Source organism: Saccopteryx bilineata, chromosome 6, assembly GCF_036850765.1.
Source record: "Saccopteryx bilineata isolate mSacBil1 chromosome 6, mSacBil1_pri_phased_curated, whole genome shotgun sequence".
NCBI classification, from domain to species: Eukaryota; Metazoa; Chordata; class Mammalia; order Chiroptera; family Emballonuridae; genus Saccopteryx; species Saccopteryx bilineata.
In genome coordinates, this window is record NC_089495.1 from 22,153,524 (window position 1) to 22,441,881 (window position 288,358).

At 40.3% G+C, this 288,358-nt stretch overlaps 2 protein-coding genes, 1 long non-coding RNA gene and 1 other non-coding gene across 4 annotated transcripts; 3 read left to right on the forward strand and 1 right to left on the reverse strand.

Annotated features, from left to right (window-relative positions):
- Positions 1-6,726: 6,726 nt before the first annotated feature.
- TNKS (tankyrase) lies at positions 6,727-221,389 on the forward strand. The gene is made up of 27 exons (XM_066237626.1): positions 6,727-7,898; positions 39,445-39,669; positions 70,587-70,682; positions 124,895-124,931; positions 125,674-125,749; positions 145,279-145,373; positions 146,831-146,897; positions 147,556-147,742; positions 153,061-153,182; positions 155,018-155,109; positions 155,197-155,275; positions 169,254-169,425; positions 175,990-176,069; positions 179,268-179,413; positions 181,078-181,243; positions 182,676-182,895; positions 183,179-183,288; positions 186,900-187,088; positions 189,235-189,472; positions 190,481-190,563; positions 204,412-204,532; positions 205,725-205,822; positions 207,296-207,370; positions 208,192-208,297; positions 209,234-209,420; positions 211,284-211,440; positions 215,938-221,389. Exons 1-27 carry the CDS (start codon positions 7,226-7,228, stop codon positions 216,022-216,024), a joined length of 3,984 nt encoding a protein of 1,327 aa, XP_066093723.1. The 5' UTR covers positions 6,727-7,225; the 3' UTR covers positions 216,025-221,389.
- LOC136309796 (small nucleolar RNA SNORA69) lies at positions 112,109-112,236 on the forward strand. The gene has a single exon (XR_010726438.1). It is a non-coding gene; the product is annotated as a small nucleolar RNA SNORA69 (small nucleolar RNA).
- An 11,808-nt stretch (positions 221,390-233,197) lies between the features above and the next one.
- Positions 233,198-246,773, reverse strand: DUSP4 (dual specificity phosphatase 4). The gene is made up of 4 exons (XM_066235372.1): positions 245,919-246,773; positions 236,156-236,301; positions 234,908-235,127; positions 233,198-234,389 (listed from the first exon to the last, which is right to left on the reverse strand). Exons 1-4 carry the CDS (start codon positions 246,325-246,327, stop codon positions 234,004-234,006), a joined length of 1,161 nt encoding a protein of 386 aa, XP_066091469.1. The 5' UTR covers positions 246,328-246,773; the 3' UTR covers positions 233,198-234,003.
- Positions 246,774-246,956: 183 nt separating this feature from the next.
- On the forward strand, positions 246,957-252,984 carry LOC136308265 (uncharacterized). Its single transcript, XR_010726084.1, has 3 exons — positions 246,957-247,446; positions 252,543-252,714; positions 252,799-252,984. It is a non-coding gene; the product is annotated as an uncharacterized lncRNA (long non-coding RNA).
- Positions 252,985-288,358: the final 35,374 nt, after the last annotated feature.

A 288,358-nucleotide genomic window follows, 5' to 3' on the forward strand; every position in this document is an offset into this window, starting at 1 on the left:
ACACCACCATATATTGGGCACTGAGTTAAAGCATATACACCCTCCCAGAGAACAATGCCCCAGGCTTACAATGTATTGCCATCTAGCGTGTGCTATACCTGAGTGTCTTCCAATGGCTATTTTAATGTTCTATCAAGCCACTGTTTCAGAATGGTGGGGAACATGGTAAGACCACAGAATTCCATAAAATGGGCCCATTGCCACACTTTATTTGCTGTGGAATTAGTTCTTTGACCAGACACAATGCTTATTACAATGTTTATATCATGATAGTAGATAAAGCATTCTGTCATTCGGGCAAAAGCACTGCATGCAAGAAAGGCAAATCCATATCTTGACTAAGTGTCTATTCCAATAAGAACAAACAGTGGCCATTCCTGAGGGAAGTGGTTCAATAGAATCAATCTGTCACCAGGTAGCTAGCTGATCACCCAGAGAATGGTGGTGCCACAGTGGGGATTTCATTTTGGTGTCAGATGTTGACAGACTTGTCACTCAGCAATGACTATAGCCAGGCCAGCATTGGTATGTAGAAATTTATGTTGCTGAGTCCAGGCATACTGCCATCCCCACCACATAGCCACTTGGTTCATGGGTCCATTGGATTATGACAAAGAGTGGCTGGGAGAAAAGGCTAATTGGTATTCATAGAATGGGTCATCCTACCCACCTGATTATGAAAATCCTCCTCTGCTGAAGCCAGTATTTTGTGAATATTCATGTGGGATCTTTACATTTTCTTCACCAGTTGAGAAAGGTCAATCTGTACACCCTTTCTCAAGACATCTCTGTCACTAATTTTCGAATCATTCTTTCCAATTCCTTATCTATCCGGGCAAGCCATTGGCCACAGCCCGTTAATTAGTATATACTTGCACATCTAGGTATTTTTTCTTCCAAACAAGAAAAACAATCTAGTGCATAGCTTAAATTTCTGCTTAGTGAAAGAACTTCCCTTTACCACTGTCCTTCAGAGATGTCCCAGAAAGAGGTTATAGTGCTATAGCTGTACACTTTCAGGTGGTGACTACATATTGGGCAGAATCATTTATATATTAGGCACAGGTTTTCTCTTTTCAACCAAATAGTTTTAGGGAACTACCCATGAGGCCGTTACTGTGGGTTGGGAAAGAGTAATGTAGTAAGAATGGGAACTATGGATACTTGGATCTTCATGTAAGGCTAAGTACTTTGTGTAATTTACTTGAATTTTCAGGGTCTGCTCAAGCCTGATCTCATACATACTTCCATTTGATCACTGAGTGTGTAGGTCATACCCAGCTATATGGTTCTTTGGTTCGGACAACACTTGGTTCATGATGGGCAGCTTACATCACATGATAACTTGGTGAGTCATGAGTAAGCATTCGATCTCTACCAAGACTCAACAACATGCAAATTTCTCAAAAGGAGAGTAATTATCCATCAAGGATAACAGGGCCTTGCTTCAAAATTGTAAGGATCTGTGCTGTGATTCACATATAGGGGCCTTCCCCAAGGCTCCAAAGAGCATCCCTATCTGCCACGACCCTTCAAGCACCACTGCATCTGCCGGATCATATGCTCAGGAGACAGAGCGGCTTGCACAACATCCTGGACTCGACACAAAGCTTTCTCTTCTTCTGAACTAATTCAAATTCAGCAACTTTTTGGGTCATGCAGTAAACAGGTCAAAGTCACATCTCCTCCAAAATCCAGAGAAACCCACAAGGCATTGTGCCTCTTTTTTGATTGTAGAAGGGACCAGATGCAACAACTTATCCTTCACTTTAGAACGACCTTGACATACTCCAAGCTAATCTACACCTAGAAATTTCACTGATGTAAAGTCCCCTGAATTTTTGTCAGATTTATTTCCTACCCTCTGATGTGCAAATGTCTTACTAATAAATATACAGTAGTGCTTAATTCTTACACATTAAGTCCAATCAGCATACTATCATCAATGTGATGGGCCAGTGTGATATCTTATGGAGGAGAAAGGCAATCAAGATCTCTGTGGACTAAATTATCACATGAGGATGGGAAGTTGATATACCCCTGAGGTAGGACAATGTTAACCCCATTACAGTTCTCTTACTGAGTATGTTTCCCAGGTAATTTTTAAACATCTCAATCCAGAGGCCTTTCTCAGTTCTTAATAATAACAGGTGACACTTAAATAGCATTTATCATGTATCAGAAACTGTTCTAAGCAACTTGGTGTATATTATCACCTGTATTTCTCATAACAACTCTTCATATCCCCATCTTGAAGATGGGTTTACAGGGGTGAAAATACTTCTCTTGGATTACTCGATATTTAATTCCAAGCAATAATATCAAAACAAAGACAAGATATGAAGGAATAGGCAATCCAAGAGAAACTGCACTCAACACCACTTAACTTAAACGGTTTTCACTCATTTATTCTCTTTAATAAGCCAAGCAACAGCACACAGCAAGCAGGAGGAGACAATGGGTGGGAGGCACACACCACATGTTCAGGTGTTGACTAGTGTCTCTAACTGTTGGGCTGCCATTTATTCTCAGCCAGGAGGTCTGGTGGTCTCTGCTTGCAAAGGTCTTTGCTGCAGTCTTCACCAGGCATAAGAGTTTTCCCAGGGTCAGTACTCCGTGTCCCACAGACAGTTATTGGGATTAATGTTCACCATGGCCTGGTGGACTTAAGAGAGCCAAGATACTTCCAGTGAACCTGGATTTGGGGTAGATTAATGAGAAATAACCATACCAACTCTAAGTGAAATACGAAGACTGTGCAAGTTTATGATTGTGTAACTTACAAAGTGTGTCTATAGATGCCCTTGGGGAAAACAAACATCGCAACAGTCCAGAAGGCGAGTGCTCTTTGAGTTGGGGGCTTTTATGCATCAACAATAAGGCTTAAGAGAGTTCTATATGCTCACATTTTTAAACCACTTGGACATGATTTTTCTAAAAACATTTAAAAAATGTACTGATTGATTTTTAGAGAAAGAAATCGATTTGTGGTTCTACTTATTTATGCATTCATTGGTTGATTCTTGTATGTGCTCTAACCAGGGATTGAACCTGCAACCGTGGCATATCCATGATGCTCTAACCAACTGACCTACCCAGACAGAGCCTGAAGACATTTTTGAAAATGGTATGATGCTACACAATTATGATCCTCAACATCAATTCTTAGAGAGATTAGGAACTGCATAGAATCTTAATTCTTCAGATGAGGAAACTATTAAACCTGATTTTTCTTGTCTTAAGATTCCTTTTACATGTAAAATGGTAGATATTTATTCCAAGTCACTATCTTTTTCGTTAAGTAAATTGTGAGGTGATAACTCTCAATAGGGATTATGAGTTCGGTGATAACTCTCAATAGGGATTATGAGTTCGGTGATAACTTTCAATAGGGATTATGAGTTCGGTGATAACTCTCAATAGGGATTATGAGTTCTTATTAACACTATGCCACATAAGAGGATGAAACTAACCCTCAAGGAGTGCTTATAAAATACCTAGAGCTTTTAATATTCATTACATGCTAGCATAAAATCAGAATTTTGGAATGACAGAGCTGAAGCATATCTATCAAGATTAGCCAACTCGTAATCTTCAGAGATTACTCACATTCAGTCCATGCTTTGCTTTCTTCCGCAGGGTGCTGTGTATTCCTCATTGAACTGCATTTAGCTCTAAAAGATTGGGTAATGATATCTGCCTTTTTGTGTTTAGAGCTCAGCATTAGTCCATATAAACCTAAACTTTATAAATACTTAATGTTAAGTACTTTTACTACTTTCTACTAGAGGGGAAAAAAGCAATTTTCAATTGATTGAATGCATTTTCAGACAGCTTACCAGTAGAGTAGTTTCAGGCAATTCAGCTATTTTTATCTCTATCTGGCAGAAATTTTCTTCTTTATTTTACACTGTAAACAGACACAATAAGATGCATTTTAAATTAGAGTGAATATTACTTCTCGTGATCTATGAGTGATTGGCTAACAAGGGATCAGATAAGATATTCCTTATGCTTCCCCAAGGTGAGTTATAAACATCTAAGGTATTTTGTTGATTCATGCCTATTCCTTAATGCTACCTTGTGCTATGTATTAATTTAAGATTCAAAACCAGGAGAATGTGTGTTGTGGACAGATTTTAGTTGCACTAAACCACTATTTTAGAAGGGAGTATCAAGAAGGTACATGTTGGTCAAATAAGTTTGTGAATAATATATATATGTTTGCTCGTTTATAGTTTGCATTGGATGTGGGGGGACATGCTGTAAGCAGGCCGAGTCCTTATAGCCTAAGGCTTAGTTTTAAGCCTAAAAGCACTATGGAGTTTTCCCATCCAGCCACAAATTTGTCAATTTATGAACAGTGGTACAAATTTATGAAATAGATGGATAATGGTAGAGTTATAATCTGTAAACCCATATTAGATGACAATAAATGTCATTCATAATATTACGGTCCCAATCTTGTTGTATTTAGATGATACCTACCTAAACTTGCCTATTTATTTAGATGGGAATATTAACATCACACTTATTATATTAATAACACATGAAACAACAATTTACCACCTGGTTTAATATTCTTCAGTGCTAAATTGAAGTACTTGACTCATCTAATTTTGTTTTTTCTAAGATACAATATAACCATCTGTGTCCATTCTATTGGAATAATGCTGCTTGTCTAAACTTCCACAATGCCTAGTTTACTATCAAACAGGAGCCAGTATATGGAGACCTCACTTAGATTACCCCAGGCTTTGTACATCTCTTTTGATGGCTGAAAAAACAAGTAGGTGTAGGCAGAGGAGAGGAAGTAGTTGCTGAAAAATAGCATCTGATGATGAGTGATGGAGAGCAGTAAGGTTTTTACCTTAGTTTGGGAGGGGGAGGAAAGAGAGGTGAAAGGAATGGAGATTAGGTAAAAAAAAAAAAATTAAAAAGAAAGGAACAAATTCACAATTATTTGAGCTGAGCTTAAGGTGAGATAAAAGTACAGCTATAGCCCTGGCTGTTTGGCTCAGTGGTAGAGCGTTGGCCTGGCGTGCAGGAGTCCTGGGTTTGATTCCCGGCCAGGGCACACAGGAGAAGCGCCCATCTGCTTCTCCACCCCTCCTCCTCTCCTTCCTCTGTGTCTCTCTCTTCCCCTCCCACAGCCAAGGCTCCATTGGAGTAAAAGATGGCCCAGGCGCTGGGGATGGCTCTATGGCCTCTGCCTCAGGCACTAGAATGGCTCTGGTTGCAACAGAGCGACGCCCCCGATGGGCAGAGCATCGCCCCCTGGTGGGCGTGCCGGTGGATCCCGGTCTGGCACATGCGGGAGTCTGTCTGACTGCCTCCCCGTTTCCAACTTCAGAAAAATACACACACACACACACACACACACACACACACAAGTGTAGCTATAATAGAAAGAAAAATAATAATTTTAATAGTTTGATTTTGCAGAAAGGAAAAGTAGACACTGAATATTATAGTTAAAAGGCTTGCCTAAATTTACACAGCAAGTAAATGACAGAGACTGGATTCCAGTCGTGGCAATCAGAACCACTATTTTAATTTTTTTATTTTTTTTATTTTTTACAGGGACAGAGAGAGAGAGTCAGATAGAGGGATAGATAGGGACAGACAGACAGGAATGGAGAGAGATGAGAAGCATCAATCATCAGTTTTTCATTGTGACACCGTAGTTGTTCATTGATTGCTTTCTCATATATACTATGACCACGGGCCTTCAGCAGACTGAGTAACCCCTGCTCGAGCCAGTGACCTTGGGTCCATGCTAGTGAGCTTTTTGCTCAAGCCAGATGAGTCCGCGCTCAAGCTGGCAACCCCGGGGTCTCGAACCTGGGTCCTTCTGCATCCCAGTCTGACGCTCTAGCCACTGCGCCACCGCCTGGTCAGGCCAGAACCACTATTTTAGAAGGGAGTATCAAGAAGGTACATGTTGGTCAAATAAGTTTGTGAATAATATATATATGTTTGCTCGCTTATAGTTTGCATTGGATGTGGGGGGACATGCTGTAAGCAGGTTGGGTCCTTATAGCCTAAGGCTTAGTTTTAAGCCTAAGTTTTTCCCCACACCTTTGACTGTTGAATGATAGGGGGTGGTGCACTCTTATGAAGAATCCCATTATGCCTTAGATAAGTGACTTTGTGTCAGAGACTTACTTCTTTGTATATTGGATTAAAGGTTTTGATTTCTACACTATAAAATGGTTCAGAGGAGCCCCTGCTGGAGGAGAGCAGAGAAAGGCCACGTGGAGGAGAGGAGAAGCAGCCAAGATGGTGGAGCGCTGAAGGAGAAGCCAGTTTGTGTAGAGTTTGTGCAGAGAGAAGGAGATGGAGAACAGATGTGAATAAGGCTGGTGAAGTAGAATCCTTTGGTCCTAGGAAAACTCAGATAAGTCAGTGGCTTTGGGAGCCCTGAATGGAAAGGGAAGTGTTTTCCCACTATGTGTATTTCTTGCCCTCCAGGTGCGAGCTAGGATTAAAGATAATGGCCCACCAGTTCTTGGCTCCATTGCTTCATTACTATCTGTCCGAATCAAATGTGAACCTGCATGGTCCAGGCGGCTCTGATGGTGGCCATAGCTACTGGCTTTACAGTATAGAGTGAGAAAACTTACAGAGAAGGGCTACAGAAACCAAGAGGATAGCAGGGGAAGAATATAGGGATGAAAAAAGAAATTACCCGTGGGCTAATTATAGTTGTGCTTTATTAACGACACAATGCTTTGCATAAGTTAGTTCACTGAATTCCGCTAACAATGCTGTGAGGTAGCTAGTATTCCATTTTTCAGACGAGACCACTTGCTAGATGAAAAACGACACACTCTCTTCTTGAACTGAGTTACACCTGAATAGCAGGATCTGGGGCAAGATAAGAAAGACTGAAGGAGATCCGGAACCAGAACGGGCAGGGCAAGATAAGGAAGCTGAAAGCGAGGAATGTGGAAAGTTCCTCATTTAGGTAGAGGCGGGTTCCAGCTTTCAAATTTCCCCAGCCGGCCCGCCAAGGTGTCACAAAACCCGCCCATCGGCCACAAGAACACGCCCCCTTCGGAGGCCATTCTCAGAGCTCCCAATGCTTCCCTCCTTCTCTTTGGCCCCTCCCACTTCTGCCAGCATAATTTCCTGTGCGCTGGATGCTAATTGGCCCAGCAATCGGAAGTGAAAGCGGGCGGTGGGGCCGTTGCCGCAGTGACAGTGCTGGGGGAGTCCGAAGATGGCGGCGTCGCGTCGCTCTCAGCATCATCACCACCATCATCAACAACAGCTCCAGCCCGCCCCGGGAGCTTCGGCGCCGTCGCCACCACCTCCCCCACCACTCAGCCCCGGTCTGGCCCCGGGGACCACCCCATCGTCCCCCACGGCGGGTGGCCTGGCCCCCTTCGCCTCCCCGCGGCACGGCCTAGCGCTGCCGGAGGGGGATGGCAGTCGGGATCCGCCCGACAGGCCCCGATCCCCGGACCCGGTTGACAGTACCAGCTGTTGCAATACCACCAGCACAATCTGTACCGTCGCCGCCGTCCCCGTGGTCCCGGCGGGTTCTGCTTCATCTGCCATTGGGGTCCATCCCAACCCAGCCGGCGGTGGCAGTAACAATTCACCGTCGTCCTCTTCTTCCCCGACTTCTTCCTCATCTTCCTCTCCGTCCTCCCCTGGATCGAGCTTGGCGGAGAGCCCCGAGGCGGCCGGAGTTAGTACCACAGCAACCTTGGGGCCTGGGGCAGCGGGACCTGGGCCAGGGGTCCCGGCAGTGAGCGGGGCCCTCCGGGAACTGTTGGAGGCCTGCCGCAATGGGGACGTGTCCCGGGTAAAGAGGCTGGTGGACGCGGCAAACGTGAATGCTAAGGACATGGCCGGCCGGAAGTCTTCTCCCCTGCACTTCGCTGCAGGTCAGAGACTTTTGAATTGCTTTTTTAGGGTGTTGGTATTGGGGATCCGGGGTCGTGGTAGGGAAGGAAAACAAGTTAGGATGGAACCAAATGGGGGCGTGGTTAGGGTTCTTGAGCACCTCACCGGAAGACTAGAGGTTCCTTTCATAAGTGCCGGGGTGACGGGGGCGTGGTAGGGGAACGTGGGAATCCATTCTTTTTACTCATTCCCAAATCCCTTTGGTAGTGATCTCTGGATATCGGTATACGAAAACTTTTTCAGTACTGAGTGTGTACGAATAAAGTTAGATTTGGGCAGTCTTAGTGTGGTTTTTGTCATTTGTTTGCTAGTTTATTTCGTTTTTACAACAAAGGTATGTCCCATGAGGACAGTCTAGAAGAACAAAAGAAGTTGAATGGAACTCAACAAGTGTTTAAGGATCAATCCTAGTCTTAGTAAGACAGTGAAAGTTTGTGAAAGTTTTCCCCTTTCTCAAGTTTACAGTCTAATTGAGTAGATTAAACTATCCCTAAATGAAACACCTGGAGAAGAATATTTGATGTTATGTGATAATAGAAGAAATGTAGGCTTTGAAGGTTTGGACTCTGCTATTTGTTAGTTGTCTAACAGACAGTTTAGCTCATCTCAGTTGCCTCCCCTTCGTTTTCTCAGGGGCAAAATTATATACTAAGGTTGTGTGCGTAGTGAGAAGCATTTGGCATATAAGTTCTCCAAAAAAAAAAAAAAAGTGCTGGTTCCTAAACTCTGGACCACATACTTTATCTTTGTCTCTCTCTTTCTCTCTTATAGCCAGTAGTTGACTATTTTCTTTTAAAAACACCTAGTATATTTTTTTAACAAAATGCAGATATAGAAAACAAAAACAAAGGACATATTCTCACTGCCCAGATAGCTACTACTGATGTGTTTAAAAATAAAGATTATGATGCTATACACATCAGAAACATTACATTAGAAATTTACATATTATATATTCATTATGTGATTTATATAGGACACAAATATGCAGAATTAAAAAGCACCATACACACAAACATCAAAGATAACAAACCAAAGATATCTCCTGTTAAGTTTCTTGCTATATTTCTTATATGTATCATGCATTCAATTTGTTGTCAATGGTAAAACATTTGTTAAGAACTTACTATATGTATTATTTATTTTTACCACAACTTGAAAGATATTATTTTACAGATGACAAAAGTGAACCACATACTGTTTAAAGAAGTCCAAATTTCACACAGGAAGTAGTGAAACCTGGACTTGAACTTCAAACAGTTTCATTTTAGAGCTTGTAAAATTAAGCTTAAACTATTATAACCTAGCTATACCTGGGTAGTGTCACTTTCCATTTTTCTTAGTAATTGTGATGGAGAGTTTCTGCTTTCCTAGTTTTGGGGGAAGGAAGTAATTGGAGACATGTATTTCAAGAGTAGATTCACACATTTTTTATTGCAGCTTATACTTAAAAACATGTTATATTGTCACACAAACAAACTGAATCAAAGGTTTCAGGAAACAAAACTTTCCCTTACTACATGTACTGTACTCTAATATTTTATATCCTATTTTTTGCAAATGCTGTTTGTGACTCATTTGTGGCAATGATCAACAATATGAGAAACACAGAAAATCATTATTAGATTTCTGGATCCATTCTTGACAAGTGGACACTACTTTTGGGAATGTAGTGAGTTGTATCATAAACAGGCTTCCATCTAACTAGATATTTGCTCAAGGATAGTGCTTATTTTAGATGAAATAGCGTTTCTTTTTCTCTAGGCCAAATGAAGGTCTGCTACTGGTGTTATAAATTAACCGAGGTGGTTTATTTTTGCATAGTTTATTCCATATTTGACTATTTTAATATATTGTTTCACAAATCCTGTCCCTCCTCAGCATACTGCTTTGTAAGTAAACACAGATGATACTTGTGTATTTATTTGTGTAATAATGTACTTATTTAGGACTAATCACAGAGAAAGTAGAGCTTGTCTCTCAAGTCACTTCTTTTTGTCACAAGTTGCTTTTAGAGTGTTATGTGTACCCAGATAAACTAGAAGACAAGCTAGAGTCCTGTAATTATGTTGTAGTTATGACAACCTAATCTTAAACTGGCTTTTATAGAAAAAACAATTTATTAGTTCAGTTGTGGAAAACAGACAAAACAAAAACAGTAAAACTTCCTGGTATAAAAAATATGACATCCTGTAATCACTTCACCATACTTCATGTATATGTGCATAGCATTAAAGCTTTGTTAAATCTAGTCTTTTTCATCACATATAGGCTGAGTAGTTAAAAATAATTTTCAGTTGACTATTGGTTGAAATGCTAGTCATTGAATTGTCCTGGAATAGCTGTTTTTGTTTGTTTGTTTGTTTTTTAGAGATAGAATGGGAGAGAGATAAGAAGTATCAACTCACAGTTGCAACACAGTGTTCAGTGATTGCTTCTCATATGTGCCTTGATGGAGGGGCGTGCCTCCAGCAGAGCCAGAGACTCCTTGCTGGAGCCAGCGACTTGGCCTTCAAGCCAGCGACCCTGGGATCTTGTTGATAATCCCAAACTCAAGCTGGCCACCCTGTGCTCAAGCTGGATCTATGCTCAAACTGAGTCTATGCTCAAGCTGGATGAGCCTGCACTCAAACCTGGGATCTTGGGGTTTTGAACCTGGGACCTCAGCATTCTAGGTCCGTGCCCTATCCACTGTGTTGCCACCAGTCAGGCAGGGATAGCTGTTTTAAAGTTAGGGAATTGGTATAATCCCTTGGATGGGAAAGTTAAAACTTGTAGTTCATTTCTCCACAAATATTTTGTTACTTATTTTATAAACCAGGTGTTAAATACTGACACAATTTTGAAATGGCAAATAGTCTTTGCTTTATGGAGCTAACAGTCTACTGGGGGGAAAACTAAACAAGAGCAATAATAAAAGAAACCCCACTGTATGGCCAGGGGCCACTGCTGCCGTCGTGGCCATTCACATGCATGTTCTCCTTGAACTGGGGCAGACAGTAAAGAAACAGCGGAGTCGGAGAATGGGGGGCCATTCTGTTTATTGGTGTCTCACTAAGACAGGCAAGCCACAAGAAAACCTGCTTTTCCCATGGAGGGCAAGAGATCAGGGAGAAGAGAAAAAAGAAAATTTCCTGCACCTCTCCGTGGTGGGGGCAGAATCTCCCTTCAAGTAAACACTAGCAAGACAGTGGCCCCTCCCAGTCAGGATGGCAGCCTGCAACCTCACAGACCACTGTATCTGTCATTGCCCAGCCCCCAATGCAAACTATAAGCGAGCTAACATAAAAAATCATGTTTACAAACTTATTTGCCCAACACCCACAAAGTGTGTGTAACCTAAAGTAATGGGAAAACTACATTATGCTGTCTGTTGAAGCAGATAATAGGAGCTCTTGTCCTTGTTTTAGAACATAAAGAAGTCTTTCCAAATAAAGAGACTTTTAAGCAGGTATTTAAAAGATGCGCCCAAACTAGCTAGCCAAGTGGAGATTGGAAGAATGTTAGTTAATGTCTTTATTTCCATTTTAAAATGAGTTTACGGTTTTATAGAATGAAACAAAACATTTTTAAGATCTGAGAAATAATATGAAGTCATATGTAAACCCTATGAATGTTTAAATATTACTGTAAGAGTAGCCAGGATTGTTTCCAGCAGCACAATTAAGAATCCTTCCTATCTCATTGTGGACTAGGATAATTATTTGTTTAAAATATGATTTAGAGACATTGTTACTAATGGAATTACTCTATCTACAATTAGAAACATAATCTTGAGTTTCCATTGTTGATACAGTTCTCAAAATAATACTATTTCTAATGCCTTCTTAGGATGGCTATATCAAAATGACCCAGTCTTATATCTTATATTGTTAACTTGAGTTTATGTAAGACTTTCTCTTCTACAGGTAAGATCCTTGACCCTGATTTTCCATTGTTCAAGGGACAGCAGTCAAAACTTTATAAACAGGATCAATTTAGAGTGATGACATCTCCTCAGTTCAGTGCCTCGTAATGACATATTTTTGTTAAAGGACCATTATATTCTGATGATGTCTCTTTTTAAAGAAAGGTTCAACTGAGGCCTTTTATTTATTTATTTTTTTTAAAGGGCTTTTAACAAAACATTCTATTTTGAGATTTCATAGTATTTAAATTAAATACATTTTGAAATTGGCTTCCTGGTGCTTCATTAACATATGACGTGGCTTAGGATAGGTTATATGAGATATTTCTGCTTCAAAAGCAGCAAGGTATGTATGGGAGTTTTCTGCTTCCTTTTAAGTTGGGTGGTAGCTACAGCAACACACATCAACCATATAGAGGTATCCGACTCATTCCTGTCTCTTCTGATTTTTCAACATGACCAAGCTTGTCTTTTTTCCTTATCACTGTACCAATGCAGTTCTTAGTAAAAAATATCATGTCCTCTAAACTTGCACATCAAGAAAATGCTCAGTCTTAGAGTGAAACTTCTTTTGTACTTTTCATTGTCTGGCAAGGTAGGTACTTGATTATACTTTTAAGCAAGCGTCCTGCTCGGAACTTAAGATGGGCCTAATTTGGTCATAGAAGAAAAGGAACTAGTTTCATAAATATCTTACTGGGTTTAAAATTGTTGGCCACAACTTGGAATATCTTTTACTTAGTGTTTTCTTAAAACCTTATGCTTTGCTTAAGATACCACATTTAAAAGTTCACACAGAACTTTTAATTAGATATGCAAAGGTGTCTCTACTTTTGCCTTAATGATCCACTATGTGGAAGCAAATGCTTTAAAGAACAAATAAGCTATTTGTATGCAAAAGTATCTCTAACAGTGAAAAACTGATAATCAGCAAAACCATCAACAATAGAGAAATGTTTATATAAATTAAAATACTATATGATACCTATTACATATTTATCTGCTTATATTTTTCTTTATTTAGCAATTTATCTTTCTTTTGATGCATGTCAGCGTAAATTGCAGGTATCTTAGCAGCTTCCTCTAGGTATACCAATATGCATGTGATTTTTAATTGAATTTATCGGAGTGACATTGGTCAATAAGATTATATAGGTTTAGTTCTGTAATGCATTGTCTGTATTGGTATCGTGTGCCCACCACCCAAAGTCCAGTCTTCTCTGTCATCATATATTTGACCCCTTTACCCTTTACTACCCTCCACCCCCCAACCCCATTTCCCTCTGGTAAGATTTGTCTTTTAATGTAAAATCTGTACAACTTTTATGTGTATGTTCACTGAACTTTGACATATGCAAACACTTTGTGTAACTCAAACCCTTATAGAAAATCTGGATAACCTTAGAAATTCCCTCTTGTCCCTTCCCTCAGTCTTGCTCCTCCCATTCTCCCGAAACACCGTCTTTTTCACTATAGATTAAGAGTTGCTGGTTTTAGAAATGCATCTAATGGAATCATACAATATTTACTTTTTCTATAAAACTTCTTTTGCTCAGCATAATGTTTTTAATGTTGTGACACACCTTTTGTACTGCTAAGTATTTCATTAGATGAACGTTGGACACTTTATCCTTTTGTTGTTAGACCCTTAGGCTTTTCTGGTTATATGTAAAACTGTTATGAACATTCTGGTAAAATTCTTTTTGTGAATGTAGGTTTTCTTTTTCCTGGGCCAATACCTTGAATAGGAATTGCTGAGCATTAGGATAGGTAAATGTTCAATTTTACAAGAAACTGCCAAACGTTTCCTTTCCCAAAGTGGATGTGCCATTTTACATTCCTGTCAACAACCTGTAGGAGTGCCACTGGTTCCGGATCTTCTACAACATTTGATGTTCTCAGCTGTTTTAACTTGAACCATTCTGATGGGAATGTGTGTGGTATCTCGTTGTGGTTTTATTTTGCATTTTTCTGGAGCTTAATTTTAAAGACTTTCTTGTGTTTATTTGCCATTTATATGTTTTTTATGAAGTTTTGTTTTATTTATTTATTTATTTATTTAATTTTTTTACAGAGACAGAGAGAGAGTCAGAGTGAGGAATAGACAGGGACAGACAGACAGGAACGGAGAAATGAGAAGCATCAATCATTAGTTTTTCGTTGTGCATTGTGACACCTTAGTTGTTCATTGATTGCTTTCTCATATGTGCCTTGACCATGGACCTTCAGCAGACTGAGTAACCCCTTGTTTGAGCCAGCGACCTTGGGTCCAAGCTGGTGAATTTTTGCTCAAACCAGATGAGCCCACGCTCAAACTGGCGACCTCGGGGTTGCGAACCTGGGTCTTTGGCATCCCAGTCTGACGCTCTATCCACTGCGCCACCACCTGGTCAGGCGGGTTTATCTTTCATTTTTGAGTTTCAGGAGTACTTTATGTATTCTACATACTAGTCTTTTGTTAGATAAATGTGTGATTCATTTCTTTAATAGGGTCCTTTGAACAGACATTTTAATTTTGATTTAATTAAATTCACTTTCGTTATATACATATTTTATAGTTATTGCTTTCTGTGATCTGTGAGTTGGATAAGAACTTTCACCTATATCCAGCTCACAAAGATACATGTTTCTTACTGAAAACGTTACGGTTTTTGCTTTTTGTCTGTTTTTATGCCAGTATTACATTGACCTGATTATTGTAGCTTTGCAGTAAGTTTTGACATTGATAGAATAAATACTCCCAGTTGGCTCATCCTTTTCAAGATTGCTTTGAATCTACTAGGTCTATTGAAATGGAAGGATTTACTTGACATTTTCTACAACATGGCATGCTTAAATTATGATCGGTATTATGCTGATTTTACAGGTCAATTTGGGGAAAACTGTCATTAACATATAGAGTCTTCCAATCCATACAATCCATTAGTATTATTTAGGCCTCCAGCTCCCCCGTTTTTTTTTTTTTTGTAATTTTTAATGTAGGAGTCTTTCATGTTTTTATTTCTAATTTTTCAAAGATGTATATTGATGTAATAGATTTTGAAAATATTTTCTAAACGTTTGCTATTAGTATGATTAACTTATATATTAACTTTGTAGAACAAATTATGAGTAGTAGCCCTTTTGTAGATTCTTGGGATTTTTAATAGAGATTCATGTTATCTGCAAATAGAGATACATTTATGCCTTGTATTTTTCTTGACAGAGTTGAATAAAAGTGGTTAGAGCATGCATTGTTTCCTTGTTCCAGCTCTTAAAGGAAAAATATTTAAATGTCACCATTATATATGTTAGCCTCAAGTTTTTCATAGCTTTCATCAAATTGAGGAAGTTCTCTTTACTAGTAGTTTTTTGAGTGTTTTTATTATGAAAAAGTGTTAACTTTCATCTAGAGCTTTTTCTGCATATATATTTGAGAGGATCAGGTGGGCTTTCTCCTTTATTTTATAGTGTTGTATTACACTAGTTTTTGAAATTTAAATCAACTTTGCATTCTTGGGGTAAATTCTACTTGGTCATGATGTTAACTATCCATTTTGTCTAGTGCTAGATTATATTCTGTTTAAGGGCTTTGCATCTAAGTTTATGAGAAATACTGGTCTGTAATTTTATTCTTTTGCTATGTCTTTGTCAGATTTTGGCATTAGGATTATGCTGCTCCTATAAAGTGTGTTTGGAAGTGTTTGTGTCTCTTTTTTTTCTTTTTTTCTTTTTTTCTTTTTTTTGTATTTTTTCTGAAGTGAGAAGCAAGAAGGCAGACAGAGACAGACTCCCTGCATGTGCCTGACTGGGATCCACCTGGCAAGCCCACTAGGGGGCGATGCTCTGCCCATCTGGGGAGGTTGCTTTGTTGGAACAGGAGCTATTCTAGCGCCTGAGGTGGAGTCTATAGAGTCATCCTCAGTGCCGGAGCCAACTTTGCTCCAGTGGAGCCTTGGCTGTGGGAGGGGAAGAGAGAGATAGAGAGAAAGTAGAGGGGAAGGGTGGAGAAGCAGATGGGCGCTTCTCCTGTGTGCCCTGGCCGAGAATTGAACCCGAGACATCCACACACTGGTCTGATGCTCTACTGCTGAGCCAACTGGCCAGGGCCTCATTTCTCTATATCTGAATGAGTTTTTTTGAGCATTGCCATCAATTTTTCTTGAATATTTGGTAGAATCCCCTAGTGAAACCAACTAGATCCATAATTTTCTTTGGGGGAAGCTTTTTGTTAATGAATTTAATTGTTAAAATAGAGAGCTAAAAGATTTTCTTTTATCTGTCAATTTTGGTTCTCTCTTTCAAAGAATTTGTTCATTTTATTTATTTTGCCAAGTTTGTTTGTATAAAGTTGTTTATAATATTGTCTTACTATTATTATATTGTCCATAAGAGTTGTTGAGAAACATTTATTTTTCATTCTGGTAATTTGTATTTTCTTCTGATTAGTCTCTGGGGTTTATCAATTTTGTTGGTATTTTCAAAGAAACAACTTTCAGTTTTGTTAATTTTTTCTATTGTTGGTTTTCATTTAATTGATTATTGATCTTTATTATTTCCTTTTACTTATTTAGAGTTGACTAATTATTATTTATTGCTATGTATTAAACTAACCCAAAGCTTAGTTTAAAATAACAACCATTTACTATCTTGCAGTTTCCCTGAGTCAAAGTTCCAGGTGTAGGTTGGGAGTCTAGGCATGGCTTAACTATGTTCTCTAGCTCAGGGTTTCTCATTGGGCTTTAGTTAAGATGTGTGTTGGAGCTGTGGTCCTATCTGAAGGCTCGATTGAGAGAGAATCTGCTTCCAGACTTGCTCCTGGTAGTTTGTTAAACTGAGATCTCCTCATTTCCATAGGGCAGCTCATAACATGGCAGTTGACAGAGGCAGCAAGTGAGAGAGCAAGAGAAGGCAAGCAGGTGGAAGCCAGGATCTTTTATAAATCTAATTTCAGAAGTGTACTTGACTTTTGTTATGCTCTACTTGTTAGAAGGAAGTCAGTAGGCTAAGCTCCTACTTGGGGAAGGGATTATACAAAAGCATAATATTATGGGAGACTAGGATCATTGGGAGCCATGTTAGAAGCTGCCTCCCACATTTACTTCGTTTTTCATTTTTGTCTTCTTAAGGTGAGACTTTGAGCTGATTAGTTTTAGACTTTTCTAATATAAGAATTTGAGAGTATAACTTTTCCTCTAATAACTGCTTTAGCTGCATTCCTCAAATTTTAAGGTGTTGTATTTTTATTATTTAGTTTGATGTTTTTCTAATGTCTTTTGCAGTTTCTTCCTTGACCTATGGATTATTTAGGAATGTGATGTGCAATTTCAAAATTCTTGGAGTATCCTAGATATCTTATTGTTGACTACTGATTTAATTTTATTGTGGTCAGAGGATATACTCTATATAATTTCAGTCCTTTTAAATTTACTGAGATGTTTTTTGGCCCAGCATATATTCTACTTGGGTGAGTGCTCTTGAAAAGAATATGTATTCGGCAGTTGTTGGTTATAATATTGATTAAATCAAGGTAGCTGATACTGTTGCCCAGATGACATCTTTTTTTGTATCTTATATCATATTTTATATTTTTGTGTGTATATATAAAAATATATATCCCTTATATTTATTTACTTTCAACCTGTGCCTTCATATTTAAAGTTTGACTGTTATAGACAGTATATTTTAGATCAGGGGTCTCAAACTCGCGGCCCGCCCACCAATTTTGTGCGGCCCGCAGACTAATCAAACTTCATGGATTAGTCTGCGGGCCGCACAAAATTGGTGGGCAGGCTGCAAGTTTGAGACCCCTGTTTTAGATGTTGCTTTTTAGGTTTTCTGGCAATCTGTCTTTTATCATCTAACCCAGTGGTAGTCAACCTGGTCCCTACCGCCCACTAGTGGGTGTTCCAGCTTTCATGGTGGGTGGTAGCGGAGCAACCAAAGTGTAAATAAAAAGAGATTTAACTATAGTAAGTTGTTTTATAAAGATTTATTCTGCCAAACTTAGCGAAAATCTGACATAAAGTACTAGGTAAGTAATTATTATTATATGCTTTAACTTGCTGTAACTCTGCTTTATAAATTTTATAAAGTAAATTTACTTCCCTACTTTATAAATCACCATTACTGTGGAACTGGTGGGCGGTTAGAAAATTTTACTACTAACAGAGATACAAAAGTGGGTGGTAGGTATAAAAAGGTTGACTACCTCTGACCTAACCCATTAACATATTGATATCTCAAATTCAAATTCAGGGTTTTTACTTAGCCCCTTCAGTATTACATCTGTACATCATTTATTTCATACTTAGATTTCTGGTTCTCATAAATCTTGGGGATTTTAGAATCAGAATACATAATTACTTGCTTTATGTACAAATAGTCTCAAAATAATACAGAGACTAAAATGATTGCTGAAAAACAGTTAAAAAGCATTTTGCATATGCTATCCTACTTTTTACTTCATTATTCTTGCTTCATTGTCAGGTGATGTAACCATTACATACTTGCTCTTATAAACTTCATTTAGTTTTAGTTCTACAGTGTATGTGTGTTAGGTAGTCCCCAAACATGGCTGCCTTATACTCTTCCCCTTCATGTGTATGTATACTATACCACTTATCAACAGGTGGGGCCTATTTTCCTTCCTTGTATTTGAGTTGGTCTTGTGATCTGCTAGGGTTAATGGAATGCGGCAGAAGTTAAGCTGTATAACACCTTAACCTTGAGGAAGCTGAAATACTAACTTTCATGCATCGGGAACTCTCTTTTTGGAATCCAGCCACAATGTTTTGAGAAAGACTATTGAGCAAGAAGTAAGGCTGGTCAAAGTGAAGCTCTCAGCCTGTACCCATTGCCAGCTGTGTGAGTGGATGACCTTGGTTGGATATTGCAGCCTCATCAAACATCCAAATGACTGAATTTAGTGAATGCACAGTTTGTAGGGGTCTACTTCTGCTCTTTTTCTTGTTTTGTTTTGTATTTTTCTGAAGTGAGAAGCAGGGAGGCAGAGAGACTCCACCTGGCAAGCCCACTAGAGGGCAATGCTCTGCCCATCTGAGGCGTTGCTCTGTTGCAACCAAAGCCATTCTAGCACCTGAGGCGAAGGCCATGGAGCCATCCTCAGCACCCAGGCCAACTTTGCTTCAATGGAGCCTTGGCTGTGGGAGGGGAAGAGAGAAACAGAGAGAAAGGAGAAGGGTGGAGAAGCAGATGGGCACTTCTCCTGTGTGCCCTGAGCAGGAATTGAACCCAGGACTTCTACATGCTGGGCCGATGCTCTACCATTGAGCCAACCGGCCAGGGCCTCCATTGCTCATTTTTGTAGTAATTAATTGCTAAATAACTTCAAGGATAAAAATAGAGGTCTGAGGTGTTGTGGGTAACTCCGCTTGTCTTTTCTTCTGGTGCTAGACATGCAGCTCTGACCTAGAATTGTTGAAGTGTCTCCATAAGGTTTTCAGGATTATCTTAGTATAGCACCATTTAAATTATGAAACGTTACCATTTTGTATCTTAGTTTATATAGCTATATTTCACTTTCTAGGGCAACCTTGTGAGAGACATTCCGCTAAGGACATATCATAGATAAGATGATTTTCTCAGTCTTTTTATATACAGTGGAGGTGTATTTTTGACAGGTTTAGTCTGGTCACCTGCCTTCTTTTCTGTCCTCTGGCCATTTTTTTCTTTTCCGACCTGAGATGATTCTTTGGCCGTTTAAAGGCCAAAAATATGTATCTGGAGGGTGAAAAGCATATAATAGAAGGTGAAATTGTGAACATAAATATGTTGGAAAATGGTATCTTAAGCTTAGAGTTCAGGAGAACAAAGTATTAAGTGATGTAAATGATGCTTAGAATATGTAGTTCATTTTAGGTTTGGAAAGGAGTAAATATCTTTATAAGTGAGGATGAATTGCTGGTGAAAACACTAGAGCAGCTTATTTTTAAATATGCTTAATAGCCTTCTTTTGCTTTTTGGACAAAGAAATCTTTGAGTAGTTGATTATAAAATATGCAGTAAATAAAATAGAAAAGAATGAGTATCTCTTAAATTCTTATTTTGTCCTCTATGTCAGGGTCCTTGAAGTGACTGTGGCCTTTGTTTCTTCTTCTGACAGAAAACCCTCAGGAAGGCAGGATATAGCCCTGAGTGGGGGTACCTGATGCCTGTATCATCGATGTGGGTTTGTAAGAACTATATTGACTAGGGTGGACTTTTAGGATTTCTACTAAAGCCTAGGAACTTAGATTAACATTGAGGCTCATTTTCTAAAACTCAGTTGATTTCGAGTAATGGATGCAAGCTCTGAGTGTTTTGTTTAGTGTGCCTACTGGGTTTTTCTTTTAAGGCTTCCTCAGCTCTCCAAGGTTGCTTCTCCGAACTGCGGAGTTGGGTTCTTTGTCAAGTGCAAACTTGTTTTGCCTGTTTGTGCAGGTATCTGAGTGTAGAATCAGCAGTCTGAGTTTAAACTTTTTTTTTTTTTTGAGGCTGTTTTCGCAAAAAGTTGTTCTCTGTGTCAGCTCTCTATTCAATTTAGCCTAGTAATTTTTTTTATTGTAGAAAAAGGGGAAACAAAGTGATATAAAGTTTCCTCTCCCTCTTAAACTAATGGTCAGTTGCAGCTGTTTGTTGGTTTGTTTGAACTTGCAACTGTTTCCTTCCCTTGGTACATTGAAAAAGAAAATGAAGAGACACTTGGTAGTTAGCAGATAATTTTTATTAACTACAGTGAAAAAAATTGTTTTGTATTTACTGATTGAGTAAAAATTCTTAAAGCTGAAGTCTCCTGTATCATGAAGTATAGCTGAACAATAGCCTACATCTCCTGATGCCCAGCTAATGCCTAGTTATGCTTTTGAAAACCTGGAATATGTATGTGTAGAAGTAGACACTGCAAAGGTGCCTTCATTCTGCTATGTTCACAGTCATGAAAGCCATTTTGACATTCTCATCCATCTTGTTAATAAGATGTGCACTTCTCCATTTCCAAAAGCTCAGGTTGTTCTCCTTTGACTAGAGAAATTTGTTGTTTTTTTTAGAAAGAAATGACATCGGATTATAGTTAATGAACACATTTAGCTCTTTTTTTCTAATGCCTTGAGAAGAGGTGCCAACCTTCACTTTTTGTTGTTGCAGAAAAATACTCTCATTTTGGGGGAAAACTTTTGGACTAATTAAAAAAGTTATAGCAAGCTATCAAAAACTTGGTTGCCCTTTCCCCCCAAAATCCACCAAGTTTTAACAGTAGGAGAATGTAACTGTTTCCCAGCCTATTGGAATTTTATGAAAGCTGGTAAAATTGAGGTATGTAATAAGATTCAGAATTTAATTCAGTGGATTGTTCACAGTATGTGCTCTATTAAATACTTGAGCAAGTGGAACTTTGTAAATTAGTAACTATGATTTCTGATCTTCTGTCTTATATATGTAAATAATCTTAAGTGCTAGTCCAGCTCTTTGTCATTAAAGTGCTTTCGCTGCTGTGTTAGCATATATATGAATGAACGTAGTTTTGATAGTGTTACTAAATAAGAATATAAAAACTATCCAAAATAGCAACAAGTGCCTTGGAGTGATTTTTGTGTTTTCCTTATGTAATTTTATTTCATTCTTACAGCAACCACATAACATAGGTTTTAACTCTGTTTTAAGGATGGAGATACTGAGACTCGGAGATTAATGTTTTATCCAAGGTCTTGTACCTGTTAAGTGATGGAGCCAGGTTTAAAGCCATGCTTGGCTGTTCTAAAATCATGTGGCCCATAGTACTCAAATAGAAAGTTGATAGCAATGAGAAAAACCTTTCTTGAATCATTATATAATTTAATAGTTATTGTTTTCTGAAAATAAAAGTAATTGTAAACATTTTGGAAAGTATAATTAAAAGTAGTTCATTATCTTACTATCCTGTTGGGGAGATAAAATATGTATATTATGCTCACTTTGTTAAAGATGGCGCTGCCCACGTAGAAACCTGTCGCCCAGGTGATATTATTGTGTGTTGGGGTGGGCAGGCAGGATCCTTTAGCCTGGGGCTTGGTTTTAGGACTAAGCCTTTCTCACCCTTTTTGATGTGGGGTGGTACAATCCCATCATGCCTCAGATAAGTGACTTTGTATCAGAGACTTCCTTGTTTGTATATTGGATTAAAGGTTTTGATTTCTGCACTATAAAGTGGGGCAGACCGGGAGCTTGCTCTTTTGGTTCCTGAGATTAGCATTAGAGGAGAGAGCAGAGAGGAGAGCAGAGAGGCCACGTGGAGGGGGCCAGGAGAAGCAGCCAAGATGGCGGAGTGTTGAAGGAGAAGCCAGTTTGTGTAGGGAGAAGGAGATGGGGAACAGAGGTGAATAAGGCTGATGAGCTAGAAACCTTTGATTCTAGGAAACTTGGATAAGTCAGTAGCTTTGTGAGCGCTGAATGAGTGGGTTTTGGAGCCCAGTGTTTTTACTTGCCTGCTGGGTGCAAGCTAGGATTAAAGTTAATGGCTCACCAGTTTGTGGCTCTGATGTTTCATTATCGTCTGTCTGAATCCAGTGTGAACCTGCATGAGCCAAGCAGCTGTTTTGGTGGCCGTGGCTACTGGCTTTACATGTCCTAAGGCAGTCAGGTTGTGGAGTCATTTTGACATATTTCCTCCCCTGTTTTTTTTCTTCTTCTAAGCATTTAAATAAAGCAAAACTATAGATGTTTTCTTAAAACATTGTTACTAGGATTTGATTGAGACCATCTTTTTTTTTTAGTAAGTAGGGTATTAGAACATTTGCAATTATTAGAATGTTGGACTCTGATCAGTTGCTTCATAATCATAAAAAGGTGTGATTGAAAGTAATCTCTCTTGAGAACCACATAATTTAATGGAAGAGGGTATTTTAGCCACTCCTTTCTTTAAAAGACTACTTAAAATTGTTAGAGAAAATCTTGAAGATAAAAGCTGCTGTGTATTTTGATTCATGGAAACAGTTAAGAAAAAATAAGCAGATGGGAGTCACAACAATTTGAAAGTACTTAATGTCCCTGAATTGACCCTTAAAAATGGCTAAGATTGTGAATTTTGTGTTATAATTATTTTACCATAATTAAAATTTTTAAATGAGGGGAATCTGTCATTGTAGGCATTTTGGTCTTTCTGTTGTCCTAAAAGAACTCAGTTCTTAATATTACCAACATGATATATGGGAAATAGCCTATTCAGGGAGTGAATCTTAGTGACATAATGTTGAGATACTGTAGTGCTGTGCTGGTGGCTGTGGCCAGGCAGGTTCACACTGGATTTGGGCAGACCACAGAAGAACCACACAGTTAAGGCATTGGGCCATTCATGTTTATTGGATTCTCACAGAGGCTGATGAGTGAACAGGCAGGAAAAAACTGCTTTTCGCAGCAGCAGACCGGTGATCAGGAACATCATTCCTCATGGTGGTGGGCTAGCACTCTACGCTGAGGGAAAGGACCCCATAGCATTACATAGGCTATACACAAGTGGCTTTCTGCCACATGCTCATGCACTAATCATGCAGAGTGCTTGCGGCTGGAAAACAAGCGAACAAGCCTAACCACAGCTGTTTTCCCTACAGTCCACCCCTTTTGGGTTGCCCACCTCAAAATCTATATGACAAGTATCTTCCATGATGGTCTTTGTGCAAGGAGTAAGATACATTACAACCATATTTTACAGAAACAGTAGAGAGCACAGCAACAGACTACCAAGGCATGTGCTATACAATACAGAGGTGCCTTTTGCAATGATGTCTCCATGAGCACTCAAGGGATAATGTACTTCTACCTTAGGCAGCCAGGTGCTGGTTGCCCAGGAGTTAACTAGAGGTCTACCTCTAGCCCCCTACCTCATGATGCCAACAAGGCCACCCATTGTAGCTGGGGGGGGGGCCTGTACAGTCCGGGGCCATGTATTGTACATTGAAGCTGTTGGCCTTTGAGGAGGGCATGTTGCCCTGCAGCCCAAAGCCCCGCTTGAGTCAAGTGTCCTTGGTGTATATCTGCAACTGGATGGGAGCAGCAGCTTGGTGCAGGAGGGCCTCCATAGGTGCTGGACATCTCCTTACTCCTGTTGGCATCTCTCATACTGTCCACAAGTGGTGTGTTCACCCAGCAAGGGAGCCGGTGTCCCCCTCTTGTCATAAGAGTCCATTGTACCACTTTAACAAGAGTCCATTGTACTGCTCAATGATCAGTACCCTATAGACAGCCTAGCTGTCCATGCAAATTATCCAAGATAAAGGTTCATTACAGACAACTGGCCATACAGTTCTTTGATAATGGACCTCAGCGCCTTTCCATAAACGCTCTATCTGTTGCCAAAAGCCCCATTCAGAGCCCTCAGAGATAACAATGTCAAGCTACAGGGCCTGGTGGGCTAAACACACTCAATGCCTGTGCTGGCTCAACTGTTTACTTGGCTGCTACAAGAGCACCTATATCTATTTAGGTCAACATTTGCTGCACATTAGAAGGGGACTAGTGGATTGCCAATTCCACCTGGGCTTCCAGTTCCCACCTGTCCCCATTGGACGGGTCCCTCAGCCTTCCCCTCATTCAAATTGGAACAATGGGTCTTGGGGATCCTCCTCTTCCTCAGCTGCCCCCAACATGTAATCCTGCAGCCGTGAAGCAAAAACGCCAACCATTTTCTTAGCAGCTACTAGGGCCACTTGCTTACCTCGCTTTTTCAGTGGCTAGAACCTCTGTTCTAGCTTAAGCTGCCACCAAAGCTCTAACAGAACTCTATTAGATCTGCCATCCAATTTCTGTTTATCTGCTCCAGCTGTAATCAAATCTACCCACATCTGTGTTCAGGTAACCTTTACCGGCCCTTTGCTCTTGTTAGTGGGGCAGCACAGGCAGTAGCCCACACACCCTTACTGTGCCACACTGCTTCTACCTCTCCCAAATCTGCCACCTGTATAACAGCGTTGATGGGCTGCCCACATAGGGGCCCAAGATAGCCACCAGTGACCCAAAAAAGGTAGATGTGGTACTACAGAGAATAAGGTCCCTCATCCCTGCTGGAAATACTTCCTCATCTGGCCCATGGGACTGCAGGTTGGAAGCAGTGTTCCACATACTCAGTTTTCAGAGTACCTGCTGCAGTTCGGTAAACGACTGCTATCAACTCACTCACTGCTCCTGGCAAGTCTTCCACATTCTGCCAGACTGTATGAATGGCAGCCATCACCCATTCTAATAGGGAATGATTTTCTGGGTTGTCATGGCAGTTCTGATGACGCTGTCTTAAGGAGGAGTGCATGGTAATGATGGCTAATTTCTCCATCGCTGCTCCGGAGAGCACAATATCATCCACTCCTATGTCCCACAGCCATAGCAACCAAGCTGCCAGAGACTCAGTGGGTTTCTGCCTGAATTTTGTCCCTAACTCCGTCAACTCTGTCTGTGTATAGGGCCAGACCACAGAGTGCTCAGCTACTTGTGGAGGAGGCTGTGCCTGCCCCTAAGGCACTTTTCTACTGCTGGGTTTTCACCTTCTGGGTGACCAATGAATGGGTTCTGAGTCTGCCAAAGACAGTTTCAGCCAAACCTCTTCCTCCTCCTTCTCGTAAGAGGAGCTGGAAACAACTTGCACTGCTGATTCAGAGCCGCTCCACCAGCATAAATGCAGCTCTTTCTCTAGTGTCTGCTACAGCTGGTGCTCAGCCTCCACCTCACACTGGAGCTCTCAAACTCGCCGCTCCTCTGGAAACTGTCCCAACTTCTGCTGCTACCAGCATTCAGCCTCCAGCTCGCAATGGAGCTCTCGAACTTACAGTTCCTTCTCTATCAACTGTCCCAGCTCTGCTGCTGCTGTCACTCAGCCTACAGCTTGCACTTGAGCTCTTGAACTCAGGCAGCCTCTTGCACAGAGCTTTCAGTTTCTGCCTGCAGGGCTTTAAAAAACACCCAGCCCAAGGCCCCCAACAGGGTAGATGCAGGGAACCACATGCTCAAGAATGGCCACTCCTCTATTCCACTTTTCAAGGGTATGGCAGCTCCATTCCAGTCTGAACCGAATTCTGCTCACTATGCTAGGTGTAATGCCGGTGGCTATGGCCAGGCAGGTTCACACTGGGTTCAGGCAGACCACAGAAGAACCATGGAGTCAAAAGGCATTGGGCCATTCTCATTTATTGGATTCTTGCAGAGATGGGTGAGCTAACAGGCAGGGGAAAACCGCTTCTTGTGGCAGCAAGCCAGTGATCAGCAAAACCATCCCTGCATTGGTGGACAAGTGATCAGGAACATTGCCCCTTGTGGTGGTGGATAAGCAATCTGCACTGAGAGAAAGTACCCGTAGCCTTATATAGGCTATACACACGTGGCTTTCTGCCATGTGCTCACACACTATTCATGCAAAGTTCTTGCAGCTGGAAAATAAGCAAGTAAGCCTAACCACAAGCTATTTTCCCTACAGCTAACCTTTCATCTGGTAATTTAGATTTTTGAGAGTAAATGATGTTCTTTATTGGCAGTATGAAACTAAGTATTAATGAATTGTTCATAGAAATTTGAAGGACTTTATTACAACTCACTCAGTAATCACTAGGACAATTATATAGTATGTTCTTCCCCATTGGTCTTTTTCTTAGGAATCTGTCATAAGCCCTAAGGTGTTTTTTTTTAAACCTACTTTATTTATTTATTTATTTTACAGAGACAGAGAGAGTCAGAGAGAGGAATAGACAGGAACGGAGAGATGAGAAGCATCAATTATTAGTTTTTCGTTGCGCATTGCGACACCTTAGTTGTTCATTGATTGCTTTCTCATATGTGCCTTGACCGCGAGCCTTCAGCAGACCGAGTAACCCCTTGCTTGAGCCAGCGACCTTGGGCTCAAACTGGTGAGCTTTTGCTCAAATCAGATGAGCCCGCGCTCAAGCTGGCGGCCTCGGGGTCTTGAACCTGGGTCTTCCGCATCCCAGTCTGACGCTCTATCTACTGCGCCACTGCCTGGTCAGGCTAGCCCTAAGGTTTTATAGTGTTTAGTAACAACTCAAGTCAAGTAATATAAGGACAAATAGGATGAGAATGACATAATGTCCTGCCCCTGAGAAAGTTTATAGTTTAAATGCAGTGGTTCTTGAACCTGTAAACCTTAGGACTCTTTTACACTCTTAAAAATAATTAATAGAGCTTTTGTTTATGTGGATTATGTTTATGGAGATTTATCATATTAGGAATTAAACCTGAGAAATTAAAAAGTAACAATAATAAACTCTGTGTTAACCCAGTGGTTTTCAACCTTTTTTACACTTGGGGACTAGTGAAAATAGAATTAGTTTGGGGATTGCTAAGGCAAAAATTATCCTGAGCATAAGTGAATTTGACTAAGATCATTGGGTCTATAATCTACATCAGGGTGGCTAACTCTTTCATGCACCAGCACAAAGTTTCTGGTGAACCAGCAGTGGTCCTGTTGGAAAACACTGTATTAACTGATGGTTCTTGGTGCCAATTTAACAGCAACAGGAATCCCCAGTTTGGGGTGAGTGAAGAAGGAAACCTTATTCAATGTAAGCAGCTCAGTTGTGACACAGCACAGCTATGAGAATAGCTCAGTAGTGTTATGGCTCGATTGGCAAGGCTGCAAGGCGACCTTATGGGCAAGGCCCCTCTCCACCTAGACAGCTCTTACACTGCTGTTCTGCTCCACCTCCTTTGGTCTATTTTACTCTGCCTTGTGCCAGTCTGTTCCACTCTGGTCTAGCAAGAGGTCTTCAGTGTTTGTCTTTGGTTTTTCAGATTTAGCTAGGCCCTAGCTGCTAGGGAAACAGTGCATGATGGAAAGGGAAAGTGTGCTCTATGAGCCCCAGCGGAGCTGATTTATATAGACAGAAGTCCCCACCCCTGGCCCCTGATTGGTTAGTCCATCATCATGTAAATGAGACTTCAAATCCTTGCAGTATGATTGATCCAAAAGACACTGTTTTAATTGGTCAGAATGAAACTGCTCTGATTGTTTGGTAAAGATTCTGATAAGGATATAGCTGTGCAACTCTGATTAGATGAGCATCGGCCTGGCGTGCAGGAGTCCCAGGTTCGATTCCCAGCCAGGGCACACAGGAGAAGCGCCCATCTACTTCTCCACCCCTCCCCCTCTCCTTCCTCTCTGTCTCTCTCTTCCCCTCCCACAGCCAAGGCTCCATTGGAGCGAGGATGGCCCGGGCACTGAGGATGGCTCTGTGCCCTCTGCCTCAGGGGCTAGAATGGCTCTGGATGCAACAGAGCGACGCCCCCGATGGGCAGAGCATCGCCCCCTGGTGGGCATGCCGGGTGGATCTCGGTCGGGCGCATGCGGGAGTCTGTCTGACTGCCTCCCAGTTTCCAGCTTCGGAAAAATGGAAAAAAAAAAAAAAAAAAGATGAGGAAAGCCTTAGTCCTATTGGTTGAAATACAATTCCAGGAAATCCTTTATAAGGGCCCCCTCAGCCAGTAGGGACACAGTTCAGGCAGGCTGTTCAGTGTGGGAGGCAGGCAGTTCCGGATTCTCCCTGAAGCCTGGCTTGTGTGGTGAGACCGCTGTTTAGAAATGGCTGCCAGGTTCTGCTGCCTTTTTTTTTTTTTTAGTTTGTGCCCAATTAGTTACCAGGAGCCCTTGGTATGTATCTTCTTTCTTGGAGTCCACATTTATTAGAAATAAATCATGCTTTTAAGGAAAAGTACAGTTTTCTAAAACAAAGATTAACGAGAAGAGATGCATTATTTTATACTTTGTAATTCACGTTAGAGTCTGACAGTAGAGGATAGGCCAATTACCATTGCTTCTGCATGCCATTTGTTGTGCTTTATTATTTGGATTGAAGTATATGAAGACAATTCTGCTTTAAATCCTGGATAACTATGTAGTTAACATTTTCAGATAACTTTAGATTTGGTTTCTTTGATTTCTTTAGATTTGCTTTCAACCCAAAGTTGAAAAAGAACAGTTTCCTAAAAGTTAGTTACAATATGGAATCTGAAACCATATCAATAAAATTTTCATACTCTGTTATTATAAAATTCATTGGCCTGTCTTGCACAAATGAATCTTATACATGTTTTGGCCACTTGAAAACTACTGAGCTTTGCATAGCTTCTAAATGATGACACACTTCACCTTATATAATAAACACATTTTTAACATCCTCACCAATCTTATCCAAAAAAAGTATTTAAGAATTGGGAAACTGTTAAGTTCAGGGTAGCAGATGCCAGTTTTACAAAATTCTCAATTTTATTTGAAAGCTCAAATTTTATTATTTGGAACAAATATCTTGCTGTTTTCCTTGAAGTGACAGACTCACTTTGCTCATTCTTGAGAAAATGTCTGCAGAATGCACAGATCAGACTGAGCTCAAACAAGTGCATGCGTTTTTTCCTCAAAGACAACCATATTTGGTATGTGGTAGAAGTGCTTAGCGTGTATTTCTCACTTCGTCACAAGAATATTGAAGAGATATGTACTCAAGGTTGGAATTTAATAACATTAATTTACATTTTCATGACAGATATTAAGTGAAACTTGGGGGGAGGCTTTATTTTTTAACCGGGAGGGTCTGGTCGTGAAGAATACGATACCTAATAGTATAGATTGGTGCCTCTGTCTTGGTTCTTGCCAAGATGTCTGCAGTTTTCTTTACCATTGCTTTTGTATGATCAAGAACACCATGTGTACATTTTCCAAATGACCAACACATGATAGAACATCCAGCACTGTCCTGACAGTTAAAAAGGCAGAATCATCTTAGTAGTTTTGACTTTGTAGATCCCCAGATTAGGGTCTCAGGGACAACCAGGGGTCCACAGACCACACTTTGAAAGTTGCTTAGCTAAAAGCAAGTGGTTCTTAAATTTAACACGATTTAAAGAATCTGTATAAAGTATAGGCATTTCCCCCAGAATTATATACTTAAACACCAATTTTATATGTAATTTTCAGAGGATTACAAATATTCAAAGCAGTAGAGCTATGGTTCTCAAATGTTGTGTCAGTCACCTGGAGGGCTTGTTAAAACAGGTTGCTAGGCCACACTCCCCAAATTTCTCATTCAGTGGTCTGGAGTAGAGCCTGGGAGTTAGTATTTCTAACACGTCCCATCAGCATGTTGATGCTGATGCTCGCTTTGAGAGCAGTGATTCTTAACCCTACTAATTAAATCAAATCTCAAGAGTAGGGGTCAGGCCTTTTCATTTATTTTTTTAAACTCTTCTGGTGGTTTTACCGTGCACACAGAGTTGAGAACCATTGCTTGAGGACACATGGAACCCAGGTTTAGACTCCCAAGTGTAGTGAGATTAAGGACATATAATATTTGTACAACTTTTTATGATTTAGAAAGTATTTTGACAATTATTACTCACTACTTATAAGCTTATAAGGTAGTTATTATCTCAGAGGAAAAACTGGCTTGGTATGAAGTTGGAGAGTTATAGGAACTCTGTGCTTTGAGCCTGTGAAATAAATTAAAATTGCTGAAATTTTTTAAGACAGTGCTATAGTTATATTCCTGGAGAGTTTTTGCATGTAGTTATGTTAGTAAACTTGCTTTACTGAAAGGTTCTACTAATTTGTAGTTCTACCACAGCCATGACAACACCAGCCATTATCATACTTTCTGTTTTGAAATATACATACAGAAGTGTGCACAAATTGTTAATGAGGTGAATTTACAAAGCGATACACCAGGGCAGGTAGGGCCCAGATCAAGAATCTTATGGTACCAGTGACTCTATGTTGTTGCCTCTTTCAGCATCTTTATTACCATCTTACTGAACCATTCAGAGGTTCTTTTAGATACTTGAGTATATTAATATGTTTCTCACCTCCTGATACTTGGATATACTGTAGCTTATCCTCCTTGAAGTATTTATCCCTATTTTGTCTTAATTGCTTATTCTTTAGATCTTAGCTCAAAATACCACTTTATCAATGAAGCTTTTCTATCCCAGGCTCAGTTAAGTTTGCATGCAGTGTATTCTTTGTAGCTTGTACATTGTATAATTATTTGTTAGAATATTTATTGTTCAGTGTTCCTTGAAACAGCAGTTTACTGAATTCCTGATCTGGAAACACACACATTGCTGAATTCCTTTTTTATCATGCTGAAGTGTTCTTAGGAGAGTACTTTCAACCGGGATCATTTTTGTGTTTAGCTTTTGAGATTTCACATATCTGAGATTATTTTAATTTTACTATTACATGTAAATAAAAAGTTAGATGGATATGAAATTAACCATCCAAACACTGAATTGAGAAGGTTGACTCTAGTCTGAACATGTGATTCCTGTTACTGTTAGATAAGCTGTTTTGTTTCTGAATCATTTAGAAATTTCATAGCCTTCAATATTGTTAGAGTTTACTATAATGTATCTGTTTGGTACTTCATGAACTCTTATTAATATAAAAATTTACATTTTTCCTTAATTATGAGAAGTCCCGTCATTCTTTCTGTGTGTTCCTCTCTTCCTCGTCTGTCTCTCTTATCTCTTCTCATTTTATCCTGTTTATTTCTTTCAGATACTTTTTGGGAGAGCTCTTCAACTTGATTTTCTCAGGGATTTATTATTTGTTTCCATTTCCATTTAATCAATTTATTGTATTATTTATTTATTTTATTTTTCATGACAATATTTCCAGTTGGTTTTATTTGCTAGATTTTTGTTCTCATATCATGTTTTCAATATTCTCCTTTTTTTTTTTCTCAAGCAACATTTAATTTGCCAATTTTAAATGGCTTTTTTGGTCGATTAATTCTGCCTTCATTTTGTTGTTCTGCATGGTGCTTGCACTCCTTAGACATCTCATTATTTTCGAGTCCGAGTTTATATTCCCTCAGAACTAACAGCTGTTTGGGCCAGTATTGCATTTGCCCGGGAGGATGGGTGTTGACGGGCATCGGTTTCAGGAGTGGGGAAAGCCTGTTTTCTAGCTCTGGGTCCTCCAGGTTGGAGGCAGGCGGAGACATACCTCAGAACAGCAAGGCTCTGGATGGTGACTTTTGCCCAACACACCCTGGTTGTCTAGGGTTTCTCTGATCCTTTTTTAAGTACTGTCACCCTCCTTGTGAGTGCCTAATCCAGAGTCTACCTGTATTTTGCTTCCCACCCCAGGCAAGTTTTATTTGCCTAGGTGTTACCTCTCTTCTTTCGGCTAGAGCTGCACTGGAAAAACTGCTTTTATACTCCACAATAGCACATTGGGGACACTGTGACAACGTTAAGGAGTGAAAAGGACAGAGTTAGAATACTTTCCTCTGCCCTGTCCTCTGTCTATGATACTTGAGCTGATACTTCTCACAGTGACATCTAGCCTTTTTTTCTTCTTTCCCAGGGAGGATGATTTCTTAGTGTTGGGTGGTTTTGTTTTTAGATGGAATCTGGGATTCCTCTCTTACCCTTTCTTTGTTTTTGCTTTTGCGATGATTTCTCTGGGTTTGAGGAAGGCACATATTCTTCACTCTACTTGCTTATTAAGTACTTTTCTTTAAGCATAAATGTTTTCCTTTCTAAATCAGATGCTGTAAAATGGAAAAATTAATCTGTCAGAGTCTGCCTTTGACGAATGAAAAACATGCAACTTCATTGACTTTATAGAAGTCATTATGTAGCTTTTCTAAACTGTTATTTTAGAAACAACAGGGAATATACTCCCTGTTGCTTAGCAGTGACTCCTGATCTAATGAAGTATAAAATAGCTCTTTATTTAAAGGCTGATGTAGTTAGAATTGAAATTAGAAGAGGAAGCAATAACGACTTTGAATATTAAATAGAAAATATATTTTTCTTTGTTATTGAGCATTTATTTTAAAGTAAGCAGGAATCTATAACTGGTTTTCTCTGGTTCTGTGTATGTTGGGTTGCACACATTTAACCCAGTATATGGAAAGCCCCTTTTGAAGAATATGTCACGAGATTTTCCCCAACCTCCAGATTAAAGAAACAGTGGCCTGTAATTTTCATCATAAAATGCAGTAAAGCTAAAAACTTCATAGACGATGGTAGAAGGTAGGCCTGTACAAGAAAGGAAGTAGAATTAGAATATCCTGTTAAGATGGGTCTGCTCTGCTAGGTACCCTATGTAATTTTGAGGCTGCCTCCTGTGCATCAGCCAAGATGAAAGTATGATTATGATTTTTAATTTAGTAAAATTGTATATTGTGTTTAATGGACCTTTCAAGATGCTCAGAGATGTCTGAAACTACCAGTGTTGACTTGGTGAATGATGACTGTTAGTTAGAAATGAAAAATTACTTTTAAAATTTTATAGCTATTACATAAATGTGTCATAGCTGAATTTTATTTCATTGTAAGTAATTTTACTGTCATTGTTAAGAATTTTTGTTTTATAATTTGAATGGAAGTGGATTGGTAATGCTTAAGAAAGTAAGTAGGTCATTCTAATATTTTAGATTCTAGTTTTTCCTAATGTTTTTAGGATAATGGACAACTCATATCTGTCACCAAGTTCTGTTTTTTATCTTTCCCAACTTACCTTCCATGATTTCCTTTACATCTGGAAAATAGATATTATGTATTAGACTTCGTGAGTTGTTTTCCAGATAATCCCAAACTTATTTTACTGCCACTGTGAGTATCTTTTGGGTATAATCTTTTTATACTTCAGGGGGAAAATTCAAAATAAATAAATATAGGAGATAATGTTAAATTTTCTCATTGGGTGTATAGGTATAGGTCAATGGATTTAGTAGTTCAGATGATGTACAGTGGTTGTGGCTTTGCTGACAGTCCAATTAGAGTGAAAAATGTCTTTAAGCTGTGACTTTGCTACCATAAATAAAAACAGCACTTTAAAATACTGCAAACACTTTAGATTTTTCTTCTTTTATTAAATTTTAGAAGGCATAGTTGTTAGTTACAAGATTTAATATTAGTCAAGGTTGTTCCTTTGCAGCTTTCATTTTAGGTAGTAAAATTCTGAACAAAAGTGAAACAATTTTCAGTCTCTCAACTCAGACCTGGTGAATAGATACCAATGACTTTACTTTTGCTATTGAAACATTTTTGAATGGCCTTAATTAAATGTTAACATTATAATAAGGAAGATTGTTAAGTATATTGGAGTTAGGTAATGTGTTATAAATTTAGGTTTTTCTCAAAGTGCCAGCAACAATGCTTTTCCACATACTAGATTTTAAAATTTCTTAAATATGTAAAGTAATGTAATTCTTTCTCACACACTGTTCAGGAGAAGAAGATGCTGAAATTTACAAAGTAGATTTCTATTACTAAGTTTAGTAGTTAGAAAAGAACATTTATTTCATCAGGGTGAACTTTTTATTGCTATCTGCTTGCCCTGACCCTTCCCTAAGTGGTACCTCCGTAAGTTCAGTGGCTTAAACCAAAAACGTGGGAGCCATTCTAGCCTTAAAACCTATCCCAGTGTTCTCTTTTTTGACCCATCTATACTTCCACTATCTTATTCTAAGCCACCATCAATTTGTGCTTAGACTATGGCCAAGTTTTTCTTAACCCTGCCTCTCTGATTTCGCGGTTGACCTCCTCCAATCTTTTTTATTTTTACAAAGCCACTGATAAGCCTTTTAAGACAAATAGAATCAAGAAATGACTTCCTGTGTATTTATAATAAAATCCAAACTTCTAACTCATGACTTATGTGGCAAATACTGTGGTTTTTCCACCCAAACTTTATTTTCTCCTTTAATTTTTACTAAGAGAGCTTAGATTTTGTGCAGGCAGCAGTGTGCCCAGCTATAAAAGTCTTGATTTTCCAGACTCTTTGGCTGGCTGGACATCTGGCGCAGTTTTGGGTAATGAGATACAGGTGAAAGGATCTGGAGAGGCTTCTCTAATAATAAGCAGGCCCAGAGAAAGCCTTTTTGTCCCTTTGCCCTGGCTGCCTTCTTGTATGGACCCGAAGAAATAAGGCTTGGAGGAGGTGGAGCACTCTTTTGTGAACAGGAAGTGACAAGCAAGTGGAAAAAAAGCTTATCCATGCTAAGGAGGCCAAGATGGAAAGATTTAAAAAGAGCTCTTAATACCATTGTTAAACTACTGTGCCAGTCGAATTGCTTTGAAAAGACGAGCTGTGTGAGACATGTGAATCTCCACATTTTCTCTAAACCTTCACTATTTTAAGTATTCCCTAATGTGTTCCTAAATGATATAAAGGCTCTATATGATCTAGTCCTTTCCATTTTTAAGAGTTCACTGCTGTACTCTAGCCAGATCATATCAGCCAGCAGACAAAACCCTTCTCAAATCCAAACTCCTTACTTAGGACACAGAAGCTTCATTTGATCTGATTTTACTGATCTCACCTAATGTACCACTGCTCTCTCCATCCCCAGAGCATCAAAGCCATTAAACTCTCCAATAATACTTGATAAATATGTGCAAGATGTTAATGGAGAAAAACACAAAATAGAAGAACTTAAAAAACTAGAATTGATGGGGAGGTTTATCATATACATGGATTAGAAGACTCAGTATTATAAATGTGTCAGCTTTCCAGGTTTAATTCTAATTAGTGAGTTTTAAAAAACAATTTCTAATAGGTTTCTTCCTGGAACTGGAAGACATTTATGTTGAACATCAAAAAGCAATAATAGCCAAGATAATTTTTTAAGAGTAACAAAGTGGATTGACATTGACCTACTCAATATCTAGGCTTTTAAACTATTAAACAGACCAGTTGACCAAAGAGAAAAAATATGGAAAACACTAAATTAGGTCCCTAACTCACAACATGCATAAAAGTAGATTAAAGATCTAAACGAGAAAAGAAAAATTATACAAATAACCTAGAAGGAAATGTAGCAATAGGAAGTATGTCTTAAAGGTCTTGTAGGAAGTACAAATCTTGAAGGGAACAATTGATAAATTTTACTCTGTTAGAGTTTAAAATTGTATAAAATCAAACACATTGTAAACAGAGTTTAAAAACAAGCCATAAATGGAGAGAATATATATTTATAATGCATATACCCAGCACAAGAGGTATCAGAATATATAAAGAACTCCTACAAAACAATGAGAAAAACAGAAACAGAAAATTGGGTCAAGACATTAAACCAGTAGTTAACATGTGAAACTTGAATGGTCAGTAAACATGAACAGATGATTATATCAGTTTGTATGGGTTCATCTATAAATATTCCAGAACTCAGCTAACAGAAACTTAAAGCTTGAGGACATTTATTTCCTGCTTGACAAAGCCAGCGGTAGGAAGTTCAAGAGTTGGTTCAGCATTCTGTGAGCACAGTGGGATTCTATGCCAGCATCTTCATAATTCTCTTTACCTTCCCATCATGGCATCATGATATCAGCAGCTCCAGTGTCGTAACTTCATAAAAGAATTTTCTAAAGGGAGAGAGGAAAAGAGAGAAGAGAAAGGGGTCTTCTTCCCCATACACCTTCTCTTAGTGGAGAGAAAAATCTCTCCATAAGCTTTTAGACGTTTCCTTCTGTCTCATTGCCAGTTAATGACAGATGGGAACGAATCACCCCTCTGGCTTAGAGTAATCAGGAATCATTCCCTGAACTGGGGAAAATATTACTTACTCTTACCATACTACTTTCTGTCCAATTCCAGTGCAAAATTGAGGGGTTTTTGCCGACAAGGAGAGGGGATATTTGCCATAATTATTAATATTTCATTAATATAGGTTAAACCAAATGATATTGATATGAATATATATTTTCAATAACATGAAATGTGAAATATATAATGTACACAATTATTAACATGAACTACATGAAAATATGTAAATATCATTAAGCAATACCTATAAATATATAAACCTATGTTGTTTAAAAACATGAGAAGTATAGAAACATGCAGGAGTGTAACAAATATTGACTTATGTAATGGCATGTCTGGAGAAGAAAGTTGATGATTAGGATTAAGAGAGACTTCAACTGTATTATTTTATTTTCAAAAGAAAAATGCAAATAGCTGAACCAAAAATTTTAAAAACATTTTTATTTTTTGCCTCTCTGCTTTAAAGCTTATAATATATATTAATGTACACAGGATGGGGAAATGAGTGTTTCCAAGCATTTCTGTTGAAAAGTGAAAATTGATAGACTTGATAAGAAGACAGTTTAAACAAAGAAGGAAATCTGGAAGTTTAATCATTAAAATGTTCATGATAGTTATCTGTGGATGGTGACATTATAGGTGATATTCCTTTATGAAAACTTGGTGTTTTGTTTATATGTTTGCAAATATTTCTGATATTGTCATAGTTGGAAAAACCTTTAAGTTTTTTTTTTGGTAAATTAAAAATATAAAATTAAAAGCTTACTATTATAAGTAAATAAAATTAAAATTACTATTTTGGTTACTTACCATGAAGTAAGTAACCATTATGTGTATTCATGTGGTCAACGGATACTTTAGTGAGCGTGGATCATTCACTATTCTGGGTGCTGGAGATACAGACAGCTCATCAGACAATCAGGGTATGCCTTTCATGGAGCATCTTGAGTGGAGAGAGACAGAAAAGGCAGATAAGCTCATAAATGAACATGGCACTTTGAGGTCGCGATTCAATGCAGAAAGACAGTAAAACTGAGTGACACTGAAAATCACGATGGAAGAGTGTATGCAAGTGTGAGTGACTTTTAATTGGCTTATCAGCCAGAGTCTCTGAGTTGTTTATAATCCTTGAGCTTAGAGTTGAATGACAGACGGACCTAGGCCTGTGAGCATCTGGGTCCCAGGTCTTCAGGCAGAGCACACAGCAAGGACAACGTCCCCTAGGCTGATTATGAGTTTGTCATATTCAAGGGACAGAAAGTGAAGAGGCTTGGGCAGTAAGAAGGGCCAGCTCACATAAAGCCTGGTAGGTCATAAGGAGTTTGTTTTAATATTTTATTAAATGTGTTATGGGAACCCATTGCAGGATTTCAAGCAAGGAGGTGACCTGATCTATGACTTGAAAAGGTCACTCTGCTTACTCTGTAAGGATGAACTGTAGGACAGCAGATGCGACAGTGGAAGGAGACCAGTTAGGAGGTTATAAGACTGTGTGAAGTGAAACAGAGCTGGTTGCCTTGGGTAGTAGACAGATTGGAGGTGTGTATTTGGAAATACAGTTCTTGACATTCGGACTGAAGGAAAGAATTCCTCGGTGATAAAGTGAGAATAATGTTTTATCTCACAGGGCGTTTCCACAAGGAGCTAAGGCATGCTCAGCTTTTGATACCCTGCAGGACGCAATAAGAGCTTAGTCAATGTTAGCTGCTTACCAGTATTTGTATTGTTATCAAGAGAAGGCCATTTATCTTTAGCTAGTAAAGATTAAATGCTAATATTTGCAGGGGTTTTTGTTGTCTTTTTTTTTTGTGACAGAGACAGAGTGAGACAGAGAGAGGGACAAATAGGGATAGACAGACAGGAAGGGAGAGGGATGAGAAGCATCAATTCTTCGTTGCAGCACCTAGTTCATTGATTGCTTTCTCATATGCGCTATGACCCAGGGGCTACAGCAGACCCAGTGATGAACTTGCTCAAGCCAGTGACCCTGGGCTTCAAGCCGGTGACCTTTAGGCTCAAGCCAGCCACCATGGGATCATGTCTACGATCCCACACTCAACCTAGCAACCCTGTGTTCAAGCTGGTGACTCTGCGCTCAAGCTGGTGACCCTGCGCTCAAGCTGGTGACCTCGGGGTTTCAAACCTGGGTCCTCTGTGTCCCTGTCCCATGCTCTACCCACTGTGCCACTGCCTAGTCAGCAGGGTTTTTTTGTTTTTGTTTTTAAACTCATTTCAATGAATCTTGTAATTTCATTGCTGTAATACAATTAACATACTTTAAAATTGTCACTGGCTGTTTTTTCCCTTATCCATTGATCTCACTAAAATCCTCATCATGCTGGACATTTCATAATATTGTTGCCCTTTGACTTCCATAATGTACTTTGAAGGTATTTTTCACGTAAGTATTTACCTAGTCCTTATACTGCCTTAGGTCCTTTCTGGCTCTTTCCTTCTCCTTTGTTCTGTCTAAAAATTGTGATACTTCTTAACAGTGTTCTCATTCGATATTTTCAAATTCCTGTGTTCCCATTTGTTTGTCATATTGTTTCCTCAAGCTCAGTAAATGTAAGCTTGAATTGTTTCACTTAGCCATCCACTCCATTTTGTTTGGCCACTAGTCCCAAGAGTCGATATTTTGGCATTATTCTTAGTTTTTCCTTTTAAAATAACTTGTAAACAAACTATCATCACATATTTCTGGCATCTGTACATTTTTCTCCAGTTTCTCTAGTGTAATTTTGAGTATTGTGATTGATTTGGTTGTCAGCAGTATTTAAGTACCCTTTATCTCTTAAACTATAGAGGTGGATTTTATACTTTTGATTTTGTCTTGTAAAGCATGAGGGAAGAGTGAATGCCGTGGATAGGAGTCTTGTCTAGCATAGTAGCCCCACACACATAGGTATTGAAGAAATGTTTTGTTGATAAACTGCCCAAAGACTAAAGGAAGAGCTTTCTTAATTCTGAGTTTTGTAAGATAAGAGAATCCATTTGACTGTTTACCATTTTTTTAAATCCTTCTGCTATAGAATATAGTACTTCATTTCTTTTTTGTTGATACTGTTAAAGGAATTCTAATGATTCTTTTTACAAAATTGAGATATTATCTCTTTATTTTTAGGTTTTGGAAGGAAGGATGTCGTAGAACATTTGCTACAGATGGGTGCTAACGTCCATGCTCGTGATGACGGAGGTCTCATCCCACTCCATAATGCCTGTTCTTTCGGCCATGCTGAGGTTGTGAGTCTGTTACTGTGCCAAGGGGCCGATCCGAATGCCAGGGATAATTGGAACTATACCCCTCTGCATGAAGCTGCTATTAAAGGGAAGATTGATGTATGTATTGGTAAGTATTATTTGATGATATCTAAATTGTAAGCTCAATCTTACAGTTGTAAAATTTGAAATCAAGTTTACTATTCTCTCTTGTTTTTTATTGTGGTGCAAATAATGTTTTCTTAGAATAAGTAAAGAGGGCATTATTACTTCTTATTCTTAGAAGCAGTTATTTTCCATTAAAAGGGAAATAAAGAGATGGTAATCTAAAGTTGGTTAAGAATAAGATTCACAACATTAACTCTCCAAATGCAAGTCATGCTCACTGGTGTGGAACGAAATTTGGATGGATTACTTTTTCAAATTTAGTGAATTTACAGTCTCTTTAAAAGACTGCAAATTTTCTCTCCTGACATCAGTGAGAGCCATTATAAAGTACCAATTCTTACTGAATTGGATGACATATTTGGGTGCTTTAGTTTGATTCAAGGAAATTTATCTACATAGTACTAAGGCAAGGCCTTTATGTCACTAAAATTGAACACCAGTTATTTTCATAGGACTGGAAAGCTTTGAGTGAGTAGTTCAAATATAGTAGTAGTTCAAAGCCTATTATTTTCAACATGTACCATAGTATAGAGAAAAAACAATTTCAAACAAAATTGAACTTTGCAACCGTTTTAAATATTGAGATAATTTAATCAATATTTCTTTCTCTTTTGTGTATATCTGAATCTATATACACTTTAGATTTTGCTTTATTGTATAATATTTTTCATTTTAAAATCTAAAACAAGCTTCTGGACAAGCATAGTTTCTCTTGTGTGTATTATCTATTTCTTCCTACTCAAGCTGGGGAGGTTTGTTTAGCCCGTGGCAACTTGGTTTATGTAATTGTTATCTTCCTGGATGATGACATCCAGTTCAGTTTAATTAGTTATCTTTATAATAAAACTCAAATATAAGTGTCATTTTTAAAGATATAGTGATGATGCCATTAGAATTTTCTCCCCCTTAATAGCCACTCTTGCAGCTTCTAATGTAATTTTCAGTTTATTCAGATTATTGCAATGCTTGACATATAATTTCTTCATCGCATTCTGTCATTCCTTTATCACTTCTTTTTTTTTAATTTTTTAAAATTTATTATTATTATTATTATTATTATTTTTTACAGGGACAGAGTGAGAGTCAGAGAAAGGGATAAATAGGGACAGACAGACAGGAATGGAGAGAGATGAGAAGCATCAATCATCAGTTTTTCCTTGCGACACCTTAGTTGTTCATTGATTGCTTTCTCATATGTGCCTTGACTGCGGGCCTTCAGCTGACCAAGTGACCCCTTGCTCAAGCCAGCGACCTTGGGTCCAAGCTGGTGAGCTGTGCTCAAACCAGTGAGCCCGCGCTCAAGCTGGTGACCTCGGGGTCTCGAACCTGGGTCCTCCGCATCCCAGTCCGGCGCTCTATCCACTGTGCCACCACCTGGTCAGGCCCTTTGTCACTTCAACATCCATTGACATGACCCTTAGGATACCCTGTCCTTTTTGATCTCTGACTTTTTTAGTTTCCAGTTGGTTCTCCCATTGCCTCTGAGGTCTTCAATAAAACAGCCATATCTTAGACTAAGTCCTTACATAAAACTACCCTGAAAAGCTTGAAGTTTACTATGCTAAGTTACTGTTTAATAACTGTTATGGAACTGATTTGTCTTCTTATCTCATCTTCTAGACTTTCAGCTTCCTTACCTTCCTCTCTTCTTGCTTTCCCTTGTCTTATATATTGAGTTTTCTGTTGTTAGTCATAGAATTCTATATAGTTTTCACTTGCTTTCAGTATTCTCCTTTCTATTTTTTTTTTAATACCAAGACAGAGAGAGAGTCAGAGAGAAGGATAGACAGGGACAGACAGACAGGAACGTAGAGATGAGAAGCATCAATCATTAGTTTTTTGTTGTGCATTGCAACACCTTAATTGTTCATTGATTGCTTTCTCATATGTGCCTTGACCGCAGGCCTCCAGCAGACTGAGTAACCCCTTGCTCAAGCCAGCGACCTTGGGCTCAAACTGGTGAGCTTTTGCTCAAAACAGATGAGCCCGTATTCAAGCCAGTGACCTCGGGGTCTTGAACCTGGGTCTTCCGCATCCCAGTCCGACGCTCTATCCACTGCGCCACTGCCCAGTCAGGCTCCTTTTTATTTTTCAATGTTCTTTTTTCCAATGTACCTCTCTGGATTTGTAATTCTGTCAGTGCTTTTAATATTTAATTAAAATTAATATTTTTCTCCTTTTCCTCCTCCTAATCCCCCCTCAAAAGTACATTAAAAAATGTTCCTTTTATCCAAATCCTGTTGAAATAAAGGACTAGATGTAGGACTGGAGTTTTTAAAAACTAGATTCCCACAGGCCCCAGTCCTGCGGTCCTCAGTGGGCTTTGTTTGGCACATACTGCTTCCTTCTGTGTCAATTCTTATGCCGTGTGACAGTGGAGGGATGCAGAGGGCTCCTTTTAAACTATAATCAAAATATAATTGAGGATACGGCTGCGGTTAAAGTATGTAACCCAGTTGTCACGGGAAACAGGATTGCTTGTAGACCCTTCTGTTCACCTAATTAGCCTTGTGGAACCTGTAAGTTTGTGCTCAGGTGCACTGAAACCTCTGGTATCTTCTGTCTCCGACTTTCTCAAGTTGAGTGTAGTTAATGAACTCTAAAATGTTTCTATTAGCCGTATTTCCACTTTGGGACAACTGGGTAAAATAATTGGAAGCCTTGTTTTCTTTTCTCTTTTAATTGAATGATGGTTTTGAGAGATTAGTATGTAAACTTAATTTTAAAGGGATTTTTGCCTACATGGGGAAATGCTGGCTTGATAATATTTGGATTAATCAATCTGTATATAGAATAGTGAATGCATTTGATATTTATAATGGTAGAGCTAAGCCCCACTACCACTGGCAGGACAGATTGCTGCCAAGCAAACGCTCTGGACTGATCCCTCCCTGGCCTGCAATTGCCAGCAGTATGTGCGAGCAGGCTACTTCCTTAACCTCCATACTTCATTATATGTGAAGTGGGAATACTACCCATACTACGCAGGGGCCTTGGGAGGATCAGCACGATAATACATGTGAAAAGTACTTAGAGTATCTGGTATGATGAACATGGAATAAATATTGATTGCTGTAATTACTACTCTTGCTAAAATTTCAACCTGAATTATTACTACTATGAGATATAGACTTCCTGATTTCTCCTGTTTGCCCTTTATTGACTTATAGTTTTTAAAATAAAAATTTAAAAGTCTAAGAACCCATGTTACTTTCATAGATGCTATTTAGCTACCATTGAAAAGAACAAAGAACAGCCAGAGATGTTTATTTTAATACTTTTAAATTCTAGAGTTCACTATAACAATGTTAATGAATAATTATATATTGTATTTAACAACTCTAATTTACTCTAGAAATCAGCATTTTCTGCATTTAGATTGTATTTATTTCTCCCTACTGCCAGATACAATATCTTTTCTGAATATATGTCATATGATTTTTTTGTGACTATCCAAGTGTTAGTGCTTTGAAATTTCATTTTAAAAGCAAATAATAGATACATCTTTCACAAAATCACCTGATATAAAAGCTGGGAGTCATAATGAATGTTTGTCATTTTTTTTGTTATTTCCCTTACTATTGAATAAATTTGGCTGAATTAATATCCAACCCCTTTTCTGATTTTGGAGATTTAGGGAAGGAATACAGAAGCCCGCGGACTCAGACCTTCCTTCATTCTACCCTTTGGCAGTCAGGACAGCTTTGGTTTGTTGAATCAGACATACCCTTCTGTAATGCAGAATTTAGAATACAGATTCTTAGAGAGACTAGGAATCATTCATAGCAGCATTTTTTTTCTAAAGTATTGATAATGGCCCCACCATAATGTTCCTGATAATGTATTTATACTTTCTTTTATTTGCTCTACAGCTTTTGTTTTCTGAGATCTCCTCCTGCAGGTATCAGAAATTTCTGTTTCTGATATTTCCAAGTGAATATAATGCACAGATCTTAAAACGATAGCTAACTGGAGGTTCTATTGTGAGATTTTTAAACTAATAAAGAAATCTCTTGAATCTTTATATAAAAATTCCCACTGCCTTCACACTATTTACATGTATACCACACTCCCATCTCTCCTTATACTCTGCAATTCTAGAGGGAGAAGAGGACAGAGGATGTTCCCTTTGGGGACTTACGTATTCCTCAGCAGGGACTGGAGAGCTTGCTGGCTTCCACAGCCAACAATTCTGAAGATAGTGGAGGTTCTTGGTCTTCTAACACCTTGAGGATTTTCAATGTTTGGAATAACCCACCATCTAGACTTGAACCAGAAAGCCTAGGAAATATAGCAACCTTTTTCAGCAAACCGGGGGAAGATTGAGTGAACAATCAGCATACATATCCAGGACTGTTGAAAGGGTCAGATAAATACCTGAATGAAAAAATAAAAATAAAAAAATCCCTCAGGGAAATTAAAGTGTAGTATCGAGGAAACTTCCTGGGGCCAAAAAACATCTAATTTCTGAAGTAAAAAATTCAATAGATGAATTAGAGAAAGACCATACTAGTAGTCTGGAAGATCGTATGTGAGAAATATATCCCAAAACAAAGCAAAATGTTAACATATGGAAATCAGAGAGGATAAGTAAACCCGAAAAGTCAGCATTATTTTAAAACCTTACATATGGATAGGAGTTCCAGAAGGGAAAAAGGAAAAAAATAACTGATAGGAGAGATTAGTAATAATTAAGCAAATGATAAGCAGAGAAAAACCTAGGTTCTGAGATCGGAAAGGCTTATGGAGTTGCATGCTGTACTGATGAGAAGACACACTGAGGGCCTGACCAGGCAGTGGCACAGTGGTAGAGTGTTGGACTGGGATGCGGAAGACCCAGGTTTGAGACCCCGAGATCGCCAGCTTGACTGTGGGCTCACCTCCTTTGAGCAAAGATCACCAGCTTGGACCCAAGGTCTGCTGGCTCGAGCAAGGGGTTACTTTGTCTGCTTTAGCCCCACGGTCAAGGCACATAAAAGAAGCAATCAATGAACAACTAAGGTGTCGCAACAAAGAATTGATGATTGATGCTTCTCATCTCTCTCTGTTCCTGTCTGTCCCTGTCTCTCCCTCTCTCTCTGTCCCTGTCTCTATAAAAAAAAAAGTAAAAAATAAAAAAAAAAGGAAGACACACTGAGAAAGATGTATGAATTTTTCCCTGTATAAAGAATAAGTTGCCTACAAGGGGAAAAGAAGAAGGAGATGGAAGACTTTCCATTTACAGCTTTGAAAGCATGAGTACAGTGGAATACCTTCTAAAAGACTCCTGGAAGAAAAGGGTTAAACTAATGTTCTTGATAAAGAGTTCTTTATCAAGAACTTTTGGGGAGTAAGAAAGACTGAATAGAGCAAGTGACATTATTTCAGAGAAACTAAGTTCCTGCCACTTGCTTTCTTTTTCTCTACTTTCAAATAATTCTTGGTTTTATTTGTCTTATATATAGCAGAGACTAAAAGGATCCTTACTTGGGAACCCCAAATTCTAACTGCTACTTAAATTCTAACAATTAGAACTTTACAAAAATAGCTTCATTTTCCTCACTCAATGGCTTTATGTCATACTGGTTGGAGTCAAAGAGACCTGGGTCTTTGAGCAAATTACTCATTCTTTTCTAGTTATTAAAATGGGGATAATAACTGGCCTTTATGTAGCTGTTAAGAGGATCAAATGAGAGAATGCAAGTAAAGCACCTTAGTGTAATGTCTGTGTAGACAGTGCTATCATAGTTTCTCACCCTGCCCTGCTTGTCTGGTTTCTCTAACCATGTCTCTGTTACTAACCACGTTTCATTTTACTTCAGAGCAAGTATTACCTGAAATTATATATTTGTTTAATTACGTATTTTTTTGCTTGTTTTTCATCTCTCTGTGTACTCTTTCTCACTCTGTGCCTGAAAGAAAGAAACACAGGAACTCTGTCTACCTTATTTTTAACTGTGTCTACTCAGAGTAAAATGTTTACTCTGTGCCAGAAACTCATTGTGGTTTTATTTTGATTTTTCCTGAGTAGTAATATTGTCAAGCGTCTTTTCATGTACTTTCTGTGGACATTTGTATACATTTTTTGGAGAAATGTCTATTTGTATTCTTTATTTTTGGGGGGTTCTCTTTTTGTTATTGAGTTGTAAGAGTTATTTTTTTAAAAATACATTCTAGATATAAATTTCTTACCAGATAAGTTACTTGGTATATATACAGTCTAGATATATATAAAGTGAGAGGGAGGGAGGCCGGGAGGCAGAGAGACTCCCGCATGCACCCCAACTGGGATCCACCAGGCAAGCCTGCTACAGGGTGATGCTCGGCCCATCTGAAGCTGCTGCTCTGTTGCTTGGCAACCAGGCTATTTCAGCACGGGAGGCGAGGCCATGGAGCCATTCTCAGCACTCGGGCCAACTTTGCTTGAACCATATGAGCCATGGCTGGCAGGAGGGGAAGAGAGAGAGAAAGAAAGAGAAAGAAGAAGGAGGGGAAGGGGTGGAGAAGCAGATAGTTGCTTCTCCTGGGTGCCCTGATGAGAAATCAAACCTGAGACTTCCATACACCGGGCCAACACTACCACTGAACCAACCGGCCAAGGCTGATTATAGCCTTTGAAACAAAATATTTTTAGTGTTGATGACTTGAGTAACAATTAACATTAAAAATCTGCCTTTTTTGTTTGTTTGTGCTTGGTGTCATAAACTTAAGACCTGATCCTAGGTCATGAAGATTAAATCCTATGTTTTTTTCTAATAGTTTTATAGTTTTTACCTCTATTTTTAGGTCTTTGATCCATATGGAGTTAATATTTGAGTATGATGTGAGGTAAAGGGTCCAACTTCATTTTTTTGCATGTACCTATCCATGTTTTCCATAATATTCTTTTATAAACCTTTTTTTTCCTATAAGCTTGGTAGTAATGTACCCCTTTTATGTGTGATTCTAATTATTTGAGTATTTTTTTCTCTCTGGGTCTGTAAGCTAAAAGTTTGTCAATGTATATTATGGTGCACATCGGTAGTTCATTCCTTTTATATGGTGTTTTATCATAGGGATGTAGTATAGCTGGTAGACATTGGGTTGTTTTCAGTTTCTGACTCATAAAGGGGCTTCTTTGAACATTCGTTCATAGGTCCTGGTGTGAACATACTGTTTTATCTCTCTTGAGTAGATGCCCAAGAGTGGAATTGCTGAGTGAAATGATAAATGTATATTGAACTTGATAAGAAGCTCTGATGTTTGAATGTGTTGAGTGTATTTTTATGTATTTATTGGTCATTTGTGTATATTCTTTGGGTGGTCTCAGATCTTTTCACCTTTTTTTGGTATTACTATTGTTGAGTAGTGAGAATTTTTTTGTGTTATGGATAGGGTCTTTGGATGTGGGCTTTGCGAATGCTTTCGCCCAGTCTGCTTTGACTTTTGTTTTCTTAGTGGTGTCTTTACACAAGTGAAGGTATTTAATTTTGGTGGAATCCAACTTATCAGTTAAAATATAAATGTACTTGGTGTCTCACTAGCATTGGAATAATAAGGTAAGATTTCTAGTAGTCAATTATTTTTAGTTAGAAACAGTTCCTAGTAAAATAAGTTTATAGTTTTAATTACATTGCAGAAATAAAGAAAGGCAGTTTTTGGTTTAAAGGTCTTTGAAGTGCTTTATAACAACTTGTTTAGGATATATTTTTTTAATTAAAATGAAAGAATAAGCTACTCCATAATGAAAAACTGATTATATTATTATAAGGCTTATTTTTAAGATTTAAGAGTAAAAGTCAGGTAGACCTTGTTTAATTAAAAAATAATTACCTAAAATACATGGTTATTTCTGAGATAACTTTGTTTGTCCCTCCTATTTGGAAGTATATTTTTTAGCATTTAGGAAAGTAGATTATTTTTAATAGCTTGTTGCCTGAATCATTCCATAAAGGAACACTCATTAATTTCTAATGAACTTTTTTTTTGGTTTATGCTTTCTCTCTGCTCTCTGAGAGCAGAAGACACATCCTATTCCCACAGTATTGACACAGGAAACATGAGCATTTTAAAGTATCAAAGACTAGTCTTTATAGCTCTGTATAGTCCAAACCTCCAGTTCTCATTGGCATCTAGAAGTAGAGTAGTCTTCTGTTCACTGAATAGATTTGATTTTCTTTTATTTTTCCTAACAAAATGTGAGTGGGAGCAAAATATGTAACTTCTGAGCAGAAGTGTTATGAATCAGAGGACAGTTTATTACCACATTTTGTTTATTCTTATCTTGGTTATTTAGGGTATCACATTTTAACCCAAGCCCTCCTCAGTGTCTGGGTCTGTTAGTAAGGGAACTTCCCTGTTGTTACTTTCTCAACTTGTAGTGTGAGCAAGAAATGAACTTACTTTGCTAAACCTATGAAATTCTGGAGCACTTTGTTACAGCAGCATAACCTCGACTATCCTGACTGATGACACATTATTCATGAAATTGAAATCATAAGAAAAATGAATAATAAAGAAATGATTACTAAGAATAATGACTGGTCTGGTTGCCATTGCAGAGAAAAATGTATCTTGAAGGTGGTCCCCAAGTAACCAGGGTTCTAAATACAGTATAAAATATCTTCCTGCTTAATAATTAGCATATGCAATTGATCCATGCATAATGATGAATTACATTGTAATGGTTGAAATCAAAATATATGTACTTTCTCATGCAACTGTAGGACAAGGTAACAGTCTCTTAAACTGAGTCAGGTAAGGTGTGAACTTGAACATGCTCTGAATTGGTTAGTGCCTTGTTATATGCTCCTATAAGTAAAATCTGCTTAGATCTTACTTGGATCTTTTTGCCTGATAGATTGTTAGTTCTCTGTAGTAGGGAACTGACAATATTCTTATTCATTCTTGTATTCTCATCTGTCACCAGTATCTAATTGTATATTCAAGAAATGTGTGTGGAATAACATATTCACAAGATGGAGGCTCAGTTTTATCTGACTTTTTTTGTATAAGTCTGTGTTAATGTGGATTAGGAAGCTGGGTAATGTTTTACTTCTTGATTAGATGATATTTTGAGGTTCTTTTATTTTAAAGTAATGAGAATTTGTGGTATGTCCAACAGTCCCATATTCATATACAAATACACAAATATAAAACATGTCTGATAGGCAGATATAATTTGTGTTACATTATCTGCCATTTGTGAAATCATTGCTCTTCATTAGGATAGATTTTTGAATATTGATTCTAATCATGCATTGACTTCTGGTTATAATGGATTTTTTAAAAATAAAGAATGAGCAGTCAAACATTTGTTATTGTTACTTGCAGATTAAACCCATAAGTTGGCACCTATCAGGAACAGAGGAGTTGAGGTAGGAAGAAAAAAGAGAGAAAAAGATAACATTGGTAAATTTACCCAGAAGTGCTGTGGATAGATGATACACGTAATAAAGTGTGTTCCTGTGAGGTTGCTCAGAGTACTTAACCAAATAATTTCACTAATATGTTTCTCCAATGCATGAGGCAAATGATTCAGATTTCCTAAAATTTACCAGTGCAGAAAGGAGAAAGTTGTTAGTTTGCCGCAGTCTGTAGAGTTGATATAGAGTTGTTATAATAGAAATGTATGCTTGATTGGAAACTGAAAATTCTCTCTTCTCAGTGGGATTTAAGAGTATATTTATTTAATCATAAAAAGTTCATGCTTTAGTCTATCAAATAAATTCTTTCTTATTCTTAGTTTAGCTTTTTAGATCATCTAATATTTAGCAAATTTATCGTTGTAGGTTAGCCTTACCTAGCTTTACCAAAAATAAAAATTAAATCAAAAACAAAATTCTAAAATAATTTCCTAAAACTTAAACCATTTTTATTATTATAACTCACTCCTAAAGTAATATCTCTCTCATAATTTCCTTGTTACTCCATTTTGTATATCTGCTATCTAGATAGATATATGTATTTACTTCCTTGTATAAACTATTTGTTAATTTAAATTACATGATCACTTCCAAGGTTACTTGTACTTTGCAAAAGGTAAAAGTTCTGGAATTATAGCGGCTTTGGACTGGGGGAGGAAACAGGGTAGGGTCCGTTCTGGCCCGGCTCTGGTATGGTCTTATCTCCTGCTATTTAAATATAGCCTATAAAAGGTTAATAATTTCTTGACTTTGTCTTAATAGTATTATTAGAAGTAATAAATGTTCATTAAAGAAAAATGAGAAAATACAACTCTCACATGTTGTTATATGTCTTTTTAGACCTATCATGTCTAATATGATAGCCATTAAATGAAAATTAAAAATTTAAAAGTTTAGTTCTTCAGTAGCACTAGCCACATTTCAAGGACTTAATCACCATATATGGCTCTTGGTTATCATATTACAGAGTTCAGATATAGAAATTTCTATCATTATAGGAAGTTCTGTTAGTGCTGTTAGTCATTGGCCTGTCTACATAGAGTCCTTTTTAAAATGAAAGTAGGATCATTCCATGCATACTGTTTATTTTCTCATTTTTCATGTTGTGTTGTGAATATACTTAATTATCAGTGAATATTTCTATCTGTTCTCATTTTTAAAGGCTGTAAAGTTATATAGAAATAACCAATATTATTTTAATCGATCACCTACTTTAGGCCATTTAGGCTATTTTTGCTTTTTCTTTATTGTTTCATAAACGCTACTGTAAGGAATATCTCTTCCATTAAATGTATGTTTCAACTTTAGTTACTTTAGGGTAAATTCTGGAAAGCCACAGCTTCTTAATAAGAACTAAAGAAATTATAGCTGTTGGAGAACCCAAAATTAGGGCTCTTGATTTACGCTGTCACACTGTCTATCCATATGTTATTCATAAATGAGCTAGGTTAAGGAAAGTCATTTCCCACACCTCCCTTCCTTTCTGTAAAAATAGATCGAAAATTCAGCAAAGCCTTGAGAATTGGACTCACTTGCCTTTGTTTCATTTCCCTTTTCCTGCCAGAATATCTCCCTTTGGCATTTTTTAACAGCAGTTTTCCATATAAAAACCGAATTGGGATCTTTTAAAAAAAGTCTCAATGTAGCATTTTCATAAAAAAGTAAAAGTTGGCAAAATTCCATACCTGTATGCTTAGGAGAAGGCAAGCCAAGAATGACAGTAGTTTTTCCCTTCTGAACAAGTCCCCGCTGACACTGTGTTCTGTTATCTGGATGACTTGCTCACTTACTTTCAGCTGTTTTCAAGAAGGTTAGGTTGTTTATGCATTTACCTGATAAATTTGGGATGACTTAAGTAGGCATTCTGGATAATGGAGGCACTATATATATGTTGAGTTTTATATTTGTATATTGCATTTTATTAGAATTCCAGAAAAGCACCAGTATGAATACCTTTGTTCTCCTACGGCCTTAAGAAACATATCAAATATGCTTAAGTTAGGGGGGAGGGGAATGTTAAAAAAACAAGAACAAAATATGAAATCCACATTCATTTTTTAAAGTGATAAAAGGCTTTGTTTATTAATCAATCTGCCCATTAAAGGAATTATTTATACATGTGCATTTACTTCTAGGCTAACAGTGCTGGTTCAAAACAACCTGTGGACTTCAGTGAGATGCCTGGCTTAAGTTGGGGTTTTATGAAAACGGTATTGGAGGCAAATGGCCATGTAAGCCAGTCAGTTCTTGTTTTACATGGTTCTCTTGTTATCTGACACTTGGTGCATGTTAGGACTATGTCCTCACTTTGTGCACTTCCTTGGTAACAGAGATTTTGGAGACAGGTCCAGAATGACAGTAACAGTTTATGGAGTCCTTCTCACTCCTTCTCAGGTGAGCAGAGCAGAAAGTTGTGGCTTTAAAGAGTGTTATGTACTGTTTGTTGTTTGAATTACTGAAATCTATTAATTGTCTTTTTAAAATGGGTCAGGTATTAGACTTTATAATCTGCACACAGAATCCAGGATGAAGAATGTAAACCTCTCTGTGAGTTGTTTCATTCTGCCCTCAGATATGGGACTATCAATAAGACATTAAGAGATTCCATAGTGTGTCCAAATTTATATTTTTTGTCAATCCTAAAAATTTCCTGTGATAGGAATAATCATGATTAGAGATAGAGGGTATATGTTTTATTTTGCTGTTTGAGGCACAGTTTTGAGTGCTGGTCTCTTGAGAGCATGAGGATTGAGGGACCAAGAGCAGGAAACAGAAATAATTCAGTGGGTCACCTAAAATGGAGCCCCAGCTGTTGTGGATGTGTTCCGTGTCATTTCCAGGCTGTGGTTTCACCCTTTCCCACAGGGGTTGTTTGATGAGATTAGGAAGGGGACATTGGTCAGAGGAGGAGTAGATCAAATGTTTATGATCAATGTGTGCCTTTCAGAATTCACGTAAGGGGAAAAACTTCTGGGGTGACCTTGGCTTGTACTTGTATAGAATGATAAGATAATACTAAATGCTTGGCTTTAGAATTAGGTATGAATTCCATTTTATGATTTAAAAACTGATCTTGTACGAATAATTTAGTTGCTTTGAACCTCAGCTTCTCATTTATGAAGTGAGCCTCCTAGCTACTGCGTCAGGTAGACATGGGAGCTGGTGAAATAGCAGAGCGGGAAGAGCGCCAGGCAAGGCTTGTTTCCTTCGGCCCCTTCGCTGGGGTGGCGGCAGGCAGTGTCCTCAGGGAGCAGCTTTGTATTCCCACCCTCAGTACAAGTTCAGTGACTGACTGGCTGGCAGTTACCGGATGCTGCTTTGTTATCATCTAGGTGAATTAGTGTTATACCCTTTGTTTCAGATCCTTTGTAAACGTGAATTCTGATTTAATAAGACATGAAATCAGCTTTTTTTTTTCTTTCCCATTGCAATTTAGGTCTTTTGACCTTGTCAGTGGAGATATTGCAGATAGGATAATGAAAAATTATTAGTGTAACTTAAACATTTCCCCACAAATATTTCAGTCATGGGAGTATGAAGTTTTAGTGATTGGCTGTGACTGAGATAGTGTTTGAAAGTGAAGAGGTGTGAATAACAATTAACATATTTAAAATGTATTATTATAATTATAAGCAAATAGTTCTTTAAGCTGCCAGAGGGCATGCCTCATAGTTGCTGTTTCTGAAAGTTGAATCGTACTAGGATGGAGAGAAGGGAAAGCCCAGGAGAATAATGTTAAGAGAAAAAAGGCAATCTTTTCCTTCTTAACATGGGGGAAAGGAGCTGAGGTGGGATATAAAAAATGTGATCGAATACTATCATTAAGAATAATTGCTAATAGCATAATTTATTGAACCCAAAAAAGAAATTAAGTTTTATAATAAGTTATTTGATAAATTTCCCAAGGAATGAAAATTTAAGAATTATATTCTTTGTCTTCTTCAGATTGAGAGTATAACAGTATATTGAAGTTTCAGACTGTTGTATTAATTCTCAAAGGCATAGGAAAATAATAGTAGTGAGATAATTGCTTAAGAAACTAAAGTTCAAAGCACAATCAGAATATTATGGTACAGGTTCAATCCAGTGTTACTTGTGAAAAATGCTTTTAAATGCTGAATTTTAAACCTTGTACATGTAGTAGCATTAATACTGATTTTAGCCTGACCAGGCAATGGCGCAGTAGACAGAGCGTCAGACTGGGCCGCATAGGACCCAGGTTCGAAACTCTGAGGTCGCCGGCTTGAGCGCAGGCTCATCTGGCTTTGAGTGGGTACTCACCAGCTTGAGCGTGGGGTCTCTGGCTTGAGTGTGGGATCATAGACATGACCCCATGGACGCTGTCTTGAGCCCAGGGTCGCTCGCTGGCTTGAAGCCCAAGGTCGCTGGCTTGAGCCCAAGGTCACTGGCTTGAGCAAGGGGTCACTCACTCTGCTGTAGCCCCTGGTCAAGGCTCATATGAGAAAGCAATCAATGAACAACTAAGGAGACTAAGGAGCCGCAAAGAAGAACTGATGCTTCTCATCTCTCTCCCTTCCTGCCAGTCTGTCCCTATCTGTCCCTCTCTCTGTCTCTCTCTCTGTCCCTGTCACAAACAACAGCAACAACAAAAAACCAAAAAACTGATTTTAATATTAATGGGGATGCCTAGAATACTAGTAAATTCTTGAGGCCTTGAGAGAGGGCAGGTTAGGGTTAACAATTTAGGGGAGGATTCAGAAAGGCAGGTGTGGGGTCTTACCCTTCTCTCCCAGAGGCAGATTGGAAGTACCCTGTGCATGTGGTCATTGTCCTTCAGAATGGGAAAATTTTTGTGATCCTGTTATAAACTTATGTGGGCAGACTGTAAAGTTATCTGCTTTATTTCTTATAAGTGTTTCACTTCGCTGCATCTAGTCAAGTTTTAGGAAAAGTAATCTCCCCCTAAATAAAAGGGAGCATAAAACAGTAATTGACTTGGCACAAGTGATTCCTTGTTCCTAGGACTGTTGCCAGTTTGCCTTTCAACCCAAGGGATACTCCTTTTAGCACTCTGTGTACAGGGTTGTGTTTTTGAAAGTAGGTGAAAAATCCTGATTGAAGAGACAGGGAGTTTATTGAGTCCCTATCATGCTCAAAGCACCAAGCTAGATTTACATATATTGTTTCTTTTAATTATAACAGAAATAGGTAGTGTTGTATGAAAGAGAAAGTTGTGATTGACAGAGGTGAAGTAACTTGACTAAGGTCAGACAATTGCTAAGGACAGAGAAGCGTTCTAAAACCCAGGTTTGTCTGACTCCTGGACAGGCTTTTCTTTTTTGGACTTGACTCTGCGGTTCCCAGGAAGAATGATACGCTCTGTTGTAATCATTCTTATATTTATTCCAGTGCCTGCTTTCTGTTATAGTGCATTTTACCGTTTTGTGTAAGCAGATAATGCTGATTTCACAAATGTATTATAGATTGGCTTAACTCTTTATTGCAAAAAGTGTATAACTGATTTGAATAGAATATAGAATATAATGTATAAGTTACTTCAGATGGAATGGGCCTTTCTAACAATTCTTGTTCTAAAAAAATTATTTAAAAAATTCTTGATTTTGCATATATGTAGGAAAACTTGACAATAGGAGCAACATTTAATGGGAGGATTTTTTTTGTTATTAGAAAATTTCATTCAAAGTTTGATGATAAAGAACTGCTCTCCTACATAAATTTAATAAAATTTTATTTACTTGGAAATTTAAAAATTTTATCTTTTCCAATGTTTTTTTAAACATTCTTCCATGCTCATGCTTACCATATGCTGGCCACTATTCTGAGAGCTCTTCAAATATTATTTGTTTTGTCTTCCTAGTAACCTGGTGAGGTAGATGCTGTTGTTATCTCCTGATTTACAGGTGAGGAGGAAGCACAGAGAGATGACGCGGCTTTCCTCGGCCCAGAACTGGGATTCCAACCGCACAGGCTGGTTCTGGAGCACCGGCTCTGGACCACAGCTGGGTTTGGAACCTTAAGTACCATGCATTGCCATTAGTAATGACTCAGACTTAGTAAAGAATTTGATTTTCTTAATAAAAAAATAAATGCTGCTCTATTTTTTTTCAGTGAATTACAAGGAAAAAAATGATAAATGAGTACCTATCTAATGAAGCACATGAAGGCAGGCACTTCATTGAGGGAAATTAATGTGACACATGTAAGCTAGTCCTGGATATTGACAGAATTCTGAATTGTCCGTCACTTTTGTGTGAAAGAGACTAAAAAAACACGTATGATTAAAAACCTAGACTTTTACAAAGTAAAAAGTTAATTCTTGATTATTTTACTTACAGCTTATTTCTATTCTCTGCATCATTACAGATTCTAAATGAATGAATTTACTTTATATTGGTTTTACTTATCTAATGCTGTCTCCAAATTTAATGTTATTCACTTGACAGGAAGAACAATCCAATTATTTCTCACTGGTTACAAATTAATTACTTTAAATAGTAGTTTAAAGAGAAGTATTATTTTGGAAAATGTACATAAACAGCATGAATAAAGATAATCTTTGAGGATAAATATCTGCTTCATTTCTCTCGTTAAAATAATACATTTTTGTAGTAAACATTAGAACACTATAAAAATGTGTAAAGTAGAAAGTGGAAGTCCCTATTATTTCACTTTCTCAGAGGTATACTTTTTTAAACTTATTTATTTACCATGAATAAATATGTCTACATAATACTTTAAATTTAAGACCTGTTATTATCGTAGATACCCACTGAGGTGTCTGCACAAGAGCTCTTCTCTCAGAACGAATGCCTCTTGCCCCATTGCCATCATTTCCATTGGCTCTTCTGGCTTCTCTGGCCATACTTCCGAAATCCAGAAACAGATGTGAGGCAAACTGGACCGGCATCTCTTTAGTGAGAGTTTGAAATTAAGACTCGGCTGATACAGGCATGCATGTTTGTTTGTGTCTGAGGGGAATGGCAATGGTGCTGGGAGACATGATAAATAGAAGAAAGATGAACTTTTGGACACATTTCTGCCTTTGCTTTGAGATACCTTTATTCTTTTTTTTTTTTTTTTTTTAAATTTTTTTAAAGACTTTATTTATTCATTATAGAGAGGAGAGAGAGAGAAGGGGGAGGAGCAGGAAGCATCAACTCCCATATGTGCCTTGACCAGGCAAGCCCAGGGCTTTGAACCGGCAACCTCAGTGTTTCCAGGTTGACGCTTCATCCACTGCGCCACCACAGGTCAGGCGAGATACCTTTATTCTTTAATTTGCTTTCCTGTTGTTCAGCTAGCTGAAGTAGTTTTTTCTCTCTTGTAATTAAAACCCCTGTAATTGATAAAGTCAGTACTCAAAGATATATTCCATAGATTGTAGCATCTTAAATTTAGAAGGATACTTGGAGATCACTTTTATTACTATTTACAATTACTTTTTAAAAACTGTTTTTACTAGTTACTATTTTACTGATTTACGATTTACTTATTTCCTATGTTTTTAAACCACAGAAACCTTTCTTCAAATGGAATTTAATGCAGTAACCCAGTATATAAAAGTGTTCAGAGAGTGGGGAGAAGTGTAGACCTCCATGTGTTCTACCTTGTGTGTATATGTGTGAGGGGGACGTGTGGATCCCGAAGAACCTAAAGAGCAGTGGATTCAATCATGAGCTAGTTTGCCTCTTAAAGGGATATTTAGCAATGTCTAGAGACATTTTTGGTTGTCACATGGGGGAGAGGGGTTGCTATTGAAATCTAGTGGGTAGAGGTTAAGGACGCTATTAAACATCCTTTAATGCATGGGACAGCTCCCTACTGTTAACTACATACTGAATACTGCAAGAGAAGCCAACAGCTGACTAATTTGACTGGTAAAATGCAGTAAGCCACTCTTAGATTTAGATAGTTTATTACTTATATATAGACAGTGAAAGAAGGGTAAGCCAATGGTGCCAGTTCCCTGTGGTTCTTGTACGACACTCCAAACAGAATGACTGTGGAAGAAGAAAAGGTCGAATGAGTGCAGCTTGAGTTGAGGTATACCCTGTTGTTGAAGAGCCAATAGAAGGGGAGAAGAAGAAAGCCCCCTACTCATCAGAAGTGGAAAGTGATGACAGCCGCCAGCCATGTTTCAAGGATTCAATACCTACATATGGTTAGTGTCTACTATATTGGACAGTGTAGCTCTATATAACAGTGGGAATGGCTAATAGGACCAAGCTAAGACCACACAACCATTACTTCAAAACTTTTCTCTTAAAACCCAACTTGCTCAGTTCTCTGTTCACTTTACTAGAAAATCTGTTCTTAAATTTCCATTTTAGAAGAGCTTTATAAATAAGTCACTTTAGCCATGCATTATAATATGAGGTTCTTAGAGGTTTCTCCAAAGAGTAGTAATTATAATGAAAGAGCTGGCTCTGGCCGGGTAGTCAGTTGGTTAGAATGTCGTCCCAATATGCAAAGGTTGTGGGTTCAATCTCCAGTCAGGCACACACAAGAAGCAGCCAATGAATGCATAAATAAGTGGAGCAACAAATCAATATTTCTCTCTCTCTCTCTCTTTCTCTCTCTCTCTCAAATCAATAATAATAAAAACAAAAGATGAAAGAAGCCTACTTCATTCAGTGAATGTCATGACTCTTTCAGTAAGAAGACAACACTGAGCATCAAAGAAACATCCCGCTTATATTCTTAAGAGAAACTTACTTATTAACATGAGTATGTTAAAAGAGAATTTTGTTTTTTTGAGTCCCAAATTTAATTTATTTTATTTATTTATTTTTAATTTTTATTTTTTTACATTTTTCCGAAGCTGGAAATGGGGAGGCAGTCAGACAGACTCCCGCATGCGCCCAACCGGGATCCACCCGGCACGCCCACTAGGGGGTGATGCTCTGCCCCTCTGGGGCATCACTCTGTTGCATCCAGAGCCATCCTAGCGCCTGAGGCAGAGGCCACAGAGCCATCCTCAGCGCCCAGGCCATCTTTGCTCCAGTGGAGCCTTGGCTGCAGGAGGGGAAGAGAGAGACAGAGAGGAAGGAGAGGGGGAGGGGTGGAGAAGCAGATGGGCACTTCTCCTGTGTGCCCTGGTTGGGAATCGAACCCGGGACTCCTGCACGCCAGGCTGATGCTCTACCACTGAGCCAACCGGCAGGGCCTAATTTTTTTTTTTTTTTTTTGTATTTTTCTGAATTTGGAAACGAGGAGGCAGTCAGACAGACTCCCACAAGCACCCGACTGGGATCCACCTGGCATACCCACCAGGAGGCGATGCTCTGCCCATCTGGGGCGTCACTCTGTTGCAGCCAGAGCCATTCTAGCGCCTGAGGCAGAGGCCATGGAGCCATCCTCAGCACCCGGGCCAACTTTGCTCCAATGGATCCTTGGCTGCGGGAGGGGAAGAGAGAGACAGAGAGGAAGGAGAGGGGGAGGGGTGGAGAAGCAGATGGGCGCTTCTCCTGTGTGCCTTGGTCAGGAATTGAACCCGGGACTCCTGCACACCAGGCCGACGCTCTACCACTGAGCCAACCGGCCAGGACCCCAAATTTAATTTTATATAGAGCCAGTGTTCATCTCCTATGAATGTTAGAATTAGAAGAATTTAAATGTTCAGTTTATTTGAAGATGGAAACTCTGCTGTGGAAAAGAAAGATCTTAATAACTGATGAAAATTATTTTAAAAATGTGAAGAGTAGGCCCTGGCCGGTTAAAATGAAAATATTAAATATTAAAAATGAAAATATTAAATTTGTATCAAAGAATTTCTTTGATTTGGCTGATTAGACCTTGTATATCTTGGTTGCAGAGTAGTACTGGAGAAATCTTTGTATCTACTTTATTGATTTAAAAATAAATTTTAAGTGTAACAGGTTAGTTGATGTAACCTAAAGTCAGTTTTTTCCAAGAATAATAATAATGTACATTTATAGTTGCAAAATAATTACTTTTGGCACTATACATAGAAACAGAGGCATAGTTAAGTCATTGCTTATATTTTCTATGTATAGTTAGGATAGGCTCACAAATTATGTCTAATGTATTTTGTATACTATTGTTATATTAACTTAGATGCTTTAAAAAGCTAGAGCTTTTTAAAATTGTAGTTGTTCCTAATTTATATGTATGATATTTTCTGCATCGAGTTTATCTTGTTTGGGTTCCTTGAACTTGTAGATTGCTGTCTTTTATTAGTTCTGTGAAAATCTTAGTCATTATCTCTTTAAATATGTATCTGTTTTTCTTTTAAGACTGACTATAACATGTTAGACTTTCTCCATGATTATCTCTCCATCCAGCATTCTTGGAAGTATCTCTTGACATATTTTCCAGCTCAATGCTTTTCTCTTTAGTTATTGCTAATCTGCAGTTAAACCACTCTATTGATTTTTAAAAAAAATTTCTTTATTGAATTATAACATGAGTTTGAGATAATGAAATAAAATGCATCCATTTTTTAAGTGTACATATTGATGAGTTGTGACAGCTGAATATACCCATGTAACCACCACCACAATCAAAACAATAGAACATTTTCATCTCTCTAAAAAGTTCTCTGGTGCCCATTTGTAGTCAGTTTTTTTCTTTTCAATATCCCCAGGCAACAATTAATCTGTCCTATCACTACAGATTAGTTTTATACTCTAGAAATATTTTCTTTGCTGTCTGGCTTCTTTTGCTCTGCATGTTTTAGAGATGCCATCCCTCTTGTATGAGTTACTCATTCACTTCTTTTTATTGCTGAGCAGTATTGTGTTGTATGGAGATAGCATAATTTAACTTGTCTTTTTTCCTGTTGATGGATATTGAGATTGTTTCCAAGATTTTAGTATTATAGATATAGAAATATTCATGTGCAAGTCTCTTGTGGAAACACATTTTTTTTTTCCTTTTGGAAATATCTAAAAGTAGAATTGGAAGGACACAGTAGTGAAATATATTTACCTTTATAAGAAACTGCCAAACTGACTTCCAGAGTGGGTACACCATTTTATATGCCCACCAGCAATGTATCAGAGTTCCAGTTTAGTTCATCCTCATTAACAACTGGTATTTCCTGTGTTTTAAATTTGCATTTCTCATTGACTAATGATATTGAGCATTTTTCATGTATAAGTACTTGTATATCTTTTACAAAATATGTTAGCCTTTTTCCATTTTTCAAATTGAGTTGTTTGTCTTTTTATTATTGACTTGTGAGAATTCATTAGGTAATCTGGATTTGAATTCATTATCACACATATTTGTTGAAGATGTTTTGTTCTAGTCTGTGGCTTACCTTTTTGTGTTCTTTCTTTTTTTGTAAAATATTGTGTTTTATTTTTATCAGATTTGTGTTTCATCTTTGAAGACTGACTTGTTTCAAAAAACCTTCTAGTTAAAATAAAATGAATTGCTATATAACTTAAAAACCAGTCACTTATCTAATATGCTCTTATCATGACATCTCTTTCTTTCTAGATGATGGCATTAACTACATTACAGTTTTAAAAATTTTTAATTACAGTTGTCATTCAATATTATATTAATTTTAGCGTTATAGCATAGTGACTAGGCATTTATCTAACTTATGAAGTGATTCCCATTATAGGTCTAGAACCTGTTTGGCACTATATATAGTTATTAAAATATTATTGACTCTAGTCCCTATGCTGTACTATACATTCCGTGGCTGTTTTGTAACTGCCAATTCGTACTTCTTAATCCCTTTGCCTTTTTCACCCAGCCCGTAATGCCACTCCCGTCTGACAACCATCCATGTATTCTCTTTATTTATGAAACTGTTTTTGTTTTTGTTGTATAAGTGAAATCATATATTTGTCTTTTCCTTATTTTACTTAGCATAATACCTTTTAAGATACATTTTTTATGGCTGATGTTCCATTGGGTGTGTGTGTGTGTGTGTGTGTATCTATCACACACACACACACACACACACACATCTATTTTTTTTTTTATTCAGGGAGAGAAAGGTAGGCAGAGACAGATTTCTGCATGTGCCCTGACCAGGATCTACCCCTCAAGCCTACTAGTGGGTGATGCTCTGCCCATCTGGGGCATTGCTGTGTTGCTCAGCTACTGAGCTCTTCTTAGCACCTGAGGCGGAAGCCATGTAGCCATCCTCAGTGCCTGGGGCCAACTTGCTCCAATCGAGCCATGGCTGCAGGAGGAGAAAGGAGAGAGAATGCAAGAGGGGGAGGGGTGGAGAAACAGATGGGCGCTTCTCCTTTGTGCCCTGACCAGGAATCGAACCTGGGATATCCATTCTTTGGGCTGATGCTCTATTACTGAGCCAACCAACAGGTCAGGCTACAACATCTTCTTAGATTACCTAATTGTCTATTGATGATTAATTAGATTGCTTTCACTTCTTGGATAATGTTGCAGAAATATTCTTGTCTCTTGTTATAGCCTTTTTTTTTTGTAACAGAGAGTCAGCGAGAGGGATAGATAGGGACAGACAGGAACAGAGAGAGATGAGAAGCATCAATCATTAGTTTTTCGTTGTGACACCTTAGTTGTTCATTGATTGCTCTCTTATATTGCCTTGACCATGGGCCTTCAGCAGATCGAGTAACCCCTTGCTCGAGCCAGTGACCTTGGGTCCAAGCTGGTGAGCTTTGCTCAAACCAGATGAACCCGCACTCAAGCTGATGACCTTGAGGTCTCTGCATCCTAGTCCGACGCTCTATCCTCTGTGCCACCGCCTGGTCAAGCATATAGACTTTGTTTTAAAGTCTATTTTGTCAGATATAAGTATTGCTACCATAGCCCTCCCCCCCTTTGAATGAAGTATCTTTTTCTATCCCTTTACTTTCAGTCTGGGTGTGTCTTTAGATCTGACATAGGTCTCTTGTAGGCAGCATATGTATAGATCTTGGGGTTTTTTTTCCATTTGACCCCCATATATCTTTTAATTGGAGCATTTAATTCACTTAGATGGCCTGACCTGTGTTGGTGCAGTGGATAAAGCGTCAACCTGGAAATACTGAGGTCGCCGGTTTGAAACCCTGGGCTTGCCTGGTCAGGGCACATATGGGAGTTGATGCTTCCAGCTCCTCCCCCCCTTCTCTCTCTCTGTCTTTCCCTCTCCTCTCTAAAATGAATAAAAAAAAATTTAAAAAAATATGAGAATATTTAATTCACTTAGATGAGGACCGGCTCTAACTACTGTGAATGAGCTGTTGGTGGGGCCTGACCCCACAGAGCAGGACTCACTTTAGTGAGGCTCTGGTGCCTGCCAAGTCCACCCTTTGGTTGTGTTGTTTGTGGAGGTAATTGTGTGGTCCTCTGGTGTGGTGTAAAGCTGGCTGACAGGTGTGTTGGTTCTGGGGCCTTTTGGGAGGGACTCTGGTGAAGGCCCAGGTCAGCTGCTGCCTGTGTCCAGTCTGCGATCACCTGGTAAGAGTTAAAAGTGATCTCTAGTTGGTAGCTGCCTGTGCTGGACTTGGAGGGACCTGGGAGAGGTTATGCTGTGAACTGAGGCCAACTGTGTTGGACTGGGGACTGCTTAGCAAGAGGTACAGGACACACCAATGCCAGCCATTATTTATTGGGTTTTGTTGGCCTTTTAAGAAATTTTAGGAAATTCTGCAGCATGTGCCAAGGCTGGCAGCTGTGAGAAACAGCTGCTGGAAGAGGTTTGGGCTGGTGGGCAGGTTGGGTGGGACAGGGTCTCAGGGCATTACTAGTGTGGAGTGAACAATATTGGCTCAGATGTGGCACCTGTTAGCATTTTTGTGCAGAAAGGGCTGCCTCCCAGCCCTTGCCTTAAAGCCAGACAACTCAGTTCTTCTTCTGTGTTCCTGGTGCTTTTCTATCTGCTGCCACAGTGCTGGAGCTCAGAACAAGTGAGTCCATCAGTGAGGAAGTCCATGGGCTGGCTCTTTAAGAGGATACCTGGGTCTACAGCAGCTCTTGACCTCCCGCAGATGGATGTCCACTGATTTTCAGAACCAGCTGTTGTGGAGACTCTTCTTCCTGGCACTGCTGCTTCAGGCTCAGGAACGTAGTATGAGGCTGGGGTCCCTCTCTCCTTGGAAGGGACCTCCACAGCTGAGTTATCCCTCTGGATTCTTAACCACCACACAAGAGTTCTGGACCAGCCTGTTTAGTGTCTCAACTTCTCCTACCAGACTGGATGGACATGGCTTCTTCTTTATATTCTTAGTTATATGAGTTCTGTTCAGCTAATCCTCAGGTGTTCTCGGGGTGTTGGTTCTATAATTTAGTTGTAATTTTGATGTGGTCTGGGCAGAGGGCAGCACAGTGTTTACCTACTCTGCCATCTTGACCAGTATGTTGCCTTTTCATTTTCTTAATGGTGTCTTTTAAAGAGCAGAGTCATAATTTTGATGAAGTACAATTTATTAATAATTTATTTTGTGGTTTAGGCTTTGTATCCTGAGGAATCCTTCTTATCTGGAGGTCATGAGATTTTCTTCCATGTTTTGTTTCATAGATTTTATTATTTTAACTTTTATACTTAAATTTATGGCTCATTTGTAGTTAATTTGTTTGCATGGTATAAAGTAAGAGCCAAATTTTATGTTTTTATTTATTTATTTTTATCTTTTCTGTGCGGATAACCAGTTGTTTCAGTATGATTTGATGAAAAAACTATCTTTTCCACCATTGAATTACTTTGGCCCTTTGTAGAAAAATCAGTTGGCTATACATGTGTTGATCTATTTCCTGTTCCATTGATCTAAATATGTGTTCTTCTTGTAATAATACACTATCAATTACTATAGATTTATAATAAATCTTAAATAGTATGACTCCTTCAACTTTTCAGGTCAAGAATTCCCAGTGGTACTTCTTCCTGCCATATTTTCCTTTAGTTACTTGAATTTATTTGTAACAGTTGCTGTAAAGTCTTTGTCTCAGTTCAACATCTGGGGTATCTTGGATATGATTTCTTTCGACTGCTTTTCATTGTTGTTGACTGTGGGTCACATTTTTCTTTTTTGTTATATCTATTTTTTATTTAACAGTAGATATCGTAGAGAGTCTGCAATGTTGTTTTCACTTACCTTATTCTGGAAAGTGTTTATTTTTGTTTTAGCAGAGTTCAATTGCTGGCAGACCACCCTGAGCTTCTGGAGGCTTGGTTTTATGCTTTGTTAATGTGTTTTGTGGAAAACCCAAAGTGTTTACCAATTTCTCTAATATCGTGGTCTCTTGATAATTTGCTCTAAAAATAATCTTACCTACTAATTATCTGTTGAACTTGGTACTTGGTGTGATTCAATTTTTAAAACTCAGTCAAAGGAATATGTCTGTACTTGGTAAGATGACTATGAAATACTTAACATTTTAGCATATATAACATCTTTTAAAATTGTTCATTGTGAGGAGCAGTTTTAGACCATTGATAGAGTTCTAAGATTCATAAAACAGAAAGAATTACAGTGTTTTAAAGTGAAAACTATACTAAAACACATTTTGATTATTTATCTAACAGGCTTGCTATAATTTTAGTTTGGGAAATTCACATTATTTTTATGTCTGCTATCTTCTTAAATCAGTTAATAATGTTCCTATAGTTAAATGCAATTTATCATAGTAACATTTTCTATGTTTCTAGGAATTTGACAGGGTGAAGCTTTGCATATGTGTAGAAATATTTTTATTTGGAAGAGTTAAAATGATATAAATGCTGAAATGTAATAGTTTTGAGGAAATTGAATGAGACAGTTTTAGTCCCTACCGCACTGGTCACAGGCTAACGGCGTGCTTTCTGAGTCGAGCTCACTGTAGCTAAACGTTGCCCCAGGAACAGGGGAATCACATTTTTTTCTTGCCGTAAGCTCTTTTGAGAATGACATTTTGAATATTGAGATCCTACCTTAGTTTCTGTTTTTATGCCAGCTGCTATATTTTCTCCTCCTCACGTCAAGAGGAGATAAGTGGATTTGACATGCCTCAGTAGAACAACTGGACACAGCCAAGTCATTGGAGATTTGAGGTCTGATAATGCCTGAATTAGTACAAGGAGATACTATAAGGAGATTCCAAATGCCCGCAGTAGTCTTGAATTTATGTACCGACACTCAGATTTTAATTTCCTTTTTCTTTGAAATTTTACTCTCTATATTGTTTGTATATTTTGGGAATTTTGCTTAAGACATTTATGCTACTTTAAAAGAATAATTTGTTTTATATTAATATGCTGTTATTGTATATTGAATTTACAAGGTGAATTTCTAATTGTGTTTTGTATTAGTAGTCACATTTTTATTATTCCCTCTAGAAGCTAAAAACTTTTAAATGTGTTTTGAAGCATCCAGAACAAAGAGTCCTATGTGCTACCACTTCGAGGACATACTGACATTCTTGAAAGCCATTGTAATTACCTTTGCTTCATGTATGTGCTAGTCTTCTGGTTTTAGAAGATACCTTTTTATTTTTAATAAAGAATTTAGATCGTCATCTTTCAGGTCTTTTGCTATAACTCTAAAAACATTATCAGGGATTTGAGACCTCTCTTGGATATCTAGAAATCATCTGCCTGTTCCAGCTCCTTCCCTTCAGAGATCTGGGAGCTGAGGCCCAGAGAATCTTACCAGTGCCCTGGCTCAGTGCTTCTCAGACTGTCTGTGGAAGAGAAGCAGTTTCTTTGTACCCAGTGCCTGACAGGCCAATCATTTTATAAGCTATAATACAAATGAAGTCCTGGAAAAAGTAATTTTAAAATGACACACATAGTTCTAAATGCTTCCTGTTATATCTGCTTTGCTCGATGTAGACAGATGGCAGTCCTGGGACTAGACCAGTTCGTAGACTTCAGTTGGTATATCACTGCCCCAGGCTGGGGCGGCAGACTAGGACCCACGGGCCAAATCCAGCTCATCCCTTATTGTTTGTATGTCCTGCAAGCTCAGAATTGTTTTTACCTTTTCAAATGATTTTTTTAAATTTTCCCAATAATAATGTTTTGTGACACAAGAAAGTTATACAAAATTCATAGTTCAATGTGATAAAATAAAATTTTATTGGATCACAGCCATATACATTCTTTTAAGTATTGTTTGCATCTGCTCTTCTCCTGTAATGCTGGGATGCAGACAGGGACAAATAGTTGAACGGGACTATATGGTCTCAAAGCCCAATATACCGTGTGTCTGTAAAGTCATGGTGCACTTTTGACCAGTCCCAGGAAAGCAACAAAAGACGATAGAAATATGAAATCTGCACCAAATAAAAGTAAAACTCTCCCAGTTTCATCCCTATCCAGTGCAGTTCGATGTGGGCTCCATTTGTTGCCCTACGCACATCCAAACTATAGTGAAGTTCTTGCCACACACGGGTAAGGACGTCTGGTGTAACAGAGTGAATAATGTCTGTGATTCTCTGTTTTAAGTGATTAATGTCGTTGATACGTTCAGTGTACACGTTGCTTCACATAACCCCAAAAGTAAAAGTCTAAGGATGTCAGATCCGGGGATCATGGTGGCCATGGCTTGACAGAACCCCTGCCTATCCACTGCTGGGGAATGTTCTATCGAGAAATTCACAAACAATGGTGGCGTAGTGTGGAGGAGTTCCGTCCTGTTGAAAGATGACACCTTCTGGAAATTGTGGCACTGCACACAATTCCAACATATCAAGATAGGACTTTGCCGTCACAGACTGCTCCGCAAAAAAAAATGGGCCTATTACCTTATCATGCATCAGGCCACACCACACGTTCACTTTAGGGGTGTTACGTTCGTACTCAACGTAGGCATGAGGATGTTCGGCAGCCCATATTCGGAGGTTATGGCAATGAGCATGTCCACAGACATGGAAGGTCGCTTCATCGCTAAACACAATATTCTGCAAAAATCTTGCATCATTGTCGATCTCATGAAGCATATCTGTAGCAAATGCGCATCGTGTGGGTCTATCCGCTGGTTTGATAGCTTGCAACAGCCGCAATTTGTACCCCATAAAACAGAGATGTTTCTTTAACACCTTATGAACTGTGGTCTTGCTTAGGTGTAAATGTCGAGCACAAGCACACACAGCTTTTTTTAGGGCTCCTTAGGTAGCTATCCCGTATAGCCTCCACAGACTCGACACTGACTGATGGCTACCAGAACGGGGTTTCTCCACCAAACTGCTGGTTTCCTTCAACTGCTTATCCCACCGAGTAATGTTATTCCTATGTAGTGGCGCTTTGTTATAAACGCACCGATATTCATGTTGCACTTTGGTCACGGATTTGAATTTAGTGAGCCACAGAACACACTAAACTTTCCTCTATACCGTCCACGTCTCGACTGGCCTGGCCGTGGGCTGCTCCGCTGTATACAGGGAATTACGTCATCATCTGTGCATGTGCACATGCTGCCACATCCACATCGTCCTACAGAAACTGGGAGGGTTTTCCTTTTACTTGGTGCAGATTTCATATTTCTATCATCTTTTGTTGCTTTCCTGTGACCGGTCAAAAGTGCATCATGACTTTACAGACACACTGTATTTATTGTCTGTCTCTATACAGAAATAGTAACAATCTGAGGATATGACTTTAGGACAGCGGTTCTCAACCTGTGGGTTGCGACCCCAGCGGGGTCGCCTAAACCCATCGGAAAATACATAATGCATATCAGGTATTTACATTCCAAATCATAACTGTAGCAAAAAATTACAGTTATGAAGTAGCCACTAAAATTATTTTTTGGTTTGGGGTCACCGCAACATGAGGAACTGTATTGCGTGGTCACGGCATTAGAAAGGTTGAGAACCACTGCTTTAGGACAGAATTAGTACAGTAGTTAGAGCTGAGAGGTCAAACAAGTTCTACATTTTAAAAAAAAAGTGTATTTTAGCTCTGGCTGCTTGGCTCAGCGTTAGAGTGTTGGCCCGGCATGTGGAAGTCCTGGGTTCAATTCCTGGCCAGCGCACACAGGAGAAGCACCCATCTGCTTCTCCACCCCTCCCCCTGTCCTTACTCTCTGTCTCTCTCTTCCCCTTCCACAGCCAAGGCTCCATTGGAGCAAAGTTGGCCCGGGCATTGAGGAAGGCTCCATGGCCTGTGCCTCAGGTGCTAGAATGGCTCCGATTGCAACGGAGCAATGCCCCAGAGGGGCCGAGCATCGCCCCCTGGTGAGCATGCTGGGTGGATCCCGGTTGGGCGCATGCGGGAGTCTGTCTGCCCCTCCTGCCCCCACTTCTCACTTCAGAAAAATACCAATAAATAAATAAATAAATAAATAAATGTATTTTAAATATTATTAGCTAATACATATTATGGTACCTTTGTTCTCATTTAATCCTTTCAGCAATCCCTTTTCATAAAAGATTCCTCTGGTCTAGTTTTATATACTTTTCTTGCTCCTAAAACTCTTACATCTATTAATTTTTTTTTCCTTTTAACTCATATCTGGTGAATTAAAAATGGTTAAATATTTCCTAATGTGAATTTGGTTACTAACATCTGGTTCAGAAAATGCAGCTTCTTTCCTGTTGCCGCATTACTCTGCAGTGGAGTGTGTCCAGGTCCAATGAAAGAGTTAGGTATGACTCAGAAATCTTTAGAAAACAAATTATTTCTAGTTAAAAGATTGGTACTTTAATAATCATCTAAAGTGAAGCAAAACTGCAACTATAATGGCAGATTTCTAGGTGAAGTACTGGTTACAACAGAAAAGACTGAGGTTTTACGTGACTTTTGGAGGAACAACAGGCTGTCAGTGTTTTGCCTCTGCCACTCATTAAGCTGCAAAATAAAAGTTCCCGTCATATGATTGCCAAGCCTTGTTACATTAACATATTGCTTTATTGATGTATGCAAGAAAAAACTGTTTTTCATGGTAGCTGTTCTTCGTTTCCTCCCTTTGTAAGTGATCGCTCAGCAATATATTGCTATGGAGCTATAGTGATAGCTGTCAACTTTACATTTGATACATGAGTCTGCTTCATGATAAGGACCCTTTTAAAAGCCAAATCTTTGTGTTGGGATTTCTTCCTGGAATTAAACAAAAAAATTGCTGCTGTGAAAGCTTATTCATTATGACGAAAGAATAACTACAGTTTGATACTGTGGTACTGTACTTGCTATTTTAATCTATTTACTCGAGTCAGTTTGTAAACATCTGCAAAATCATGTTCTTGCTTAATTAAGAATAAAATAAATAAGAAAATCATATAGAAAGTTTTGGCAAAACCTCACTGTCTCTTTTCAAACTTTAGCTAGTTCTTATTATCCCAAATCTGTGAGTGCCAGAGATTTAATGCAAGAGATGCTGATAAACACTGCACTGCCCCAGCAGCTGTGTCCTAATTCTGGGTAGGGCTAGTAATTGACTGCATGGCTTGTGCATTAAGGGAAAAGGAAGAGCTTCACTGAAGCAGGACTATTAGTAATAGATGAGGGTTGCCTTCCCAGTATTCCAAAAGAATGTCTGTTCTTTAGCATGGAGTTAGCTGGTAATGAATGAAAATTTGGGACTCATGAGCAGTAGTGACTCAGATGTTTTTATAACATATCTTTAAATACTTATTTGAATTAAATATTTCTTTTTTGTTTTAAATGTATGCTGTAGTATAATGGTAGGTGGTAACAACTCTTGTTCTCTCCAGGAGTACACAAAATCTTAACTATTTGAACTATTCGACTAGCCTCTGATTAACCTGTGCTTATTTGGGCTAGTTTTTATTAGTTTAACCACTGGTTAAGTAGTATTACAGCATCACCTGTCTTTCCCCCTCCCCAATACCAGATGTAGTTGAGAATCATGTTTTGGATTAATAAATTATTATAGCTGGATTTTACTTAAAAATTGATTATCTTTTGGGAGCCCCCATATCTAAGAATTCTCTGTAGCTACTTGCTACTCAATAAAGCATGTTCAACATTTATTCCTTAGCATATATTGTAATGATTGAGTTTCTGTTTCTAAACATTTTTGATGGAAAGAATCATTGTGGAAGGCAGTTCTTTCTTTCTTTTTCTTTTTTGCAGCTCAACTGCAGGGGACCGAGTTGTATGCATTACTGTGAAACTTCTTGGAAGCGAGCCAGTATGTTAGGGCGAGATTCATATGTAAGCGGTGAGCCGCTAAAAGGCTTGCACAGTATTACAACTCTTCTGAGGGGAGGAAGTGTTAGGCGTTCAGCAGTCAGGCAGCAGCAGCAACAAGCAGCCACAGTGGTAGTGAAGAGAGGGCAGGCTCCCTGATAGCGTAGTGCACAGTGAGAGGCAGGAACGCACAGCTTCGCGTCCTGCTGCCCGAAGGAGGCAGACCCAAACTGTCTTCTGCAAGGTTTTTCTGGTTCCATGCTGATGATGTTCAGTCATGTGATGATACTATACCATAAGTTGCCAACTTTGCTTTACTCTAGAGAGAATCCTTTGCTGCAGTGCTTTCCCCCCTCTTCTTCTGCTTTCTTTTTTTTCTTGAAAGAGAAAAAGTCCGTGCCATGTATGTGTATGCCTACACCATGCCGAGACGACACTTACCAGTAAATAATCTTTGTATCCCGGAGGTAAGATACTGTTTCTGCTTTCCCTGCACAGTGCTGCTGCAGCACGGAGCTGATCCAAACATTCGGAACACTGATGGGAAATCAGCCCTGGACCTGGCAGATCCTTCAGCAAAAGCTGTTCTCACAGGTAAGAACACCGACAGCTACCACCTTATTTTATCTCTGCAACTACTGGCTTGAGTTTAGAAAATCTGTATGCACTGAATTTTATTTGTTTCTACTGATTAAGCTCAACAAAGTACATATGCCATTATCTCTACTTCATTATTGATTTGATCCATTAACAGTCTCATTAATTGCTATGCTTGCTCCTATAGGCATTAAGCAGTAAGATAGTTTATTCTACTTAGAATTTGTGAGCATTATAGCATTAAATGATAACATACATTGTTCACTCATGTTGTAGTCATTTTTTGTGGTTTAGATTATAATTTTCTTGTACCTCATCCTTTCAGTTGATGCTTTTGAAGACCTTCACTATGGAGCAGGCAAGGGCATCTGTATCACTTTATAAAAGTAGATAGTTTTGATCAGAAAGGCAACCTGCTGCCATGTTCCTTAGGTCAATAAATAAAATATGATGCAGCTCTTTCCTTGCTGCCCTGTTTATATTTTTATCATATTTTCTCACTTTACCATGTTACCTAAGTACTTTTTAACTGAGGCAGTGTATAATCTTTTTACTTCAGATAATGAACATTTTTTGGCTTAAGTGTTGGTTTTATTATGACAGCTGTCACAAACCAGCTAAAAGGAAATTATCTCTCATAATAATATAGAAAATAATGCTATAAGTTTATGGTATTGAGCAGCTGTTTTCATTGATCTTCATTCTCAAAATGCTGCATTGGATCTGTTTTTCTTTTTATTCTTAGCGTCTGGGTTCTGCTGCCTTTGCCTTCTTTTACTTAACTGACCTTTGTCATTTGGAGCCTCTATCACTGCAGAGCTCAGAGTACTGTTTTGGGTGCTTGTGTGCAAGGGAATGATTAACTTTCTTTACATTTGCCCATGTTTGAAGAAAATAAATCTTTTGTTCACTTTTAAGTTTAGTGTCCATGCTGTGCATTTTTAACAAGGATTCTGAGATAAATGGAAAATGTTTATATACAGAAAGCTTTGAAAATATGCAGAATTCTTGTTACACTGTATAGAAAGAACTTCCCACTGTGTTAAAATTAATATAATATCTGCCAAGTCAGAGTAATACAATTTTTCTCAATTAAAAGGTCAGGTGATTGGGATGCTAAATGAAGATAACATACACGAGAGGAATAAAGCTATTTTAGACAGGTGTAGATGAGAAGAAATTTAAATCTAATTATACAATTTTAAATAATGAATTCAGATAGATAGCCTCAGGCCTGCTTTGGCTCTGCAGCCGTTCAGTGTCCCCTGTTCACAAAGCCCTGGGCAGCAGTCGCAGCCTCGGCTTGGTTTCTGACGGAAGGAGGGATCTGGTTCATAGTGAGATGTGGGTTGTAAGTGCTGACCAGGACTGTCTCTCCAGCTCAGTGTCCTCCCTCTGACCTTTCCTTCCCTTCAACCCTCAACACCTGCCATGTCTGTTTGCTGCTCATTTAACGCAACACTGCTTTTAGATCCACCTACATTTTCTCAAAGACAAAGTTTAAAGTATAAGTTAATTAACAGCAGAAAGCTACCTCCTGATTTGGAATGGATTTGGGGGGAGATGGTAATGGCTGTTGTTAGTTTGGGAAAGAGCTGTGGCGTAGTAACTCATGGAGACTGAAGAACCCTGGAGAACAGATACCACGTCTCTGCGTTCAACTTGATTTGAAAAGCATCTGGCACTGCACCTTGCTTAGATAAGGAACATACTGGTCATCCTCGGTCGTAATACTGTTTCTGAATTATTCTTTTCAAGAATATTTACTTTTTTTGGAAATGACATATAACTTTTCAATTATGATTTAAAAGAAAAATCATCTAGAATATTCTATTAATAGTAGTTAACTTTGTGGAAAATAGAAGCTACTGATATTTACACATTCATGTTATATAATGCAGTGAAATAACACTTAAGTACATTTCTGAATGTTTTTCTGCCCATGCAGGTTCTCTTCTAAAAAATTCTTTGGAATTATAAAGGAAGTATTATTTTTAAAGCTAAATTTTAAAGATTAAGCATTGATATAAAGGGAATCTTTGGAAAGGAATAACGTGGAGAGATTAATCTGGGTGCTGTATCAGTCAATTTTTATGACAGATGCAGTTGTAGTATCATTACTTACCTTGAGAGTGAAGTTTCTGTTCTTAATTTTTTTCCCTTTTTGGGGAATTTATTTGCTAAAGGTGACTTTACAGTATTTTTTACGTATTATTACTGTACATAAGCCAAAAGTTTGTAAAGATGTATATATAGGTGTGTGTGTGTGTGTATGTATATATAGATATATAGATATATATATACACACACACACTTTTATGAATATTCACGATTTATTACAGAATATTTTAGAATATAAATGAGTAATACCCTCTTCTGCATAAAGAATGCATGAATTTTTACAAAGTAATATCAAACAATCATTAGTTATAAAGGGACCCCAGCATGTAGCCATTTGCTTTGGATAGTCCACCTAGGTAGTTTGAAAAGAATTAATTAACTAGAGAGACTCATCCGACTCTTTGCTGAATTGTTAAGTCAATGATATGCTTAGAAGAAATCTTGAGGGTCTTTTTGTTTGTTTGTTTTTGTATTTTGTTAATGACTGAAGTTCTAGGCAATTTTGGTGTGCTCTTATTATAACTTTTATAATCTTATTTATTTTCAGCCTTGGCCAGGTAGCTCAGTTGGTTAGAGTCATCCCAATATACCAAGGTTGTGGGTTCGATCTTGACTCAGGGCACATGGAAGAATCAACCAATGAATGCATAAATAAGTGGAACAACAAATCAGTGTTTATCTCTCCCTCTCTCTCCTCCTTCCTCTCTTTCTAAAATCAGTCAATAAATAAAATTAAAAAAATAAAATCACTTATTTTGGCCTTTCCTTCTAATAAAAAAGAAAATTATTTTCTGTCACCTAGAGAGCACCTTTTGGTAGAGTTTATTTATAATTTTCTGAGCAGACATACCACATTTTTTTTTCTTTTTAATCAGATCAGCCTTGTATGTTACATATTACTTAGTAATCTTTTTTTTTAATAGTTACATGAATATTCTTTTTTTTTTTTCCTTTCTTTTTTTTTTCTTTTTTGAAGCTGGAAATGGGGAGAAACAGTCAGACAGACTCCCGCATGCGCCTGACCGGGATCCACCCGGCATGCCCACCAGGGGCTATGCTCTGCCCACCAGGGGGTGATGCTCTGCCCCTCAGGGGCGTCCTCTGCCTTGACCAGAGCCACTCTAGCGCCTGGGGCAGAGGCCAAGGAGCCATCCCCAGTGCCTGGGCCATCTTTGCTCCAATGGAGCCTCGGCTGCGGGAGGGGAAGAGAGAGACAGAGAGGAAGGAGGGGGGTGTGGAGAAGCAAATGGGCGCTTCTCCTATGTGCCCTGGCCAGGAATCGAACCCGGGTCCCCCGCACGCCTGGCCGACGCTCTACTGCTGAGCCAACCGACCAGGGCCTACATGAATATTCTTAAAAGGCATTAAGTATTATTCTGCAACATGAATTTATAATGACTTTATAATTTCCTTGTAGAGATGTAAAGTTTTTTAGCCAGTCATCTAGTGTTTACCATTAGGTAGGCTGTTTTCTTCCTACCTAGACTTTGTCATTCTGTCAGTTCCATGGGAATTGTACTTCTTTACCATTTCAGCCTTAGCATCCACAAACGTGTTATGTCTCTCCATTCCTGGCTGGCATATTAACGATTTGGAGAATGAGGAGCTTCCCTTTTAGGGGTTGCAAGGCTTGTGGCATTTTCTTGGGAAAGCCACACTAAAGTTAAAGGTGATTGACAAAGGAGACACTTATTGAAGTGGGTTTCTGTGGGACACAGTGGGAAGTTGGGTCAGGAGGAGATGACAGCAGAGGAGAAGAGGTGACAGTAAATTGAGTCTGAGAGTCTGCGAAAGGATAAATGACCAAAGCAGAACCAAGGATGACAGGGATGTAAGGAGGGAACATTGAGATGGTCGCAGGTTGCCATGATAATGGCTCCCAGCAGCTTCCTAAGTGGATTTGGGGGTACAGGAGTAGGGAAGCAGGATATATTTACACCAAGGTGTCTCAAGAGCAAGCTTAATCTGGGTTCATTGCAGTTTTGAGGAAATGGTAATTTATGATTGATAGGCTGGCTCCCAGCCTTTCCAGAAAGAATCAGCTGTAGATCAGGCCAGAGGCAGTGTTGAGGGGTCTGGTGTCTGCTTGTGGAGCCTGGCCTGTTAAATCAACGAAATACATCTGGAATCCTTTTTTCTCTTTTCTTCCAGTGCTTTCTACTTCTTTTCAGGTAAAACCAAACTCTTCAACATGATCATTGAGGACTGAAATGATCTAGACCCTGCCTATATAGATTTGTCTACTGGGTTTTGTTCAAGCCAAAGCGTAGGATTCTTTTCTATTTCTTACACATTGTATCTAGCGTGCCAGTAATTTTTGTCCACCATACTTTCAAATCCTCAGTCCCATCATTTCTGACCAGCTTCACGGCTTCAGCCTAGTGTCCACCTTCATCACCTGTCTTTCATGACAGCAGTAGCCTCATAATGGGTCTTTGTGCCTTGACTTATACTTCACTTGGTTCTCACTATAGCTAGAGTGGTCTTTCTAAAGCATAGTCTGCTCTAAGATTAGAGCACTCTTTAATATATTCTATTACCCCCGAATGAAATCCAAACTCTAACCATAGTCTGCCATGATTGAGCGCCTGCCTTACATATCTCTGATCTTCTACTGTATTTGTCCCTGATCTCTGCTTCAGCTACAGCTGGATGCTTGCTGTTCCCCAAACACATGAAACCGTTTTCTTTGTCTAAATTAACATATGCTATTTACTGAAACTGGAACACTGCCCCAGAACTGCACATGATTCATCAGTTAAAGATTTACTCTGTAGAGAAGTCTTCTTGTCCTCAATCCCATTAGCTTTTATTTTCTTCATGGCTTTTTTTATTTTTTTTATTTTTATTTTTTATTATTATTATTTTTTATCGGAGACAGAGAGTCAGAGAGAGGGATAGATATGGACAGACAGACAGGAACAGAGAGAGATGAGAAGCATCAATCATCAGTTTTTCACGGCGACACCTTAGTTGTTCATTGATTGCTTTCTCACATATGCCTTGACCGCAAGCCTTCAGCAGACCGAGTAACCCCTTGCTTGAGCCAGTAACCTTCAACCAGATGAATCCGCGCTCAAGCTGGCAACCTCAGGGTCTCAAACCTGGGTCCTTCCGCATCCCAGTCCGACACTCTATCCACTGTGCCACCGCCTGGTCAGACTTCATGGCTTTTTGATATCTGAAATCGCATCATTTTAAAAAAAATTGTTGTTATTTGTCCCAGTAGAAAAAAAAGCTTCACAAAGATTTGGACTTGTGTCTGTCTTGCTTACTTCATTGTGCCCAGGACTTAGACAAGTACATAAAATGATTAAGTAAACAAGTACATCTCATGTCTGATTACTAGTAACAAGGCAGCATATTTTGCAGGTCCTGTGAATATTCATTAGCCAGTAATTTTTGACATCTCATGCCATATTATAATAGTCTATTAAATTTTATGCTTCCTAAAAATTGTTTTGAATTGCTGATGGTTATGTACACCTCTTAAAACAGTGCTTAAACATATTTTTTAGTTGGTATGATGGGTGAGGTATGTACTAAGCCTTTTAACAGATTTCTTGTATAGATTCTTTGATCAAGAACATATCAGTTCTGAAAAGCTTAAACTTCATGTAGCTGTAACATTAGACTTCCAGATGTCAAGCCAGGGACTAATTTTTACTCTCTTCTTTTTGTCATTACTCTTTTAATGCTTGGTTTGCACATTAGCTATACTACAATGTAGCATATTGTATAGCATGTATAGTACCTTTTTACTATCAGCCTACATGATTAAAGACAGACTTCTCATGTTCTTAATTGAACTTTGTGAGTAATTTTTATCAGTTATTAGGAAGCCTAATAGTACAGCATTCCTCCTAGAAGATAAAACATAAGAGGAAATGCCTTAGTTTTCAAGAAAAGCTATATATGTTTATCCATCGCAGTCTTATGGGGGCAAATTATTATTATGATACATGAATTCTGATTTTAAAAATTCCCTTTAATATTAGAGTAAGAAAGTTAAAACTTGTCATTGCACTAAAATAGTATGAATACTCATTTTAAAGACAGGTTGAAAATGTTAATCCCTTAACTAATTGTTAATAAAATTTTATTAATGGTTTGGTCTGTCTATAATTTTGGACATGATAGGAAAATTTAAGGTTTGGTTATTGAAAGTTATTGAAACCCTTTTTGGAAACCTTAAAAATATGAAAATAATTTAGGATAAGGAAAAAGCAGTAGTACTTTTAAAGGACCACATTGGACTAGGTCACATTGATTTAAATTTTAAAATGTTATTTGTGCTTTGAATAAATAGGTCAAAAGTTTAGTTTTTAGTATCTATTTATTTTTATTTTGCTTATTTTTTGAGAAAGGGAGAAAGAGAGAGGAAGGGAGAGAGAGTGAGAAGAGTGAGAAGCGTCAACTTGTAGTTGTTTCACTTTAGTTGTGCATTGATTGCTTCTTGCATGTACTGTGTGTGACTAGGGCCAAGCCAGTGACCCCTTGCTCAAACCACTGAACTTTGGGATCAAGCCAGAGACTTTGGACTTTCAAGCCAGTGACCTTTGGGCTCAAGCTGGTGATCTTTAGGATCGTGTTGACTATCTTGCACTGAAGCCAGCAACCCCAAGACCAAGCTGGAGAGCCTTTGCTCATGCCAGCACCTCAGGGTTTCAAACCAGAGACCTTAGCATTCCAGGTTGGTGCTCTATCCACTGTGCCATTACTGTAATCCACTGTGTAATGCACTGTGCCATTACTGGTCTAGCTTTTTAGCACCTATTTAATTTGTTTAGTAGTTTTAGTGAAGTGTTGTTTAGATAATACTTATAGCAAGCTAAACTTTCTTTTAGAAGTTAGTTTTATGTAAAATATAGCAATAATAATAATAACTGACAACTCCTGGGTACTTCTGCAAGCCAGGCAATGTTCTACATGCATTTAATTCCTACAGTAACACTAGGAGATAGATATCATCATTGTACCATTTTTGCTGATGCAGATGTTGAGTTACCTTTACAATATCCTAGGAAAAATTATTGGGATTTGAACTGATTCAGTTTGGCCCCCAAATCAGTGCTCTTCTAGATGAGAATCAGACTTTTACCTACTCATGTATTTAGAAGGATGGAGTAGTATACATAACACATTTAAAAGTTGGACTGACCCAAAAACTCAGGCTTAAATACAATCTGTTAATAATGTTTTTTATCTTAAAGATGGTTCTTTTAAAAAAGAAAATTTAGCATCTTAATATTACCTGCATGATTTATCATATTATTATAATAAAATTAATCGGGTAATAATTTACCCAACTGTATAAATACTGTTTTTAAGTCTTGACTCTCTACTCAGTAAGCTTGAAGATCATTTATTTGAAACATAAAACAATACTTAAAATCTATAAGAAAGGATGTAATATTCAAGATGTCTGAAGTATTCTTAGGTGAGAGGCACTCAAATAATGTAGTCCTACATGAGTTATGGGCAGTTACTCCATATATATATATGGAGTGGGAAGGAGTAGAAATGCTTTCTGTTTAGATAACCCAGGACTCTTAACATTTCAAGCTCTTCCTATCATTTGTGTAATTAAAGCCAGCAGGCTTGCATCATTAAAACCAGCATGATCTTTCAACTTATCAAAAATGACATATTTGTGAAGCATAATAACTTATTAGTGTATACCGACAGCAGCTGTCATTTTTCCCTAAAAACTGTAGCAACCTTATTCATTGTAGTTTTTATTAGAGCTTCACCTACAACCAAATTGCTATTTTTAATGGTTTACAATTCTTTTTCTTATGTAATTACTGTTAACATTTGCTTTCTTAAAGTAGCATATGTGACATTATTTTTTTCTATTTTTTTAATCTTTTATTTTTATTGAATCCAGAGAGAGGAAGGGGAGGTAAGGGGGAGACAGAAGCATCAATCTGTTTCGGTATGTGCCCTGGCCAAGGACCGAACCAGCCACCTCTGCATTGCAGAACAATGCTCCAGCCAAGCGAGCCATCCAGCCAGGGCGCATATGTGACATTAGAATTCAGTAATGCTTTGATATTATAAGGGTTAATAGTTCTATTCAAAATTTTTATTAAATTTTTATTTTGCCATAATATTTTATTTACATGCAGTTGTAAGAAATATCTGTATTATTTTCCCTTAGTAGTAATATCTTACAAAACTGTGCATGGTATCATAATCAGGATATTGACACTGATACAGCCAATATACAAAACATTTCCATCAAGACAAATATTGTTCTGTAATTTTCCTTACTTGCCTTTTATCTATTTTCGTGTAGGCTAACATTGGCTTTATAGAATGAGTTAGAAAATATCCCATCTTTTATTTTCTGGAAGAGATTATTATTTTTTTTAATGTTTTGTCAAATTCATCAGTGATACCATTTGAGCTTGACACTTTTTTTTTAAAGATTATTATTGTTTCATTTTGTTTATAGATATAGAGCTAATTAGCTTATATATTCCTCTTTGTGTGAGTTTTGGTAGTTTATGTTTTTAAAGAAATTGGTCGATTTCATCTAAGTTGTCCAATTTTTGTGTATAAGTTTTGTTACTTTTGTTAAACACCTTTTGTGTCTGCAAGATCTGTAGTGATATAGCCCCTGTTTTATTGCTAAAAATTGGTAATTTGGGTTTTTTCTTCTGTGTTATGTGTTGCCTAGAGGTTTGTCAACTTTATTAATTTTTTTTCAAAGTCAACTATTTCTCTGATTTTTTTGTTTTTAATTTTGATTTCTGTTGTTATGTTACTTTCTTCTGCTTACTTTGATTTTATTTCACTCCTTTTCTAGGTTCTTGAGGTAGTAGTTTAGAAAATTTATTTGAGATTTTTTCTTTTCCAACAAAGGCATTTAATGCTATAAATTTCCCTTATCAGTACTACTTTAACTGTATTCCAAAAATTTTGATGTTTTATTTTTATTAATTTCATTGTACTTTTTAAACTAATTTTGTGAAACTTCTTCTTTTTTTTTTTTTTTTTGTATTTTTCTGAAGCTGGAAACGGGGAGAGACAGTCAGACAGACTCCCGCATGCGCCCAACCGGGATCCACCCGGTACGCCCACCAGGGGCGAAGCTCTGCCCACCAGGGGGCGATGCTCTGCCCCTCCGGGGGGTCTCTCTGCTGCGACCAGAGCCACTCTAGCGCCTGGGGCAGAGGCCAAGGAGCCATCCCCAGCGCCCGGGCCATCTTTACTCCAATGGAGCCTCGGCTGCGGGAGGGGAAGAGAGATACAGACAGGAAGGAGAGAGGGGGTGGAGAAGCAAATCAGTGCTTCTCCCATGTGCCCTGGCCGGGAATCGAACTCAGGTCCCCCGCACTCCAGGCCGACGCTCTACCACTGAGCCAACCGGCCAGGGCTGAGACTTCTTTTTTATCCCATGGGTTATTTACAAGAAATGTTTTTTAAATTCTAAGTGTTTGAAGATTTTTTGGTTGGTTACCTTTCTGATACTGCTTTCTTGTTTGATTCCATTGTGGTTAGACAAAACTCTTACTGTTTTCATTAAAAAATTTTTCTTTTATTGCCCAGAATGGGATCTATTTTAGTGAATGTTCCATGGACAAATGAAAAGAATATCTTACCACAATTTTTAATTTTTTATTTTACAGAGACAGAGAGAGAGTCAGAGAAAGGGATAGATAGACAGAAAAGAAGAGATGAGAAGCATCAATTATTAGTTTTTTCGTTGCGACACCTTAGTTGTTCATTGATTGCTTTCTCATATGTGCCTTGACCGTGGGCCTTTAGCAGACCGAGCAACCCATTGCTTGAGCCAGCGACCTTGGGTCCAAGCTGGTGAGCTTTGCTCAAACCAGACGAGCCCACGCTCAAGCTGGAGACCTGGAGGTCTCGAACCTGGGTCCTTCCGCATCCCAGTCCGACACTCTACCCACTGCGCCGCCACCTGGTCAGGCGACAAATGAAAAGAATATGATATTAGCTATTGTTAGAATGTTCTATAAGTATCTGTTAGATCTTGTTGGTTGATGGTGTTGTTAAGTAAGTTCTTTTGTATCTTGGCTGATTGTCCCCACGTGTCTTCCACTGATGACATGAGATGGACATGATGGCTGTACTGAGTTTTTTGCAGCCCATGGTCTGACATTATGGTGAGGAAGCACTGATTTTTACCTGGCAGAGATAAAATTTCTGTCTCCCAATGAGCTTGCAAATCAAGGCTCATAACTAGGCCTTTGCTTCATGGGTGGGATAAGGCCTCAGATTTTTAATTTTTGTTTTGGGTGGTTTTAGAGGTCTTTGACAAAGTAGAATCTTGCTGGGCTGTCCTTTTCCTGCTCCTGTGGTTAGAGAGAGCAGGCTTTCTCTCTTCTTTACCTCCGGGTGTTTCTGGGTGTCCAGCTTCTTCAGCTCTTAAGGACTTGGGAATGTACCACATATTGTTCCTTTGGCTACCAAGATCCCTAACTGGTCTGCCTTCTTCTATCCACCTGTAAGTGTCTTTTTATGTTTATTTTATAAATAATGTTCAGGTTTTTTAGGTGTACTTAATGAGAAGAATAAGAAAAATATATGCCATTTTCCTAGAAATCTTGGAATTATTTTTAATTAGTTGTTACTGTATGGAATTGGTCATTGTGTGTGCGGGCACCCTGAGGATGTAAACGTTCAGTGAAACTGCATGAACAGTAGGAGTGTTTTTTGGTATACCTATTTCTCGATATCTTCCCGTTCATCAGAAACCTAGGTTTAAGCAACTCTAAGTTATGAGAGGTAGTATCGGACCCTCAGTGCTGCTCACACAGTACTGCAGAGACACAGTTATTTCATGCTTTACCTTTTTATGACTGAATAAAAAGTAAAATTATGATTTTAGTATTTATATTTGAAATAATTCTGACCAACTTCTAACAGTAGAAGTTATCGGCCGGTTGCTGCGTTGTCAGTGGGTGACTGGTAGAGAAGCCCTCTTTCATGACCTTTCTATGCTCTGCAATAATTCCATTACTCTTTGGCTCAGCCCAAGATAGCCTAGCAACCAGTATTTTCCTAGCTTGTCTAATTTAGAAGAATTCTTTTTCTGAAACTTTAAAAAGTCACTGAACAGATGGCATGGGGTTTTAATTATTTAAAAAATGAGGTGTCCTTGCATGTTGGAATAAAGGGAATAATAGGCAATTATTTAGCATCAAAGAGGCTCCATTATTCAAGTTGGTGTTGGTGAACTTACTGGTGAAATTCTACAGAATGCCATCTTTTCCTGCTGTACCGCAGCTTTGCCAGTATCCCTGGGTTAAATTACCCTTTCATAAGGCTAAGGGAACTGGGGCAGAATATAATGCAAAAGATATGTTGACCTAAAACAAAATCCTTTGAACAGATACCTACTTGTATGCCTGGTATTTTCCAAGGACTGCCTTGACACTTTACCCTTCTCAACAAGCTGTTTAAGCACGTGCTAGCTTGTAGGAAGAGGCTAACTAGATGTTTATATTCATTTGTTTAGGGAGTAATTCAGTGAGTTTTGGAATAGGAGAGTTACTGATGACCTTAGGTGTTACAGTGCTCTTCTCAAAATTTTTTTGCTACACAGGAGAGAGATATCGCTAGAAGCAGGTTTATGCCTTTACTGCAAGACTGCAGCATAAGATGTAAAGCACAGTTAGAATTTTGGCATCGAGAATGCGTGCATTTGAATCCCAGTTCTGCTTACTAGTTGTATAATCTTGGGAGAGTTGCTTTGCTTTTTTAAGCCTCAGTTTTCTATATTCTCATTTAGAGAGTAGAGATGATAATATCCACTGCTAGGATTGTATACAGAATAAAATTTTAAATCTGTGTTGGTTTGTATATTCCAGACTTTGCCATTTCCAGTCTTTCTAAGATAAACTAACAAACTTACTTTTTGGTTAGATAGGTACTTTAAAAAAAGAATCATCACATTGATGAAAAAAAAAACCTTTTTATGTATAAATTCATACTATATAAAATTTCCCATAACAGTGCAATGTCTGGTCCATATTAGAACCTCAATAATAATAGTTTTTATTTAAGAAAAATGATAATCGGTTGTATGATAATGTAAAATATATTTCCAATATCTCTATGAAGATTCTAAAACTTTTAAGTTGATGTTTATGGACCACTTAATGCTCTAGATAAACCCTCAGAATTTTAAAAATATTTAATAATTTTATCCAAAAATTCTTTACCATAAAGCCTCCTACTGTATTCTCCTTGATGAAACAGTGTATATACATCCTCATGATGTTCCATGACCCAGCTTTCCAACCCTAGCCACGGTATTGTCACAATCAAGAGCCATTCTGGGGTGTTTGGGGTAGACAAAAGATTAGGATCCATCAAGACAGAAAAAAACCTACTTCGATGCGACATCATTTTTGTAGGTATATTTTCACTTATTTGCTTAGATGTCATAAAATGTACTGATGAGAAAGAAACCATTGGTAATTATTTTATATAATTAGGTTATCTGGAATAATGGAAGAAAATATACTAAAACTAACCTAATTTGGGGTTACCATTTGAACAAATACCTTGTCTCTCTCTCTCTCTCTCTCTGTATATTTCTCTCTATCTCTCTCTCTGTCTCCTCTGTCTTTGTTAGAATTAATTTGATATCACATTCATAGATAAATCTATGTTGTACTTTGAAATATCTCTTTTCAATCTACAGAATTTTAAGTTTTTTATCTGTAATCCTTTTTCCTCTTTTTGATTTTTTCCCCTTATTCCTTCAGTTATAAAAAGGCTTTTTAAAAAATGCTAAAACAAAATCTAACAGGGTTGGTTTGGTTGTTTGCTTTTTAAGAGAAAGGTGATAACTTTTTAAGAATTTTCAACATGAATCCAGTTTAGAATGTAAATTTAGTTATCACGAAATAGCAATAAAGTATGCTACAATGGTCGACTCATTTATAAATCTTATAAAAATGGGGAGATCAACAGTGACTTGTATGTTCAGAAATAATAAAATTCTACCTGAATATGTTTGAAAATAGCTTTGGCTATTATCTTTAGTAGCAATAGTATGTGTTATTGTTTATATACCCAGACAATTTAATTATATTAATAGCTGAAACTTGTAATTAGACCTTTGATAAGTAGAAAGATGATTTCATATATTAAAATACAATGAAATTTTTACAGATTGTACTGTTTAATGCAAATTCAACTGCCATTTTTCCTCAAAACTGTACCCTCAACCTTTGGATAATGAATGCAGTTAAGCTATTGAATTGTATGATTCATAATGATTCATATGTCATTGCTAATGGCAATCTTTCCCCAATATTTATTATTTTTTGAAATGTTTCCAACTTACGAAAAGTTAAAAAATAGTAAAATAAGAGCTTACATATTCTTCCCATAGATTCACCAATTGTTAGTTACCATTTTCCAGGTTTATCTTATATCTTTTTCTCTACATGCATAGTTTTTCTTTTTCTTCTCTGAACCATGTGGGAATTATTTGCAGACTTTGTGGTGCTTCACACCTAAATACTTCAGTGTGTAATCCCCTAAGAACTGGAATACACATATCCAGTTTGGGAAATAAAGCATTAATTAAGTACTGTTTTCTAATTACACAATTTATCTTCCCACTGTTTTTATAAAAATATTTCTTGGCCTCTGACCTTCAATATCAAAGGTACCTCTCAATACCGGGTAAATCCACTTCTTTAAGCTGGTCTTGTGCCACTTGGACTCTTTCATGGATATTTAGAGATTGGTGTACCATTTCACCACTACCTGGTTATCAACCCTTTTGTACAGATGCTGTTAGGATTCATTGAAATATTTGCCTTTTGTTCTGTTACTTTGTTTTTCCCTTTGGTTTAATGGTATTACTACTATGTATGCCTGTATTCTTTACAGAGGTATTTGGCCATAGGTAGTCATTATTTAACATGGTGCATTACCACTCATATTAAGTACTTAAAAGTGCATCCTAGCCTGACCAGGCAGCAATGCAGTGGATAGAGCTTGGGACTGGGACATGGAGGACCCAGGTTCAAAACGCTGAGGTCACCAGCTTGAGCGCAGACTCATCTGGTTTGACTAAGGCTCACCAGCTTGAGCCCAAGGTTGCTGCTGGCTTGAGCAAGGGGTCCCTCCGTCTACTGTAGTCCCCCCGCCCCCTGTCAAGACACATATGAGAAAGCAATCAATGAACAACTAAGGTGCTGCAACGAAGAATTGATGCTTCTCATCTCTCTCCGTTCTTGTTTGTCTGTCCCTATCGGTCCCTCTCTCTGTCTCTATCTCTGTCACAAAAACAAACAAAAAAGCGTCCTAAAACTTTTAAAAATCAAATTAAGACTTTTTAATCTCCCTTCAAAAAATGTATTATTGACCTTCCAAAGGAGTTTAATGCATTGGTGATCCAACTGCAAAATATTAGCGCCTTCCTAAATGCCCACATATAGGAAAATAGTTGAATAATTTGTGCATAAACAAAATAGAGTATTTATATCTATAAAATGAGATTCTTTATGAACTGAGTATAATTAAAAAATATTGTTTAGTAAAACAAAGTTTGAAAGAGTATTTACAGAATGCTACCTTTTGTAAGAAACAAGAACCGATAGCTAGCCTCCTAGAAGGTCCCCGTCACCCTGCCTGCGCCCATTCGCTTCTTTGTTTAGCCCAGTCCTGTGTTTACCAGGGTTATTCTGTGTGGCCACAGCATAGGAAGAGCTAATGTTACGTTACTTCCAAGATGGTAGTGAAAGACTGTGGCTTTCATCCTCTACTTTGTCTTTCACATTCTCTTTGATCACTTGTTCTGGGGGAAGGAAGCCACCACGTGGGCTACCGATAGAGAAGCCGACGTTGAGAAAGACTGAATTCTCGGCTAACAGCCGGTGAGAAACTGGCTGCCAGCAGCCACAAGAGAATGCTTGGATGCTGACGCTCGTCTCACTTAAGCCTTAAGATACTGGAGCAGCGGCCTAGAGCTTGGCTGCCGCTTTGCTAGAGATGTTAAGTCAGAATCTTCCAGCTAAGTCTTAGAAACTGTGTGAGATAGTTCTTTTAAGCTGGGAAGTAATTTGTTAGGCAGATATATATATATGTATATATTACTAATAAACAAGGGAGATTTAAAAAAATCATTGAACTGCTTTTATTTATTTTTTCAAAAGTAAACACAAGAAGGATAAACCACAAAACATTGCAATTGGTTACTTACAAGGGTTTGGGACTCCAGTGGGAAAAGGAGGTAAGATACACATTTTTGTTATAATTTTGATTTCTAGAAGTATGTTAATGTTTTACATATTAAAAAAAAATGAAATTAAATCAAGAATGGGGAGAAACCCCTAACATTTGAATGCAGACAGAAACAAATAAACCATCCGCATCAGGATAGATTTTCTACCCAAGACCGAAGACTGCATTTCCCCGCTGGAGCTGGAACTCAGACGAAGTCTCGTGAGAGCAGCGCAGAACAGACGAGAGCTGGGGGGGCGGGGCGGAGCCTCGCCAAGCAGGGTGGCGGGGCAGGCCAGCGCAGAGCGGGGCCACTGTGGACTGCAGCTGTCTAGCCGAATGGAATATGACTGGGTCATAAAAAAAGAAGGAACTATTACCCTTTGTGGCAGCATGGATGGACCTGGAGAGCATTGTGCTAAGTGAAGTAAGCCAGCCAGAGAAAGACAAGTACCATATGATATCACTTATATATGGCATACAATGAACAAATGAACTAACAAGCAAATAGAAACAGACAGATATAGAGAATGGACCGACAGCTATCAGGGGGTAAGGTGTGGTGGAGCTGAGTGAAAAAGGGGAAGGGATTAAGAAAAAAAAACCCGAAAAACACTTCATAGACCACAGTGTGGTGATTACCAGAGGGTAAGGTGGGTAGGAGGAGGTAGGAGAGGGTAAAGAGGGGCCCAATAAATTCAATTAAAAAATAGGCTCAAGCCCCAGGGCCACTGGCTGTATACCATTAGGGAGTAGACCACCATGGAGAGGACAGAGCAGAGAGGTGCAGCATCGCTGAAGGGGACTGGCTGTTTCCACAGTGGCCCCGCTGTTCCCCTCTCCAGCTGTTCCACAGCGACCCGCTGTTCCACTCTTCACTATTACACAGCAGCCTCGCTGTTCCCCTCTCCAGCTGTTCCACAGCGACCCGCTGTTCCACTCTTCACTATTACACAGCAGTCTCGCTGTTCCCCTCTCCAGCTGTTCCCCTCTCCAGCTGTTCCACAGCAGCCCTGCTGTTCCACTCTTCACTATTACACAGCAGCCTCGCTGTTCCCCTCTCCAGCTGTTCCACAGCGACCCACTGTTCCACTCTTCACTATTACACAGCAGCCTCGCTGTTCCCCTCTCCGCTGTTCCACAGCGACCCACTGTTTCCTTCTTCAGCTATTACACAGCAGCCTCGCTGTCCCCATCTCCAGTTGTTCCCCTCTCCAGATGTTCCACAGCAGCCCTGCTGTTTCCCTCTCCAGCCGTTCCCCTCCCCAGTTGTTCCACAGCAGTGCTGTTTTCACAGCCATGCTGTGTTACCATCAAGTTGTTTTCTCTAACCTCCTTCTTTGTTGCACCCCAAATTAGGGATTCCTGTTGGCATAGAATTGACCCCAGTGACCTTCAGTTGACATCCCATAGCACCCAAGTGGGGCTCTGAAGTAACCACTCCATCTCCTGACTCCATCCTGAAACCAGCTTGTCTGGCACCTGAACAACCCGTGTGCTCGAGTTGTCTTCCTAGCGGCACCTAAGAAGCTTGGGAACTGTGCCTTGTGACAAATTGAATTGAATTTGAAGCTAGTCATATCTTTACAACACCCTGTTGGTTAGCTATTATTATGATCCTTAAAGTTCAGACAAGGTAAATGTTGCTTTCAAGGTCAGACAGCCTTTGAATGGAAAAGTCTGGGGTGAAGCCCAAGTTAGCTAATGCTGATATCTATACTCCCTCTGGATAAGCCTTTTTTCAGCCTTATATAGGCCCTCACTGTTTCCAGATGCAAAGGTAGGAGGGAACTGTTGGAATGACAGTTGCTTAGAATCCTCAGTCTTGAGTAGAGATTCAGTGAAAGGATAAGAGTCTGGAATGTGAGATTCTGAAGGGCAAAGTTATGACTGTCTTTTTTAGGGTAATACTGAGTGTGCGATTCAGAATTGTGGCAAGTGATATTGATGGACTCTCAAAATCACGTGTCTGGGATACTTCTGATGGCCTCAGCATCTCTGTCAGGGATCACTCTGGAGCATTGAGAATTTGCATCCCAGTGAGACCTTTCACCATGTTTGCCTTGGGTCCTATTACCAGCTAGAAGAACAGGCCATGATGGAAACTTCTTCAGGCTGTGGGAATTGGTGGTAAATTAATAGCGTGGCCAACATCAAAATGGCACCAAACAAATGTACCACTCTGTACATACTGATAACCAAGACAGATTTACTCCTTCAGACATAGTTGTTCCAGACAAACATTTTGAAAAAAGTACTCTAGACAAATGGACCATTCCAAATGTGCTGAAATCTCTGGACACAAATTATTACAGATGTGCACTATGTATCAATACTATTTCAGACATACTGGCAAGCTCAAATTGTTGGCAGTTTGATACATAGTGATAGCTCCAAATACATCCGGAGCTCTTTGGGCATTATGATTTTCTTGTCCAAATAACCCAGGCATAAACTATGAATCACATGCCCACTTCAACTTAGATAGGGAGAAGGGAACCAGACTGGAATGTCTTTGAGGTCATATCAGACCAATTTATAAACTCTGTACTTTTTATAAAAGGATAAAGCAGACATTTGTTTCAAGAAATGAAAAAAATTGACCCAAAAGTTAAGTTTCTCCCATCTTGAAACAGGTGGGTGGATCATAACATTGGAGATCCATTCTAGTCAATGTGCACAAGTTCCTTGAATGGCTAGAGTGTTGCCTGCAGGACTTGGAAGAGCTGTGGAATGGGGAAGAGACGAGGGAACGGCTCTCTGGATTGGCTGTGCCTCCCCGCCCCAACCCCACACTATTTCTAGATCAGCTCCTCCTCAGTTTTTGAGATGATCTCGACCCCTTTTGGGTGATATTGAAGCTGTTGTATTCCTCGGGGGAGGAGCCATGTCTGTGGCCCCCTGGGCTGCTCTGATTTCCTGAGTGGTTCCAGGGCATCGTAGGGTTGACTTGTCCTCCCACTTCCTACCAGAATGGGAGCGCGTTTCGTTGGGATTATCTCCTTTTCATTTCTCTTCCTAAGGGCTTCAGCCTGATGTTGGGAGACTCTCTGGCCTCCATCCTGTCCACTTCTATTGTCTTCATTCTGCCAAGCTGAGACGAAGGGTCCAGCATGGTCACCTTCTCCGGGGAGTTCCATGGCCTTTGCCAGGAGGAGAAACAGGGAAGTAAAAAAGAGAGTAAGTGAGACTAGAAAGGTCTGTCACCAGTCTTCAAGAGCTTGTTATTGAGAGAACTTTGAGTCACCTCGTCCAGTCTCCCAGTGGGTGCAGGAATCGCCCTTTGTACCCCCAGAGGAGGCACCGCAGCTTTGCCGGGACAGTTCCAGTGCCAGGGAAAGCACTAGTGCGGTTCACCAGTGAGCATTCTCACACTTTACTTCATACACTTGTCTTAGCATTTGTACAAAACAGACTCCTCAAGGGAGACTGCTGGCCAAAATCTCTGTCCATCTTACCTTCTGATAGCTTCTAACGATTGTGCACCTTTGTGCAGAGCATGCTGCCAGGCCACAGGATTATACCAAAGTCAGTCTGTGGCGCATATAAAGGAAGGTCTTTCTTGTGGTTTATTGTCTCATAACAGATCGGACTGCCTGAGTCCACAATAGTATGGAAGTGTTCCAGAGCAGACTGGGCGGCCAGCATGCTGCTGACAGCATTAGCGCTTGTGTCTGCGGTTCGAGGGGCTGGCATCTCAGGGGCTCCGATGTCCAGGAGCGTGCAGGACCTCGCCAGTGTGGCAAGGCCTCCACATAGTGGCTCATGTAGCCGGAGCCCTGCCACATGCAGTGCTGCCCAGTGAACATGGGAGAGCGGCCTGAGCACCTTCGGTCGCCCTCCTGAAGCCCTTGGGCCGCTCAGAGGGTCTCTATAAAAACTTCCACCCAGGCTCTCCTGTCCTCCGCCTCCAACACAGGGATGTCCATCACGTCCCAAGTCGGTGCAGCCTCGGCCACCGTAACCTTCACTGGCAGTCTCAGGAAGAACACCAGGTCTTCCCAGCGTGCAAACATGTCTTCTTTTGCTTCGGAGGGGGGCATGATTGATTATAGGTACAGGGAGCAGCAGCGGCAAGCTTCCCGTCTCATGACTGTAGACGGCACCTTTACCAGCTTCAGAAGAAGCAGCCCGGTCAGCTCCAGGCTCTAGGCTGACTTGAGTCCCCTTCTTTGGGTGTGTGGGTCATGTCTGGCCAGCAGCATGATGTCAGCTATTGTGAGGTTGGGGCTTGTGTATGCAGTGTCCGCAGTGACCATTTGCACACCGTAGTGCCCATCGACCACTTCCGTCTGGCCGATCAGGGTGCAGTATCTCTCAAATGTGGGAATGCACTTGAACATGGCAAACGCGCCTCTGCCCCGCTTCTTCCGTGGTCTGCAGCTTCCTTGCCCGGCTGCAGACCACGTGCAGCACGTGGCCGCTCTGGGCACCGCCTTGCCACGGCGCCGCGTACCCGTGTCTCTCTTTCATCAAAGCCATAACACGGCCACTCCAGAAACTGCCTCGGTCTGAACCGCAGCCACTCGCTGGCCCCTGTAAGCTTTCACTGTCCATTGTGACCTGCAGTCAGCTGTCACACACTGCACTGTGTCCTCATCCTCAGGGCTGGCCCGCAGGAAAGGACAGGGCAGGGCAGCACCCTCCTGCAAGTAGCCGCCCATAAGGGTGCAGAGTACCAAAGTCTTACATGCTTTGCTCTGAGAGACAGGTGTGCTGCTGCTTCACGGCCTCTTGTCTTGCGCAGCTGATACGCCAGTGGTTAGCGGTCATAGGAAACGATCTTTTATTAATCGATGAAGGTGATAAGATAGGTGCAGATACTTAAGGCTTTATAAGAATTGAATATATTTTTGAGCTTTTGCTTAATGCTTTCTTTTATAGTTACAGAACATCTATGAAACATTAAGTTCAGTTACCAAGTTTGAATTTAAGAATGTACATAAAGATTTAACAGGAAAAGCTTTTCTCAGAATCTCCTTGTCCTTCTCAAGCCTGCATTTAGTTGTAGATGTCTATAAGTCTATAATTGCTTTCTCAGAATCTTAATTATTGGACTTTTTTATTTATTTCTGGAAATACTTAGTCAGCTATCTAGTGCCTACAAGGGAACAAATAACTGCATTGAGTTCATTAAATTAAACTGGAACTAATATGTATGGTAAATTTTGCTTTTATTTTTTAATAAACATTTTCATTTCAGTGGAGGGAAAAGAATAAATAACTGGTGAAGGAAATAAAGAATTAAGGTAACTTTTGAACACAATATTTTATAGCCTAAGTCTAGAAAGGGAGGGACAAAAGGGCAATTTCACACAAACTTTAAATTCTTTTTGTCAAGCTGTTCTGCAATGATGTGGTAGTGTAATTCTGGAACTGGTTTATGGATGTTGTAAAATTGAGGGAATGGGCTGGGATCCGAGGCTCTTGCTATGGAGTGAGAAATCCACCACTGTGCAGTGAAGAAAGCCCCACGGAGCGGGATTGAAGTTGTCAGTGTCAGAATCCTGTGGGACATCTAGGGCTGCTGCTGGAAAGGCCTAGAGCGGTGTCTCACCTGCGTAGCAACAGACCATACCTGCTTCCCGCTTCCTGGTTTCTGTATGTCAGTCCTGTATAGACTTATAAAAGAGCTCTTTGAAAAAAAAATGACTGACTTAAGGGTTAGGACAAGTAAGGTATAAGATGAGCCTGGAATGTCTTACTGTTCTATAAAGTAAGGAAGAAATCAAAATAATGGTGTCTTACTATTCTATAAAGGAAGGAAGAAATCAAAATAATGGAGGCGTGTTAAAAGGGATGCCGCTGACCAAATCTGGGACAATCTGACCATCAAAACAAATAATGATAGTAATGCTGAGTAAACCCAATAGATAAAATAGGAATAAATGTGTTCATATAGAGGTGATGAATGAATACATGAATGAATGAGTGAGAACTTTCTTCTGTAGACTGCCCACTGATAAATGTGGAGGGACTAATAGGAGATGGAAAAATCACCATCACAGTAAAGACTGATTAAGACAAGAATTAGTGAATGCTCAATCTTAAGGACTTACTTTATAAGGAGCAATATATATGCATGGTTCTCAGTATATTTCTCCATAGATTGATTACTACTTTGGAAAAAATAGTAGCTGTATTGTGGCAAAATCTGACAATACCTTAATTGGGGAAGCAAAATTAACATCACCAATGAGAGTCACATGAATCCTATATGCTAGCAGATATACTACCTGAGAAGGACATATCTCTTATGTTGTATTCTATCCAGGGATGCATAACTAGTCTCGTGAGGAAACATTAAACAAATATGAGTTTAAGCATAGGCAACAAAAGACTTGGCCTGTTGTTGTTTGTTGTTTTTTCCCCAAAATATCAATGTCTTGAAAGAAAATAGCTTAGAGGGACAAATATAAGGTGACAGAAAATAATTTGACTTTAGGTGGTGAATATACCATATAATCAACATTTTCAAATACTATAGAAATGTTTACCTGAAACCTATGTTCTTTTACTGATCAGTGTCACCCTCTTAAATTTAATTTTCTAAATAAAATTTTAAAAAAGAGAGAAATTATTCCAAATTAAAGGAGATTAAAGAGACATGACAACTAAATGCAAAATATGTGATACTGGAATGGGGAAATGCTATAAAGGATATTATTAGAACATAATAAAATTGAAGTCTTTATATTAGAAAAAAGTACCAAAACTCAATTTCTTGAATTTAATTACTGTGTAGTACTCACATAAGAAAATATCCTTACTTTTTGGAAATAAACACTGAAGTTAAAAAAAAAAAAGCAAAGAGAAACAATGTATGTAATTTTCTGAAATGGTTCAGAACAATTAATTATTACTTTAGATATATACCGTATTTTTCGCTCCAGAAGATGTACCGGACCATAAGATGCACCTAGGATTTTTTTTTTCCCCGCACCTAGGGCTTTAAGGAGGAAAATAAGAAAAAATATATTCTGAACCAAATGGTGTGTTAAAATATTTAATAAAATATATCACAATAATATTTCAACAATGTAAACTCAACAGCAGTATTAACAACCATTAGCACTGTTATTAACAAGTGAGAAGAGACTTTAATGTTCAAATACTCTTCTAGTTAGCCTGGAACCCGCTGCAGCTAAAAAACATGAACATTCACTCCATAAGACACCTGGGCATTTTCTCCTCCACTTTTGGGGGGGAAAAGTGCGTCTTATGGAGCGAAAAATATGCTACATGCATAGAGAGAGAGAGAGGAAGAAGGATAGCAGATACGAACCACATGGGCAAAATAATGAAAATTGGCGAGAGTTGGGGCAAAGAGTATACAGAAATCTTCTGTACAAATTTTGCAAATTTTTTGTTTGATATTATTTGAAATAAATTTTTTTTAGAGTTTTACAAAAAAATAAAATGACAAGAGTTTGGTCAATGAATTATTGTTTCTACTTTTTAACTTCAGATAGGCTCTTTTTAAAATTTGTTTTAAGGAAGAGCTCAATCCGTTTTTCTTTACATTGTATTTCTGACTGTATTGGTGTTCTTTTCTATTTATTCCTGCCTCAAAATAAATGCTTATTTCTTTTCTATGAATGAAGGTCAGCGACATTGTTATAATATGTTAAGTCTCCTTGTTTTCTGCATCTTGTTCTCTTGGGCATTAATTTGTTGATTGCTTTGAAATGAATGATATCCGTACTCTTTGTCCTTTTCCTTTCCTCAAGAACACAATGAACTGAATGTTCCAATTTGAGTCAGCATATATTCACTTCCTTTTTTGAGGGTACACCATCTTAGTAGGCACTGGGAGGGTTCTAACTAGTTCCCAGAAGCTTTTCAACCAGGTTAGCTTTCTTAGCTCTGTTTATCTGACTGTGATAGGGAGTTAAGCAATATTTCATCTTCCCAGGGAAAGGATGAGGCTTACTCAGAGTGTCAGTAATTTAGAGTATCATAAAATTGTACATTAGATCATCAACCTCAGACAATTTTAGAATCGCTAGACTGCTTTTGATGTGTACATTGAAAGTCGTCTGAATCAATAGCCTGACCAGGCCTGGAGAAGAACACAGTGAATCATATGCTCAAGTCTTTTTGAAGTCAAATGGAAGATGTATAATTATCTGAAATGACTATGAATATTTTCTTTTATGTGAGAATTTGTTTTAAAGTAGTTTTTAGGAGAGTAATTAGGAAATCAGATAAGGAATGCTTTACAAATAGGCTGCCTGTTGATTTGTAGATTATCAGAACTTTATTTTCTCCAGTTTGTGCATATTGTTTTTCTTTCTGAAAAGGAGTAACATTCTGTGTATTAGTTTTCATTTATGTTCTTCCTTCTGTGTTGTTGTTGTGGGAAAAATTCATTGCTCTTTATAATTCTGGTTACATGTATTTGACTTCAGTGCTTGGAAATAGGCCCCAGGTGAATGGAAAAGAATCTATTTTCTCTATTGATGTCCTAAGTTTTCCATATGTTGTTTTTCTATTACTCTATTACCCTCCATTGCGCTGAAAATGAATGATGTATTGCTTATGACACGCCATAAAAATGACTCTGGTTTTTAAGAAGTTATTAGAATGCCAGTGGCAATAACAGGCAGACATGGGAGAGTATCCTTTTCTCCAGAAGAGCAACAAATTTTGTGAACTTGTTTGCAAAATAAGTCCTTTCATTTTTAAAACCTAATAAGGGAAAATAAAATAACCACTTGCTTATACTCTTTGTAAAACAACAACATGCCAAGTAGGAGTAGTATTAGTGATGCTTTATAATAGAGAAGGCTAGCTAAGAATATGGAAGCTAAAGAAACACAATTAAAAATGAAGCATTATTTAAATGCTTAGTATTAGTATTCCAAAAGTTTGTGATTTTACTCTTTCCTTTCTCTTAAGGATATATTTTTATACATGCTCATCTTGATATTTTATTTCTTAATTAAGGAACATCTGACAGCTTAAGGTCGAGTGCTTCATAAAAAGTTCTTGGGCCCTTTAACATTTCCCAATATTTACCTTAGTCATGGCTCTCATGTGAATGCTATTTACTCCCCCCATTATTTCAAGTATGATTTGCGCCAAATGCCATGCTTAAATATTGTCAGTGCTACTTGAAAGTATGGCAGGTTTTGAACCTAAGGATCTTATAATCTACTGAAGAGGGAAATGGCTGTGATCATATAGCCGTGTGCACATTTCTGTATGCACAAGCACACATTTTACATGATGACTTTTTTTCTTTAGGGATAAAGGAATAGTACTCAATGTTACTGAGTGATAGTTTATTTTGTTTCTGAAAGAAAAGAGAATGGAATAGACTATCCCAAATATTTTTGGAATAACTATAAACTTAATTAAAAGAGATGGAAATCGGATGGGAATATCCTAAAAATTTTCCTCATAGAGAACAAAAAGAGTGAAGTCCTTAGGAAGCTACATAGATTGCGAGACTTAAATTTTCAAAATGTCTGCCTTACAACAAATGGTTGTCTTTCCCTCACACAAATGGTTGTCTTACTCACTTCTGTTGCTAAATTAACTTTTTCCTATGAAGCCGAGTTGAAAATATTGCTAGACTTTTATTATCACACTTTACCAATAGGTTTGCCATTGTCTAGTAATGGGATATAATTAAGTCTGAATGTTCTCAGTGTTGTTATTTAAAGCAAATCAGAATGCTACCTTATCAATTCTTGAAGTTTAAAATTCAGGAACACTATTTTTTTAAATAGACCTATCTTTAATTGGGTTAAAAACTAATTAAGATTTCAAAGTAACCCATATTTATGAACTGCAAGTTGCTTAAACACCGGAAAACAGCCTGTCTGCAGTTTTTACAGGTCGGATGTAAGAGCAGCTCTCTTTTGATTTTGACCAGTTGCTTCTCTATTGGGTAAAAAAAAAAAGAACCACTTTTTAATTGAAATGAAATATATATGATCATTTTAAAATATATTACATAATTGATAGTCTTTTCTTTCTAGGTATATTCTCGTTCATTTAGTCCTTTATTTGTATGGCTTCCTGGTTTTTCCTGGATACTTTCTAATGATGAAAGACCTTACATTTATAGGAGAATATAACATATATTTACTATGTTTTATATGTTGAACGCAGTTCAATAATTCCAGTATTTATTGACTACTTTAACTTTATATACATTATATATACATACATATATACATAACTGCTCAAAAAAATTAGGGGATATTTTAAAATGAATATAAAACTATAAAATATCCCCTAATTTTTATGAGCAGTATATATGTTTTCAACTTAGCATATTTGTTAGCACTTACAAGTCAGATATTTTGATAGTTGTTGTGTATATAAGGATACATAAGGCACTGACTCTACCCTCTAGGAAAATTCAAACTGAGCAATTGTTATATTTTTATATAAAAGCAGTGAATTATTTATGAATTTCTTTTCTTTATAGATTGTATTTGTTTTTTTACATATTTGAACTGAAGGCAAAATGTGCTTGAGAATTTTATAATTTTATGGTACAGAATTCTGATGTCCTTTGCCTAATACTTTGACAAGGGCTAAACTGAATTTTTGGAATTTATTCACATAAATTTTAGTACCATAGACTATTTATAACGTTATAAAATAACCTCTTTCTTAGAATGTGTGTGTCAGAGAAGAAGAGACAAGGAGAGCCAGAGAGACATTTATTTTGTAATTCAGTTATAATGATTTACACTGAACCACCTGGTGGTTAGTTATGATGATATGATGATATATTAAGTGCCTTTTCTAAAAGGAATTTTTGGAATTTTAGTTCCAACATATGCCCCATCTCTCCAAATTGTTTTCTGTAAGATGTGAAGGTTTCTCAGTTCCATATATGTCATGAAAACAATATTCATCTCACACAAAGCAGAGAATGAATTTTAAAATGTTTCTTAGTTTTGCTCTTTAGCAAATAACCTCACCAAGTCTTCTTATATTCCAAGGCAGATCATTCCACCCTTGGGATTTAAGTTTTTTACTTCCCAACAGCTATAGATAATTCTTTACAAGCTTGATGTAAAAGTGATGTAAATCTTTTAGGTTATTAGGATGAGAAAACATTAGCTGTCAAGAATCTGAAAATAGCTTGCTGAAATTTCATACTAACTCACTCTTAGGGAGTCTTTGTCACCATTCCTGGATAATTATTTGCAGAAGCCATTACACAAATGGCTGGTTTTAGCAAATAAGTTGCATTTACTAAAAATGAATGCATGGTATTTTTTGCTAGCACAGAATACAAGATTGTGTAAAGGATCATTTTCAATATTTAAATAGCACTACTTGCCCTTAACTATAGCTTTCTCTAAAATGTATAACTATTATTATATAATCACAATTTAGAAATGTGATTTTATTTGAAATAATTGTCTACTTTTGTCATATTAAGATTTTCACAAACTTAATTTAAATTTTGTTTGTGTCTATTATATGCTATTTGGGCTGGTGACAAATAATCTGAGATGATGTCAGATGGATCAGAATAATGCCATCCTTCATAAACATGACCAGCCATGGGCTCTCTCAGTACAATTTGTGAGACTGTTCTTGTATGTATAAAATGTCTTTTAATGTCATCCTTGAAATAAGAGTCAAGACCTAATTAGTTTAGAATATTGAACACCGTATTTTCTTTCATTTATTAGCTCTAATTTCTCATCAGATCTTTTCTGGAAATATTTTAATTCTCTATTTAAAATGAATTAGTAGTACCTTTAGTAAAAAATGTGTTAACTCTTTCTAGCATATGGACCTTGGTTTACACCTTCAAAGAAAATGCTACTAAATAAATATATATACTTTAATTTAACATCTCACAAAAATTCATGTAAACTCAAATAAAGACATAGAAAATTTATTATTTTACCTATTTTGGAGAACTTATCATAATAGCAGCCTTACTAAAGTATATAAGTATTATACTTCTTTATAATATATATATATATATATATATATATATATATATATATATATACCCTGTTGTCATAAAGTAGCCAATTATGCTGTACTCCCATAATTGTAAGAAAAGAATATTTTATCAATTTTTACATAAATTTTAAGTCAGTGGAGGGAAAACAGATCAAGTAAAAACAAAAATCTGCTTTATTAAAATAACTTAATATGAAAAATTATTCAGATCAGTTTGCATTTTACCTATACTTTGAAGTCACTTATAGACTTTTGGGAAGTCAGTTTTCATTAAAAATATATTCATCAGACACAGTCTTGAAAATAAATAGAAATGTGGGGTGATAGCAGATCACACCCATCAGGGTGGCTACTATTAAAATAAAAAACAAAAAGTAAGAGAATGTGAGAATGTGGAGAACCTGGAACCCTTATACATTGTTGATGGGAATGTAAAATGATGCAGTTCCTATGGAAAACAGTGTGGAGGGTTCTGAAAAATAAAATAAAATGACTGTGACCCAGCAATTCAACTTCTGGGTGTATATTCCAAAGGGTTGAAAGCAGAAGCTCTAAGATATGTTTGTACACTCATATGCGTTGTAGCATATTAGCAAGAGCCAAAGGTGAAGCAACCCATGTGCCCTTCGAAGAAATGACTGGATAAATAAAATGTCCTATATGCATAAAATAAAATTTTATTCAGTCTTATAAAGGTGCACACTTTAATTAGTCCAGCATTCTCCTGGAGAAAGAGAGGAAAATAACACATTATTTGCATATCATAAATGCTTATGTGTTTGATTGCTGTTAAAATTATTTTTTTCCCACAGCAGTTCAATTTGACAGGACCTAAAAAGCTAACAACTTACATAGCAAGCCAGGCTGTGTATGGGAAAGTGTGAGTGTGTGTATGTGTGTGTCAGTTTTGGCTGAAGTAAAAGTGTACCATTTTTATCATTTTTTTAGGGGAGGAACAGACAGACAGGAAGGGAGAGAGATGAGCAGCATCAACTCATAGTTGCAGCACTTTAGTGGTTCATTGATTTCTTTCTCATACATGCCTTTACCAGAGGCTCCAAGTGAGCCATTGACCCCTTGCTCAAGCCAGTGACCTTGGGCTCAAACCAGTGACCCTGTGCTCAAGCCAGATGAGCCCACACTCAACCTGTGACCTCAGGGCTTCAAACCTGGGTCCTCGGGGCCCCAGACAACACTCTATCCACTGCACCACTGCCTGGTCAGGTCATTTTCATCAATTTCAAATAGCTTATCAAGTTTTGTGTTAATTTATCCTGATTTATTTATAATGCAGTTTTCTAAATCTTTCTTAGTTTTGAGCTTAGATATAACACACTCTTGTGCTGTTACAGTGGAGCTTCTTCTAGAGAAGACATTCTTTTTAAGAAATGTATGTGACACCAGGATGGGAAAGTGAGATAAGTATTCTTTTTTTAAATAAAATGGAGATACAAATGAATATAAAAAATGGTCCCTGACTTCTTGGAGCTCAAGTTGAGCAAGGATGGATGAGCAGATCCACCAAAGATTTTTTGTACAATATAGAAAGTGTTATGGAGAACAGAAGAAAGCAATTGATCTTCTGCAGAAATTGCTGAAACCAGGAACTCAGCATTTACTGCTCCTGGTTTGTTTTCTGTCCACATTTGAGGCTTAGTATTTTCAGTCTAACATTTTTGTGTATTTTTCCATTTAGAATATTTTGTGTTTCCATACTTTTGCTCAACAGTGTAAGAAGAATATTGCCTTATATGATCTTACTAAATTTCACTCTCCAGTTGCTTCTGGGTCATCTAAAAGCTTGACACAAAATAAATGAAATGAACGGACTATAAGCAAAAGGAATAAATAGTATACAGTTCTTCTCTAGCTTGTTCAACAACAGCGACATTCTGCCAAATAGATAGCACTTTCTTCCCTGTCCATCAAGAGGCATCAAGTGATCAGAATCATTACACAAAACGGGGGCCCAGGAAATTGCTGTTTAGAGTGAGGGTAAGTGTGCTTGCCTGTGTGCATGCACTGGTTTGCTAGTCTTTTGTCTCTCTCTTTTTTTTTTTTTTTTTTTTCATTTTTCTGAAGCTGGAAACAGGGAGAGACAGTCAGACAGACTCCCGCATGCGCCCGACCGGGATCCACCCGGCACGCCCACCAGGGGCGGTGCTCTGCCCCCCAGGGGGCGATGCTCTGCCCATCCTGGGCGTTGCCATATTGCGACCAGAGCCACTCTAGCGCCTGAGGCAGAGGCCACAGAGCCATGCCCAGCGCCCGGGCCATCTCTGCTCCAATGGAGCCTTGGCTGCGGGAGGGGAAGAGAGAGACAGAGAGGAAAGCGCGGCGGAGGGGTGGAGAAGCAAATGGGCGCTTCTCCTGTGTGCCCTGGCCGGGAATCGAACCCGGGTCCTCTGCACGCTAGGCCGACGCTCTACCGCTGAGCCAACCGGCCAGGGCCTTTTGTTTCTCTCTTAAGTTAAAGCTTGTGTAACCTTGCAACCTTTTCCTGAAGATGCTATTAAGCAGTAACTTAATTAACTTAAAAAGTACCCTTTCTTTAGTTTTTCTAAGGCATTAATTAATATCTTGCTAATAAAGAGAAGCAAGATAACTTCAATCTGCAAATTGTAGATTTTTGTGCTTTATTTAGTGTTTACCCTGGCTGGTATACTAAAGGTATATATACACCTACTCACATACCCATCCACAGAGGCCCGGGTAATCAGTTCTAGCTAACTGATGCTGAAGTCAGGCTGCTGATGTCATGATTAAGAAAGTAACATTTAACTTGGAGGAAAGGATTATGGGTCCCCTTTATAGCTATGGTGTGGCCTTGTAGAGGAACATTGTTTTCTGTGGCCTTGTCCATGTCCTGTTAGAAACATTCATTATCAGTAGGGTTGACTTATACTTCCTCAATATATTGTATAACAGAGTACTAATCCTAAGTTAATTTTAGTTTTCATTTATCTCAAACTTCATGCTTTAAAATATCGACTACTTAAAATTACCCTTTAGTCAAGTTTCATAAGGATTGCCACATTGCAGGGTTGGAACATTTTTATGGTAGATAAAAATATGCCAAAATTTATATGCAGTTTAAGAAATCATTATATATAAAGTAACAAAAAACAAAACATGAAACATAATAAATTTATATTTTCCATTATGGCTTTATCTTATTGACACATGATACACTTGAGCTGCTAGAAGTCAATAGGTCACCAACTAGCATATTAAGAAATATCAAATATCTGTATGATAGGAACTTATTACCAATGTATACATCTTTCCTTTTGATTGAGGTCCTCTCTTTAATGAAAAACAGATTTGCTCTTTGTGAGGTTCTACCAATCTCAATACGGTTCTATTGCTTTTGGTAGAGGGGAAGAGGGAAAGCTATCTGCATGCTTTTTCTAATTAATTTCCTCTGATTAGCTTTTACTTTTTCTTGGAACTTAATTAAAACCCTTTATTTTTCCACTATTTTATTAGTGGTGTACAACCATTTCTATTCTTCTCATATTGTGATCACAACATTCTAGGGACCCAGCAAAAATTTCAGGACAGTAAGATCAAATGCTCCCCTCCCCCATTTTTATTATATAAAAGTTATTTCATTATAAAGTTTTATTATAAAGGGGCATTGAAAAATCTGTTTTCTTTTTTTTTTTTATGTGAGATGAGGAGAAATAGTGAGGCAGACTCCCGCATGTGCCCCGACTGAGATCCACCCTGCAACCCCTGTCTGGGGTTGATGCTCAAGTACTGAGCTATTTTTAGTGCTTGAGACTGATACACTCCAAACAAGCTATCCTCAGTGCCTGGGGCCTCAATTGAACCAATTGAGCCACTGGCTGCCAGAGGTGAAGAGGGAATGAAGGGGGAGAGGGAGGCAGGGAGAAGCAGAGGGTTGCTTTTCCTATGTACCCAGACCAGGACTCAAACCCAGGAATTCCATACACAGGGCCAGCGCTCTATCTATTTAGCCACCAGCCAGGGCCTACAATATCTGTTTTCTTAAGAGTTCTTAAATGTTAGTTTTTTAAAATTAAAATTTTTTCACTGATGTTAGTGAAAAAGAGGTTCTGTCTCCCTGGTGCTTTATCGGGAGAAATAATAATTGTTAGCAAATCAAATGCTTTCAAATTTGAAAAACATTATTATTATCACCATCATTATTATCTTGAGTCAGAGGTCTACTGTGAGTCAGGCATTATTGGCTATTTATATTATCCCTGACCCTCAGAGCAACCCATAAGATAAGCATTATCTTTCTCATTCTACAGTGAGAAACATGAAGCTCAAGGGAAGGTTAAACGATACAGTCAAATTCACACGGCCAGATGGTAGCAGACTCAGGATTCATTCAAATGTCCTGCACAGAAGGTGATGCTCCTTAAGACTTACCTGTACTTCCCAAGCCAGGCCCGAGCCACCTCCTCTCATGAACACGTGCATGCCCCATCTTTATAATGAAAGTATTAAAAAACTAGATTGAACGGAGTAAATTTGAGGATCGAATTGTCTTTATTCAACAGTTCATAAATTGAGCAGCACCCCACTTAACATATGGAGAGGAGCTCCCAAGAGCTATACAAAATGAAAAGTTTTTATAAGCTGAAGGGGGGCAGGAAAAGGAAGTTTCTAGCAAAAAAGGGGATTGTTTCAGGCAAGGTCATCTTTCTATGGGGATGGGAGGATCTGCTGGATAGATTATGTCAGCCAGGTAATTCCAGATTGACTGGTTAAAGGTTACATTCCTTGGAGAGGAGGAAACTACAGTTAGGTTAGGTATTAAGCCTTGGTTTGATGATGTGGGCTTAGCGCAAGTGACTCCATTTTGGTTCTGTTGTCTCTTTTTAACAAAAATTATAAAGTTAAAGGAAGAAAAAGATGAAAAGTCGTAATAATACACCATTCTAAATTAGAGCTTCTTAGCTTCTTGTGTTATTGGTAAGTCTGTTCAGTGTTTTAAAAAAATTTTGTTTCTTAGTAAGTATGTGTAGTCCTGGAAGAGAATTATTATTATCCTATCCTATCTAATATCAAAGATTACTATAAAAATCCCAGACTCAAATGTTTTTGCTAAAAGACTTTGTTTTGTGGTCAAGGTAGGGAAAATTTATATATACATAAAATTATTTCCGAGTGAGGTACTTCTATAATGTGCGTTTTGAAGGGCCTTGTGAATTACATTAAAAATGTGAACATTTTTTTTAATGTAAAGCAAATAACTTGAATTAAATCATATCAGTGTAAATACTTTAAAAATCTACCTAAGGCCATGTTTTTAAAAAGTAAGTTAGAGGCTTCAACTACAAAAGTTGGTTTGAATTTGATAGTTTTTTAAAGGTGAAGTGGTAGGAAGTTAAAGGGGCACATTGTTAACACTCACGAATCAAACTACTATTATTTAACTGACAAAGTTTGTTGGTTAAGGGTACTAACCACATAAAAGGCCAAGAGATATTTGACATCAGGGTGTGCTGGATCCAGAGACTCAAGCTATATCATGTACTATCTGACTGTCGCTGTCTCTTTAACCCTTCCACCACTTTTTTGTCCCATTTTCTGAGCATTCCTCCGCCACCTTCTCTGCTCCCTTCCCCTCACTCTTACACCTCCTCCCTCCCTCCTGCCCTCTTTCCTGTTATTTGCCTTCTCTGTTCTGTCCCCTCCTCCCTTCCCAATGACTTCAGCCTCTGTCTCCATTTTCTGTGTGTTCTTATTTTCTTAGGCTCTTCATGTGTAGAGGAGCTTGGTAATTGGCAGCACTGGAGATTCAAAACTAAAGCTCTTATTCTTTTTCTAATGTAAAAAAAGGGCTCTTCCCCAATTGTATAGTGAAAAGTCTCAAGGAAAAAGTCTGAGCTCTGTGGGTCATATATCTGTACCTGGATCAATGACTGCTCTATGGCAGGAGTATGTATGTTGTATGTTGATTGGTCAGGGGTGGAGCAACACTCTGTGATTGGGAACTCTACCAGAATCCTATCGTCATAGGAAAGGAAGAGCAGTTCCCCAAACAAGGGGGAGAGCGCTTATCAGAAGGATGTAAGGGGCATTTGGGCAGATATAAATAACATGTCTACTGTGCTTTTTTACTTAGATTTATATTCTTCCCTAGTTCTAACTTAGTACTAATAACTAAAAATGGAATATTCCCTATGTTAAAAGATTTTATAAAAAACTAAATTTTAATTCCTTTGCAATTGAAAAAGAAGTATGAATGTGGGTCCCTAGAATTTGACCCGAATTTTTCTTTCAGAATACACAAATGTGTTTTTATTCCTAGACTGTTTTTATGTTATTGCTAACTTAACCAAAAAGTAGCTTCCATCTTTAGATGTTCACTATATATTTTTTAACAGCTGTTCTCCAGAAGATCACACCAGGTAGAATTCATTTGTTGCTATACAGCTGGGGTCCCCAAACTTTTTACACAGGGGGCCAGTTCTCTGTCCCTCAGACTGTTGGAGGGCCGGACTATAAAAAAAACTATGAACAAATCCCTATGCACACTGCACATATCTTATTTTAAAGTAAAAAAAACAAAGTGGGAACAAATACAATATTTAAAATAAAGAACGAGTAAATTTAAATCAACAGACTGACCAGTATTTCAATGGGAACTATGGGCCTGCTTTTGGCTAATGAGATGGTCAATGTGCTCCTCTCACTGACCACCAATGAAAGAGGTGCCCCTTCAGGAAGTGCGGAGGGGCCGGATAAATGGCCTCAGGGGGCTGCATGTGGCGCAGGCCAGGCCATAGTTTGGGAATCCCTGCTGTACAGCCTATGACCCAAGGTGTGAAGTTTCACATGCCCTATTAAAGAAAATTCTTTATTCTTAGCACCTTCTAGGGAATACCTTAGAAAGTATTATCAATCTGTTGCCCATTTATAGAGGAGCAATATTTTGAGAGGCAGCATTCATTGTGGTTAAAAATCCTCCTATCTGTGATATATTAACCTGTGATAGGCACAGCCATGGGTCCCCAGAAATGTTCATGCACTAATCCCCAGAACTTATGAATGTTACTTTATGGTGTAAAACAGGGGTCTCAAACTTGCGGGCCGCATGCGGCGCGCCGAACAATTTTGTGCGGCCCGCAGACTAATCCACGGGCTTACTTAATTTTATCCAAAATATTTTGAACCTCATGGATTAGTCTGCGGGCCGCACAAAATTGTTCGGCGGGCCGCGAGTTTGAGACCCCTGGTGTAAAAGGAACTTTGCTGATGTAATTAAGTTAAGGATTTTGAGATGGGGAGGTAATTTTAAGTTATTTGGGTAGGCCCAATGAAATCACAAGGGTCCTTATAGAAAAAATGAAAAAGTGTCAGACAGAGAAGGAGATGAGATGTGGAAGCAGATGTCATAGTGATGCAGAGGCTGCAAGCCAAGGAATGTGGGCACCCTTTAGAAGCTAGAAAGAACAAGGAAATTGATTCTCTCCTAGAGTCTCTGGAAGAAATACAGCTCTGCGGGTCTGTTTTAGACTTCTGACTTCCAGAATTGTAAGAGAATAAATTTGTGTTTTAAACCATTACATTTCTAGTAATGTGTTGTACAACATTAGGAACCTAATACATTAACTATATGACCTTCTATTGCTCCGTTTTCTCATCTGTAAAATGGAGGTAATAATAGAACAGAAGCTTTATTCGAGGATTAAATGAATTCATTCAAAGAAAGTTTCTGTCAAACAAGAAGGTATTATATATAATTTTATATGTGAACCAATTTATAGACCAGTGGTTGGATCAAATGAAGAGCAGATAGTCAAGAATGCATAAATGTGTAATTTAAGTCCAAATTTATTATAATTAATAAGTACCATATTTTTTACTCCATAAGATGCAACCCCCCAAGAAAAAGTGGAGGGGAAAATGCCCGTGCATCTTATGAAGCGAAAAATATGGTATTTTATTAAATATTTTAACACATGATTTGGTTCAGCCCATGGTCATGCCAGTTGAGATGTGGACGGAACAGAGGAAAGTTCATTGTGTTCTGTGACTCGCTAAATTTGAATCCGTGACCAAAGTGCAACGTGAATATCGGCGCATTTATAACAAAGCGCCACCACATAGGAATAACATTACTCGGTGGGATAAGCAGTTGAAGGAAACTGGCAGTTTGATGGAGAAGCCCCGTTCTGGTAGGCCATCAGTCAGTGACGAGTCTGTAGAGGCTATATGGGATAGCTACCTAAGGAGCCCTAAAAAATCTGTGTGTGAGCCCACATCGAACTGCACCGAATAGGTATGAAACTGGGAGAGTTTTCCTTTTATTTGGTGTAGATTTCACATTTCTGTCGTCTTTTGTTGCTTTCCTGTGACCGGTCAAAAGTGCAAAAATGACTTTACGGACACACTACTTTATTCCAGTGTGGCATTTTGTGTGACAGCCCTACAAGCTCTCTGCCGTAATTAATCCTTTGTGGAGTAACTTATATGGTTAGAACTGTTTCTCCTGTTTGCTAAGCCAAATACAGAAACTTCTTTTTGAAACTCCATTGTATATGACTAAACATTTTTCTTTTTGGGAGCTTCCTCTGAAATACGGACAGGAGCAGTTAGTACCCTTCCTATAACTATCACCACCGCTATCCACTTCAGTCTTTCACATTAACCCCACCCTTTTTCTCTTTTTGTCCTTTTTTTATTCTGCTGATAACGTAAGTTTCCATTTACTTTTTTGTAAATTTGTCACATTGATTTATTGAACTTCCTGTCAAACAAGCTTCAGAATAGTTTAATCTGGGCTAGTCTTAATTTTTATTCTGTATTTGAACAGTTGATTTTTTTAAAAAACTCTAATAGCAGGACATTCTATAGCAGGATTTTCAGTTTTTATGTTCTTTTAATGCCTATCATCAATTGCCATCATTTTGTACCCTAAGCTCAGGTTCCTCAAGACCAGATTTTGTTCTTTCGTGGATAGCCAGCTTTTCATTTTCTTCAAATTTCCATTTCTTTTAAGTTCGTCAGCAAGAAAAATGATGAATTTACCAGGTCTTTGGTCCTATGCCCAGGACTTCAGAGTCACTAGACATGGTCTATATTTCTTTGGTAAAGTTGTTCATCTCTACAAGATTCAGTAAAGTGATAGTGCTGCGCTTGACACGTTATGGAAGCGGGTGTTGTCTCTCTGGGGATATGCACTGGAGTGGTGGCCTTACGCTGTACTGCGCAGGGAGTCATTTTTAACTTCCGCGCCCTTTTCCTCTGGACACTGGAGCGCGGTGCCTGTGAATTCTCATCAGAGTGCCGATCTCTTTAAAAGCCCTCGATTACCTACTGAGCAAAGCCTCATTTCTGCATCATTCTGCTCATTAATGCTCGGTACTTAAGTCTCGAGCCTTCGCGGTGTCTACCCCATACACTTGATCATTGGATTCTTTTGCCCTTCCTAGCCTCATCCCACCTTGACTTTACCACTCTTCTTCTCTCTGATGTCTTCCTTTTCTCCCCCCTCCCCTTTTCTTCTCCTCTCTCCCACGCATCACTCCTCTCCTACCAAGGTGCTTGCTAAGTTTTGTAACTTTCAGCACACGAGGGTTTTAGGGTTCCACCGTCGCTCAGTACAGGAGTCACTAGCAGCAGGTGCCACAGCTGAAATAATATTTTAGATCTATTGGGTTGAGTCAAGTATTATTAAAATTAGTGTCTTCTGTTTCTTTACCTTTATCATAGTTACTAGAAACTTGAAATTAACCCTTTGAGTGAGTTTTTTTCACACTAGCTGACCCCCAGGAGTGAGTTTTTTAAGTGAAATTAGTTCCAGTTACAATTTTATGAACTTAAAATCATGTTTGTTTGATAACTAATTTATGGAAACAAGAAGAACATACATTTGCCTTCTTTAATGTTGCCTTACACATTTTTGAAATAACAGTTTTTGTCTGTGCACTGGATGGTCAGGAGGCAGGAGGACATATGTGCACATTTGTGCTCCTCTGAGGGTTAAATATGTGCCCTGCCGTATACTTCCACTGGACAGCATTGCTAGACACTGTCAAGTATCTGTCAGAGGAAATGCACAGAGATTAACATGAAGAAAAAGAGGAAAGTGAATTTTACATTAAACATGAGAAAATGCATGGCACGCTGCAGCCCTTTCACACAGGTGTGACTGTCTCTGCATCTCGCAGGCCCAAGAGCATGGCTGTGTTATGTCACAGTCTGTGGAGGTTTACAATAATTGACCCTAATTTGTCAAGTAAGGTGAAATTATGTTTGGAATAATCTATATATGAATACATAGAAATGACTACTATATTTCAGAAAGAAATTCTATCAAGAGCAGGAGAATTAAAATGCTAAATTAGCAGTTATGTTGAAAACTTGGCTATTCAGAGTGATTTAGTCTTTGATTATTCCAAGAGAGGTAATATTTATGGTAGCAGCTTTTTAATAAGGCTAAGTGATAATTTTTATCTGATGATAGCTGATAAATCATGGGAGAAAAAATAAGTATCAAAGAAGAAAAATACCAAAATACTCAAAAACACATTTTTTCCTTCAGCTATGTTTCTTAATGTTTGATAATAAAGTATTATATTTATATTAAAATTGTTATTTTTAGAAAGTTCATTTTTTAAACATCAGTATACAAATTTATTTCTTTGTTCAAGAAACTTTTGTATGTAGCACCTGCAATCTTTTGTCTTTGGTCATCTATGTTCAAAATGGGGGTAAACTTTTCATACATGCAAATTCTAAAATAAAATGATGTATAATACAAAACTAAAACCTAACTCTGGGAAAATTACCATGTAGGCATGAAGTGATACATATCTCAGGTTAACTCGAGCGGCTTTCTAAAAAATAAGAGGAACAAGAAAATTCTGAGTAATCATCTATAAAAAAATTACTACCAAGGACTGAAAATGTTATATCTTATTTCTGCCCTCTGAGAAATACTAACTAGGCACACACAAAAGACAAGAATGTTGACTCAGATTTCAATATTACTAATATTAGATTGTCTTATAAATGTTTCTGATGGAAATGTTGTTGCTCTGTTTTGCTAGGCATTTAAAATAAGGAAGAACTAGACAATAGAACTGATATTAAAGAACAGGATTAAATATGTTTTAGGTAAGAAAATTAAAATGCACAGTTAACATGTGGCTTTATGCCCTCCCTACACATAGGAATGCTTCTCAATAAGATGATAAGATTATCTGAAATTATCTCCTACTTTTATTTCTCCTGTTTGCCAAATAAAAATACTTTTCTGACTTACATTTAGACAGACTTGATACAGCAAAATATTATAAAATAATTTTTCAAAAATATACAAGTATGTGCTTTTTATTTTCTCAACTTTAAAATATTTCTTTGATATTTTTTTGAATTAATAAATATTCTCACATATCTTCTTTTCAACTGAACAAAATAAGGAATGTGATTTAAAGTATGAGAAAGTTAAAACCAATGCAATCATGATGGTACAATAGCCCATTGTATTAACTTTTTTTTTTTTTTTTTTGACAAAAACAGAGAGAGAGAGCCAGAGAGAGGGACAGACAGACAGGAAGGGAAAGAGATGAGAAGAAGCATTAATTCTTTGTTGCAGCTCCTTAGTTGTTCAGTGATTTCTTTCTCATATGTGCCTTGACTGGGGATGGGGGGGGCTACAGCAGAGCGAGTGACCCCTTGCTCAAGCCAGTGACCTTGGGCTCAAGCCAGCAACCTTGGGCTTCAAGTCAGTGACCTTTGGGCTCAAGCCAGTGACCATGGGGTTATGTCTGTGATCCCACGCTCAAGCTGGTAAGCCGGATGAGCACGTGTCCAGGCTGGTGACTTTGGGGTATCGAACCTGGGTCCTCCATGTCCCAGTCTGATGCTCTATCCACTGCACCATCTCCTAGGCCCATTGTATTAACTTTATAGTAAAACACAGTTAAGTAAATTTAGTGAATGTTCAACTAAATGTATTGGATTTTTTGAAGCTAATATTAAGCGCAGAAAAGGAACAAACTGTCTTTCCAGACATTTTACCTCATTAGCTAGCTCTCTTTATAGTCTTTTAGATAAAAATAATCCTAATTCTTGATATAGTGCCATAGTCATGACCTAACAGTAAAAAAGTTATTGAGGAGCACTGAGTTAGATTAATACATTTGAAATTCCTTTTAGCTGAACTGTGAACCCTCAATGTCTTTCTTGAAATTGGTTGTTCTAGAATCTAAGACTATTCAATTTGAACAACTAAATAATTATCTAGTTAGCTATATTATTTAAATAGCTTATTTCAACTTGTTGGACATTTCTCAGTAAATGAAGTCTGAATCTGTGGTAAGGTGTCCATTAAGCACAGCTGAACCAACAAAGTGTTGCTACTTTGATTATATTCAGAAAGATTATTGGACAAAGTATTAATCTAAGATCGAGATGTAAATATTTTAAATTTTACCATTAATTTGTAGCTATGTAACATGACATTCCTAGTCCCACATAACACTAACACATCAGATTACAAGCTCTGCTGGATTGTGATCCATTAAATGCCTTCTCTCTGCTTAATATTCTTTCCATTCCTATTGTCACCACCCAGGTATATTTTCTGTCATCATCCTCCTACAATAGCCCTAACTAATCCCCAGTTTCTAGGTCTTAATCCACTGAATTACCAGGTTAAATTCAGCTTTAATTAGCTTACTACCCTGCTCAAAAATGAATGAATGACTCCGTGTTCCTATCCTTTGCAAAATAATGTTCCATTCTACAACTTAACATTCAAGATCCTTTAAAATATAGAGCACATTTATTTTTTTTAAGTATTCATTGTCCCCCATTGTGCTTTATCCTCCCAACCCATAAATTTGACATCAGTCACTTTTCCAGATAATCTTGCATTTCCTTGGCTCATGTTGATAAAACTCTAGCCTCTGATCCATTGCCACTTATTAAAATGGTGCCTGAAAGCCTGTTGCCAACCTTACATGTGATTTCTCTATGAAATCACTCCATACTATTCCAATAAAAAATACTGTCAAAGGGCATATATTTCTGTTCAAGCTTTACCACTACATAGTTCTAAAACTTTAGGCACATTATTTATTTATCCTGGGTTTTAACTGAATTGTGTAAAATCAAGCTAGGTTTATCTTGTCAAGCCTGTTCTAAGACTATCTTTAGAATTAGTGAGCATAAGTCAGAGGTTCTTAAAAACCAAACAAAGCAAAACTAGAGGTTCTTAACCTGTGGTAAGTTCATGGAATCTAAAACAGCTGTAAAAATCCTAAAACTATAGGCAGAAAATTCAGTTTATGCTTAAATGTTCAAAGTATTTTTTCAGGAGAGTCTAAGTTTGTTCTTATTAGCTCCTAAGAGTGGTTCCTGATACAAAAAAGATTAAAAACTATCATTTTTCTGATGGGAATCTTTTATTTACAGAGACACAGACACACGCACAGGATCTCTCTCTCATAGACTCATTGGTAAATATCTAAAAGCTTTAAGAACGTAGTGCTTAGCTCTGTTATCTTCTAAAAGTGGTCTGCAACCACTTTCCTTAACACACCTGCAAGGTGACGTTTACGTGGGTGATGTGCATCCATGAACAGCAGCTGTGCACTGCGGCCCGCTAAGGGAGTAAGATAGCTGTTGGCTTGGTGCCGGTCCTGGTGTGCAGCTCGAATCACGTCACTTTCTCTCCTGCTGCTTCCAGATTCAGTACGTGGTATAAGAGTAGTAGCTGTATTACTCTAGGCAGATTGGAGATAGTGAAAATACATTTGTTAAATGAATAAATAAATGATGTTAATCACAAGAGAAGTAATAAATGAATGGCATTTTAAAGAAAGAATGAGAGTTTGAATGAAAAGGATTATGCCTAGGATAATACCATTAATCAGACTTTACGAAAGTTAATTAACTCTAACCCTGAATAAAAGATTTAGTGACACTTTTGAGAAAATATAAGAAAAAGATAAGTTAAACATTTGCAGCTGAAAGAGTAAATCATAATTGGTTCTTCTTGAGAAGACCAAAATTGCAAAGTTACTACATTTTTCACAGACTTTGTAAACTACAGACAAAATACTCCAAGAATAAAATGCAGTCAAATGAAGACAAGACAGTTCCCACTTATATCATTCAAAAATAGTCACTTGAAAGCAGGTTGCAATTACAGTGCTTCATTGCATGGAAGTACTGCCATTTATCCTGCTGAAAGAAAACCGTGTTCATTTTTATTTTGCCTTTAATGCAGGTAAATCATGACAGACTAACATGGACAGTTAGGTTTAAAAAGAAAAAACAAAAATAGTCACTTGTACTTCTGCGTTACCCTTTGTTTCCTTGGGTTTTTTATACTTATTGTGAGAAGCAGAGGTCTGACAGTCTTCAAATAGGTGTCTCATTCACTCTAGGTCCTCAGTAGGCTGATGCATTGAGGAGCTGATGCAGTGAGGAGCTGGGCATAGTGATAGGAGCAAGGACCGCAGGAAAGTGATTTTTTTTTCATAGATAATGGTATGGTTCAATTAAACAAAATATATTTTGTTCATATATTCTCAGAGCTCTGAGATTACAGGTGCTACACACCAAACAGTCCCTTGAATGAAAAGATCAAATTTGTATATTTTCCTTGTTAAAAAAAATACAAAAGAAAGAACAGGTGAGAAATGAAGAACTAAAAGGTGTGCAGGTTGAACAAGTTTGGTCGAGTTGGCCCCATCAGAGGCACAGCTGGGATTTCTATCTGTGAGATTGTGGTAGTACTGTCATTATTTCTCAGCAGCCAACTTTTTCTCTTTTGTCCTTATTCCTTTCTATAAGTGACATATGCATAATTCAGAATTAAAATTTTTTCATATTTCAAACAGACATAATTTGACAATTTCTTATAAAGTTCAACATATATGTACCATACAACCCAGCATCCCCACTTCTAGGATTTGCCTAATGGAAATGAAGATATGTCCCTATAAAATTCTCTCTGAATTTTTATGGTTGTTTTATTCATAATCCCCAAAAGCTGTAAACAACTTAAGTATCTATAAACTAGTGAAGAATAAGCAAATTCAGATGTAGTCATATAATAGAATACTACTTATCAAAGGACAGATACTGATATGTCCAATAACATGAATGAATTCCAGAGCATTTACACTAAATAAAAGAAGCCATATGCAAAAGTTTACTATTCTGAGATTCTGTTTACATCACATTCTATAGAAAGTAAAAATGTGGGGCTTCAGATCAGTGGTTGCATGAAATGGGTTTGGGAATAGGAGATTATACAAGGGCCCAACCTGAAGAACCTTTTTTGGATGATAAAAATGTTCTGTGAGGTAGTGGCCATACTACATTATCAGTTGGTTAAAATTCACAGAACATGACATCTGAAAAGGGAGAACTGTACTGTATCTAAATTATACTTCAATAAGTAAGTAAAATGAGAAAAGACACAGTACATCTACTCTGTCTTATAAAGCATCCCAGTGGAATTTAGAGCCGTACCCTGTATCAAAGGTTAATATTTTTGCAATAAAGTATATGATAGCTGTGTATACTAAATAGCTCAAGTCTAACTGTTTTGAATGAAATAGGAATTTAATTTTTCCAAACAACTTTTTGAGGACCAACATTATGATAGTACAAAATTGTTGTCCAATTTCTTCTAGGCCTAGCCAGTTATTAGCACAGATAGTTGTTGATGGTTTGTCAGTGGTGGTTAACCTGGTCCCTACCGCCCACTCCTGGGTGTTCCAGCTTTCATGGTGGGCGGTAGCGGAGCAAACAAAGTATAAATAAAAAGATAGATTTAACTATAGTAAGTTGTTTTATAAAGATTTATTCTGCCAAACTTAGTGAAAATCCGACATAAAGTACTTGGTAAGTAATTATTATTATATGCTTTAACTTGCTGTAACTCTGCTTTATAAATTTTATAAAGTAAAGTTACTCCCCTACTTTATAAATCACCATTACTGTGGAACTGGTGGGCGGTTAGAAAATTTTACTACTAACAGAGATACAAAAGTGGGCGGTAGGTATAAAAAGGTTGCCTACCCCTGGTTTAAGTAATGATGGGCATTCCAAGCACGCAGGTTCAATCATGGTGTCACAATCTGCCACGCTTAGCATGAGAGTTTTCTTCTTCCTTCTTTTCTTCCCTCCCTGTCTGTCTTCTGCAGCGTAATCTAAAAGGATGTTTTCTTTTAAAGTACAGACACAATTTGCAAAGTGTCTCATTGGTTAGCAATGCCCTATTAGATCATCTCTCTTGACTCTCAATATCCAGCTTTAGGGAATGTAGTAGATACAACTTCTTTTCTTGTAGTACAGTTTTTTCTGGCCAGTGTGTATTTATATTTATGTTCCAAATTTTAATGCTTTCATTTTTAACAAAAAATAAATTTCAGCAAAAGGTTTTGAGTCACATTTCAGATACAGTTGACAGAATGTCAGAAGTAGGTATATATTATTTGAAACCCTGTTAAGTGTCCATAAGTGAGGTGTGTGTCATAGATGTTGCAGGGGCTAAGCAAAGTCCTGTTGTCGCATACCAAGAAACTGGTTGTCAACAGTCATACTATTGGTTGATTACATTGTTTTCTTCAGAACCTTTGTTTGAATGCTATATATTTTTTTACGTTTTAGGACATTGGTTTAGATTTTTTGTATTGACATGTAAATATATTATAACTTTTATTATTAAAATATGGTGACACAGGATAATAGAGTTATATTTGTGACTTTTTTCTTTGAACAATGATTTTTATTTGACTTACAGAAAGTGGGACATATCTCCATCTTCCTAATGAACTGGAAAACTCTTCTTAAATACCGTATTTCCACATGTATAAGATACTCCCATGTATAAGATGCATCTTAATTATGGGGCCCAAAATTTGAAAAATAATATTATTGAACTCAAGTTTTATTCATTATAAAAGTCATACAACTCCTCATCAGCGCAAAAAAGCGGGAAATGCAAGTTAAAAAACTACAACCACTGTATAAGATGCACCCAGTTTTTAGACCCCAAAATTTTGAAAAGTGTGAGTCTTATACATGGGGAAGTACGGTAATAGTCTTGCTTTATGCCTAGTTCCATACTAAGGTGAAGTTTTTTTGTTTTGTTTTTTTAATTTACCAACAAAATAGAAAATAATGCTGGTTGGGTAAAGTTGTTTTACACTTACTCTATAACTCCAGGCACTACTTTTTATAATAGTTGAGTAAAAAATTTTTCCTCAGAATTTTGTTTTTCCTTAGAGTCTGTTTAGAGCAACATTAAAATTGTCTTAGAAAAAAAGATCTGAGCAGTATTGAGGATCAAATTCAAGCTGAGAATTTTAGAGCTGAAACTCCAGAGATCATTTAACCCTTCACTCTCCACTTTTCCACATAACAATGAAATGGAGGCTCCCCAGAAGCTCACGTGACTCTCCTGAGGTCACACAAGTAAAGCGAGGGCAGAGCTAGAACACACTCCAGCACTTCTACCATCCAGTCCCTGTCTTCCCCTCGCCAGTATGTCAGGCAGATGCAGAAGTTGTTGGATATTCAATAGGGGGAAAGGGTATGGAGTTTTGGCAGTTATGTCTGTAAGAGTTAGAATAATATGGAAAGTAGTATTAAGGTGAAAGATGACTTCTTAAAGTACCATTAACAACACTCGGAAGTAGCACGGTCCAAATAATGTCAACCCTTCTAACATTCTTTCTGCCTGTTCAGTGTGGTAGGCATTAGCTACATGGCCTATTGAAAAACCTGAAATATGGCTAGTGCAACTGAGGAACAGAATTTTTACTTTTGAATATTTTTTTATAATTCACTTTAAAATGAGTAGCCGTGTGAGAATGGTGGATACTATATTGGACAGCATACTTTGGAGCAGGGGTAGTCAACCTTTTTATACCTACCGCCCACTTTTGTATCTCTGTTAGTAGTAAAATTTTCTAACCGCCCACCAGTTCCACAGTAATGGTGATTTATAAAGTAGGGGAGTAACTTTACTTTATAAAATTTATAAAGCAGAGTTACAGCAAGTTAAAGTATATAATAATAATTACTTACCAAGTACTTTATGTCGGATTTTCACTAAGTTTGGCAGAATAAATCTTTATAAAACAACTTACTATAGTTAAATCTATCTTTTTATTTATACTTTGGTTGCTCCACTACCACCCACTATAAAAGCTGGAATGCCCACTAGTGGGCAGTAGGGACCAGGTTGACTGCCACTGCTCTAGAGGTTTCAATGGTATTATAGCACAAGTATGTTTAATATTACCTAATTCTCACTATCTATGAAGGTCAAAGTTGTAGAAGGCAGAAGAAAGAAAAGAGCGCCACCACAAAAATGCTCCATTGAAGCCTAGAATTTGAAATTCCCACATTATTCCACGTTTAGAAGGGCTGTGAAGTGTTTAGTTTGATCATAATTCTAGGCTTAACTGATAGTATGGCCTTCGAAACAAGTACCAGCATGAATGGGAAGAACAGTAGGATTCAGAATTAGGAAGAAAGCATTGAGAACTCTGATCAATGATTTTTCCTCATTGTCCTGAAAATATGAACGATTTCAGAGAGGAACAAGAATTCTTGGAGTTAAAGAATCCACAAAAAGACTACTAGAAACAATAAGCCAATACAGTAAGGTCGCAGGATACAAAATTAACATACAGAAGTCAATAGCCTTTCTATATGCCAACAATGAAACAACTGAGGAGGAACTCAAAAAAATAATCCCCTTCACGATTGCAACAAAAAAAATAAAATACTTAGGAATAAACATAACAAAGAATGTAAAGGACTTATATAATGAAAACTATAAACCATTGTTAAGGGAAATCGAAAAAGATATAATGAGATGGAAGAATATACCTTGTTCTTGGCTAGGAAGAATAAATATAATCAAGATGGCTATATTACCCAAAGCAATATACAAATTTAATGCAATTCCCATCAAACTTCCAATGACATTTTTTAAAGAAATAGAGCAAAAAATCATCAGATTTATATGGAACTATAAAAACCCCCGAATAGCCAAAGCAATCCTAAAGAAAAAGAATGAAGCTGGGGGCATTACAATACCTGACTTCAAACTCTATTACAGGGCCACAACAATCAAAACCGCATGGTATTGGCAGAAAAATAGACACTCAGACCAATGGAACAGAATAGAAAGTCCAGAAATAAAACCACATATATATAGTCAAATAATTTTTGATAAAGGGGCCAACAACACACAATGGAGAAAAGAAAGCCTCTTCAATAAATGGTGCTGGGAAAACTGGAAAGCCACATGCAAAAGAATGAAACTGGACTACAGTCTCTCCCCCTGTACAAAAATTAACTCAAAATGGATCAAAGACCTAAACATAAGACCTGAAACAATTAAATACATAGAAGAAGACATAGGTACTCAACTCATGGACCTGGGTTTTAAAGAGCATTTTATGAATTTGACTCCAATGGCAAGAGAAGTGAAGGCAAAAATTAATGAATGGGACTACATCAGACTAAGAAGTTTTTGCTCAGCAAGAGAAACTGATAACAAAATAAACAGAAAGCCAACTAAATGGGAAATGATATTTTCAAACAACAGCTCAGATAAGGGCCTAATATCCAAAATATACAAAGAACTCATAAAACTCAACAACAAACAAACAAACAATCCAATAAAAAAATGGGAAGAGGATATGAATAGACACTTCTCCCAGGAAGAAATACAAATGGCCAACAGATATATGAAAAGATGCTCATCTTCTTTAGCTATTAGAGAAATGCAAATCAAAACGGCAATGAGATACCACCTCACACCTGTTCGATTAGCTGTTATTAGCAAGTCAGGTAATAGCAAATGTTGGAGAGGCTGTGGAGAAAAAGGAACCCTCATCCACTGTTGGTGGGAATGTAAAGTAGTACAACCATTATGGAAGAAAGTATGGTGGTTCCTCAAAAAACTGAAAATAGAACTACCTTATGACCCAGCAATCCCTCTACTGGGTATATATCCCCAAAACTCAGAAACATTGATACGTAAAGACACATGCAGCCCCATGTTTATTGCAGCATTGTTCACAGTGGCCAGGACATGGAAACAACCAAAAAGCCCATCAATAGATGACTGGATAAAGAAGATGTGGCACATATACACTATGGAATACTACTCAGCCATAAGAAATGATGACATCGGAACATTTACAGCAAAATGGTGGGATCTTGATAACATGATACGAAGCGAAATAAGTAAATCAGAAAAAACCAGGAACTGTATTATTCCATACGTAGGTGGGACATAATAGTGAAACTAAGAGACATTGATAAGAGTGTGGTGGTTACGGGGGGGAGGGGGGAATGGGAGAGGGATAGGGGGTGGGGAGGGGCACAAAGAAAACAAGATAGAAGGTGACAGAGGACAATCTGACTTTGGGTGGTGGGTATGCAACATAATTGAACGACAAGATAACCTGGACTTGTTATCTTTGAATATATGTATCCTGATTTATTGATGTCACCCCATTAAAAAAAATAAAATTATATATATAAAAAAAAGAATTCTTGGAGTTATCACTTATATGTAATATATATATTAATATCAATTAGTCTGAAAGACATAGCGGAAGACATAGCGTTAACTTCTTGAGATCAGGAGATTATCTCCTGGTGCTTTAGAGAAATTCCTTTTGTAACTATATAGCTGGTTTTAAATTTTCAAACTGTTAGTAAAACACATATTAATGGATCAAGTAACTTAATATTTTATTCCACACATAGGCTGACATTTTAGTTACAGGAATCATTTCGTCTATTTCCTGATACCTTTTTTTTTTTTTTTTTTGTGGCAGAGACAGAGAGAGTCAGAGAGAAGGACAGATAGGGACAGACAGACAGGAAGGGAGAGAGATGAGAAGCATCAATTCTTTGTTGCAGTTCCTTAGTTGTTCATTGATTGCTTTCTCATATATGCCTTGACCCGGGGGGCTACAGCAGACCGAGTGACCCTTTGCTGGAGCCGGTGACTTTGGGCTCAAGCTGGTGAGCTTTGCTCAAACCAGATGAGCTCGTGCTCAAGCTGGCGAACTCGGGGTTTCAAACCTGGGTCCTCCACATCCCAGTCCGATGCTCTATCCACTGTACCACCGCCTGGTCAGAGTCCTGATAACTTGATGAAAAAATACTTACTTGAAAATTATCAACTCATGCTACTACTTAGTTCTTGGCAACATAAAGTCTTTAAATCTGGTAATTGGGGTTCTTTTTAAAAAATTTTTAATTTTTCAATTATAGTTGACGTACAATATTATATTAGTTTCAGGTGTACTACCCAGTGATTAGATATTTATATAACTTACAAAATAATCACCCTGATAAATCTAGTACCATCTGACACCATGCATAGTTATAACAATATTACTATCTTCCCTATGCTGAACTTTACATCCCCGTGACTGTTTTGTAACTGTCAATTTGTACTTAATCCCTTCACCCTTTTCACCCATTCCCCCCAAACCTTCTCCCATCTGCAACCATCAAAATATTCTCTGCATCCATGAATCTGTTTCTTTTTTTTTTTTTTTTTTAATTTTTTATTTATTAATTCATTTTAGAGAGGAGAGAGAGTGAGACAGAGAGGAAGGGGGGAGGTGCAGGAAGCATCAACTCCCATATGTGCCTTGACCAGGCAAGCCCAGGGTTCTGAACCGGCGACCTCAGCATTTCCAGGTCGACGCTTTATCCACTGCGCCACCACAGGTCAGGCGAGTCTGTTTCTTGATTGAAGTCTATACATAGCTCTTTCGTGGAAATACCTAAAGCATGAGGAATTAATGCATGCTGTGGGAAATGCAAAATGCATCAATCATTTGAATAGACACAGAATGGATTTTTAAAAATTTTTATTCCCTTGGTCCAAAATATTAAAACAAACTAAAATGACCTTTATTCCCCATTGTTCATGTTTACAAGCTCATATAAAAGCTCTGATACTTTAATATAGTTTTTTTGTTTGTTTGTTTTGTATTTTTCTGAAGTGAGAAGCAGGGAGGCAGAGAGACAGACTCCCGCATGTGCCCTACCGGATTCCACCCGGCAAACCCACCAGGGGGCGATGCTCTGCCCATCTGGCCATTACTCCGTTGCAACCAGGGCCATTCTAGTGCCTGAGGCAGAGGTCATGGAGTCATCCTCAGTGCCCGGGCCAACTTTGCTCCAGTGGAGCCTTATCTGTGGGAAGGGAAGAGAGAGATAAAGAGAAGGGAGAGGGATTAGGGTGGAGACGCAGATGGGCGCTTCTCCTGTGTGTCCTGGCTGGGAATCAAACCCAGGACTTCCACATGGTGGGCCAACGCTCTACCCCTGAGCCAACCAGACGGCTAAAATTGTTTTGATGGAAATAATTGGTCTATATCAGGGGTCGGGAACCTTTTTGGCTGAGAGAGCCATGAAGGCCACACATTTTAAAATGTAATTCTGTGAGAGCCATACAACAACCTGTGTACTTTACGCATTATCCAATAAAAATTTGGTGTTGTCCTGGAGGACAGCTGTGATTGGCTCCAGCTACCTGCAACCATGAACATGAGTGGTAGGAAATGAATGGATTGTAATACATGAGAATGTTTTATATTTTTAACATTAATATTTTTTTATTAAAGATGTGTCTGTGAGCCAGATGCACCCATCCAAAAGAGCCACATCTGGCTCGTGAGCCATAGGTTCCCGACCCCTGGTCTATATTATATGAATATGTTTAATTTGTTTAAAGTTAGTTATTGTCATTGTTTTTCAAATTGTTTAATTGCTGTTACTGTTTTGTTACTCTTTTGTTTACATTACTTCAGAGTCTCAGATTTGTTTATTTTGTGCTCAAATATTACCTTGTTCAGGCCCTAACAGATAGTGAATAATACTCATGAGACCTTAGGTAGTTCGCTTAGTTGCCTTAGTGTCAGTTTCGCTCACTGTAAATGGATCGGTGGCAGATGGTCACTTAGGAGAGTGATTCTGAAATTGGGGGAGAGGTGACAGGAGAAAGCTGACTTTCAAATTACACCTCCCTCCTGGCATATAACAAGAGTTGTTACTGATAGGCATGTATTATGCATAGTTTTGAAGTAGAGAAAAGAAAGGTCACATAGTTTTCTTTGGTTCTTAGTGCTTTAAGAGTTTGTGATTTCATGATCATAATTTTTCCATGCTCTTTCACCTCAACAAAACCAAATGAACTAATTTTTACAAATTTAAGTTCCTTGGCCATTTGGCTCAACAGTAGAGCATCAGCCTGGAGTGTGGAAGTCCCGAATTTGTTTTGCATTTAGGGCACACAGGAGAAGCGATCATCTGCTTCTCCACCTACCCCCCCTTTCTCTCCCACAGCCAAGGCTCTGTATGAGCAAGCTGGCCCTGGGCACTGAGGATAACTCCATGGCCTTGCCTCAGGCGCTAAAATAGCTCAGTTGCCAAACAACAGAGCAACGCCTTCAGGTGGGCAGAACATCAGCCCCAGACAAGAGTTGCCAACTGGATCCTGGTCAGGACACATGAGGGAGTCTGTCTTCCCATCTCCCTGCCTCTCACTTGACTTAAAAAAAAAATTAAATCTACTTTGATCCTGTTAGATGCTGAAGAAAGGGGCAAAAGCTTCTCAAAATGTTAAAATTGAGTTGTCAATAATCATGATTTCTTTATTGAGGTAGGTATTCTTCATTTTTATTCAAGAAATAATTTATCTTCTCACTGCCTCAGAGAAATACAAAGGGGAGGGTTTTTTAACCTTTTTGGTAACCTATCTCTAACGCATTAACTCATATCCCACTGTGTGTATCTTTACATGTGTCTCACCATTAGCTTACTAATAACAATTCAGGCTTTGGAAAGCAAACTTTTGGCTTGCTTATTTTGTTATTCCACTTATTTTATTCTAATCAAAGAAAAATATTTTAAGCCATGCATTTTCTCCATTCCTCGCTGCTATTATCTTGACTCTAATTGCCTAGTTTCCTTTCTGCTGATCTATTGCTAGCCTTTATCTGAATGTTATTAAAGAATATAAATGCTCCATAGAGCACCATAATCTCAGCCAGAATTTTTAGATTCTCAGCTCTAATAAAACAGAACCTGTGGTTTGGTTGTTCAAGTAAGTGGTTCAGATTTGTTGTCAAGAGTGTGTAAGGACCTCTAAATTCATTGTTAGTTGTAGCTGCGATGTAGCATTTGAAAAACAGCTTAGACTGTTTATGGATTGTGGTCCTTGGGCACCAGACAGTGGATGTTGGAATGTATTGCAGAAAAGCTGATTAAAGTACTAGGATCTCTACAGTAAGAGTAGAAAGCCATTTGTAACACCTGTGTCCAACTCTGTAAGCTGTACTTTAATGTTTCCTTCTGAAAGCTTTGGTTTATTATCAGCTTATCCATGAGGGAATAACATTTTTGCAAAAATATGCCTTTTGAAGAAAACATCAATAAGCTATACTTGATGAGACATTTATGAAGGTAGACTGATTTGAACTCTGAAGATCCCAAACAAATACTTTGCAGTTTTATTACCTAGCTTATTGGAGTCATGTTTCACTATGACTCAGATTTCAATAGTAGCTACTTTCAGTTCCCAATTTGAATGTGTTCTTACTGTGTATCAGGGAATTTATACTTTCTCCAAAATGTAAACCATGTCAGAATTCATTGTCTCACTTTACCCACTCCCTCTTTGCCTGGGACCACTTTCCTTCCCAATAAAAGTTCACTGGAGTAGAACATGGAAATAGTTTACATAATCACAAAACTTACAGATCTTTAGATCTACTTTGCACTCCCCTGTTTAAAATATTTCGATATTTCCTCACTGTTTTCAAAATAATTTTCCGATTTTTTAAAGAACCATCCATGACCTTTCTAATTCTTCTTAGCCTCATTCTTACCCATTTCCCTGCAAGTACCCTTTGTTTAGGGTTACATTTTCCTTCTTAGTTCTTTTCATAGCTTGGTCTTCCTTTAAAACCCTGTGCAAGTTTCCCCTCTTCCGGGAAGCCTTCCTTGAACAATAAACACCTGCCTATTATTAATTCCATTTAGACTAGCTTTTACGCTTTTTATAGCATTTCATAAGATTCTTTTTCTACTAGAATCATTTGTTTGCTTGTCTAGCTCATTTACTAGACTGATATTCTTTGAGTTCAGAGATGATTGTGTCTTTTTTTGGTTTTGAATATGGCATATAGGCTTTTCAAATAAACATTCATTGTCTGACCAAAGAAATGACTTTTCTAGATAATTCCATAATTTGTCTTAACTTTGCTCGTGATATTGAAGGTATTTGAGGGTATGGGTTATGCCATTTTCCACACTGGAGCTTTTTAAATTGACTCATTAACTTCCATATTGCCAACTAAAATGTTTAAGAAAGACAACTCTTTGGCTTTGGGAAGTCAAGAACTTTATTGGCAAGGGATATAAAATCTTAAACTCTCAATCAGTTAACAAATCTGGAATATAATATATGGGAAATTGGAAGGACCAACTCTCACAATCTCAAATCATGCATTCTAGCTCATCTGTGTATTGTTGAACCTGTGACTTTTTGGTATATAAAATTTCCTTAGGAAAGAACAGATAATCAAAAACTTTTTCCTTATTTGAAAATTTTTAATATATAACTTTTTACAATTTTTAAATTTTAATGTAATCTTAATTTGAGAAGCAATACAAAGTTTAAACTAAAAAAGTATTTGCCAATGATGGGTCAGAGACTTAAACATGTGCTCGGTGGTCCGGAAGTGTCTTCATAGTATTTGCGTCAATATTCTGCATTCTGTAGCAAAACAGAAACAATGCAAAAAAATCTATATTTACAAGTAAGATTTTAAAAAATAATTTAAGCTTATTTCTTAATAGCATTAAAACATAATTACTTCTTTAGTTATATAGCAGATTGAGTTCCTGTAGCTGAATCATAGTCCTGATTATTCTTTTTATCTATTGAATGAACAAACACAATATTAAAATGCCTCATTCTTCAATTAAGCTTCTAAAAGAAACCTGTTTGTTTGTTTATTCTTCAATACCTACCCTAGGAAGTTTGTATTGAAGGACTTAAGTTATATACCACACTTTTTGTCTGTTATATATTAAAATATAGAATGAAGAAAAATTTACATCTTAATAGTTGAATATCTGCTCATTCTCAGAAACCCTAGCCTTCTTTTAAAAAAATATTTATAAGATTTATTGTTTGTTAAAATTCGGTATTGAGTTTGTATAAAGTGGAAAGCTTCTAGCACGTTAGAATGTTATCATTTGAGAGTCTATTCACTGTTTTGGTTTTGGGAGTGCTGCCTCCAAGAGGCTCATAGCATTTGGTACGTAGTTCACGTATTTCCAGTCTACAGACCTACCCTATCAAAAGGCAAAGGCTTCAAGGTTCTGATTTTTTTTCCTACAGCTATTAAGCTCAGCTATGGTAATTAATTTTTTTTTTTTTTACCTTCCATGTCTTTACAAATAAAATAGAATTTTTTGAAGACAAGTAATTTGTACCTTTAAAGAGCCACATTATTTTGCTTTTGTCTCAGAATGTATTATGCTTCACAAGTATACTGTGACAGGCTGAATAGAAAGGGGGGAGGGGACATTGTCTTTAGCTGGCATGCTGTTATCAGAGGGAATGTGTTTCTGGACACGAGATTTAGCATTCATTGGTTGTCTGAAGAAAGCTATTTCATCTGAGGATTGGACAAGAAGCTGCGTCAATTTGCTGCCCGTCTCCAAGGCACTGGTGATGCTGCCTTCACAAGCTGGCTAACGTCACGGCTCCATCACCCAGCGGGGTGTGGACTATCTTTTTCTGTTCTTCTCTATTTAATTCTCTATTTGCTGCCTACTGCATTTCTTAATCTGTCTTCTGCCAAATGCTAACAGCATGATATTTTGCAATCATCTAGGTGAATACAAGAAAGACGAACTCCTAGAAGCTGCTAGGTAAGTGATTCCATTCATTTTAAGTGAGTATAATGCATTTAAGGGAGAAAAGGGGGAGGGCAGGTGGAGCGCTGTAAAAATTATAACACGTTATTGTCTTGCTTGGATTTTATGCAATAATGCAGATAAGACCTTGTACTAAATCTTTGTGCACTTTGTTTTACATGATTAATGTACTGATGAGAAAGTCTTTCAGTATGGTGATGATTATAAGGTTAATTTTATTTGGAATATCCTAAGGTACCTGCAAACCTCAGTTGCCCAGCTTTTCCAACAATATTCTTGGAGTATTTAAATACCTATGCCTTCATTTTTCTTTGAAAATTTTTCTAATTTTCAATAGCTTGAATGAAGGGCAGAAAGTAAATGTTAAAATTCTCATCCATTTTCTTTTGTTATCCATTTATAATTTTATTGATTAGCTTTTTACAGCATTTTGTATGTATTTTTAACTCTGGTGTTTTAGATCACTTATCAGAATAAAGTTTGTAATTAAGAAGGTGACTTTATGGAGATAAATGAAACAAAAATGTAGAAAGCTATATTTTCAAAGCTGTACCACTATATGATGATGAACATGAATTAATTAGGAATATATTAATTGAATATAGCAAAAGAGATTCATTCAGAACCATATAAAAGAAATTGAGACAAACCCATATTATTTTTCACTTTCTTATGAAAATGTAAATATTCATAAGAAGCTCTATAATTTTAAGAGTTGACTTATCCCTTTTTATAGGAGTGGTAATGAAGAAAAACTAATGGCTTTACTGACTCCTCTAAATGTGAATTGCCACGCAAGTGATGGACGCAAGGTAAGTTATTTAAAATAGTGTTCTCGTTCAGTCATTATTTTTGCTTTACAGTTAAAGTGTCTGAAGTTGGCATATATATGTATGCATATGGAGCAGTATTTTCTCTGGCATCTCTTCACAGTAAAATGAAATGCTGCTAGATCTGTTATTGGCAGTTGTGACATGTTCACAGAGCTGGTGAAGCAGGGATCTTAAGCCTTCTCTCTTTAAATGTCAGACGCTGAAAGTTGTTTGTTAAATGGAACTGCAGCTTGGTCGGTGATTCAAATGATAACAACATGTATTCTTTTCTGTGTATGATCAGGGAGATTGGAAGTATTTGTTTATGTCCTATTTACCCATCTTTGTTAGGATATATGCATTTTTGATTGCTTATTTGGCAGAAGAAGACTTGTTTTCTAGATACCAACACTTTTTCCATTTAAATCCAAGAAAATGTTGCTAATGATTTTTTTAGGTCTATGTGACAGCCCTGCATTTCTGTTTATTCTTTTTTTTATTGGCTAAGTTTTTATCATGGTATATTGAGAGAAAATAGATTAAAGCAGAGAGAAATATTTTGCATAAATATACAGTTGTCATAAATGTAAGATAATATGTAAAATGTACAGCGGGCATCTTATTATCTGCTTCATAGTCTTGCTGAATATAGACTGAGATAGAATCCTTTGCAGCCTTTGGTAATTGCGAAGTTTAACGGTGATTTCTTTTCTTTACCTAATAGATAATGGAAAACCAAGCACCTTGTACTATAAAGTCTTTTTTTTTATGGCAGTTGATTTTTTAATGTTAAAAGATTAATTTGATATTTCAAAAAACCTAAAATTTTTTAAAGGTACACTACAGATATTGAGAGAAATCATCTTATGCCTAATATTTAAAGAATTTATTTCTTTAATATTATTTATATTGAAAATATGCTATGAAAAATATCAGGATGAATGGTACCCTGTAGAGATAATAAAGTATTCTGCCTTTTAAAATTATTTTTCTGAGTGATAATTTTATAGATAAAAATTATTCAGTTTTCCTTGTTCGCTTCCACGCTTTTCCCCATTCTAATGAAGCCTATATTATAGTGGCAAGAAATTGAATCCCTCAGAATATGTTATTTGCTATTGTAAATGGCTTGTATATTATTTCATGTGGACTAATGAGTGTTTGGTTTCTCTGGATAATTTCAGGAGAGACTTCTACCTTCATGTGAGTTTAAATTATATCTATATCAAGCTCTAAACTAGCAAAGATTTACTTGGTACTACTAATAGCTTTTTGGAGATTATTTAATTGATAACTGCTCATTTTTTCCTTTAATTTTGAGGTTGCTTTGAGGATTTTAACCTTCCTGAGTTACTTTAAAGGTCCAGATTTTGTTTGAATCCTCTCAGTAGATAAAGTGACTTTTATCATTGTGCAGAAAGGGACCTTTTTCTCATTGGTGAGTGCAGCTATATCTTCAAACAGAGCTCTTTTTTAGAACCCAAATACTTCAGTTTTCCATAGCCATTTTAATATTGCAGAATTTATGTGTGATTGCTACGGCAGGAGTCAGTTTCCATCCAAGCCTCATTCTTACCCTTGTACCTTAACAGTCCCATTTGTGGCTCAGGAAATCCTATCAGTTAATGAGCATGAACACTAATCAACAAATTTCTTCTTCTTGCTTCACTCCCTACAGAAATAATATAGAACTTTTTTTAATTTTTTCTTCTTAAAGGAGGAAGCACTTCCTTCATTCCTTTTAGCTGGAACCAGTGTATTCCTCATCCAAATTCTTACAGCTTCTTTTGTGTATTACTCTATGGCATTTACCACAGAGTTTGTGAATTGTAGTTACTCATACATGACTTTTCCTTCCACTAATCTATTAGCTCCTTTTTGCATTTTGTATCAGACCAAGCTGGGCACTTTGCATGTAGCAGGAGCTTAAGATATGAATATGCTCCCTGATAAACATTTATCTTCCGAGTGGAGAAAAATCATCCGTACTCTTTGCCATTTAGATAATTAACTCAGAAATATGTGAATAGGGGATTTTAGATGTTTTGTTATTATATATTATTACTAGTATTATTTTATAAATTTGTTTGAGTGATTAGATTATGAATGATGACATTTTATTTAATGTGTAGAACATTTTTAAGAACATGTCTCAAATATTCTATGGAACTATTCATAACAAATAATGCAGTAATTTTTTAATATGTACTGTTGTATTTTAGATTATAAATTTATTCAAATTAGAAAAAATTAAACAGGTATTTTAGGTTTTCATGCCTTTTATGCATATGACAAAAATTATTTAAAATTGTTCAGTAGTACTTAAAATGCAAATAAAATTTCATAATTAAACTAGAATACTGTTTATATTTAAATATTACCATTGTTTATCTCACAGAACAATTCTTATTAAATGTACCAGTTGCAGTAAAGCCACTAAGCAATAAATAATCTGAATACTAGTGGAGATTGGGATAAGATCCCTTAGTTATGACATTATCTTTTGTTTTCTCACTATTGATGTCAAGAAAATGTGTAAGCAAATCTAACTGCTAAATTACAAGTGTGATTTATATATTTAATATTTTTTCAAGCTATTTGCATGTATTTATCTGTAGCTAAGAAGTCTGTATATTGAGAGGATAAAGGCACTTTACATATACAATATATAATAAGTTAGGTATATAAAGTTTTATTTCTTGAATTTTCATTTTAGAAGACAGTGCAGAAGTCATTTATTTTTAGAGGGTTTCTAAATGACTATATTAATGCTTAACTGAGTCCGTGCATATCTGTTTTTAGTATGATTCCTGGTTTGTGAATTAAAAATTAGCCCATTGAAATGTCAATTTTGTAATGTTTTTGGAAAAGATTTTTCCTTATACATTAGTAGGTGGAGAATTTGCCTACATATGTGTGGGGGTTTTAGACTTCAGCATTCCTTTTTAATGTAATGCGTGGGATTATACAATGACAGTGTAAATTTTAAATATCCTCTTAATTCCATACCGTGACTTGATTATCTAATTAGGTAATATGTGAATGGTTAATACTTCTCCCACAGACCTTTGTTTTTCTGATGTGTAGAATTCTGAATAATGAGGTATCAATAAGATTTTAAGTAGTTTACTACTCTTGAAATTTCCAGTTGTTTATTTCCCTAAAAAGCAAGGCAGAACATTTTTATTGTAATACTTTGCTCTGAAATGCTACTTTTATATCAATAGAATTATATGCATGTCCTAATGATGGTCACTTTAGAAACATAGGAACATAAATCTAATTTATTGTTCTTGTATCTTCTGCCCATTATGATTGGGTTTACCATTCCACAATTATTTTGAATTGCAGTGAAGTATAACTAGGTCCTTAAATCAGATTGTTTCCTTTCTAGCATTTCTTATTTTTGTATTTTCAGACTTAGATTTGTTGTCTTTTAATCTTCCTCTGTAGTGTTTTCTATCAACATCAGATGTTTTATTAGCAATTATACAAATATTCTGGCCTTGTTTAATATGTAACTTTAAGGTGATGGTAATCTCTTGTTTTTCAATATTATATAATTTTTATAAGGGTACCTTTCTACAGTGAATGAAAATATTTGAATACATCTCAAATTATTTTAACATTGAACTCAGGGTTCACTTTGGTCCCTTTCCTGTTTTTTCCCTTTCCTAAATGTTCTAAATTTAGCACCACCATATCATATAACAACGAATAGGTTAGAGATGGGCATTACTGTATGAATTCCTAAATAGGAATACTATATATCTTTGCAGTGCCTACTGTTACTCTGATTGTATATCACCAAATACTAAAAGGAACTAATATTAGGTTGATGCTTTAGTTTTATAAAGTATTCAGTGTAATTTTTTTTCCTTTCATTCATTTAACCATCACCATACTGACCATATGTAGATGACTGTATTAAATGTCATGGGAGATAAATATACATAGTGGTATACCAATTAGGGAGCCTAAAAATTAATTGAATGATTAAGACATTATCCAATACATTGAAGCTAAAACACTAAAAAATGTGTAATTCTTTTTGCTGTGATTCAGTTATAAGGTGAGATTTAAGGTGGAATTTGTTTTTCTGGTTTTTTTATTTTCAAAACATTAGAATTGAGACATCTGTGGTTTCTTCTATAAGAAACCACACATTTAGATTAACAGACAATTTGAGGAGCACGATTTAAATTCAAAAAGGTTAACTGAAGGATTTCTATTGTGTAAATATTTGCTTACATAAAATACATAATAATAAATAAGACTCTGGAAAAAGAGAAAAATAAAGTGTTTTAAAACTACTTTTTAAATAGTAAATCTCAATCAAAAATAAAGTAGAATTTAGTACCATCCCTTAAAGATATAAAAATTATGTGATATAATTGAAAGAGCAAATAGGCTCTGAGGTCAGACAGATTGGATTTTCTTCTCTGCTCTTTCATTTTCTATGTATGTGACCAGCTGTACAGTTTTGAGTGTAATCATTCATATGAGAATAATCATCCCTTTCCACAGGCATTTGAAAGGATTAAGTGAAATAATGTGATTATTGCATAGTTTGTAGCACATAGTAGAACCTCAGTAAATTAGATCCCTACTCCTTTGAGACATTTTTGAAACTTTTGAACGTATTTAGAATGGACACTTACATACTTTTGAGTCCTCCCACATTCCCCACTTCCCAACTGAAATAGTCTTTATTATCCAGGCTTAGTCCCAGGTGGCATTTGGATAAAAACGTAGGTTACCAGGTAATCTATAAAGCATATAATTGAATGAATTATTTTGGAGCTTGGCCCTTGTCCCATCACCACCCAAAATCACATTTAATAAATAAATTTGTTTAAATTAGCAGTTTATAAATTCAGAAATGTGTTCTTGAGCTAGATATACTTGACTGAAAATAATGCCACTGTATTCATTTGATTTCCATAACGGATATACATGTAGTACAAAGAAATACAGGATTATTGCAGTTTTCTGTATTTATATTTCAACTTTAGGGTTACATAAATTTGCCATATTCTAATATGGTATTCTTGGTTAACAGCACCCTCCTTCAGTGTTATTCTTCTCTGGATATCATGTTTGCCCAGCATTTTAATCGTCCTTCCGTGGTATATTACCGCTTTAAAGTCCTCGCAGTGAACTGTGCCTCTCTGAGCTAACCCAGGACTGCTCTGAGGAATAGAACAAAGCAGAAGTGCTGCTGTGCCACCCCCAGGACTAGCCCCTGTGCGGGCCTGGCTGCTGCCAGTTTCTTGCTAGGGGAATGCTATATCTTATAACCCAGCTGCCATGCCATGAGGCAGCCCAGGCAGCCAGTGGAGGAGTCCATGTGGAGAACTAAGGCCTCTAGCCAGAGACCCACCTGAGCTCAGTTAGGCTTCTAAATGACTAATCATCGGTTTCCCTGGCATTCTGGCCTCCTGGTGACATAAGCCACCCTAGCAGAAGAACTCTGCCCAGGTAACCCACCATTTTCTGAGTGGTTTGTTATCTAGTAATCGATAGCTGAACTACCCCTATTCTAAGAAAATAAAATTTAATCAATGCTTATTATCTATTGGGCAAGAAAAATTGCATCATTTCTTAGGTGGATTACTGAAAATGGTTCTTCCGTAGTTCCTTGGAAGGATAATGAAAACTTTAAAATAAATCCCCAAATATATTATCTCTTTAGATAAGTTAAATTTATATCTTACAATTAAAGATCCCTCTCCCCCAGAATGCAAAAAAATAATTTCATGTGCATCTTTTGAGATCATAGTGTTATGGGAAAAAGGCAGGAACTTGAAAGAAGACAAAATTTTATTATCTCTAAGCTATCAATTTTTTTAGCCTAAAATATAAGGGTTTGGGCCACAATAGTTCTAAGATATTTTTAAATTGTAATGTATTTTGTATTTTATTTTTTTTACCAGTTAGTAGTAATTGCCATATATAGAATTGGGTTATATAAGAGTTCATAGAGCAGTGGTTCTTAAAGTGTGTGCCAGGGAACACTGGTGCACTCTTATGGTATTCCAGAGAAATATGTGCCTGTTGGGAACCAAAAACCAACAGGGATTTTGGAGTTTAGATTTTTGGAGGACGGAGATGTGGAGAATTGGCTGTAAGCTGACAGTCTGCCCAACTCCCCACCTCACTTGCCTGATTAGGTTTCAAAAGGCTGTTAAGCTGTGGTGCTGGATTGTTTACACTACCCCCCATGTTCCCTGGAAAGACTGGAGGCAAGTTTCTTCTATCCTTTGTTTGGTGTAAAGTTAAGATGATATGTATGGTAGGGGTTTTCTGCATTCAAAACAATTAAGAGTAAAAAGAGAGGAATTCTTCAATGTATTGACAAGGAAATGAGATTTTACCTTTCAAATATATGCCCAAACATTGAAGAAATCGCTAGGACACATCAGGCTCATGTTTCTCATAAACACAGGAATGAAAAAACTTAACACATTTGCGCCAGGACCTGCTGAATTTACTAAACCTTACTAAGAATGTATCTATATATATAAAAAGATAAGTTTTTTGTCATTTCTTTATTTTTAACCCCTCTTTTTTATGAATTCTACAAAGCATAACAAAAAATGTAACATAAAAATGATTTTAATGTCAAAATAAATTTAATTTTGTCATATTTATTTCATTTAATTACCATAAAAGCACACTTGGACTTTGTATTTTTTTACTTTAATATTTGACTTAATTATTATAACATATTTCTCAGAAATTTGTATAGAGTGCGCCTACAATCATTTGTAGGATTTTAAATGCACCCTGACTTCAAAACGTTTGAGAACCACTGCCATAGAGTCATACTAGTAGAACACTCCTGGTATCTGGAATAAAGTTTATGTAGAACCTTTTTCTCCTTTAAGAAAGTGTTACCTGTGGTCACGTGCTTGGCTCCCTATGGCCCATAGTGGCCTTTATCATCACCTTCTGTTCTTGCCAAATCTTGGTAGATTGAAGGTCATACGATTTTCTGATCTTCAGCTTTCCTGGATCATGCTTCAGATGTTACTTGAGATTATAAGAAGGTCAAATGCAGTAGGAGTTTCTGCATTAGGGAACTCTTCAAGTACTGTAGGTTTAGTTATCTATCTAATCAAATCACATCTTTCAAGTATATCTTGCTGAGCAATGCATGTCTTATTGTAATGCAGAAATCCCTTCGAGCAAGTTTTCTTGCCTACTTGTATAGGATGTATTGTATAAAATCTTTATGCTTATGTCTATTCATTTTGTAAGAAAAGGGCTTGAGAATGACTTATCACTGAAGAAAGGTTCAGGTGACAACATATCTCAAAAGTCCTAAGTTCTTAATCACATTAAAATCAGCTAAAGGAAAAAAAAAAACAGCTAAAGGAATTTATCATTCTCCCTTTTTACACAGTGAAAATGGCTGTCTAATGATCTAAGGTGGAATGATTCTCTTATAAATAATCATTAAATGCCAGTCAGTGTAACTTGTTTTCTATTTCAAGAACAAGTTATTTGTTGAATGTTGTTAGAATCTTGGATGTTGACTTTTTAAAACCTTAGATTGTAAACATTAACTGTAAAAAGTAATTCATGTGAGGTTTAGGTAGTGTGAAAACTTTTCTCCTTAAAAGTATAAAACATTAGGCTACTATCAGACCCAGAAACCTGGCTTCCATAAAGTATGCCAGCTGTCTCTCATTAAACAATGCAAAATTAATATTGCACCTTCTGAGAGTGCTAAGCATTTTTTCCCCCATACAAACCCTAAGAGAGGATGTTAGAAACTCATTTTCATGCATACATTTCAATATTTCTGCTGATTCTGAGGCTAGAAAAGAGAAACAAATTTCTAGCTGTTAAAAAATCCCCTTGGAGTTTCCACAATGATAATATTTAGTTAAAATTGAATTAAGTTGGCATTTAGAGTGTTATTCTCACAAAGATTACCCTATGGATTTCCTGTTACTTGTTTGTTCATTTCCTTTCTCTCTTTCTCTTCCCAATACATGCCCTTAAGATAAAGACAGTCCTTTATATTTTCACTTTAAAACTACATTATAAGATATTTTACAAGTTCAACAAACTTCCAAATGCCTTAGGTCCTCTTCTGAAGATGACTACATATGTTACTTTGGAAGAGCATCCTCCCTGAGGCTGTAAAATATCAGTCATTAGTCTACCTCTGTTCTTGTAGTCTATCTAGATTTCATAAAATCTTATTTGAAAGAAGACTTGGGTGGCAACTAGTCTAACCTCCCAGTGCAGTCTTGGAACCTTCACTGTGTAACTCTGGCAACCAGATAACTTTGTCATCCTGTTTTGCTTGAATACATTTTTTTAAAAATGAGAGCTCACTGTGGAGTACCAAACCACATGTGGAGTTAGTGTTGAATTTCACACTTTATGGAGGATATTGACCCATTAAAGGGTGACCAAGAATATAGTCGGGAAGTTGTTCTGTAAAAAGCAGTTGAGGCAACTGGAGAGGTTGAGTTCAAGAAGAGAACAAATGCCTATCAGAGATACGTAGAAACACCCTCTACTAGGAAAGAGGCAGATCAATTACCGTATTTTTTGCTCCATAAGACGCACCTGACCATAAGACACACCTAGGGTTTTAAGGAGGAAAATAAGAAAAAAAAATTTCTTCTGAACCAAATGGTGTGTTAAAATATTTAATAAAATACCGTATTTTTTGGCACGGGCATTTTCCCCTCCACTTTTGGGGGTAAAAAGTGTGTCTTACAGAGAGAAAAATATGGTATCTTCTCCAGTTTCAGTATTCTATTATTTTTCCTTGTTCTCCAGTACTTACTGTTTTAGACAACTTTTATTGTTAAGGGATTCTACATTTCTAAAGTACTCATCCAATGATATGGTCATACCCATATTGATAGGGTTTGATATGTGGTGCCCAATGGATCAGAGTGCTGATATGGTCAGAACTACAAAGGCAATCTCTGCCCACCAAGAATAAAGCTCCCTGCCATTTAGTTTACTGCTCACAAAAGTACTCACTTATAGTTCATTTCTAACCATCCTTCCCAGAACCTGAGTGAGTGCCCAGCCACAGGAAAAGAAAGAAGGGAAGGTGAGAGTTCTAAAGTCAGATTATCTGAATTTGATCTCTCACTTTGCTGTTAATGCCCCTATTCCTCAGTTTCCTCATTTGTTATATGGAGATACAAATAGTTTCTAGCTTTAGGAGTAGTTGTGTAAAGTAAACAAGTTAACACATATAATAACTTTGAACAGTACTTGGTACATGGGAAGTACCCAGTAGATTTTGCTATTGTTTTCAAAAAAATACTTTATATTTTCAAAATATTTTTTTATCTTCTATTTCATTTTAGCCTGAAAATAACTACGTGAGGAAGCCAAACTCCCCCATTACAGAAACTGTGACTTAAAAACATTAAAACGCTACACATCGCCTTAGGTCATGTCTATTAATGAGTAGTCCACTGAGATGAGACCACAGCTGTGGTAGGTGTGGTTTGCCCTAGGCACTGTGCTTTAAAGGATAGGTGACCAAGAGGCCCAGGACTGTGGAAAAGACTCATAGTGGGAAAGAAAACTAGACTGTGAGAGGATCTAGTAATGTGTCATCTGGAAAAAAATGTTAAAGGAGACTTAGTTTGTAAGAAAGGTGTGAATAAAATATCTTAATTTTTTTTCTACTTTGATTCATTAATTTTTTATTCTCCAGATAATAGTTTCTTTTTTCCATTATCTTTCTAACAGCCCGACAGTTGAGAAACATCACGGACACTATCTAATCGTCTTTGTAGTCCTACTTAAAATAGCCCTTTAAAGACAGCAGAGGCGATGAGAGCTACTTATTTCCATGGACTCATGCCCATATTGATTCCTTAGCTTTTAATTTATCTTGGTTCCGATTTAAGTAACACTGTCTCAGAGAGCTTCTTAGATTGATCATGTCTCTGTGTCGAAAAGAAATTTAATAAGCTCTGATTATGTGGTTATTCTTTCCTGGGAATTTTGTATTAATGGCTGAATACAGTAGTTTATGTGTAGAAGGGAAACACTGATCTATATTAACCAAATAAATTTGAAAGAGATGTGTTTTGTTAAGATAGCCAGAACGAGTGATGGAACAACCTAAATGTCCATTTATGGGTAATGCGTAAATAATTACAGTCCACTTACACAATGGGAATACTGTACAAAGACCTAGATGGACCTATATGTACTATTATGGTAAGAGAAAAAGGAAATTGCAGAGAAGTATACTATCCATTTGTGTGACAAAAACAATAGCAAAAAAGAACTTAAGAGAAAAACATTTATATACATAGAAAAACACCTCAAATGATATGTATGCAACTATACACTGATTACCTTTCAGAAAGGGGTTTGTTGAGTGAGAGGGAGAAATAGAATATTTTACTTTATATTATTTCATATGGAATATGTAATATTTATAATTTAAAAAGGAATTCTGTTGGGTGGGGAATGGTGAGTAAATATAAAGTTATTGATGTTTAGATATAAAGCTGAGAAAATACATGCATTGTACCTCATTTTTAAAACCAGATCTGAAAAAAATGTTTTTATATATCAAAAAAAGTGGAAACAAGTTTTGGAATTTTTTAGTGTAATGATTTTGCGTTTGTATATATATATATTTTATAAAAAGATGACAGGAAATTAAGAATATTACGAAGATAATGTCTAGGTTCATAAGTTTAGAGAAGTAGTACTTGAAAAACTGGTGGTACATTGAGCAGTCTTACCACTAAAAGTAGAATATCCAGGTACAGTGGGTCCCCTGATAGGACACTGTACGAAGTGCTATCTATAGACATAGGCACAAGGTGAATAATCACACAAGAAAGGGGAACAGCTAATAGTTTCTCCCATAGTTTTATGGAAAAACAAAAAGGAGACTGAAGACTGTTGTTGATGTCGGGAGACTTTAAGGCACAATAGCCGATTGTGTTGCTCCTGAGCAACAAAGCAACTCTCAAAAGTTTTTGAGATAATCAGGAAATTTGAATATTGATATGAGCATTAGCTGATAATGAACAATTTACCACTGTTCTTTTAGAATTTTGAAAGAAAATGCCTATAATTTTTAGAGGCACCTACAAAAGTATGTAGGGGTGAAATGTCACAGTGTCTTGAATTTGGGTTAGAATACTTCAGGGTCAAAAATAAAAGATTAAAGTGATAGCAGTAGCCAGTGTAACAAAGTTTTAATAATTAAAATTAATGTATGTTGAATCTGGGTGGAGAGTACATAGTGTTTTAGTGCTGAAAAGATCATAAACTTTTAGTGTATGAAATTATTTTATAATTGTAACTATAGAACAAGAGTCCAAAGGAAGAATTTGAATAGTTTGTTATATTATTGAGCCTGTATGGAATTGAGAGAAACTACACTTGAGTCTTTTTAGGAAATGGATTGTTAGATAGAGTAGTATATTTTGTTATCTCTTGAGCCAACTCCTAATAGGATTCTTCTCCTACTTTTGCAAAGTAATAATAAATCTTGCTTTATTCCCAGTTCATGTGTACCCTTGCACATGCTCACAGACACACACAATTTTCTGACTTGGAAGCCCTCCAGAAACCAAGAAATTCATTCAACGTTAAGTCTGGTTAGAGTAAGGTAACCAACCATCTCAGTTTGCATGAGTTTCCTAGGACCAGGGAAGTCCTTGGCAAACAAGTATGAGTTGGTCACCCTACTCTGGAATATCTCAGAGGATATGATTTAATTCAACTAAATCTCCATCTTAAAGAAAACTAATATACAATGTACATCATGAGGTTAGACAGCTCTCTGATAGCTTACATTATGGCTTCACAGTTACGGTTTTATTCTTTCCTATGGAATGCCTCAAATATCACACAGGTGTGTGTAGAAATGTAGCCTTTCACACAAATGTAAAGTCACATTTGACCAAGCTGGATTATTTGTGTTCTTTTTTTTTTTTTTTTTGATAATGTAAATCCAAAGATGATAATAATTCTCATTTTTATTAATACCCTATTATATATGAAGTACTATGTTAAGCCCTTGAAATATAAAATTAAGATACGTTCTCCATTTTCAATCAGTTTACAATAGATTAGCGGAGACAGATATATAAATAACTAACTATATTATTTTGTGACAAGTGTTATTGAAAGATTATGGCAAATAGTTTTATGCCCAGTCTTTTGTAATCTTTTTGTGTATATGTGTTTTTATTGAAAAAGTATTGTCCAAAGACAGAACAAAAGGAAAGGAGATCATTTTGGAGTATTGATATTTTCTAATCCCATTTTAAAATCTTGTTTAAGGAATGTTCCAATCTTTGTATTTTATAAAAATAGAACAATAATAATAGTGTTAAGAAATTAAGAATTAATTTTTATAGTATGTTATGCTTCTTAGATGGAAAGTGTTATAGAGGTCAGGATATTCTGTGTGGTAATTATTAACTTCAAAAACTTTCTTAGTATCATTAGATCAGTATGTGCTTTGTGTTAAAATGCAAATGCTAAAATTCCTTTGGGATTGACTATGTAATAATACATTTAAATCTTGAGAAATAGCTGTCATGATTTCTTTGTTCAGTGGACAAAAAAAGACCTAGATATTAAATTTTGGTGTTCTAGACACATGACAATATATATAGGTCTTCCAAAGCTGGTAGCTGTATTCTGTACCTGTAAGATTTTTTTTATTTTGCATTTTAATCCTCAGGAATATTTTGCCTTCCATTGTTGTTTGGATTTGTTAAGTCATGTGTGAAATTAAATTTATGTGGGAAAATATTTTGTTACTAGAAGATCTTTTTCAGAAAATATTTTATTTTTTTAGCACTTTTTAAAAAATTACTGAACAAATGTATGCTTTTGTAAAATAAATAAATAAATAAGTAAATAAATAAATAAATCATACCAAAGAGTATAGAGGAAAAAAGGGCAGCCCTCCTTTCAGCAGTGTTCTTTATTAAGGTTTTGCCTGCTTTGCTGCAGGAGAAGGTTGGTCTGGAATCAGTGACTGGGGTTGACTCCCAGCTATGCCATGTGCTAGTTGTGTATCTTTGGGCACACGCCTCAGTTTGCTCACCTGTAAAATGGAGGCACTATAGTAAGGGCTTGGGGAGTATTGAATGAGGTGACATACAGAAAGAACTCTTTGAAGCCCCTGTACCCAATTTAAATTCAAATCTTAGGGTTTTTCAGAAGGTATTTCACCTAGTACAATCTAACTCCCAGTGGTTTCAGGTAATTAATGATCATGACATGTGTGCTGTGTATGGTGAACCGAGGGGAGCAGAGTAGAGGGGGGGTCAGAAAGTTGGAGGCTAGTGGTGGGAGAGACCTTTTGTGGCCATCCAGACAGTTAAAAAGACTTTAGCTTTTACTTGGATTGAGATGAAGAGCCATTGGAGCATTTTGAGCAGAGAACTCATGTCTAACAGAATCACTCTCCTGCTATATTGTATAGACAGAGCAAGAAGGCCAAATTGAAGGCGATTACAACCAACCAGCTGAGAGCGGGTGGTGGCTCAGACCTGGGTGTTGACAGTAGATACGGTGAGAAGTGATTGGATTCTGGAGATATTTTATAGATATAGCCAACAGAAATACTGTCTGATGCAGTGAGCAGCATAGTGTGTGAAGGATAGGAATCAATAAAGACTTAAAGATTTAAAAAAAAAAAAAAGATTTTGACCTGAGTAGGTTAAAGAACGGGGTTGACACTAACAGCAATAGGAAATTCTACAGAGTAGATTTTGGAGGAAATAGTAGGAGCTCAGTTTCAGACATGACAAGTATGAAATAGCTCCTATATATCCCTAGGTGATGATGTCAAGTAGGAAGTTTGATTATGAGAGTGAAGTTCAGCAAAGACTGAGCTGCAGATATAATTAAGTTGTCACTGTACAAGTGCTATTTAAAGCCATAGGACTGCATGAGCTCACCAAAGGAATGAGTATAAATACTAAAGAAAAGAGGTCTGTGTACACAGTTCTGGAGTATTCCAATATCAAGAAAATGAGGAATAACCAGAAAAGAAGACTGAGGAGTGACCAGTGAGGTAGATATTGAGTGTCCTAGCTACCAAGGGGAAAAACACTTCAAGAAGGAAGAAGCGATCAGCATGTCAAGCAATGCTGATATGTAAAGGAAGATGTGGGCTGATAAATGACCATTAAGAACTTCTGTGTGTGTGAGATAGTTAATAAGGTAATAATAAGAAATAACTGTCACTTGTTGAGCTTTTTTTCTGTGTGATATTCTTAGGAGCTTTATATAGTTATCTTTAATCCATAAAATAGCCTTTATGATAGGAATCATAACTCATTTTACTTATACTGCTCACAAAAATTAGGGGATATTTCAAAATGGATATGAACTGATATAATATCCCCTAATTTTTGTGAACAGTGTATATTAGAAGCCAAGGCTTAGACACATGAAGAAATTAGTCCAAAACCACATACCTTACAAATTTTGCAAAACAAGATTGCAAACCCAAGACTTAAAAGCCTTTACTCATGTCCTTATATGTTGCTGCCTGGACTTACATTCAAGTTGCAGGCACAGTTTTGTAGCAGAGCTGTCGGTTGGCACTATTTTAGCTGTGCATGTATGTGCAGAGTAGTTACAGCTACCGCACATGCTTTACACGGCGCTGCACATCTGGATCAAAACAGGCAGATACGTGTGCAGGAATTTTTAATGACCTGATTCCAAGAGGAAAATTTCTGAGTTACGGGTTTCTTTAAGTAAGGATTATTTTTTTGGTAAACGTTGTACAATATAAAAATATTAGTGATAATATTTGTCTTACAGCAGAATAATATTTAGATTTTTAGATAGAGTTTTTGTATTTGCAGTTGTTTCATACTTTATTACTGTAGCTGTTTGGCTTTTAAAACATTCCCAACCAAAAAGAAAATAATGCTTTAAGAATAAATTTGAGGTATACAAACTGGTCATGTATAATGATTGTCTTAACCGTTGGATTCTTGTGTTTACTAGTTTATAACCACCACAAAATTATCAAATAACATGTGTGAGTATTTTACAAATGGGTCTGTTTTATTTTTTCAAAACTGAAATTACACTCTGTTAATTAACTTAGCATTTAGAAAATTACTTTTATCATTGCTTTGCCAATTGGCAATTGGGGTGTAAAATTGGCACTGTGTGGTAACCATTCACTAAATTTAGTCTAAGCCACATGATGTTAATTGCTTTGCATCAGAAGATAGCATTTGGTATATAATGTTTAGTTGTAAATTTTTTTTAGAGGAAAAACTTCTGGGCTCTTAGTAGTATAAACTTGTTTAAATCATCCTTTGTTTTTAATTCATACTTTTTTTGGGCTTTCTGCCATTTCCTCAAATTGCATGCATTTTACAGATTTTTATGTGTCTTCTAGTGATACTATTTAGTTTGCATAATTAGCATCCACATCTGAGTGATACTTGGAGAGTCTCATCCATCTTGTTCTGTGCTCGCTCTCGCGGTGACTCAGCCATGCCCACTCACACAGCTCAGCTCCCTCTGCTAGACGCTGCTGTCACTCTCTCCTACTAGCCTTAGCCCCGGAATGATTTCAGTTTCTCAGTTATACCATGCCCACTGGGTATTGATATGTGCTCTCCACACTACCTGGAATACAGTTCCCCATCCTTTACCTCAGTCATGTGTGTCTTTCCCAAGTCTCCCCTTGGGAAGCTGTTCTGCTGACAGACTTGCTCGCCCCCCCCCCCCTTCTGCTAGCCTCCTGGTGGTTTTGGTGTGCACTCTGACCTCTCGCGTCAGGCCCTCTGCCCTTGGTATTGGCACATTGGCACATTGAATGGTATTCGTCTGCTCTCTTTAGTTGACGCCTCAGAAACTAGACTCTTGTTTACTCATCTTCTGACCTTCTGAATAAAAAGTTATTTTTTATGTGTTTCATTTAAGAACTGTATGTTTTTAAGGAATAAGAAAACGCATACAGGCAAAGTCTGGAGCCTTTATTTACCGTGCTATCTCGAGCACTTAACGTGGTGCCAGGTACATGGCAGCTGCGGGTATTTTTAATGAATGCCGGTAATGACCAAATGTGTGCTCAGCCTTCACCGCACAAATTCAATAGACCCAGACCCAAAGTCCAAAGCCTTTCCCTCTGACCTCCTTCCCTCTCCTCCCTCTTCTCCCCCCTCCTGCCTCCCTTCTCCTCCCTCCTCTTTCCCCTCCCCTCTTCCTTCTCCTCCCTCCCCTCCCCTCTCTCCCTCCCCTCTCCTTTCTCCTCTCTCCTCCCTCCCCTCCCCTCTCCTTTCTCCTCTCTCATCCCACCCTTCCTCTCTCCTCCCTCCCCTCCCTTCTCTCCCTCCCCTCCCCTCTCTCCCTCCCCTCCCCTCTCCTTTCTCCTCTCTCATCCCACCCCTCTCCTTTTACCTTCTTCCTCCCTCACCTGTTCCCTTACTGTCTTTCATCTGTCACTGGTATTTCCAAACTGGAACTTTTCTATCACTTACTACCTATTCATCAGATTGCATCAGTTCTGTTTGCTAATAGTTTGTGACACTCCTCAACCCCATTTTTCACAGTTGCTTTACTTCAGGCCTCCTATCATGTTCTCCCTTGTCAGTTATAGAGCCTTCTAATTTATTTGTTATTTAAATTTCAACAGTTTAAATATATTACCATTTTAAAAGCTTTGTCAGTAATTTTTAGTCTCAGTGATTTTTAAAAATCCAGATACTATTTTTTCTGTGTTTTGTCCTTCTAAATGGTGTGTGTGTGTATATTCATTCATTTATTTTGTTCATTTTCAAGAATAAGAAAAAAAAAACTAGTGAGAATAAATTTCTGTTGTAGTAAGCCACCAAGTTTGTGACAATTTGTTACAGCAGCTACAATAAATAAACAAAGCAACAGAAATAGAAACTATTATTGAATCGATATACAAATCAAACTTTTGAAGATACTTATATGAAAAAGCAAAATCTTTCTGTGCATCAGCAATGACAATGTCATTTTTTTCATATAATATTAAATGTCAGCTGTGACTTTTAAAAGACTGTACTGACTTATTGACCAGTCATCCAAAGCCATCATTGTCTCTGGAGGAAGCTTCCCAACTGCTGTATAAAGTTCAATTCAGTTCTGAAAATCGGTCAAGATGGAATAACAAGGACTGTTTTCCTTTCCTTCCTGAAACACTAAAAATACAAACTAGACAAAATAAATGAAACAATGGTTTTCAGAAATTGGCCGTAATACCTGAGAGACAGGAATTAAAAAGCTGAGTTATGGGATTGCTCAGGTTTACTGCCTAGAAAACACTTCCAGACTTCTGCTCCATAGTGGGACCCCAGGAGGAGCCCAGTGGTGTCCCTGAGTTGAGAAGATAGAATTAAGTTAGGAGTTTGAGATGTAGGTGGCAAGAGCTAGTGGGGTGGGCGACCAGGGGAAGGAGAGCCCTGCAGGTCTGCGGGGTCACTGTCCTCAGCCCAGTGCTGGGGTGCTGACAACAGGGGTGTGGGGAAAGAGATTGCCTGAGGCTGAGGAAAGAACCCCCCAAAGCGGAACACAGGAGCAATCCTAGCAACCCATAGAGTCTGCGATGGTTTTATTATCACCAGCCAGAGTAGACAGCCCTCATAATTCATTAGCTACAATGGACACTCAGAAGGGTAATGCTTCACTGAAAAAGGAAAATTAGTCTTGCTTAACAAAGTTTAAAAGCAGGCTTTTAAAGCAACCTAATATATGTGTAATTGGAGACCCTGAGGAAAGAATGGTGGGAGAGAGGGCAGAAAAAGTATGAGACAAATTAACTGAAAGGCTTTCAAATTTGGTGAAAATTATAAATCGCAGATTGCTTAGCAAGGAGGGAAAGAAGGAAGGGAAGGAGGGACGAAGGGAGGGACTAGAGAAAAAAATTAAGAAAACTATTCCAATTTGACTGCAGAGCAGTCAAATTGCTTAAAACCAACAAAGTATTAAAGTATCCAGAGGAAAAACCCACGTGTACGAAGGAACAAAGATAAGGATGTTGACAGGTGTCTAGTCTGCAACAGTGCAAGCCAAAAGATAAACCACATCTTTAAAATATTAAAGGAAGGGGGGAAATAATCTTGAAAATAACTTGATACACCCTGGAAATATCATTTGCTGTAACGTTTGGAATATGTCTGAAAGTGGAAACTTGGATGGGCATGTTGTATGATTTTCCAAACTTTTAATAATCTGTTTTTATATGGCATTTTACATTTTGAAAGTGCTCTATTTATATGGGAGAGAACTTTATTTTCACTCAAGATAGCTAGGATGGGTGATTTTATCTGTTTTACACATGAAGAAGCTGAGATACATAGTTAGTTCTTATGACTTTCACAGTTTCATAAGATACAGGAATGTAATCAGATTTCCTGACTCTATTCAGGACTCTTGTAATCTATGTTGTCTCCTCGTTATTAGCTGTGTGTTCAAAAATATTTCATACAGTTAGAGACTGTCAGAATATATAAAATGTCTGAAGTGCTATGAACGCAGTAATAAATAATACAGTATTTAGTAATTCTTTTGTGTCTTGACATCTGGAGTAGTACATAAAGAAAATAAATTGAAAATCTTATTAAATCCCAAGGCCCAAATAGAAAACAGGAAAAATGAAAGAACATAAAGCATATTAGACTCTGTGAAAAGATGTTACAGTATTTAAACTTTAAGTAGATGAGCAAAAGTGGAAAAATTTCTGAGAGAAGTTTTTAATTAAAGTAATGTTATTTCTGATTTTTTTTAAAGGTGAAAAGTTTGATTATTTTAATTACTATATTGAATTTGAACAGGAAACCTTTTAATAATTTGGTTTAAATTAAAATTTGGCAGAAATTAGTTGGGAAGAAACTACATTTTTCTCTTGTGTTTATACTGCATGTGTAGTGTATAAAACAGAAGAATTAAATACCATCTTGGCTTACCTCATTGCATCCACTGTAGCAAATTAGTCTGACCTTGCTAGCAGCCACATGGGATGAATATGGTCCACTGTCCTTTTTGCTTCCGTTAAAGAACCATTCTTCAAATGGTTCTTAGGGCACTTTGACCTTTCCTATTAAAGAGAAAGTTTGAGAGCTGGCTCCTTAAGTAAGTCTTTAAGATAGAATTAGGATTGAAGGGTTAAAAGGAAAGGTGGAAAGGATTTAAACAGGACAAGGAAGAATGTTTCCATTGATGAGCTGTGTGAGCCCTGACATGTCTTCTCAGAACAGTGAGAGGGTTCATGTTGGAAAGAAGGAATAATGTAGAGAAGGCAGGGTAGGGCCGGGTTACTGAAGGTCTTTACAAACAAGTAGGAGAAACGAGTGGATGGCACTGACCTTAGGAGTAAACGTGAGTAAATTGTGCCATCCAATTAGGAAATAGGAGTGTTAGGCACTTCAACTCAGTATTTTTTATGTATGTTAGCATTCATTGTGTTTAAGTTTAAACGAATACAGATTAAAAGGCAAAGCAAGGAGAATTGACCTGAGCAGTCACGTGCGTTTCTTCCTGTTTTCTAGTCTACTCCTTTACATCTGGCCGCGGGCTACAACCGAGTCCGGATAGTCCAGCTGCTGCTGCAGCATGGCGCCGATGTCCACGCAAAAGACAAAGGGTAGGTGGGTCCGTTTATTTCCCTGAATCGCTTTGTTCATGGATTGTTATGCTTTGTTCTCGACATCTAATGTGCTCAAGTTGTTGAGCACTAGCAAAGAAAGTCATATATCCCGTTTCTTTAAGCTGGTGTAGCGTTTTAAAGAATGTTTGCAACTTTGATTTGATTCTGTTCTCATAAACTGCTTGTTAAGGATGTTTCTCATATAATTTCCTAAATTAGATTAATTTTATTGCAGTTCTGTTATTTGAAGTTAAAATATGTTTCTGTCAATTGCAATTACTATTTTTTCAACTCAAGTTGCAGTTCAGAAAGACAGATAAAACAAATTGAAAAATCTGATAAGCTATTAATAGAGCTATCATAGTCATCTGGTATGAAAGGATCATCTCTTATTAATATTCCAAAATCATAAGTAAACAATATTCTAATTTGTTTTTTTCTTGAGGAAATCTTAGACATCTGAACTGGGAGACCTAAAAGGTCCTTATGCAGGTTGACGTGGTGGTGGAGGGGTTCCAGAAAGTGGTTGTCATTGACTTTATAAGTAGTCGCATTTGAAAACTTTGTACTAGTTTCCCGTCTAGTCTCCAGGGACATATAAATCAAGTCTGCTCTCCCATGTGAGGAACTAGCATTTCTCATTATCCCACCTTAAGTTCTAAAATAAAATTTGACTTTACTACGCAGGTAAAGTAGATTCTTATTACACTCTTGTGATTGGCAGCGTAAAGAGAAGGAGCCCGGAAGGGTTTCTCGCACTTTGCCTCTTTCCATGTCAGGAAACACAATGAAGAAACAGTTATTAGAGAGGGAATTGTCTGCTTCAGATCTGCTCTTTTCCGTGCTCTGTTTCTCTCTTGCCTGCACCAGGTTTGATGCCATATGTGGATGGTGTCCCAGTAGTGTAGGGATACACATGCCTGATGCTCTAGTACATCTCTGTTTCCTTGCGCATGTCTGAAACAGATGGGTGTGCGACAGGTGAGTCATCAAGAGAAGTGCAGCACAAAAAGGGGGTCTTCGACTCGTGTAGAATGATACTTGGAAATGCAAATTGTAGTAGTTTGGATATTTAATTCTTATGCTGGAAATTACTTTGAAAGTGAAACAAAATGGTAGAGATATTTCAATTCTCTATCAGTTAACATTCATTTGCTGTAAATATTTGATAGGTGAAGCGTGCATTTGTCAGTCAGCACATGTTCTTTGTTTTGTCTAAATCCTTTCTAAATTGGCGTTTTTATCATTACATTTAAGGATTTTATACATAAAATAAAAGGTAAATGCAAAAGGTTAAATATTAACTGTGTTTTCTACATCTTATTAAATACTTTAAAATATTTTAATGTAGTAATTATACTGTGATTTATTAGATTTTTGTTTCTTAGCACTTCTTGGATAAATGACTAAGTTGTTTGAAATTTCAGTATTTTAATTTGCCTTTTTTCATTTAGTGGACTTGTGCCTCTTCACAACGCATGTTCATATGGACATTATGAAGTCACAGAACTGCTACTGAAGGTAAAAGGAATTTAATTTTTTAACTTGTCATGAATTTTCATGTGTTTTTTAGTGAATAAGATTAAGAGAATAAAAACTTTTATTTAAAATATTATCATTGCCTTATAAATTTAAAACATTCAACTTAGTTTAAATTGTATTTTTTTTTTTGGTTTTTTGGGTGGTTTTTTTTTACAGAGACAGAGAGAGAGTCAGAGAGGGTTAGACAGGGACAGACAGATAGGAACAGAGAGATGAGAAGCATCAATTATTAGTTTTTCATTGTGCATTGCAACACCTTAGTTGTTCATTGATTGCTTTCTCATATGTGCCTTGACCGTGGGCCTTCAGCAGACCGAGTAATCCCTTGCTCAAGCCAGTGACCTTGGGTCCAAGCTGGTGAGCTTTTGTTCAAACCAGATGAGCCCGCGCTCAAGTTGACGACCTCGGGATCTTGAACCTGGGTCTTCTGCATCCCAGTCCAACGCTCTATCCACTGTGCCACCGCCTGGTCAGGCAGTTTAAACTCTTTTTAACAGCTGAAATTAAAATACTTAAGACACTTATTGACATTTCAAACAGTTTGTAACTATAATTTATAGTGAAATAAATATCTCTTCTGAGTTTTATCCCTTCCAGCGAATGATTACTAATCTTAGACTTTTTCCTCTCAACTCAGCATGGGGCCTGTGTTAATGCTATGGATCTCTGGCAGTTCACGCCGCTCCACGAGGCTGCTTCCAAGAACCGTGTAGAAGTGTGCTCTTTGTTACTGAGCCATGGTGCTGACCCTACCTTAGTCAACTGCCACGGGAAAAGCGCCGTGGACATGGCTCCCACTCCTGAACTCCGGGAGAGATTGACTTGTATGTATCTGTATCCTGAAATCAGGATTGTTTGTGCAAATTAGAATATTTTATTTCTGTTTAGTTATTAGGGCTGGTGCTTTGTCTAACTTGGATAATGTCCTCCCATTATTACACATACACTAGTTTATAGTCCTTATTTCTGATCATATACTTTTCTTCATGATTCCACACGGCTCTTATGTTCATATACTATATATATTTCATGTTTACTTAAGCCTAATTCTAATTCACAAGGTAAGCCTTCTTCCTCCTTTTTTAAAGGCTGAGGATGAGTCAGTCAATACATTTATTGAATACCTACTATGTGCCATGTGCCATGCACTGGAAATGCAGAAGCACAAAACCAGAAAAACATCTCTGAGCTCACAGAGCTTATATTCCTGTGCTGTTGGTAATAACAGATGATATCCAACATTGTTGAGCGCTGACTGTTTACGAAGCTCTGGAAGGTTACACAATTATGTTTTATAACTTCTGTGTGGTGTAGCCCAATTGAAATCACTTGCCCACATCTACATAAGATAATTTTTATGATTTGGTGGAATAATCTAAAATACTGATACATATTACCTATACATATTTGTAAGCATATATTTTAAATAAACTTTTTTTCTTTTAGAATAGTTTTAGATTTATAGAAAGTTACAAAAATCATACAGAATTCTCATACTCTATACCTGTTTCTGCTATTTTTAACATCTTACATTCATATTGTCATAGTTAACAAACCAATATTGACACTTTATTAACAAAAGGCCATACTCTATTCACATTTTCTTAGTTTTTACCCAGAGTCCCTTTTCTTTTCCAGGATCTCATTCAGGATACCAGCTTACATCTACTTGCCGTGCCAGACATGGAGAGATATTTAATTTAATTCTATGTGTGGGCATTTCAGGTTTAAATTGAGCTACCTACTTAATTGTTACTAGTCCTGTGGTTTTTATTCTCTCTTACATATAAAATTCTAAAACTCAGAATTAATTAATTCTTAACTGGATTTAAACACCTGAGAAAATCATTAAATGATAACATTTTTTATAAAGGGCATAGTCAAAATGATGCTAACATCTTAAACAGATTTTAGGCTAGTTCATGTTAAAAGAAAGTGATCCTTTCCATTTGGATCGTAAGGAGAAATTTAAACTTATTTTGGTATTGGAACAGATGACATAGACTAGATTACGGGCCAGTGAAAACCGATTCTATCTGGACAGATGTCTCAGCGCTGGGTCCTTGTGGAAGTGCTTTTGTTCTCTCTCTCATTCGGATGACTTGCCATATGTTACACTGCCTCATATGGTTCATTTTCCTGTGCGGATCTTCTGTCTTCCCAGAGAAGTTTCAATCCTTAGAAAGACCTTTGGTTTTATGTGCTGTGTTCTTAGCACCCGCACATTGAATTACTATAAAATGTGTATGTGGTATTTGTATTTGGGCTGATATGTCTACCTACCCCCAATCTGGACAGTGCATTGTACATGTGCTCATCAAGTTTATTTAATTCAGTTTAACTTAACTCAAAGCTGATCTTTTTATCTTTTTCTCATTACCTTCTTTTAGTTTATACCCTAGACTCAGCTTTATACCTGTGTCACCATTATACCTTTTTTTCCTTTTAACCATTTTGAAAATTATGTGTATTATTATAGGATTTTACATTATATTTCACTGGTCTGATTCTAATATAAACATTAAGATTTAACCTAAATTTGCATAGATTTGTAAAGGAAGAAATTCCCTGAATAGAATACTTTTGCAAATTCTTGGTAACTCCATTAATGTATTAAACAAGATTCAACCAAGAAACTATCTGAAGAAAATAATTTAATCAAGTTGGAACTTCTCTAACTCCAGGTTTCATTACCATGTCCCCTGCTTTATACTGAGTGTTCTCAGAGAATTCTTTCTAAGAACGTTACACGGGTAACGAAACAATATTTTCATCAGACCCATGATTACAGCATTTTGATCACACATTTTATCTTTTTATGAAGTAGATGAACAGGCAGTTTGGGTTCTGCATGTAATTGGAGCTGAAAATACTGTAGTTTTCATTGTTGTCTCCTATTGTAGTTAGAGAAACTTTTAAGGCATTTTATAAATATTAAGTTTTTAGGGTAAGGTTGAGTGATATGCAGTTTTACCACCTTCTTTTAACTACTTAACTTTCCTACAGTTTTAAAAAACAAACCTTTCTGTACTTTGCATTTAGAAGGATAGTAATATAGTTGATAGATTTTTTTCATTCTCCATCTCTAGGTTTTTTTAATCTTGAGTTTTGTCAACAAAATATTTTCAATTTGAAAGTCAATTTGGACAGAAATCTTTACATTTTTCCAAAGAGCAAAGATAAGGAATATTTTGCTTGTTATTATTTGAGAAAATATTATGTTTTTAAATGGTATTATTGCTTCATAATTCCTTAGTACTGCAATCTTATTGTTTATGCTTTTCATAAATTTGCCCAGTTAGTTTTCTTCTGAGCCAGCTTTCCTGAACTTAAAGGAGTAATTGAACATGACAGAAAAAAAGAAGTATAATTGAATTCAGTTTAAATTTCTCTAGACTAATGGATGAGCCAAGCAAAACTGGACTTTTTACTTGAAGTCAGTTCTCACCTGCCTTTGTAGTTGTCATGATCCTGCTTCTTTCATGTGACAGTGTATAATTCCCTAGCTTTATCCTTAACTTTATCATTAAATAAAAATCTATAATTTTGTTATTTGAAAATACTGGTTTACTTTCATTTGACCTTCATTTGAAGTTTTTGAAGTTTCAAAGTCCTATACTTTGAGAAATTTAGCAATGATAATGTACCACTAAATAAGAGGTTATATAAAAAATAAATCTTTTGCATCAACCTGATGTGTAGAGGTCCCAGATTTGATTTCCAGTCAGGACACACAGGACCGAGGCAACCATCTGCGTTTCCCCCCTTCTCTTTCTCTCTCTCTCTCTCTCTTTTACCATCCTGCAGCCATGGCTCAGTTGGTTCAAGTGCATTGGCCCTGGTGCTGAGCCTCTGCCTCAGGCACTTAAAATAGCTTGGTTACGAGCAGCGTGGCCCCAGATGGGCAGAGCATTGGCCCCAGATGGGAGTTGGTGTATGGATTTTTGTCAGGGTGCATGCGGGAATTGGTCTATTTTCCCTCCTCTCACTTTAAAAAAAAAAATTTCCTGAGCGTACCTTGACTTCTATTTAGAAATATTCAGCATTCATGCAACAAATACTTATTGAGTACCATATATACATATATATAGGTATATATGTGAAGTACTCTGTAGGTGATGGGAATATGATAGCAAATAAGGCTGAATGCAAGTGCAATGGATGTCATAGGAAGGCTTGTCCAGAGAATCTAAACTGAAACCTTGAACGATGAGTAGTAGTTGATAAGGCACATGTGTCTGTGTTTCTCTATGTCTTTTTTAAAATTGAAATGTAGTTGACGTATAGTATTGTATTGGTTATGTGTATAACACTCACATACCTTATGATGTGATCACCACAATAAGTCTAATAACCATCAGTCACCATACAAAGTTATTACAGTATTATTGACTATTTTCTTTACGCTACATATTATATTCTGTGACTTATTTTATAACTGAAAGTTTGTGCCTCTTATATTCCTTCATCTTCCTGCCTCCCATCTGACAAATATCAATTTATTCTCTATCTATGAGTCAATGGGGTTTTTTTCTTTGTTTTTTTTAGATTCCACATATAAGTGAAATCATACAGTATTTGTCTTTCTCTTTCTGACTTATTTCACTTAGCTCAATAGGCTTGAGTTCATCCATTTTGTCCCAAATGCCAAAATTTTGTTCTTCCTTCTGGCTGAGTAATATTCCATTATGTATGTATGTATGTATCTGACTATATATGCACACACACACACATACACTACATCTTCTCTTATCCATCTGATCTATTGTTGGACTCCTAGGTTGCTTCTTTATCTTGGTATTGTAAATAATGCAACAGTGAACATAGGGTACATTATATATTTTCAAATTAGTATTTTTGTTTTCTTTTGATAAATGCACAGAAGAGGAATTGGTAGGTTGTCTGGTAGTTGTATTTCTAACATTTCTGAGGAGCCTCCATACTATTTTCAATAGCAGCTGCACCACTCTACAGTCCTACCAACAGTACACAAGGGCTCCCTTTTCTCCACATTCTCTCCAGTGCTAATTATTTGTTAACTTTTTGATAATAGCTGTTCTGACAGCTGTAAGGTTTTGATTTGCATTTCCCAGATGATTAGTGATGTGAAGTATCTTTTGATATGTTTGTTTGGCCATCTGTGTATCTTTGGAGAACAATTTTAATCTTTTTGTTAAGAAATTGTCATATCAAAATATAAACCAAACTTGTAAATAAGACTATATGTTTTGAATAAATGAGAATATTAGATTCTTATTTATGCATTTAATTTAGAAATCCCTTTTTAAAAATCTTTTGCTTAGGCAAATAATAAATATTAATTGTTCTTTGAAAAATTTCAAATTCTGGCACTTTTTCCATAATTCAGTTCCTTCCTTCTCTGGGTCAAATCATAATCCCTATTAATATTTTGGTGAATATTTTTAAATGTCTTTTTTATATCATTGCTAACATTTAGTTGTGGTGGAAATCATAATAACAGTACAAAAAAATTAAGTCAACCTGTCTTCTCTTTTGCTACTTGAATTTTCATTTAATAATGCATACTTTTCCCTTCTCTGATCCCATCCTATCATCCCCTTTCTCCATTCCCCAAAGAGATTGGTGAAATTAAATACACATAACACAGCTTTATAGAGAGCAGAAAGGCAAATTCTGGACGGAAGGGGGCGAGGGGATGTTGAGGGGAACACAGGGAGGGGGGATGCATTCAGGGGGGTAAAATAAAGAAAGAAAGAAAAAATAATAATGCATACTTTCATGTCAGTAAATAAAGATCTGTGTTGTTTTCTTTCAGAGCTATAAAATATTTCAGTTTATAAGTTTACAAATTGTTTAACTGGTTTCCATTTGGTAGACAGTTAGGTTGCTTGTTTTAAAACTCTCCTGGAGTGTGTGTATTTGTATGTGAATCTTTATGACTCTAAGAGTATAATACAGTCTTATTTCAGAGCATGCACAGTTTATAATTGTTATTAGCCTACACCCTCACCCTTTGTACCTTTATCATCAGATCATCATGCTGCTGCTGTTGCTAAAATAGAAGAATATGTAAAATTAATGATTTTCCTAATTTATAATTATGTTCATGATTTTTATAAATTTCTAATTTTTGTTATGTCAACCATTCTTTTATTAACAGATGAATTTAAAGGTCATTCTTTACTACAAGCAGCCAGAGAAGCAGACCTAGCCAAAGTTAAAAAAACACTTGCCTTGGAAATCATAAATTTCAAACAACCACAGTCTCATGAAACAGCACTGGTAAGATTATCGTTAATCCATTTCGTGGGTTCGGAATAGTAGTGTGAGCACAGACTATGATTTTTATTTCAGAACCCTTAAAGTAGCTATAGTACCTGAAGTGACAAGAGTTTGCATTTTAATGTTGGTTGCATTGATTTTTAAATTTGGTTCAGGAGGTTGTTGTGTTTATGAGTGAAAGAACTGAATTTTGCTCAACTTTGATTCGGGAATTATTTTTATGTTTGTTTTTATCCAACCATATTATAACATCCACCTTGGTGGCCAATGCTTTCATAAATACCAGATGGGATTTTCTCTTTTTTATTTTCCTTGTACTTGCTAGATAAATATGGTATTTGTTTCCTATAGAAGATTAAAATGTTTTTAAAGATACTTACATTATTTTTTTTGAGCAATCACATTCAAAGAATTATTATATTCATTATACAAAATGGTATGGTTGTGAACTTTTTGTTCCAGACTTTACCAGTTGTCTTTAAAACTATTCATGTTTGGCCTGGCCAGTTGGCTCACCTGTAAAGCGTCAGCCCGGCATATGGAAGTCCCAGGTTTGATTCCCAGCCAGGGCACACAGGAGAAATGCCCATCTGCTTCTCCACCCCTCCCCCTCTCCTTCCTCTCTGTCTTTCTCTTCTCCCGCAGCCAAGGCTCCATTGGAGCAAAGTTGGCTCGGGCGCTGAGGATGGCTCTATGGCCTCTGCCTCAGGCGCTAGAATGGCTCTGATTGCAATAGAGCAATGCCCCAGATGGGCAGAGCATCGCCCCCTGGTGGGCGTGTATGGTGGATCCCAGTTAGGCGCATGCGGGAGTCTGTCTCTCTGCCTCCTCACTTTTCTGTTCAGAAAAATTAAAAAAAAAAAAAAACCCAAAAAACTATTCATGTTTTTCTTTCTAAAATACTTTTAGAAATATTAGTTTCTATTCATTGTCATTGACCACTTTTAAGTTTCAGAAATAGGGCTAATTTGATTTGTCCTGAATTCAGAATTTAAACATTTGCAATGCTTCTATCACAGGCTTCTAAATATACTTCAGTTAACATTCTTTCATATATCTGGCACAAAAATAGTCAAACTGTCATCAATACATGTGGAAACAACATTAAAAGAGTTACCAAACTGAAGTGGGCCAACTGTATGTACATCTAAATATATGGCTCTTGCACAGGTTTCAGATACATTCGTGCTACACAACATTATGCCGGGAAATACTCAAAAGTCACAGAATAAACTTGACCTGCTTTTGGTGGGTTCATTTTATTCATTAGTAAATAGTTTTTTACTTTTTAAATTCTAATACAGACATTAAAATAAAATAAAGTTGAATATAAAAGTTGTATAAATATAGGATAAAGCCAGATTTCTGAGAATATTTCTCCCTCTGAGTGCTCTGAGGTCTCTTACCTTTTGTGCCTGGTCCTGAGCATAAAGGCTTACTCTTCTGTATGCAGGGAAACCGCTGTGAAAGAGTTGGAGAAATGGGATTTATTTGGCAGACAGCTTAGTGAAGAACTGAGAAATTGAGTTATAGATTCTTGTATCTTTGGAGAGACAGTATTCTGATACCTGCAAAATGATATAGACTGGATAATAGTTATTGGCTAAAGGAAAAGTCCTTCTTAGTGCTTAACCAAGAGCATAGTTTTATCATGCCTTCAAGGTTTATGTTTTGTATTTCCAGTGTATTTAGGAGGAATTTTTATCATCTTCATAATGTGAAATATATAAGTATATTTTGAGATAACAATATTCTAAGTAGTCAGTGTATGCTATTTAGTTTAGAAATCTACTTTTAAATAGAATTGTATTAACTTAAACTTACTTACTTTACAGCACTGTGCTGTGGCCTCCCTGCATCCCAAACGAAAACAGGTGACAGAACTGCTGCTTCGAAAAGGAGCAAATGTTAATGAAAAAAATAAAGAGTAAGTGTCATTGCAGGAAGTTTTCAATTCTTAAAGGGAAATGCAATAAAAGTTAGCAAATGACCTTAAATTTTCTCGTCCCCATAGTTTCATGACTCCTCTGCATGTTGCCGCAGAAAGAGCCCACAATGACGTCATGGAAGTTCTGCATAAGCATGGAGCAAAGGTGAGGCTCACCCCGAAGCAGCATGTAGGCTTGGCCTCCAGGAGCTAATGGCTTTGAAGGCTGCTAACTTCTTCAGGAAAATCAGAGAGAAAGTACTTTTATAAAGGACTGTTAACATGTATTTGAATTCATTGATTCTCCTTTAAAGCTGATTTAACCTAGCAAATATAATTACTTGTGTTTTAATTGTAGTTTACTGTCATGCTTCTATAAAGCAATAAAATATCATATAACTGCAGTCTTATAATTTTAAATACATTTCAACTTTACATTATTTTATGTTAATACTGGAATTGATATATTTTTATAGACAGCTTCAGTAATGGTTTATAGAAAATCACTTAGGTAAATGATATTCAAAATATTACTACTTATTTTAAAGAACATTTGTATTTCTTCAAACTAGTAATGATATTTTTTCAAATGACAGCTCTAAAGAATTTTAATTTGTTAAAATAGTAATCTTGATTTAAAAATAAAGAAACTAAGCTTGACCAGGCGGTGGCGCAGTAGATAGAGCATCAGACTGGGATGCATAGGACCCAGGTTTGAGACCCCAAGCTCACCAGCTTGAGTGCGGGCTTACCAGCTTGAGTGGGATCATAGACATGACCCCATGGTCGCTGGCTTGAGCCCAAAGGTTGCTGGCTTAAAGCCCAAGGTCACTGGCTTGAGCAACGGGGTCACTCCACCCCTCCACCCCCATCCAGGCACATATGAGAAAGCAATTAATGAGAAACTAAGGTGCTGCAATGAAGAATTGATGCTTCTCATCTCTGTCCCTATCTGTTTCTCTCTCCGTCTTTCTCTCTGTCTCTATCAGAAAATAAATAAATAAGATCTATGAATAGTTAAGGTGCAGATTGGTGCTAGCAACATCATTAGGCGCATGTGCCAACCTGTCTGAGTCATGCCCGAGCCCAAGATGTTTCCTAAGGAAGAGTGGGAGTTTGAGAGCGAGGGAGTGACAGTGAAAAACTCACTCCTCTCTTCACTATGAGTATGTCATGACACACTGCACTTTACATGTTCAAATCAGTCGATTTATGGGCCTAAACAGTAGGAACTTTATAAATACCGTTGTTTGTAATCAGAGGGAATGGGCATGACAGTCTTACAACGCAAAGAGGTTGTCTGGCTGTTTCATGAGTTAATATTTCCAGTAATTGTCGTACTGAGTGTTGTTCTTTTTTTAATGAAAGTAAGAGAGTTTATAATTTGCTGATAGTTGACTTCAAATGACTGTTACTTGTATATAGGTACTTTTTCTTTTTTTTTTTTTTCGAAGTGAGAAAGACAGACTCTCGCATGCGCCTGACCAGGATCCAGCTGGCCTGCCCACCAGGGGGCAATGCTCAGCCCCTCTGGGGCATTGCTCCGGTGCAATCAGAGCCATTGGTACTTTTTTCTTAAGAAAAAATGTAATCGACCTTTAAAGGTAAAAGTTACACGGTTTAGAGTGAATGAGAAAGTAACAGTTTTTAAAAAAACTTTTAAAAATGAAGACAGCATTTTGAAAATAGACTTTTAGTAATGTCCACTGTTTTGGGTTTATTTTGCCCAAAAACTGATATAAATATATCTCCCAGCTGTCATATCTACATAATTAAAAACTTGAAAACAAATTTCTAAACTATTTTTAAAAGTCTTTCTTAATTTGTGTTTAGAATCAAAACATTTTAATGCAGCATCTCCTAATAAGTTTGTAAGAACATCAAGAAAGATGCAATTTTACTAGCAGAATTTCAATTAAAACCTTAGCATAATTAATAAATTACATTAAAAATAAGTGATGTGATTTAGAAGGTACATATTTTTTCCAGTGGCTCTGCATGTCTGTGTGAAATCTTTTTAGCCATAGGGACCAACTATTGAAAATGAACTTAAAATCAGGCCATCAAATCTACATCATAGTTTTTAGTAAGATTTTTTTCAGTTTTTTAAATTGAGCCAAAAGATATTTTGTGCCGTTAGTAATTAAAATATTTAAAAATTTTAATGTTATCTCTTGCCCATTCTTTGTTATTTCTGTTTTTGTGCAGGTTTTATACATATTTATTATGTATTAGTACAGCACTATTGGTTGCAATTTATAAGTGAGCACATATGTATATTGAGAGTATTCTTAAAACATTTTTTATTCATATCATTGCTTTAAAAAGGCAGTTGTTTCTAGTTTAAAAATTAGGATGAGATGGAATGAAAGAGAACAGAGTTCCACAGATTTATGGCCTGTTTTGAAGGTACCATAATGCATTGTTACATAAATAATGTCTTGTTGCTTTTCAAACAGAAAATACTAAGCTAAGTAGGCTTTCTGATACACTTAAGAGCATCATATGTTTATCATTGACCTATTTTTTAAAATATCTTATGGCATTTATAATGTTCTTAAAAAACCGTGAATAATGCTCTTTATTTTGAAAAAATAGCTATTTATTGTCTTCCATGAGTCATTTTATTTCATGAAGGTTCAGTGAAAAAGAACATTATGCTGGAACCTATCCTAGTCAGCATTATTCTAAGTCTGTGGTTCTCAGTCTTTGCTTGCCCTTCATGTTCACAGTACATTCTCATCAGTAATGTCAGAATTTACCATTGGGGCATGTATAATTTTAAACACTCTGGCAGTGACGTAGAATGACTTTTATTTTCTTTTAATTTAGAAATGAAATGTAATGGGGTGACATTGATCAATAAGAGTACATAGGTTTTAGATAAACATCTCTATAGCATTTGAACTGTTGATTGTGCAGTGTGCCCATCACCCAAAGTCAAATCATTTTCTGTCACCATATATTTATCCCTCTTTACTGCCCTCTTCCCCATGCCTTCCCTCTGGTAACCACTTCACTTTTGTCTGTGTCTGTGTCAGTTTTATATCCCACTATGTATGAAATCATATAGTTCTTATTTTTTCTGATTTACTTATTTCTCTCAGTGTAATGTTCTCAAGGTCCATCCATATTGTTGTAAATATAAATATATCGTCATTTCTTACGGCTCAATAGTTAGAATGACATTTTGTGTGTGAGAGAGAGAGACAGGGACAGATAGGGAAGGGAGAGACAGACAGACAGTAAGGGAGAGAGATGAGAAGCATCAGTTCTTCATTGCGGCACCTTAGCTGTTCATTGATTGCTTTCTTATATGTGCCTTGACTAGGGGACTATAGAAGACTGAGTGACCCCTTGCTCAAGCCAGCAACCTTGGGCTCAAGCTGGTGAGCTTTGCTCAAACCAGTTGAGCCTGCACTCAAGCCAGCAACCTCGGAGTTTGTTTGTTTGTTTTTTTCCTGAAGTTGGAAACGGAGAGGAGTCAGACAGACTCCTGCATGCACACCAGGGGGCGATGCTCTGCCCATCTGGGGTATCGTTCTATTGCGACCAGAGCCATTCTAGCGCCTGAGGCAGAAGCCATGGGTCCATCCTCAGCGCCCGGGCCAGCTCTGCTCCAATGGAGCCTTGGCTGCGGGAGGGGAAGAGAGAGACAGAGAGGAAGAAGAGGGAGAGGGGTGGAGAAGCAGATGGGCAATTCTCCTGTGTGCCCTGGCCAGGAATCGAACCCAGGACTCCTGCACGCCAGGCCGATGTTCTACCACTGAGCCAACCAGCCAGGGCCGACCTCGGCATTTTGAAGCTGGATCCTCCACGTCCCTGTCCAATGCTCTTATCTACTGCGCCACCACCTGGTCAGGCTAGAATGACTTTTAAACTCATATATTCTCCATAGTCTTTCCATTACAGTTCAACCAAATTGAGAATACATGCTATTCACTACCTTAAATTGGGGTTATTCAGTCAGGGTTATGAAGCAGTGGGTACCAATTGCCATTTTCCCATTCACTCATTCCCTCATTTCTAAGACAGGCTGCTTGCTGTCCCTTAGACTTGCTTTATCTGGTGCCTTAATATGTTAGTAAAACCCTAACTTAACTACTCTGGGCCCCCCGAGTTTGCTTGTTTCGGGTTCTTTCTGGAGAACTCGTGGTTTCAATTAGTTTTTCAGGCAACCATGGTTTCCCATTTGATTCAAAAAGCCCCTTTGGAAGGAACACCTCGCGCCTGGAGCGAGGAGCCCGCCCCCTGCTGCCTCCACTGTCCTGCTGCGCCTTCTCTCCAGGAGCTATGTTTTCACGTGAAAGCTGCCAGGAAGGGCAGAGAATTTGGCAGGGAGATTTAATACCAGTAATTAATTTGTCTTCCTTAGACAGATAGTACTTCATAATTATATAAGCCAAAGCATTCTTTGCTCACAGCTTGTTGAGAAAAAATTCAGGTTTGTTGTGCGTGTTAAATGAAACATATTGTATATATAACATAGGCAGGCATACTTTTCAGCTTAGAATCCTCCACTTTCTACTTTTGTGACCTTTGATTTAATTCCCTGAGCCAGTTGACTCACTGGTGATGTGGGTAATAATTCTTCCCGCATAAGATTTTTTTTTCATTAATTGAGCTTTGGCTAGAATTGTGTGGTAGAGTTCCTGGCTCACAGACAATACTTTGATTGCTAGTAAGTATGAGCATTGTACTTTCTCCATATTTGTTTTTTAAAACTTATATGTTATGAATTCCCTTTATCTGTTTATATAAAATTTATAAAACTAATCCCTTTATAATTTTTCAATTCACTAACTCAACAAAGACTGAGATGCGAAATGATTAAGACTGTGCTGGGTCCTGAGAGAAAAGACCAGTTAGAAGTTAACACAGTGACCGACCTCGCAGCTAATCCTATACCAGTTCCGTGGCATTAGTAATGAAGAAAGAAAAAGATGAAAGCCACTTGTGAAGGAATCATTTTATTACTTGCAAATGAATTGGTTGTTTAAATGGACTCATAGAATGGTGATACAATGAATGGAAGTAAGAAGGCTGGAGAGAAATACTGGTTTTCTATGCCATGATGATTTTGTACTTGGAGTTAATATGATAAAGCAGTGATTTTTTACCTTTTCATCTCATGGCACATATAAACTAATTATAAAATTCTGTAGCAGACAAAAATATATATATTTTGCTGATCTGACAGAAAAGTAGGTATAATTGTGATTCATTCATACCAGGTGGCTATTGTTGTGTTGGCTGTTGTCAGTTTTTTATTTGACAGTCTAAGGGAAATGAGGTCAGTGCCCCTGACTAAATAGTCAAGTATTATGCAATTTACAAATTCTTGCTCCACGCTGGTTGAAAATTGCTATAACAGAGAGACAGTTAGGTAAAGCTAGCAATTGGAAATATAGCACTCGAATATAAATAAAAGAGAATTTAGGATTAGAACTATCTGTTGAGTAGCCATCTACATAGTGATCATATGTTGTGAGACTGAGTAGTGTTCCTGATAGGCAAAATACGGAGAGGTGAATTGAGATTGTTAAGGAAAGAACCTTTGAGGATTCCTCATATTTATAGAGCAGCCACGGAGAGGGGAAACTGAAAGGCCTGTCACATGTCTGTTGCATGCAGTAGGAGTGTGAAGAAAGAACAGGTCATCGGTGCTGTAGAGAGGAATTGAGGTATAGACAATGGAATTTAATTCGGCAGTTTTCACGTAAGGGTTTTGGTAGCTTTGGAAGGGCTTATTCCAAAGATACAGACGTAGAGAATTAAATTAGGTTCTTGACAATAAACAGCACGTTCAAAGTCGGTGATTTGAGGAAAGTATAAAGAAATTATAAACAAAGATGTAGGCAAGGTTTAAGGAAATCAAGAAGGGATGAGGTATACTAGCAGCAAGAGGGAAGATGTTAGAGATGTTATCATCTCTGGGCTCGGGGTGGGGGCGCAAGGAAAGAAAGAGGTCTGGAACCAGAAGAGGGAATGGCTGTGTGGAGAGGGCCCCTGGACAGCACCTGCAGCCTTTGATAGAGGCGTATCTAACTCTACTCCTGCCAGGCTTCTGTTGGCCAACCACACCAAGAAGTTAAAGACCACAAGAGCCTGTGGATGTGACCCACAAAAGTGATTTTCCCAGGACACAGAGCAGGGTGGATGGTAGATATGGATTCAGAGGGGCAAACAGGCAACATTCAGCTAAAGGATAGAAAACAAATAGCTAGTAAGGAAAGGAGGATTATAAGAAAATGAGAATATTAACCAACTTATGTGAGAAATCCACTTTTATAGGAGTAAACTTTTATGTCTTAAAAAAATTAGTAATGTTCTCTGCCAACACCCTGCTTTGTGAGATTACCATCAAGTCTACACAGGAGAGACTGAGAGATTGTTGTCCTTCACACAGCAGTGTGTCTTGATTGTCGCTCTGCCCTGGCATGCCGCATTCTGTCACTACTGCCTGGTCTGCTGTCGAGACTAAGTAGAACTTGAGCCCCAATTGCATATGGTGTTATCAACACTTAAAGACAAAAGGTTTCATTCAGAGTTTTTTTTCATACATAAAAAGTACTGCTCTTTTGTCATTAGTGAGCATTTGTTAAATGTGTAGAAGATGAGAACAAATTTCTTTTGATTGTTCATATGTCTTAAGTTGACAGATTTATTTATATTGTATGTAAGAAAAATTGTGTTGATCGTAGTTGGCATTAAAGGGGCTTATTTCTCATATTGAGAAGGGATTCAAGAATGTACTCACATAGTACTCACTATAAGGATTTTATTCTGTTCTAGAGGTGGCTTGAGAAGCAGATTCTGTTAGGCCAAAGGTGTTAAAGTTCTTTTAAAGCTATAGATCCAAAGTATCTTATATAGTTCAAAACACATCTGAGGTTTGATCATATCAAAATACAGAACAAAGGGGCCAGTGTTTCAGAGATATGTAGTCACCAGGAACAAAGCAAGTGGTTTATTAAGCACAAGTGGAAATTTGTTATATACTTATATACATGTATGCTTATTACTTTTTTGAGATAATCATATGGTTTTCCCACAAAAATAATCTGCAGGAATTGTAGCTAAATTTGACAAAAGACGAGAAGGAATTTGGGAACTGTTGGCTACCTTGGCTGCCATGCCATGCTCTCTCTGGGTGGTCTCTTTCTGAGATTGAATTAGGGTTTTTTTTGTCAGTCTTTGTTCATCTGCTTCATTCTTTTTTTTTAATAGATATATTTTTCTCTTTTACTTTTGCATGACCTAAATATGGTCTTTGCAGCCTCTACTTTATATGTCTTTGACTTAGAAATATACCACCTGTAGCTACCACCTTCCCCAAGTCTCAGAGACAAGAAAAGGAGAATATGAATGAAACTGTTTGTTCCACACAGCTAGTGGATTAACTCCCCCTAGTCTGATCAGCTGTGCACAGGGAGTTATTTCTCAGGCACATAGGGCTCGTGAGAAAGTAAGTATCCCTTTACTAAAGCAGAGAAAGTATGTGCTACTATATTTATATATCCCATATATCCCTCTTCAGTGGCCTTGATTGTTTCTTTTAAAATTCCACATGAATTTTGAAGGTTCACAAATAATAACACACTGAAGTTCAGCCAAAAAGAATTTGTTAGTCAGAAGTTATGGTTAGTCCGTCAGATACAGAAAAGGGGAATAATGAAAATCTGAAAAAGTCTATTGGAACAAGATCTCGATAGTCTCAATTGGAGAGTTTTCATAGTACTTGGAGAGCCCCTGGAAATTGTTTAGTAGGTAGGTGGCTTGCACAGAATGCTGCTTCAGGAAGACAGATATATTCTAGGAGATGCTTTCTCTTAAAATACCAACTACAGAAACATGGACTCAAGGTACGTGTTTAATAGCTTGTATAATCATTAAGCAGTATTCAACAAAAAAGCTTTTTAAAATTTCTGTAAAGAGGGATGATATTGAGATATTTCTTATCAAGCTAAAAAGACTGTGGTATGCCCGCCACCTGTTCCGTGGGTTATCTTCTGTTACCAGTGCACAGACCTGCTCTGGCTCCCGATCTTTGTTCCTCTAGTGTATATTAATGACTTAATGCATTTTTTTATTGTTCACTTTCACTGCAAGGTGTTTTGATTTGGGGGGAAAATACTCATTGTCCTTCTCCCTAAAGTAACAGAGGCTAGTGTCAACTCCGGTTATTTTAATTAAACCTATGTTTTCATAGTTAAAGTAAAATTATAATGTGAGTTAACAATAAAAGCTTGATTACAGAAAAGTTCACAAGTACCAAATGAGTGATGTGGTCAATGACAGCTTAAATTCAGTAGAGTAATGAACCCAGCCTTCCGGTTAGGTCTTTGGGACTAGGCTATTTCACACTGGTTAGAATATTGAAAGAGTCCCCTTAGCCATCTCCTTCTAGTCCACTTGCTGGTTTCCAGAACTGTTTTGGCATGTTTGAATCATTATTTTAGGTCTTATGTATTTTAAGCCAAATGCCATTATGAATTTATATCATTTATCTAATTATTCTCTTTAGGAAAAGCATTATTACTACTCAGATAGAAATAAATATACCTTAGGAGCTATCTCTAGATACAAGGGAAAAAAGGGAAATGGTTTTTGTCTCTGAAACTGCCAGACATCTGTTATTTTTCTTACACCTTCTAAGTATATATCCCAAGCTACTCCTAACCGATTAATTACCACAGTTGGGATATAACACATTAAATGTAGCATTTTTCTTATTTGAGACAGTTTCTGTCCTTGAGTGAAAATAGCCTCTTTAGTGCTGAATGCTAAGCATTTTTTATAGCATCCTCTATCATATCCTTATGGTGGGTATTGTGGTAGAGGAAAATAGAGAGGACTGATCAGAAAAATTGATTTAGCATTTCCCAATTTCTTCCGTAAGTATGTATGTTGGTAGTTCCAAATGATGTTAAGAATTAAAGTTGTATATTTTTAAAATATGAAGAATAAATAATGATGTGTTTAAAATAAATCTGTCAAATATATATTTTACGTTGGAAACACAAATGATGGACAGCAATACATATATACGTTTAATGTGAAAGTTTAAAGAATCCTTGTGAGTGGTAGTCCCATTTATTTGATAACTCCGCTTGATAACCAGGGAGGCACTTAATTACAGGTATAATAGTAGACTTCATTTCTTTAAGAGTTTAATTCTTGTATATAAGGAATATTTTAGATGTTACGAAGCCTGACTTGTCGGGGGGGGGGGGTTGTTTATTTATTTATTTGGTCGGTTGGTTGTTTTTGCCTCCGTGAATAATTGTCAGTGTATGAGTCAAAATTGTCGAAGCCCAGAATACAAAACAATGTTGTCTCAGAGATCTTCCAGGTCAGAGGCTGTATTCTGGACTTTAGTTTGCCTTTTTTTATTGCTTCCAGTATTGATATTGTGGATGTCATTTAATCTTCTGCATTTCTCCAACAATAATGAATTACTATCATTTGCCATTTAGCTAACTTCTAGAATGGTAGAGATTACAGTAATAAATCCAAACTTATGAGAACCGCCTTTAAACAATTAGAGTTCCCTCCAATTCCCTGTAATAAAAGTACACTATTTCCAAAATGTCACTCTTCTCCCCTGTGAAATGGCATTAGAACATTAGAACATTCTAGATTCCCATTTAAAAACCAGGGAATAGGGACTGATCTGTAATCATGTAGAACAGTTCCTCTGCCCTCAGAAAACACACTTATATTTACTTTGGAAGGAACGCACATTTGGCACTTCTGCGCCTTGAACCACTTCAGAATACTTGGAAGAAAAAATGAGGTTGACTACTTTTTAGAGAACCCTGATTGTATCCCATACTAAATGATAAAAGAATAAACAAAGGTAGAACATTAATGATACTAATAAAGTTAAATATAAGAGCAAGGCATCTCAATTTTTATTTTTAATTTTGAATCAATTTAAAGATCAGTAATGCTTCGAGTTGATTTTTCATCCAATAATTATCTTTTCCTTCCTTGCTTCAGAACAGGGGTCAGCAAACATTTATTTAAAAGTCCAAATAGCAAATATTTAGGCTTTGTGGGCCAAGAGGTAAAATTGACAATTTTATGGGGGTATTTATATAGCCATTGAAATATAATTAAGAAATGTTTGCCCTGACCTGTGGTGGCGCAGTGGATAAAGCATTGGCCTGGAGCGCTGAGGTCACCAGTTTGAAACTCTGGGCTTGCCTGGTCAAAGCACATATGGGAGTTGATGCTTCCTGCTCCTCTCCCCTTCTCTCTCTTTTCTCTTTCTCAGTACTCTCTAAAATGAATAAATAAATAAAACCTCTAAAAAAAAAGAAATGTGAAAACTGTTCTTAGTTTGCAGGCATATAAAACAGTCCACTGGTTGAAATTGACCCATGGAAAAGCTTGCAACTCCTTCTATAGAACTTTTTCTTCCATGTATGGGAGCTCCAGGGAAGGCTGGTTCTGAAAAATGCTGGTAATCTCGTTCTCCTTGCTGGTGACTGGTGTAGGCGTGGGTTTAAGAAACATTTCTGGCCACAGCCATTAAAGAGAAGTCTGCTGTAAAAGGTTTCTTCTCTTTTAAAATGTTTGTAACAGACTTGCTTTTTGCTCTTGGATGAGAATAATGTATGGAGTTGACGTGTGGAGCTTCCACGGTCATCTTGTGACCATAGAGAGACAAGCCCGAGTCCTGAGAAATTTATGATATTTGCACCCAGTGAGGAATAATTCTCCCTCACAAACACCCTTGTAGAATGTTTAATATTTTCCTCTTACCCATTGTTCTAAGTGGGCTGTACAAAGTGTCGCCAAATTGTTCCAGTATTGTTATTCTCCCCGTTTCCGTGGAGTGAGTGCTGCTATTACATTACTCACTGGTGCCTTCAGTGACTTCTGGGAGTGCCGCAGCTTTGTCTGATAAAGCGCTCCATAGGTATTCTTTTGTTGCTGATAGCATTTAGAGTTTGAGGGAAGAATTGTAGTGTTCTTTTATAATAAAGTAATACATTCATTGAAATGAAGAATATTGTGTTATTCTGATCTGTCTTATAATTTATCTAAGGAATTTGGGCTTTCTGAAATGCTAGAATATAATACTACCAATAGAAATGAGTAAATGCCTTAAATGGATATAAATATAGGGATGAGGACATACAGCTTCAGTATATCAAATTTTTAGCTTTCTAGAATTAACAATAAGTCCTCATCAAATGGTTAGAATTTTTTAGCTAAAAGGCTTCTCTTATCAATTAATTCTAATAACCATTTATACGTTATTGTACTTTTTTGCATTCATTCAGAAGCTATTCGTGAAGCTCCCCACTGTGTCCTTGCATTGTTTTCTCTTGGGGAGGTGAAGGTAGAGGGAAAAGTTACATTTAAGATGGTTATAGCCACTGCTTTTAAATAGCTTACAATTTACAAAAAGCATCTAACACAGAGCCTTAGCAGTAATTGCATCCCTTCCGTAGGAGATAACTCAGTTCTGAGTTTGACAGGTCCACACGGAGGGAAGGAATGTGAAGCAGAGAGAAGAGCATGGTGGGGAAGTGAGAACGTAGAGTAAACAGTAGAGTTGCACTCAGGACCACCCCTTTCAAAACACGGGCAATGAGAAATACTACTTTGAATAATTGTAGTGGGTGGTGATTTTTGCCAAGTATTTCACTCCATGAGTGCGCGCCTCTGAGTGTGAGACAGTAGAGGGAATCTGCTATGTTCTGTATTGCACTCAGTTCCACCACACGTATTATAGAGAGTACCTCTTCTCACACGTAGTGTGTTTTTAAAGATACTTCCTGTACTTTATCTGCTGTTTAGTAGATGTGCTCAGACACTGGGGAGAACTGGCTGGTGTTGGATTTACCAAGAAACTTGACACCTGTCTCTCCCATTGCATTGCTATGGTGTTTTCAAAAATCATCTTGCCCAAAGGTGTATTTTATACTTTTGGCAATGATGTTAGAAACTAACCTTCAAAAAGTAGAGCTTCAGTATTAAATCTAATAAAGACTGTGATGGGAAAATATAGTGGAAAGCAAGGTGGTATAAAAGTCAATTATGGGTGGTCTTAAATGACATACTGAGGGATTCATTCAGGTTTATTTGAAGGCATTGAATAAAAAGTCGCTAAGCTGAGAAATAGTGATACGATCTATATTTTAGAATAATAATTTTTAAATAATTCTCAAACCATGTTACCATGTTAACAAGCTACATTGAAGATTTTCTTTTCTTTTTTTTTTATAGAGACAGAGTGAGATAGGGACAGACAGACAGGAACGGAGAGATGAAAAGCATCAATCATTAGTTTTTCGTTGCGCATTGCAACACCTTAGTTGTTCATTGATTGCGTTCTCATATGTGCCTTGACCGCGGGCCTTCAGCAGACAAAGTAACCCCTTGCTTGAGCCAGCGATCTTGGGCTCAAGCTGGTGAGCTTTTTGCTCAAACCAGATAAGCCTGCACTCAAGCTGGCGACTCTTTGGGTCTCGAACCTGGGTCTTCCTTATCCCGGTCCGATGCTCTATCCACTGCACCTCCGCCTGGTCAGGCTACATTGAAGATTTTCATCACTATAATTACATAATTTAGTGGGTTTCTTATCCAAGTCTAGAAAAATGTTAATGATTAGAATATTCTCAAATTTAGGTTTTTCTCCTGTGGTGAAGAAACAATAAATATTTATAGAAAAATTCAAGACGTTTAGTTTGGCAGCTTGTGTTTTCCATCAGTGCACACGAATGACTGTGCTTTTATGCTGTCTGTGTATAAAGTCATTTTCCTGATGGCAAAGGTGATATACTTAAATATGTCAATATTTCATGGTGGATTTTGTGAGACACTGTTAAGAAATTAGATGAACCTTGGCAAAACAAGTGTGGCAGCCTTACTTGTAACAATCAATGACGGGAGTCAGGGAGATTTAGTTGTCTTAAATCCTTTTACGCATTTGGTGGGTGTGCACAAATATATTGAATAACCAAAGGCATATATTTGAGAATTTACTGTGCACCATTAACAAGAACTTTCTAGAGGATCCAGAAAACCTAATATAGTCCATATTGTTGATAACTTAGTTTACCTTGGTTTAAAAAAATAAACAAAATCTATCCAAATGTTATAATTTATAAGATAGCCCTGACTTGAGAAAGGATGTAATCAAGGAGGGCTTCTTAGAAAGGGGGGCACTTGCACTGGATCTCATAAGTGTAGGAAGGAGGCTTCTGTGAAGTAGCAGTATGTTTAATGAACATAGATTTGGGTCTGACTGGAGTAGAAGGTATTTACTGAGGCATTTTGGAAAACAGGTTAGGACCAGTTAGGTTTGATCAAATCCTGAACATGACCCAAAAGTTTAATATTCTCTTAGTCTTAAAATTAGCTAAATTATTATTCTCTATCACACTTTAAACATTTTTAAATGGGACATTTCAATCTTCAAATCATTTTACTTTTGTTAAATGTGTTTGTAATTCAATTAGGACATTTTATTATAATTACTAAAATTAGAAAAGAAATTAATGAACTATTTTAACTGCCTTTGTTCACATATTTTGTTGTTTCTATATTCTGAGAACAAGTGTGGTAAAGCCCATCTAAAAGTATTGAATGTGCATCTGGAGTGTGATAGACGGGTATCAGACAAAGTCCCAGTCCGCGTTCTCGTTGTCGAGGGGACGGCCAGGAGCGGAGGCCGGACAGTCAGTCATTGAGGGATGGGGAGGAGCACTGTACTTGTCAATAAGATGGCCAGAGAAGGGTCATTGAAGATGATACTTCTTCAGAGCCCGGGAGCAAAGTTAATGAGGAAGTATCTTTGGCATTTAAAAAATAAACTTAGACTATTGCTTTTTCTCATTCAAATGTATTTGCTTCAGTATAAAAGGGAACAAAAGTACCATATTTTTTGCTCTATAAGATGCCCTTTTTCTTCCCCCAAAAGTGGAGGGGGAAATGCCCGTGCGTCTTATGGATCAAAAAATACGGTATTTTATTAAATATGTTAACACACCATTTGGTTCAGAATATCTTTTTTCTTATTTTCCTCCTTAAAACCCTAGATGTGTCTTATGGTCAGGTGTGTCTTATGGAGCGAAAAATACAGTAGATGCTCAATTTCACGTGCTCACCAAATGGTTTTTCAGATGAATGCACTGGACACTCTTGGCCAGACTGCTTTGCACAGAGCTGCCCTCGCCGGCCACCTGCAGACCTGCCGCCTCCTGCTGAGCTACGGGTCTGACCCCTCCATCATCTCCCTGCAAGGCTTCACGGCAGCGCAGATGGGCAACGAGGCCGTGCAGCAGATTCTGAGCGGTGAGTCCCAGCGGCTGACGCTCTCTCCTCTTCCACGGTCTCTGCTAAACAGGGACGCACCTCGGCCCTTCTGCTTGAAGGGGCTCTTTGGAATGTGTTTTGTTTGTCTGTCTGTCTGTCTGTTTGTTTGAATAGTCTTTCTGCCTTTCCTGCTCACAGGTCAGCCTGTGGCCCTGTCAGCCTGTTGGGGAAGGTGGGGTGGGTGTCAGGAGAAGGCAAATGCTCTGTAATTCTTTCATTTTTTTAGTTTTAAATAAAAACCTGACTCGTGTGTTATGATCAAAAGTTAAAGTTCATATAAACAGTGTGGAAATACGGTAGCCCTAAAACCTGAAAAATAGAGAAAATTAAAGATCATTCATATGGTTCATACTGTTCTTACATGTATTCTATTCTGACCTGAGTGTTGTCATTCTTAACTTCATTGCACTTCTATGAAATTATCTTGTGTTTTTCTTGTTTAAAATTAATTCTAAAACTTGGCTGAGTGTTAGCAGTGCCTAACTAGTTCAGTGATTGGTAATGTAAGCACTTAGTTTATTGAGGAAGATTAAAAATAAAACTGATACAAAAATAGACACCAGTTTCCAAAGTACCAAAATTAGACAAAATAAAACTATCTACTGAAAAATGATGATCTTGATGTAAAAGAAATTTTTCCTAATTCATCCTTCTTTCTCAGTTCTTTCATTTTGTCTGTGGGCTTTATCTGCAGAGCGAAGGAACACAGTGGAAGGTAGAGTGAGAGAGGTAGCGGAGTGGGGGCAGAGTCCCGGGTCCTGGCCCACCTGGAGGCCAGGTCCATCAGGCACAGGGCCCCCCTTTATCAGGAGTATTCTATAACCCCCCTTTACTATTCAGAAACGAATTCATAAATAATATGGTCTAACTACAGATACTTTCCAAAAATCTGTGTCAAATGTCCTAACTGCAACATGAAGAGAAAATGACGGAAAGTTTCAATAAAATAATTTTAATTATCATAGCAGTAATTACTTGGGAAGAACTACACTAGAAGACAAAAACTAACCCCACAGATTTCTGAAGGGCCCCTCAAAAGTACAGCCTCGTTGAGAATCAGTACTATATATGGAAATAGGAGCCCCTTTCCTGACTCACGGAGATCAGGATATGTGTTAGCAGAGCTGAAACAAAGCTAACCAGCCTCCTAAGAGTACCTGCCACATTCTGAAAGCTATTGGTTAGGGTTTCTTTTCCTTGTCTAGTTCATTCTTAGATAGTGATCTTTCTACTTCAGTATTTAAAGCTTGAACTATGGAAAACAGAACAGAACTTCATTTACCTTCCTGTTTCTTTTTTTATTTATTTTTTTATTATTATTATTATTATTTTGCATTTTTCTGAAGCTGGAAACAGGGAGAGACAGTCAGACAGACCCCTGCATGCACCCGACCAGGATCCACCCGGCACGCCCACCATGGGGCAACGCTCTGCCCACCAGGGGGCGATGCTCTGCCCATCCTGGGCGTCGCCATGTTGCGACCAGAGCCACTCTAGCGCCTGGGGCAGAGGCCAAGGAGCCATCCCCAGCGCCCGGGCCATCTTTGCTCCAATGGAGCCTTGGCTGTGGGAGGGGAAGAGAGAGACAGAGAGGAAGGCACGGCGGAGGGGTGGAGAAGCAAATGGACGCTTCTCCTATGTGCCCTGGCCGGGAATCGAACCCGGGTCCTCCGTACACTAGGCCAACGCTCTACCGCTGAGCCAACCAGCCAGGGCCTCCTGTTTCTACAAAGCAATAAAACACTTACTTAGGAAATATTTCTGCCTTCTCAGTAAATTCTAATTTCTAAAAGGTGTGATTTTTTTTGTTAAAACAGTCTAAATTTTTCCTTAAACGTTTTACTAAAAACCATGTAGTATTAATTCTAAGTTTTTTTTAAGTTGTAACCATAAAGCAGGCAAATATAACTATTATATCAAAATTTCTAACAATATCATGCATAACTTTTAGAGATAATTTACAAAATGAAGAGAGGATTGAATAAGCAGTTAGATTGATTAGTGCTTTAAAAGTATCTTCTAAATAAGTTCAGTTAGGATATATGACTCCTGGTAAAAGGTTAATTACTGTATCACAAATGAAATATTTTTGATAATTCTCAAAAATTAATTTGTAAGATAAATCATTATATAAGTTATTAAATACTTAATTTAGTACATGCCAGAACATTTTAGTTTAATTCTTCATATTCTTTATTGATCTGGAAAGATAATACAAATAATATAACTATATGGTAAACTCTTGCTCTTAGAAAGGTTTTTTAAAAATGAGAACTGTTTCTTATTTGGCAGAGGATATAATTTTTAAACTAATATTTCCACTAGAAATGTATGTCTAACTGTGGACCGAGATGTAGCTGAATTTTCCAGTTATACCTATATTACCTAATGCAGTTTCAGGTTATATCTATAATGACTTCTTAGAGTATGCATCAGTCATACAGGATGCATTGTAAGTTTTAGGAGTTCTGTTCTGGATAGCATTTTAAAGGTTTATTTAAATACACCTGCTAACATCAGGTCTGAGGGTCCATTTTTAGAAACCCTCACTTTTAGTTCCCAAATTTGTAGTTACCAACATTAATAAAGTTTTAGTTATAAACTACTGTCGGTGTTTATGTCAAAATTAATGTCAGATTAAAGAAAATAAGATAAAGCCCTGGCTGGTTGGCTCAGCGGTAGAGCGTCGGCCTAGCGTGCGGAGGACCCGGGTTCGATTCCTGGCCAGGGCACACAGGAGAAGCGCCCATTTGCTTCTCCACCCCTCCGCCACGCCTTCCTCTCTGTCTCTCTCTTCCCCTCCCGCAGCTAAGGCTCCATTGGAGGAAAAATGGCCCAGGCGCTGGGGATGGCTCTGTGGCCTCTGCCTCAGGCGCTAGAGTGGCTCTGGTCGCAACATGGCAACGCCCAGGATGGGCAGAGTATCGCCCCCTGGTGGGCAGAGCGTCACCCCATGGTGGGCGTGCCAGGTGGATCCCGGTCGGGCTCATGTGGGAGTCTGTCTGACTGTCTCTCCCTGTTTCCAGCTTCAGAAAAATGCAAAAGAAAATGCAAAAAAGAAAAAGAAAATAAGATAAGATAAGCAGTTTTTTTCTTGTTGTTTTTTTTTAAATGAGCATTTTAAAATTGTTTTAGATTTGTTTTTTTTTCCAGACCTGCTCTGTCCAATTGGTAGGTACTCGCTACATGTGGCTAAATTTAAATTAGCGAAAATTAAATCTAAAAATTGTTAATCAGTTATACTAGCCACAAATCAGGTGCCATGTGGCCACGTATGGCTCCTAGTGGCTACTGTGTTAGCACAAAGACCGTTTCTAGCATCACAGACAGACAGTTCTTTTGAATGGATCATAACCTGAATTCTTCTGATTCAGAGGGACCTCAGGTTATGACACAGTTCCATTCCTACGATAGTGACATAACCTGAATTTTGGTGTAAGTTGAAATACACCCTAGCCTAACACAAATGGAAGACTTGGGCTCTTAACTGTCCAAATGGTGTAGGTAAGTGTACTGGGGGATGCCAACTCCCTCACTCATAGGCCGCATTATTGCAATTCTTCTGCCACACACCCTCTAAAGATCGACACTAACGGCATTAGCTGAAACACTCACATCTCAATTTTTTTAAGTTTTTATGGGAGTGAGTGTGGTAAACTCGAAATGTCATATGTTGAGACTGTTGTATCCCGAAGAGCCCCAGTGTTCCAGTACAGTTACTGCATTGCTTTTACCTAATTCTTTACAGAAGTAAGACTCCACGGACTGAGTGATAGCTAAATTAAAATTGCAACCTCTGCTTACATTGCACCTTGAAATAAGCCACTAAGACCTATTTCCAGTCCTGTAGTCGTAATACTAATCGAACAGCAAGTCTACAGGAGATTTTTTTTTAAGATAGCCAGTGGATTTTCAAGCTTTGAAACTTTAGATTTTGTTTGTTTTTTAATTCTGGTAAGACAGAATAGAATTGGAGAAAAAATTAGAAACTCGGCTCCAGTCTTTGACTCTAGGTAAAATATTGATTTTCATATTCTGTAAAGGCTAGTGTGCTTATAAGGATTCTACTAATACAGTATTTTGCATATCAGATAGTTCTTCTTTCACCTATATTTCCTTTTTAGCTTCATTTTTTTAAATCAATAGACATATCTTTATTTCAATTTTATTATTTTAGAAAGAGAGAGAGAGAGAAATATCAATTGGTTGTTTCACTTATTTATGCATTCATTGGTTGAATCTTATATATACAGTGCCCCGACTGGGGATTGAACCTGCAACCTTGGCGTATCAGGACGATGCTGTAACCAGCGGAGCTACCTGACCAGGGCTTAACTTCATTTTTATATTCTTTTTTAAAAATTGTTCATCTCTTTGTACAAAGTTCCTGGGCTGAATATTTGTACAGTAGTGCAAAAGTAGGTTTACATTGTGAGTTCATGAAACACAGAGTTTATTCTTCTTGTATTATTACTTATTATTGTATTATTATGCACATGAACAACTATAAACCTACTTTTGCCCCACTTTGTGTATATCCCTTCAGCTAATACTTTTCACATTGTTTCTGAAAATGAATCTGTTCTTATCCTGTTCAGGATTTAAAATGGATGCAAAACTGTGTAACTTTTACAGTAATTAATCAATATCTTTAATGTATTTACTTTCTACTCTGTGACAAAGACTAAGACTTTCTCAGAAGCATCTTATATTTGCTTAACAATTTTTGTCTGATTAGAAAATTATACCCTTTGCAAATGAGTCTTCATCAAGACAAATGTACCAATTTCAAAGTTTTTAGAATTAAAAAATTTAGCCATATTAATTGTATCCTTCAAATCGTAGAGCCTGAAAGTATCCGAAGTTCTAACTCTATATGTAAAGAGTTGTCATATTATTCTGTTGAAATGGTAAACTAAAAATATTACCTATAATTTTCCTAAGGCTGTTTCAGTGAGTTTTACAAACTGTGCCAGAATCACTGTCACGGAGACATAATACACACACCCTAAATACAGTGACGTCATGCACAGTTAGAACGGAGGTAACTGAGACGTGGAAGAACAGACTAGAGGAAGCCAAAGAAAGGGCTAAGGTTTGACATGCACGCTGACCCCACTATGGAAGAGCAGGGGATTCAGCTCAGCAGATGCATTGTAAATGTCCTCATGTGAAGAGGAATGTAAAGATGAGCAAGACCTGATTCCTTTTCGCTACACTTCCACAAACTAACAAACGTAATAAACTCCTTTTAAAGAAAAATAATTGTTAAATAATAATATTGTTGATATTTCAAAACTGTACTTTATTGTATGAAATACTCTCTTCTATCCTCCCTTTAACCTTAACATCTATCTGCTAACTGTTGTTATGACTGAATAAGTACAGTTTCTCTTCCTTTGAAGAGGACTCATAACTTAATCTGTTGATGCCTTTATCCTGAATGAAGCACTTTAGACTAGAAAGAGGTGACGTATTTCTTCTGAAATCTAAAACCTTTTTGGCATGAATTGATCTCCCCATTTGTACAGTGGAGTCAAGAAAGATGTCTGTAGTCATAAAATAATGCAACCTTAAATCTGAAAGAGAATTTAAGAGAAAACTGCAATCACTTAATAGATTCAAAAACTAAGTTATTAGGTGATTTGTCCATCATCACAGTTCATAGAGCTCAGTCTAAATCCAGATCTTCTGGACTTCAGTCCTTTTTCTGTGTTATCTGAGCATGTGTACACATTATAAAAGTCACATTTACTGTCCATGAACGTGTTTTTAATGATATATAAAGATTGTTTTTTTAAAAAAAAAAAACAACACCTTTTCATTTGGGCCAATATGTAATGCATTTTTGGTTTGTTTGAATTGGATTAATCAAAATATCTCATTTGTTAGCTTCATACTTAGTACACTTAACAGCCCGATTTAATTATATGTATTCTACTTAGCATTTGTGTCACATCTCCCAATTTACAGACATTTTAAATTGTATTTCCCTGAAGCCATTCAATAAATGTGAATTAAATTGGCCTTTTTTTGTACACTGATTATATTTTCTAAGATCGCTGATTTCAGGAGTAGTGCTTCTGTTTCAGACCGAGGAAACTGAGGCCCAAAAGAAAGCTACACATTAACCACTGAGAGCTGAGGAGCTTCCCGAGGCTTGCGGAACAAAACCCACGGCTCAGCTTTGCCACACTTGTGAGACCGGTGTATCTTGAACACGGTCGTGACCGCACGTCCTGTTCCTGCATTCCCCTTTGTCAAGTTTTGACCAGATAATTTGAAGGCTAGAATAGTAGGGATGGGGAAGGATTTATGCATCTTAGAATTTACTTAAATTCGGCTTAGGATGAGATAGATATAAATTGAGGTAAGAAACCACTTATTTCTTGTCTGGAAAAATTTGGGAGGGAAAAAATTCTTATTAGATCCTAGAATCTGACCCCTTAATCTCTCTCTTTGCATTCACCAAATAATTTTCCCTCCTTAACTACTTTTTGATTTCTTGAAAACCAACAGTAATCTTTCCCTCCTTTTATGCAGAAAGTACACCTGTACGTACTTCTGACATTGACTATCGACTCTTAGAGGCATCTAAAGCTGGAGACTTGGAAACTGTGAAGGTAAGTCAGTGCTCTTACTGTCTTGATTAGCACTATTGAACCTTTCCTAACTATTTATTTTAAGCTTCTAAGTGAGAGTACTCAAATACAAACAATGAAAGGGATGAGCAGAGTGGATATATTATATAAACAAGAGAGATCTTTAACCATAAAAAATTTCCTAGTATGTCCCTTAAACTACTTTTTAGTCGCTTTTCTGGTTAATGTGATAACTTTTATTTTCATTTATATTAATTAAAGTGCTACTTTTGGCTGTGTTCATAAATTTAAAACTAGTTCAAGCCCAGGTAATAGTACAGGAATGTATAGAACAATGTTTTCCGGCCCTGGCCGGTTGGCTCAGCGGTAGAGCGTCGGCCTGGTGTGTGGGGGACCCGGGTTCGATTCCCGGCCAGGGCACATAGGAGAAGCGCCCATTTCCCCCCCCCCCCCCGCCCTTCTTCTCTGTCTCTCTCTTCCCCTCCTGGTGGGCAGAGCATCGCCCCTGGTGGGCGTGCCGGGTAGATCCCGGTCGGGCGCATGCGGGAGTCTGTCTGACTGTCTCTCCCCGTTTCCAGCTTCAGAAAAATACAAAAAAAAAACAAGAACAATGTTTTCCAAGAGATTCTCATATTTGTTCTGGAAAAGTATTATTATCCTGCAATCATTTGGAATTATTTATATGCAGAAGATGGGTTTTTATTTCTGTATAGCTCTGCTTGCCAAGAAAATTATATCAACCTTTATTTGTGATATAGAAACAATGGTTATAGATTTAATGTTTTTCAAATAAAAATTATTTTCTAATATTAAATATGCTTTTTAAAAACATATATACCTCCCATCTACAGTCACTGATGCAGGGATAAAGATAGCAGAAAGAGATACGGCTTTTGATTTTGTTCTATTTCTTTTTCTTTTGTTAATAAAGACCAGTTGCAATATTGATATTGGCAGTCTTACCAGGATATTTTTTACAACTAAACTTTGCCACTCATTATTAAGCAAACTTTATTTTTAGTAAATTAATTTCAGCATTCTTGACGTATACTAGTTGAAAATGACAAATTTTATTTTTGTTTTAATATGTGGACACTTTCAACCTCTCTTTCATTGTATAATGACCCCTAAGTTATTTAAAGAAAAATAGTAAATACCAGTTTGTACTAGCCACACGGGAGAATTTTTCAAGTTTTCTTAGATTTAAAATTATGTATTATTTTCTTCAAAATACTTATGCTGTTTGAAGTCTCTCTTAATAAAAAATTCTTTAAATATAGAAGGATTTCTTTGTTAGGGCATGGTAATCTCAGCACTAGTATTGCTACATGAGCCCATTATAATTAAATTGTTTATTCTTTAATGTAATAAAGTAATATAATTCCATATCTTTTGTATGTAAAAGGCAAAAATATATTGGACTTTTCTGGTTTTCTAAGCAGTCTATTCACAGTAAAGGCCAGCTATATATTTTTTAATAGCATCTAAGTGGCAGACAAAAGCAGCAATTAAGTGAGAATGAAGCCATATATAGATCTCCCCCCAGAGGCTTTAGAAAGTATTAGAAATTAGATGTTAGGAGAAAAGGCTGTTGGCTGAGTAGCATTTGAAATTATGCAAATCAGGTAGAAATAATGTAAAATTGCTTTGCCACTCAAAAAAAGGTGAAACAGAATAGAGAATAAAGATTTCCAAATATTAGAAAGCAAACATTTAATAAGCAGAATGGGCTTTTGTTTTTGTAACCTGGCAGAATGAGTCATGCTTCTTCATTTCCTTTCTCATTCCCACTTTGCCAGTATTGTCTGAAAAGGAAAAAAGTTGAGGAAATCTTTAGGAAATCACGGGAAGCTGCAGCCGCAGGAAACAGCATCATGTAGGTCAGACACCCTTGGTGTTGACTGCCAATTCTTGCAGCCATTCTTTTTTGTTTATGTATTAATTCATTTCTATTTAATTTTATTTTTTGATTCTCTAATTTATGTATTAATGTAGCCACAGACACACTTGCCATGAAAAGAGAAGATATTTGACCTGGCTGGATGAAAAGCTTCTTCAGAATTGAGAGTCTGGTGCTTTTCCACAGAGTTGATGAAATTGTAGGCGCTCTGTTACACTGGCCAGACTTTTTGTCTGCTATGTTCAGGTCCAACCACCTGAGAAGTCCTGTTTTTACTGTACCAGTGTGACAGCCCCTACTTCGTGTGTCAGTAGAAACAGCTTCTTAGTTTTTGACCAACATCCAACAGAAAGATTAAGAGATTAATGATCGGGAAAACAGAGTCTGCATCTTTATGCTGCCCTTTCCCAACTCTGTAAAATTGGATTTCACTTAACCTTCCTGAGCCTTGGTTTATTTATCTATAAAATGGAGATAATGACCTATTTCACAAATAGATAGTAATTCACGAAAGAATGTGAAAATGTTTATAAATTGTAAACTATTGCTCTGGTGTTATTACTGTAATTCATCTGTCACCTGATGATGCGTCCGGTCAGTCCTGCCTTTGCTTCCTGCTGCTCGTAATCAAACAGAATCGAACTTGTACTTAAGTGTTAATATTCAAAAGCAAAAAGGGAGACAGAGATTTGGAGGACATAGCTGAAGGAGATGGAAGTAAAGCCAAAGACTAGAATATGGTTAGAATCAGTTTGACTTGTGGAGTTAGACAGGCTTCCCCCAGAGTACGAGCGCAGCACTGTGGACTTCGTGGTGTTGCTGCAGCGGCTCAGGGCCCAGTGGGTGGTCCGGCAGAATTCCTGTGAGTCCCCCAGAGCGGTTTTGTTCACCACATCAGAGGGGACGAGCTCTGGGATGGTTGCAGTCAAGCAGGGTTGCTCTCCTTTGAGCCAAGGATGGCTAAAAGCATGCTAATACAGGCAGACAAGCAGTCCCAGGGGGAGGAAGCCTTATCAAGATGGAAAAGGGAGGCCTCGTTGACTAACAAATGCTTGCTTTATGACGGAACTTTCTTTCTGATTAGGATTTGACCAGGAAAGGTTGAAAAAGATTCAGTAGCTCTATAAACAATGGAATATTTCTGACACTGTGATACCAAGCATAGTGCTGATTTTAAAACATTACCTGTATTATTTAATCTTTGGAAATAAATATTCACTAGAAAATTATAAGTTATCCAAGATACCTGCAGTATTTTAGAGCAAAATCTATGAGTAAATATTAATGTTCTTTTTATGTTTGTGTATGTACCATAAAAGCAACTTTGCAGCCCTCAGAATGTGAATTGCAGAGATCTGGAGGGCCGGCATTCCACCCCCTTGCACTTCGCGGCAGGCTATAACCGCGTGTCTGTTGTGGAGTACCTTCTACACCACGGCGCCGACGTCCACGCCAAAGACAAAGGGTATGCGCGAGAATTGAGACTTAAAAAAATTAGTTTAATATTTTGAAGTCTTTGATGTTTTCCTATTAAAAAAAGTAATGCATGCTTTTTAAAGTGTAAAGCATAAATTTAAACATTATAGAAATGTTCAGTATAAAAATGGAATTTACCTCCTAGAAATTACATGAACATTTTGTTTGTAATCCTCCTGATTCTTTAAGTGCACATACCAGGGTGTACGCTGCTGTGAGTGTGGTGGTTTTTAATAAATGTGATCATTCCAGATGGTTAGCTTTGCAATTTGCTTTTTTCATCCAGTAGTATATTTTGAATATCTTTTCATATCAGCACTTAATGGTTTATCTTATTCTTTTAATGCCTATATATAGTATTTTTTTGCATTGTATGATTATGTTTATATAGCTTGTAATTTATTGTTTATCCCTTGTTTTGCTACTGAAAATGTATAATCTCTTTTAAAAAAGAAGCCATCCATCCCAAAGTAATCAGTAATTAGAAACATAATTTTATTTTTTACTAATTCACATATTCTATATTTTTTACTGGTTTACTTAAATTGTTCCTGTTTAACCTAGACAGGGTGTTTAAAGCAGCCATGGAAGTTATTTAAAAATGCAAGAAGGAAATTTTAATTGAAATGAGCGTCCATATTCTGAGTTAATTTCATATCATCTCAAAATATAAACACCTTTCTATACAATTATAGACCAGAGTACTATAGAATTAACCTTACAACTTAGACTTCAATTAACCATTATGATTTATTTATCTTTTAAAAGGGACACATCGGAAATGAGTGTTCACAATAATAATATCACGGGCTCTTTCAAAGTATTATAGTGCATTGGAGAGCAACCAGCATTTGTTTCTATTGCCCATTTTAGTACTTAGTATTTTGATATCAAAACATTTAAAAAAGCATCATTTCTAAATAAAAAAGCACCTATACCTAGTTGATTGCACCCTTTTTTCTGGAAACATTTTTGGTACCTTTAGAATGGCAACTGCCTTCTCATTAAAACTTAGTCATCTCAGAATAGTTTGCTTATAATGAGGGAGCTAGATTTTCTCATCTGACTAGAGTTTATGGTGACACCATTATTTTTCTTACTGAATACTAAAGTTTCTATACCACTTGGAATTTAGATTTTTATTGCTTAGCGCCTAAATATTTAAATCTTTGTATAGAAATCATAAAAATAAAAACCAAAAACAAAAGGTAGAACTTGGCTAAATAAATAAGCTAAGTTGCATTGTATATGTATTTTATAAGCATACAGTTTTCATTAGGAAAACCCACATGGAAGAAAATTTGAGAGATGATAAACCAAAGTATTGACTAGTTATTCCTGAAATCAGTTTGCAGTGTTGCTTTATGTTGCCAGGATGAAACTTGGATTAAAATTATTGTTATGAAACCTTTTTCTGGGTGTGTGTGTGTGTGTGTGTATTTTAAGGGTAAGGATTGCTGAGTTTATATCCATCACCAAGAAACTATAAAAGTCCTTATATTAAAGGAATATTTTAAAAATTATTAATCTTTATTTAGAAGAGAATTTCTTCAGTATAGTAAATGCCGTAGAAGAATTACATTATTTTTATCATAAGTATCATTTTAACTCAAAGATGTGTTTTATGTCATAAAGTATTTTTCTTCTGCTTAGTGGCTTGGTGCCCCTGCATAATGCTTGTTCGTATGGCCACTATGAGGTAGCCGAGCTTCTGGTGAGACATGGGGCTTCTGTCAACGTGGCGGACTTATGGAAATTCACCCCTCTACATGAAGCAGCAGCTAAAGGAAAATATGAAATCTGCAAACTCCTTTTAAAAGTATGTAATTTAAAAAATTATAAAGTATAACGTAATTATATTTATTTTTGGTTAGTATGTAAAATTACATCAGAGTAAATTATTCTATTAAGTACAATAAGTGCTATAGAGATGCTTTCATTTTTCATTTTAGGAGGATGTTTTAGTGTGATACCGTGATAATTATATAGCTTTGAGTAATGTCTGAAGTGCCTTTCTGAACTGATTTGATTAAGTTCAGTTAATTACAGCTCATCAAGGTAGGTTTTGGAAAGAGTTGAATTAGTTTGCATTGCTTATCTAATACTTAGAGTATTAATGTCAGAAAATGTACAGGAGAAAAAAGTTTTTCAATCAAGTTTAATTCTTTTTTTCTTACTGGCTACTTTATTATTGTTAACAAACTCATTCCTTATTAAATATTTAAATATATATCTTATGAAAACAATTTTAATATCAGATTTTTACTGAAATATAAGATAATCTGTAAACAAACCTATTCATATAAATTTTGAGGCTATACATGAAATAATAGAAACTAGTAGTTATATGAAACTACATAGTTTTGTATTCTGTGTAATGATGTGAAAAGTGACAGACGTTTATGTATGGAGTTTCCTTGCTCTATTTTTGTTTGTTTGTTTTCTTTTTTAACTAGAGAAAGACTTGTCCTGGTAAAATATAAATAAAATTCTTCTTCCATCACTTTGATGGCATCAGATACATTCTTATGAGTCTTGAGAATAACATTGTATTTGATGCACAATTTTATTATCACTAGTTAGTAAGAAATAACTTCCAAGTTACTGATTCATTATCTAGCTTGATATCGTCCAAAGTTCTCCAGTAAGCCAATAGCAGACTGTTATAATTAAGATTCTTGACTCTTACTTACTTTATTTCATAGTATATGTGATTAAACTCTTAAAATCAAATTCATTGTTAACATTTATCCCTAATTTTATATAGGTTTTATGAATTACAATAAAATATTTTAAAATTACCGAACTTTTTTCTGCATTTAGAATTAAGTACTTTTTCTACCTGTTTGTCTTCCTTGTCTCACTTTTTCTTCATAATATTCACTGAGAATTGTTATGTGATTGAAATGTGGTCAAAATTAACATCCACACCATTCTTAGAAGATGTTTCCAAAGACAGTGGGAGTCTGAGAAAGTGTGTCAGATGAAAAGTAAAAGGTACTTAACACCTTCCCCATTTCACCATAACCACTGAGCCTTAGACCTTAGGACTTCAGTTGAGTGGTAGTTAGAAAGCTGATCCAGTATACTACTAAGTAAGGAATTTGCTAAATAAAACAGGATATTACTCTGTTGTTCAAAATGAATAATAGAATAGACATCTTTCCTTGGATGGAAGAAGATGAAGTTAAAAATAAACCTAAAGAAAGATACTACAGAAAATACAAACCCCATTTGGTTTTCCTTTGTAGCATGGAGCAGATCCAACTAAAAAGAACAGAGATGGAAACACGCCTTTAGATTTGGTCAAAGAAGGAGACACAGATATTCAGGACTTACTGAGAGGAGATGCCGCCTTGTTGGATGCTGCCAAGAAGGGCTGCCTGGCGAGAGTGCAGAAGCTGTGTACCCCGGAGAATATCAACTGCAGAGACACCCAGGGCAGGAACTCCACCCCTCTGCACCTGGCAGGTGAGCATCGCAGTTCGTCCAAGTCTCCTCCTTTCTTTGGTACCTAATACTGATTACCAAGGGACGGAAGAAATGCTGGATGTACATAGTACTACTTTAGTAAAATGCTTATCATTGACATAGTTTTATATAATTTCTTACTGTAAAGGCTCTTTATGTGATAACAGTAATAACTTTTAAAGTAGAAAGTATTACAGTTTTAACAGTTTTCCAGTCTTTATTATGTATATACAATTTTTTTTTTCTTTTAAGCTAACATGTTTGCTTTTTCTCACTCTAACAGCTGGCTACAATAACCTGGAAGTAGCTGAATATCTTCTAGAGCACGGAGCAGACGTTAATGCTCAAGACAAAGGTGGCTTAATTCCTCTTCATAATGCAGCATCCTATGGGGTGAGCATGCTCAAGTCCAAGTCTAGAAAACTGCACTGACTTCCTGCTTTGTTAAATGTACGCTATGCATGAAGTAAGGAGATAAGCTAACCAGCAGCATAATTCAGCACAATTATAATCCTCTATTCAGAGTGTTTCTAGCCTTCCCCGTTAAACCTATTTGGCCAAGGATCATGCTTTTTATAGCTTTTTGGTCTCTTCAGCTATCTAGCATGATAATAGGTATGTAATAGCTCCTCAGTTAATATTTATTGATACAGATGAAACTCTATCTCATGTATATTTTAGAAACTATAAAACCAGGAATCTCCTTTCTAGGCATGGAAATTGTGGTTGCTTATGTTTATCATCGACATTTTCAAAGTAATCAAGTGAATGGTTGACCTGTTGCTGTCATGGTTCCATAGAGTCTGAAGGGACTAGCTGAAACCCCACAGCAGAGGTGAATGGTTGACCTGTTGCTGTCGTGGTTCCATAGAGTCTGAAGGGACTAGCTGAAACCCCACAGCAGAGGTGAATGGTTGACCTGTTGCTGTCGTGGTTCCATAGAGTCTGAAGGGACTAGCTGAAACCCCACAGCAGAGTCGAGTCGTTCTCTCAGTGCGCTGTGACTCATCAGCCAACCCAGGCTGAGGCATGTACACACAGGCTGCCTGGATGGAGTCGCCAGGGCCGCTTCAGGCCTAATGGGTCAGTAGCAGGCAGCACGTGAATGCGCATGTGCTTGTCTGGTCATCCGCTTGGTCCCTAAATCCACAGACTCCAGATTACACAGACCAGGGGCTCTCACAGATGGAATCATTGGTCCCTAAATCCACAGACTCCAGATTACACAGACCAGGGGCTCTCACAGATGGAATCACTATTGATGAGGACAGGCTCTAGATTTGCGAAATCCCAACGAACTCCAAATAAAAACGAGTCACAGTGATTTCCATATCTTCTCACTCACTTCTTCGTGCCCTTCCTAGAGGGAATATCCTCATCCTCTCAAGCCCCCTGCAGAAACTAGGCGTGTTTCTGTTCTCCCCACTTCCCACCTGTCTGAAATTAAAATAGGACCCGCTCAGCCTTCTTGCTTTGTATTTGTCCCTTAAAACATTTTATGTTGCAGCTGGATTCTGAAACCATATTAAACTGACTCTTTCTCCTGGAAAAGTTCCGTTTCTAGACCTTCCGGCTCAATACTTTGCTTTTATCCATTATATAGAACTGAGCTCTAGCTTATGTATTGCATTTGTCAGCCTGAAATTTCAGTTTCTATTTTTGCACCAATGATGTAGATATTTAAAAGACACAATGAAATTCTTAAAAGAACTGTGTTTTTAGTGTACTTGGGTAGTAATATACTCCTTTTTGTTTATCACTCTTTCAGATGTTTGTCAGCAAATTTTAAAAGCATGTGACTCATTTCTCTAAGCATAAACTATAGATTTGATATAAAGAAAGTGTAATAATGTATTCCATATATGTAATTCACTTTATATACACAATTTTCCTTGGATTATCTAATTTTGGGAGCCTATGCAAATTAGTCTACCAAATTCTATTATTCTGCCAATGCACATGGGAGTAGAATAAAATTAATCATCAGAAACAATTTAAATAGCTTGTAACCTTGCTGTGGAGAAGCTTGAAATTATTCCAGGCTTTCAGGTTAACTGAACAAAAATAGCTATTCTTTTCAACATATGTCCTTTGAATAAGATAAATTACTGGGTCTTGTTTTGTTTTAAGTGATTTTGATATAGTACCATAGGCGGTGCCAGTTTTTATCTTTGTGTCAAGATCAAATTTTATAATGGTGATATCATTCATAATCCTAAAAAGATCACAGACCGTATCCTGTTCTCAGAAGTCCTCATCTGATTGTGTCTTTTTTGTCTTTATACTGTCAAAGTAAATATGGAAGCTTTGTTAGAAGTCTGATTTGTATTTTCTAATAAGTTTCCTTCTCTTTGTTTTCTGACATTACCTTTCTGAAAATCAGTATTTGTATTACATAAAAACAATAATACAATCTCAGGGGAAAAGTGCAGAGCGCATCCTAAGGAAAATATGAAGAAACATGCATGCCCTGATCCCACCCTGGGAGATCTTTCTGTCCCTTCTCCATCGCTTCTCATTCTCATGGAAGTCGGCTCCAGGTGACTCAGTATAGTGCAGTTGAGCAGCAGCATGAGTTAGAAATTTATTCTCAGTAGATAATGTGCTTCTGAGTTATCAAGAGTGATCACAGTATGCCAGGGAACATATCCATAAAGAACACCAATGTGCCAATTGCACAAACATGAGAGAGTATTGGAATTGAAATGGATTTTATAAGAACTTTAGTGGTAACCAAATTAGCATCCCGAAGTGTATATATAAGAATAACATTTATTTTTATTATTCTCAAAAGCCTAATCGTTGAATCAATATTACCTTTGCATAATCAGTTTCTGCACTTATTTTGTAAGGACTTTTGGAAAGAAACTGAAACCTTTGGCTATTATTTGAGAACACTTCCTCTCCTGAAATGTTCTCCTCCAGTTTTTCATAGTCCCGCCTCTTTTTAGTTCTGCAGTTCTTACTGCCCTGTCTTCCAATTGCCTTTCCCAAAATAGTGTTCTCAACGCTTTCTCCCCCTTGTGATTATCTTTCTGTATTCCTTTTCTTAATGAGCTCATTTATCAAGCAGCTACCACTTGGAACTCAGTATTCCCTTTTGTCCTTGCCCTCGAGTCCCTACCTCCTACGTCCGGCGCGTAGTAGGTCTCCTGTAAATGTTTGGTTGATGGGTGGGTGGGTGAGAGAGAGGGGAACAAACAAACCACTGAGACCTCTTGGCTGTGCTCTGCCCTCTTGTGTCAGATCATTTACAGAACATCATGGCTGGTATTTCACCTCAGGACCTCTGTACCCCAAGTGAACCTTATCTTCCTTATAATGCCATTCCTACTAAAACTTCTCCCACAGAGGTAGTCATCTTTGACTTTTCTTCTTTTTCTTCTTCTGCAGTTAATTTGTCTTTCTAAAACCCAATGTTTTTTCTTCAGAATTTTTCAAACTTAGCTCCCCTTTTTCCTTCTCTAGCTGCCACAGTGTATAGTTCAGGAGCTCATCATCTCACGCCCAAGTTATTAGTTAATGTGTCTGCTGCTGACATTTCCTTCACCTCTAAGTCATTTTGGACACAACAGACTAATTTTGGTAAAATGTGATTTTATTGTGTTGTTACTTTCCCAAAGGTTAAAGAAAGGACGCTGACAAGCCTCCAGATGAGTATTTCAGTAGATCAACCAGATTGCAGCGAGCTAGAAGAGAAGTGTTTGTTTTAAGATAGGCTTGAATATGTTAGAAGGCCAAATAAAAAATTTGTAATGTTTCAATGAAGAATTGGAATCATAGGGTAAAAGAATAATTATGGAACTGACATTCTGGAGGAGGAAGGAAAGATGAAGTCCAAAATACAGGGATGGGGTGCAATCAATATGCTTTTTATAGAAGAAGCTTTGTTAAGGACAAGCACAGAACTGTAGAGGAGATAGAATGTTAAATAAAAGCAAGTGTGTGATGGGCTTTACCAGATAATCTTTGCTGACTCTTCACATCCTTCACTTTTTCTTCAGCACGTGGACATCGCAGCATTATTGATAAAATACAACACCTGTGTTAATGCAACCGATAAGTGGGCCTTTACTCCTCTTCATGAAGCTGCCCAAAAGGGGAGGACCCAGCTGTGTGCCCTCCTGCTTGCACATGGCGCCGACCCAACCATGAAGAACCAAGAGGGCCAGACACCTTTAGACCTGGCCACAGTGAGTCCTCGTCTCAAAATGCTCGCACGTGCTCACTAGACTTTGGGATCACATGAAATTCCAGGCCTTCGCGAGTTTAATTCTAATAGTACATACTTCACTTAAAATAAGAAATTCCCTTCCTTCTGAAATTTTTTTAATTTGCTTTTTTTATATAATAAAAAATCTGTTAAGGCAAACTAGTAAATTAATTCTTTTTGCCATACTTGGAGGAGAAAGATGAATTTCAAGGAATTACACTTAGTAAAATACCGTACACTTTCTAACTTTGGCATATTATTCTAGAGTGGCTGTTCAGGATAATTGACCTGAGGCTTTGAGATAGTCAAAAAGTAGTTAACTTTTGGGCATTTAATTCTTCTGAAGATAAAAGTAAATTGATACACTTACTGAAAAATACAGAAATATTTTCAAAACTAAGAATTGATTTTTTTGTGGTTAAATATTATTTAACAACAAAGTTAAACACAGCCTTGTCTTCCCTGAACTTTACAAAAATCAGGGATTTACTGCTGGTCACAATTGTAACCCTAGAAATACATTTCCAAGCCATTCTCTTTCATATTATCTATTGCTAAATAACAGGTGATTTCAAAACACTTAGTAGTTTAACCACAATTGAGTTCGTTGCTTAGTGCAGTGGTGCATTATTTCTCCCGGTCCTGTGGGTGACTGGGTTCAGCTGGGTGGCTCTGCTGTTGGTGCACTTCCCTTACCTGGGACCTCAGCTGACACTTCAGTGGCCACAGTGGCCTCTCACTGTGCGGGGCCTTTCTGTGGAGCATGCCATCACTCAGAAGTCTAGCCCAGGCTTTGCAGCCCGCAGGGTGCCGCTAAGAGGAGAAGTGGAAGCTGCCAGGCCTCTGAAAGCCTGGCTCAAAAGCCCAGAACACCACTTCCTCTGCATTCTGTTGGTCACAACAGCTCATTGGCAAACCAGATTCTAAGGGAGAGAAATAGATGACACCTCTTGACGGGGAAGTGACACGCATGTGTACAGGGGAAGTGACATACATGTGTATGGAGGAAGTGACATGCATGTGTACAGGGGAAGTGACATACATGTGTGCAGGAGAAGTGACACGTATGCAGGGAAAGTGACACACACGTGTGCAGGGGAAGTGACATGCATGTGTGCAGGGAAGTGACGCATGTGTGCAGAGGCAGGCGTGAATGGCTGGCTATCTTTGGAGGCTGTGTCTCACATCCTCTAACAATAGTTACGCTAACAAACGGTCAAGTCCTTGACTAGCTAGCTAAAGTAAAGTAGTTTCTTTCATATTTTACCAGATTTTAATTGTAAACAATTAAGTGTGCTCTACCTAATGGAGCAAAAATTATTATAGTTGTTTAAGCATAAATAAATCATAGTAAATAAATGTGGGAACTACTTCTAAGAAAGAGATTGAAAATCACTTTAAAATGGGCTTTTTTTAATGAAAGGTGATGAAATATTTTTTAACTCTTCAAATTTTCATTTACCATAATTTTTGCTCCATAAGATGCATCTGACCATGAGACACACCTAGGGTTTGAAGGAGGAAAATAAGAAAAAAAAATATTCTGAACCAAATGTTGTGTTAAAATATTTAATAAAATACCATATCTTTCGCTCCATAAGACACATGGGCATTTTCCCCTGCACTGTGTGTGTGTGTGGGGGGGTGCATCTTATAGAGCGAAAAATACGGTACATATCCTTTAAATACACATGTAATATGAACAATGGTGTGTACACTTTCACTTAGTGTTTAAAAAAACGTTTTCAGGAATCAAGATAGTCTACATTGTGAGATTTCTTTTCTCATAGTTAACTTTTTTGTGTGTCTGGCTAGAACACTTAAGAGCTACTCTCAGCAAATTTCAAGTATACATACAATGTTCTTAACTGTAGTCACCAAGCTGTACATTAGATTTCAAAGAAATGAAATACTTTTTTAAAATAATAGTTTCTCTAGTTCTCCCTACTGACACTACTGGACTCTTCGGAGCTGTGGTTGAGAGAAGGAAAGAGGTAGAAATGATTAAAAACAAATAGAGGATAATGAGGCATTTATTAAAGAAAAAATTCCAAAATATGTGGTCCTTAGTAAAAACCGTGCCACTTTAAAATGTAGTAATTTTGTGTTGTTTTGTATGTTTCTAGGCTGATGACATCAGAGCTTTGCTGATAGATGCCATGCCGCCAGAGGCCTTACCCACCTGTTTCAAACCTCAGGCCACTGTAGTGAGTGCCTCTCTCATCTCACCAGCCTCCACCCCCTCCTGCCTGTCCGCTGCCAGCAGCATAGACAACCTCACTGTCCCTTTAGCGGAGCTGGCAGTAGGAGGAGCATCCAACACTGGGGATGGCGCCGCGGGCACAGACCGGAAGGAAGGCGAAGGTGAGTACGCTGTGTGAATGCTTATTTGGTTATTTTGTCTTTTGTCTTTTTTTTAAATAAACAGATTTACTTTTTCCTATTGGTGATCACTGAACACCACACTTACAGATATCTTAACTGTTTATAAGTTTTCACACGCACACAGCTTATAAGATATATGTCTTCATAGAATGAATTTCTTGCTACGTACATGTTCTTCTGTGTAGCTCAATACATCCATTTCCAACCATAGTCTCTTATTGAACTACTAAGTAAGTCTTATTACGAAACGATAGCAGGAAAGAAACAGATTATGTAAGGAGTGAAAACTAAAATGATAGCTGGTAAATTAATAATTTTATATCTATAGTTCATTATTTCACTGAAAAAGCTGTGATGCTCTCTAATATTAAAATTAATATAAATACTACTGATTTTGATAAAGACAAACGGCTTGTACTTCTCAACCAAATTCAGAAATAACTTGGAAGGATCTGCATGAAATTTAGGATTTTTTTTTTTTTGTATTTTTGTATTTTTCTGAAGCTGGAAATGGGGAGAGACAGTCAGACAGACTCCCGCATGCGCCCGACCGGGATCCACCTGGCACACCCACCAGGGGGCGATGCTCTGCCCATCCAGGGTGTCGCTCTGTTGCAACCAGAGCCACTCTAGCGCCTGGGGCAGAGGCCAAGGAGCCATCCCAGCGCCTGGGCCATCTTTGCTCCAATGGAGCCTCGGCTGCGGGAGGGGAAGAGAGAGACAGAGAGGAAGGAGAGGGGGAGGGGTGGAGAAGCAGATGGGTGCTTCTCTTGTGTGTCCTGGCCGGGTCCCGGGACTTCTGCACGCCAGGCCGACGCTCTACCACTGAGCCAACCGGCCAGGGCTGAAATTTAGGATTATTTTATGCTATGTGAAATCATCCACACACACGGCCAAGGGTAGCAGAGAGCCATGACTTTAAAAACAGTACTGGAACCTCCTTTAGATTGATAAACCTTTTTCTGAGTAACTTTGTGTCTGTTTTAGTTGCGGGTCTTGACATGAATATCAGCCAGTTTCTAAAAAGCCTTGGTCTTGAACACCTTCGGGACATCTTTGAAACAGAACAGGTAAGCTCTCTTGATTCTTTTAAACTAAATATTAAGAGTTATTTTTCACTCATTTCTTTTTGCTTCTTAACTGCTATTTTAAAACCCACAACAAATTTCTAAAGAAGCCAGAGAAATCTAGTATTTTCTATCTCTCCCCATAATTGTCTGAAAGACTATGGGAGTCTTCAAATGTTATTTATTATGTCTTTGTAAGAAGTCTGGCTCTGTGTTTTATTACATGTCAAGTCTTAGGCCATGAAACCGCCTCAAAAAAATGTTTTGAAAATCATGATTTTTTCCCCCAAAATTGTTGGCACTTATTCATCACAGTTTGCTGTTGATGTGACTATACTTCACTTAAAACCAATGAGAAATTTTCATACTAAATATTTAGCAAAAATGCATGAAGCGATTGTCCATTCATTTGGGAAGCAAAGTAACACTTGGACAGTGTATCTTATTAAAATTGACCCTTCATGAAGTTTTCATTGTTCAGTTAGCGTCTAAAATAATGTTGAACCAAAACTTGGCCACAGACTCAAACAGACCTGTTCCATTTCTGGATACATTCTAAGTGTTTATGAAAGTCTTAGTATGAAATCATCATTAGAGTTTATGAATTAAGATCCTTCTGTTTGGCCTGACCGGTGGTGGCACAGTGGCTAGAGCATCAACCTGAGCCACTGAGGTCCCAGGTTTGAAACCCCGAGGTCACCAGCTTGAGCATGGAATCATAAACATGACCCCATCATGGTCACTGGCTTGAGCAAGGGGTCACTGGGTTGGCTGGAGCCCCTACCCAGGTTAAGGCATGTATGACAAACAAACAATGAACAACTAAAGTGATACAATTACAAGCTGATGCTTCTCATCTCTCTCCCTTCCTCTTTCTCTGTCTCAAAAAAAAAAAAATCCTTCTGTTTGTCATTCTGTTCTTATACAGGATAAGTTTTTTATTTACTACTGTATGATTTTATTACCATGATCAAGTTTAAATATTGAATACGTATGTATTATATACAAATATTGAATCATTATGTAATACATCTGAAACTAATATGTTGTCAATTACATCTCAAAAATAAGAATAAAAAATGAATAATAATAAGTTCCTGAGTTTATAAGACATAGAATGTTAGAATGAGAATGATCTTTAGAGATTAAGTCATTTTTTCAGATGTAGGAATTACCCTTTTAACATCTATATGGGAAGATAACTTGTTAAAATTTTGGCAGGTGTAATAAAATGTTTGTAAGATACAGTGTGCCAAAAGACTGCTCATGTACAAATTCATTGATTTTATATTTACATTTACCCTGTTTTGCACAGAACTCTAATTTCTAGTCTACATGTATATTCGTTTCCTAGGACTGCCTAAGAGATTACTATGAACTTGACTTAACCAACAGAAATTTATTGTTATAGTTCTGGAGTCCTGAAGTTCAAAATCAAGGTGTCAGCTGAGCTCTATCCCTGCAGAAGCTTTGAGGGAGAATCTATTCCATGCTTTTAGCTTCTGGCTGAGGCCCCCGTGGCCCTGGCCACATGACTCCAGTCTGCTTCCCTCCTCACAGTGCCTTCTCTGTCTTCTCTGTTGTGTGTCTCCGATTGACTTTAAAGCCTACCCATTTAATCCTAGATAATCTCCTCACCTCAAGATACTAACTACATCTGCAAAGGTGTGGAAAAGGTTTTTGAAATAAGGTCCTTTACAGAGATTCGAACATGGGCATAGCTTTTTGAGGACCACCATTCAGTTCACGACAACATAGTATAGGTTCTCATATATATATTTCTAAGTCCTAGTCAACGTATCAGGGACTTGCCCTTCCAACCCTACAAAGTTGCTCCTATTTTAGAACAAATATATCTTTCACGTATTCTTTTTTTTTTTTTTTTTAATAAATTTTTATTAATGGTAATGGGATGACATTAATAAATCAGGGTACATATATTCAAAGAAAACATGTCTAGGTTATTTTGTCATCAAATTATGTTGCAAACCCCTCGCCCAAAGTCAGATTGTCCTCCGTCACCCTCTATCTAGTTCTCTGTGCCCCTCCCCCTCCCCCTAACTCTCTCCCTCCCTCCCTCCCATGTCCTCCCTCCCCCCCCACCCTTGGTAACCACCATACTCTTGTCCATGTCTCTTAGTCTCATTTTTATGTTCCACCAATGTATGGAATCATGTAGTTCTTGTTTTTTTCTGATTTGCTTATTTCACTCCTTATAATGTTATCAAGATCCCACCATTTTGCTGTAAATGATCTGATGTCATCATTTCTTATGGCTGAGTAGTATTCCATAGTGTATATGTGCCACATCTTCTTTATCCAGTCTTCTATTGAAGGGCTTTTTGGTTGTTTCCATGTCTTGGCCACTGTGAACAGTGCTGCAATGAACATGGGGCTACATGTGTCTTCACGTATCAATGTTTCTGAGGTTTTGGGGTATATACCCAGTAGAGGGATTGCTGGGTCATAAGGTAGTTCTATTTGCAGTTTTTTGAGGAACCACCATACTTTCCTCCATAATGGTTGTACTACTTTACAGTCCCACCAACAGTGAATGAGGGTTCCTTTTTCTCCACAGCCTCTCCAACATTTGCTATTACCCGTCTTGTTGATAATAGCTAATCTAACAGGAGTGAGGTGGTATCTCATTGTAGTTTTGATTTGCATTTCTCTAATAACTAATGAAGCTGAGCATCTTTTCATATATCTGTTGGCCATTTGTATCTCTTCCTGGGAGAAGTGTCTGTTCATGTCCTCTTCCCATTTTTTTATTGGATTGTTTGTTTGTTTGTTGTTGAGTTTTATGAGTTCTTTGTAAATTTTGGATATTAGGCCCTTATCTGAGCTGTCGTTTGAAAATATCAGTTCCCATATAGTTGGCTGTCTGTTTATTTTGATATCAGTTTCTCTTGCTGAGCAAAAACTTTTAATTCTGATGTAGTCCCATTCATTTATCTTTGCCTTCACTTCTCTTGCCATTAGAGTCAAGTTTATAAAATGTTCTTTAAAACCCAGGTCCATGATTTTAGTACCTATATCTTCTTCTATGTACTTTATTGTTTCAGGTCTTATATTTAGGTCTTTGATCCATTTTGAATTAATTTTAGTACACGGGGACAGGCTGTAGTCGAGTTTCATTCTTTTGCATGTGGCTTTCCAGTTTTCCCAACACCATTTGTTGAAGAGGCTTTCTTTTCTCCATTGTGTGTTGTTGGCCCCTTTATCAAAGATTATTTGACCATATATATGTGGTTTTATTTCTGGGCTTTCTATTCTGTTCCATTGGTCTGAGTGTCTATTTTTCTGCCAATACCATGCTGTTTGATTATCGTGGCCCTATAATATAGTTTAAAGTCAGGTATTGTAATGCCCCCAGCTTCATTCTTTTTCCTTAGGATTGTTTTGGCTATTCGGGGTTTTTTATAGTTCCATATAAATCTGATGATTTTTTGTTCCATTTCTTTAAAAAATCTCATAGGGATTTTGATGGGAATTGCATTAAATTTGTATATTGCTTTGGGTAATATGGCCATTTTGATTATATTTATTCTTCCTATCCAAGAACAAGGAATATTTTTCCATCTCATTGTATCTTTTTCGATTTCCCTTAACAATGTTTTGTAATTTTCATTATATAGGTCCTTTACGTTCTTTGTTATGTTTATTCCTAGGTATTTTATTTTTTTTGTTGCAATCGTGAAGGGGATTATTTTTTTGAGTTCGTTTTCTAATATTTCATTGTTGGCATATAGAAAGGCTATGGACTTTTGTATGTTAATTTTGTATCCTGCAACCTTACTGTATTGGTTTATTGTTTCTAATAATCTTTTTGTGGAGTCCTTCGGGTTTTCGATGTATAGGATCATATCATCAGCAAAAAGTGATAGCTTTACTTCTTCTTTTCCGATATGGATGCCTTTTATTTCTTTGTCTTGTCTGATTGCTCTGGCCAGAACTTCTAGCACCACGTTGAATAAGAGTGGAGAGAGTGGACAACCCTGTCTTGTTCCTGATTTAAGGTAGAAAGTCCTCAGTTTTATGCCGTTTAATAGGATGTTGGCTGATGGTTTATCATATATGGCCTTTATCATGTTGAGATATTTTCCTTCTATACCCATTTTGTTGAGAGTCTTAAACATAAAATTGTGTTGTATTTTATCAAAAGCCTTTTCTGCATCTATTGATAAGATCATGTGGTTTTTGTTCTTTGTTTTGTTGATATGGTGTATTACATTAACCGTTTTGCGTATGTTGAACCATCCTTGAGATTCTGGGATGAATCCCACTTGATCATGATGTATTATTTTTTTAATATGTTGTTGTATTCGGTTTGCCAGTATTTTGTTTAGTATTTTAGCATCTGTATTCATTAGAGATATTGGTCTGTAGTTTTCTTTCTTTGTGCCATCCTTGCCAGGTTTTGGTATGAGGGTTATGTTGGCCTCATAAAATGTGTTTGGAAGTATTGCTTCTTCTTCAATTTTTTGGAAGACTTTGAGTAGAATAGGAACCAAGTCTTCTTTGAATGTTTGATAGAATTCACTAGTATAACCGTCTGGGCCTGGACTTTTATTTTTGGGGAGATTTTTAATAGTTTTTTCTATTTCCTCCCTGCTGATTGGTCTGTTTAGGCTTTCTGCTTCTTCATGACTCAGTCTAGGAAGGTTGTATTGTTCTAGGAATTTATCCATTTCTTCTAGATTGTTGTATTTGGTGGCATATAATTTTTCATAGTATTCTACAATAATTCTTTGTATATCTATGATGTCTGTGGTGATCTCTCCTCTTTCATTTTGGATTTTATTTATTTGAGTCCTGTGTCTTTTTTCCTTGGTGAGTCTTGCCAAGGGTTTGTCAATTTTGTTGATCTTTTCAAAGAACCAGCTCCTTGTTTTATTGATTTTTTCTATAGTTTTTCTGTTCTCTATTTCATTTATTTCTGCTCTGATTTTTATTATCTCCTTTCTTCGGCTGGTTTTGGGTTGTCTTTGTTCTTCTTTTTCTAGTTCCTTAAGGTGTGAAGTTAAGTGGTTTACTTCGGCTTTCTCTTGTTTGTTCATATAGGCCTGAAGTGATATGAACTTTCCTCTTATTACTGCTTTTGCTGCATCCCAGAGATTCTGATATGTCGTATTTTCATTTTCATTTGTCTGTATATATCTTTTGATTTCTGCGCTTATTTCTTCTTTGACCCATTCATTTTTTAGAAGTATGTTGTTTAGTTTCCACATTTTTGTGGGTTTTTCCCCCTCTTTTTTGCAGTTGAATTCTAGTTTCAAGGCTTTATGATCAGAAAATATGCTTGGTACAATTTCAATTTTTCTAAATTTGCTGTTATTGTCTTTGTGGCCCAACATATGGTCAATTCTTGAGAATGTTCCAGGTACACTGGAGAAAAATGTATACTCTGTCGCTTTGGGATGAAGTGTCCTGTAGATGTCTATCATATCCAGGTGTTCTAGTATTTCGTTTAAGGCCACTATATCTTTATTGATTCTCTGTTTGGATGACCGATCTAGAGCCGTCAGCGGTGTATTGAGGTCTCCAAGTATGATTGTATTTTTGTTAGTTTTTGTTTTAAGGTCAATAAGTAGCTGTCTTATATATTTTGGTGCTCCTTGGTTTGGTGCATATATATTAAGGATTGTTATGTCTTCTTGATTCAACTTCCCCTTAATCATTATGAAATGACCATTTTTGTCTCTGAGTACTTTTTCTGTCTTGTAGTCAGCATTATTAGATATGAGTATTGCTACGCCTGCTTTTTTTGGGGTGTTGTTTGCTTGGAGTATTGTTTTCCAGCCTTTCACTTTGAATTTGTTTTTATCCTTGTTGCTTAGATGTGTTTCTCGTAGGCAGCATATAGTTGGATTTTCTTTTTTAATCCATTCTGCTACTCTGTGTCTTTTTATTGGTAAGTTTAATCCATTTACATTTAGTGTAATTATTGACACTTGTGGGTTCCCTACTGTCATTTTATAAATTGCTTTCTGTTAGTTTTGTATCTAGTTTGATTCTTCTCTTTTGTTTTTCTATCATTTGTTTTTGTTTGTTTGTGTTCCATACTTCTTTCCTCTGTTGCTACCTTTTTTAAGTCAAGTGTTTTTGTGGTGGTTTTTTTAAGGGTGGTTACCATTAAGTAATGAAAAGGGTACCTACCATATTCATTGTAGTACCCTATCTTATAAGTATTTCTGCACTTCATCATCCTTTGCTACTGTTAATCTCCATCCTCTCCCCCCTTTTTTTCCTTTGTTGTCACAGTTTAAGTTTGGTTTTATTGTGTTCTTGGTGGAGCTGTTACTTGTGGTGTTGTTTTCTTTTGTTCTTTGAATCTGGTTGGAAAACCCCCTTTAGTATTTCCTGGAGTGGGGGCTTTCTGTTGATAAATTCTCTCATCTTTTCTGTATTTGTGAATGTTTTCATATCTCCTTCATACTTGAAGGATAGCTTTGATGGGTATAGTATTCTTGGCTGAAAGTTCCTCTCTTTCAGGGCTTTAAATATTGGGCTCCACTCTCTTCTAGCTTGTAGAGTTTCTGCTGAGAAATCTGATGATAATCTAATAGGCCTTCCTTTATATGTTGTACTCTTCTTTTCCCTGGCTGCCTTGAGAATTTTTTCTTTGTCATTGGTTTGTGTCATCTTTATTATGATGTGCCTTGGAGTGGGTTTGTTGGGGTTAAGAAAACTTGGTGTTCTGTTTGCTTCTTGAATTTGAGGCTTTAGTTCCTTCCACAGGCTTGGGAAGTTCTCGTCTATTATTTGTTTGAGTATATTCACCATTCCATTTTCTTTCTCTTCTCCCTCTGATATACCTATTATTCTTATGTTATTCTTTCTGATGGAGTCAGACAATTCCTGTAGGGCTTTCTCGTTTTTTATTATTTTTGAGTCTCTTTCTTCTTCTCTCTGTTGTGCCTCAAGTTGTTTGTCTTCTATTTCACTAATCCTATCTTCAATCTGGGCTGTTCTGTTAGCTAAGCTTGTTACCTCGTTTTTCAGCTCATGAATTGAGTTTTTCATTTCTGTTTGATTTGTTTTTATAGTTTCAATTTCCTTGGTAATATATTCTTTGTGTTCATTGAGTTGTTTTCTGATCTCCCTATATTGCCTTTCTGTGTTTTCTTGTATCTCTCTGAGTATTTTTAAGATTTCTATTTTAAATTCTCTGTCATTTAGCTCCAAGGCTTCCAATATGTTAAGTCTTTTCTCCATAGATTTTTCCACATCTATTTGTGTTACCTCTCTTTCTTTTGTATCCATAATATTCGATTTCCTCTTTCTTATCGGCATCTGAGGGTGGTCTTATTGATAGCACTAATTAGAATTAATAAAGAGTAAAAAGTAAAAAAAAAGGTAAAACACCCCCACACAAAAAAACAGTAATAATTTATTATTTCCCCCTTTTTTTCTCTCTTCTCTTTCCCTCCTCTCCCCTCCTCAGGGAAATATCATGCCTATAATGGAGGGCCTGATTTGGGGTGAAGAGTTCAAGGGGCAAAAAAAAAGGGAGTAGGGACCTACTAAATGCAAAAAAAAAAAAAAAAAAAAAAAGGAAGAAAATCTTAGACAAGCATAAGATGATTTGCTTGTAAGTGATGGTCAACTAAGAGATATAATGAGAGGGATAAGAGGGAACCAGAAAAAAGGACCAAAAAAGAATAATAAAGAAGAAAAAATAAAAATAATAAGTAAAAATCTGTTGTATTAAGTGGAGCGAAGACTAAATACAATGGAGACCTTGGGTTGGGAGGACCCAAAATGCCACAAAAATAAACAAACAAGAAAAAAAAATAAAAACAAAAGCAAAAAAGAGAAATAAAGCCAAAAAAAAGCCTTGAGTCCCAAATTAACTAATTTGTTCGTGATTGAGGATTATATGGGAGGAAAGTAAAATGAGAAAAGAAAAAACGAATAGAAAGGAAAAAAATAAGAAAAAGAGAAAAACGAAGGAAGAAATAAAATAGGAATAGAAAAAAACAAAATAAAGCAAGACAAAAAAAAAAAAAAGAGGAGAGAATGAGAGTTAAGTGTTTTGGAGTATAACCCTAAAGGAGGGTGAGGATGAAGAAGAAAAATAAAATGCAACACTCATGGGTAGTGTAGTTCAAGAAAGGGGAAGCATAAGATGGGCAGAGAATAGAAGGACCGAGGTGGAGGAAATAAAGGTAATAAGATAGAAGAAACAAACAACAACAACAACAAAAAAAAAATTAGTGGATCAAGTTGTAAAGTCTGTGGGTTTTTCTTGATTTTGAGAGGTTAACTTCTTCCTTTTTCTTTTCTCTCCCTCTTCCTGGTCGGTGACTCTGTACCCCAGGCTCTGCCCCTGTGTCACTCTTAGGTAGGGATTTGCAGTTGATGGGATTCTATGGCAATGTCATATAATTGGCTTTAGTCTTGCTGGAGGTAAAGGCTTGTTGGCGTTTGCAGGGTCCAATGATGAGAGAGTTTGCTTTCCTGGATTCTCTCTCCTAGTCCCCCCTTTCTGAATTAGCAGCCTGGTGATCCAGCTATAAGGCTGCAACTGCTTCTGCCTGGGGAGTAAGAGGCTCAAAGAGCTGGGAAATCCCCACTCTATCCCCACTCAGTGCAAGGCTTTGGGAAAGGCTCTGACAGTCAGGGCCTCCAGTGTAATCAGGCGGGGGTGGGAGTCAATTGTTGTCAAGGTGACTGTTCAGCGCCTATCATTTAGTTGGACCTCTCAACCCAGGCTTTCCACACTTTGTAGCCTGTTTTTGCAGGGAAGAAGAGGCACTAGTCTCTACTTACGACTAGTGTAGTGTAGACCTTATTATCTGCCAAGTCCTTCTTGTTAGCGTTTATCCCTAAATATGGAGGCTCTATTAATCAGAAGTTGCCCCCGCCCCTTTAGCGAGAGGCACTAAAAAATATCACGCCTCTTGTCTTGGATCGCTGAACTGAGAGAGATCTTATCAAATAGAACCGAGGGTGCGCAGATTTCATGGGTTAAGCTAATTTCAGTGATTGGGTCGCAGCTGTGCTTCCGAAGGTATTTTAGGCTGCCTGCGCGCGCCCCTCCCCCAACGCTTGATTGTTAGCTTGAATGGCTGGGTGAGGTGCCCCGCCCACGGAGAGAATCTCCCAAGCCTCTCCCACTAGCCCCGCCACTGGTGGCTGGACCGCACCAGGCGCAGGATAATGGAGCCCCCTGGGTGTGCGGGCCAGCAGGGCGCCCTGGGCGCGTGGAATGCCCAAGGCACGCGCGCGAATGGGGCGCTCCGGGCACCGGTGGCCGGCGACCCCCACTCGCAGTGTGCGGGCCACTGGGAACGTCAGCGGTGCTCAACCGGACCGGGCACGCGCGCCGCTGCTCGCGGCAGCTCGCGGCGGCGGCTCCCGGCGGCGGCTCGCGGTTCCCAAGTATATGGGCTGACTCACCACAGGCGCACCCCCTCGCGGTTTGAAAGAACGTCCCTGTGGTAGCTTCCTTCACACCCTCGTCTCTCAGATTCAAGTGATAACAGTCCTTTCGCTATCAGTTTGTGTGGAACTCCGGAATGCTCCGAGGATAAATTTTTCTGTTTCTAGTTGATAAATTTGTTGTGATTTAGGGGAGAGCTGTCGGACGCGCTGCTCACGGCGCCATTTCCGTGACGTCACTCCTTTCACGTATTCTTAATATGAACATAGTTTTCAAATTCTTCACTGACCTCTTTGCCCATTCTTTTTTCTTGTAGACTTGCAATCAATTTGGAGTTAATTAAAAACTTCAGGTCTTTTCTTACCAGTTATACTGTTAAGATTTTCTAATGTTCTTTTTTAAACTAAAATTCTTCATATAATTTATCGTAGTTCATCTTCAGTGCTCTTAGTGATCAAAACAGTTAAGTAGAAATAGCAGTGAACTAAAAGAAGACTTGATTCTGGTTATTTTCCCCTTTTTATGGGCCATATAACATGGGCATTTAACCTATCACTTCCCTTACCTATAAATATAGTCCTGTTAAGTGTCCAGATAGTGAAAATTCTCAGCCACACTGTGCTTCAGTGCCACTTTTTAAACTATGCTTCGGTGCAGCAGCAGATATGTCTTCTGACTGGCGCTAGGACTTTATGCAGTGCTATAATAATTTCCTTTTTCTTTAGGTTTTTTTTTTGTTTTTGTTTTTGTATTTTTCTGAAGCTGGAAACGGGGAGAGACAGTCAGACAGACTCTCGCATGCGCCCGACCGGGATCCACCCGGCACGCCCACCAGGGGCGACGCTCTGACCACCAGGGGGCGATGCTCTGCCCCTCCAGGGCGTCGCTCTGCCGCTACCAGAGCCACTCTAGCGCCTGGGGCAGCAGCCAAGGAGCCATCCCCAGCGCCCGGGCCATCTTTGCTCCAATGGAGCCCCGGCTGTGGGAGGGGAAGAGAGAGAGACAGAGAGGAAGGAGACGGGGGGGGGGGGGGGGGGAGCAAATGGGCGGTTCTCCTATGTGCCCTGGCCGGGAATTGAACCCGGGTCCCCCACAGGCCAGGCCGACGCTCTACCGCTGAGCCAACCGGCCAGGACTCCTTTTTCTTTAGGTTTTACCTGCCATTGATTCACTCTCTGGTTTGGAGGTTTTTCCTGAGGTTATCCTAAATCATAAGAATCTTTTCCCCATATTCTCTGCCGTAGCCATACTCCTATCATATCCCTTCTTCCCGGAGTATGTCTACGAAAACTGAAATTTCACTCATTTTTGCTTGATTAAACAAAGACCCTCATTCAAACAAATAAGTCGGACTTACTGTTGAAAGTTTTTCAAAGGACTTCCATTTCTTCTCTTTTAGTCAGCTTGCATCATGATTTTGTTTTACTTTTTCTTTTTTACTTTATATATTTAGTACTTTAGTAATTAATTCCCTGTGGCTTGGCTATCTCATTTTATTGATTTTAATAGTTTAGTCTTACAGTCCGCCCTTTGACAGCATATGCCCGTTCTGTCACTTTCATTGTCATCTTTGTCACTGCACTTTTGCTCTGAATAAATGGTTCCATGAATGTTTCTCTTGCAAGTAGTTTCTTTATCCTTTTTTTTATCGAGATGTTGACTATTCCACTTAGTGCATATTACTAGCATAGTTCTTTTTTTTGAGACAAATGATATTACTTTTCTTTGTATTAAAACTGTGTTTGACTGTCTTCTGGCCCAATCATCAAGCAATCAAATTAATTTTTCTTTTACCATCTCTCCCTTTGAAATTATCCTCTCATTCATTCCTTCCACGCCACGCCATCTTCACCCTGTTCAATCATTTCCCTTCAAATCTGCCATTGGTTACATTATGTCGTATCTGCTAAAATACCAACCGTTTGATTGTGTTACTCTGAGGGAAGGCTTCCTAGGACCTTGTAGACAGCATCTTAACTTGATATGTAATGCCCGTCAAGGTCTGCTCTCTCGGCCTCCTGCTCTGTCCACCCTTCTTTTATTCCTTTACACACTGTGTGTGCTCTCACCATTGTGAACTTCAACTTAGTGTCTCAGATGCTCTGTATTCTCTTAGTTTCTCCTTTTGCACACACTATTCTCTTTGTCTTAAGCACCCTTCCCTCCTTCCTCTGCCTGATTAATTTCTGCTTTTTAGCTGAATTATTGCCTCCTTCTAAGAACCTTTCCTGTTCCTTCCTTCCTTCCCTCCCATCCCTATTTACAACCTTGACCTGGTAGGTAACTTTTCCAACAGTTTCTGTAGGGATTCCTCCAAAACATGTAGTGGCCTTGGTGTTTGTGTTTCCTTTTTATCTCCTTGGACGAAGTAACATGACCTTCAGTGGTAGTACTGCATTCTGTTTGCCGGCACCACAACCTTACCATGTTGGACCATTATTTAACTTCCTCAGCCATAGTGGGTTGTTTTCAAGTGAAATGAGATGTTTAAGTTAGCCACTTTTGGGGGAAATATCTAGCATATAGTAGGTACTCATTAAACATATATGAATGAATAAATAAATATGAATCTGAATCCCTTAGCTTGTCATTTAAGGTTTTCCGATGGCTACTGCCTGATAAATGTGGGATAGATTGGGTCCACGTAAGTCAAAGAAACAAAATTTCATGTTTCATTTGTTGTTACCTTTCTAGTCATCCCTTCTAAGAAATGCAAGCAAGTGAAAGACAGACATGACAATGCATCTCAGCTCTTCCTTGTACGATTTTTGTGACTTTTGTGAGCCTAGATTTCCTCGTAAGGATGGTACCTAATAGGTCATTGTGAGGATCAAGTGGGGTATTTATTTTGACTGGAGCCGTATAGTGGATAGATACTATGTTTTGCTAACCTGGTTTCTGCTTCTTCCACATATGCACTTTATATATCAATTCATAAAGGCTTAGGATTGTTTGAATTAAAGCTAGCACATAGATAGGAAATCCTGGTTTTATGTCATCCGTTATTTGAACTGAAGTTTAGAATGTTTAGAAGGAAAAAAATGAGATATCAATACTGTAAACCCTGTGCGTGTTTCCAAATTATATCACAGTCTTAATTATATTACAGTCTTATCTAGCTAAAAATGTAAAGGCTCCTATTGTATTTGACTCTTCAGTCTCAGACATGCATTTCAGAATACAGCTCTGCTGACAATTCCCTTTGGGCGATTGGGGTGAGTTGCCCACTTGTGCACTGGACTCATTATTCCTAATGGCCAGTTAGGAGCAATTCTGTAAATTATTTCCGAAGACTGAATGCTTCTTATGCTGAGGAGGTCAGACTCATTTTATAATATTTCACCTGACAATAAAAATTAGCAGAGCTCCAGGCCTAATATGTCAGTTCTTTTTTAATTTGTTACTTTTCTAAATGTTATATATAAATATTAAGATAGAAAAATTATGGACAAATGAAAAATGTCTCATTTGAGTTGGAAAAGGATGTCTTTAAAAAGATTTTTCAGTTTTCCAAGGAAGGAAAAAATTGAAAGCTAATCTTGTGAAGTAGTATTTGGATTGTCACAGTACCAGCTTCTTCTGAGATGGAAAATTGCATGTTCAGCCCTCAAGAAATGTGCTTACCCAAGATTGCACCCTATATATTCAGAACACTGCCACTCGGTGGCGGCAGAGTCACAGTTATTCTTAGTCAACAAAAGAATTAAGTAATTTTGAATTATCTCCATTTATAAGGATGAATAACCAAAAACTAAAAACAACTATTTTGTAAAGAAATTGAATGTGTGTTAGCCTTCAGGAATTATTAAATCTAAGAACTTAAAATCTACCTCCTCTCTTCTCCAAATTGGAATTCTTTACATGGACTCTATATAAAATGATCTGTAATCTAACTAAATACTTGTAATATAAATTCACCACTTTGTAAGACAACTTTTTCTGTCCTGGAATGTGTCTTAGCTCTGAGAAGTTCATCCTTATTTTTATATAAATCCTCATTACTTAAATATGCTTACTTCTTTTGCTACCTTCTGTTCCATTTTGTGTAAACCTCTCTCTTTCCCTACCACTCTCGTTTGCTACCTGCTGGACACCAGAATCTGGTATTTCCCCATTTCGAACCTACTGGTTGTTCCTTGTTGTATTTTGAGACATGCAAAAAGTGGTAGAATTCAATAATCAATAGGAAATACAGCAGTGATCATTTCATATTTCTATAGCATTGTCTCTCCCATTTTAATTCTCCATTGACTAAAGGCTAATGTTAAGGAGTAAAGTGAGCAGAAAGCTAATCAAATTATCAAGACAGCTTTCAGGAGATTTAAGTTCATCCTCATAAGGAAAACAAAAGAATTTTCTCGAATTGAATGGATACATGTAAATAACACTGAAGACAAATGGAAGAGTTTTCATCGGTAATGAGCTGTTAAGGATTTAGCAGTTAATTTTGTCTCACTTTTCAGATTACGCTCGATGTATTGGCTGATATGGGTCATGAAGAGTTGAAAGAGATAGGCATCAATGCCTATGGACACCGCCATAAACTAATCAAAGGAGTAGAAAGACTCTTAGGTGGGCAACAAGGTAAGCTATTCAGAAGTACAATTTCAGATGTCAGAGGTACAAGTAAGTGTCCAGGCTGGTGTGTGAACTCAGGTGGCCGTCCACGGGGCCCCGGAGCCCAGCTGGTGTGGCACCTCCTGCGGTCCCCACCATGCTTCCTGGCAGCGCTCTCCCTCCCATTGCTCTCCCTGGAACGGAGTCACTTTCTCTGTCTTCCATACTTTATATCTTAAATATCTCTGGAGTCGTACTTGTCCTTTTCCACCTCTGTGACCTAATCCAAGTCACCGTCACCTTTTTCCTGGAATGTCCTAACCACCTTCCAGCTTATCCTCGACCTTCACTTCTTCCCCCTCCCAGTACCTTCCCTGCAGTGTAACCAGAGAAATCCTTTTCACATGACTATAGGGTCGCATCATTCCATATCAATAGCATCCCGTTGCTTTTTGGATGATATCAGATGTTCACACCATGGCTTTTCCTGATCTGACCTGTCTCTCCATGTCATCGTGAACCTTCCTCCCTCCCTTACACCTGGGAAGGTAGTCCTTCGCCACCGTACTTGGCTGTTACAAGCCTCCGTCTTTCTCCTTTGTGTGCCTCGGGGTTCATCGTTCCTCTCTGTTAGAAGTGCTTTCGCTGTAGGAAAGCAAAAAGAGGGAAAAGAAACCATTGGAATTAGTCTGCAAAACTATTGAAACTGCAAGAGTGATATAAAACTAAATGTTAGTGGGTTTTAAGCTGAAGTCTTGCTTATTTATCTGTATTAAATGAACAAGGATAATGAAATGAACAAGAATACTGTATTGTAAATTTATTATAAGTGACCATCTGAAGCCATCTTGCGGAGTTTTTAGAAAAGGGTAATTCTTATAGTTTAGACCCGACCACGTTGTAATTACAGTGTGTTTCTCGTTTGTGTTAGACATAGCTTCGTGAATGTTCATGAATAAATGCGGTCTGACAAGTAATTATTGAGCCCTGTTGTGCGTACAGGGAACTCTTTAAGATGAAATAAAATTGGTCCCCAAACACATCTCCATTACTTCGCATATCTTTAGATGTACTTTAGATGAACCTTCTATCTTAGGTTCAAATTGCAAATGGTTTATTAGACTGTTACAGAGTATCAATTATTTATGACAAAGTTTTTCCTAAAATAGTCAGAATAGTGTGGACCTCTGTTAACCTGGGTAATTTTTCTTTCCTCCAGGCACCAACCCTTACTTGACTTTTCACTGTGTTAATCAGGGAACAATCTTGCTGGACCTGGCTCCAGAAGATAAGGAGTACCAGTCAGTAGAAGAGGAGGTAATGTGCATCCGAAGTGTTGGTTACCTTTTCCTGACATCTGTGGTTAAACCTGTTTCTCCAGAACAGATAACTTGTCTTAACTGGACTTGAGGCCACCTGCCTGTGTACGCTCTCCCCTTAGCCTCTGTGGTGGAATACTGCCACTGTGGATTAGCACTGTGCCATACGGCTTTCACACGGAACGCCCAGGGTTGCAGTGAGTGGTTCAGATCTGTGTTTTCATTCTGGAGACTTTCTTGAAACTCATCCAATAAGGATCTTATTAGCACTATTCTTTTAAATTGCTAAAGCGCTACTTGGAATGATATGGAGTGAGAATCTTGCCCATTGGACAGCAACTAAATTCTCATCTTGATGTTTTCACAGCATTATAAAACATGATTTTTATATATTATGCCTAATTTTCACATAATCATAGAAAGTGTGCCTCAGAACTTGAGTCACAGTCACAGTGACTCATCTCTCCAGTCCCAGTGATTTCAAAGCCCCTCAGTGAGGTGATTCGTGTGGACCTCCGGGTAGATAGACGCCATGGAGACTCGCTCCCACTGATGACGTAATGAGCAGAGTGCCTGCTGGCATTCTCTGCTTTGCATAGAAAGGCTTGCATGCGCTTTTGTTTGTTTTCTACTTTTTAATTAGTGCTGATATTATTCCCATTCTGGAAACTCGGGACAGTTACTAGGGTGAGTACTGCAGCTCAGACTTCAGGGAAGCACCGCGTCTTCTAGTATCTTATTATTGCCTGAGCTCCTAATTAGGTAATAAATTCTGATAATTTTGTCAAATGTGGTGAATACTTTCATAAATGGAGTGGTAAATTAGAGAATTAACTCTTTGAATAAATTCTATGAGGAACTTGGGTTTCCAGAACATTTTCTTTTCCATAATAATTTTCTTTAATTTTAAAAGTGGAAGAAGGGTAAGTAGCATTCAGAAGTAAGTTATTCCACTTAGTTATATATGATACCCAACTTCTTCGGGCCTGTTTAGATATACTTGGAGATCCCAAATTAAAGAGATAATATGGAATATTTCATCTAGGGAAACAGCATTTTTTTATGTTAAAAATTCTTTGCTTATTTTTAGCATCTGTTCAGTGGAGTAGTGCTTTGACTTAGTCACAATATTGCTTCCATTCTCAATAACATAAAATAGTGGTGTAGGTGACTTCATGTGACATTTATGTTTCTCCATTGTGTTTACAGAAAAATATTTCAAAGCTTTTATTAGAAAAGAAAATGCAGATGTTTAATATTTCTGTTTATGACTATTTTCTCACCAGAAATACTTATCTACCAACCTTGTTGACCAATTTATAATGGACTCATATTTATTATAAGTGCTAAATCTTACAGTGATCAGTGAAACAATGTAATGGAATTGAAATGTTGAAAACAACGGAAGGAGTGTCTTTAGAATACACCCTGGCGTATTTTCAGAAAGCCTTACGTTATTTTTATTCTGTAGATGCAGAGTACAATTCGAGAACACAGAGATGGCGGCAATGCTGGCGGCATTTTCAACAGATACAATGTCATTCGAGTAAGTTTTTAAATTTTTAGGGCAAAAATTGGGTTCCTGAAAATCAAGTATAGACAATGAAGGATTGTTTTTTAAAGTCACAGTTTCAAAGTCAAGGATGATCATTCACCTGCTGCCCTGTGTCAGCTGTCATCGTCCTCACTACAATACACTGTGTCCCCTCTCAATACCATGCTTCACTGGAAGTAGAGTCACCAGGAACACCACAGACACAGACAGAAGGCTAGATCAGCTGGTATTGGCGATGAGACTCCCAGCTCATCGTAAATTCAGACTGTAGTTGACAGTAGGTTTTTTTATCATCATCATTACAAAGCAGCAGTAAAGCCCTGGTTTTAAAAATCTAATTGAATAAGTGATTATATTAGAACGAATATATCTATCTCCTCATGTTGCTGTCTTAATAATATGGGATAGGTGACTCCTATATGCTTTTTTCCAAAGGGATATTTTGAAGGTGAATGAAATCTGTTGAGAACTGATTTAATCCTTTGGGTTAATAGACGTATGGAAATTACACCAGCGCACATTAGAATTACCCAGGGAGATTTTTTGCAAAATACAAATTTACAGGCCCCTGTACCTGAAAATTCAGTAAGTCTGGGGAGCAGCCTAGAAATAACATTTTTAGTCCTCGGGTAAGTCTGAGGTATAGCCAGGTCTAGAGCAGAGTAAGGAACAAAAACCGCACCTGGAAATTACATCCCTAAAAGCCAGACTTAACTAAATTACACTGACCTGGCAACTTTATCATTTTAAACCTTAAACTGCCAATTAACATAAATTGCACTCAATTACTTCTTTCTTCCTCATCCTTAAAGATTCAAAAAGTTGTGAACAAGAAGTTGAGGGAACGGTTCTGCCACAGACAGAAGGAAGTGTCTGAGGAGAATCATAACCATCACAACGAACGCATGCTGTTTCACGGTGAGTGGGGACAGGAGTGACTGAGGCATGCTGTTTCACGGTGAGTGGGGGCAGGGGTGACTGAGGCATGCTGTTTCACGGTGAGTGGGGACAGGAGTGACTGAGGCATGCTGTGTCACGGTGAGTGTGGGACAGGATGACTGAGGCATGCTGTGTCACGGTGAGTGTGGGGCAGGGTGACTGAGGCATGCTGTGTCACAGTGAGTGTGGGGCAGGGTGACTGAGGCATGCTGTTTCACGGTGAGTGGGGGACAGGATGACTGAGGTATGCTGTTTCACGGTGAGTGTGGGGCAGGAGTGACTGAGGTATGCTGTGTCATGGTGAGTGGGGGCAGGGGTGGCTGAGGCATGCTGTGTCACGGTGAGTGGGGGACAGGAGTGACTGCGTCTCCAGCTCTCGCGTTCAGGCCCTATCAACAGCCGGTGTCACTGACTATATTAGTGTCATGTTAGAAATGGTTCGTTTTCATTTTTTTCCCAAATAATTATATGCTGATACCAGCTTTCTGATGCGTTACATCCCTGTACAGGCTTTTTAAGGCATATCCAATGAAAACAAGTAATCTGACATTGTTTTATGACTTCAATTGCAAGATGAGCCTTCTAGAGAACCATATATTTTTATTGTAGGTTAGCATAATCGCTTGCTTAAATTAAGACTGGGTAAAAATAATCTGTATTTTTGAAGCTACATCATACTTTGCAATCTAAAATCTCTTGCCATCTGCAAAATAACATCTTTGCTTGGTGAGCACTGTGGGTCTTTGATAAGATTTTAGTACATTATAATTTTGTGTAATAGCTTACAAAATAAACTTTTCAGTTTGTATTATTAATTACTTTCTTAATATCAATCTGTCAAGTGCAAATAGTGTGTAGCTAATTGATATTCTAGAAAATGTTCAAAAACTAATTATTCTATCTTTATATATTTAGGTTCTCCTTTCATTAATGCCATTATTCATAAAGGCTTTGATGAGCGACATGCATACATAGGAGGAATGTTTGGTGCTGGTATTTATTTTGCTGAAAACTCCTCTAAAAGCAACCAGTATGTTTATGGGATTGGAGGAGGAACAGGCTGCCCCACGCACAAAGACCGGTCCTGTTATATATGCCACAGGTGAGCATGCTGGCTCCCGTGTAATGGCCGCTGTCCTCGGGTCAGGAACCAGATTTGTTTCTCAGGCTATGCAGAAGTCACAGGTTATCCTTAGTCTTAATTATTCCTAGTGAATCAGACAGGTTGGGGATTGGGTAAGAATAGTAGATCAGCCTCTGCCCTAATAGGAGCAATGACAGCAGGACTGAGGCTAATGGTGATACAAACTTTCTTGGCGAGTGCCATCCCAGGGAAATGGGAACGAGGGCCCAGAAAGCAGTGAGGTTGAGGAGGAGGCAGAATAGACTGAGGTTCATCAGGAGCTGGCCACAGTCTCGGAACAAGTGCAGGTAGTTGCTCAGTCCATGAGACGTCCTCAGGGAAGCTGTATGAGCTGATGCATCTCGGAACAGTGCATCATGGGAGAAGAGAGGTGGATTTATCTGCTGGCTCCTGTCTTGCATTGGTCAACATTTGCCTCACAGGCCATTGATTACCCCCACCACCACCACCGCTCTGGGTTGCTGCATTGCAGAATGTTCAGCAGTGCACAGCAGTGTGCAAGCAAACCGGTGAGCAGGCTGGGACCAGTCCCTTCCACCTGCGCGTGGCAGCCTGCAGCCTCGTGGCCACTGCGCAGGTCCTGCCGCTTCTGCCTCTGAAACAACAGTAAAGCCCTGGGGCCGGGAGCAGAAGGTAGGAGGCGAAACCTGTCAGGTCAGGCTTTGTGTGACATACGGACTGGAAGTGGCCATGGCACTGGGCCTGGCCTGCCGAGCCCGAGTGCTCAGAGTCCAGTGATACCATAGCGCCGCCACAGTGTGGCGCTGGAGCGCAGACAGCCTCCCTCTCCTGTCGGTCCAAACCCTTTCCTCTGGGGCCCAGAAGAGGGCGCCGTTACAACCACGCCAGCATCCATGGGTCATCAATAAATCACTAAAACAGCCAGCTTGGGCAGGACCCAATGGTACTGGGCGTGGCACAACTTTTAATTGATTGAAAATAATATCTGATTAGTCATATCGCAAAGATCATACTAAAAACATCACTCCATTACTAAAAACAAACTATTTAAAAGATCACTATTTACATTTAACAGTGTGGCCGATCGTACTGTTTAGTTTAAATGTTTATTGTTTGTATTAAGTGTTGGCAAACTTTAAAGGACTACATGATGTTTTAGGCTTTGCAGGCCATATGATCCCTGTCACAAAGACCCAACTCTGCCGTTAGTGCAGAAGCAGCCCCAGAGAATATGTAAATGAGTGTGGCTGTATTCCAATAAAACTTTATTTACAGAAACAGGCGGTGGACGAGACTGGCCCTTGGGCTGTAGTTGGCTAACCTCTGGCTTAGTTAGCACAGTGCCTCCCTGGCAGCCCTTCTCTGTAACTGTAACATCTGCCCTATCCACGGGCCTCCCAGCAGGGTGCTACTCAGCTTTCTGTCTAAGCAGGGATTTTTGTACGTGGTTCACTGTTACTGTTATTTATCTCATCCCAGTTTTTACTTCATAATGAGTAAAACCAAATCTTAATTTCAGATGCCATTTGCTTACTTTCTTCACTTTACTCCTTTCCTTCCGTACAAGAACTCAGTTTTCACTAGTATTTCTCTTTTTCCACAAGTCAAAACATGCCAGATGTTTTTCACGATTGACTTAAACCGCACTAAAACTGCTTTAAACTTCAAGGGTAACTGTTGAGCCTACTGTTTATGATAGACCAGTATTTCAAATCTCATCCCATTCCTACTCCTAAATATAAAGAAGACATTTAATTTGCTTGCCGTGTATTAAATTTTTAAAAAATCAATATAGCTAACCATTACGTCATTTCAAGATTTAAAGCTTCCTTTAAAGCATGGATTTCCTCTTTTCTTTAGACAAATGCTTTTCTGTAGAGTGACCCTTGGAAAATCCTTTCTGCAGTTCAGCACCATGAAAATGGCCCACGCTCCTCCGGGACATCACTCAGTCATTGGGAGACCAAGTGTGAACGGGCTGGCATACGCCGAGTATGTCATCTACAGAGGAGAGCAGGTATGTGACTCGTCAGGTGAGCGTGCCGTTACTCAGCGTGACCACACGGAATGTGGAGACCACATAAGAGTTACAGAAAACCATCTAATAAACTATCTACCATATAGTCCAATGGCACTAGCGGCTTCAGGTCAAAAGGAAGATAGCAGAATTCTTTGACGTTTACATGACACACAGAACCCAGCAGTCACCTCTCAGCCAGGTAACACAGTGTGAACAGAGGGCTGCTGAGAAGGGGGCGGGGGCTCATGCTGTTCTGAATAGATGCCGTCTGCCTCGTGCCCCCGCGCGGCAGTGGGGAGCTGAGAGCAGGGCCGTTGAAGGATCTTTGTTGTGGGTGTACTTGCCACAGGCTGGCCACGAGTCAAATCACAGATGCTCCTCGACTTATGATATGTCCCAATACACCCATTTTAAGTTGAAAATAAGTCATAAATGCATTTAATCCACCTCACCTATCAACATTGTAGCTTAGCCTAGCCTGCCATAAATATGCTCAAAAGACTTATATTTCCTTACAGTTGAGCAAAATTATCTAACGCAAAGCCTGTTTTATAGTAAAGTACTAAACGTCGTTAATTTATTGAACACTGTACTGAAAGTGAGGAGCAGAATGGGTAAACTTGACAGGACGGGCGCCCCTGGAAGCGCACTGGCGCACGGGGGCGTGTCTGCGGGCAGTAACGGGCACCCCTGGAAGCGCACTGGCACACGGGGGCGTGTCTGCGGGTGGGAACGGGCACCCCTGGAAGCACACTGGCACACGGGGGCGTGTCTGCGGGCGGGAACGGGCACCCCTGGAAGCGCACTGGCACACGGGAGCGTGTCTGCGGGCGGGAACGGGCGCCCCTGGAAGCGCACTGGCGCACGGGGGCGTGTCTGCGGGCGGGAACGGGCGCCCCTGGAAGCGCACTGGCACACGGGGGCGTGTCTGCGGGCGGGAACGGGCGCCCCTGGAAGCGCACTGGCACACGGGGGCGTGTCTGCGGGCAGTAACGGGCGCCCCTGGAAGCGCACTGGCGCACGGGGGCGTGTCTGCAGGCGGGAACGGGCGCCCCTGGAAGCGCACTGGCGCACGGGGGCGTGTCTGCAGGCGGGAACGGGCGCCCCTGGAAGCGCACTGGCGCACGGGGGCGTGTCTGCAGGCGGGAACGGGCGCCCCTGGAAGCGCACTGGCACACGGGGGCGTGTCTGCCGGCGGAACGGGCGCCCCTGGAAGCGCACTGGCGCACGGGGGCGTGTCTGCGGGCAGTAACAGGCGCCCCTGGAAGCGCACTGGCGCATGGGGGCGTGTCTGCAGGCGGGAACGGGTGCCCCTGGAAGCGCACTGGCACACGGGGGCGTGTCTGCGGGCAGTAACGGGCGCCCCTGGAAGCGCACTGGCGCACGGGGGCGTGTCTGCCAGCGGGAACGGGCGCCCCTGGAAGCGCACTGGCGCACGGGGGCGTGTTTGCAGACATGACGAATGCGAAAGCTGTATCCAGGAAACAGCCCCTCAACACCGCAGGGCACGGTGTTTACCTCGTGATCGTGTGGGTTCAGGCAGCTGTGGCTTCTGCCAATGCCCCGTGTCACAATAGTGTCGTACCACACACCACTCTTGGAAAAGATCGGAATTCAAAGAGTTTCTACTGAACTTTTATCACTTTGGCAGCACTGTAAAGTATTTATTAAAAAAATCACAAGTCAGAGACCATCTAACAGTTCATTCAATTCTGCCAACTGCTTGAGGCTCCAGAATAAAATTGTCACCAGAAACTTTCTATCATTTACAACCCAATACTTAACTTTCTCAGTATTGCTAAATACCTATCCAATTTTCTAAAAACAGAAATCAGTTTATCTGAATTTAATTAAATTTCAAATAGTTACTTCATGGATGGAGAAGAGAAAAAAGAAACGAAGTACAGTGTTATTACATGCCACCAGCCTTTGCCAGGTCAGGCGTGGTGCAGAAGGAAAAACTGCCAACGAGTCCTGACCTGCATTGAGCAGATGTGCTGATTGGGGTGTATGGGCAAAGCAGTGAACGCTTAGGTGTGTCAGGGCATTGAGCAAATGAGTAAAGGTGTTTGGGCAGCTGGAGTGTCACTGTTGAAGAAAGGACACACAGATGTGGAATGGGGGAAAGTAAGAATGACACTAGGGCTGGACTGAAATCGGAGGCATTGATATGAACTCATGGTTCCTGCTATGTGTGTACACACATAAATATGTGTTGTATAGGTTTATGTGGAAGAATAGTGTAAGCGCATGTGTGTATAATATATATGCACATGTGTTTGCTGAGAGTTGAGAAGCTCCGATAGCAGTGAGTACACCTAGAGCCCAGATCTTGGTCTCTAAGACCATTCCCCACTGAAAGGATCCCAGGCTCTCTGGGGAAATGGCTCATCCCAGGGCTGGAGCAGGATGGGAACAAGGTGCGTCTGGAGCATCTGGAATGCAGAAAAGTAATGAAGTGCTCAAAAAAAGATGGGGCCATGTCACAAGAACACCCAGCCCGCTTGAAGGGACTGCCACTGGCTAAATCTGGAATGATTTAAATAAACTCAGTAATAAATTTTAAACCATTGCAAAAAACCAAATTCATCAATCTGTACTGATAACAAGTAGATAATAAATAGGTGAAGGGAAGAGGAAGGCTTTTCCTGACAGGAGAAAGCCGTGGGCAGTTGGGTAGATGTGGACGGAGGACCAGATTAGGAACATCATCATCTTGCAACAACCATTGTGGAAAACGGCACTGATGGAAATCAGGCAAGAATCATCAGTGGATGCTAAATCTAGGGGATACTTTTGACAGGGAGAAGGATATTTACATGGTCGTCTTATTAGTTAGAAAAGAGGAAAAAAATCACAGTAATTATACGTTGGAGAAGTGGGGGCAGTACCTGACCAGATGATCAGAATTAACATCACCAGTGAGTGACAGACACGAGTGTACCTCCAGGTGCGATATTTGGGATGGGCACATCACCTGTGCAGTATTCCAGCCAAAAATGTGTAACTTCAGCCTAATCAAAATGAGGCATGTTCTGTTAAAAATGTGATAAGACTGGATTCTTCAAAATGTCAGTGTTATAAAAGACAAAGAAAGGCTTTGAAAACTTTCCAGATTAAATGAAACCCAACAGACAGGAAAACTAACTTAATGTCCTGCCCCCAAATTGGATCTGGTACTAGAAGAAAAAGGACATAATTAGATCAATGGACAAAACTGGCATGTGAATGGTAGGTAAAGTCCATCAGTATAAAATATAAATTGATCCTGTGCTTCTGTAAGAGATTGTCCCTATTCTTAGGGAAGAGATTATCCCTATTTTTAGGGAATAAACATACTGGCACATTTAGGGATAAAGAACCATGATGATATATATAACTTAATTTCAAATGGTTTAGAGAAAAAATGTATGTGTATCTGTCTGCCTGCCTGGTGTTTAGAGAAGTAGGGGTAAGTGCACATAATAAAGCAAACGGGATAAGTAAAACCCTGACAATAGGTGGATATGGGGAAAGGGTATAGTAATTGTTTTGGATACCATTTTCGTTTTTGTAACTAATGTATAAATCTGCAGTTGTTTGCAAATACAAAGTTTTAAAAACTACCAAAGAATAAATTTGTCAGATTTTTGTTTAAATTAGAAACTCTAGACTTCTAGAGAAAATGCTTTCACTTTGACTCAGTAATTTCACTTCTAGAAATTTATATTAATATAATCAGTGATGGTCATAAAAAATTCCTATAAGGATGTTCATCACTGTCTTGATTATCTATTGAAATTTTTAAACCTAAATGTTCAACAAAAAGAAGATGATTTAATCAATGTTAGTGTATTTATATGTCTGTGACTAAAAAAGACATTTACATGATAGATGTTAAACAGAATCAACCAAAACATAAGAGAAGTTATTTTTAGGAATTGAAATTATAAGTGATCTCTTTTTTTTTAGCATACACTTTTCAATATTTTCTAAGTTATCTATGCTAAATATAATTTCTTTGATATTTGGGTGGCTTTTTAAAAATTATCTCCAAACTGTTGTCTTTACATTATTGGTGACTCAACACACTTCACCCTTCCTCCTTCTAGCCCAATAGATGACAGCATCATCTGTGATAAATTTGGAATTGTTCAGCAGAATTATCCTTTCATTTAACAAGCTTTTATTCAACACATGCTATATTGAACACTATGCTGGATGAGGTGAACTCTATCCTTAATTTTCTTATTTATGGCCTCTGGCTCTCTACAGATGGATGAATGCAGTGTAACTAATTTACAATATTCAAAGTAGAAATAACATTGTAGCAGTTGCTAGATTTGAGGATTTCTACATGTGTATATACCAATATATAGGCACCCATTCACGAGCTGGCCTTTTCCAGGCCAAGTGTGTGTAGCAGAATAGTGCTGTATACTGCCTGGAGGCTCCCACATTGAGTAAGGCTTATACGCAGCTGCGAAGGTAACCTGTGTGTTCTGTCCTTCCCAGGCATACCCAGAGTATCTCATCACATACCAGATCATGAAGCCGGAAGCTCCTTCACAGACTGCGACAGCCGCAGAGCAGAAGACCTAGTGAACGCCCACTGGTAAAGGCCAGACTGGATTAAACCTGGGACTGGATTACAATGGATTGTTTCCAACAAAATCAATGTTCTATAAATCTCTGACAGCCTAGAATAAGCTGTTTGTCTTTTATGAAGCATTGCTGTAGTGATGAATATAGTATGAGTAACTGATACATACTCAACTGCTGCTGTTCCCTTTGAGGAAATGTTTACAGGGGCGGCCTTTTAATATATCTCAGGCTCACTTTCATTGCAATTATCCATTTCTAAAATAAGATTGCTGTGATCTAGGCTTGGAAATGGAAAAAAAGGAAACATACCCAGTGCTTTCCCAAGTGTTCACAATTCACACACTACATTTGCTTTGTTATCTGTGGCACGTGTGTATAACAAGGACACACACACCAGGCTCATTTTTTAGTTTCTAGACATGCGTCATTGGCTTTTTTTTCCTCTTCTTTTTGCTTGCTTGCTTTGATAATAAGCCAGCTTATGAGGATATTTTTTGCACGAAGTCACACTGACAAAATCATTAGCAGTGCAACCTAAGCTTCTGGCTGAGCAAGACTAGTTTCCACTGTGTTTTCAGTTTGATTTGTATCTGTTCTTATAAACATACAGTAAGATGGCAAGGAACAACATCTCGTTTATGAATTGGCCAGTCTTACAAGGGAAAGGTACAACAGGAACCTGGCTCAGGAGCTGCAAGCCCAGAGGCGGCAGAGCCGGTGAGGGCCACGCCCTCACTCAGAGGCGGTCAGTCAGGACAGAGCTGGCGTGGGGGGCCCAGCCAGGAGCAGTGTTGGCACACTGTCCCAGACTCCGGGGACAGGCCCGGGGCCTGTGAGGAAGGGCCGCTTAGCACGTAGGAGGACCGTGTGGCCCTAGACTATTAAAGGACTGTGGGGACTCCGCTGCGAGCAAGTTCTCTTCTCATTTAACCCGCAACACCAAGACTGTTGCCCCAGAGTCAGCCGCCTCTTCTCCAAGTACAGTCAAAGTGGGTACTTCATTGCAGTCACAAAGTTTTACTTTATTGTTTCTCTGGTTAGGAAGTCAGGATTTAAAACTGGTTTAGTAGATAGGCCCAAATGCAAGAACTTCCTTTGTTTACTCCATATTTGGGGTTTATTTTGAGTGAGGTGCTTCAGATAGTCTATATAGGTCCCTGCACTAAACATCTTTATAGATAAGGAGAACAAAACTTGAAACCAAAGCTCTTTCAGTTATTTTTTTTTAAGAAAGGTGGAGAAATACCGTGCTGTTACTTCATGAAATTACTACTTTGTTTTGCTGTTTGACTCAGCATTTGCCAGTGCGATAGACGCGTGTTCAAACTTGGCCGTGGCAGTTCTTATGCTCGCCCTTTGACTGGCTGTCGAACTGAGCGCGTTGATTCGTTTGCTTGGACAAGCTGCGCACCTACTCAGTTCTGAAGCAAAAGTAGTTATGTGGTGAAAAAGGAAAAACAGGAAGACACTAACCTGTCATTTCAACTTTAAGTCCTGAAAACTAGTTTGTTTTTTTAATACAGGCTGATTAAGCTGTGACCTCATTTCATTGCCTAAACAAAAATAAAAGTTACATGCAAAAATTCTAGAATAGGGTTCTACAGTATACACTTTGCTTTCTTTCTAGCCTGAGTCCATTGCTAGAACGAGGCATTGGGAACTATGTAGTTTGAGTTTTATTGCTGAATCCTGTGTGGGTCCTCAAAATTAAATCAAGAATTAGCCTCAGTTTTTGCTTCTGTTGAAGTTTTAGTGGCCCAAGCTGGGTGTTTGTGTCTTGGCTACTTGTTTAACAGCAGAGAATCCATGTGAAGCTTCGAAGTGATACTCAGTAGAGGGCTTACTGCTCCTTCCCGTGTTTGCTGCGTGTGACAGTGGGCTGCAGGGAGCGGCCTCTGCAGTTCTCAGGAGCTGTGAAAGTGCGGATTACTTGCCTCCCCACTTAGGTAGAGGTAAAAATGGTAAACCCAGCTGTGATTTTTAGTTAAGTGAAAGGATTACTACGGTAGAGATACCAAAAGCCACTAGCTAGCTGTGGTTTTATCCTGTTTCCATCGCACTAAGTAGATTAATGGACACGCCAATTTTAAACTTCAGCCTTACACTTCAGAAGCGAAACTGTGTTCACTGTTTAAACTGCCAGTGTTCTGTATGGTATGTTCTGTGTGCCGAGTAAAGGTACTGTGTGAGGAGACATTGCAGTGCTTCTTGTCTTGTGATGATTCAAGTCTGTAGTAGTTTTTGGAAGAATGTGGACATATTATTCATCTGCTAAAGAGATGGGTTGATCTCTCCCAGGAGCCAAATACATTTTTTTCAAAACTTGAAAACCAAAGGTCATCATGAGAGTACTCAAATTAGCAAAAGTTGATTACATTTGGAATTTCCTATACCAGTGTGAAAAACCCTTTGGAATGTAAAAGTATGACATTGAATTAGGCAGAAATCCATTTAAGTTCTCACATATGTGCTCTATAGAAACACTGGCAAGTTGAGGACTTCCAATACGGCCTCCCCTGAACTGGCCCCTCTGTTACCCAGACCGAATGAGAGAGAGGTCTGGGCCCCCCGCCAGCTTTACCGTGTTCTGAAACCAGAGGGCTCTGGCCAGCCGGGTCCAGGGTGCGAGGCATCGGCCAGCCTGGACACTGCAGTCGGGCCTCCGCTGAGCGCCGTGGACTGGATACTGGGCCCGTCTGCTCGGCCTCCTTCCCTCTCCCCAGATTGCTGGTCTGGGATTATGAATGGCTCCAACAACTACCTTTGACCCCACTCACTTTCCGTCCTTCTTCATTTTGAGTCTTGTCAAAGGAGACTGTGCCTCCCTGTGCGTGTCAAAACCAGACCAGGGTTAGGCCTCCTGCTCTCCTCGGAAGATTCTGCCACTTCATTAACAAACGACAGTCTTAATTCTGTGCAAAGTAACAGCAGTACAACCAGGAGTGTTAGTGACCTTTCCTTCTTGGAATTTGGAATTTCTGCCTTTTCAAAAACATAAGTGGAATAAATATTATTAGGATGTTTTCATGAAATAGCATCCTTATGCCCATTTGAGCATTATGTTAGGGGCTAGACTAATTTCCCTTTGCTCTCAAAATAACAAAGTGCATTGACATATAGAGAAATGCCTGAACATGGCAAATAAAGTAATACAGATTAATATTCTATTCTAGCCTTTACACAAAAAGAAGAAACTGGTGCACTCTGGAAGAACAGCCTTAGCACGCAGTCAGCTGCCCAGGCTTTCTCTCGGCACATCCCCCAGGTGTGCAGTGGTTTGTGGGCCTTGCGCACCCCCTTTTTGAACATGTGCACTCTCTGGATTTCTGGAGACTATCTTTGAAACAGAAATGGTGTGCACTTTTAAGCACCTTTCCCCCCAGTGTGTCCAGACAGCCTTCTTACCAAAAGTGCTCATGGTGTGACAGTTTTCTTTGGGGCTATTATCTTGCATAGTGAAAAAGATTTTAGTCAATCAGGGAACACTGAAAACTGGCATTAATACAGGGTTTTATATGTCAGAAATTTATTTCAAGACTAAAGTGAAACTTGTTTGATGTCACATCAGTGACAGGGGAATGAAAGAAAGATTGTTGGAGATAGTGTTTGAGCTTTGATTGAAGTCATCTAGCGTGTGACAAGGAAATGCTTTTTTTTTAAACCACCCTTAAAGGTGAGGCTTCTTCAGACACTTTATGGATTCTGAAATTAATAGACAAATATTTCTTCTTAAGAAAGCCTTAACTATGGCAGAAACTTTTTAACCTTTTATATTCTAATAAAGAGTTCTAATTTTATTTCTTAGTGTTGGAAAGGCGTTAGTGCACTGGGTATGTCTCTGTGTATTTCACACCTGTTATGCTTCTTTGATGAGAGTATAATCAACCCATTCCGATTTCTCTCGGTCTGAAATGGCCCAGCTCCCAGATCGTCTGGTTTGGAGAAATGCTGGAAAGACTTCGCTCCTGTTAAGTTGTGTGTCTGTGGGGGTACAGCAACAACTCACAAAGTGATACCTTGCAGAATTTGGGTGTTGCACAAGCTGTTTCTTCATTACTTTAAATACCAGGCATGATGATAAGTGAAAAACAGTAGGAAGCTAAAGATTTCCTATACTCTGAGGCCACATATGCTCACGGTGTGACAGTCCGCACACCTGCCAGCGGGCTCTGCCTCCTTCGAAGTCACAGTCACACATTCTCACGCTGTGGAGATGGCTGCGCTTGGCTCCTCGCCCCTTCCGTTTCTTGTCTGTGTCACACCCTCGCATCTTCTCACCCACCTGCCGCCCATCTTCCAAACAGGTTTCTCACTCTCTAGAATTCAGGTGGTTTTGTTATTTTTTTTATTTGCCCATTTCTGCAGGCAACCCTGAAAGTGTTTGCAGAAAAATTCAGTGAAACTCTGATTGAGGGTGCCCCTTACATACCCCCCCCCCCAGGGTTCAGGATACAAAGCTAGAGAACACAACAGTCAAAATTAGAAAGGAACAAAATCTTTGAGGCTAATACCCAGACCTGGAAGATGACCTTGACTATATAACCCTTATATTCATTACACGAATATTTAAACCCTTCGTGTGCATCTATAATGCCTGCTTCTGCTTCCCTTGTTTCAAGTTCACCCTGACTTTGTGATAGTAGTGTTTGTCTTTGATACCTACCAACTGAAAGGTACTTTTATCAGCAAGGTTTCTCAGAACCATTTACAGAACTAGCTGGGAGGGAATCTAGAATGTTTCCTGGCAAAGCGTTTGGTGTCGTACTTGTGTTTCTCCCTGTGGTGTTGTCTGTGTAGTGACCAGCGTGGTGCCTCTGGCTCATTATCGGTGTTGTTTTAATTCTTAGTCTCTGTGTGACTACGGGGGGGGGGGGTTCCATCCCCCCATCTTTCCTAAGTTTGTCTATTTGTAGGGTTGCCAGGTAGAATACAAGACACCCAGTTAAATTTGAATTTCAGGTGAATAATTTTTTAGCTTAACTATGTTTCATGCATCACTTGCCATATATTTACAATAAAAATTCTTTATTTATTTGAAATTCAAATTTAACTGAGCATCCTGGGTTTTTTGTTTTGTTTTTTGCTTTTTTTTATTTTACTAAACCTGGCAACCCTGTCAACTCAGTCATGGAAAATCCTTCCAGCATGTCAATCCCTCTGGTCCCCCCTTTCCCGTGGAATGGCAGACCCTTCTCCACCACCCTCTGCTTCCCAGAGGGCGCCGAGGAGCACGCCCTGCCTGCATGGTGGGCTCCTGCTTAAGGCATCTTTATGATATTTAACCTGTAATTGTGCTTTGGCTAAATGTCTAACTTACAGTACTTGTAATTGTTTAATATTCAATAAAAACATTTTTAAAGTATACTGGATGTAAAGTATCTTCATTTCTGTTAGTTCATTTCAACTTGACCAACCTTAACACAGCTGACCTAAAACTGTCAGAATACAAATAACAACCACCCCTCTTGTTGTGGTGTGATCTGTATTGGAAGTGCCTTCTCCTCGCCTCTAAACCCACGTGGGAGTTGTGAAGTTCAGCGATAGCAGGAGAAGCACGTGATCCTTTTAGAAATATCTCTGAAACAAAGGGTCAGGGGCCTTGGAGCCTGACCTCATGCCATTACCATGGCAGCTCAGGGGCCCTGCCCAGCCTCTTTTGCTCAGAGACTTCTTCCCTCCACCTGTCCTGTTGGAGAAGAGAGAGGGGATTCCTACCTCATGCCGTGGTAAACATTAAATGCCTAGCACAGTGCCTGGTACTTAGGACTCAGAAAATTGTTTTTCTCCCCCTCCCCTTTCTCCATGCCTAGTAATTCATTAGACAGCAAAATGGAAGCTAGAATTTTATCTAATTTCTTTGCCAAAGGGATTGTCAGAATGTCTCAAGGAGACATAGATTAAGTACTCGGAAGCACTCTTAACAGCCCTGCAAATAACAGTAGGTATCATCACTGAGCCCTTAGGATGAACTGGGTATTTTGTAGATAGCATTTCCCAACAACCCTGCAAAAGAGCTACTTTAATCCCCTTTTGACAGATGAAACTGGCACTCAGAGTGGTGAAATAATTTATTTTATATCCCAGAATTCTTTCCACTTTATAGTGGTACCAGTCAGTATCCACCAGCAAACTCCGGCTGTATGTGGAGAGTGAGTGTTCAAGCAGGAATGCAAACAGCAAGGTGACTACCGTGTGGTTTTCTACCGTCTGCTTCTCATGAGAAAAGCAGATTCTAAACGCCATTAGACTCAGGTGCTCCCCTTAGGTTATTGCTGTGTTAACATAGAAATGACCTGAGTTGTGCATAAAGAGCAATTGGAATAGAGAATAAACAACTTGGGATTTCAGCAGCTTGGTTTGGTTCCCAGTGCAGAAGTATTCCAAGGGCCTGCTCTTAAAGCTTGAACTACTGTGGATTGAGGAACTGGTAGAAGCGAATGGAGCTTTATATATAAATCACTTGCTGTACTGGGTTTATTTTCTGCAGAAAATTACTTTCTAGAAAACTAAATCCTGTTACTATAAAGGGGTGGTGCTTCCTGGGCAGCAAATTTTAATGAACTGTTTTTGAAAGACATTGTCTACCTTGAGTGCCTGGTTGTGGTGACCCAGGGTCTCAGGGTAGAGGCGGGCCATGGTCATTCGGCACAGTTCACTTTTCCTCATGATTTTATAGTCATAAGACAGGACAGTGGGCCTCCACACTTGAAGGGGCACATGGCACTACATCAGGAATAATAAATGGTCACCTGTTCCCGTTGAGTCAGGACCTCGCTGCAGGCTTTCCGGGTTGGCATCTACCCTGAGGACCTGGGCTGAGAAAGAGAAGTGGAAGGGGCTGGCGTGGATGTCTCCACTGTGCCTAATCCCCCTGTCATCGCACTAATACAGCAGGTCTGCTTAAGTAACACAAGCTAGGTAATGTCTTCATTTTGCTAATAGGATTTTTGGCATACTTTTCCTGGCCACAAACTTGATTTGTAAAGGAAATCTAGTCATCTTTGCTTTCATAATTCTGCTTACAGATCAGGAATATCCGATACAAAGCACAGATGTGAATCCCTGGAGACACGTAGGGGCCAAAGTTGTCAGGAAACCATGATGCTGTCTACCGCCAACCTCCTTCACAGGCCCCAGGAAATCTAGGAAGGCTGTATGTCTGCCTTTGTAGCTACCGAGTAGGAAAACTGCCTGCCAAATAGTTATTTAATGGGAATATTTGGAAGGTGTACAAGGTGATACAGGTCAGATGCTGTTGGGGACTCAGGAGAAAATAGAAGTTTCGGTGACTGGAGAGTCTGTTCGGTGCAACAAGCTTGCCTGAAAACCATAAGATCAGGGCCACCAGCACTGTCCCCCGCTTACCTGAGGTCACAGCCTACCTCAGGTCACGGCCTGGCTCTGCCACTTACAAGTTACGTAAGCTTGGAAAGTTCTTTATCCTCCCTGTATGTCAGTTATCTCAACTTCCTGGAGTTACTATGAAAATTAAATAGAGCTATCTGCTGGGTCGGAACCCAGGCTGCGGCACAGCGGACCTGGACCTCTGGACAGAGCGGGCAGCTGCTGACTGGGGCTCAGGCTAGCTGGCTGTCCCGAGGGCAGGACCTGTTCGGAGCGATGCTCTAGCAGCTTTCATAATGGGTGCTTCTCCCCAGTCGGAGCACAACAGAATGTTCTCCTGTGGTTACTGCGGGAACCTGTTACAGCTCCCGGAAGTAATCTCACAGAGTCCCAGTGGCCCCCGGGACTGGGACCCCCTGGAGCTTTTAGCTCCCGGAATTGAGTCTCCAGCAGTTTGTTAATTATAGCCTTGTTTCCCTACTCAGCCCTGGTTCCTGAGAGGTTTCCGCTCCTGTGTCTCGTCTCCAGTAAATTGTTATGTTCTGTATTATACACGCCTGTCTGTCTCTCCGATCTAGTTTTCCGTGTCCTTACCTCTCGTAGGTATCCTGGAAGAGTTGACTTTTTGGTCTCTTCAGCCTTTTACGTGTTGTTAAGACCGAGTGGCCACTTCCACACTCCTCACCTGCAGAACTGGAAACTCCATATCACAATGACTTTTTTTTTTTTTTTTAATATTTATTTACTTATTCATTTTTAGAGAGGAGAGGGAGAGACAGAGAGAGAGAGAAGGGGGGGAGGAGCTGGAAGCATCAACTCCCATATGTGCCTTGACCAGGCAAGCCCAAGGTTTCAAACCGGCAACCTCAGCATTTCCAGGTCGACGCTTTATGCACTGCGCCACCACAGGTCAGGCCTCACAATGACTTTTTAATATACAACAGCAAAGGCATGACCCATGGAAGAAATAAATGGATAAGCTGAACTTCATTAAAGTTATACACTCCTGTGAAAGATACTGGAGAGAATGAGAAGGCAGGCCACATGCTGGGAGAAAGTATTTGTAAAACATTGACTGAGAACTGCTATCCAAAACACACTGCTCACAAAAATTAGGGGATATTTTATAGCTTCATATTCATCTTGAAATGTCCCCTAATTTTTGTGAGCAGTATATACTAAGAACTCTTTAACACTCATTATTAAGAAAATAAACAACTCAAGTAAAAATGTCTCAAACCTGGACGCCTCGCCAAAGATCAATAGAAGGTAAATAGCATATGAAAAGATGTTTGACATCGTATGTCAATAGGTAGTTGCAAAGTAAAACAATGAGATATCACAACACTTATGAGAATAGCAAAAAGCCCAAACCCTAACAACACCAAACGCTGGTGAGGATGTGGAGCCCCGGAACTCTCACTCACTGCTAATGAGAAGGCAAAGGGCGCGGCCTTCACAAGACAGTTGGGCAGTTTCTTGCAAAACAAAACACTTACCATACAGTCCAGTAAGCTTGCTTCTGAAAACTTATGTCCACACAAAAACCTACACACCAATGTTGATAGGAACTTTACTTTTTTTTTTTTTTTTTCTGAAGCTGGAAACGGGGAGAGACAGTCAGACTCCCGCATGCGCCCGACCGGGATCCACCCAGCACGCCCACCAGGGGCAACGCTCTGCCCACCAGGGGGCGATGCTCTGCCCCTCCAGGGCGTCGCTCTGCTGCGACCAGAGCCACTCTAGCGCCTGGGGCAGAGGCCAAGGAGCCATCCCCAGCGCCCAGGCCATCTTTGCTCCAATGGAGCCTTGGCTGCGGGAGGGGCAGAGAGAGACAGAGAGGAAGGGGGGGTGGAGAAGCAAATGGGCGCTTCTATGTGCCCTGGCCGGCAATCGAACCCGGGTCCCCCGCACGCCAGGCCGACGCTCTACCGCTGAGCCAACCGGCCAGGGCCATAACTTTACTTTTAATTGCCAAAATTCACAAGCAACCAGGTTGTGATAGGTTAAAGGATAAATAAACTGATATAGCCACACAATGGAATATTATTCAGTGCTTAAAAAAAGAGAGTTATCAAAGCCATGGAAAGACATGGAGAAAGCTTGAATGCACATTACTACGTGAAAGAAGCCAGTGTGAAAGTCTGCATACTATGATTCCAACCATGGAAAGTCACCTGGAAAAGGCAAGCTGTGGAGACAGTAAGAAGATCAGTGGTCAGCAGGGATTCGTTGGGGAGAGAGGGATGACTAACCAGAGCACAGAGGACTTCGGGAGCAGTGAAAATACACTATATGTCACAGTCATGGTGAACATGTGGATACATGTCCTTATACATTTATCAAAACCCATAGAATGTACAACACCAAGAGTACCCCTAATGTAAACTATGGACTGTGAGTGGGTATGCCATGCCAATGTGGGTTTATTACTAGTAACAACTGTACCACTCTGGGGGGGGCGGGGGCGGGATTGACAATGGGGGGCTATGCATGTGTAGGGATGGGGGATTTGGGAAATTTTGCTGTAAAACTAAAACGACTCAAATAGTCTTTTTTTATTGAACTTACTGGGGTGGCAGTGGTTGTAATTATACAAGCTTCAGGGGCCCAATTCTACAGCACATCTCTGTGCACCATATTGTGCGTTCACCACCCCCAATAGAGTCTGTTTTTAAAAAGAGGATCGAAAAGTATGTACAAAATGTTTATGTGTATAAATATATACATCCTCTTTTAGTTGAGAGGATACATAGAAATACACACGAAGAAATAATTATCAAATAAATAAAATTAGTTCATTTGGCCTGTTAGCTCCTATATTCCGAAGAGCTGAATAGCGCAAACATATACTGAAGTATCGTGCTATTTTTAATTTGTTTAAAACTGGAGAGACCGGGGAGGAAAAGCAAATATTCCTTGTTTCGTCCACATTGGACGTGGAGCCTGATTTTATAGACCAGCTGGACCCAGGAGAACTGTGAGGAGAGCAGTTGGGGGTGGAGCCCGGCCCCCCACCACGCGCTCACTTGGGGTGTTGCATGGGAGCAGAACTCATGTGCCCTGGACAGCAGCAGGGTCCAGCTGCTGTTTTTAAAAAAATACATAATGTGTTTTGAAAAATAATTATAAGTGATGTCAAAAGACAAATGACAAACTGGCAGAAATGTTTGCGATTCATACTATTGACCAGAGGCTAATCTCTTCCATACCAAAACTTCCTGACAATCTGTAAGATAAAATAAAAAATTAGGGAAAAGTTGTGAATGTGTAGTTTGTAGAAAAAATACAAATAGTTCTTGAATATATAAAAATGCTCAGTCTCGTAGGAGGAATGCAAATTGCCTATCAGATTGACAAAACCCAGGAAGTTTTATAACAGAATGTGAGTGAGTGAGTGAAAAAAGCAAGTGGGGGGGGGATTACATAAACACGTATATCTAAATGTATATGGGTGAACGTGGAGAAATCTGGTAACGTTGGCAAAGATGGGTAAACTGGCTAGGGGCATAGTTGATAAGGAGACATTGTATTTTACACACTTGTTCTTTCAAAAGTTTGATCTGTGTGAATAAATGATATAAAGAACTAAAAATTAGAAGCGGATTAGAGCATGTATCATTTGACTTGGAGGGGTTTCCACAATGTTTTGAGGGAACCAAGAAAATTGCATAGTTTTTGGTTTTGTTTTTATAGGGCAAACAATGCCAATAGCATACACCCCTATACGTAGTTTGACATATAGACTGTATGGACCTTATACCATTACACATATAATACATTGTATTATATGACTGAGCATGGAGAGCTACGGAAGGACATGTCAATAATGGCTGCAGGATCTGATGGAGGGAGGAAGGCAAGTCAAAGGAAAGTGTTTTTTAACAATGTCTTATCCAAAACCGGAACCAAGAAACATTACCTATAAGCCACAAGAAAATGTGTGACTCGGTCCCTGAAGTAGATCAAAGCATGTGTGTGTATGTTTTTGTATATATGTAGATACACATGTACACAATGTACACACATATATAAAAGATGGTATGAAATCAATATTTCATACAGCAGGTGGCTGCTGTAGAGATCATTTCAGGAGATATTTTTGCTAATATGATGTGTTTCAATTTTTTTGATAAAGCTATTTTACTCTCCCCCTTCTGTCTCTAAAATTAATTTTAAAAAAGAAACTAACAGAGAAGACAAAAATAAATTAAAATACCAGGGTGTTGAATTTCCAATTCAACTAACTTAATCTCTGAAATTTTTACCCCAAAACAGAGAATGCACATTCTTTTCAAATGTCCTGGAAACATTTACAGTAATTGACCTGTACTCAACCATAATAAGCCCTCAAACTGAAAAAAGGAAATATTAGACCTGCTGCATTCTTTGGTCACAGTGCGGTGAACTGTAACAATCACATAGAATAGTTAAAACAAAAACCTAGTTAGTTGAAAGTTAACTCTCCTATACCAGTGATTTTCAACCAGTGTGCTGCAAGAATTTTTAAAACACAATACCTGACTGTTTAGTCAAAGGCACTGACTTCTTTTCCCTTAAATTGTCAAATTAAAAAAAAAAAACAAAAACAGCCCTGGCCGGTTGGTTCAGTGGTAGAGCATCGGCCTGGCGTGCAGGGGTCCCGCGTTCGATTCCCGGCCAGGGCACACAGGAGAAGCGCCCATCTGCTTCTCCATCCCTCCCCCTCTCCTTCCTCTCTGTCTCTCTCTGCCCCTCCCGCAGCCAAGGCTCCATTGGAGCAAAGATGGCCCGGGCGCTGGGGATGGCTCCTTGGCCTCTGCCCCAGGCGCTAGAGTGGCTCTGGTCGCAGCAGAGCGAGGCCCCGGAGGGGCAGAGCATTGCCCCCTGGTGGGCAGAGCGTCGCCCCTGGTGGGCGTGCTGGGTGGATCCCAGTCGGGCGCATGCGGGAGTCTGTCTGACTGTCTCTCCCCGTTTCCAGCTTCAGAAAAATACAAAAAAAAAACAAAAAAAAAACCCGGCCAACACAACAGTAGCTGTCTGGTGTGAGTGAATCAAAAGTATATGTATTCTTTTGTATGTGTCAGATCAGCAAAAAATACAGTTTTTGGTGTGCTGCAGAATTTTAGTAATTAGTTTATGTGTGCCATGAGACGAGAAAGGTGAAAATCGCTGTCCTATACCATTCTTAGGCCAAAGAAGAAATAAAAAGATAAACTTCATGTTCTTTACAAATAAAGAATTGGTACATATTACCAAATATTAGGCGGCTATTGCAAAGGGCAAAGTGGACTGTGTGGCCGTGGCCGTGGGCCCTGAAGTGGGCACACTGGTGGGCACTCATGGGCACACGCCACCATCGCTGAGGGCAGGAGGGTGTGACTGAGCAGACACCTATTCTCAACTCCACTGCTTGGTGCCTTTGCAGCTCCTGAGACAAGGATGGGATTCATTTTCGAGGCTCTCCAGGCCATCCCTAACATGGGGCAGTGAGCGGAAATGGCTGATCAGATTGAGGGAAGGACAGGAGGGACAGGGGACACCAAGGCAAAGATCCTTGTTAAGGACTTGAATATCACTCTGCCAAACACAAAGCCGTATAAAACAGACCAATAAAAGTCTCAAAGTAGCTATAGCAAATGTTCATTTTGGTTACTAAAAAAGAAAAATGTGGGGTATAGCCTGACCAGTAGTGACAGTGAATAGAGCGTAGACCCAGGAATGCTGAGGTCGCCACTTCGAAATACCAAGGTCACCAGCATGAGTCCAAAGGTTGCTGCTTGAAGCCCAAGGTCACTGGCTTGAGCCCAGAGGTTACTGGCTTGAGCAAGGGGTTGCTGGCTCGACTTGAGCCTGAGGTCTGGTACCCAGTCAAGGCAGGTACAAGAACCAATCAATGCACAACTAAAAGTGAAGCAACTGGGAGTTGATGCTTCTCTCTCTCCCTCCCTCTTTCTCTCTCTTTCAAAAAAAAAGGGAGAGGGATATAAGGTGAGGATATAGGGAAGAAACTCATTTTTTACTCATGTATTTGTGTTATTTTAATCTTTGGCAGTAAGCATGTTTTTATATACACTGCTCACAAACATTAGGGGATCAGGGAAGGTGCAGACACTCCAGTACTTCCAGCCTTTTGTACAGAGCATTTTCACCAATGAAATAAAAGTTGGTTTTGCATCTCATTTGCATAATCAAACAACTTTCTTTGACTTGTCGTTGGCTTTTCTGATGTTTAATAAAAAATTCAAATGCTTTTTTTGCTTCATATTCACTTTGACATATCCCCTAATTTTTGTGAGCAGTATATTAAACATTGAATAGCTTTATTGGTGTATAATTAACATACCATAAAATCCATTTGAAGTGTACAATTTTATGACTTTTAGCAAACATACTAAATTTAAGCCTTGTACAGTCACCACCAAAGTGGGACATAAAGTCAACTTGGGAACATTATAAATGGAGAGGGATACCCCAGCAGTAATTCCTTACCTGTGCTTGGCACAGCCCTCATCACCTGTGCTCTGGCTGTTTGAGACTGACATCTCCCCCTGAGGAGCCGTCACTCCGTCCTGCACTGGGCACAAAGCCGGGTGTCAGGTGAAGGACACCCCCTGGCTCCTACCATTCAATTCTTCTCATTGGTCTCTGCCTAGAGATCAGAGTCTTGGAAACTCCTATCAGCCTCACAGCCCTGAGGTGCTGTTCAGGGAGCAAAAATGGGCTCACTGGTCTTACTCACCAGTCTCCACTGTAGATATTACTAAGTACACAAGATTATTAAATAACCCAGAATCTTCCTCAGCTTCCAAGCCATCACAGCAGTAGTTTCCAAGGAAAGAACAAACCAAGCCAGAGGTGGTTGAAAATGTATTTATTTTTCATCAAATGATCTTTTTCAAGCAATAAATAAAAACAGACACGTTAACTTTTCTAAAAAAAACAAAACCAAACAAAAACAAATCCTCTAAACTATATACATCCTACGGAAAGACAAGCATATCAAACGTAGAAATGACATCACTCAGAGAGATGGGGCTATTTACAGAAGTTACAAGTATTGCATTGCTCAGTCATGAAGAAGCCTCTTCCTGGTGTAACTCAGAAACTCTAAGGAAAGACAGTGCCCCTGGGTGCCTGGGACAGAAGGGGTATCTTAAAGAGGGGAAACTCGCCATTTTTCTTGATAAGAATTCCAAGGAAAAGCATCAACATGCAGACACTGGACTCAGTTCCCTAACAATGTTCCCCAGATCAGCCTGCAAGTAGTGTGCAATGGTGCCCCGTTCAAGTCACAGGCTCGTGGAGGTCCTGAGAAAAACCTTGTCCCGTAGCCAGGCTGCGACTGAGAGACCAGGCTGAGCCAGTGACAAGCGCCCCTGGCTGTGGTTTCTGGGAGAAGAGCTAGACCTGATGTCAAGACCCAGCCTCCAACAGCACCTTGTCACCCAGAAAGCAGCTTCTCAAACTCGAGTTACACATGGGAAGCACGGGTAGGGCTTTGAAACATGCCGATGCCTGGGTCCCTCTTTCAGAAAGCCTGTTTGATTGGTCTGGGACAGCCAGGTAGCGGGGTTTTCTATGCTCCCCAACTGATGCACAGCGGCCACCAAGGTGAACGCCGCCTTCAGGTGGGCTTGGTGGCCCTCACATTTGAATCAACCAACTCATCTCCTTCTGTCCACCTTCTGGAGGATTTCAAACTTTTTCTAATGGCTCTCCAACCTTGTTGAAAACTGTCTGGAACCCACCTGGAGTGATCACCCAAGGACAGTGGCCTCAGGAGGGGATGACAAACTGCGACCTCCTGGTCACCTGCTCATGACGACTTCAGCCTAATACTGCTCAGTGGGAAAGCCAAGTCCATTTCCCTTAATGCTCCACAAACACCCTTGGGTCACAGACTCCGAAAGGGAACTGGAAGCATCCCTTGGTCTCTGCAGAAAACAGAGGCACTGACTTCTGCAGCCAACAGCACAGCCGATGGTCAGTGAGGATGGCCATGCTTCCCGGCCAGTACAGAACTTTCGCATCACGAGTCACTTCACGGGAAACCGACTGGCCATTTAGACTGACCCTGTGCTGGTGCTTTCACTGAAGCTATTCCAAGTGGCTTCTGATGGCCGAATAACAACCCAATACCCCCTTTTCCAATCAAGCCAATTTTCTATTTCTAAGAGTTTTGGGACTCACGCTGTTATGAAGCACACAGAAAATGGCTTTACACATAGCAGTTTGACATTGTGCTAGAATGGAAAAACAGGGGGAAGACATTGCTGGGGCCGGTTCCGAGGTCTGACTGTCCCTGTGGTTGGAATCCAGTCTGCGAAAGCACGAGACATAGGTTTTGGCAATGTATCCTCATTCTAGAACAAGTGGATCTGCTCCAGGTACCGCACCCCCCCTGCCAGCAGCGCCCCCTCCCAGGCCCACCCACTGCTGGACTCCACTGTTCCAGCTGCAGAACCCACCTGACCTCATTCATCACAAAACACGAAGTGACGTCCAGGAATCCAGGAAAAGGTGGGAACACCCAACTGTGCTGTCTCTAAACAGCTCCGCTGTCCAAGAACCCAAGCCCTCTACCCCTCACCCCTAACTCTTCCACCAAACAGCCTCCGGGCAAGGAGAGAGCCTCGGGCTTTCCTAAAAATAGGATTCAAGAATTCTGCATCACCCAGAGACAGGGCCTGACAAGAACAGGATGGTGCCAACACAGATTCACGTTTCTAGCAGGAAATGTAGCAAACCAGGTCCTGTCTGGGCTGCCGGGATGAGAAGGAGCACTCCAACACCATTGCGACACCGAGGCCTGAAGTCACTGATGGGTGAGCAAGAATGTTCATTTAGATCTAGACTCTCAAAGGGCTAAAAACAAACAAACAAAAAGACAATGTTCTCATTTCTAAACAAGTTTGCAATGATCTCTAATCTGGCACTCCGTGACAACACTTCCACAATACCACGAATGAAATAAGTAGCTTGTCCCCTCCTCCCTCCCCCCAAGCCCAACCCACAGAACACATCCTTCTCCCTCCAAAAGCCAGTCCTCCTTTTGGAAGGCCCCTTAAAACAGCATGACCCCAAGAAAGGATCTTAAACTGGCCCCCGGACAGCCATGATGCTTATTACAGGACCCAGCAGCCGGCTCTGAAGCAGAGGGTCCACCAGACTCCTCACACCTGAACTAGATTTCAAGGAGACCTGAGAGGTGGCGTCCCCTCCCCTCTTTATTCTAAAGAGGGCCTCGGAAAATATTCACCTAAACTAGGAACCTGAATCTGATGGTTGTACTTCATTCCAAGTAAACCTCCTAAAATTAAAAAACTAATGTACACAGAAGAGAAAAGCGGTACTTCCACCTTCAAAGGGATTCATTTCCAATATGTCTCCACAAGGCCGGTTTCCCCCAAAGGCCTTGCAGAGTGGTTCTTGGTAGGGAAAGTCCAAATTGCACCCAATTTTTCAGGAGCACCTAATATGATATGGCATTTATCACAGATGATACACAAGTCCTCAGGCAGGTCTATGAGAAAAATGCTTCCACCGCCCAACTGGATTCTTGAGCATCGGAGAGAAAAAGGCTGTGTTGTGGTTTAAAGTCATTCAGTGGCTGGGAACCAGCTTCCACAGTTATTAAGAAGTCCCCTTCTTCCTCCTCCCACCCCACCCTGCTTGCTTCCGAGCGACAAGTTGGTCCTCATGCTGGCCCGTCCACACCTGCAGGCACACTGCCTTCCGGACCCCTCTGCCGCCAGCGCGCTGTAGTGCTCCACTCCTTGCCATCAACGTAAGTTCTGCGGCCGCTGCCACTGGATGCCTTGTACTTAGATACTCTGCAGAAACTCTTAATAAATATTTTTATTTATTATTAAGCATAATCAGTCACCTATTCGTGAGTTAGAAAGGAAAACCATGTCCTCAAGGGTTCCTTGAAAACAACAACAAAGAAAGCGCCGGGCACTCCGAACAGGCACTTCCGGCAAACTTGTCTTCTTGTCCTTCTCCCGCCCTCATCCCCACTCCCCTTTGATAAAACTGGGTGGGCGCATTTGCCATGACCCGTGGGTTTCATAAATTCAAGCCTTACTGCTTCAAAAAATGAGGTAAGAAATTCCTATCTGAAACATAAAATCGACACACAAACCGAATCAAAGCCTCCTCCCCTGCCCACGGAGGCGGTCGTTATTGCTCTAAGTTGGAGGGTTTTGTTTGCTTTTAATATGTAGACAGTCCTTATTGCCATTCTGGCGGCGTGGTGGTCGGCCAAGGAGACGTGATGGAAGAGGCGTGGGTGCTGCCCCCGCTGGGCGGTCCATGTGGCAGTCCAACTGGGTGTTCTGTGTGGCAGTCCAGCTGGCCCGTCTGGCTGGGTGGTCCAGCTGGTGGTTTGGCTGGCGGTCAGACTGGGCGGTCCATCTGGGCAGTCAGTCCCGGCTGGGCGGTCCAGCTGGCAGTCCGTCTGGGCAGTCCCGGCTGGGTGATCCGGCTGGTAGTCCGGCCGGGCGGTCCATCTAGGCAGTCCCAGCTGGGTGGTCCAGCTGGCGGTCCGTCTGGGCAGTTCCGGCTGCTGGTCCGGTTGGCAGTCCCGGCAGGCTGCCCGCCGGCGGCCCTCACTGTCGCTGAAGGCCCCTGGTTGGGGCCCGGGCGTCCCTAACAGCTGGGGGAGGTGGTGATGGGGCTGTGCAGGTAGGGCAGGCTGCTGGGGGCCGCGTGCACGCCCACCGACACCGGGAAGCTGAAGACGAACTGCGAGGTGGGCGTGGGGGTGGCCTTCCCGCGCTCGCGCAGGGGCCCCGACGGGCTGGCGGCCTCCACTGCGCAGGACGTGGCCAGCACCTGCGACTCGAACTGCAGCAGCTGCCCCATGAAGCTGAAGTTGGGCGAGATGATGCTCCGCCGCTGCTTGACGAACTCGAAGGCCTCCTCCAGCCTCACCCGCTTCTTCATCATCAGGTAGGCCAGGCAGATGGTGGCCGAGCGCGAGATGCCCGCCTGGCAGTGCACCAGCACGCGCCCGCGGCGCTCCTTCACCGCATCTGGGGCAGAGAGAGCGACGCAGTCAGTGCCCGGCCCTCAGCCCGCTGGTCCCGCCCCAAACGCCCAGGGGAGGGCGGACTGCACAGCGGGCTGGAGGACAGGCCACTCCCACTGAAGGACTGAAGGACAGGAGGGAAGAAACCCACCCATTCTAGGCTGTTTTTAAGACTTATCCAAACCTATACACTACCTTGGAAAAACACACATGCTAAACCCTAGCGAACATTGAGGGATTTTCATTAGCAGAAATAAAAAAACAATGACCCAATTTTGCCTTGCTTTGTCTTCCTCCCCGTCCTGGGAGCCTTATCATCTAGACCCCAGGAGACACTTGAGGACAAGGTTACTGGCTCCATAAGCCAACACCCAGTGGGCTCGGTCTTCCTGTCCCTGCGCAACACACCATGGGTACCCCCTGGGTAGTGCCTCCTAAGTCTTTCCTTCCCGAGGAATTACACGGCCCCTCCCATCCTGCCCACCCCACCGTGGACGGCGTCCCCAGCCAGGGCCAGCTTACCGATGTACTCGATGGCTTCCATGAACCAAGAGCTGATGTCAGCCTTGTGGTTGTCTTCCACGGGGATGCACTTGTACTGATAGTGTCCTTCGAAGTGGTTTGGGCAGTCAGAGGAGACATTCAACAGGGCCGTGATCCCCAGGGCGTCCAGCATGTCCCTCCGGGCAGCATGATAGGCGCTGCCGAGGTAGAGGAAGGGGAGGATCTCCACCGGGCCCCCCTGCACCAGAGATGGAATACAAACATCATGAGTGTGAAGAGACCAGGAGAAGGGCTGGGTGCTTGGAGCAGGGAGAGGCAGCTTGGGCGGGCCCTGGGGGGGGGGGGGAGGCCTGCGACCCGGCCCTCGGCTTCCCCTCTCCCTGCTGAGGCTCCTGAAGGGGGCACCGGGCTCCGCGGGGCTCCCCTAGCCTTTCTGCTGCCCTCTGCAGAGAAGCCAGGACAGGCAAAGCCCACGTCCCCGTGACAAAGGGCGAGGCAGACACTGTCGGCTTGCCGCACCATTTGTGACAGTGAGGTCTGACACCTGCTCCTCGTCAAGCTATCTGTCGTAGGGCTCAGGGACTTATTTGGTCGGATACTTCTTCACCTGGTACATCAAAAACGGATGCCATGTTGACCTCACAGACAAAAGGAGGGATCTTGGCAAAATTAGGTAAACTTGGCTCAAATGAAGGGTGATGTTCTGAATCGGATCCACTACAGCAGTCTGGGATTTGGGGAGCAGAGTTGTGGACCCCATAAGTTCACCCCTTCCATCTAAATGAAAGGGCTGGAAGAGGGAGGTTTGTAAGAAATGTGTTGGTTTACACTGGTCTCCCCGGGAGAGGGTTGGCTGACCATTTATACCCATTTGGCATTTACAGTTGGCTCGAAAACAGGGACAGCTTGACTGGTCGGGCCTGGAGTGGGGGGGCGGAGAGGGGGTCTACAGGCTGCTCCTTCAAAGAGGGGTGTTCTCCCAGCTTCCTAGAGGGGAGGCCACACAGTTCCAGCTTCAGCGGCCTTATCTGTCTGCACCGAACTTGAGAGGCTAATCAGGGAGTTATGTCTTCATCTTTTTTTAAGGGAGGGTTATTAGAGGGAAGAGCAAGACTACCAAGGAACCAATGAAATTTATTCCTAACCTACCCTACATCCATCCCACCCCAATATCAGGGTTCACCACATTCTCCCCAAATTGAGGCACTGCATCCAAAGCCACTGCAAGGCAGACTCTAAGAATAAGCCCCCCAAACACACACACACCTGGTCATGCAGTGGGGTTCCGCAGGAGTTGCAGCCCAGGTCCAAGGACTCGGCCGTGCTGGCGGGCACAGCAGGCGGGATGGCTGCCAGGGCCTTGGTTTTGGAACAGAATTCTGGATACTCGGAAGAAAACCTCTCATAGCCACCTGTAAAGGAGAAAGAAGTTCAGGTTAATAGGATCCCTAAGTCAGCAGGAAACCACAAGAACCTTGAATCCTGCCCCTGCACTGAAGACAGCTGTTGGGAAGCTGGGCCTCGCTGGCTCTACATTTGCCACTGGGTGGCGCTGTGGGCCCAGAGATCATGGCTAATGGAGGCTTTTCTAGAGACGCTGAGCCCACATTGAGCCAGGACTGAAGCCTGAAGCCTGGAAGGTAAGCTTTCCGGTCAGGAATTCGGTTTGGGATGCAGACACAGAGGAAGATGATGTACAAAGGGTGTGCAGAAGGGACTCTTTCCAGAGGAGCTTCTTGTTGGGGTGATGACAAGGCGTGGAAGAGGGAAAGGTCCCTGTGGGTTTCCATGAGCACAAGAAACCCGCAGTGGAGCCCTGGGACCTGCGAAGCTGTCTGTCGTCCCCCGACTTCAGCCCTGCCTTTGGAGAGGTTCAGTGTGGGAGAGAAAACGAGAACCCTGGCACCAGCCCTTCTGGATCTCATCAACAGAGCAGATGCCAATCGCCAGCCTTGTGAACAGCTGTTCCGTCAACAAGGGGCCAAAATGAGAGGAAATGGGCTTAAATCTAAATAAATCCCTCTGGCTACATACAGGTTTGGGGCAAGGGAGGATTTCCTGACCTGAGAGTTGCTAAGCCCTGGAATGGTTATCAATGGGATCACCTTCCGGGGAAAGGAGGTCTTTTAAGTAAAAAGAGATAAACTTATGTGGAATACTGTTAGTGCCAAGCAGAAAGGTGCTGACTGGGCAGAGGCGGGCAGGAAAACACTCTGAGAAGAGTCATGCTCAGCCTCTGTTCTGATTTTCTTGTGATCTCTGAGACTTTGCTCTGTGGGTAACTTACCACCTACTGTCAGTGTTTGGCCCTGCTTGTATTTTTACTTTACAGTGTCTGTAGGACCAAAGATGGATTTTAAATTAATTCAGTAGATGAATGGGATCAAAACTTCCAGTTATAAAATAAGTAAGTCCTGAGGATGTAAAGCATAGCATGGTGACTCTAGTTATTAATACCTTATTGCACCTCTGAAAGTTGATAGGAGAGGAGATCTTAAAGTTCTCATCACAAGAGAAAATTTTTAACAGTGTACGGTGGCAGATATTAGTAGACTTATTGTGGCAATCTTTCTGCAAAACAGTAAAATACTGGACCATGTTTTATACCTGGGACTAATATTACATGTCAATTATATCTAAATTTAAAAAAAACCACTTACTTAAAAATAATTAACTCAGTAGGGCCTGCATGTTGTGGAACCACCATTCCAATGGACCCATTCAACTCATTAATGGTCATGTATGTAGCTAGTACCTTTAAATCTTTATGGCCAAGTGATATGGTAACACTGTTCCCTGTAATGTTCCTAGTCATCTTCCATGTGACAGTAAGTTTCTAGCCCAGAATCCCAACCCTAGAAACTGCTTCGAAGAGGAAGGAAAATGATTCTTTGCCACATCATAAGGCTTACCGAAACAGGGCATACATACATTTCCTCCTCTCAGACCGGAGGCTCTCTGTTCCTCTCCACTCCCTCCCTCTTTGGGATATAAATGGATATCTCTCTGGTCACAGGCACCTGCTCCTGCTGAGTCATAATGACCAGCCTCCCTGGATAGAACACTGCGGAGGGACCGCCTGTACTGCTGGTTTCAGACGCACTAGTGACCTTAGTGCTGATGTCATCATAGGAGCAACTCTCCCTCCCATCCTGACCCTCACCTGCTCCCTCCTTCCTTATAAAGCTGCAGACATTGTGTTCCAAATGCAGTGAACAGCATGGGGTTGGCGGAGCCACCAGGCACTTGGGGCTGAGGTCCCCTGGCACGGGAAACTTGGTCTATGCTTCTTCCCCATTTGAAGAAAGTAGAAATGGGAAACAGATCAATCCACAAACTATGTGGAACAGCTATATATAAAGTCATCACGTGTTACTCTGTATACTTCTACAGGGTTCAAAATAAAACGATCCTTGTATGTATTACATAATTTGATCTATTAAAACATTTCCCCCACCAAAAAAGAAATACAAGGAATCAGGGTGCCTTCCAAAAGCCCCTGACCCAGACAGAAGAGCAGTACCCACCCAAAAGTGGATGGGGAAGTCCCAGGGGTACCCAAGCGAGGCCCCCAAGTCACAGAGGAGGAGCTTCCCAGAGGGAGCAGAAGGGGCGGGCGCCTCAGAGTGGTGGCAGCAATGTTCTGCCCATTGCTGAGCAGGGGCAGGACGGGGCCGGGACTGAAGTTCTGCAAAGGGCCTCTGCGGTCAGCCTGAGGCCTGGGCCGTCACTGGCCGGTCTCTGAGCTTCTTCCTCCTCTGAGAGATGTGATGAAACATCCACGCCCACGCCGGGAGCCCTCCGAGGACCGACCAGAACAGCCACTGCTCGGCTCCGGCCTCAGGGAGACCCACAATGAAGGCTTCCTTTCTGGGCACCTCCAAGTGGACCCTGGCATTCCTGGAAACATTCCGGACTCGGAGCTGCCTTCTCCTCCTGGGCTGTACTAATTTTTCCTGGTTAGAGTCTTGAGTGAGACCTAGTAGTTAGACAGCAGAAGGGCTGGCGCCGTGCTTCCTGAGCCGGAGACCCCTTCTCAGCCAGCGACATCGCTGCCTCCCAAGCTCCATAGTCCCTCAACCAGGAGCTGCAGCAGAACCCCAATCAGCGGTTGACTCTGGGGGTCAAGACAGGTGACCCAGAGGCCGGACCCACAGCGGCCAGTAAAAGACACTATTGGAACAGAACAGAGAAATGATTGCTGGGAAGTTGGTTCCCTTTGGCCGATCTTTAAAGAACAAGCAGAAAGGAAGTAAATGAAGAAGCAGATCAGCCCAGGGGGACAGGAGCCCTAGAAGCAATGATGGTAGCAGCAATGAAAGGGGTTCTCTCTCCTGAGCTGTGGCTTTTGGAGGTCTGTGGCTGGGTGTCACAAGGGGCAGCGCAAAAAGAGTGCCTTCTGGATGGCTAACGGTGCCCCCGGGCCAGAAGCAGCAGGCAGGTGGTGTACATGGAAGGTGCCAGTTAAGAGCCACCCGAGGCCTGACCTGTGGTGGCACAGTGGATAAAGCGTCAACCTGGAAATGCTGAGGTCGCCGGTTCGAAACCCTAGGCTTGCCTGGTCAAGGCACATATGGGAGTTGATGCTTCTAGCTCCTCCCCCCTTCTCTCTCTCTCTCTCTCCCTCTCCTCTCTAAAATGAATAAATTAAAAAAAAAAATTTAAGAGCCACCCGAGTCCACTCCACACGTGACCACATGGCAGGAAGCTGTCTCTGGGTGTCAGACCTGCGTGGAAAAAGAGGACAGGTACCCTAAAGAGGAAGTGCTATCTCCCAGGACCTTCCCGTGCATGAGTCCAACCCGCGCCCTGGAGGAAGTGCGACTAGTTCCGGCTTCACAGGAGAGGAGACTGCGGGCCGGCATCACCCCGCCGTCCTCAGGGAACTTCTGACCCGCTGTCTGGAGCCCACCCTGCCGCTCCCCCAGCTCTGCCTTCCTGGTGGTCCTGCTCTAAGGGGCACGGCCTGCCTGCTGCTGTCATCACACGAAGACAGAATTTTTGTGCAAAAACCTCTAAACAGAACATTGCTGACATTTCACCAAACTCTGCGTCCTTCCAGTACCTTCCTAACTCCAGGTTGTCATTACTAAGGAGCTATGACCAGCATTTTTAACTTAATGAAATAAAGAAGAAACTACTAGAATACATTGCTCTTAAAGATGGTCTTATTCCACGGAACTCTGGGTTTCAGGTGTGTCGGAATCCCTGTCCTGGGTCATGACGGAAATTGAAACGAATTCTTACTGCAGGTGGGGTCAAAAGGCTGTTCCCTGACTTCTCAGTGCCTCCTCTCCCCACCTCCAAATCGGTGCCAACACTAGAGCCACGGCCTTGTGAGGAAAGCTCGGTTTAGATCACCAAGTTGTATCTAGAACTTGTTGAGAAGGAAGGCTTATTCCCACCGGAGAGCTTGGGCCTCCTGCAGGCGCGCAGGCGAAGGGCCGGGTGTGGGCGCCAGGGGGAGCCCGAGAGCGCCCTGGGTCCTATCCTCAGGCCCTCGGCAAGGCAGGGTTTCAGACCTTATCATCTCTGAATCCCAACAGTCCGTGATCCTCAGTGGCCACAGTTGACTGGTTTACAAAGTACAAACCAACTAGGTGCCCAAGCTCTGCAAAGTTGTGTCTTCTGAAAAGTCTCATCACAGATTCCACCTGTTTTTCTGCATTCTCTGAAATGTCCCAACGTAACCCAATGCACGTTTTCCCCCCTGTTCTTATTTAAATGATTAAATATTAAACATGCTTTGTTATCTTAAAGTTCTCATTTTCTCATCTTAACTTTAAAACTGGAGTGTTTAATGGGGGGAGAGGGAAGAGAGCCTTCTGCCCGCCTTGCTGGGGGTTTACCCAGTTCTGTTGCACAGCGAGGCAACTTCCGAGCTTCCTGATGATGAGGACGGGATAGCCTCCCTCCATGCAGGGCTGGGGCGGGTGTGTGTAGTGATGAGGACGGGATAGCCTCCCATCCATGCAGGGCTGGGGCGGGTGTGTGGAGAGTGCTTCGGGAAGGACAAGCTGCTGCAGTGTGGGTCCAGTCACTGCGACAGGACCCTTCATGGGGTCTGTGATAGGGAAGATGTCACTGGCAGCGACTGGGATCATCCATCCTAATGTGGCTGCTGCTTTTCCCCCATAACACTCCAGCGTCAACCCACTCCCAGTCGGGGCTCATGGCCTCAACTCTCCAGAGACATCATCTCAATACAAGGCAAACGTTGCCCAGCAAGAAGGTCTGGGGTCAACGGAAGGTCACTTGGCTGGCTTCGAGAACTTCCCTTAAGGTGGGTACTGACTTAGTGTCCACATAATGCCGAGCAGTTTTGAAATTTTACTTAAATGGGCTTCTCACCTTGGGACTCCACACACTAACAGACCGGTCTGTCCTGGAACTGCTGGCTGACACCTTGTGCCACCCTCAGGCTGGCAAGACCCCTCCCCTCCAAGTCCTATGCTATCTGCTTCGCTCAGCAAGCTGGCTTCCGGTCCAGGGTAAACTTTTCTTCCTGTCAAACTTCCTCTTTGTGAGGCAGGAACTGCCTTCCAGGAAGGAAACTGGCTATTTGGTTTCAGATGTCCTGATTTTTTAAGGAAATGTCTTGGCTCCTTAAAAAGGCCACCCTCTCTCTCTCTCTCTCTCTCTATCCCCTCGGATCTGTGCAGCTCACCTCTCTTATAAGCATCAAGGACAAACCCGAGGGAGCTATGATGGGCTGAATAGCCATCAGGTTTTCACTCTCACTATCCATGGACACCCTGACCTTAGTCACTTTAGTGTTGGAAGCATCCAGTTCAAACGATGTAAAAAGTAGTGAGTTTGCTTCATCCATTATAATTCTGTAACAAATTACAATAGGGGTTCGAAATTATCTTTAAGGCCTACATTTTTATTATTATTATTATTATTTTAATTCTAACAGTCCTTGGCTGTCACAGGCATTGTGTCACATTTGTAAGGAGAAAAGCCCATCTCTTTGGGTGGAGGAGGCACGCAGCCTCAGCATCTCCTCAGGGCTGTGCTGTTTGATGCCCTGACATCCTCCGTCCCTGGGACGGGCTGCACAAATGGGGATAGAGAGGAAGAGGGCGGAAGACAGTCACCAGAGTTACCAGGGCTGCTAACTGAACCCCACCATGCACGCAGACCATTCGCTGTCGGCCTGAGTGGCTGTTTTCCACAAAAGGTGTGATAACAGCGTCTGTGTGGCCAGGCTTGGCCCTGGAGGGTCCATGAGTTCCAGCCTGGAGGGGGAAGCTGGACTATATGGTTGATCCCCCCAATTTTTCAAAACAGCTCCAGGACAGATGTTAATTCAGAACTGGAAGAATTAACATAGGTCATGAGCTGACATGAATTTTAGACAAGAAAAAAGAAAGATAATGTTTTTATACCTGAAATCCTCCACATAACAGATTGATTTGTTATCTGGGGAATATGGGAGATAAAGAATATATCTTAATAGAGGATGAAGATAAGAAAATTCTTTTTTTGTCTCTCTTTAAGGACCAACAGGGTAGGGGATCTAAAACCCTAATGCAAGGATTTATGAAGGAGAAGAGGGTTTCAAAGGGGATGTGTATTGTAATAAAATCTGAAAAGCTGAAACTTCTTAACTGTTCCTAAAAAGGTCTCACAGGATTTAAATAAAAATAACTTTAAGAAAAGTTTACGCCCTGGTCAAATGGCTCAGCTGGTTAGAGTATCGACCCAAAGCACAGAGGTGAGGGTTCAATCCCAGGTCAGGGCACATACAGAAATAGATTGATATTCCAAACTCTCTCTCTCTCTCTCTCTCTCTCTCTCTCTCAATTCCTCTCTCGCTAAAATCAATAAATAAAAACATTTTTTAATGAAAGAAAAGTTTACCCCAATGGGAATTTTACTAGCAAAAAGGCCAGAAAATGTGATTTGGGTTATTGCTTTTAGCAAAACTTGGCTAATATTATAACATGTAAAAGCTAGGCAGCATTTTATTGCTATTAAGTGAAATTATGTTTAACTATGAATTCTTACTTGTGTTATTAGTTATTAACTACCTGCAATGAGTGAACCAACTGCCCTACAAAGAGAAGTAGAAAAATAAAAAAATTTAACGCAATTTTAATTGGAATTAGAGAGCCTTTGGCCAGAAAGGATAATACAACTTCTGAAAGTACACTGCTATTTTCATTCTCTCTCCAGGATGGCAGACACCAACAACTGGCTGACTAGCTTCATGTCTGACCACTTCTACTCCACACCCACCCCCACACGTGAAATACGACACACAGAAAGGCCCATTAGCTGCAAAATAAAATGAAGAGCAACAGTAGGGGCCAAATTCCCTGACCCTAATCAATTCTGGGATTTACTATGGATAGTCTGAGGGTGTTTCCCAATGTTGCCCTTTAGTTCCCACAATGCACATTGCCTCCACTGCACTGGGTTCAGCTCTGCGGGTGCAGGAGGCATTATTCATTGGTTTCAGCCCCCAGACCGCACCTTCCCGGGTTGTGGGTGCAGACACTGCCCTTCCTGCGAAAGCCTTTTCCATTAAAAGGCAGAGAAAGGAAGAGGAACTGTATTAAGACCGCTTCCATAAACGCAGATGAAAAGAAGCTGAGTTAAACAAACTGCATATGACTCAATTAACAACATCAAAGATATTCCACCAGCGCTACAGAACCCGCTGGAAGAGCCCTCCCACCACTGAGAATGTCAGGCCTCGACTGTCAAAGGCAGGGCTTCGCTTATAGAGACCCGGCTGACACTCTCAGGGCTCTCCCGGGCCTGCTCCGGAAGAGACAAGTTCAGCCTGAGGCCCCAGGCCCGGGCCCTCTCCATCTCAGAGGGAGGCTGTCTGTCCACTTCGGCACAGGGTTGTCCTCCCTGCCCGCACCAGGGCCAACAGCAGGAGGCAGTGCAGGCCTCAGCAGGCAACAGCCCTGACAACACTGCTTCTCCGCTGGCCAGGCACCTCGCCAACCGCCAGGGGACTGTCATTTTACCCAGAGGCTCCTGTCCTACCCAATCTTTATATTATTATCATTTGCCTCATACAGAGGAGCTGGTTCGCGGGGCGGCTCTCAGAATCGATCTGGCTCTGAGCTCTCCCGATGGGGTTGGGGGCGGGGGCGGGCAGGGAGGTGCCACAAACCGGAGGAGAAAACCTGAAAGATATGCCTCCCTCCCCGGGAAAGGGGCTAAGTGTCTGCGGGCCAGTGAGCCCAATGGCCAAGGTTCCCCGAGCTTCTGCTCTAGAACGATCCGCTCCGGATTTCTTCAAGGAAGAAAAACAAAACAAAACGAACTCTGGCTCCACGTGGGTCTGCCCTTTCTGGAGAAGGGTCCCGGGTTCAGAGGCGCGCGGAGCGAAGCGCGCGCGCTGGGGCTCTACATCAGGAGGGACGGGGCAGCGCAGCACGGAGCACACCCTGTCTTATACCCTGCCACCAAAGGGACTTTCGTCCCAAAGCGTTTTCTCTTATCGTTCTCGGGCAAGGGATGGCAGGCGTGTTCAACCGCCTAGATCCTACACGGGTGTCTAGCCAGGGCCTGGACGCGGGAGCACGCGGGGACGTGCGCCCGCCTCGGGGCTCCCGGCACGGCTCCGCGCCAGGTCTTTGCGGTGATGGCCCCTTCCTGGCACTTTCTCTTAAATACGCTTTAAGGGGAAGGGAGGAGGATTGAGCTCCACCGGAGGTGCAAAAGGCTGCCTCCCAGAGAAAGAAAAATCAGCAAAATCGCCTTAGTAGTTCAACCGCAGGTCAGCAGCAGCGTTTCCCCGGCAGCTGACGGGTCAAACGGCCAGGAAACAACTGCGGAGAACAAAGCCCCCCGCTGTTCACCGGGGCCAGCCCGCCCGTCCGCCACCGAGTAGTTCTGTGGTGCCTGTTGGAAGGGGCTGCGGGGAGAGGTTTCCGTCCTCCTTCCCCCACCATCTCCCTTCCTCTGGGGTGAGGGGATCGGAAGAGGGAAAGAAAGGAGGGAGGGGGCCACGGGTGCCGGCAAGGGGAACCGACCGGCTTTTTGGAGGCCGGAGTCTAAAACGCCTCTCGGCATCGGAGGCAAAGACCCGATGAGGGAGAAAGAATGCGCGGAATGTGGCGGCGGGAGGCAGGGGCGCAGCGCGGCCCGGGACGCCCCCGACCCCCGCGCGAAGGCCGCTGAGAAGCCAGGCCGGACCCGGCCAGCAGGTGCGGCCGCCGCGCCCTCCCTTTAGTTACTAGGACAGCACGCGGTCCTTTCTCGGTTTCTGACTTCAAGATTTGACAAGACCTCTCCTCCCCAAATAGTTTCACCAGGGTTGTCTTAACTCAAGCACGCGCCGCCATCTGATCGTCGAGAATCCTGCCCGAACAAAAGAACGTACTTCTCTGCTGCCTGAATATCTAGGAGGCACTGTGTCGCCTCGCGTTCCCCAAATACTCAGACCTCCCGTCTCCCACGCCTGGAGCCTGGGTCTAGCCCGACACCGGAGGAGTTGGCTACCTTCCGGGAGGAGCTCGGAGTTGGGCGGCAAAGGAGGAGATACAGATCGCTCCAGGCAATGTCCGCAACCCGATCTTCCTTGCGCATTTCCCGCGGGCTGGTTTCCGATCGAACCAGCGCTCAGCGACCTTCACCCCCTCCCCACCTTTCGAGTTCTCAGGGTCGGACTCTGTGAAGAGACCTGGCACGGCAAACCACCTCCCCTCACCGGCACGGTGGCACTTAGGGGCACTTCCCCGGACAACGCAGAAAAGGCGCTTCGCCCGCAAAGCCCGACTGCTAGTGATTGTAAAACAAACGCAGAACTGCCAGTAAGGGTGCAGAATTGCAGGCGACCGAGGAAACGCGTCCTCGCTGTTTCCTGAAGTCTTCGGGAGCTTGCACGGCACACAAACGCAAGACTTTTGCAAATCCGTGCACCTCAACACGCACAAAGGAGTGCGCGGGGATCCCCGCCGCCACGAGTTCCTCCCAGCACTTCTTCCCCTACCGACCAAGTGTAGGCCGCCGAGCTCCGCTACACCTCCCTTCCACACCGCGCCCGGGAGCCCTCGTTTACCTTTGAGCAGGCAGATGTCGGTGCGCTCGGCGTTGCGGCGCAGTGCCTGGACTACTAGCGACACGGTGCTGTCCTCGCGGAGGCTCTCGGCTCGAGGGCTGCGCTCGTCGTAGACGATCACTGCGGAGTAGAGACCCGAGCGCAGGCGGGAGCGCACCTCCTCCTCGGCGGGCAGGATCTGCTCCAGGCTCACCGAGCCTTTGGCCCGCCGACGCACGATGGTGTTGCAGCGCACGTTGACCGAGCCTCGGATATAGCCCGCGCTGTGCGCCAGGAACGGTCTGCAGTCCAGCAGCAGGCATTTGCCGCTGCTCAGCAGTCCCAGGGCGCCTCCGCCGTTCTCGTCCCGGTTCATCAGCCTCTTGAGCACGCTGCAGTCCATCTCCCGCAGCTCCTCCACCGTCACCATGGTCGCCGGGAACCGCGGCTACTGGGCACACAAGGAGGAGGACAGCCGGGACAGCTGGACTGCAGGAAGGGGCGGGGGAAGGCTACAGGAGGGTGCGTGCAAAAGTGGCCGCAAACTTGACCCTGAGGGGCTCCCACAGACGACCTCTTGCCCCCAGTATTCTTCTTTCCGCAGTCTCGCGGTCACTTGGAAGTCCGAGCGGCCTCGGGCACCAGGCAGCTACGCGCGCGGTGCCAGGGGGAGGCGACGGTGGAAGCGAGTGTTTACAAGAGAAGGCCGAGGGCTTCCCTTCTGTTGTGGCCTCTTTGTATTTTGCCCGCTGTGTTGCTCCTGTGCCGCCCGCGCCGGCGCTGCCGCTCGGCCGCTGTTTCCTCTGAGCAGCCGGAGCTCGGCGCACTTTCCCAGCTAGAGTTCCCCCTCGGCTGAGAGATTTATTAATGCTGCTCTGCTCTCCCCCGGGAGGGGGCAGATTCAGTACTACCTGGCGAAGCCCCGCCCCTTTCCTTTCCGGGCCTCACGCCTCCAGGCTTCAGCACCCACTCCCCGCCCATCCCTCCTCCCTCCGCCCCGCGAGCCTCTTCCCCCCCCCCCTACCCCTCCCCAGCTCCTGAATGGAGAGCCCGCAGCTCGCGCCCAGTCACGGGACCGCAACGTCACAAAGAGCAGAGTAAACAGGACGCTGGGCGCTCGCCGCCAGGCCCATTCATAAAACCGAGACCGGGAGGAAGAGGGAGGAGGCCTCGGACCAGCGAGCAGGCTGAGCGCCCGGACTTTGTGAATGGAGCGCGGCGGCGCCTCTCGCTGTCCGCCAGCTCGCACTAGTTCCCGCCGCGCGCGATCTGCCCTGCACAAGTCACCTTGCAGCCACTCCACTCCGGCTCTGGCGTTGGACATAAAACGATTAGCCGGCCGAGAAGCCGGCCTAACCGAGGCCAGAGGTCGGGTTTGATCTCTTTTTACCTCCATGGTCCCTACCCCCCACACCCGCCTCTTAACATCCTTGCAGGCCTCCTCCTCCCCCGCACCACCGTAGCGGAGAGTGCACCGTGGCACCGCTGCCGGATCCGCAGGGTCTGGGACCTCCTCGCCCCAGGCTTAGAGGGCGTTCGGCCCAGCTAGGTTTGCTTTTTCTTTTTTCTTTTTTCATGTGATTCGTTTGACGTTAGCTAATGCATTAGCGTGATCGATTTTCATTAAGTCATTAAATCAGCTTTATAGCTTCCCGAGAACTTGGGCAAGCCCCGACTTAGAGGATGTAGGAGAACGCCCTCCAGCCCCGAAGTCCAGTAATGGGAGCGAGGTGTTGAATCCATTGCTTTACGACCCAAAGGGAGGCATTCATTCATTGCCGAAATGTTGTTGCTATGGAGACAGGCAGGGGTGCCACTCCCGTCCACCCTTCCTAAAGATGTTTGTTTAACCCTGATGGGCCCAAAAGCCCGATGTTTTTGGCTTTTGGAAAAGTCCCCACCCCATCTTGCACACGTGCGAATTGTCTTCTCAGGAAATGACAGGGTCCACATCTGGTACGAAACTGGACCCTGAAAATTTTACGTGCTCAAGGATTTGATAAGCCCTGGGGCCAATTCAGGTCTCTATTTCCCTCTTTCCAGGTCACGTAGCATTTCCCCACCCTCAGGGTTACTTATTCGTTACATTTCCCAGAGGCTGCTTTTGGCAGGAGGCTTGTACTCATCGCAACGGGGACAACACGACAGAAGCCCAAAATTATTCGCCCGATATTTTGCCCCGTCTTGTGAGAGTTAACTAGCGAGGGGAAGAAGTGCAGGATTCTCTTGCGGCCTTGACATCAGGGTCGAGTCTTCCACTCCAGGTTCCTGTGGAAGCCCGACCCAGGCACCGAAAACCCTTCCAGCCCCTCCCGCCCCCACTGGCTTCCCGCTCCGCCTTTGTTCCCAGCGAGTAGCACTCCTGATCTCTCACCTCCGGCCCCCAGGGCCACCTCTCTACTTCCCTACGGGGCCCTCAGGGATTCTCCACTTCCGAGGCCTACAGCCCGTGCTGCTCTCCCACTGCTCGGGGCCAATCTCCTGACACACACACCCCCATCCCAGCCTCGGGAATCTACTTTGTACCTTGAGCTAAAATATGGCTCAGCAGGGCACTGCACCGATCCTGTCTCTGTTTAGAGTGTAATGTTGTTCTTCATACTTTTGGGGCATTAATTTTAATCGCTTCAAAAAGCATTGCACTAAGATATTTATTTTGACCGCTGACTTTTTGGTGCCCCTTAAATTTTGCGCCCGAGTCGCGTTGCTCACTCTAGTACCAGCCCTGGAAGGAGCCACAACTGCGTATCAACGAAGCCTCGGGGCGGCTGGACTTCGGACTCGGGGCACTCCGGGTGTGAGGTTAATAGAGGCTCACTGCTGGGCCTCTCCGGTGAGGAGGGGTTTGTATCCCTCCGAGGGCAAAACGGGCCGCGGTCCGTTTCTCCCGACTGACGTGGCTGTGAGGCTCGGTCCAAAGCCCCGCTCTCCCTGGTACACCGGGAGCGCGCCTTTCCTTGTCCGGGTAGCCGCGAAATTCATTCCCTGCCAGGCCCGCTGGCCGGGCCCTCTCCCGGCCCAAGGAACCGCTGACGTCTTCACAAGGACTTGGACAATGCATATCTTTGCAAGAGCCTCTCAGTCGCAGGCAGGTCCAGGCCAATTTCGCGCTTGTCGCAGGAACTGGGGAGATGTCCCTGGACCGCACTGGCCGGGTTCTTCTAGCCTTTGTCTCCCCTGAGCTGGGATCGCCGCCCCACCCCCGCCCTGTGCTCACGTGGCCCGTAAATAAGTCAAGTCCGGGGGGAGGAGAGTGCCCACGGAATAACGATTTGCTTTCTGCACCTGACAGTGATCCGTGGTGCCAAAACCCGTAAATCCCGCAGGCGACTCACAGGGAAGAGAGTGTGGGCGGGCGCGTGTGAGTGATTGTGCATCCACGTGGGCGTACCCGCGCCTGCGCGCCCGCACGCTGCAAGGGAGCCACAGCTTCGCGCTGAATGGATTTTAAGCCAAGAGCCGCTTTAATTACGAATGCGAAGGCTTGATTTTTAAAGAGACTGTTTTAAAGTCCTTTCTCCTCAACTCAGGAATTTTCTGTCAGTTGTGTTTCAGTAAATGAGATTTAAATTTTGTATCCATCCGGATCCTTTGTAATCGCCCTAGATAATTTTTGTTTTAATTTTGGTATTGTAATTGTGTGTGGGCCTTTTGGGACACAGTTAAATGAATACAATGTGCGGGCTATTTGATACCGACTGTAGAGAAGGTAAAACTTGTCTCAGTTAGTATGCAGGCTGGGGGCGGGGGCAGGGGGTGGGGCACTTAATCAGTTTACAAGGGAACTTGTGAAACAGCTTGTCAATAGATTTTGAAGGAAACAAAGACACTTGGAAGGAAAACGTTGTCATTTCAAAGTTAATTTAATTAATGGAGGCATATCTGCAGAAGTTGAAATGGGATTGCTCAAGGAGAAACATTTTATTTGTATTACAGTAAAACTCTGGGTGAAAATACTTTAAAAATTCACTATGAATTTTTTTCACTTCTTTTTCATCAGTCCTTAGACCGACCTTATTAGTCACTGTCAGGCCTGGCAAAACCTATGCTCTTGTTTAAGAACATTTCTTTCCAATTAGGAAGTTGTGTGATCTGGGATTTAAAGCTCAGAGTAGGCTCCCCAGAGAGGATGTTTACTTCTATTCCAGTTTTGATGCCAACCTCTGACTCATTGCCCTGTCCCAAAGTGCCTAAATAAAACTTGCCTGAAAAATCATTAATGAATTAATCAAGATGGCAATGGTAAGAAAGGCCCCGTAGATTCCTCTTTTCTGAGATGAGAGGATGCCTTGCTCATTACTCTCATCTGGAGCAGGAATGAGCCCTTTTGCATTTTCTGTGAGCCATAGGCTAGGCTTCTTAGATCAGATGATGGGGAATAGGATTGCTCAAAAGAACTGATAAAGGGAACCCTCAAAGGAACAGGAAGGCTATCTCCTGCTACTGTCAGCAAAGGAGTCTGTGTCTGCTCTGTGCTCCTAAGCAGCAAGTGTCGGTGGAGTTGAGGAATATGTATCCTTACCTGCCCACCTCTGGCCATCAAGTGAGGACTCAAAGCAATGGATAGTCTGCACCATTTAGACTGAACATGATCAAACAACCTCAAAAAACATAGCATGAAGGGTTATTTCAGTCCTGCCTTTGTCACAGATCTCTTCAATAGCCTCCATCTATTTCCAATGCATGTTATTAAACCATAGAATGATTTAAAATGCTAGGTTTCTAACCTAGGGTCTCTGCTGAAAAGTTTACTATTTTGCTTCATCGTGTGTGTGTGTGTGTGTGTGTGTGTGTGTGTGTGTGTGACAAAGACAAAGAGAAGCAAAGAGAGGGACAGATAGGGACAGACAGAAAGGTAAGAAGCATCAGTTCTTTGTAGCTCCTTAGTTGTTCATTGATTGCTTTCTCATATGTACCATGATAGGGGGAGCTACTGCAGAGTGAGTGACCCCTTGCTCAAGCCAGCGACCTTGGGTTTCAAGTCAGTGACCTTTGGGCTCAAGCCAGCAATAGTGGGGTCATGTCTTTGATCCCCCGCTCAAGCCAGCGACCCCACGCTCAAGCTAGTGAGCTCAAACTCTGTTCTTTTTCTGTTCATATTTTGCTCATAAAGAGCAAAGTTGGTATTTTTTATTTATATGTTTAGTCAAGTGATAATGTCCCATGCAAGTTCTTCAGTTTTTCAAAGTCAAATCTTGGAAAACAAATATTTGTCTAAATAGAAGGTAAAATGGGCTCAGTGAAGCCTGGCATGTGGAAAATCCGGGATCAATTCCTGCCCAGGGCACACAGGAGAAGTGCCCATTTGCTTCTCCACCCTTCCCCCTCTCCTTTCTGTCTCTCTTTTCCTCTCCTGCAGCCAAGGCTCCTTTGGAGCAAAGTTGGCCCAGATGCTGAGGATGGCTCCATGGCCTCTGCCTCAGGCGCTAGAATGGCTCTGCTGCAATGGAGCAACGCCCCAGACCGGCGGAGCATCACCTGCTGGTGGGCTTGCCAGGTGGATCCCGGTCAAGCACATGCAGGAGTCTATCTCTCTGCCTCCCTGCTTCTCACTTCAGAAATATACCAAAAAGCCAAAGGGGGCTCAGTGTTTTTTGTTTGTTTGTTTTTTGTAACTCTAGTTGTGAATGTTTTCCTATTTATTTAAGAAACATATTAAATTTGATAAGGGAGGCCCTGGCCAGTTGGCTCAGTGGTAGAGCGTCGGCCTGGCATGCAGGAGAACCAGGTTTGATTCCCGGCCAGGGCACACAGGAGAGGCGCCCATCTGCTTCTCCACCCCTTCCCCTCTCCTTCCTCTCTGTCTCTCTCTTCCCCTCCCACAGCCAAGGCTCCATTGGTGCAAAGTTGGCCCGGGCACTGAGGATGGTTCTATGGCCTCTGCCTCAGGTGCTAGAATGGCTCTGGTTGCAACAGAGCAATGCCTCAGAGGGGCAGAGCATCGCCCCCTGGTGGGCATGCCAGGTGGATCCCGGTCGGGCGCATGCAGGAGTCTGTCTGACTGCCTCCCAGTTTCCAACTTCAGAAAAAACAATCCCCCCAAAAAAGTTGATAAGGGAAAGAAATTTGAAACATTGAGTGTGCTTCAAAGAGTTTATAATCTAGTGGGTCTGGTCAGGGTATGTTATGGCAGGAAGGATCTAATGAATGGCATTAGAGAAGAAGAAGCCAAATGTTAGAGGGATGCAGTCAAGAAAGGAGTTAAACTGCATTGTGGGATTAGGGAAATGAGAGAAAAGGTCCGCTGTGAATAAAGTGCAGTTCATTTACTTGCATGTTATCCTTGACTTTTCTTTCTTTTTTTTTTAATTTTTTAATTTTTATTTTATTTATTCATTTTTAGAGAGGGTAGAGAGAGAGAGACAGAGAAGGAGAGAGAGGAGAGAGAGACAGAGTGAGAGAGAGAAGGGGGGAGGAGCTGGAAGCATCAACTCCCATATGTGCCTTGACCAGGCAAGCCCAGGGTTTCGAACTGGCGACCTCAGCATTTCCAGGTCGACGCTTTATCTACTGCACCACCACAGGTCAGGCTATCCTTCACTTTTCTTATGTTTCTATTCTTTATTTTTTATTCCACATCTGATATTTGTTTTGTCCTTGTGCCTCATATTTTTTCTTTCACTTATGAGCTTTTCTTTTCCCCAGTGGATTTGCCTGCTAAAAATAGATGAGTGGTTGATCTGAAGCTGCAAAGGAGCCAGGCAAGAGGTTGCAAAGGCTCTGTAGAAAATCTATGCCACGGACAGTGAGCCAACCTAGATACGAGAGGACCCAGCTCCACGCCCAGCTCTGCAGCTCTCATCATCATGTTGACCAGGTCAGTTGTTCCATGCTGTGCCTTAGTTTTAACATCTGTAAAATTAGGAAAAGGTATGTAATTATTATTTTTCCTTTTTCCCAGGACAACAAACTGTCTAAGTCATCTTTCCAAGGATAGAACAGTAAACATATTTTCCAAACCATGTTGGAGTATGGAATCAGAAAAGACTTTTGGAGTTGTGAAATGATTTAGATTAAAACTCTCACTGAAAAGTAAACATTAAGTCACATTTGTTTATTTATGTTCTAAAGCTTTTATTGAAAACAATAAAACAACCCCTAATTCAGACTATCAAAGAAAATCTGGGGCTTTGGAGCATTATTTCTTCATTGATGAAACAGTGAAGAACAACTTGACAGTAAACCCCTGTGGCGCTGCTGTTGGCTGCTGCAGCCCCAGGTCATCATTACGCGCTGATGTCTCAGTCCTGCACAGTCTTTCCTGCCTGACAAGTGTTTGGAGTGTATGTCCTGCCTTTCAGGTGTTTTAGTTATTCTTCGCCTCTACATCTTGACCTTATTGAGGTCTTTTTGTGTAATCGCTGGTTAATTCTCATCATAACTGTAGGGAAAGAAATAAATCTTCTTCTACCCTCTTAGGTTTATATATGGGACCTGCAAATTATACTGACAAAGACAAGTTAACAAGAGGAAAAACAAATTATAAGACTCCTCTTTCTCTAGTCTTGAATTGGTTAGCCTCTTATGAGTGTACTTAAATTTAATTGTAACTCTAGTTTGGTCCTGGGAGGAGGTGAGTGTAACATCCACCTATTCTGCCACCATCTTGGATCTCTCCAAACAATGTTAATTAAAAATTTTTTTTTTTGTTTTTACATCTGCACAGAGATAGAAAAGAAATGAAAACCCAAAGAAATAGTTAGTCTTGGGGTCATTTATGCCATTTTAAAAAAAAGCAATAAATTATTAAGATGTGACTAGACACAAAAAAGGGGCTTTAAGCTTCTAGAGCTGATAAATTATGGGAAGGAGAGTAAGAAATAAATGAGTGACAGTAATGATAGATAAGTGTTATTTAGTAAAGTTTATTTATGTAGACTCATCTTTGTTCCATCACCGTCTCTGATAATAAGGGTTTTTCTCTTCCCACTAGGGAAAAAGAAGACAGCTGCACAAGGGGAATGTATAGCCTGCTTTAGGCAGATGGGAAGGGTGGTGGAGAGCTCTTCTTCCTTTTTTGACAGAGACAGAGACTCAAAGAGAGGGTCTGACAGGGAGGGAGAGAGATGAGAAGCGTCAATTCTTCATTGTGTCTCCTTAGTTGTTCATTGATGTGCCTTGACCCGGGGGTTACAGCAGAGTGAGTGACCCCTTGCTCAAGCCAGGGACCTTGGGCTCAAGCCAGTGACCTTAGGCTTCAAGCCAGCAACCATGGGGTCATGTCTATGATTCCATGCTCAAGCTGGTGAGCCTTTGCTCAAGCCGGCAACCTCGAGGTTTCAACCTGGGTCCTCTGTGTCCCAGTCTAACGCTCGATCCACCGCATAGAGCTCTTCTGTCTGCTTGTCCTAATTGTTTATGAAGGGGATCAGAATATGCCATTCTGATTCCCTTTACAACCAAATCACAGCTTGACGAAGTGGTCAGCAGTGCAAAGAAAGGTGTTAGAATTTCTGTTTGAACTTTGCTTGGATGAGAAGCTGGTCCTATTCAGTCAACAGTGGCTTTAGAAACCTGTAGTTCTTTAGAAACCCTAAAGTCCTTACTTCTGAATTTTCAGGTAACTAGAAGGATTTATTCACTGTGGGAACCAATAGTTCCTAAATATCCATTTTTAAATATTTTAGCAAAAACCAAAAGGCCTGTGACACTGCATGAGGTGGATCAATTCACTCCAGTTGAAATAATGGTTTTCTGAAGTGAGAGTATGAACAGCCTTTCTGTCCCAGTAGAGCCCAAGCTCCACGTCAGTCAGGCGTCCCTGATTCGACTTCCCCGGGCAGTGGGACACTCCTGCTTATCAGCAGGGCTGGCAGCCTCTTTGAAACTACTCTTGAGATGGCTATGAGGATGCTACTGTTAAGTGCCACTGGATAAAAGACACGACCGACACACAAATTAGTTGCATTAATCACACAGGCAATTTATTACTCACAAATCCTTTTGGCATGCCTGGGTACAGCTTAAGGGGGCCCCGTCGGCGTGCTCCTCTCGGCTGGCTTTGGTCAGAGCTCAGAGTGGCGTGGAGACAGTCCACATCAACGTTGGAGTCTGGGCGACTACGCAGCAGGGAGCCCCTCAGCTTTAGTACCCTTTCTGGCCAACGCCTTCTAACAGGTGTCAATCTATCACTTCAAACCACCTTTTTTGGGAGTTCCTCACAGGGAATCCCCTCTATGTCAATCTACTGAAATGTTTACATTAAACCACTTTTTAAGATGTTTTATTTCCATTAATTTACAAAGTTAAAGTAAATAACACCAAGCCACTTCTTATCTATGTATAACTTCACACACACACTAACTGGGCCCTGCTTGTAAGTCAGAGTCTGTTTATCACATTCAGAGTTATGGCACCCAGCCACTATATTAATTCCTATTCAAATGGCCTAACTTTATTTAATTTTAATAATTATTTTAAATATAATTTTAATTTTATATATCTTTCCATATTTTTATATTACTATATATTTATTTACTATAACCTTATATTACTAGAACACTCTCCCAGCTAGTTGGAATCCTCAGATTAGCCAGCATTAGAAAGAACAAAAGATAAGCAGAGGTGAGGAGGAGTAAAGGGACTCCGCCTTCCACCAGAAGCTTCTCAGGGGGCCGCCATTTTGAGATGACTTTTGCAGAATGGCAGCCCCTCCTGCTCAGGCACCCCATAGTCCCACACCTGCCTCAGTCATTCTGTACCAAGTTGCTACTCCTCTGATAATGTCAATTTTTCTCTATATGATTTATTTTTTGTGTCATCCAGTTTTTGCCTTTAAAAAAAAGTCATTTGGACTGTCTATAATCAATATACAAAAGGAATGTAACTAAATGTGCTCTATTCTTTTCCCAGTAAGAACTGTAACCTCTTTCTACCTTTTCTGTTGGAATTAGCATAACAGTCCGCAGGATCTATTCACTGTGGGAAATACCTAGGGTCCTGTTTAAGCTGTGGTTAATTACATCCTGTTATTTATCCTATCTCTTGGGGCCTAATTAGCCACCACCAAATGCCATTTCTAATCTACTATATTTCTCTCCCCCCATCTTAACTCCCAGTGTTCTGTGCCCCTTTTCTCACGGGGTCTTGAACCTCCTCACCAAGTGACAAGGGAACAAGGTCTATCTTCTAGGCAACTAGGGCCCCTTATTCAGGGCCCTTTTGGATGCCACCCTGAGTCAGAGCCATGTCCCGTCCAGACCTGGGTTTCATCTGGAGCAATGAAAATAGACATGGGCTTCGGAGCTGGGCAGATGTGGTTGTCGTTGTTGGTTCGGCGTTTAGCAGCTAGGGGACTCTGGGTAAGTTCTGAACTTCACTTTCCATATCTTTTCTATGGGAATGTTACTAATAGCTAGACTAATTATTGGGAGTGTTATTCAACAAATCTTATTTCCTTTCTTTTAGAGAATTTTTTAGAAAGCTAAGAGATGCCTATGAGGCAGCATTTCTGATTTGTACATTATTTTCTTTATGGAGATGCAACTGGCAAAAACCCAGGTGCATTTGAAATCACAAGTAGGTTCTGGTGTCATCAGACCAGGCTCAGTGGTCCAGTTGTTAACCCAGGACTTTTCCCAGTTTTTTGCCCATCAGCCAACATGACAGAAAAGGCTCTTGGATTCTTTCTACTGCTTCCCGTTCTCCTGGACTGCTCCATGTCCCCCGCCTCCCAGCCCCCTTGATGTGTCTCCACACCACCCTCCATTTATCCAAGCACAAGTCTCACTGTATCAGAAACCTTCTGTGGCCACTTCAGCAGGAAAGACAATTCTTCCCTCTTCAGGTTTCCCAAACCTTTACTGCCTTTCACTCATTTATTTCTTGCTGTTTCCTGCACAGTGCCTGTCTTTTTACCAGCATTATGTGAAAATGTTTTCTTGATGCAATGGTAGCCTCTAATTCCACGACTGGGCAACCTGTCTGTCTGAGTCCATTCAAGTTGCTATATCAAAAATACCACCGACTGCATGGGTTAAGCAGTTCTCTTGCCTGGGAATTATGTCCAAGGTCAAGGTCCTGGCAGATCTTGTGTCTAATGAGGGTTTGCTGGTTTGCTGATGGTCATAGTTTCATTATATCATCACATGGTACCGAGCAGAGGAAGCAAACTGTCTTCTGATCCTTCCTTTTTTAACCAAGGGTGGGGGAGGGAGAGATGAAAAGCATCAACTTACAGTTGCATCACTTGAGTTGTCTATTGATTGCTTCTCATATGTGCCTTGGCCAGGGGGCTCAAGCCAAGCCAGTGACCCCTTTGCTCAAGCCAGAAACCTTGGGCTCAAGCCAGAGACCTTGGGTTCAAGCCAGTGTCCATAAGATCATTTCAATGAGCCCATGCTCAAGCCTGGGAATTTGGGGTTTTGAAATTGTAACCTCAGCATTCCAGGTTGATGCTCTGTCTACTGCACCATCACCGTTCAGGCTCTTCTGTTTCTTCTTATAAGGGCACTAATCCCATTCATAGGGGCTCCACTCTATGATCTAATAACTCCTGAAAGGCCCCACTTCCTTCCATCACAATGAGGGTTAGGATTTCAATGTACAAATTGTGAAGGGCTAAACACATTTAGTCTATAGCACGTAACTTGCTTCTATATTTAGTTTCTCTCATTTTTCCAGAACAGAATTAAGTAATCTTAACAATTGCAGCAAATTTGCATTGTAACCCCTGTTCACACTATCTGCCTTGCAGTACTGTAAAATCTGTTCTTGGATCTTGACAACACTTCTATAATCTTCAGGTCAGAGCCATACACAGTTGGAACAGATACCTGTTAACTTATTATCTTGACTGTGTTCAGAAAAAAATGTCATGAACACTTTCATCTTTCCACTGTGCACTCCCAGCCTCTCTGTTACATTTGTGCTCCTCACATTGTTTCAAACACTCTGTAGGCTTTACCTATTTCACACCATCACTGCTGCTGACTTCTCTGGCCACCATTTCCTGCTCCTTTTATGTGGTTTTGCTGTTTGCTGCTGGGGTACTCAGGGCCTTAGGTCGTTGCTCTAGAGACCCACCCAGATCCTCAGCCCCGGACTAGTCAGTCTGCCAACTACCCCAGGCTTCCTCAGCTCCGTGCCAAGTCTCAAGAGCTCCAGGCACTTTCCAGCCCTGCCCCCAACAGGCAGGTTCAATCCTTTCGGGTTTAATCCTCTCACGTGCTTTGCAGGCACTTCTGGCCAAACTAAGTGCTTCCGCTCAACTGAAACACAGAGGCGGTCATACTGAAATGTGTTGATGTGTCTAGATGACTGTTGAGAGCAGAACCGAGCTAAAGGGTGTACTTCCTGGCCTGAGGCGTAAACACTACATATATTTTTTCCTTTTCAGAAGGGATATTTTTTTATGCTTGTAATGAAGTGTGGTCAGAACATATTCTCTTCTAGAATAGCAGGTCAGGCGGAGGTTTTTCCTTCTTTTGTGTTATACATGTGAATAAAAATAGAGAGTAAACAAGAATGCTGTTAAATATTTTACACATATGCCAGTAGATGCAATTCTAGAACAGACTTCTGGGGTAACTAACTGTTCTTGGCTGAAGGGGAAAGGCAGACCATAGAAGCTGTTCCAGTTGTGAGGTTAGGTACAACACAGAAATAACTTCTAAAATTATCAGAATTTCCACTTGGAAGTTATCACGTTTGAAGACTAGCAAACTACAGAATGCTAAGAATATATATATTTTTTCAGTCTTACTGATGAGGGCTCCTGTTTTTGCTTCTCCTCTGCAACTGACGGAAGAGTCCAGAAGGCTGCTGGAGAGAGCTCCCACCTTCCCTGCTGGGCAGCTCTGACAGGTCCTTTCCTTGCATAAATTCCCCAGGGCCGTGTGCTGCAGAAATGAGGCACATGTGTGTGGGCATGCATACACACACACACATACGTACATGAATGCATGCATGTGCATATGTGCATACATACATGTACATGTACATCTGCATATAAAAGTTACTTTTTTTCTGAAATATCTATTTCGATCCTCCCACTCTATCATTGGGCTCATTTTTAAACCATCCTTTTTGTTCCTCCCCCAACCCTCTTTGTGTGAGTGTTAACTCATCTTTTCTTGTGACAGAATTTATTCAAATTAAATGCCCCCCCTCAAAAAAAAAATTCAGGTGCTGATTTTCTTCCGCCAGCAGTCTGGGTTTTCGCACCCGTCAATGCAGCCTCAGTTAGCTATTAGCCTGGAAGGTTCGCAGCAGTCGCTGGGTGATGATCGACAGCGAGAATGGGGAGGAACGGGATGCGCCCAGGAGCGAGGCATCTTGTGTTCTCTGTGATCATTACAGGAGAAAAGCAGTTGGTCAGATTAGGCCACAGAAAGAAGTGCCTGGCATCCCACCCAGTCAGTGCCTGAAGGTCAGCTGTGCTTGTGTCTGTCCACCTGACACACGTACACGTCCTGCTTTGAGGAAGGCAGAGGTGGTAGTTGCTATGACCGTTAAAATGGAAAGGTGGCTGACAGAGGCATGAACATACGCTGAGTTTTGTGGCCGAAGTAGCCCATTGGTTAAGGGTTCTGTGGACACCAGCAGTTCCCCACCCTCCCTGCCAGCTTCCTGGATGAGATCCACTCTGCAGATAAGGCCGTGTGATCCCTGCACGGGGGCTAGGAAACAGGGACCGCAGGGAGCGGGCACATGTCTCCGTCTGCACGGCTGCCGTGACAAAGGACCAGAGACCGAGTGGATAAAACAACAGATATTTATTGTCTCAGTGTTCTGGAGGCCGGAAGTCTGAGATCAAGGTGTTGGCAGGGAGCTTTCTTCTGGAGACTCTCTTGTTGCTTAGTAGGTGGTGGCTCCTCTCGGTGTCCTCACATGGCCTTTCTTCCGGGTGTCTGTGTCCTAATTTCCTCTTCTCATAAGGGCACCAGTCATACTGGATTAGGGCCCACTTCAATAACTTTATTTTAACTCAATCACCTCTTCAAAGAGCCTATCTTTACATCATATTCTGAGGAATGGATGAGTTAGAACTTCAAGATATGATTTGGTGAATTTTTCCCAGAAAGAGACATGAACCCCTCAACATTGTTCTTCCCGACATTCTTTCCCCAGGAGACGGTTTCGTGTGTTCTGGAGTCAGCCAAAGCTGGGTTTGTACCCGCTGGGCCCTTTCTAGCCATGTGACCTTAGGTGGGTTTCTTACTATCTCTGAGCCCTGATCCCCTCTGCTGTGCACCAGGCACAAAACACACACCTCAGAGTCAGCCCAGGAGTCAACGGGCTGATGATGTAAAAGAGCCCGGTTTGGTACCTGACTCAGTACCAGGTCCCCATGCCTTGCTTCTTGACTCCCTCACTTCTCTGAGGTCCCCAAGGAAATGCCCACCCAGAGATCTGACAGATGCCTTTATTTCTGATCAAGTGAGCCACTGCCAGCTGGCTCCATCACTATGCCCAGCTCGTGACATCTCGGAACCTCCGGGGAAGGACCTTGGTCTCCGGGCCCTCGTCTCTTCCTGGCCCCCACAAGCACACTGGAACCTGCTTTGTGCCCTGGACCCTCCCTGCAAGAGCTCTTTCCCCTGCTGGGCTGGGGGTGGGGGAGGGCTGGGGTGCTTCATCTCCAGGGACTCTGACTCCCATACAAGCAGGGGAGGGGCGGGGGTCGCCAGAGCGGCCCAGATTGGAATCAGAATGCTGGAGCCTTGGATTGAGACTGAGGCCAGAGCCACCTGCCTCGTTGTCAGCTGCCAGGGATTAGCAGTTTCCCAGGCTGGGCAGTGACCTATGGCTTGTCAGAAGCAATTGCTAAGAGCAGCGGCGGAGAGCAAGGAAGAGGAAGGACATGGGGCGGGCACCAGGTTCGCTGGGAGAGCTTGGCTGTCCTTGCTCTAGATGGCGGGGTGGGTGGAGGACGTCCCTGAAGACAGGGAAGGAGTTTCTCAATCAGAGGATTGTTGCAGGGCGGCTGGAGTCAATGCCTTCCAAGGGTCACCCCCACATCTCGCCCACGCTCACTCACCAGCCACTGAGGCTGGGGACCTGGTGGGCAGCACCCTCCGGCAGAGGAATGAGGAGAAAGAAGAGGTCAGCCACGTGACAGGCTTTGCGTGGGGGCAGCGGGGTTCTCTCCCGTCTGCCTGTCGCCTGTTCCTGTCCTTTCCCTGCTAGTTCCCATCTTCTCCAGAAGGTGCCCAGGGGAAGAGGCTGCCGAGGAGCGAGCCTGTTCTGCTTGGCAGGCGTAGGTGTTTGGGAGGTGCACCCAGAAGCACCCCTTTCTTCCCAGTGCCACAGAACAAGACAGAGGTTAAATACGCGCTGCCTGTTCCCCAGCTCCAGGTCTGCCCGAGCTCTGCTGGGGGGAGGGGAGGAGAGAGGGAGTGGAAAGGGGGCTTCCCACCCGCCCCCAGCATGTCCATGAAGACACAGGTGTCTCCTAGCGCCACTGTCCCCAGCAAGCTTGGCCTTGTGGCTGGAGCCTTTCCCCACCAGTTGGCAGGCCCCAGGGTTGGGTGGTTGGTTTGGGAGCCTCACTCTGTCTGCCCAGGGCCCAGGCCTGACCTCTCACCATGATTTCTGCTCCAGATCTCTCCTGGCCCGGGCTCTGGCTGCCTGGATCTTGTTTTCCTTGGCTGGGTCTGAGGGGGAGGCTGGAGGCTGCTCATGGAACCCTGCCTCCTGGACAGAGGGCTGTTCCTCCTGGTTGGACCCAAAGACCCTGCACTCCCAGAGTGACCTCCTTGGCATGTCAGTGCCCCAGTGCCCACTGGGGTGTGTTGGAGCAGCCATACTGACTGCTGCAATGTGCACTTCCTGCCCTTCCCTCCTCCTCCACTCAGTGGCCAGCTAAACCACGGTGGCAGGCCAGGCCGCCAGCTTGCCACTGTGCAGTCCCATCTGCCTCCTGGAGGAGCCCCCACGCTTGAGGATCTGGGAGAGTGGAGCCCCCATGCTTGAGGATCTGGGAGAGTGGAGCCCCCACACTTTAGGATCTGGGAGAGTGTCAGCACATGAGATATGCACAGCCGTGGGCTTTAGACTGACGGTGGCCTCACCCAGAGCCGCTGTGACTTCTCGCGCCCCTTCTTTGAGCACCTTCCTGGCAGACTGCTTGCTTGTCTCCCTGCCTCCAAGTCTCTCGGCTCTTCCTCCCTCTCTCCTGGTTACTGTGCTGTCTCTCCTGACTTGCCCCTGCGTCTTCCAGCTGTGGTGACTCCCACATACTGCTGCTGGAACTGTCTTCTCAAACACAGCTCTGACCCACGTCCTGATCACCAATGTTGATGACTACTGCCGGCCACACTCACGGGGTCTAAGGCAGAACCTCCGCCCCTTCCTCCAACAGCGCTGACCTTTCTTCTAGAACTGCCCTTCACCCTCTGCCTTCCCTGGACCAGCTCTGTACTTTCCTCCCTGAGGGCTTTGGCTCCTACTCTTCTCTCTGCCCTAAATGCCCTTTTCCTGGATCTCTTGAGACAGTCTTAGAAAGACCTCACCAAGCTTTGAGAGTGCACGTGCCCTCTGCGTGAGTCCCCACTCCACCCCCACCGGGGCCTTACGCACCCTGTCCTGGACCTGCTGAGCACTGCCCCTCACCTGCCCAAGGGATGCAAAACCAGAACAGTGACCCGCCTCAAGGGAGACGCCAGCCTCACTTCTGGGTCAGTTGGAAATGGAGACAAAACTTCTTTTCCACATTACCTCTGTCCCTTTCACTTCCGGTTCATGGAGACTTGCTGACCTTTCTTAAATGATGTGACCCTCCTTGCCTGAGGAGCACTAAATTCATGTCTGTGCATTTAGACCACAGTGGTTACCGTAGTTCCCCATGTAGACGCACCCTGTTTTGAAAAATTGGGGGTCTAAAAACTGGGTGCGTCTTATATAGATTTTTTTTTTTTTTTTAAATCTTCTAGATTTTTTTTTACTTGCATTTCCTTCTTTTTCATGCTTGTTTTTGCGCTCATTATTGAAGACAGTGATTCATCATCAGACACAGATGAGGACAAGCTAATGGATGGGAGTTTTGACAGGGATGAGGAGTTGTATGAACTCTATGATGAATAAAACTTGAATTCAGTAACTTTATATAATACTTTTATTTCAAATTTTGGGCCCCCAAATTAAGGTGCATCTTATACATGGGAGTGTCTTATACATGGGGGTAGATATGGTATTTTTGTTACATTGCAAAGCCAAATTCTATGTTTCCTTGATTTCCAGCCCAAAGTACTCCGCTTTCTCTGTGAACTCCTTCATTATTTTGTCTGTCCTCTTGAAGGAATCCCTTATCTTTTTTATTCATTCATTAAACAAATATGCAGGCATTGTTGTTATACCAAACACTGTTACTTCTGCGGGTTATGGCCACGAACAGGACAGGTAAAGATAAAAATCCCCGACCTCATGGAGCTTATATCATCTACAGGTAGAGATGGACAATAAACACAAGAAAGTCACATACATAGTGTGTTAGATGCTGAATACAGGTCGTGGAGAAAAAGAGCACAGGGGTAGAGATACAGAGCCTGGGAGGAGGGTAAAAATTTAAAACGGGAGGTCTTGGTAATTTGACCCATGCTGATTTGTATATGCTCAATTCTTGGGGTCTTTTGGGTAAATAATAGAAGGTACTAAGTTAGAGATAGAGGAGGGTTAGCCACTCCCCATAATGTCACTACTGTGGAATAAATAGAATGCATCTCAAACAGATTATGGTGTTTATTAGCCAAATAATGGTTATTGTAGCAGGTCCCAGATTGTTCATATAACCTATTCTAAATTACCAATGACAGTTCACATTTCTGAGGTTCTGGGCCTTCTAGTTGGGATCGCATACAACAGATCCTTCCAAACCAATGTCTAGATACAGGACAGAATAGGGAACAAGTCTTTTCTGATAGGCACAGGTTACAAGCTTCTGAATAAAATGTCTTTTCTACATTCTACCTGTCACTTTCACATTCAGTGATTCTTTTTATTTCATTTGATTTTAAATGTTACTTTTTGGGATTTTTTTAGAGAGAGGAAGAGAGAGAGAGAGAGAGAGAGAGAAAATGATTTTGTTGTTCCACTTATTCATGCATTCATTGGTTGCCTCTTGTATGTGTCTTGACTGGGGATAGAACCCCACAACCTTGGCATATTGGGACGATGCTCCAACCAAATGAGCACCCTGCCAAAGCCGCATCCAGTGATTTTTACACCCCATTTACGTAAGAGTAGAAGTGTTCCCAAGTCCCTAAATGACTGTAGCCAACTATTGGAGGCAACTCACAGATATCATTCTAATTTTACCAAAGAAAGCCAACTCTTCACTTTCAGTATGCCACTTAACATGCTTCCAGTTTCCCCAATAAAGGCCTATTTTTTAAGGTTAGTGTGCTAATTGGCAAAGTGTTGATTGTGACTTGAGATGCAGAGGACAGAAACTCTTGGAAGAGCAGTTTCGGAGTATGGCATTTCCTGGTAGAATGCCAGCAGGCCTTTCTTGATTGCTTGTTAACTGACTATGCCTAGAATTAAAACTGAAATGAGCAGGCACATGCTGACTATACTGAAGTGTTTTAAAGTAAATTACTAATATCATAGCAGATGTTGAGGGAAGACCTCAAACAGGAAGTGACCTATCGAAAGACTTGAAGGTGGTGGAGGAGTGAGCCATGCATCCTTTGGGTTGCATTCTGGGCTGAAGGAGGAGTGAGTGAGTATGCCTGAGGCAGGACTGCCTGACCCTAGAGAGGAACAGCCAGGAGGCCAGAGGCTGATGCTGAATCAGGGACGGAGGGAGTGAACAAGGGAGTGAACAGGCCCAGGTCCCAGGGAGTGCTGCCGGCCATTGGAAGTGAGAGGGGAGCCACTGGAGAGTTTTGCAGAGGATCAGGTTTCCATAGAATCAATGAAGTCACCTCGTGGAGAATAGACTGGCGAGGATCAAGGCCAAAGCGAGGAGAACAGTTGGGGACCTCCTGAAAGAGTCCAGGTGAGACTGACCAGGGCAGTGAGAAGTGGCCAGATTCTGCATTTACACAGAAGGTAGAGCAGCAGCATTTGATAATGGGCTGGAGATGGGGTGTGAGAGAAAGAAAGAACTCAAAGGGACTCAGGATGTTTGGGCTGAGCAGCCAGAAGTTTGGAGGTGCAGTTCTTGCGTTGAGGAAGACCACAGGAGAAGGTGTTGGGTTTCCGTTTAACAAGTTTGGAAGGTAGGGTGGTGATGTGGAGTATAGAGTTGGATCTAGGAGCTTTATATTCAAGAGAAAGGGTAGGTGGAGGTTACACATTTCAGAGTAGTCAACATAAAGATGGTGCTTAAAGCCATGGCCCTGGATGAGGTAACCCAGAGAAAGACAGAAAGTAGACAGAAGAAAGAAGAGGTTCAGGGACCAAGCTCTGAGACTCTCCAGCACTAAGAGTTCAGGGAGACGAGGAAGAACAAGCAAAGGAATCTGAGAAAGAGCCACTAACAAGATGGGAAGAACACCTGGAGGTTGTGTGCCCTGGGAACCACGGGAAGAAAAGACCAAGGAGGAGGAGCGATCACCTGTGAAGGGGAGGGGAGATCTGACTACTGGGTTTAAGAACAGGGGGATCACTGGTGTCCCAATGAGAGGCAGTCCATGCAAGCGGCTGATGGGGTGGGTTCCAGAGAGAACGGGATCAGGAGAACTGGAGGCAGGGGGTATAAACTGCTGAAAAGGGCAAGAGATAAGTCCCTTCAGGGTGCTACTTGCACTAGGTCAGTCCTATATTCCTTGATCATCTAATAAAGGGCAGGGAAGAGGGGCAAAGAACAAGCCTAGAGCCACGCCTCCCCCTGGGAGGAACCGCCCAGCCGTAGAACCCCACCTACCAGCAGTGATAGGTATTCTGGTAACAGATGGCACCAAGTTCTGGGGGAGAAGAAAGAAACAGAGACAACCTTTGGGGAAGTTCAGGAAAGTGGCATCTGATCTGGTCTTGAAGGGTGGGTTGTAGTTGCCAAGCAGAGGGCCGGGGGGAGGAAATTTGTTTTCAGCAGAAGGAAGAGTGTTGTCAAGGTGTGAGTGTGAGATATCTGGAAGACGTGCAGTGAGGATGGTGGGAACGGAATCTGTTAAGATTGTGACATCACCTGTAATGACCCTGTGTGGAATCTGAACTTTCAATCCATAGACAACAGGGAACACTGATGGTTTTGAAGTCTTGGAGTGACCGGGTTGGTTTGTTTTTGGTGGGAGACCCCTGGGTTGTAGGTACAGACAAGGCAGCGAGGCCCACCAGGAGTTTCTGCAGCAGTCTGGGCAAGACCAGAGGGACCCAGATGGGACATGCGTGAGGGAGTCAGGAGGGGAAGGATGAGGTGACAACCACAGGACCCAGTGCCTCTTGAGATGGGGACTCAGGGAGAGCAAAGCACGAAATGACTCAAGATTTCTGGCTCAAACTGGGCAGAAGAGTTGATTAATCTTTTTGTCTCCACGGTACTCAACACATAATAGACTCAATAAACTCATAATAGACTTGTTTGAACTCAAATATGAAAATCCTAAGAGTTTTGGAATCAGTGTGTAGCAAACCAGCCCACCTTCACAGACACACCACGTCCTGGTTGGTGGAGGCTGTCGGCGGCCAGGAGAGAGGCCGGCACTGATCTGGAACTCAAGTCTTCTTCAGGAGCAACATCAGCCATGTCAGCCAAGTAACCAAGCACGAGACACAAAAACTATGGGCAATATGTGACAGAAAGCATTACCTGTGTGACTCAGAGGAGATGGACTCCAGGAGTTGTTCAAAGAAGAGAAAGACCCCATGAGACTTCCGGTTAGGCCCTGAAGGGTAGAGGGGATTAGGACAGGCGTGGTAACAATGACAAATACTGAAGAGCTAGCTGCTCTAGGTTCTGTTAACCTGTTCATCCTCCTAGCGGGCCTCTGAGGTGAGTCTGCGATTCTGCCCAATTCCCAGATGAGGACGGTGAGGCACACAGAGCTGAGGGCACTCCTCGGGGTTCCCTAGTAGGAACTCACAGGGGAATGCCAGTGTTGTGACTCAGGGGTCTGGCTCAGGGGTCCTGTTTCTGAGTCTCCTCCCTACAGCCCCCTGGTGGGTACAGGTGGAGGGGGACAGAAATAGCACTAAAGGGGGCTCAGGTGCAAGTCTGGGGTTCAGTGACCGTTCTCAACTGGCCAGGAGTAGCCGTGCTGGGCAAAGCATGAGGCAAGGCTGCTGAGGGGACAGCTTTGACCGGCGGCCCTCAGCTACCCTGGACTGTCCAGCTGACTATCTAGGGGAGGGCCTTTCTGAGCAGGGAAACCACGGGGAGAAGCAGGAACAGGCGCCGAGAGGGGCTGCAGGTAAGAGAGCACAACCCCAACCCCAGCCCAGGGTGGGGAGTGGGGAGCAGGGGTGAAGGCCGGCCAAGGGCTTAGCAAACAGCCCGCGGCAGGAGGCTAGGACGGAATCCACCCCTGCAAAAGCGCCCCTCGGGGAGAACCAGCTCCGCCATCAGCTTGGCTGTGGGGAGCGGGGCTCCCTCTCACCCCCTGCGGGGCCTGAGCTCTTTAAGAGTTGGTCTCCCAATAGCAATGAATGGACTTTCAGAAGCAGGTTTTTTCCCTCCTTTTCATCACATCTTCTGGAGTTGAAAGAAGCAGCTAAAGAAGAGTGCACTGTGGGGGACCGTCGCACAGGCCCTCGACTCCCCCTCTCCTGCCTCTTACGTAACCGCCCAGCGCGGCTTCCGGCCCTCAGGCTCTGGGCTCCCCGTGTGCGGCTGTGCGTTTCTGCCCCAGCGGCTGCCCAGAGGGGCCTGGCCTGCGTCACGGCCCGTGCGGCTCAGCGCCGGGGACCGGGCTCCTGCTCACCCCCACCGCGCTCAGCGCCGGGGGCGGGGCTCCTGCTCACCCCTCCTGCACTCAGCGCCGGGGGCGGGGCCCCTGCTCACCCCCACCGCGCTCAGCGCCGGGGGCGGGGCTCCTGCTCACCCCTCCTGCACTCAGCGCCGGGGGCGGGGCCCCTGCTCACCCCCACCGCGCTCAGCGCCGGGGGCGGGGCTCCTGCTCCCCTCCGGGCTCAGCGCCGGGGGCGGGGCCCCGGCTCACCCCCACCGCTCTCAGCGCCGGGGGCGGGGCTCCTGCTCCCCACCGCGCTCAGCGCCGGGGGCGGGGCTCCTGCTCACCCCCACCGGGCTCAGCGCCGGGGGCGGGGCTCCTGCTCAGCCCCACCGCGCTCAGCGCCGGGGGCGGGGCTCCTGCTCACCCCTCCTGCGATCAGCGCCGGGGGCGGGGCCCCTGCTCACCCCCACCGCGCTCAGCGCCGGGGGCGGGGCCCCTGCTCACCCCCACCGCGCTCAGCGCCGAGGGCGGGGCCCCTGCTCACCCCTCCTGCGCTCAACGCCGGGGGCGGGGCCCCTGACTACCTGCAGCTCTAGCTCAGCGCCGGAGGCGGGGTGCTTGCTCACGCCCGCTGCGCTCGCAGAGCAGCTGTCCAGCTGTCGGTGGTTCAGCCGCCTCCGGTGGCCAGGATCCAGTGGCAGGCAGAACTGCCGGTCTAGCCCCTTTCCGCAGGCAGGCCCAGCTGCTGGGGAAGAAGATCCCTAACTAGTTCTGAAATAAAAACAAAGCAGTGCTACCGGTTCTTGCTACAAATACTGCAGGACTCCTCAATGGGTGGGGCTTGGCGCTCGGTGATGGAGGTATAACTGAACAGAACAAAGGAACAACTCTGCACTCCAAGAGTTCGCACTCTGTTGGATGAATGAGTGAGGGGAACTAGATTCTTAAGAATAATGCAAACGGGTGCAGCACTGTGGAAAGCAGTATGGAGTTACCTCAAAAACTTTAAAATGGAGCTCCTTATGACCTAGTAATTCCACTCCTGGAAATATAGCCAAAGAAACCCAAAGCACTAATTAGAAAAAATATATGCACCCCTATGTTTATTGCAGCATTATTTACAATGACCAAGATCTGGAAACAGCCCAAGTACCCATCAGTAGGTTAGTGGATAAGAAAACTGTGATACATTTACTCAGCCATAAAAAAAGAAGAAAATCTTACTTTTTGTAACAGCATGGATGGACCTGGAGATTATTATGCCAAGTGAAATGAACCAGTCAGAGAAAGATAAGTACCATATAGTTTCACTTATATGTGGAATCTGATGAACAAAATAAACTAACAGATGTAATGGAAACAGACTCACAGATACAGAGCAGACTGACAGCTGTCAGAGGGGATGGGGGCTGGGGGCTGGGTAAAAAACGGTTAAGGAATTAAGCAAAGGAAAAAAAACTTACACAGATAACAATGTAGGGATTGCAAGAGGAAAGGGGGGGCTTAGGAGATGGAGGAGAGTAGAGGGGGTAGATGGTGATGGGGGAGACTTGACTTGGAGTGGTGAGCACACAAAGCAATATACAGCTGATGTATTATAGAACTGTACACCTAAAACCCGTATAAGTTTATTAATCAATGTCACCCAAAAAAATTCAATAAAAAATTTTTTTTAATGAATTTCATCATTAAGATGGTGATGATGAGCATTGTATCATCCTGTGTTTTGTGGTCTCCACCTCTGCCTTCTCTCCCGACCTCATCCTGCCTCCTGGTTCTTGTCACCTTAGGAATTGGCATAGACTAGAGGAGAAGGCTCAGCTTAGATTCAGGTCTGTGGGCCTCTTCTCCTACCTGCGTAAGCTTCCAGCACAGCCTGCAGAAGATACATAAGACTTCCCTAAAGCCAATCTGGGGCAGGCCTTGCACGGGAAGACTTGAGATTTGCTCAGCCAGTTGGAGACAGGTGACTCAGAAAGGTCATCCAATGATTGCTCAGGGACAGTGCTTACTCAGTTTGAGCTGAGGTTGGTTCAATCTGTGGGTCCTGGGAAGCACATTTGTGAGCATAACTTGGCTGGTGGATTAGGAGACAATTACATTCTGAAATCCACATTCTCCGCTGCTTCCTCTGCTTCCCGTTTGCATCCCCGCTGGGCGACTGCAGGGGAGAGGACCTGAAGGAAGCTGAGGGTAGCTGGTGTGCTTAGGTGTAGTGCGCCTGCGCTCCATCATATTAGGGCCCCTGGAGAAAGCCCTGCAGCAGAGAGGACGCAAACCACAAACTGAGGGCAGAGGAATTACGCCAGGCATTTCATCTGCTCGGTATTCCTTCTTTTGGTCACGGCACCATGATTTCCCTCAATCCTGGTGGAATTGTCTAACAAGCTGTCTGCTTGCAATGGACTCGACCATCAAGCTGCCTATTAGACTCTTTCTTTTGAATAGACGTGAGGTCACCTGGCACAGATTTGGCCCAATGGGCCTGTTCATTTGATTCTGTCACTCAAGTCCCAGATGTCCTTGGTTCCTTGATTTATTCCATCCTTTCTCCGATTCTGGGAATGACCCTATCTGTCCAATATGTTTGTTTTCTTGCCTAGATTGTCCAAAGTTGTTTTCTGTTGCTGGCAACCTCGGAAGACTGAGTGGTTAGAAAGCCAGTTCTGAGGCTTGTCCTTGGACCTAATCCTGCACAGAGAGGCAGTGACATAGTACCAGTCTGGCTCCCAGGGTCCTCAGAACCCTGCTTTCCCCAGTGACGGCCCCGCCTGGAGAGCTGAGCAGGCAGAGCCACTCAGCTGCACTGTGATGTCTACGGAACAGCTCGCCTGTCCCCACCCTTCTGCGGTGTGGCCAGTGTTGCCATGAAGAACATTCCGCCATGGACCACACTTTCCAGAATATTCTCTTCACTTTGCCTGAGTCCTCCACGGAGAGGAGAGAGGTCCTCTCAGCGTTTGCGCAGCTCTGACTCCTTACTAGGCCAGGCTCCAAGTTGGCTGCCTCCTCCTTACCCCCTCTCTTCCAGACTGGCTCACCCCAGGGTCCTGGAGCAAGGTCAGGGCCAGGAGACCAGGAGAGAGCAGAGCCGAGAGGGAGGAGGCAGACGGACAGACTGGGTACAGCCCTGCCGCTGGCAGCTGGCAGGGCCGTGGTCAGCCTCTGCTCACTGTTGTACCTCCACTGGCCCCTCCCAGTCAGTGTTCCCTGGATGGCAGTTCTCGAAGTAACCTGCTCCGAAGGAGGGCAGGTTGCCTGGGGGCCCCCTTTTCCTCCCCGACCTTCTGTGACGCTCTCTCTCTCTACCTCCCTGGCGGATGCATTCACCATTATAGTTTGGGAACGCGCTGCCCAGGAGGAAGTCGGCGCTCTGCTTCAGTGTGCTCGAGTCGAATTTGGAAGACCAACAGGGATGTCTTTAGGAGATCCAAGTTCAAGATGAAAAGTTGGGCTAAATGGGTTCTATGATCCTTCCTAATTTGGGGTTTGATTATTCTATATGCACGTCTTACTTTTTTAACTTTTACAATAGTTTTATTGTAAATTTTTAAAGCATACAGAAAAGTACACAAGTAATACAATAAATAACAAACATAGCTGTAACCACTATGTAATCGTCAAATTTTAGCATTTTGCTGTGTTTGTTCTGGGTGCAAATTAACCCTGTGCAGATTTTTTTAAACTAAATATTTATTGAGGTATAATTTGCATATAATGAAGTACACAGATTTTGAATGTACAGTGTGGTAAGTTTTGACAACTATGTACATCTGTGTTAGCACCACCCTGGACAAGAGAATTTTCTCTATATATTTTTTCCAGTCTATCCCCCCCTGCCAGAGGCAACCACTGTCCTGATTTCTCTCACCATAGGTGAGTTTTGCCTGTTGAAGGACTTTATATAAAAGAATCAAACAGAATGAACTCTTTGGTAGCTGGCTTCTTTTGTTCATTGTAACAATTTGGGGATTCTTCTATGATGCTTCAAGTATCACTAGTTCATTCCTTTTTATTTCTGCGTAATAGTCCGTTGGATGAATACACCACAATTTATCTATTCACCCAATAATAGACTTTTGGATAACATATTTACCCAAAATGAAGGAGAACATATGTCTACAAAAAGAACTGTACAAGTATACCCATTGCAACTCTCATAAAAGCCACAAACAGGGTACTACCCAACCGGGCATTCTATTTTTATGTGAGCACCTTCCCTACCTAGCCACGAGGACAGGATGCTTACCTGATTCATCTGAGTAACCTTACAGTGTTTCAAACACAGGAGATGAATCAGCGAGTCCTTGTTAAATGGATGAAAGGCAGAAGAGGACACAGAGTTCTCGAAGCCTACCTAGTTCAAGAGCTGAGGGGAAGGACCAGCCCCGGTCAGCTCCGCGGAAGTAAGACAGAATGTTAGCAGGACAAATGTCAATGTTATGTCATGCCTGAGCCTCAGTGCTGAGCACAGAGCCTCGCACAGGAAAAACGCTCAGAATACATATGTTGAATGATTAAAAAGGAGGAAACAGAATGTGAAATGTTAAATTCACTACGTCCTCTTGCTTTTGGACCATCGTAGCCTTCAGAGCACCCTTGCTTTCCAGAAAGACACACCTTCCGAGTTAGAGGGACAAAAAGATCGTGTCAGACAGGGAGAAACGCCTGGAGGAGCTCTCTGGAGATAGGGAGGAGGAGCTTGCAGTTTCCAGACAAAAAGTTAAAATAAATTGGGTTCTTTCTCTTGCTTCCAAGCCCCGCACCGCATCTCTTTTATTCCTGTATGCGGTAGACCCAGCACAGGGTTCTTCCCGTTTGGGATCAGGAAATTCACCTGGAGAGCCCCGGGAAACCCACCATGTCTAGGATACATTGCCTCTCTCCCTTTCCATTGCTGCTTCAGGCTGAACATTTCAGATATTCATAAAAGCATCAAACAAAGCCAGATGATGATAGCTTTTCACTGACTCCAGTCAGGGGCTCTGGCCGTTCAGCTCTTCAAGGCTGAAGATGCGTAGTTGATTTTGCAAAGGGTGAGATACGTGGCCTCACTTCTGAGTGTTTGTTACAACTCAGGGATAAATATATTTCCTAAGTGACAAGTCTTAAAAATGTCAAGTCCTTCCAAGCAGGATCTAAAGGTGTTGAGAAGAGGCTTACTCGGCACTTAGATCCCAATGTGACTCATCATAGAAAGATTCATTACAAAGATCTAGAGATTTTTATCTACTGATGCCCCCACCCTATCAGTTGGCCTGGAGCTCATAGGCACTTCAGTTTCCAGTAAGTGGTATTAGGAAAAGGGCACTTAGGATTCCAAACTCTTGCATTCTTCCTGTTCTCTTCCAGCGACCTGTGGGACATCAGGTAAGACTGTTCCCTCACCTGTACAAGAAGAATGCTGGATTAGACCTTCTCCAACATCCCTTCCAGTGTGGAAACATGCATCTAACACCTCGAGCTCTAACCTGTGGTTTCACCGGCCTCGCCATCATAGATGCATCCAGGGAGACCTTCCCAGTGGTCTCTGGCAGTTAGCTCATGCACTTTAAAGACTAAGCTGAATGTCTTCAAAGAGCAACTCTTCATTCTCACTGAGGCAGTTTTCCTGCTCACGTCATGATGTTCTGTTTCTTTGAGTCCAATTTGGAAATGCTTTCAGTCAACTGTCAATGTGAAGGGAAAAAAAAATTGGGAAGATTTTTCTGCTTTATATCCTTGTTGATAATACTCACAAACAAGGCCCCACTGCCTGCAGAGGATGGTGGATGGATAGGAAATTCTTCTCCTTCCAGGTCTAAAAATAAGTATTTGTTGATGATCTGGACAATCTGCCTGAAACAGCAACAGCCTGGAGTCTTAACACATGAAAGACAAGGGTGCACCCCCCCCCCCCGCCCCCGGCTGACCAGAGCTAAAACAAAGCTGACCTTTTGTGAGGGACACTGAGAAACCCTTTCCGTGCTCGCTGTCCCCTCCCCCGGTTTCTTGGCCCTGTACTGAATCTTATGTGCGACGTCCCAAGTACATATTTCAACGGAGCATTGTTTATTTCCTGTTAGGACTTAAAGTGGATTATATATTCAGCCTGACCTTTAAAGAACTTATGACATAAGGGGGATGTTTAAAGATCCACTTTATAGACAATCCTGAAAATTAAAGGTAGTTTGGTCAATAAAAAGGACTTTCTTCCTTCCTGTTGAGTGACAGAAGCGTTGGTCTCAAATGGTCTGTTTGCTCACATGGGCCGACGTGCTTTCTTTCAAGAAGGACAGCTGTGGTGCAATGGGACACGTGACAGTGAGTCAAACTAAATTCTGCCACGCATACAAACGTTTATTAGCATGCTGATACAACACAGTCCTACGTCCTGTTCACCCAAACTGCATTATGGTTGTTCTGACAAGGACCTTGCGTGGAAGGTTTGCTGGGAGGGACAGGGAGTATTTTTTCCTAGGTCAGCAGGGATACAGGACCAATAGGCACTCAACTACCTGACCTACCCACTCTTTAAGCCTCATTTATGAAAGGGCATTGGAGACTATGCCATCTTTCTAACCAATGACCTATTTTCAAATACATCACCCATTCATTTTGCCAGTAGGAATATTTCTAGCAGCCCTTATACTAATTAATAAACTCTTTAGTGTAGAATTCCATACTCTAATATAAATGCTAAGAAACTCCTCTGAAGGTATTGATCCTTGATTGGGGCACTTATCAGGTAATCATGCCTGGAGGGTTGGCACCTGATTTGTCTTTGAAAACTCCACAGGGTATAGAGTAGAGATGTCTTGTTCAGTATCACACTGTTTTCACTGAATATTTTTTTTGTGTGTGACAGAGACAGAGAGAAGGACAGGTAGGGACAGACAGGCAGGAAGGGAGAGAGATGAGAAACATCAATTCTTCGGTGGGGCACCTTAGTTGTTCACTGATTGCATTCTCATATGTGTCTTGATGGGGCGGGGTGGGGGTGGGGCTAAGCCAAGCAAGTGATCCCTTGGTCAAGCCAACAACCTTGGGCTTCAAGCCAGCAACCTTTGGGTTCAAACCAGCAGCCATGGGGTCATGTCAATGATCCCACGCTCAAGCCAGTGACCCTGCGCTCAAGCTGGTGAGCCCGTGCTCAAGCCAGATGAGTCCGAGCTCAAGCTGGTGACCTCAGGGCCTCAAACCTGAGTCCTCTGCGCTCCGGTCTGATGGTCTGTCCACTGTGCCACTGCCTGGTCAGGCTTCACTGAAGATTTCTAAAGTAAATTATTACATAAGCAATGTAGCAGTGACCAACTACAAATTATTAAACCTATTATAAGATTCAGCTTTCTCATCTGAAAATGAGGAAGAGAAGAACCTCTAAGGGCTTGTTATGAGGATTCAAAGATATAACATGGATAAAGTAAAAAAAGATTGTGTGTGTGTGTGAGCGTGCAACCACGCAGTGACTGCTCATAGAGTTTCTAAAAATCAGCCCCTTACACTTTCCTCTTGAGGTATCCGAAAGAGGAAAAGCCAGAAACTGAGCAGGGGAGGCAGAGGGACCGGGCGTGAGTTTTAAGTTTTAAAGAAAATAAAGGAACGCCAAAGCTCCCACCCTCCTCTTAGAAACGTGTTCTTGTAGAAAAATGACATCAAAAGAGAAATTCAGCAAAAGAGGAAGACCAAGTTTTTTGTCAGAGATGTTTTCCCAAGAGTTTTTCATCAAAGATACTGCAGCAGCCCATCGCCTAAGACTTCTGAGGATGCCCGTGCAAGATCCGATTTGATGAAGTATCCACCTCATGCTTTAGAGACATCCAAGCGATTTCAGGAAAGAAGAAAGCACTGCCTTATGGGGGTGGGGTGCAGCTAGTGCCCCGACTGAACCCACCCCCTCCTATAGTCCATATCTCCAGTGAGGGAGCCCCCTGGCTGAGGAAACTGGCTCCTCGGATGGGGAAGCAGAAGCCGGGAGGAGGCAGGTGAGTGCAGGACCAGGGGCTCCCAGCCCATCTGAGCTGGGCCCTGGAACCGGCTGGAACCTGCTGGCCCTCCTCACAGAGCGCAGGCAACTGAACCTCAGGCAGGGAAGGTTACTGCAAAATTAACAAAAGGACCATCATCTGCTTCAAGCATGACCTAGAACTTGAGTCACCCACTTGGACATCTTTGGGAATTCTGTTAACCTGCCCCTAAACCAGCCACAGGCCCATAACTCATTCTCAGTGGCTCAAGATAAAAATGCAGACATTGCACAACAGACCAAAGACATCTTGAGTGCTAGATTTTTAGTGGGGTATTAAGGATGTTTGGAAATATTTGGGATTGTTGCCTTTGGCGCTGGGCGTCAGTGTGAAATGTCTTCACTTATGATACTTTCAAAATGTCTGACTTCTGCTCTTGGATGGATTATGAGTCTGATTCTGCTCTTACCTGTGGGGTTATCACCATAACACCACCAAAGATGTCAGACCATGTTATGAATTTAAGTTTGTATATAAGGCTAGAATTCACTAGGCAACTCTACCACCTGTTAAGCTGTGTGACCTTGGGTGAGTGACTTCTCTGAGCCTCAGGTTCTTCCTGTGAAAATACATTTTATTATACCCTATTGTGACAGGAAGAGCCTGAGGCTTTGTTCCTGTCGATTTCTCTTTCCTTGCCTCTTTCACCCCTAGTCCTTCACCTCCCTTGGAAAGGTTTTATCTGCCAGTCCAGGTTTTTTTTGACCGGGAAATAACAGACACTATAACATGCCACCACCCAGAGAAAGCCTCCATTTAAACTGCTTGAGATGGACAGGAGGAAAAGGCAGGCAATGTCACCCTTTTCTCCTTTTCTGTTTGCTTTATCTGGTCTTTCTGCACTTGAAACCAGAGTTTATCTTTAGATCCTCTCTTTTACCATTCTGAACTTGACCCCAGGGAAAGTGGATACAGCATCCAAATTTAGACGAGTGTATTTGAGATGGGGGCCTTTTTTTTTTTTACTTTCCCTACGGGTAGTTCCTCTGACTCATTTGCTGTTTTTATTTTTCTCTGAAGAGTTACCAAAATCACAAATACTCGTCAGTTCCATAAAGCAGCTGGGGACAGCAGCACCCTCCAGGCGCAGGAAGGCACCCACGTGCCGCGGGGGTGGGGGACGGCGCCTGTCATCCCAGGCGCAGATTTATATAACGTGTGTGCTCTTGAGCACAGATGTCAGGGCTCCCGTGCACTACCCAACGGAAGTCCAGACCCCGCTTTCTTACTAATGAAAATTGATCGTGTGTGTATGTGTGTGTTTCATTACAAAACGTTCAAACAATAAAGACATTCTATACATAAATAAGAATCCCACTGTCCATCCACAATTACCATTAGCATGTCAGTGTGTATTCTTCTGGTCTCTTCCATATAATAAATATAATATAGAGTAATATAATAAATATAATATAGAGAAATATATATATATTTCCCCCCCAAAAACTAAATCACACATATATATGCCTATTTATTAAAACAAACAAAACATGGACTTATACTATAAATGCTGCTTGGCAACTTACTTTTTAAAAACTTGCCATGCTGGCCTTGGTTGGTGGCTCAGTGGATAGAGCACATGTCGTGTCCCCCCACTGCCTTTCTGCTTATGGACGTCCTGGTTCAATTCCTAGTCAGGGCACACAAAAGAAGCAACTATCTGCTTCTCTCTCCCTCCTCTTCTCTCCTTCTTCCCCTCCCATGACCAGTGGCTCATTTGGTTCAAGCGTGGTCCAGGATGCTGAGGGTAGCTCCACTGGAGCAAGCACATCAGCCTCAGGTGCTAAAAATAGCTTAGTATTCAAACATCGGCCCAAGATGAGGTTGCCGGGTAGATACCAGTCCAGGTGCATCTGCAGTCTGCCCCACTATCTCCTCTCACTTAAAAATAAGTAAATAAAAAGAAAAAAATTTGCCATGCTGCAGACATTTAACCATGTCAATATGAAAATTTTAAATGTTTCTGCAATGTTGTTTTTAAATGGCTCTATAGTATTCCATTCTATGCATATATCAGCATTGATTTAACTTGTGTCGTATTGATAGTTTTTCTCCATGTATTGCTATTATACATAATGCTAAGATACATATATTTGCACAAAGATATGTGTCTAGTCATTTCTTAGAACAAATTCCCAGAAGTGGAGTTGCTGGGCATGTCATTACCCTTAGTGCTTTTGCTCCATGTCATCTCTTATCACCACCTCTTTTCATAAAGTTCATCTCTTTTGGGGCATTTTGTGTTCAACTAATTCAGGGCACTATCATGTTGGGAAAAAAACAAAAGAGAAAGAGAAGCAAATACATGATAAGCTGCAAACACTTCTTTCTCCCGTTGTCCACATTTATTTATTTATTTATTTTTATTTTACTTATTCATTTTTAGAGAGGAGAGAGAGACAGAGAGGGAGAGAGAGGAGAGAGCGAGACAGAGAGAGAGAAGGGGGGAGGAGCTGGAAGCATCAACTCCCATATGTGCCTTGACCAGGCAAACCCAGGGTTTTGAACCGGCGACCTCAGCATTTCCAGGTCGGAGCTTTATCCACTGCGCCACCACAGGTCAGGCCCGTTGTCCACATTTAAACAACTGTCTTCCTGAAGACCCTTTAGTCTGCAGTGCAGCAGGCTCCAGGCGTCCCGGGGAAGGCCGTGGACTGCAGGCAGTACCAACAGGCCACTGGACACTGTGCTTCCTCTCCCCTCGTCACCCATCTCTCTCAATGCACACATCGCTTTCCGGGACCGATAACGTGCTTTGCACGCAGACATTTGTGACATGAATTTTCTTTTTCAAATTCCAGGATTGAAGAAGCACTGTGTGTTGATCAGCTGTCCTGATTTCCCAACCGTGACTAACTCCTAGGTGAACGCTCTGGCCTCTCATTCCTGCTTTCTCAGTAGCCATTGTTCTCTCCGGGAACCAACCGTTTGGGGCTGAGGAGGGGAGGGTTGAGAAGGAGAGGTGTGTTTGGGACCAAGGAAAGACCCGCCCAGGAACCTGTCTCCTTCTTGTTCCTGTTTCTCCTGTCCATTCGCTCTTTCAACCTGACCAGGGGGTCAGAGGCTTTGGACCTTCAAGTCACTCAGCAGCTCCAGTGAACAGATAGAAATGAGATTTGACTTTGTGGGTGGGAAAGTGGCCTGGAGACCCCGTGGGAATCTAGTGAAACTGTAAACACTAAATAAACGGAAAACTGGAGTCCACGGGGCACCTGGGCTTCTGTTTAGTCTCTTTATCACCTCGGATTGTTGATGAGGAGATCAAATGGGATGATCTTTATTTGCTTTGAAGATAAGTTAGAGCCTATAACTGGAAGAAATAACTGAACAAATATATACTACTCCAACTCAAAATAGAGAAAGGTCATCAGACTCGATCTAGCCCTTTTTTATATAGATAGAAAACTGACTACACAAGTGTAGAAGAGTTCTGGAAAATTAACATCTCAAGATGCAGAGTTGGTACCAAGCCGTCTTGATTGGCCAGCATAAAAATGTTTAGATCTTGGTTACTTTACTTGAAACAAAACTGTTCAATTTTTAAACTTCCCAATTCTTCCAATTTAACATATTCATAGATTCCTTTCTTTTAAAGTAAACAAATTCTTCTTCAAAGTTTGACAAAGCTAAATTTGTGGAGACAGTAGTGGCCAGAGATGTGGGATTGACTGACTGCCCTCACTTAAAAGATGGAAAACGTGAAGTAAAAATATTTATGATCCCTGATACATAACTCTAAGCCGGTCACCCACCCACCCCTGCCTCCCCTGTTGACATCTGGGGCAGTAGGTACTTGAGAGTTTAACCAGAACCTTTTCCTGTGGTTTTCCAGCACTAAAGGGTTCATGGATCACTGCTCACACTGGAGTGGAGATACTTTATGAAAAGTCAGTGTGAGCAACAAGGTAGGAGTGAGGGGCACAGGTGGAAGCTGGAGACTGCTAAACCCCTTCATTCACCTCTGACTGGAAACCCCTGTTTTGTAAATTCTTCATCCAACGTCATCTCTGAATGCTTAAACAAATTTTATCTGCTTTGCAGGCCCCTATCTCTGGCATCTATCTCGGTAGGAGCTCTGGGTAGCAACAGCTGTCAACACCCCAGCTCACTCTGTCAGCTGCCGAGCTGTCCTAGCAGCTGAGGCTGGGAGGGGCCACACCTGTGTTTCCAGTGTCAGGATGGCAGGAGGCAGACAGGATGGAGGACGTCTGCAGGGGCTAAGGGGTGGCCGGCTGGGATGTGGGATGTGCGCTGAAAGTCAGCTCTGCTATTCCAAACCTAAAGAGCCAATGTGCCTCTACTGATTGAGTCATGAATAAAAACCGAAGTCAGAAATAGGGATTGCTAATAGTTAGGTGCTAAACCAAGACTTATTTAAAGTCCTTTGGCAATTCATAGTCCCAGGGCCCAAAGAGAATAACTAGGGACATGTAAATTGTGCTTTGAAATAAAATGGACTATGTTTGGTGTTTTATTCAATGTCAGACTGTTTTGGGGTTTGACTGGATTTTGTCTGATGGTTTCTGCTCCCTGCCCCTATCAGCTGGAAAGGGAGCCCAAGGCTTCTTTATTTTCCTAGCTCTGCTCTTGGGTGGAATGATGTGTGGCTGTTTGCCCATCTCAGAACTCGGTTCTGCCCTTTCAGTCTGAGGGGACTGAGTGCAAGTGTGAGTGTGTGCACCTGTGTGTGTGTGTGTGTGTGTGTGTGTGTCCTTCTCTTTCCCCTCTTTCTCAACCTCTTGTGAACATCAAGGGAAGCAGGCTGGCACTTAATCTACCAAAAACTGGTTTGTTATATCAGTTATTGGAAGTTCTAGAAGCTTCTGAGTCTGTTTCATGACGTCCAGATCTCTTTCATGATGCCATAATTATGTATGCTAACACTGAGGGATGTAAGTCTTTCTTCTTAAATCTACATTTTATACGTAAAAGCCTTTAACTGCTGTCCTGCCCTTGACACCTACCGAGGAAGTTTCAGGGGACTTTTAGACCTGGTTAAACTGTGTGTGCCAAGTCTCCTGGTCAGTGACTTACAAGGAAACAGGATTCACAAACCCAAGGAAAGTGTTTCTACAAATAACTGGGCCAGATGGCTCTTCTCTGCTTGTCATATTAGCTTGGTTTTGTGACTTACAAGTAAATATCCTTGTCTAGTTTCCATTGGAGCTGCAGAGTTAGTGACAGTGTGTCAGAGGGACAACTAAGTACACCCTAGGCAAGGGGATGTTTTCAGTCATGAAACTTCTTGGTGACTTTAATCCCATGAGGAAACTCACAGGGCATTTTGTAAATCATCCGCAAAGCCTGTATAGGAAGCAGGACCATCTTTCCACCATAAAACTAAACGGAATGCTATCTGAGCAGAACTTGTAGTTAAATCTCTCTCGTGGACTTAGCGTAATTATACTTCCTCCAGCGCTGGGATTGGATGTACCAAAATAGTATGTGTGACTCTGGCTTTTCTCAGGGCATGGATCCCAACCAGGAGGAATAAGAAAATGCCAAAAGTTTCTCAAGGCAAAATATTTTTTTTTATTTCCCATCCAGAAAGGTTGGGAATTTTTTTTTTAACTCCTTCAGGGTTTTATGCTATTATGATTTGATGAAAAAGAAAAATGGAAAGAATCTCCTCCCCCAAGAATAAAAAACATTCCACTTAAAGGTCTCCTGCTTAAACTGCAGAGTCATTATTGATCTGAGGTTTGAATTTTCCAAGTCTGACACGGAGTCTCCAAGGCCCGTGAGAGCGGGTGCTGCTTCCGCGCCCACAGGTGGAGCTGGGGCAGGAGAGAGACAGACCAAGCGTGGTTGATAGGCTCCGAGACTGTTCGTGGATGGGCTCTTATGTAATTGTCCTGCTATTGTTTGTGGTTCTGTTTAAACTGAAAGGGATGGGAACAGTCAATGTTCTTTCTTTGTCCAATTGAGTAAGCTAATATTGGTTAAACGCTTGAGTTTTTCTGAAAACAAAACAAAACGAAACACAAAGTCCCTCGCAAGAACACTAAAACCAGAAGCCTGGCCGCCCTCCCATTCCAGCTCTGCCATTCATTTTGTTTGCGACTCCAACGCTTTGCTCCTGGTTTTTCTCATCTGTGAAGGAGGGGTACGGGGGGAGGGTTGAACTAGTACTACTTTTAAGATTCCTTCTACTCTGGATATGAAACTCGAGTTTTCCTTTCTGGTCCTCTTTGGATTACACCTTATCCACCTGCACCTCCGCTCCTGGGTGGCTGGCTAGGTGGTGGGGAGATCACCTTTCTTTAGAAAGTCTTTACAATAAACACCTTAGAAGAGCATGGGCATAAAGGATTGGTGTTTGTCTCTGTCAGGGATTATTTATATACAATTTAGGTGTGTTAAAAGGTCACCAACTTCAAAATAAAGTATGAATAAGACTATGAATAAAAACTAGATTTCTAAGAAACACCTTCGTGGGTAAGGCCAAGTGCATCGTCCGTCTTTGCACTTGCTTTGCACTCTGCCTGGAACCTCTCTCCTTGGAACCTTCTGTGGCAGCCTCCTTGGCCTTTGGCTGCCAGCCAAAGTACCCCCCCCCCTTAGGGCTGGCTCTGACCACCTAACTGAAGAAGGTCCCTTTCCCTCCCCATTGCATACCCTGTTTTATTCTCTTTCTAGCTCTTGTTTCTATCCGAAATTCTTTTACATTTTTCACTTGTTTGCTAGTTTCTTGCCTGTCTTTCTCCATTAGAAGGTAAAATTGTGAGACCCTAACTGTTGTCTTCTATGGCATATCTCTGAGGCCGAGTGTAAAATTCTTCATAGGTCTTTGCTGAACAGATGAGCACATCTCTGTTCCCCTCTCTCCTCTCACGATGCTATCACTCTCGACTTCTTGCAGGTCTTCAAACGTGCCCTGCAACTACCTCCATGCTGTCTGCTTGGCCAAGGGGGCCGCTTTCTCTGTGACGGTTCTCCCAGCCCTCGAAGTGGAAGTGTTGTGCCTCGTCTGGGAAGGCACAGGACAGAGTCCCCAGGACTGCTGGGGCTCCTGCCATGCTGCGCTGACGCTGTGCGTCTGTCTATCCTTTAGCTCTGAAGGGATGCTTGACGTCTGGGACTGAGCCTCCCTGCGCGTGGCATCCCAGGCTCAGCGAGGTGTCTGATCTAGTAGGGCTGAGTGTTGGGAAATAAACGGTTTCTTCTGAAGCTTTTGGACGATCAGACTTGTGCTAGCAGACACTGCCTTGTAGCCCCATGGCCTTTGGCAGCTTTTGATTCTGCCATTGTTGTGGTTTTGGAGGGGACCTGACTAGGGGAGGCTCATATCATGACCAGCTGGTAACAGATAGATACTGCAAGATACAAGATGGGAGCAGATACAGAAAGCACGCTGCCTTTGCTGAGGGACATAGATATAGAAAAGAAAAAATGCGTCCATCCCTTTACCACATTGCCTTTGGCTCTTCACAGCCAGTTTGTGAAACCAGTGCCCTTCCACAGTCCCACGCAGCCAGCCTGACAGCTACCAGTTGTCTGGGTGACACGTTACCCTGAGCTCCTGAAGTAACCGCAGAAAGGAATGCTGGTCTCACCCCCTACTGACAACTATTTCCAGGATCACTTTAACAAAATGTGGCTGGAAAAAAGTTCTGCCACAAATGAACGCGTGATAGAACCACAAAAATATCTTACCTAAGTACTGCACTCTTACTTCTGGTCCCACAGAGAGAGAAACATTAAGACTTCACTTTCTTTGAAATCTGTTTCTGACTCTCTAGTTCGTTAACCATGATAACACACATGACCACTCCCCTGCTAACTGAAGGTGGGCTGGGCAAAAGTTCGCCATTTTTATTAAGACCAGTAATTACAATGCAAAACAACCTTACAAGTCATGGCTAACTTTCACTTATAAGGGATGTTTTAAAAGATTTTTATAATATAGAAAAAATTTTCTAAAAGTGACAGGGAAAACAATACCAGTAGAACAACATTGCATTCTGTAAATATTTATTAATTCAAAAAATAATTTTTTTCTGGTTTGCCAAGAGCATGGATATTTTGAAGTCTAGAAAAAACAAACAAACCAACATTTGAATAACTAGCCCAGACTTTAGGATTAGTCCTAAAAGTATTAAATTTGGGAGGATTTAATGGAAGATGGAGGATTCAATGGAGCAAGATTACCAGGAGGCTTTGATGTATGATTTAGAGCAGTGGTCCCCAACCTTTTTTGGGCCACGGACCGGTTTAATGTCAGAAAATATTTTCACAGACCGGCCTTTAGGGTGGGACAGATAAATGTATCATGTGACCAAGAAAAGCATCAAGAGTGAGTCTTAGATGGATGTAACAGAGGGAATCTGGTCATTTTTAAAAAATAAAATATCATTCAGACTTAAATATAAATAAAACGTAAATAATGTAAGTTATTTATTCTTTCTCTGCAGACCGGTACCAAATGGCCCGCGGACCGGGGATTGGGAACCACTGATTTAGAAGTTGTTAGACACAGTGTCTGTGACGAGTGTCATCATGGGGTAACACGCTTCCTCTGGGATCACTCTCTTGCATGTCTTCTCAACTGGGTGAGATTTCTCCCTACTTTTAATCCCTCAGCCCTTTTTCTGTTTTTCTGTTTCTATCTTGTATTATAATGTGTGTATCTTATTTCCTTTATTAATTTTAAATTCTTAGAGGCCAAGGCTCATACCTTAGTCATTTCTGTAGCTCTTGCATAACTCAGCATAGAAATAGAAATTCAATACATTGGGCCAAATTCAGAATTTATTCATACAGGGGATCCTCAGGTTATGACAGTCTCAACATACGATATTCCGAGTTTATGATGCTCACTCCCATAAAAACTTGAAAAAATAACATAAAACTTTTGGCTTACACAGTTAGCGTCATACTTATGGACTACATGAGTGAACTAGTTTGGTTGTGCACAGAAGAAGAATACACAGTACAGTGTACAGTACGGTATATTTATGGGTTTTTTTCCTTTTTCTGTGGCTTAGTTGTGTTTTTATGTTCTAGATTATGATTTGATAATTGCGTTAGGATAAGTAAGTGACTTAGGCTAGGTGTGTGTCTCAACTTACACCAAAATTTGGGTTACGTCACTGTTGTAGGAACAGAACTGTGTCATAGCCTGGGGACCCCTTGCACAGTCCAGTTCCCTTACCATCAAAAGAAAAAAGAAAAAAATAAACTCATGAGAAAGTGATCTACAAATTAGAATACCAATTTCTGAGAAGGGTTTATGCTAATGCTGCTTGGCAAATATTTCCGGTCACATTTCCAGGTTATACTGCCCTGCTCTGCTTTGTGGTTGAGTAAAGCCATGTGGCTGGTTCAAGACATTGGATTATAAATAGAAATGGTACGTGTCACTCTTGAGATAGAGCTATGACCAATGTCCCAGTTTGCCTGAGATTGAAGGGTTTCCCAGGATAGGAAACCAGGACAGTGTCTGGTAAACCAGGTCAGTTGTCACTTTCACTGGAGCACTTGACTGCTGGTTCAAGATTCTCCATGGAGTTCTCTCTTTCTTTTTCTCTTTTCACTTCTGGCAGAGACTAGCAGCATTCAGGTAGTAGGTACTTTATCTAGATTTTTGGATTGCACACAAGCAAAATCCACCTGCAATGGGCATGTTAGTAAGAGAAATAAATAAAAAATTATTTTTATGTAGCACATAGATCGGAGAGTTTTTGTTTTTGCAACATAACCTAGCTTATCCTGACTGATACATGGATACAAACAACCTTTGGGTTTATATGCATTGGTGAATAAATGCTTTTTTTTCCTTCTAATAGGGAAATTTGCTTAGGCAATCAAAGAATATTCTAAGGACGCTTGGTGAAAACAGAAGCAGTGCACAGGAGTTGGAGACTGTGCTTTCATTCACCTGCGCCGGGTTTACCGTCATTCTCCTCTCATTCTCCTCTCTAAAGAGGGGTACTTACCCGCCCGACTTGGTCACGGACACTTTCATTAGTAGTATTGATGAAGAACTATCTAATTAGTAAACTCTAATTTTCCCCCCCAGACTCAACATTATAACATTATTTTAATCACATAATAGGTTACACTTCTAAGTTTGTAATGTAAATATAAATGTTTCCCTATTAGAACAGCAGTTTTCTAGTGATAATTAAGAAGGGCCTTAGTTTTATCAGTAAATGTTCTCTCACGCACATTTCAGGGGGATAATTTTATTCATTCAGGGGGGATGATTTTATTTGTTCAACAGTTGTTAATGTTGATTTTCTGCCAGGCACAAACAAGGCAGACAAGATCGCTGATCTATTAGAATTCATGTTTTTAACAGTTGGGTTAGGGCTAGCTATAACAATAGAGATGAGTGATATCATTCAGGGGATTAAGAAGATACAGTTTTATTTCTTGTTCACATAAAAGTCCAAGGAAACATTTTACTTCGGCAGACAGCTCTCTCCAAATTATCAAAGATCCAGTTTCTTTACGCCTAGGTAGGGTCTTACCATTGCTCCATTGCTGAAGCTGGAATTATGGGTGGGTGTGCTAGTAGAAAGTAAAGGAATACAGAGGAGGCACAATCTCTCTATGAAGGCTCAAGCCTAGCAGTGACAGGTATCATTTCTGTTCACATTTTCTTGGGGGAGAACTTAGTCAAAGGGCACTCTTAACAGCAAAGGAGTCTGGGAAATGTGATCTGCTTATATGCCCAGAAATGAAGATGAAATGGATTTTGCTGGATAGCTAGCAACCTCAATTAAATACTCTTATTTGAGATGCAAGAATTTATTACATACTTCTCTGAGTGCAAACCTCTTATTGTCATTTCAGAGGATGCAAAGAGAAAAATAAGGCAGCATCTCTACCCCAAGGAATTTAGATCTTAGTAGGAAATATATTTTTTATGTATTATTGACACATTGCTATAGTGTAAGACAGAGTGTTATAAATGGCAAGAGTGGTACAGGTACAACATACACAGGGAGTTCAAAGAAGAAAGGGTTGTAACATGCAATGATGTCCCTGTGGGATGTCCCTGCTACTGGGCTCTTCCCTGTGCAATATCAGTGTCTCTCTATTGATATTTATGCCTTACAACATCCCTTATGGAATATCAACTAGCTTATATTTTGTCTCTTCTAAAAAAGAACAAAACTTCCCTATCACTCCTCATGGAACATTTATCATCTTTATAATGTCCCCTATTGTAGGGTGAAAATATAACATCATGCAAACAAGGACAGTTTTGAGAGTGAAAGGAAGTGCAATCACTCCTTCAACTGGGGCTACAAGCATAATCCATGGTCACGCCAGGCACGCTGCGATGCATGACTGCCCAGCAGTGGCATTTCACTGAGACATAACCTCTCCTGATAGCCAGTGCCCCGAACCCCCGTCTCCACTTCACTGCTCTGCCTTCTCACAGGTCTCCTACGGGAGGCTGACTCCTAGCTTACAGATTCATGTTAATTCACATTTAAAAGTGCATTATTTGCTGGGCTTAGCTGTCCCGATTTTGGGGTTTTCTCTTCATTGTTTTTTTTCCCTCAAGTCATTCTTTTTCTCAATGTTGAGATGTTGAGGGTAGAATCGACTTTTGCTCCCATTGTTCTTGTTTTATTCAATACAACAATGCCTTGCATTTACAGCCTCTGTGATTTCATTCTAATTTCTCTACTCATAAAATAAATAGGATACAGTCTGCTTTGAGGGGGACATTGCACACATTCAAGGCATCTTATTTATTCATTTCTTTAAGTTATTATTTGGTAGGGGTGGGGTGGGAATGGTAGGGTCGGAGTGGAGAGGAGAGGGAAAATGTCGTGGGAGTATAATACGTATTCTCATAGACTCCTTTTAGGAACACAGTGGAGGAATTTAGGGAGCATAGCAAGCGAGTTGGAATTAAGCCAGCCTGGATGGCTCTATCCTCACAGCAGTGGGAAAGTGCTTGTTTTGAACACAAGTGCCTTATATGTGGAATTTCTCAATGCTGTGGGATATAGGAAATGTACTTTGTTTGTCATGTAAAAAAATTCCAAATTCTGTGACCTTGAGACCTCAGCACAGTGATCCGGGTAAGAGTGGTTGGGAACTCTCAAGTTCTCTGAACTCGCTGGGTCCTTTTGCTGTTGGGACGCTCTCTTCTTGTCCGGGCAGGCTGGCTGCTGGTGTGAGCGCATTTTCTAAGTGTTTTACAAGGGACCGAGGAGATTTTGAAAACTCTGTGCTCTTTCCTTGCCTAACTTCCCAGACTATTTGGGGTTTTAGAAAAAAAAATTGAAGCTAACTTTTTATTGTTTCAAATTCTTTTAGGAACAGCTTACCTGTGATCTGGGTCAAATCCTAAACAATAGAATTAATTCCTTCATGATGTTGTATTGTTTGCTCACTCATAAGGGCTGGGGCTTGCGGATGGAGAAATGGAAGGGGATGGAGCCCAAGAAATGAGCTGTTACTTTTTGGGCTCCTGAAAAGTCAAGGGTTCTAGAACCCAGAGAGACAGAATATGACTTTGGACCCTGGAGACCATGAGCACCATTTACTTACCCACAGGATAGGCGCGCTTATTTCTAGAATATGAGGACGATGAGAACAGATGTTGATTCAGTGTGCACCACGGAGCATGCATTGGGTTAATATTTTTATATTTTCTCATTTGAACTCTCAAAAACTCCATGAGGAAGGCATTCTTGTCCTTATTTCATGGGTG

Excerpts from the sequence above, each read along its gene's own strand:
- TNKS (XM_066237626.1), top strand. The coding sequence starts at position 7,226 with ATGGCGGCGTCGCGTCGCTCTCAGCATCATCACCACCATCATCAACAA. Across the intron at positions 145,374-146,830 it reads GTCCACGCAAAAGACAAAGG|TGGACTTGTGCCTCTTCACA; the intron begins GTAGGTGGGTCC and ends TTTTTCATTTAG. Across the intron at positions 207,371-208,191 it reads ACAGATACAATGTCATTCGA|ATTCAAAAAGTTGTGAACAA; the intron begins GTAAGTTTTTAA and ends TCATCCTTAAAG.
- DUSP4 (XM_066235372.1), bottom strand. The coding sequence starts at position 246,327 with ATGGTGACGGTGGAGGAGCTGCGGGAGATGGACTGCAGCGTGCTCAAG. Across the intron at positions 236,302-245,918 it reads CGACATCTGCCTGCTCAAAG|GTGGCTATGAGAGGTTTTCT; the intron begins GTAAACGAGGGC and ends TCTCCTTTACAG. Across the intron at positions 235,128-236,155 it reads GAACCCCACTGCATGACCAG|GGGGGCCCGGTGGAGATCCT; the intron begins GTGTGTGTGTGT and ends TCTCTGGTGCAG.